This window comes from Carassius carassius, chromosome 35, assembly GCF_963082965.1.
Source record: "Carassius carassius chromosome 35, fCarCar2.1, whole genome shotgun sequence".
In the NCBI taxonomy this organism is placed as follows: Eukaryota; Metazoa; Chordata; class Actinopteri; order Cypriniformes; family Cyprinidae; genus Carassius; species Carassius carassius.
In genome coordinates, this window is record NC_081789.1 from 7,257,499 (window position 1) to 7,524,869 (window position 267,371).

Sequence of the window (267,371 nt, forward strand, 5' to 3'; positions counted from 1 at the left end):
AAATTGAGTTTTTTTTTTTTTTTATATGGTAGATTTATGTGGCAAATGATTGCTAAAATTACCATATACATTTCGAGACAAACGTCTATTAATTTTCAGGTTTGTTCAGCATAATTAAATTATCAGTTTTCCTTGATGCAATCTATATGTAAAATCATAGTTATTTATGACATCACGTGTACATTTTTTCTTTCTTTCTTAAAATTAATTGTTTTGGTATTTAACCTAAAGGATCTGTAGGTGATGGTTTGGAATATTACATATATTAATGTTTTCTTTCTAGCCAACAGATATCACATGACTTTTTCCACAGAAATCAATGCCTCTGGATGCTACTGGTCAGTCTGGAGGAAAGACAGATAGATTGATACATTATTTACATCAATCCCATTATAACCTTTAAAACACATTTATTGGTAATGCTTAAAATGTATTATTATAAACATCAGCAGTTGTTATATAAACTGTTATATATAATTTGTCTGATTTTATTAATATATCATTTATATATTATAGAAACCGGCTTCATCTCCTCTAATGTGAGAGTCTCTGAGCTGGGCTCAGCATCACTCGCGTCCCAAAGAGCCGATTGGCTGAAAGCTCAGCATCCCTTCAGACTGGCTGATGAACTCTACAGCCCTGTATCTCTAAGAGCTGATTGGCCAAGAAGCTCAACAAGTCTCACATCACTGAGAGCTGATTGGCTGATGGCTCAACATCTCACATCTCTGCCTCCCTATGCTTCAGCTCTGAAGGGCGCCATTACGCGCTTTTATCTCTATCTATCTCGTGCCAACAATAATTTTATCAAGAGTATTATCACATTATTTATTATACTAACAAACTGAAGCACAAAATGAAACATCTAACACACGGATATTTAACGTTATTTGGCTACAACGTATCATTCTGGTATAATCCTAATAATGAATATTATTAGACCACTTGGAGACCTCGAATTTAGGTCGTTTTTACTTTGTATTTTGAACGAAATGGGATAATAAATTATTCACGATTTAATAAATGAATAAGTTACATTAATAATAAAAAAAGAGTTACTAAATATGATCGACTGAATAACACAAATTTCTAATTCATAAATCACTAAAATTCTGTCAACTGTTTATTCTTCCACGCTAATATAACACAATAAGCGCAAACATAAATATTATCAGCTCTAATGGCTGACCGAATAGAGAGCCTAACGTTACATCCATATTCAAGCATCACCACCGGCCACAATACAATGATTAATCCACTCATTTATAATGTCATATATATTTATATAGTGTCAGAGCTACACGTGTGAATAAAGAGATAAATGGATATGTAAAATATAAATGTTCTTACCGTGCTTGACGTCTTCAGTAAGAGATCAGTTCACCTTTTTTTTTATTAACGCAGAACACAAAAACATACAAAAGTATAAACATACATCACATAATATCAGTAAGAGATCAGTTCACCTTTTTTATTGCAAAAAGGGTACAAATCACATGTGATTAGCCATAATATACATAACATACAAAAAACACAGAGGTAAACAGAAAATCAAATAAAATAAAATAGCCAGGGAAGCTTAAAAAGTGAAAGAGGACCATATGTTGATAGTTTTAACAGCCTTTTTGTTGTTTGAGCCAGAAATCAGATTAGTATAATGTTCAACTTCATGGATAAAAAGTACAAAACAAGGTTTTTTAGAGCTGAATTTACATTTATGAATGTGAAATTTTGCCAAAAGTATTAATAAATTTATAATGAAGTACGTTTTTTCTTTACTTAGACTTTTATAAAAGCAAAAAATAACATCCTTCCTCAATAAGGCAAAGTATTTATAAATATGGTCAATGATGAATCTGCTGAGGTTTTGAGATCAGTTCACCTCTTTTTTTTTTTTTTTTTTTATTGAATATGCATTAGATAACAAGGACATATAAAGAACAGAACAAATAGAACATCTACAGGAATTAAATTATATCAAGTATATGTAAAGCTTCACATATATAAACCAAATCTAATAAAATATATATATAAAAAAAAAAAAAAAAAAAAACAGGGATACATAGAGGAAACATTATGCATCAGTGGTAATACCAAAAATATCGTCATAATTTTTCAGGAACCTGTCACTTTTCTTGTTTTTAATTAACCTTAGAGACTTCAGACATGCATCAATTTCAATTAAAAAATGAGGAAAAGTAGGCTGCGATTTAGAAAATTTTTGCTTGTGAATAAAAAACTTCCCAAACAAAATAAAAAAATTAGCAATATAATTAATTGAAGTGCTAGCTTTATCTTCTTTATAGTAACAGATTATATCCTTTAATTGAAAGGATTTGGAAGAATCAAGGTGCTTGCCAATATGAAGATATAACCTATTCCAGAAGTTACTCGTTTTTTCACATTGGAAAAATAAATGAATCAGTGTTTCATCCTCATTCCCAAAAATGAACAAGAATTGTCAACATTCATATATTTTGCAACAGTATCATTCACTGGGTATATTTTATGTAAGATCTTAAAATGTTTTATTTGAAATACAATACTTATGAGGTAACATCCAGGCTTCCTTCCAGTCTATATGTTCAATAAAAGAGAGATCAGTTCACCTCTGCGAGGATGAGACCTGCCGCGTGACATCACGCGTGCTGCTGCTACTACAGGTCACGTGATTTTTTCGACGTTGTCAAATGAAACAGGACATTTTTAGTTATGTATTTTATGTTTGTATTGTGTTTTATGTTGTTGTTGTTGTTTCTTTTTAGTATAAACAATGTTTATGCGTGGTTTAGATTTATAAACTTAATAACCTATTATTTATTTATTTGTTTGTTGGTTGGTTGGTTATTGTTAAAGTGTTTATCAATTAAAACCAATACTACTACTTTTGGAAGCAAGTTCTTAATTCTGCAATAAACTGCACTGGTAAAACCAGTGGTTAAGGGGATGATCTGGATTACCATTACTAAAATTATTTAACAACATGATTACTCATCTTAAAAAGAAGCGAGAAAAAAGAATCTTCTTCTTTTCACTTTTGTATGGGTGACACTTATTTTTTTGTTTGTTTTTTATTAAATTTAATAAAATATTACTTTATAATATGCATAAAACAGGACATTTACAAAACATATACTATGATATAATGAAATATATATTTTTTTAATATTGCTATTAAATATTAACAATAAATATTAATAAATATGAATATCAATACATACAATTGCAAGCTACAGTATGTACCTGATAGCATAGCTATTGAGTACAAGAGACATGGCCTTTATGAGTTCTTAATGGTATTCTCCTTTTGATACTATTATACTGTGTCTAACTATCTGAGGTTTATTACAGACACAGAATCCTATTTGTTTAGGAACCATGGTAATTTCACTTAGAATTCAGAACTTTAAAAAATATTTCAAGTCAAGAATCAACCTAGGGAGCTTCTGTACAGTCCCAGAATATTTAATTATTCATCCATAGTATTTGTAAAATAATAGCCTACATAGACCTTAACTCAGTATGCGCAGAGCTAGCTGATATAGACTGTATGATGTAAGTTTGTGTGCCAGTGTAACAGTGAGAGGTGAGAGTGCAGACCTTAGAAGAATGTTGCACAGACTCTTTAATGAACCTGTATATAGGAACTACTGAAGAACCAGAGAGAAACATGTGCCTGACCAATTCACACACACACACACACACACACACACACACACACACACACACACACACACACACACACACACACACACACACACACGCACGCATCCTATAACTTTATTTTAATTTATTTATAGAACCAATTAGCACCTGGACAACCAATGCTCTGAAGATGATGAATATATCCTCTCTGACTTTTTTTGGAGTCATTCCAAATCTTCAAAGCCATGTTTCCATGCCACTGGAAGAATATAATAATGTTTTCATCAATCAATCTCCAGCGAATAAAATGACTAAAACAGTAAATAACAGCATTTCATCAGAGAGAAAGATTAGATGGAATTACACACACACTTGCACATGTGTACACATGCAGGGCCCACACGCATTAGAGATCAAGTTATTTTTGTGGACTCTTCCCTTTGGGTGGCTTTAATGGTGGGCTGTATGGGAAAATGAGCCTTTAGGGAACTAAAAACCCTGTAGATCTGGATCACATTCCAGCTCCCGCTGTGTCTGTGCCTGTCTAAAACTGTTACACTCTCCAGAACCTCATGTTATCTTCACACATATACAGCACTGTCCCAGAGGGAAAAACATTACTGCTCAGAGTTTGCTCAAAAGATACAATGGACTTTGGATTTGTGTCATAAAAGTATCATCTTAATCTTACATTTCACCTGGAGGTATACAAATAGACAAATGAGAAAACTGTTGATATACAGTAGGGATTTCGACCTATAAAATGTATGTGATTTTCAGGATAGTACTTATTACAGAAATAATATACTGTGCAGTGTGAATGCAATATTTTTGGACACTTACTTGCATTTTATTTACAATTATATGAAAAAGTATTATAGTTTAAATTTGTATCGAATGCGATTAATTGAACTCAACAGCACTTAAGCACTTAAGTAGGACTTAATCATTATATGCCATTTCACAATTATAAGTTTACTGCAAAATATACTGACAAGCATATTTGGTCAAGTAAAACTTATATAAACAATAAACAATATATATATATATATATATATATATATATATATATATATATATATATATATATATATATATATAATTGACTATGAAATTGCAACATCTTAATTGCAAATACACAAATATATGACATAAACATTTCAACATTATTCAAACAAGAATTATTTTGGAAGCGATTAATCACGATTTGATAGCACTACCATAAATGCCTGTCAGTACATTTAGCAGAGCATTTTAACCATATTTCAAAGACAATGGAAGTAATTATAAAGTTACATATAAGGATGACTTAAGTTCTGCTTAGGTGGGTCAAACTGCATTTTATGTAAATGTACAGTTTTCCTTTTTTACCATGCAAGTGTCTGAAAACATTACATTCAGTTTGCCCTCAAGTATTTTATTTCTGTAATAAGTACTCTTTTAAAAGTATGCCTAAAGTGCTTTTCTTTTTGGTTTCCCTTGTGATTTCAAGAGTATTGTATTTGTCTGGATAGTTGTTCATAGCAGTCACAATGAGGTGGACCACCCTTGTGTAGAACCTTGTGTAGAATATTTTATAGACCACTGTTTTGACCAGAGACTTCATCTTAAAATGTAAACTATTTTGACAGTGGAAAAAGTTCATCTCCACAGAGATCTCTTCTGTTGTTGTTTTACAATGGGGTCCCAAAGCAGACCACTGGGTGGAGCAGTGCTCTCCATCACACACGTACACAGTGTGCAGGGGGAGTGTCAGTGGGTAAGAGGAAGGCAGCTGGCACGCAGCTGATTTGTCTGGAAGGTTTCACAGGAAAGTGTGGCATTCACGACCCAGCGCTCATTCAGTACAGACTGTCCACAGCCTCTGGCCAGATCTCAAACACACTCAGAGAGAGAGGAAGAGAGAGAGAGAGGAGAGCAGATGTGGTGAGTGTGACAGAGGAGGGAACAGTAAGGTGAACTCTAAAGGGGAATCCTGAGAGCAGAAAGGCGAGTAAGGACACAGAACTTTCCACTGCTTGCATCCTTTTCGCTATTTTACCACATTCCCAAGCTTTTAAACATGGAAGTGATTGAAGACCGCCATCTGCACCTGGAGGTGCCTGACCCACACAGATCCCTTACTGAGATCTCAGAAGATGAAATCAACCTCCCAGCCTCTGATGATGAAGATGAGGCCATCGTCGAGAACAAAGCAAAAGCTGCTGATGAGAAAGAAGAGGCAGGTGAGGGAGACAAAGGGGAGATGAATGGAGTCATCGTCCTGGCGCTGCTGGACAAAATCATTGGGGCCGTGGACCAGATCCAGCAGACCCAGGCTGGGCTGGAAGTCCGTCAGCGGGAGATGGAGAGATCAGTGATGGGCATCCAGGGGGAACTCACCAAACTGTCTAAGAGCCACACCACCACAGCCAACTCGGTCAATAAGATGCTGGAGAAGGTGCGGAAAGTGAGTGTGAATGTGAAGACGGTGCGAGGGAACCTGGAAAAACAGGCCGGGCAGATCAAACGCCTGGAGAGCAACGAGAACGAACTTCTGAAGAGAAGAAACTTCAAAGTCATGATCTACCAGGTGAGGAATGTGCACATAGAGAACAGTTAGGATTACTTAGAGGTTGATCAGGTTTCATAGCTAGGTTACGTTTAATTAAAGTATTAACTTTCGCTCAGATGCTTCTTTTGAAATTCTTGAAAAATTGACACAACTGAGACAATTGTTGACATGCAAGTGTATATATAAAATAAATGTACTATGCAGGTCGTATTGAAATCCCTTACTTCACAATGATTTCACTCCTGACAGCAGATTTCAGTTTCTTGGCAAATCGGAGCAAAGGTTGTGATATCTTCTCAAACCAAAGATTAGATGCAAGATTTCTGGTTCTTTTTTCTCATGGAAAAACAAAGCAAGAGTTACCATATGCTCTTCATTTATTGTAATTGGCATCCAGCAGAAACGTTTGAGGGATTGCTAAGAGATCTTGTTAGTTTTTTTCTTTCCTTTCATAAATTACAAATATATTTCATAAAATAATGTGTTTTGTAAAAGTGGTCTGCATTGTACTGTACAGTATGTAAAGTGAGTGCAATATGAAATCTGCAGGGTGCATCACGTCACAGCCATAGTTGGTAGGGTGTGGCCTTGGTAAAAATGAAAACATCTTACCATTAAAGAAAGTCAAAGGACACACATCCAAAGCGTCTTGGCCAAGTGCAAGAAAAAAAAATACATCCGACCATACAAAAAAGATCTGCAGCCTGTTATTCTGCCTTTTTTAGAAAAAGTTAATGTTAGACATGTGCGCCTGATAAAGGTCTTAGACCAAAACGATGCCATTTTTAACTTTGTGTGCAGATTTTCTTTTTATTATTTTACATCTTACAGTTAATAAATATAAGAATGTATTGTGGCTCTTACTTTAAAATTCAATTTCACTGCATTACATAAAGCATCAAAGCAAATTTTTTTTAAGTGCAATATTTAACAAAAAGAAATTTGAGTTTAAAATATTTCCTTCAACACAAAAACTCAATACAATGCACTGCATTTATATGCATCCAATTCAAAATATGAGTAAAACACCTATGTAATGTTTCTTCATATTGACACATATTGACACATGGAGCCCCATTCTTAGTAAAATTAAGGTTAGAATTAAGATTAAGATGTTTGGATCCTTTTTAACATCTGGTTACTCTGCTAGGACATAAAATCACCAGATGATTAAAAGCCACTGTTCAAAAATTAAGAAGAAAAGAGTTTTTAGAAGAATCTATACCAGCATCTTGTACACGTGACATTTATTATCTCATGCAATAACATGTAGACATTTAAAGGTGTTACCTAAATGAACAAATACTTTTTAAATCAATCATGTAAAGCTCTTCTAGAGTTAACTGATGTATGCTTTTATGTTCGCTTGCACTGTGTGTTACTGAAGTCGCCTCAGCTGGACTACCAGCTGCCTTAGAAAGCAGGATTCTGTTTGATGGTCGCAGAATAAACGAACACTGTCATGTTTTAACATGCATTCTCTCTCCTACATGGCAGACATGCTGGATTAATGTAGAGAAGGTTTCTTTCTTGTTCTCATCTATGGAAAATACCACAAGCAAAATCCAGAGACTATTTTAAAAGTGTGGGAGTGGTTTGTTAGGGAAAGAGGGAATAGAAGAGCATGAACAGAGGGTAAGGACAGAGTAGAGGGGAGTGGGAAAAGAGAGAGTTACTCAGACAGACTGTCTGTAGTTAGTTTTTCTTTTTTGGCTGTATAATGAAATGTGTAATAGCCTGCAGCTTTGAACATTCAGAGTTTCCACACAGTGAGTCAGAAGAGGAACACACGCACACACAATTCACTAATTACTCTTCCGAACATCCTCGCTTCGCTCATCAGAGAGGGAGGGTCCATCACAATTCCACCCTGTTATTATTATGCAAGTTTAGGAAGCTCACATTCCACTTTTTTCATTCAAATCTACTTTTTCTTTAGACAGGGTGATTCAACACGATAAGATCAGAAACTTTGTAGAGTATGAAAATACAGATGCGAATACTTGGCCGATACATCGCAAGCATCCAACTATTGTGTTATTTATGGTTATTGGCTTAAGTTGCAAGACCTTCTACTTCACCATCAATTGTAGTCTATTAATAATAGTTTTTTTGACCAAGAACTGGCCAGTTAAAAAAGGAAAAAAAAAGTATCTTACTGACTTACTGGTGGTTTCGTTTTATACATGTCGAGTAGGATGGTACTACAATGATGTTACGGTTGATTAAAAAAAAAATTCTGTCCATCCAAAATTAATAAGTATAGATTATTGCACAGACATAAAGATAAATATGCATGTCTGATAATGGATATCTCATTTACTTCCATCAAAGAAATCAAATTCAAACTAAATTTTGAATGTCTTTCAAAGAAGATTTGATGGCACAAACTGGCAAAATCAAGTCACTAGGTCTTCTGTTATAACGTTATATGATTTAAAGACTGTGATGGCCAGGCAATGTCAGGCTGTTGTGATTGTCTGTCAGCCTATTTTAATTTTTTGCACTCTGTTCTTCACCATTGGCACTATTCTGACCCCTTTTGGTGGCTTTTTGGATGACTGAGCATGTTAAATTGGCAGCGAAGCCCACTGATGATAAAAATCGTTGTGATTTGGTGTTGTGCTCAGCAAATCAATTCACGAGATAAAAAACAAAATTGATGGTAAGAAGACTTAATTTTCAGTTATAAGTCTTAGCTCTTCCGGGTTTCTCTTTTTGAATAATTAATACAGACTACTGCCACCTGCTGGTATGGAGAGTTATCTCATCTCAGGCAGGTACAGAATGTAAATGCTAGTTGGGCATTGGCTGTAATCTTTGTGTTGTGTTTAAGCACAACTTTGTTTTTGCTAGGATGCAGGTGATGTGAGGCAACACCACAGTAATGACCACTAATTCTTTGAAGTTTGTTTGAAAAATTGACTTTCAAAAATACTTTGACAATGCCAACTATAGAACCCTTTGTGTTAATGTTGAAAATGCTAGTGTGAATTGTGCTCTGGTCGTGTGAAATCAAGCTTAAGTAGTTACTGTAGAAGCATTTACATGCATGCACTCGCATAGCATATGTTTCAGACCTAATACATGTCATATGCAGATTACTAAACTCATCAGAGCCAAGCCTTTTCACCAATGGCATGCAAATCCAACCATTAGATAATTACACACACATCTGATTTGCATGCTTCACGGGTGTGTTGAAATGTTTTATAGGACAAAGAGCATTCTAATCATTTGTCTCCTTCAGCACAGTAGGCCAATGTTTCATATTTCATAATTGTGAAATGTGTTTGACAGACACTCCAGGATCATGAGTTTCAGGGTGTTCAGGGGATTTTTTTTGTGTCCCTGCCCAAAGAAGACGCCTCTCTCCTCACCCATTTGAGCTCTTCTGTTCTGAATAAAAAAAGGATAACAGTTTTCATACAGCAGGGACTCTCATTGAGGGGCTTGGCGAGCAGTGTGGAAGTTACCAGGCAAGCTACTGGAAGTCATAATGCAATGCATTTGCACTAATGTTCGATTTGTGAAACTATTATTACACTTTATTGCTTGTTTAATTGAATAAACAAAAAATAAAAAAGGTAGTTTGTTTTTGGAGATTTTGGTCTTTTCCCCTTCAAGCAGATAGGAATCTCAATCGAAGGCCTTTTAGAAACTATAACCGCCCGGGGGTGTTTCTCTTTGCCTTTCTGACCCCTCTACTCTATTTCATCATCAACATTCATCCTGTCATCTGCTGCTGCTACAACTATCTCTCTGCTTTTCTCTATCTCATGCTAACATGCGTTTAACATATTTTTATGACCTTCATTCTCTCTTTTAATTATGTGTTTGATATTCATTTGAGTGGGACAAAAGGTTTTTCAGATCAGTTGGCACCAGTTAAACATTATAGTTGTGTGCGATAGGTTTTGGTTAACAATGAAAGTAAAAATGGCATGCATTAAGTTGTCATGATATGTTAGATTTGGCAACTTTTAAGTTTTTACAATTTACTTAATAGGACATCCATATTTAAACCCATTTTACTTGGCAGGACATATTTCTGAATGAAACAGAATATTGAAATATTTAGTTTATCCCGTTGTTGTTCTTTTGTTCTTTTCACAGTCAGATATGATTTTTATTTAAAAAAAAAAATGTGTGTGTGTGTGTGTGTGTGTACGTGTGTAAAAGCATCCAATAATAATAGAGGTTACTGAGAAAAAGCAGTTTCAGTTCTCAACATCTCAGCCCCTATAAGGTGACCCACATAACATGCAAATGCATTACTAAGTTTCAAAGGTGTATTCCCTACACTAATGAAAAACACATATGGCACATTTTAAATGCTTCACAACCTCTAAGACCTTTTAATAGCATTCAGTGTTGCTTCTTGGGCCCTCTGGGCATGGATATAGAGGTGCATTCCAGTTATTATTCCTCTTCTATTCAGTGAAAGCAGGGAAGGGAATGAGAGAGGAGGGTTGTGTGGTAGGGTGTGGTGTCTTAACAAAGTGGAGCTCAAATGTACCATGCTGATTCATGCTTCAGGCATCCTCACTCCCCATGTCTCCATCCAGCTCTTTTGCTTCTCATCCCATTTTGCAACAACTCTGTTCCACCCTCCCAGTATATCATGCATTTATAAACCTGCCAGTACTATTTTATTATGTGACCCTGGACCTTAAGTCTTAAGTGTCAATATTTCAAAATTGAGATTAGATTTCTACATCATCAGAAAGCAATAATAAGTATAAAAAAGCTTTCCATTGATGTATGATTTGTTAGGATAGGACAATATTTGAAAATCTTGAATCTAAAAAAAAAAAATTAAAATATTGAGAAAATCGCCTTTAAAGTTGCCCAAAAGAAGATCTTAGCAATGTATATTACTCATCAAAAATTAAGTTTTAATATATTTACAGTAGGAAATTTACAAAATATCTTTATGCAACATGATCTTTACTTAATATCCTAATGATTTTTGGTATAAAATAAAAATCTATAATTTTGACCCTTACAATGTATTTTTGGCTATTGCTACAAATATCCCAGCGACTTAAGACTAGTTTTGTGGTCCAGGGTCACATATTTGAAAATTTTATTTTATGAAGCCACTACTCCAACTTTAGTGTCATGAGATTCTTCACAATTTAAAAAATAGGATTTTCTTTCATAAAAAAAAGTCTTGCTGACGCCAAATTTTTGATATATGTAGGCCTATGCAATTGGCATTTATTAACACATAAGACATTAACATATACACACATATAGTTATAACAGAGTTTACACAATATAATGCATATTGCACAACACAAGAGAGACACAGGTTTATCAGTCCAAGGGAAGCTGTTTACAAGTTCAATCAGGGCCAGATAATAGTCCCATTGGCAGCTCAGTAATAGCAAGCTTTGCCAGTGGTTTGCTTGCACTGCACTCTATGTATAAAGAGCCCTGTTTTGGCTTCAAGCTTCACCTCATTCTGCCTAATGCTTTGAATGCTTGTAGAAATGGGTTATTGTGCTTTATCTTTATCTTTGCATCATTAAAACATACTCAAGAGTTTTGTTTAATGCAGGCATTGCAAAAAATTTATATTGTAGCACACCTTTCCACTTTGCTTTAAGGGTTGTATCCAATTTCATTCATGTACAATACATCCACTGAACTGGTTGGTTAGTTTCAGTCTCTTCCTAAGTGAGTTGTTCTTGTTAAGAATAGTTTTAAATATAGATGATTTGTCTAGCTCATAATCAAAAGCTATTCATGAGCTCTAAAAACTTTAACCTGAGCGCAAATCTATTTAGATTTTGATTAAGTTCAGAAATTCTCAACCTGGATGCGTTGTAATGGTTTAAAACATTTCCATATCATAGATACATATATATTCACACAAGCAGAGATCTGAAAAAGATCTGAAATTAGAAGGAAAACTTGGATCTTGTCCACCTTTCAGAGACTGGAATGCTTAACTGTATCATGTAACTTACTCTACATACTTAGCACCAATCACATAGTGGAGTTAGTTGATAACTAATGTATTTGATCTGGCCCTACCACTGCTAGACCATATATGGTAAAGTCACAGAAATACTCCCATTGTCTACGTCATGTAGAAAAGCTCATTTGTTGTATGTAAATTTGGAAGCAATTTGAACGAGACAGGGGCTTCCTCCACTGACCAAAGAGAAAGAAGCAGCACATGAGACCAGGAAAAGAAGAGAATTAGAGGAAAAGTGTTTGAAATAGACAGTAAGAAGTATGCAGGGAGAAGTTATGAGAATAGAAAGCCATCTGGGCTCCTAAAACACACACACATCTGTGAGAAGGGAAGGAAAGGCACTAGTGGTTGCTATATATAGGATCTGCTGCATAGTTGTTTGATTATGAGGGGGAGAGGGCTCATGGACGAGACTGGGTTATAATTGATCTGGATCAGATGCTCAGAAAGGCTCTTGTTCAGCCGAAGGCAACAACAGAATGGATGGCTATATCCACTGCTGGCACGGCCCAGTGCTGTGTCTTTTTGAGCTGTTTCTGTGCAGTTAATCTTCAGCCGGGCATGAGGCATAGCAGCATGACTCTGGCTTTTGGCCCATGTCACTCAGTTTGGCAGGGGCTTTATCTTGTTTGCACACAATCGCCTAACCTCCATCTTTCCTGTTCCCCTTATTCTCAAGATTGTTCAGTTTTGGGTGAATGTTTTTGAAACTGTATGAGCTACAAGCTAGTTTTAAAGTAGTTCCGCAACACTTTAGCTACCCTTAGTTTACTATCCTACAATCACCAAGATACAATATAAACATGTGTGAACACACACAAACAGTATACATATATAACCTTTAAGAAGTACACATATTTTAAAAGCATACTTTTAAAAAGGCTACCTAAAAAATTTACTTACAATATACTATAGGTGCGAACTGTAATGATTTCTTACACCTTAATGCATTTTAATTGCATATATTGTTACTGTACTGAAAAAAAGAAAAAAAAAATAATAATAAAAGACTTCTTGAAAGGTTCTACAGGGAAATGGTTAATTTATGACATTGCTATGAAAAAAAAAAACCTTTTTGGAACTGTTCATTTAGTAGTTACTCCCACCAGTGGTTCTTTTTTAAGATGAATGATGGCCACAGTGGGCCTACACAGAGGCAGCATTCTCCTTTATTATACAAGAAACTATCACTGTATAAATGTAGCAAAAATGACAGGAGAAAGACAGCAAAGATTCATTCTTGGCCATTAGTGGACTTAAGAAGATATACAGTGCCATACTTTGTGAATCAAAAAAGTCTATTTGCATGAGAGAATCCCCTTAAATAATTCTGTGCATTTGCAGAACAGGAGTCACTCCTGAACTTGACAGATTGTTGAAATGGTTGATAAAGTTATGCATATTAATTTAATTTAAGCATTTAGCAGACGCTTTTATCCAAAGCGACTTATATTGCATTCAGGCTAACAATTTTCTACTATCATGCGTTCCCTGGGATTCGAAGGAACACATATAACACTCTGTATTGTAAATCAGCTGTAAACAATTTGGCGTGTCCTATTTTTTTTACAAATAAATAGTGATGATATGTTATTGTTTGCCAATAGTATAATTTTGACAAAGACAAACCTCCAGTGTTTAAAATTTCTAAGCATTTGTATTTATTTGTATTCAAGGGTTCTGAGCTGCTCAGCATTTGGTGCAAAAGTAAAAAAAAAAAAAAAAAAAAAAAAAGTTTGGAAAAATACGAAACAGAAGACTGAATCAGTATTTCTTTTGCTGCATGGAGCATTTGGTACATTACTACGGCTGTAAAGAGAGGATGTGCTGATGTTCCACACAGTCATAAATCTCTGTGTAAACACAAACCTCTCTCCTCCATTGTTATTGGAAAGAGTAACTCGGCAGCACCATGGCAACCATGATTGTGGTGTCGGGCAGCGCTCTAAATCACTGGGAAGAACAGGCCAATAGCAACTACATGTTCTGAATGACAAGCTAAATACTCTTTACTGTACTGCATATGGGAACACGTCAGTCTAAGAAAAGGGTTGCAGCTCACCACAGACTGGAAACAGCCTGCTTTTGCTTATAAAACTTAACATGGCACAAAAACATGACTTGCTCCACGCGCCATGCCCCAAACCTTTAGGAAACATTTTTGAACAGTCTGCTGTTGATGAATATAGAAATAAAGAATTGCTCTGTGAGCTCCAGATGCTCTATGCCAACGTTCACTTTCTCAGAGCAGCGTGTTCTAATGGAATCCGGCCGAGATTTGCCATTTTACAGCATGGGTGATTTCCTAAAGTTTACACTGAACTCCACATGGATGTAAATCTTCAAGGACGGTCGCAATTGTTAAGCACACAATCGCCACAGTTGTCTCATCTCGATGGTCACCATGAGGATCCTGTTGTGTGGTTGCCATGGAAACACCCAGTGTTTATGACCTCAAACAGTTTAATTTGGTGTAACAGTTGAACAGCTCTCTCTATCTCAACAACAGCCTCTGATTCATCAAACAATATTCCCTGCAGGGAAAGCTAGCATACCATCACTTTATATAGTCAAATCTCTCTCTCTCTCTCTCTCTCTCTCTCTCTTTGATACATTAAAGTAGAAAAATCACTCAGCGAAAGAACAGCTGGAAAGAAAAGACTTCTTTCCCTTGAGGGCGTCCCCACAATTATTTCTATCTCCTTCTATTCCTACATTAATTTAATAAACGGAGAGAGTTCTGACTTTGATGGGACAGCATATACCTTTGATGGTACATTAAAGGCCTGTTCATACCAAGAATTATAAAAATCGCTGTAAAAATAAGTTCATAGCATCCACACCAATGCAAATTAATGCTCTGTTTATTAAAATCTCAAGCTCTTTCGAGATGCATTATCCTGCAGTAATTTCAGGGCCACAGTCTACAGTCCTAACCCTAGTTTTTGTGAGTACTGAATGTAACCTTGACTTCTTAGCATCCAAGTTGAATATCTAAAACTATATATCGTTAATATTTGGAATGCCTTGGTTGCATTTCTTTTAGTCAACCAATTTGGTAGGTGATGCTTTTAGCTCTTTCGAGTTGGGTGGATTCTTACTAGTTGTCACTATTTTTATCGTTCATCAACTGGAAGAAAAAAATTCTGAAAGTAATTCCAACAATCTATCTATATGTCTCTAGATCAGCCCATTTTTAATACATCCAAACTTTCCTTTTCTATTTTTAAGTATTATATTACCACATTTGTATTTAGCATTTCAATTCCCAGCTTTCTTTGCATCCACGACTGAAACAATTTCTTTTCCAAATTGGCTACTCTTTTATAGAGATGCTTTTGAAATTTCTGGGGTTTTCAGAAACTGATGTTGTCAAAGTTGGGCAAAATTCTAAACTACAACAAATATACTTTTTTGATTTTCCATTTGCTCTAAATGCACTACTCTAAATTCTATAACTTTACAAAATATAAAAAGATCAAAGATAGATCAAAAGATAGAAATATATAAAATTTGTCGTGCACTTCCTCAGCTGTTGTATTAGAAACGTTCATGCAGCAGCATTAACAAGTTTTCTGTGATCTAATAGCATGGTTATAACACAAAGTATGGTGCTCTACATTACAATGCACATTATTTTTTGTTTGTTAAAAAAGTGGGCACACTTTATTTTTAAGGTCTAATTCTCTCTATTAACAAACCATTAACTAATACTTTTGCCTCAACAAACTTCTAATTTTGCTGCTTATTAATAGTTAGTAAGGCAGTTGCTAAATTTAGGTGTAGGATTAAGGATATAGAATATGGTCATGCAGAATATTTGTTTTATAAAGGCTAATAAACAGTATGTTAATAATAGGCATGCTAATAAGCAACTAGCTATTAGTGAGAATCGGTCCCTATACTGAAGTGTTATACTGAAGTCCACATACACATTCCACACGTACTCCCTATCCTGGTGTTCCACGTTTCCATTTCCTGCCATGACGAAGTTATGCAACATGTCCAGAGGATTCCCTTGCACACATCCAGTGCATATTCTTGGGAAAACCCCACACCCACTCGTTTTCCCTCCGCTCTGACCCTGTGCTGGAGTTTGTGGTTGGCTTTGAATGGAAAGGTGGGGTGGAGGGTGTTTTGGTGGGGAATCCCTCATCGTCATGGAGACACGGCAGGCAGGAGGCAGGCAGATGTGAAAGAGCTCTTCACATGTGACTGAAGAGAGACGCTTCTGTGAGGCAGTGGAAATATCCCGCCATCCACACACAGTGTTTTCTTTTATCAGTCTGCCGACATGTGGAAAACATTTTCAGCTTACTTTTTTGTTCTAATGAGGATCGGTTCACCCGAATATGAGAATTCTGTCATTAAAAGCAACCATTATGTTCTTTCAAACCTGTATGGCTTTCAGATACCTTCATTGCCATACAATGACAACTAATCTTGTCAAGTGTGTAAATGTAGTCCATATGGCTTCTGTGCTATATTCTAAGTCTTAATCTGTAAATAAATTGTTCATTTTGAACCACTTTAACAGAATAATTGGTTCCCTAACTTAAAAAAAAAACTGTTTTCCAGCATATGAGGGTTTGGAAAGACATGAAGTCAAATAAACAATGTTTTGGGGAACCATAATGAAACACTTTAGACATTTTCATTTTTAATTTCATCTCATCTGTGGAGATATAAAGTTGTGGTATGTCATCTAAAAAAATAACAGATACTGTCTGCAAAAGAGGACGGATGAATGAAAGGACAGATGAGTGAAAGTATAAATGAAAGGACGTTTCTGCTGACCAGCTGGGGTTGAAGCCAGATGATATCAGCATGTGACAAACCTACCTGCAAACACACAAGAGAGCCAGACAGACGGATAGACAAACCAAACCTCACACCATGTGACACACACAGTCAAAAGAGCTCTTGTTATTTCAGATTGTGTTTATACACGCTGTGACAAACACACACACACGCACATTAACTGTGTCAGAGACACACAAACAACTCTTCTGTTCATGTGCTCATATATTATGTCAATCTCTGTAGCCCACGGCCCTCCATGCTTCTGTGGTTGGCTCATGGAAAAGTCAAGCATTCTGTGATGTGGTCTCAGTGACTCATACATACTTACGTGTGGGTATGTGTGTGTACGTGCAGAACACCTTATGTTTGAGAGGGAAAAGGGGGGAAAGCCTTGAATGACACCATTTGTCTTATCCAGACCGCGATGATGCAGCGACAGAATGAAAGAAAGGAGGATTTCTTATAACACGTGTTGCTGCACTGACCAGATATTCTGTATGCTGCTTATTTCCAAGAGAACTGTGTTGTGTGTGTGTGTGTACAATGAGAGAAAGCAGCTAGAATTAGAAGGTGGGATTACTTGGTCATTCTCATCTTCTCTTCTCTTCTCTTCTCTTCTCTTCTCTTCTCTTCTCTTCTCTTCTCTTCTCTTCTCTTCTCTTCTCTTCTCTTCTCTTCTCAAATGTTTCTGAACATCTGAGCGAGCTTAATTGCTAAAGGACATGTGCTTTCAATAATGACATTATCGTATCTGGTAGTAATCACTGATCTATTTATGGAATATGAAAGGGGAGCTTTAGATTGAAATATATTTACATTTTTGTGCTTTTTTTATTTCACATTAGGCACACAACAGTTCCCTTGTCAAAAAGTAGTGCACTTAATTGCATTGAATGTTTACATGTAGTGCACTTCAAACATTAAATATATATATATATATATATATATATATATATATATATATATATATATATATATATATATATATACTTTTAATATGCCTACTTTAAGGCCAGATTTAATAAACAGGGCAAATTAGCATTAGAATGCAATTCCATGAAAGTGCTTATGGGAGGGGGAAATTCTGCGGGTGGATACTTACAATGTGCACATTAAGGAACACATGATGCACCAAGATCATTTCTATAATAACCAGCGCAATCTACTAAGAGCAGCGAAAATTACTGCCTGCTTTTAAGACATGCTTTTCTGGGGCATTAAATAATGCCACAAATACCAGTAATCTCTCTCCTATATAGCAGAAGAAGAAACCAGTCTTCCTCCAATCCACATCGCAAACAGCAATTGCGTCATGCATTTTACACAGATATACTAAATATGGAGTGTTCAGTGCATAATAATAAATACATAAAGGGATTTCTGTCTCATGATTTGAGAGGATCTAACCTTTCAAGAGGGAACAAGTTCAAAGAGATTTTCTTTTCTTGGGAATGTGAAATTTAACTCCCCAGCTCTTATCGTTCCCCTCATACACACATTTACTCACATTTTCCAATTGTTTCTAATGGTGGAGTGCGTGTTTCCCTTCCTCTCTGCTCAGCAGAACAATGCAATATTAACTTTAGAGAGGCACTTTGGGATATGGGCTCACCAAGGTGACTGCCTTACTTCCTCTAACATGTTTTCCATCTTACTGTTCCTCCATTACAGCTGCTTTTAGAGAATGTTGTTTACTCAAAATGAGTGACCTTCTGACCTTTGGGTCTTTAGTACCTTAGATAAGATGCCCTTCTAATATTCTGAACTTCATTGTGGTCTGACTTCATATTTGAACCTTTTGAAATGACGCTACGGCAAAGTACTTGTACTAGTCCATTCTTTGTAGAAATCAGAGTGTGATTTCTCTGTACTGTTTATGTTAGAATGTTAGCATTAGCATCAAGTTCATTGTCTAAAAGAAATTAGGGTAGTGCATTGATCATCATATCATAAGAAGCTATCGTGTTTGCAGGGACCTGGGTTCGAATCAAGCGTACAACATGACCTCTCTCCGTGTTTTATTTGATACATGTAAAAAGCTGACAAAGTTTGACAAACTCAGTTAAAATGTGTGGGTGAAATCCCTTTTTTTTGTGAAGTTTTGTGAAAGTGTTGCAGGCTGATTTCGCTCATGTTCATACTGTACTTGCTTGTGAAATTTTGCTAATGTGACCTTTTGTACCTGTAGAGGGAGCAGTCACAAAACTCCATTTGTGTGCAAATATTCCAACTTTGACATTGACAAACCTCTTGTTGGTCAAAATGAGTTTACTCTAATACTTCTCTCTCTATCTGACACAAAGTAAATCAGGCATACATGATCCTCATGAAACAACCCAAATATTATGACATAATATTAATTCAAAATATTTCTGTCCACATGTTTAGTATAGAATGAATGAAGACACTGTTTCTCAGTATGATAAGTCTGTTTTTATGTGAGTTTGGAGGTATAACATTCATGCAAATACAAGCACCTCCAGCAGCAGCAGCACAAGCTTACCAACACTTTGTTTACTTGTTTGTTGTTTTCCCTGTGTGAATCATTTGTCCCAGCTTGCTGCAGGGGAAGAATAAATCAAACAACAAGAAAAGACATCCTTTTATTTGTTAGTTTGGCCTGAATGTTAGCAGAGACATTAACAGAGCAAAACGGAATGATCAATGTATCACACTGACAGAAAATATGTCTCCTTTACAAACAAGTCAGAGCATTGTGCTGCAGAAAAGGAGTGTGCTTGGGAACGAGGGGCTTTGCAGGATGGAATTCTGGGAATTAGGGTCGGGCAGGAGGGTGGGAGACAGGTCGGAAGGGAAGGGAAGGGCGAAGAAAGAATGGAAGAACAACAAAAGAAAGAAAACAAAATCTCTGATGAGGAACATAAGAGGAACAGCTCTGGCTGTGAGATGTGCATGTTCTCCACTTTGTTAACCTTTGTTAGAATTCATTAATGATAACTCTTTCATATGCACATGCTTGTTTGACATTACAAATAGTAGAGGTTTGCCTCTAGTTAATATCCACAGAAGGTAACTATTAGAATGACCTTTTAAATGATACAACCCCTTTGCATAAATAAGTGCATAATAAAATGTTTGTAGTCACCCAAGAAACATCATTAAATCATATCGGTGACCCAATAGTGATCTAATAATGGTCTTTGTGTAAATTCAGCATGTGGGTGATGTGTGTAAGGTCATCATTAATGTTAGCATGGATACTGAAACAATAGGGCAATTAAATTGGATAAATAAAGACAGGACACTGATTGCTTTGGCTGTGTTTAGTTTTGGAGTTCTGATACACGCTTTTGGCAGAGGCATTTACAAATGTTTTGAGGAATGTGTATTAGCTTGCCTTCATCGCTGTGAATTACATGATTATTTTGGTATCTCTCTGCAGGATGAAGTGAAAATACCTTCAAAAGTCAATGTGGCCAAGTCCATGAAGGTTCCAGAGCCTGTGGAAGGAGAAGCTGTAGGGGAACACAAAGCAGCAGCAGAGGAAGGAGGAGAAGACAAAGAGAAAGTCAATCTGGACCTGTCCTCAGATGAAGAGGAGGTGGATATCGAAGAGACCATTGAGGAGTCTCGAGCAGAGCGCATCAAACGAAGCAGTCTGCAACGCGTCCAGAACATCAAAACGGTTTTCTCCAAGGAAAAAATGGAGAAAACCAAGCAAAAGACCAAGGAGAATTTGGAGAAGACCAAACAGAAGACCAAAGAGAACTTGGAGAAAACTCGCATGAAGACCAAAGAGAACTTGGAAAAGACCAGGCAGAAGACCAAGGAGAATCTTGAGAAGACCAAACAGAAGACCAGGGAGAACCTGGAGAAAACACGTCACAACATAGAGAAAAAGATGGGCAAGCTCGGCAATCGGATGTCTGTGAACCCCGAGCGCAAGGAGAAGATCAAGTCCTCGCAGAAGAAGATGGTGAAGTCTTTCACTCCTGACCACACCATCTACGCTCGCTCCAAAACGGCTGTCTACAAGGTTCCACCGTTCACCTTCCATGTGAAAAAGATGCGTGAAGGAGAAGTGGAGATCCTTGGAACTGAGATGGTGGAAGTCGGTGGGGAAGCAGAGGAGGTGGAGAATGCAGTGATGGAGGGAATAGAAGATGAGGAGATGGAAATGGAGGGTGGCGAGATAGTGGATGAAGACGACGAGACAGAAGATAGCCCTGAGATTAGAGCGCTACTGGAAAGGGGAGAAGGGCTGGTGTTAGTGGAAGACCATGACAGAGATAGTGATTAGTGTTTGTGTGTGTGTGTGTGTTTGGGTGCTTACACATTAGAGAATGTTTGATTGGTAGGACAGTATGGAAGGCTCAGTTTGATATCAAATGTCAATACAACAAATTCGATTTCCGAAAGCTCATCTCTCTGAGATGCTAATCAATGACCTGATACCTAAAGAGGTTTTGGTTACTTATCAGAACATCAGTTTCACCAAACCCTGAACATTTTCTGCTACATCTTTCAGAGCACCATCTCCATTCAAGTGTTTGCAGCATTCTCTGACATAGCATGACCTCTAGTGTGTAGGCACCCTGAGCATGTGTGCTGTACTGCTAGTCCAGATATTGGATTCTGCAGGAGAATGTGAGTGTGTCTGTTTGCATGTGTGTATCTGCATCTTTTCTATCAGCAGAATGTTTCAATATAGGGTGACTCTATTCACCTAACGTATGTGCGAGTGAAAGATTACTTTAAGTAACTAGTTCCTTGAGTGAATCTTGTTTATTAAGACTAGGCGTGCCAATCAATAAGATGCAACATGGTATATGGGAACATTGCTGTGCTAGATGGACAGGATAACCATAAAATTGCAACTCTATGAAACAGTTAACGGACAGATGGCTTGATCAAATGAACAACATACTTGTTGGCAGGTAGTTCTTTTGTTCTAGAAGAATAATTGGTCACAATTTATATTACAGTAGGTGGCTTTCACTACATTGAAGATTGTCCTGATCTACTGTGTAACCACATTCCCACATTTACTGCTCATGGGTTTGGAGTGAGGATAGGAGGATAGGTTAAGGGTTGGGTTACGGTTAACATTGCAACTGCAAATAAAATGATATATATGTTGCATCAAATTGTTAATTACGTAGTAGTTAAGGCGATCTAATATAAAGTGAGACCAATTATTTTCTTTATTGTTCTAGTCTCACAAGCAGAGCTACAGACTGTTCTTCACTTTTCATAGAAGGTGGAGGAACAAACCAAGAAAAGAAAACCTGAAGTATTGCTTCTATGTTCTTATTTTTATATCTTTTATATACCTTTGAGTTTAAAGAATAATGTTACATTTCTGTTAAAGTCAAACTGTTACACTGATTATTTTTGGTCTTTTGTGATAAATTACACAAATAGTAAATAGTATGAATATGAAACCACATTCAAACATCAAAAGTTATTATGTCACTATATGGTGTTGACCTTTTGCGTGATTTTTAACTATCAAAACAGATGATAAAAACAAGTATAAATGTCTATAAAATGATCTTCAAATGGCACTGCAGGCTTGCTCAACATAGGCACCAGTGCTCTTTACCCATTTAAAACTACTGTTTATGTAACATTTACACGTCCCCTGGTGGACATGTGTGGTTGTAATGGGCCAATGAGCAATGAACCCTTAGCCTCATTTATTGACCTGATTTATTGTTAAGAGCACACAAGTTACAAAGTTAAAGCGAAACAGGTATGAGCAAGCAAAAAGCTACAGATAATCTCATCAGCATCTTAAGTAAAACACATATAATGAATAATGAATCAATGATATTATTTAGAGCACAATCATTTCTTATATGTGTTCATTTCATTCTCCTCCATGTTTATATATAATTTCAGCAATTGCGTAATTTAGCAAAACTTTTACTCTGCTTTAATCGGTTTCTTTTTTGTGTTTTATTTTTGCTTGTGTAGCTGATGATGCATTTGAATATTCTCTTGTAATGTCAGTCTTAACCACTAATGTGTTAATAAAAGCAACCAGGCTTCACACTATATGAATACTGTTTATCTGATAAAAATTTTAGTATTCCCTACTTATGAGACACTTATATAGTGTAATATGACAATATAAATGATGTTCATAATATCATATTGTTTACATGAAAAGCGTATTCCTTTGACTGAAAGATGCAGTCCCTCGTAAGAGAGTCCTTGGCATTAAAATGTGGTTAAATAGAGTGCACACAAGAAACAAATGAAACATCAGTTTTATTTGATTTGCATTTTCAAACACAAAGTGAGTTTAGCATTGGGAATACAAAAGTGGAACAAAATAAATTTGTACCTTGTTTTGACAATAGCAATCAATTCATATAAATATAACCATTTTAACTGTTGTCATTTGCATAGCTATTAATTAAATGCAGAAGAGAAGATTTAAATTCTTTAATTCATTTTATATTTGCCAAAAATCGCTGACATACTGTCTGTACTGGTTTAACTCTCACCAAAATTAACAACAATTCATCATCACATCTTTAACACAAAAATAACTTACAAAACCATGCTGAGTGACAGCTACAATAAAGAAAACACATCAACTCCAAACATAAACACATGCAATTAGTTATACAACTCAAAACAAATCAAGACGATCTTCACGTAACACAAAATAATCTCGGGAGAGAAAACAATATGTGTGAAACTAACTCAGCAATGCTAGGTTTCCACGAAACATAAACTGTAAAGATCACTGGTCATGCTAGTAAAGCTGATGCATGCAGTGCCTATCAATGCCATTCACTAAGTTGCTCAGTAGGTGGATGAATCACTGTGGCCCTGGATGTGATGTATACTCTGGGTGTATTACCCACTTGTATTTAGCGATGTGGTGCTTTCAGAGCTGCTTCCACCTCTTCCTCTGGTTGAAGTGTGTGCCACTGGGCCACTGGACGTCGAGGATTGGCCAGCATCTCTGACCAATGGCGTAAGCCAACACCTGTGGCACCATAACCGATAAAGGTTTTGCCAATAGGGTCGTTGCTTCCCAGCTTGTCGTAGTCAAACACAGTTATGAGGAGCTGGACTTTCTGCATTGGGATAGAGTGGGTTTGCACTTTAGAACATGAATTTATTACATTTTTGGACATGAATAAAATACAGCTTCAAATTTGTACAATGCACATCACCTGAATCTGTTCAAATGGGACCTCAAAGCTGAAGCTCTCATTAAAGTATGGGTTCAGTGTGTTCTTTTTAACTGTAGTTTTCTTTTTCTTCAGACGCTTTCCGTTATGCTGTAACACAATCTTCACATACGGATCTGACACAGGAAGTAGTTGAAAAGTGAAAAAAAGAGAAAAAATACAAGAAACCATACAGCAAACTGAAAATTACATTATAAAGTTCATTTATTTTTCAGTCACCTGCTCGTTCTCAATTGCTAGCACTTTCCACATTTTAGAAAAAGCATCAAAACTATGACATAGTGCAAATGTAACTTAAATACACTGTTAAACTGTACCTGATAAACCACCAACATCCATTTTTTTTAGATTTTTGGCCTCCATTATGTTGACGGTGAGTTTACCAGCAGTGGGCACATAACGCAGAGAAATACAAACGTCTCCAAGTTTCTCCTGTTGAAGAGAAATAAAGACTGATCACAGGAACAAATGTAAAATATACCGTTTAAAAATTCAGGAATCAAGGATGGCATACCTGAAAAATCAAGTCAGACATGCTAATAAAAATACAGACAGAAAATAAAATGTACCTCCTCCTTTTCTCCACTTTCGAGATCCCTCCATTCATGCAGCGGTTGTGCAAGATCCACACAGTTCATGGGAATCGTTATCTGGCCGATCACATCATGTTTACCAAATCGATCGAAATCAAACACCTGAAGCACCAGAGTTTTACCACCCAATTCAGCATAGGGAATCTATAACACATGAGAAGAGGCAGGAATATTAGTTCATTTTTAAGTGAACTATTCCTTCAAAACGTATATAACCTCAGTGATACCTTGAGAGCTGTCAATCAAAAAATTGACAAAACCATTGTAGGGAAGCAGGGATTTCTGGGAACTTATAGAATGCCACACAAGGAGGCAAAACCCTGACACAAAACCTGAGAGAGAGAGAGATGGACAAACAAACTACAGGTACAACCCGAATTCCGGAAAAGTTGGGACGTTTTTTAAATTTTAATAAAATGAAAACTAAAAGACTTTTCAAATCACATGAGCCAATATTTTATTCACAATAGAACATAGATAACATAGCAAATGTTTAAACTGAGAAAGTTTACAATTTTATGCACAAAATGAGCATCAGAGATGCTGGCTTTTGAACTGAACGCTGATAACATGCTGGAAGGTCTCCCTCCTCTTTAGCCCGGAGGACACGGCGTCCGTGATTTCCAACAAGAATGTCAAATTTGGACTCGTCTGACCATAAAACACTATTCCACTTTGAAATAGTCCATTTTAAATGAGCCTTGGCCCACAGGACACGACGGCGCTTCTGGACCATGTTCACATATGGCTTCCTTTTTGCATGATAGAGCTTTAGTTGGCATCTGCTGATGGCACGGCGGATTGTGTTTACCGACAGTGGTTTCTGAAAGTATTCCTGGGCCCATTTAGTAATGTCATTGACACAATCATGCCGATGAGTGATGCAGTGTCGTCTGAGAGCCCGAAGACCACGGGCATCCAATAAAGGTCTCCGGCCTTGTCCCTTACGCACAGAGATTTCTCCAGTTTCTCTGAATCTTTTGATGATGTTATGCACTGTAGATGATGAGATTTGCAAAGCCTTTGCAATTTGACGGTGAGGAACATTGTTTTTAAAGTTTTCCACATTTTTTTTTACGCAGTCTTTCACAGATTGGAGAGCCTCTGCCCATCTTTACTTCTGAGAGACTCTGCTTCTCTAAGACAAAGCTTTTATAGCTAATCATGTTACAGACATGATATCAATTAACTTAATTAATCACTAGATGTTCTCCCAGCTGAATCTTTTCAAAACTGCTTGCTTTTTTAGCCATTTGTTGCCCCCGTGCCAACTTTTTTGAGACCTGTAGCAGGCATTAAATTTTAAATGAGCTAATTAAGTGGATAAAAGTGTAAATTTCTCAGTTTAAACATTTGCTAGGTTATCTATGTTCTATTGTGAATAAAATATTGGCTCATGTGATTTGAAATTCCTTTAGTTTTCATTTTATTAAAATTTAAAAAACGTCCCAACTTTTCCGGAATTCGGGTTGTAGAACTAAACAGACGCCAGATCACACAAAAGACAAAACTACAGGCAATAAAATGTTATGAATTATACTGGACGACCACATTAACGTGAACACATACATGACTCATTATGTACATACTGTGAGTCAGAACCTGGCTTCGTACTTCATAAACAAACAAAACATCGAACAAAATAAACCTTGAAGATGAAGGTCTCATTAAACACAGGGCACAGATTTTTGCGCTGGACTTTGGTTTCAAACTTCTTCTTCTTGTCTGGAAGCAAGTAAACTTTCACATATGGGTCGGATGTACCGCCAATATCCATAGCAGGAAGATCTTGAGCCTGAAGGACTCCAACTATCAGCTGTTGACAGAAAATTAGACATGTTCCATGTGTCTTGTTACAATGACATCATGACATCTCTACCTATCGCAGTGCTCTTTCAATAAATATTTCAATACATTAGGCACCTGAGCATCAGTGAAGTTGTAATCCAAAGAGAATTCCAGTTTCCCAAGGTTTTCGTGCTCTTCTTTTTGCACTTCCCCCTCTTTTTTTTCTCCTTCTTCCTGCAAAGATGAATAGTCATATTATATGCAGTATGTTCATAGAATATGTAAATTAATTTGAAATAACAAAGGACGTGGTGCTGTGTTTTAACTTTATTCTATAGCTATTAAGGTTTTTTATTTTCCATATATATATATATATATATATAGTACAATAAGGTTCCATTTGTAAACATTAGTTACTACATTGGTTAACATGAACTAACAGTAAAAATGAACAGTAAAAGATGTCTTACTCTTTGTTAGTCAATGCATTAACTAATATTAACCAATGGGACCTTATTGTAAAGTGTTTTCTTTTATATAGCAAATCATTATAAAATAAATAATACTTTTTTTAATTGAGGTTATATTTGTGTATTGTATTGTTCTTTTCACACCTTTTTTTCACCTTCACCCTCTCCTTCAGTCCCTTCCATTTTTCTCCGTCCTGCTCTCTTCCTTTCTCGAGCTTTCTTGGATTTCTTCTTCTTGCCAAAGCATTTCTTGAACATGCAATATGTAAAGCAAGCCACAAGGGCGAGAACCACGACCACGATGGCTCCTACAGCCCACATTGGCACTGTAGAGAACAGAAAGCTGGTCAGTCCCCATGGAAACATGTATAGGACATAAATCACACAGGACAATAGTCGCTTAGTGTTGTGTCACATCAATTCAATGCGCTTTTTAATTTGAAATCACCAGCGTCTGTAAAGCTGAACAAAAACTATGAATCAAGGTGTTCCATTACGTAATCTGGCTTCTCATCAGATGCAGATAATGATTTAGAGAATAAATGAAAATGAAGACTGATTTTGTGTTCTGTGAGGTTACACAATCACAACAAAATCAGTGTATTCTGTATATTAATGAAATAAAGTGCAGTTAGTTTAACTTAATATTTTTTTATGTTAATATATGGTCAAAAGTAGAAACTTACATGAAAGATGTTCCAGCTCATTCATGAACTTGTTCTTCATGTGTTCATAGTTGTGATGAGCTGAATGAGCAGGAGGGTGCTTGTGTTCTGGTTTCGGTTGTGGTTCAGGTTCTGATTCTTCTGGTTCAGCAGTCCGCCGAACACGGACACCCATGTTCACAAACCTCATACCAGCTGGGTGTCAAGAATCCAATGCACAGCCTGAAATTAACAACACAAAAAGTGGACGCACACAGTTCAGAAACTCTCAGAAAAAAGAGAGAAATGTCTGAGTAAGAAATCATCTTTAGAAAATAAATTCTTCAAATTCAAGTTAACATTCTTCATGTTTGCTTTGAAGAGTTTTTTTTCTCTCATGAAAGGTGAATAACTGTAGAAGTAACAAATACTATCAATATTTTCTCTATATTTATCTGAACAACAACATTTATTCTTGGCACAGAATATGAATGTGGTACTTTTTTAATTGGCAAAGAGAAACTGTTTCCTTGGAAACATGACAGCATAGGAGTAGGTGCTAAAAGCAGCTCAAATCATAGATCTTAAACAGTTATGTCTAATTCTGTACTATACATGGATCCAAAGTTCATTTCACACATTCAAAGGCTGAGATTTCGGTTCACATCTAATGCATCCTGAAATCATAAATTGTGTATATTCAACGTACAAATGTGTATGTGCATGCATATTCCCTAAAGCTAGAAAACAAACATGGCTGATTCTAATCCATGTATTTACCCTCCTTTGCCAAACCACAATCCACCCCCATCTCTACTGGTCTATGTCTCTCTCTCTCTCTCTTTCTCTCTCCCGTGCTTAACGAGATTATAGGGGGGTTGGGTTAGGGGACAAAACCAGAGCTCAGATAACTCAGATAAACAAGGCAACTATTTGAGAAATTATAGCTTTCTTCCCTGCATTGATACTTCCCTTCATTCATTAACGCTTCATTAAGGTCTTCTCAAAACACTAAATGAAAAGAAACAACATCTCAGTACCATCCTAAATACACGATCACACTGCAAAATGTTCTTTGTGCATTGGATCTTTATGCAATGTATAATTTGTTTTCATATTTATGAAGCTAAACCAATGAAAACCCCAGAATAACTGATTTTAATTTTTGGCTTCAGATGATTTTATTGAGTAATAAGACCACTCTGTAAAACGACCAACTTTGGTTAAAATACTTCCAAAAGATATTGTTTGGGGTAGTAGGGCAAAGTAGGAAGTGCCAATGTTTTCCAAAACCGTGAGGGAATTTGTAATGACGTATCTGCAAATTGTGACGACTGCTCCAATCACGATTCATTTGTTTGTATTTTACCAGCTTGTAATTTATATTTACTTACATGTAATTCAAATCTAGCCTAAGTCTATAATAAATGCACTTGGGTGACAAATCACGGAATCCCTTTATCTACCCTTTCACTATCTTTGGGCTTTTTATCCAAGATTATTTTTGGCAAATCTCCACGTTATGTTTCTTAGCTGATAATCAAAAAACATAGCCTAGCTTTTTCCATTGTAATATTTACACATCAAATACAACCCATTTCGGGATTTTCTACATGTCCTACATGATGATACCTAATAAAAGTTCATTACAAATGTGAACAAATGTGAATGTGAAAGCGTCCCGCGCGCTCTAAACAGACTGCATTCGCAGGAATGCGCGCGTCATTCGCGCTCATCTTCAGCAACAGGTTACTATGGTAACACACAAACGCATTGAAATGATATATTTTACATTTCACTCAAAACAATTTGCCCTGATAATGTGCATATTGCTCATGTGTGTCCAGTCAGGTCTGCTAACGTGTGATATAACATGAAGGCATGTGTCTGTATAAAAAAATGTATAAATAAAGATTGCAACATACCTGATAAATGAATACCTCCGGATATCTTGGGTGGGAAATACCTTCCTTAGGTAATATTAAGACGATGCCTGCTTTGTTTTCCCAGCAGCCCTCAGCCAGACATGCTGATGTGTGTATATTGTGATAAGTATAGTTCTGGTGGTTTAACCCCCTCCCCATCAGCTTTAAGCTCAAGTGCTTTCAAATCATTAAAGCACCACTAATCTCTCTCCCCATCCCCATCACATCTGTTATGCAGTTACTGTTAAGGTTCCTCCATAATTTCACATAAACCACGCCTCTGCCTTTATTTCAAGTATGTTACTGTACTAAAAAAAAAAAAAAAAAAAAACAAAAAACTCCCCAGTGATATGTTAATATTGTGTTCATTTCCTTTGAGAGCTCCTATTTATGTGACTACTGCCCAGCATCAACTGCCTCTCTAATCCACACAAAACATCATGCTCGACATCATTGTTCCCATCTGGGACACGTTGTGGATGAAAATAGCCTCTCTGCCCTGATAATCTGTTTGATCACGGATTACACTTGCAATTTTTTTTTCAATCAATAAATCAGAAAGTATTCCTAACTAAGCATGTTCAGTCATTTAAAACCAATCCATTTTGATCATTTCGACACTGCTATTGATCTAAATGTACTGCTTTTGTATGGCACTTTTGTATATTGGGGTTTGATATGGCACAAGAACGGCTAAAGCCGTGTTTGGTAGCCTTGCAGAGGCTTTTGGTACAGTATATGCTATACTTGTTGCTTCTGAAGTTTATAGTACAGTGCATGCATAATTATTAGGCAAGGTGATATTCAGATTTTTTTTTTCTCAGGCACATTTTAACAATTCCAAATCACTTCAATACTAATAACTACCATTAATTTTGTATGTAATCATTTATAAGTAATATATAATTGTCCATGAAGGCTAAAAGTGAAAAACTCTTTACTATTCAGGTGTGCAGAATTGTTAGGCATGTTTTCTTTTACAGATAAAATGAGCCAAAAGAAATTTAACTCAGACATAAAGTCAAAAATTATTTATTTCTGATGAGAAATATTCAAAACTAATGCAATACAGAAATGGCAAAGTTAAGACAAGACCATTGGGCAGCAAAATGCTCATTGGGTCAGCGAGGTTAATAACCCTCTGAAAACACTATATTAACTTCACTTAATATATTTTCCTAGTAGATTATATTATTTCTTTTGTTATATATTATTAATTTAATAAAAGTATACTATTTCTTTATTTAATAGGATTCTTATCTTAAACAACAACATAATGAGAATAATGCAAGTAAAGCATTATTTAATGTTATTGTGTGCGCTTCAAAAATGATAGACAGAGAATAGAACAGAGCCTTATAATATTCTGTCATTGAATAAGAGATAAGTGAGAGTGAGACAAGTAAAGTGGTTTGTTGCACAAATCTCCCTACTATATCTATTAGCTCAAGGCATCAATTACCTAATTTTATAATGTCATGATTCAATTCATACATCAAATGGCACAGAATGTTTCCTAGTGTATTATCTGCTCTTTTCTGTTGAAAAGGTGAATTTACATTCTTTCCATGCATTCCCAAACTAAACACAAATTCCAAATGAAACAGATTTCTCAGAAAAACTTCATTTGATTTTATTATTTTTAAGAGGTATATAACATGTTATAAGCATGTTAGCAATGTACTGTAGGTAGGGCTTATGCAAGACATTACACACCTTTCTTGTCTTTACAAAAGCCTTTACATTTATAGTTACTGAAAGGGTTAACTCAACAGTTCCATGGAGCAGGATCCCATCCCTGACAAAAGAGGCGGGGTTAAACCTCACAATCACTTACCATTGTCATTCAGCTGCTGCATGGTGAAAGCACTGCTTTTCTGCTTCCTGACTGAAACACCTTTTCTGACAGGTACGAGTTGTGTTACAAATGTTTATTACAGGGCATGGCTACTTGAGAAATCTTGGTTTACTTATGATATACCTATAGATACTCAATGAAATTAACAAGCATAAATAATTTCTTGGGCACTATACACTGACTGAATATAGTGCTCACCTGCCTTTACTGGACTTTGACCTGTTGGTGAATGTTTAGTGATAAGGCAGCAAGATGAAACTTTACACATAAAACGCTAATGAAAGCAGCATTCACAAGATGTTCACAGATATATATATATATATATGCGATATGTATATATTCTTTATTTCTAACAAATGCATAAATGAACAAAAGACAGAACACACACCCACATCATGAACCAGTCTCAAAGGCTTTTTTGATGTGGTTTGTTTAGTGTATTCATACAATGCTTTGTTCAAATATTCTCCTCTACAAAAGAGTCCTTATTGTGGACAAAATATACATTTAAATAATATACTTATTCCCAATTTAATGTATTGATTTCGGATTAAACATTTGAAGTAAAGTTGTAATTTAGTATTTTTAATAACTTTAAATGTAAGAATAAGACAATAGAGTTAAAATTATAACCAGATACTATTTTATGTGCTTTAATATGTTAGTCAACACCACAAAATAATCTTTAAAACAAAATGTACTGCAGAGAAAACATTACAAAATTACATAACATTACATAAGAAAACATAATTAAGGGGTCTTTTATTTATTTGATATTATCTGCAAGTACAATATACAGATTTAAGATTTAAAGTACACTAAATAGAATTATATAAATTCATATTTTACATAGGTTTGCAGGTAACAATCTGCCCTTATATAACTTATATATTTACTAAACCAAATGCACATATACATCAGTGGATATTTATCTGAATCCTTTGTGTGTGTGTTTTTGGTGGTGTATGATTTTGCTATATAGCAAGTTGCCACAGTTGAAGCATATAATTTCAAATTCAGCACTGGATTACCACACATTATAACACATAGATAAAATAAAAACTCGTCCCATGGTTCAGAATGAGCCTTTTCCACCGAATATTCTTTCAGGAATGGTTAAGAACGTTGGTGTGAGTGTGTGTTTGTATATTTATTTTAAATTAAATCATAGATTCTGGTGCTTTCTGAATGTAATTTAAATGGGTTTATAATGTGGAAATACATATTGTCACTATTAACTGCAATTTTAGTGATTGCTAACTTTAGTGATTTAGTAATTTAGTCAGTGTTTGTTCTTGATGGCAGCAGACACATGTAAAAACTTCCACCCTATTTGTGTTTAGATTCCTCTTGTTGTTTGTCCCTGTTTCTAAACACATCCAATTATTTATGATGTCACTGTGTTTTTCTACCGTAGTGATGTCATCCTCAACCCCACTCCTGTCTAAGGAGTTGTTCCAGTGCTCAGTTTGTCTAGATGTTTTCACTCATCCTGTGTCCCTCCCATGTGGCCATACATTTTGCCAGTCATGTATCCTTGCACAGTGGACTGCATCTAGCTCCTCCCACTGCCCCAAATGCTCCACAGTTTTCCAGGAAACACCAGAGCTCCGCGAAAATTCTTTTGCCCGTGAGATGGCCGAGCAAATCCGCAAGCAGAAGGGTCAGAGGTCATCAGAGTATCATCCAGTTGCATCGGACAACATTTTATGTGACATGTGCCCATTAGAGAAAGCGTCCCGTGCTGTAAAATCATGCCTGGTGTGTGTGGCGTCATATTGTGAGGTTCATGTGACTTCTCACACCTCCAGGTTCACCAAGCACACGCTGGTGCAGCCGCAGCGGATGGACAAGCGGATCTGCAGGATACACGAAAGACCCTTGGAGCTTTACTGCAGATATGACCAGTCTGCTGTTTGTGTGCTGTGCATGAATACAGAACACAGCACACACCACACAATACCAGTGGAGAGAGAATGGGCAGAGAGAAAGGTTTGCTACTTGTCCAGTGAATTATTGCCATCAAAGTGAAAGCAATGGTATAATATAATATATTATAGATAAAAATGTTTAAGGTAAGGCAAGGCGAGTTATTTGTATATCACGTTTCATACACAATGACAATTCAAAGTGCTTTACATAAAAGGAAGTAATCATTAAAATAAGAATAATAGTAATAACAATTATCACTTGCTGTCAGAGATCACTGGGAATCCAACTTGGACTGTTTGCTAGTCTCTTAACAGTAGCAAAAAAAGTGCGAGTGTTGTTAAAGTTACTGATTATTAGGTTTGAGAAGAAGGTCAGTATAGCTGTGGCTAGTTCCACATTGAAATCACGAAGGCTGCCTTTGTAGATATTATAGTGAATTTCAAGTTTTGTCTTCCGCCACATCCGCTCAGCTTTTCTGCATTTTCTTTTCAAATTCTGTACTGCTGTTGATTTTATCCAAGGTGATTTTTGTCTGCCATTCTTCTTTCGGACTTTCACAGGAGCAATAGCATCAATAACATTCTTAACTTTTGAGTTAAAGGAATCAAGGAGAATATGAACAGAGTCTGCAGAGATGCTTGGTGTTAAAGATATAGCCTTCATAAACAGCACACTAGTGTTCTCATAAATGCATTTCTTTCTCACAGAGACAGATCTAGAATCAGTGATAGCAGAAATCAATATACTGTATCAAAGAAAATACAGAAGTGATCAGGTAGTGGTACATCCTTAATAACAATGGATGAAATGTTCTGACCTCTACTGATGAGTAGATCTAGAATGTGTCCTCGATGGTGTGTGGGTCCATGCACATGCTGAGTCAAGTCAAAAGTGTTTAAAACAGTTATCATTTATTTTGTAGTTTTGATTTCTGCATTATCTATGTGAATATTAAAATTCCCTGCAATAGCAAAACCATCAAACTCTGAGGAAATCGTGGATTACAGTTTTGTGAACTCTTCAACAATAGCTGGAGAGTATTTTGAAGGCCTGTAAATAATAATAAATAAAAGAGTGGAGCACCTTTTACCACAATCCCTAGCTATTCAAAAGACAAGTACTGACCAAATGAAACTTGTCTGCATTGATAGACATCTTTAAATAGAGCAGCTACACCTCCACCTCTCCTAACAGTCCTGGAGACACTAATAAAAGTAAAGTTAGGAGGGTCTGTTTCATTGAGGACTGTTGCACTGCAGCCATGTTTTGTTTAGAAACATAAATTCCAGGTTGTTTCCCAGACATCAGTTTTGGCCCAAATCCGGCCAAATAAATAAATAAATATAATGTTGCTCCAGATCTGGCCCACATCTGGCCCATGTGAAACCCAAACCAAGAGCATGTGACTCCAAAGATAAAGGAAAAAATTAAATAACATCATATGACAGGATTATATTCCTTATTATCAATATTCCTTATTATCGTTAGATCTTCATTACTGTATGGACAGAGTCTTTTATTATTCATTATGTTTTGTTTTACAGATGCTTTACATTTTCAGGAGATCGTATTTTCTGTTTTTCTCACAGACTCAGTTATTAAAGACACAGTCTGACCTGAAGCAGATGATTATGGAGAGATGGAGTAAAGTCGAGGAACTCAGGCACTCTATAAAACTAAATAAAGTAAAAGCCTGCAAACTTTTTTTTACATTTACATTTTTTTATCAGAAATTAATTACAAATGATCCAGTTACCAGTTCCTAAAATTTAATTGTAATTATTTTCAAAAACATTGTTTTTTGCAGACGACATACAAAGGTCACATCAGTCATAGGCTTTTAAATATTTAAATATTTAACTTATTACAAAGGAAATATCATGTTAAAACATGACAAAACTGCCACCTAAAGTGTTTAAGGATCTCATCCTATTAGCTTACCAAAGTAGGAATGTATTTCACACAAGGCCTTTCTTGATATTAGTTTTTTCTCTTTTAGGAGAACACAGAAAGAGAGATGGCATACAGTGTCGAGGTCTTCACCGCACTGCAGCAGTTTATTGAGAGGAGCCAGACTAAGCTAATCAAGAAGATGAAACACGTGCAGAAAACTGAAGAGAAACGTGTAGGGAGCCTCATTAAAGAGCTGGAGATGGAGATCGCTAAACTGAACGCTAGAAACTCTGAACTGGAAAAGCTGTCATGTTCTGAAGACCACCTCCACCTTATACAGGTTACTCTTCTATGCTTTAGCAGCTGGATGTGCATGCTGATCTTTTAAAATAATAAAAAAAATTTAGAGTATATTTCAGTATCAATTCAGGACATTCTTTAGTGTTTTTGTTGAAAAAATAATATTAAAATACTAAAGGTTGTGACACAGAATGATGATTTGCATTTGACCCTCCCAGGCTTTCCGTAGCCCAAGTGAGGTTCCTCAATGTAAAAGTTGGACACAGGTCAGTGTGCACACCCTTCAGGGTCTGGAGGTGCTCAGAGAAACCCTGAATTCTGCAGAAGAACTACTGAAAACACAAATATACACTGTCACAAAGAGAGGTTACTATTTATTTTTGTTGTAATTTGACACCTAAAAATAATAACTAAATGTTAATATTCTAATTGAAAAGGATGTGATTTTTTTTTTTTTTTTACAGAACTTGACGCAATAACCAAGTATGCAGGTATTTAGTATATTTTAATATAATTAAGATATGAATCTATTAATTTTATATGGATTTTGACTATAACCCATCTATTACAGTTTTTCTTGATTGCTAACACACTATAACTGATTTATTTGGCCCAGTATTCCAAACCATTCATACAGTTCTCGAAACAAAGACACGTTTTTCAAAACTTTTAACACCTGTTTTCACACACGTTCTAATTTGCTCAGTGCTCTCAACAAAACTCTATCATTTTGCGCCAAGTTCTCATTAAGAAAGCACAAAACACAATATAGCTACTTCAAGAATCACAAAATTAACACAAATAACACACAACCATGTGTGAACATTCAGTAGCAAAATCCTACTGAAAAAATCCTCTTGGCAGAGGATGCTGGATTTGTTTATATATTTACAGTAACTGACAGAATATTGCAATTTGTCTTTACTGTGATATTCTGTTGTTTGGTCTTCAAACTTTTCTCTTCTAGTGCTTTTCATCTACTGTCAGATCACTTTACAATAGTGTAATGAAAGTAAAAGTGTATTGCTGAATTTCTCCTGTACTGTATCTGCATCCCTCTATTTATGTGGCATACTCTCAGTGACTAGCAAAATGTTTCCTGTTTCCCAAAAGGAAATTTTTGTAACAGTGTTTTGAATTGATTTCACTGTTCACAAGACAGGAAACGTGTATTTGACAGGTTTGTGTGTCATCTGAAGCCAAAGTTTAAGAGAATATGTTTTTTGACTGAAATGTTTGACTTTGACCTGGAAGTGTGTAGTTTGCACAAGTTGGTGTGTAGTTTTGAGATTGTGATTATACAGGTGCTGGTCATATAATTAGAATATCTTCAAAAAGTTGATTTATTTCACTAATTCCATTCAAAAAGTGAAACTTGTATATTATATTAATTCATTACACACAGACTGATATATTTCAAATATATCATATATATATTTGAAATATATATTGATACAATATATATTGATACAATATGATATATTTCTGGTATACAGCTGTGTTGACCTTGGACCTCAGAAAACACAGTGGACCAACACCAGCAGATGACATGGCACCGCAAACCATCACTGACTGTGGAAACTTTAAACTGGACCTCAAGCAACATTGTTTGCTTGATTGTTTGCCTCTCCTCTCTTCCTCCAGACTCTGGGACCCTGATATTCAAATGAAATGCAACATTTACTTTCATCAGAGAACATAACTGTGGACCACTCAGCAGCAGTCCATTCCTTTTTGAAGCGAGACGCTTCTGAAGCTGTCTGTTGTTCAAGAGTGGCTTGACACAAAGAATGCGACAGCTGAAACCCATGTCTTGCAACAAGAACAATGAAGGGTCTGTGCGTAGTGGTTCTTGAAGCACTGACTCCAGCTGCAGTTCACTCTTTGTGAATCTCCCCCACATTTTTCCCCCACGGTTATCCCTATTGATTGTACACTGTTTTTCTACCACATCTTTTCTTTCCCTTCGCCTCTCTATTAATGTGCTTGGACACAGAGCTCGGTGAACAGCCAGCCTCTTTTGCAATGACCTTGCCCTCCTTGTGCAAGGTATCACTTATACATTTATACATTTATTCACTTAGCTGACGCTTTTATCCAAAGCGACTTACAATTGCCACATATGTCAGAGGTCGCACACCTCTGGAGCAACTAGGGGTTAAGTGTCTTGCTCAGGGACACATTGGTGTCTCACAGTGGATTCGAACCCGGGTCTCTCACACCGAAGACATGTGTCTTATCCACTGCGCTAGCACCACCCCAAATCAATGGTCATCAATGGTCGTCTTTTGACAACTGTCAAGTCAGCAGTCTTCCCCATGATTGTGAAGTCTACAGAACTAGACCAAGAGACCATTTAAAGGCTTTGCAGGTGTTTTGAGTTAATTACCTGATTAGAGTGTGGCATCAGGTGTCTTCAATATTGAACCTTTTCACAATATTCTAATTTTCTGATATACCGAATTTGGGATTTTCCTTAGTTGTCAGTTATAAACATCAAAATTAAAAGAAATAAACATTTCAAATATATCAGTATGTGTGTAATGAATGAATATAATATACAAGTTTCACTTTTTGAATGGAATTAGATAAATACAATAACTTTTTGATGATATTCTAATTATATGACCAGCACTTTAGTTGTGAGAAAATTGTGAATTGTTTCATGAACTGTGTGTTAGCAATCAACAGTAAATTTATTTATTTTATTTTTTTGTATCTTGGAGCCATCCTTACTAAAATCTTCGAACAAGTCTTTTAAGATCATTTAATCTTTTTCCTTTAAATCTTTAAACAATCTTGAATTGTTATTTGAATTAGCAAACAGTATTCAATCTTTAATTCAGTCTTTGAACCCTTTTGAAACATAATCTTTTAAACTTTGTTTATTTTTGTTTAATTTATTTAATGTTTTCCCCCTTGAATCTATAAACAATATTAAATCTTTCCTTAAAGTGTCATGAAACCCCCTTTATGTTAACATATATGAACAGGTTGCACATCAGTAAAAACAACTTTAGCACTCATCATTGAAGCAATTTTGTTCTTCAGGTTCAAAAAGCAAAGCTGAGCCTATGTCATGAAAAATATATATATGCATTAATCTGGAGTGGTGATTGGCTGCTGTGGCTGGAGAGTAGTGATGCGGGGGTCATCTCATAACCTGCCCCATCTCATCTCATGTGGCGGGTTAAGAAATTGGAATTTAGTGGTGGAAATTTGTATTCTTTCAAGAGATTCGTTGATTTTCAGTTCGTTCACCAAAACGATTCATTCACTGATGACCATTTCTTCATATTACACAAATACGCCAGCAGTTGGCGAAAAAGAGTGTCTTATGTGTTGTCTTAAGTCAAAGAACGTATTTACTTGTGACAAAAACTGATTGGCTTTATTAAAGTGTGTGCATGATCGCATTAAATAAATAGTCTAAATAAATTGTTCAGATTAACAAAGCACAAGGTTTTATCGGGGATTAAACGTGGAGTTATGTTCTGTATTGCAAATATGAAAACAAGCGTATGTGCACCAATAATGAATGAGAAATGAGTCTTTTACTGTCTATGGTCAATGGATTACGTAAACAAGAACGATTCGTTCACCTAAAAGATTTGTTCACGAACGAACCATCATAGTGCAATTACCTATAGCCTATATTGATAAGGTTTTTTTTATTTATTTATTTATTTATTTTTTATTGAATATGCATTAGATAACAAGCACATATGAAGAACAGAACAAACAGAAAATCTACAGGAATTAAATTATATCAAGTATATGTAAAGCTTCACATATATAAACCAAATCTAATAAAATATATATATATATATAAAAAGCAAAAAAAAGGGATACATAGAGGAAACATTATGCATCAGTGGTAATACCAAAAATATCGTCATAATATTTCAGGAATCTGTCACTTTTCTTGTTTTTAATTAACCTTAGAGACTTCAGACAAAAAATGAGGAAAAGTAGGCTGCGATTTAGAGAATTTTTGCTTGTGAATAAAAACCGTCTAAGGTTACGTATGTAACCCTGGTTCCTCGAAGGAACGAGACACTGCGTCGAGAACGTTTGGGGAACGCGTCCAGTGTGACGTCTCTGAATAATGTGTATAATCAGTCCAAAGGAAGGGCGAGACGTCATAGGCGGGTGACGTCAGAGACCAGGAAGCATAAAAGCATGAGCGGCGAAGCTGGTAATCAGCCTCAAAGGATGAAGCAAACGCCAGCCAGAGATGCCAGAAGTGTGGCACTGCAACGCAGCGTCTCGTTCCTTCGAGGAACCAGGGTTACATACGTAACCTTAGACGTTCCTCTTCAGGAACTCGAGCTGCGTCGAGAACGTTTGGGGAACGAGAATGCCCACGCCGCCAGACTTTCAAATCTCTGTCTAGTGTGGAAGAGCACAGCTAAAGCAAGAGAAGGAGAAGGAACCTGACAGAAATCGGGGACAACCCGCCCAATGGCCAAACTTTAGAAGGAGTGAGTTTTGACCCCCAGGAGAGGGGAGATCAGAGGACTCGAGGCTTAGGATAGCATCCTGATCACCGCTTAGCATAAGCTTCTTCTGGCCGGAGGCCTCAGCCTCAGCACACCATGTAGGAAACATGCAACCAGAGGGTTTCTGCTCACTTCTGCCCACGTAGACCTTCAGGGTGGAGTGGGTCAACCCTGCGGAGAGCCTGCAGGAACTCCAGCACTGTACCATCTGGGCAGTTAACTGGGTCGAGCTGGCAGTCTCCGCACCAAGAAGTGAAAAGCTTCCACTTCAAGGCATAAAGTTTGAAAAAGAGAAATCAGGCCCAGGAACCATTCCCGGCCTGGCCAGAACGGGGCTACTAACAGCAGCTGGACTCCGTCCCGGCGCACTCTCTCCAGAACTCCAGAGAGCAGAGCAATCGGGGAAAAATGTACAGATGAAGTCTCGGCCACGTCTGTACCATGGCGCCCAGCCCCCAGTGGCCCCAGTGTGAACTGCTCTGAGCGAGAGGAATTTGTCCTGGGCCCACATAAGGATCTGGTACTTTAGTTGTATAAACGGCGTGAGTGCAGACCTCCTTGGTGGTTGATGTAAGAGACCACCGCTGTGTTTTCGGTGTGCACCAATACATGGTGACCTCTTAGGTCTGGGAGAAAATAACAAAGTGCACGAAGCATGGCCAGCATCTCCAGGCAGTTGATGTGCCATGTCAGATGGCAACCATTCCACAGACCGCGGGCAGGGTGGCCACTCATGACCGCACCCCAGCCGGTGAGGGACGCGTCTGTCGCTAGCATCCCGCGGCGACAAGGAGCTCCCAGCACCGGGCCCTGAGACAAGAACCAAGGCTTCCTCCACATATCCAAGGCATGTAGGCAGCGCCGCGTGACCTTTAGCATGCGAAGTGGGTTTCCCCTCAGGGAGAACCCCTTGGTCTTAAACCACCACTGTAGGGGTCTCATGTACAACAGGCCAATAGTATTCACGTTGGACGCAGCTGCCATCAGACCTAGCAATTTCCATGACTGCTTGACAGTGAGTGACCGGCCTTCTCTCACTCTCGTGACTGCAGTGAGGATCGACTCGATCCGAGCAGGTGACATACGTGCCTGCATCGTAGTCGAATCCCACAATATGCCCAGATAAGTGGTTCTCTGTACTGGAGAAAGCACACTTTTCTATGCTAATTGTATAAATGGCGTGAGTGCAGACCTCCTTGGTGGTTGATGTAAGAGACCACCGCTGTGTTGTCGGTGCGCACCAACACATGGTGACCTCTTAGGTCTGGGAGAAAATAAGTCTTAACCCCAGCTCTTTCATGTGAGCGAGAATGACTCCTCAGTGCTGAACCGTCATCTGCTAAGATTGAGCTCATATCAACCAATCGTCAATGTGGTTGAGTCGTGAAACTGTGGGGTGAGAGTGCAAGGCCAGTGGAAAATCCGTATTGGTAGGCTTTTGCCCCCAAAAGCCAACCTCAGGAACTTCTGATGAAGAAGGATGGAGATAAGTGCATCTTTTTGATAGATCGTGACACACCAGTCCTCGGACTTGGCCTGTGCAGGCATGCTAAACTTCAGTCCCCTGACTGAGCGCTTCAAAAAACACAGATCTAAAAAAGGACACAACACCTCATCTTTCCTCGGAACAGTGAAGTACCGGCTGTAGGACCTGGACTCTGCAACCCAAGGAGGGACCACCTCGATAGCCTCCATCTTCAGAGAGAGTCTACTTCTGTTCCATTATCAGAGCCTGCTTGGGGCCAACCAGAACTGGATTCTGTGGCCTCTCACTACAGTGTGCAGGACCCACTGAGACACATTTGGCAGTAGTTTTCACGCTGCCAAATAGTCTACTAAGGGAATCAGCCTCTCAAGACTGATCTCTGGTGGCATCAGAGCAATTAGCTCGGTGCCCTGAAGCGGCGCACCATCAGGAGACGGCCGAACTAGCTGCTCTGGAAACCTACCAGGAGGTCGCGAGCCTCTTAGCACCGATACGTTTCCGGGCGGTAACTGAGAGAACGCTCGATGGAGACCGCTGTGCCCTGGAACACCGGCAGGGTTGGCAGATCGATCTCCTGAGGGCACTGAGGAGAGACGGGCACCGTGTAATGCGGTGTACACTACTCTTCCTCAGAGGGAGCTGGCCCTCAAAACGTCCTAGGCCTTACGCATCAGGACGTTATGATGAAGGCTATCCAGCGAAAACAACGGTCCGTAGAACTGCTTTCCACTCGAAGCCTTCGGCCTGCGAGCGCCACTCTGACTAGCGTCTGCGGAGTACAAAAGTGACACCCCTGGCACGAGGGGCTGGAACATGGTTGGGACTGCTCCGCCCAGCGGCCTCTGACCGCCTCAACCTCCTCAGAGGAAGAGCGGTACACACGTGTTCTCACATAAGAAATTACATCCCTAGAGCCCCTGCATATCTAACTTCACATAGTCAGATAAATATTAATATATAGTAGTCAACAACCAGACGAGTCAACACGGTCTGGTGTAGAAAAAACTCACATAAAGATGAAACAATGTAATACACGCGTTGCCTCAGCAGCGTGCATGTCTATTTTTATTTTTTCTATATATATATATATATATATATATATATATATATATATTTTTTTTTTTTTTTTTTTACTTTATGCTACTCAGTCACACAAACAACATCAATCTCCTCAGAGAAAGATGAATGCTGCAGCGAGCTCTGCCTCCGAGGACGAAGAAACCGCAGCGCGGGTTTCCAAGCCTCGAGAACGAGCCTCTCCAGAACTCCAGAGAGCAGAGCAATCGGGGAAAAATGTACAGATGAAGTCTCGGCCACGTCTGTACCATGGCGCCCAGCCCCCAGTGGCCCCAGTGTGAACTGCTCTGAGCGAGAGGAATTTGTCCTGGGCCCACATAAGGATCTGGTACTTTAGTTGTATAAACGGCGTGAGTGCAGACCTCCTTGGTGGTTGATGTAAGAGACCACCGCTGTGTTTTCGGTGTGCACCAATACATGGTGACCTCTTAGGTCTGGGAGAAAATAACAAAGTGCACGAAGCATGGCCAGCATCTCCAGGCAGTTGATGTGCCATGTCAGATGGCAACCATTCCACAGACCGCGGGCAGGGTGGCCACTCATGACCGCACCCCAGCCGGTGAGGGACGCGTCTGTCGCTAGCATCCCGCGGCGACAAGGAGCTCCCAGCACCGGGCCCTGAGACAAGAACCAAGGCTTCCTCCACATATCCAAGGCATGTAGGCAGCACCGCGTGACCTTTAGCATGCGAAGTGGGTTTCCCCTCAGGGAGAACCCCTTGGTCTTAAACCACCACTGTAGGGGTCTCATGTACAACAGGCCAATAGTATTCACGTTGGACGCAGCTGCCATCAGACCTAGCAATTTCCATGACTGCTTGACAGTGAGTGACCGGCCTTCTCTCACTCTCGTGACTGCAGTGAGGATCGACTCGATCCGAGCAGGTGACATACGTGCCTGCATCGTAGTCGAATCCCACAATATGCCCAGATAAGTGGTTCTCTGTACTGGAGAAAGCACACTTTTCTATGCTAATTGTATAAATGGCGTGAGTGCAGACCTCCTTGGTGGTTGATGTATGAGACCACCGCTGTGTTGTCGGTGCGCACCAACACATGGTGACCTCTTAGGTCTGGGAGAAAATAAGTCTTAACCCCAGCTCTTTCATGTGAGCGAGAATGACTCCTCAGTGCTGAACCGTCATCTGCTAAGATTGAGCTCATATCAACCAATCGTCAATGTGGTTGAGTCGTGAAACTGTGGGGTGAGAGTGCAAGGCCAGTGGAAAATCCGTATTGGTAGGCTTTTGCCCCCAAAAGCCAACCTCAGGAACTTCTGATGAAGAAGGATGGAGATAAGTGCATCTTTTTGATAGATCGTGACACACCAGTCCTCGGACTTGGCCTGTGCAGGCATGCTAAACTTCAGTCCCCTGACTGAGCGCTTCAAAAAACACAGATCTAAAAAAGGACACAACACCTCATCTTTCCTCGGAACAGTGAAGTACCGGCTGTAGGACCTGGACTCTGCAACCCAAGGAGGGACCACCTCGATAGCCTCCATCTTCAGAGAGAGTCTACTTCTGTTCCATTATCAGAGCCTGCTTGGGGCCAACCAGAACTGGATTCTGTGGCCTCTCACTACAGTGTGCAGGACCCACTGAGACACATTTGGCAGTAGTTTTCACGCTGCCAAATAGTCTACTAAGGGAATCAGCCTCTCAAGACTGATCTCTGGTGTCATCAGAGCAATTAGCTCGGTGCCCTGAAGCGGCGCACCATCAGGAGACGGCCGAACTAGCTGCTCTGGAAACCTACAAGGAGGTCGCGAGCCTCTTAGCACCGATACGTTTCCGGGCGGTAACTGAGAGAACGCTCGATGGAGACCGCTGTGCCCTGGAACACCGGCAGGGTTGGCAGATCGATCTCCTGAGGGCACTGAGGAGAGACGGGCACCGTGTAATGCGGTGTACACTACTCTTCCTCAGAGGGAGCTGGCCCTCAAAACATCCTAGGCCTTACGCATCAGGACGTTATGATGAAGGCTATCCAGCGAAAACAACGGTCCGTAGAACTGCTTTCCACTCGAAGCCTTCGGCCTGCGAGCGCCACTCTGACTAGCGTCTGCGGAGTACAAAAGTGACACCCCTGGCACGAGGGGCTGGAACATGGTTGGGACTGCTCCGCCCAGCGGCCCCTGACCGCCTCAACCTCCTCAGAGGAAGAGCGGTACACACGTGTTCTCACATAAGAAATTACATCCCTAGAGCCCCTGCATATCTAACTTCACATAGTCAGATAAATATTAATATATAGTAGTCAACAACCAGACGAGTCAACACGGTCTGGTGTAGAAAAAACTCACATAAAGATGAAACAATGTAATACACGCGTTGCCTCGGCAGCGTGCATGTCTATTTTTATTTTTTTTTACTTTATGCTACTCAGTCACACAAACAACATCAATCTCCTCAGAGAAAGATGAATGCTGCAGCGAGCTCTGCCTCCGAGGACGAAGAAACCGCAGCGCGGGTTTCCAAGCCTCGAGAACGAGCTCTAGATCTAGTGAACACGGGTGTAGATAGGACGAGCCGTCTCCAACCCGTTCGCCAGATCATGTGCGATTCCTGCGAACGCGGTCGTCGCCGTGCCTCAGCCCCAGCACGACTGCAACCGCAAGATCGCATGCACGGATACACTCCTCAGAGCGTGCCCGGCGAGAGAGCATGCAGCAGCAGCAGCGAGCTGTCTCAGAGGGCGAAGAAACCGCAGCGCTGGTTTCCAAGCCTCGAGAACGAGCTCTAGATCTAGTAAACACGGGTGGAGATAGGGCGAGCCGTCTCCAACCCATTCACCAGATCATGTGCGATTCCCGCTATTGCAGTCGCCACCGTGCCTCGGCCCCATCGTGACCGTGACCGCAAGATCGCATGCACGGACACACTCCTCGGAGCGTGCCCGGCGAGAGCGGAGCGCTTAACAGCGAGAAAAGCACAATCAGCCCCCCGAGAGCCGACTGCGCGAGCTCCACTCTTCATTAATGCTGCTTATTATAATATTAGGCGCTTGTGTTACTGGTGCTTGAACAACTGGGGAGCTCATCGACGCCTTTCCATATCAATCTCCTCTGAGAAAGACAGGCAGTGTGTCCCGCCCTTGCATCGGGGAGAAAGTACTGCAAACGCGGGCTTCCGAACCCCCGAGAGCGGGAACCAGATCTGGTGGCTAAGAAAGAAGATAGGGACTTGCTGCCCATCTTACATTCCTTCCAGCAGATCCGAAACCGAATCTCGCGAGCACAACCACCGCTCCACCTCAGCAAAAGCGGGGCTGGCACCGCGAGAATTGCCAGTGAAAGCTCTCTCCTCAAAGAGAGCCTTCTGAGGGTGAAGCAAAGGCTCGCATCGCAGCCGTCAACTCCCTCGAGAGCTGACACTGCGCGCTTCACTCTCAAACACGAGCTGCGTGTGTCCCTACCTTTTTTTTTTTTTTTGGCAGGGAAAACACACAGTTTATCAGAGTTTATCAGTGGACAAACGACACTAAATAAGACTCACAAACAGATAGCGACTGACACACACACAGAGCGCTTGCTGAAGACACAAGGCTGATTACCGGCTTCGCCGCTCATGCTTTTATGCTTCCTGGTCTCTGACGTCCCCCGACTATGATGTCTCGCCCTTCCTTTGGACTGATTATACACATTATTCAGAGACGTCACGCTGGACGCGTTCCCCAAACGTTCTCGACGCAGCTCGAGTTTCTGAAGAGGAACTTCCCAAACAAAATAAAAAAATTAACAATATAATTCATTGAAGTGCTAGCTTTATCTTCTTTATAGTAACAGATTATATCCTTTAAATGAAAGGATTTGGAAGAATCAAGGTGCTTGCCAATATGAAGATATAACCTATTCCAGAAGTTACTCATTTTTTCACATTGGAAAAATAAATGAATCAGTGTTTCATCCTCATTCCCAAAAAATGAACAAGAATTGTCAACATTCATATATTTTGCAACAGTATCATTCACTGGGTATATTTTATGTAAATATAATATAAAATGAACTTCCTTAGTTTTATTTGAAATACAATACTTATGAGGTAACATCCAGGCTTCCTTCCAGTCTATATGTTCAATAAAAGAGGCCCAATAAAATTTTCCTTTAGCAACATTATATTTTTTACTCTGAAAAATATGTCGAATATGATTATTATTACATTTCTTACTAAGTATATTTATACCATCTAAAATCAAACCAGGTTCTTTGGTGATACTCTTATTAAATGTTAGATGACATTTAACAAGTTGACTTAGACCAGAAGGAATTGCTTTAAGCACTGCATTATATTCTTTAAATGGTAAAGGGAAATTATGAATAGACATAAATTCTTCATAAGATAAAAAATTACCAGATTTATCAAAAATTTAGAGAATTCCAATTATATTTCTGTTAAACCAAGAAGAGAGAAAAACAGATTTATTCTTAATTCTTATATTGGAGTTGTTCCATAGAAAGGTTTTATGAGGTGAAAAATTGTGGGTGTAGCATAACTTCCAAGCAAGAGAAGAAGGGCCTGCTGATTGAATTTAGAAAGTGCAACTGGCAATCTGTCTGGCAAGTAATTACTTTTCAATATAAAGGGAAGGCCACCAATTTAGGTAAATATATAATTCGGGATAAAAAACCATATAGAATTAGGATTTGTTAAGCACTTTTTGATCCAATTTATCCGAAAGGTATTCACTGTATCACTAAAATCTAACATTTCAAGTCCACCTTTTTTTCGACAATTTGAAAGAACTGTTTTTTTTAGCTTGTGAGGTTTGTTTTTCCATATGAAGTCTAGAAAAATTTTGTTAAATCCTTTAGCAGTAGAGTCATTAACAAAAAGAGAAAGCGAAGGATATACAAAATGAGATAACCCTTCTGCTTTGGACAGAAGAACTCTCCCATAAAGGGAAATGTCTCTTTGGAGCCAAAGATTAAAGATGTTTTTTGTTTTTTTGACCCGTCCAGAAAAATGTAGCTGTTGCCGAGCTGCTAAATTTTTTGTTAAATAAATACCAAGATACCTTACAGTCTCTTTTACAGAGATACCATCAATTGAAGAATAATCACTTTTATAGAGTGTCATTATCTCACACTTGGACATATTCAGTTTCAATCCAGAAGCACATGAAAACTGCTCAATTACATTTATAGCCTTTGTTAATTGACTCTTATCTTTCAAAAAAAGTCGTGTCATCAGCCAACTGGGAGATTTTAATTTCTCTATCAAAGATGGATATACCTTCCAAGCTTTTTTCATGGATAATACTTAATGATAAAAGTTCTGTAACTAAAATAAACAAAAAAGGGGAGATTGGACAGCCCTGTCTGACACCACGGGTAATGAAAAATCTCTTAGAAGTGTTAAAGTTAATTAAGACAGAGCTGCTAATATCTTTATAAAACATTTCAATTATATTAAGAAAAAAGTCACCAAAACCAAATAACTTGAGAGTCTGCAAAAAAAATTCATGCTCAAGGGTGTCAAACGCTTTATAAAAATCTAAGAAAAGAATTACACCTTTAGAGTGTATAAAATCTGTATAGTCCAAAAGATCTAAAATAAGTCTTATATTGTTACAGATATGCCTATCTTTTAAAAAACCTGATTGTGTCTCTGCGATCAACTGATTAAGTTTTACCTTTAGTCTATTATCAAAAACCAAGGCAAAAATGTTATAATCAATAGTCAGGATTGTAATTGGACGCCAATTATCTATTAAAAGAGGGTCCTTGTCTGGTTTGGGAACAAGGGAGATAATACCTTGTTTCATTGATGCCGTCATTTCTTTTAAATCAATACATTCTTTGTACATAAAAAGCAATGGATGTTTGATTAACTCCCAAAAATGAATATAAAACTCAACAGTTAATCCATCACTCCCTGGAGATTTTCCTCTCTTCATTGAGTGAAGTGCTATCCGAATTTCTTCAATAGTCAAATCAGAGTCACATAAGGCTTTAAAGTCAGGATCAATAACTGGAACATGAGCTTGCACTTTCTTTATTAAATTATCGCAATTGTGTTTATCAAACACAGATGTGTAAATGTTTTTATAGAAGGCTGGGACAAAATTAGATATCAAATTAGGATCTATACAGTTGACACCATTAATATTAAGAACAGTCAGAGAATTTTGTTTGCAGTTTCTCTTCTCTAAAGCGAAAAAATAACTAGAATTCATCTCTCCTTCTTTCAGCCATTTAGCCCTGGACCTAACAAAGGCACCTTTAGCAATATCTAGATATGCTTGATTAATTTGTAGATGTAATTGCCTTAATTCTAACTCCTCTTCCTGAGATAAATTAGCCATCGATAAAGAATTTATTCTTTCCATTTGTTCAGTTAATTTTTTATTTTTTGATGTTTTTAAATCTTTACTTATTTTTATAGCTATTTAGCTCTGTATTTAAAACATTAGAAAGGAGCCCGGGTATTTACTCAGCAATTCAGTCAATTTACAAGTAATTTGAGAAAATAAAATTTTGTTAGCAGAGAGGGAGTTACAGCCATATAAATTGCAAATAATAAAAGTTGAATTATCTTGTTTTAACGTAATAATAATCCATCTACCTTCATTTGAATTTAATACCTCCAGAATTTGCCCCTTAAATTTGTGCAAAAGAATTGAAACCCCAGCTGAGTGATTAGTACCATGGCTACAAAAGATAACATTTCCCCATTGATTCTTCCAGAATTTAACATCTGATTCACACAAGTCTGTTTCCTGAAGAAAAATTAAATCAGTTTTGCAGCTTTTACAAAATAAAAAAATTGCTTTCCTCTTTACCACATACCGCATACCTCTAACATTTAAGGACACAACAGAGAATGAACTAAACTTGAAATCCATGGCAAGTAGAAAAAAAGAAAAGAAAATATGTACCAACGACTGAAGAAACTGTACGGAAACTTTACTTTAAAGGAAGGAATGATAAACAACCCACTGAGGTCATAGAACAAACAGAATGACTCATCTTGAACCTAGATAATCACTTCTCATGCCAAATGAACTGGCAAATTGGGCAAAAATATTAATCAGTGCTACCGAAAATCAAAACAAGACTTAACAAGTCACATTTAGAAATGAATATTGAAGATTGAAACATTAATAAATCAGTTTGACTGAATATGAGGCATTAATTTACCAGCGTGACCAGCTAAAATACAATAGCTGAATTTCACATCAAACCGGAAAAATGGGAGAATGCAATGCTACTACTTCACATTGGCGAAGTCAAATCTCTTCCCCTCAATCAGAGCAAACGATCCACGGAAAGAAGCCTTTTTCCCTTCATCTCGGGCTTTCTTGACTAAGGGCCTAAGTTTTTCTCTTGCCATCCTGTCCTCTGGGGATAAAGCCTCAGTGAGACGCAGCTTGTTGTCGCAGAGGAACTTACAATCTCTGGCAGGAACTTACAATCTCTGGCAGCTTGCCAGACAGCATCCCGGTAACGACGAAGAGCAAATAGTATCTGTGTGTACCATCATTTCTTCGCGGGCCGAGATGATGGGCGATATCTACAGCATCCTCCACCCTCTCACTGATGCCAGGTACCACCTTGCCAAGGATATTGAGTGCAACACGTCGGGTATCCTCTCCATCTTTCTCCTGCATCCCATGCAACTTCAGCGTCCACCTCCAACTGTACCGCTTGCAATCTCCAACCTCTTCTTTCAAAGTTGTGCTCACCTTTTTAAGATCCTGGATCTCAGCAGACACGACTTTCAGCATCTCCTTGTGAGTAGTCACCTCAGTAAAAAGCTGATGTACGGTCGAAGACAAACTTTCAATCTGCTTTTCAGTAACGGCGGTTGTCTTGTCAATTGTTGAAATTTTTTGGGACATCTCATCGCGAAACTCGCGAATAGCCGACAAAATTTCAGCGGACGTGTCATAACGCTCATTGTGCTCGCGCTTAGACTTTTTCAAACTTGGCTTAATGGGGGTGTCAGGAAGAGGAGCAGCAAGGATATCACAAAGTTTGGGTTGAGAGTCAAACCATTTGTTCGGTGTCTCTTCCATCTTCGATTCGTTTTTGTTCTCTGATGAAAAGGGTAACGTTAGCATCCAGGGTAACTTCACATGTATTTTGGACATCCATCCTTGACTCATGCGCAGGCACTAACATGGTAGCAACTGGAGCTTGTTTATGTTTTCTTCTGCCCATAAATTCACCTCAAAGTGAGAGATTAATTGCCAATATCTTATATTTGTTCATTCATATACAATATGTACACTATTTTGGTATATCATCCAACCTTAAACTTTCCGACGACACTTCGGAAACACCTCCTACCTCGCCGCCATCTTGACCGCGCCTCCCTATATTGATAAGGTTACGATACGAAGGTCTAAGTACCAACGTAACTTCCGTGATGTCCCCGATGTGCGGGGCGGGTCGGAGCGGGTCAAGAAATTTTACTTTATTTTGTGGTGCGGGCTGGGGCGGGCCAAATAATTTCATAAAAGCGGGACCCAATAGCCAATAGCATCACTATTGGAGAGTACACGTCTACATCATCAGTTTTTGAGCTTTTCTCAGTATTATTCATGAAAATGAACTCCACATCATTGTATTATGCATGAGGTCGTCTTACAATGGAAAATTCAAATCTTATGAAAGAGCTTTGCGCTGTAAGTTCATTTCTTCATACATGAGCGTAAAAATATTTAATATGACAACATGTGGAGTGCGTGAGAGTCGTTTCTGCGCTGAATGCTGTGATGAGTTTAACAACACTTGCTACATGGATCATAGTTCATATCCGGACCTGAGCAGGTGTGCTTCAAGTTTATGTAAACATAGTTCATATTCTTCTGTGCTCCAAACATGAACTAGCACGCGCACATACAGGGGCGTAAATTTTGTCTAACAGTTTGGGGGGACAATAAACAGAACATTTCTCAAGAGCAATTTATGAAGAGGACACAAATAATAATCTAAAATTGTACTTGTAAGGATATGTATACAAAGAGGAAAGCCTTACTACTATTAGTGTAGCAGGAAGACCTTGCCAAATTAGACAACTTAAAGGGTTAGTTCACCCAAAAATGAAAATTAGGCTGTGTTTTATTCACCCCAAAGGCATCCTAGATGAATATGACTTTCTTCTTTCAGATGAATCCAGTCAGAATTATAATAAACTGCTTATTTCCTGGCTATTTCAAGTTGCAGTGCTTCAGTCCAAAAGAAGTTAAATAAAAAGCGCCCATCCATAAAAAAAAGAAAAGAAAAAAAAAGTGTTTCACACGGCTCTGGGGGGTGAACAAAGGCCTCCTGTAAAGAATCAATGCATTTTTGTAAGAAAAAAATTCCATATTCAAACCTTAATAATCTTGCGCAAACAGCTGTACATGGAAGCAGCTCCGGACTGATGATGTATGAGGTCAGGTTTACGCATGCGCCGACGAGTCTCGTGAAAACCAGCGTTTGTTTACAGGACCAAAGGAAGCAAAGTTTCCATACTTTAGCAAGTCCCCTCTTGGTTTATATCAATATCCTCTGACATTCTTCTTTACAAATCCTCATTTTGTACTTCTAATTATTTACAGTTGTTTTGTTTTGATCTCGCTGCCGTGTTTCCGTGTGTGTCACTTCTAAGTGGTGCATGCTCAAAGCCGAACTCATGTGTCATCCGCCCAGATCTGCTTCTGTTTACAACTGTGAGTGCAAGCTATATTACACTGATTATTACATTTTGAATATGGATATTTTTCTTACAAAAATCCATCGATTTGTCACAGGAGGCCTTTGTTCACCCGCTCCCCGGAGCCGTGTTTTATGGATGGGAGCTTGGAATAGCCAGGACAATTTTTAATATAACTATGATACTAATATGACTGGATTCGCCTGAAAGAAGAAAGTCATATACTCCTAGGATGCCTGGGCGGGTGAGCAATACACAGCCTAATTTAAATTTTTGGGTAAAATAACCCTTTAAAGCTGTTGTGGTCATGCAGCATGTCCATTGTAGACATTACTATCCGTCACAGTGTTGCCAAGTCCAAGCTGTTTTTCAAGTCCACGGGTTGAAGCAACCCCAATAACGTGCATTTTATCCTCTAGAACATGATTTTTACCCAGGGACCCCCTTGAAACACAGTTTGTTTGGACTAGTTTTGGGCTAGTTTTGAGTATCAGTTGGGCCGGGTTTTGTTGTGAAAACGTACTCAGTTACTAACGTAACCTCGGTTCTCTCTAGAAGAGGGAACGAGTACTGCGTCTTAGCTAAGACGCTACGGGAAAAGTCTCTTTTCACGAAACACTGAAGCAAAAAATTATCCTTAATTTTTAATTATTGTAAAGCGCATTTGCAGCAGCACACAGCCATAGGCGAGACGGCTCGCTCGCTCATTGGCTGCTCTGCGGCAACTGCACAAGCCTATCGAGCGCAGGCTGATGCAACATCAAACCAATGAGGGCGCTCGCGCCCTCCATGCCACTTCCCGCCGAAACGGGTGTGGCCTAGCCCTATAAAGGGAGCTCGAAAAGGCTGACTCACCTGATTTATTTCATCGCCGAAGCGAACCAAAGTGAATCGTACGCACGGCAGAGAACGCAGTACTCGTTCCCTCTTCTAGAGAGAACCGAGGTTACGTTAGTAACCGAGTACGTTCTCTTACGAGAGTTCTCTCGTACTGCGTCTTAGCTAAGACGCTACGGGAACCCCATGTAAAGCGCCGTGCGCGCAGGGATCACACACCAAAAAACCTGGAAGTGACGCCCAGGACTTACAGTGCACAATCACCAGAGGGACTCACAGAGAGTCCTAGAACAGGAGGGGGGGGGGGCCCTCCGTCCCATATCTAGCAGCGTCCGTAGACGCGGCGATATGACATCACATAATCAAGGCAAGGCCTGACCAATGTGGTAATGTGGGTCTTAGGCAATACTGCCCATATAACAGTCGGCAGATATTGCGATATTTCTTGCGATCTCAGAGTTCCAATCAGGACCCTGATTCAACTATACCGACAGCAGCTTTGCTTGCAGGGCGGGAACCTCCAGGTTATAGAACCTGATAAATGTAGACGGCGAGGCCCATCCTGCCGCCATACATATATCCTGTAAGGAGATCCCACTAGACCATGCCCATGACGAGGCGACGGCTCTTGTGGAGTGTGCTGTGACGCCCAGTGGGCACTGAAGGCACCTGGAAGCGTAAGCTAACACTATGGCGTCAACTATCCATCTGGATAGGCTCTGTCTCGAAACAGCCATTCTCTTGGAACGTCCACTGAACGAGACAAACAGCTGCTCAGTCTGTCTGAAGACAGCGGAGCGAGACACATAAGCTCTTAAAGCCCTAACGGGGCAAAGAAGACTCGAGTCTCCATCCTCTCCTGACACCGACAGGGCAGACAGGGAAATAACCTGAGCCCGAAACGGCGTGTTGAGGGATTTCGGCACATAACCGTGCCTAGGTTTGAGTATGACCCTTGAGTCATTAGGCCCAAACTCCAAGCACGTCGGGCTCACCGAGAGCTTCACTGAAGCGAGAGCCAACAAGAACACCATCTTGAATGACAGATGTTTGCGGCTAATCGTTCGGATAGGCTCGAAAGGGGAACCTTTCATGGCCTCCAAAACCATCGAGAGGTCCCATACAGGGACTGACGGAGGTCTGGGAAGATTCAGCCTCCTAGCTCCTCTAAGGAAGCGGATGACCAAATCGTTCCTTCCTATTGACTGACAGAGCGTTGTCTCAGAAAACGCTGCGATAGCCGCCACATAAACTTTGAGCGTGGAGGGGGCTCTGCCCTTATCCAACAGCTCCTGTAGGAAGGAGAGAACCTCACCACTAAGGGGTGAACGTCCCCGAGCTGTGCACCAGCTGGAGAACACTGACCACTTCGAGGCATACAGCCGTCGAGTCGACGGAGCTCTAGCCTGTGTGATGGTATTTAGCACTCCCACTGAGAGATCAGCGGGTAACCGTTGAGCGGCCACACATGGAGGGACCACAACTCCGGTTGAGGGTGCCAAATCGAGCCCCTGGCCTGTGAGAGGAGGTCCCTCTTAACGGCACTGGCCACGGGGCAGTGTCTGCTAACTGCATCAAATCTGGAAACCATGGTTGGTTCTTCCAAAGTGGTGCTACAAGCAGCACTGAGCATCTCGTTTCCTTCACCCGTTCTATCACCTGCGGAAGGAGGGAGACGGGGGGGAAAGCATAGAGCGGGCAGCACGGCCACCTCTGTGACAGCGCGCTTTCGTTCTTGGAAAAGAACGCGGGGCACTGAGCGTTTTCGTGGGACGCGAAGAGGTCCACTTCCGCCCTGCCAAATCTCTCCCACAACAGCTGGACCGTCTGTGGGTGTAGAGACCATTCGCCCGTGGGAATGTTGTTTCTGGACAGTCTGTCTGGACCCAGATTCTGTAGCCCAGGCACATGAACTGCTCTCAGCGAGCGCAAGTTGCGCTGAGCCCAGACCAGGAGGCGTTCTGCCAACCTGTACAGGTTTCGGGACCTGAGACCGCCCTGGCGATTTATATAGGACACCACAGGCATGTTGTCCGAACGGACTAAGACGTGGTGGCCCTTGATTCGGGGACAAAAGCGCGTCAGCGCGTTCTCTACTGCCAGCATTTCCAGACAGTTGATATGTTGGAGCTTTTCCCGATCTGACCACAGGCCAAAGAACGGTCTGCCATCGAGCAGCGCTCCCCATCCCGAAGTGGAGGCGTCTGTCGACACCATTTTCACTTTCGAGGAAGTCCCCAGGCTTACACCTGATTGGTACCAGTCGTTCGCTGTCCAGGGTTTCAGGGCTGTAACACAGCTCTGATTGGCCTTGAGATGCAACTGACCAGATATCCGCGCTTTCAGCCAGTACTGCAAGGGGCGCATGCGGAGCAGGCCCAACTGAAGAACTGGAGATGCTGAGGCCATGAGACCTAGCATCTTCTGAAATTCTCTGAGCGAGAAGGTCGCGCGGAGAGAGCTCGCTGCGCGCTGAATGCCCAACACGCGCTATGGCGACTGCCGCGCCGTCATGGAGCGTGAGTCCAGAGCTATACCCAAAAACAGTATCGTCTGACTGGGGTTCAGCGAACTCTTCGTCCAGTTGATACTGAGACCGAGTTTCTCGAGGTGATCGAGTAAAATGGCCCCGTGTTCCACGAGCTCTGATCGTGATTGAGCCAGAATCAGCCAGTCATCCAAATAGCTCTGAGTCTGAGAGGAGCGAGCGCTGCGTCCATGCACCTCGTAAACGTACGAGGAGCCGTGGACAAGCTGAACGGCAGGACTGTATACTGGTATGTCTGGCCCTCGAAGGCGAATCTTAAGTATCGCCTGTGACGTGACGCTATCTGTATTTGAAAATACGCGTCCTTCAGATCCATCGACATGAACCAGTCTCCTCTGCGAATATGCGCGAGGAGTTTCCTGGTCGTAAGCATTTTGAAACTGTGTTTCACCAATGCCTTGTTCAGCTGTCTTAGATCCAGTATGGGCCTGAGACCCCGTCTTTCTTGGGCACTAGAAAGTATCTGCTGTACAGCCCCCCTTCGCTTTGAGCTTGAGATACAGGCTCCACAGCCCCTTTGCTCAACAGTTTTGGTATTTCGGCCCGAAGTAGGTGTGCTACTTCTGTTTTGACCGTAGTTTCGACGCGCGCTAAAAAGCGCGGAGGGCGTCGGAAAAACTGTAGCGAGTAGCCTCTCTTTATAATGTCTAGCACCCAATCCGAAACCCCTTGAAGCGCTGACCATGCATCTGCATGAATGGCTAAGGGTTGGATGCGAAGCGTGCTCTGTTGGCTGGGCAACGGCGGCGCTTCGGTGTGCTGTAACATGGGCGTTATGCCTGTGACGTTTGAGGCGGGGAGCGCGCTGATCACAGCGGGCAGATCGCTCTTCCTCGACCCCGCAACGGTGCTTAACCGAGTTAGGGAGGGCTGAGCGGGTCCTGTGGGACTCGTGCTGTCTGTGAGTAACTGTGGGCTGTAAGCGTGCACATTTACTGCTTTCGACTCGCTGTCTGCCTGGGCAGAGCGCACGTGCACGGGTTTCGTTTTTACAGAAACCACACGCCGTGTGTGACATAGTGTTTGTGGGCACTGAGGAGTGGGCACGTTTACTATGTAGTGCGCGCAATCGATCTGAGTCGATCTTATGGGCGCGAGCCCTGTGTGAAGGGCTGTGCTTATATGCGGAGATGGGCACTGAGCAGTGGGCATCGTCACTACATTTATAGCACCATCGGCCGTGGCCGGGACACCAGAAATTACACTCTTTTCGGGAAATATCTGGGTAGCTGTGATAACGGCTTTTGTGTGCAGGCAAGCGGGCAACTGTACAGGCTTGCGCGTTGCAGAAAACGCTGAGACAGTCACAATTCCTGGAACTGAAACAGCGGCGCGCTTGGGTGAGAGCTCGGCCACAGCGGAACTCGTACACCGGCGCTTTCCTAGAAGTGCTAGGATGACTTCGGGGCTTCCGGCCTCACCGTAATCCTCTGCCGTGTTTCCCGCGGCGCGGGGCGACGGCTGGTAGAGCGAGAACGGGGTCTCAAGCTGCGTTGCTGATGCTGTTGCGATGAAGCAGCAGGAGGCGGGGGGGCGTGGCTGAGAGCTTTGCGGGGCCGGTCTAGCACGACTCGCTGCAGAACCGGAGCGCTTCGGCAAGAAGTGCTTGAAAGCTTGCGACGCTTTCTGGTCCTCGACGAATCTCTCAACAAACTGGTTGACAGACGATCCGAAGAGGCCAGCGGGAGTCAGCGGGGCGTCGAGGAACGCAGCGCGCTCAGACTCTGCCATGTCTGATAGCGTCAGCCATAGATTTCTCTCAGCCACAGTAGCGGAAGCCATAACCCGTCCCATGGCCTGTGCAGCGGACTTAGTAGCGCGGAGAGAGAGATCCGAAGCACTCCTCAAATCCGCGAGACAGATAGCTTCAGGTCCTATCTCATCCAGCTTACGGAGGAGATCACCCTGGAAAATCTGCAGCGTGGCCATGGTGTGTAACGCAGACGCAGCCTGCCCAGCAGCAGAAAAGATCCGCACGAGCAGAGATGATGTCATGCGGCAGGATTTCGATGGCAACGCCGCTTTCGTCCGCCGTCCAGCAGAGGGCGGGCAAAGGTGCGTCGCTATAGCCTGTTCCACCGGCGGAAGTGACTGGTAGCCTCTGTTTTTAGCATCATCCAGTGTGGAGAATGCTGGCAAAACAGACGAAGGAGTTTGCGCCGAGTATGGAGCGTTCCAAGCTTTCGCCACTTATTCATGAAGCTCAGGAAGAAACGGGGCGGGCTTTGAGCTAGGAGAAGTACGCTCATCCGGAAGAAAGCTACCATCCAGCTGGGAACGAGAGGGGGGTGCTGGTGCAGACCACTCGAGGCCGAGGCTCGCCGCGGCCAGCGTGAGCACTCGCATCAGCTCCTTCTCGATATCAGCCCGTCTGCTGGGCTTCTGAGCAGAAGGCGCGAGATCCCCGGAGCTCGCCCAACCCTCACTGCCCAAAGCTAGCAGAGAGCACGTGTCCTCTTTCCCCATTATTATTGCCAATTATTGACTCAATGAAAAATACATTTCCATCATCTGTATTTGACATCTGTTGTTTACAATACACAGCATGGTTTTTAATCATATAATTTTTATCATATTTAATCATATTATTGTAATCAAATAATGTCATGCACTGATCATGAAAGCGATGACATGATGGGTTATTGTGATACACAGCAAACAATGATATAGACCGAAAATTCAAAGAAGGGTAAACTGAAAATAACTGCCTTTATTCTTTCTGTTTTAAAGATATTTTAACATCCATTAGTCAGTATAATGAGCATGTTGTATAGGTCTTTTTATTGGTCTTTTTATTTTATTGGTTGTTTTCTCCCCTATTCCCACTATCTAAACTCCCACTTTTCCACAGTTTTACACGCCCATTTCTGGAGACTTTTTCAGATCCAAGGTGTGAAAGACCAGTGCTGACAATTTAAATCCTTGAGCCATCTTGAATCTGTATTTAAGTCTTTGAGCCATCCTGAATTTTTCCTTCGACTTTTGAACAATCTATTTTCATTGTATCCTTGAACCATGAATCCTTTATTTTCAAACCTTTAAACAATGTCAAATCTTTATTTAAATCCTAAAAATAATCTTGAGTCCTTGAAACATTGTGAATCTTTTCTTGAATCTTTGAGCCATCTTGACTCTTTACTTGAGTCTTCGAATCATCTTGAATCTTTTCATTTATTTTTTCCCCTTAAATCTTCAACAAATTCTTTATTTGAAACGTTGAACCATCTTGAAGCTTTACTTTAATCTTTATAAATCCTATGAATATATCTTAAACATTTCTTCGTTACAGTCAAACATGTGGATTCACTATTAAACATGTTATTTTCAGAAAACTTACTGTGACTTTGCCTGATGTGATTCTTGCAGTGAATATGACCCTTGACCCTGACACAGCAAACCCCTGGTTGGTAGTGTCTGCAGACAGGAAGTGTGTGACCGACGGCAATGAAGAACGCAGCGTTCCAAACAATGCCGAACGTTTTGACACAGCACCATGTGTCCTGTCGAGAGAGCCCATCTCAAGGGGAAGGACTTATTGGGAAGTTGGAGTCTCAGGTAAAACAGCATGGGACTTGGGAGTGGCCAGGAAATCTGTCAACAGGAAGGGTTTGGTGACACTGAGCCCACAGGACGGTTACTGGGCAGTTTGTCTGAGAGGGGGCAGTGAGTACAGGGCCTGTGACCGTGAATCAGTACTTCTGTCACTAAAAACTCTTCCACAGAGAATTGGTATATATGTGAATTATGAAAAAGGTCAGGTATCATTTTATGATATGAGTGCATGCGCACATATCTACTCATTCACTGGACAGTGCTTTACCGAGAGCCTACTGGCTTATTTCAACCCAGACATGAATGACACAGGAAATAACAATGCCCCACTGGTTATACAACCTGTCAGTTCTGACAATGGGGATCAGACATATGATATTGTAACAATATGAAGAAAGACAATCAACCAAAATAGAAATGTAACAGAGCAAACATTGTCAGATTTAAAACAGGTGATATAGAGTGTTGATAATTATTATTCTATTTAAACATGTTTATTGATTTTTGTTGAATCAACTGTATATCCAGTTAGTTAAATGATGCAATGAGAACACAAACCATTGTTTTTCCCAGATTTGATTTAATGTAACATTTGTGATTCATAAATAAATAAAGTTTCCCAATCACTTGTCATTAAATGTGTAGAATTTAATTGCATAAATTTGCACTTTTGCGGTTTACATTTCACACACGCACACACACACACACACACACACACACACACACACGCACGCACGCACGCACACACACACACGCACACACACACACACACACACACACACACACACACAAACATTGTTATATAGTTTACAAGGATTCCCCATAGGCGCAATGGTTTTTATACTGTACAAATTGTATTTTGTATCCCCTTACCCTAACCCTACCCCTCACACAACAACCACCCCCCCCCCCCACACACACAAACAAAAAAACATGAAATAAATAAAAAAGAAAAAAAATTATGCAGGGAACACCAGGTACACACACACGCATGCACGTACACACACACACACACACACACACTAAATCTTCCTTTCATCCTAGTCTTTTAAGCTGATTTTCTCTATTGACCTCCTGTTCTTGTCTTTACTACAAACACAACAGCCAATCGGATTATTAAACAGTTACTATAACTACAGCCAATCAGAGAGAAGAATTCTCAAACCATATGCTGCTTATCTTTATAATAATAACCATCTTGTAGCATTTGTCATTAGACAAATGCTACATTATTAATGCTCATCCCACAGTTAATTATCAGTGTTTGAAGTTGTTTGATCATGGGGAAGATGCTAAATTATTGCATTCATGCTCAGTGTAGGCTATTTGTAATCGAGAAACACTGTGAGACTGGCAGGAACAAAAGTAACTGAGAGGAGGAGCTGCAGAGAGAGATTAAGCAGATTAAAGCAGGACTGATGAAACAGCGTATTTCAAAGAATGAGAGAAACTAACTATCAAATCTAATACGAGAGAGAAGTTTCATGCTGCTGTTGATGAGTTGACTGTGAGGAAGACAGAAGTACAGGTGGACAACAGGAGAGGACAGACAGGTAAGGGAAGATGAATGACATAGACAGGTTCTGAGAGGAGGATTAACACTCATTAAAGCTCTGTGCAGCGTGCAGGAGACTCAAAGACACACATACAGGTATGTCACTGAGAGAACTTTACACAGCTTATTCATTATACATGTCAGTGCCTTCCATGTCTTCCAGTTCATCTGCATCAGCATCACTTTATTTATTTGTCTAGATTTAAAAAAATTTTTATTATTAAAGGAAGTTGCAATAAAATCTGACAATCTGAAGCTTTAGTCCATGTGCACGTTTGCTTTCACTAGTTAATAGAAGTGGTCTTGCTGTTCGATAAAATAATTTAAAAAGTGCTTGACATCACTTCCTGAATCCCTTTCAGTAATTGGTTGGGTCTGGTAGTTCTCATAATGTCATTGGCAGTGGATGAGACAGCAGGTGACCTCCCTGTGAGGGATGTGGGCTTGAGAGCGGGGCTGATAACTGTCCTCACAGGTGTGTATAGTGCTGTGTGTTTATTGTGTAGGTTAAAGATAATTTTATTTCTGGTTTCTTTAAATGAGCGGAACTGGTCAAGATTTTCTTTTTTTTTCAGATACAGATCAAGACACCAGAAACTGGAGAAGACCACCGCAGGTATTCAAAATAAAGGGTAAGATGTCTGTCAATACAACAATCTTGAAAACAATCTTTAAAAATGTATATATATTTTTCAGAATTTCAGAAGGGATCTCAAAATTGTCTCAAAAACTGTTCTCAAAGTCGGTGGACTCAAACATTCTCACATCTAAATTATCTGAGCTATGCTATCCTCTAGTTTTTTACTTGTGTAACTATTCGATACTCCAAGTTAATATAAGCTACCATATTTGTGAGCTACTTCTGCAGTATCCTGAGCTATAGAAGAGCAACTTCTGAGCAAGTACTGTAAACAGACCTTCGGGTCGATAAGTCTCTCTGTCTTTATACAGATCGCCAGCGATTGTTCAAAATATCACGCAAGCAGCTGGAGGACCAATGTTTCCATCTACAGGAGGAGAACACACTTCTCAAACAACACAGCCGCACACAAGAGCAAAAACTACGCAGGTAAGGCTAAACACACACTAACTAACTGAGCCATAATACCAGGAGAAAGTTTTGTCATCATTTCCATTAATCTCAATTGACACAGCCTAGAAAGGATTAGTACTTTAATGCAAGTTTTGTCGATTTCAGGTTGTCAACAAAACTGCTGCGATTGAAGCCAGGCCCTTCGTCTGCTGGGAGGGATGGAGAGCTGGAGGACACGATTCAAGAGCTAGAGGCTCGTGTAGCGACTCTAGAGAGTCAGAAGCAGGCACTGCACAGCAAACTCAGTTTAGCCAAGCAACACATCTTAGACCTGGGCATCAGGACACATAACAGGCCACGGACAGGTGAGGAATCACTGGGTATGATAAACTGGTAATATTGCTGTATTGCTTGTTTGAAGTGGTGGCTTGTAAATACAAATAATATGGCACTTTGAATGACTTAATAAGTCAGTAGTTCTGGGAAGTTTTGGAAAGTCGTGGCCTAGTGGTTAGAGAGGTTGACTGCTAACCTTAAGGTTGTGGGATCGAGTCTCGGGCCGACAATACCACAGGACTGAGGTGCCCTTGAGCAAGGCACCGAACCCCCAACTGCTCCCCGGGCGCCGCAGCATAAATGGCTGCCCTGGTGTGTGTGTGTGTGTTCACTACTGTGTGCATGCCCTTTGGATGGGTTGAATGCAGAGCACAAATTCTGAGTATGGGTCACCATACTTGGCTGTATGTCACGTCACTCACACTTTCAGTACTAAATCAGTACTTAATAGGGTGTTTATTTGGTGTTGTATTCCAGAATTGATTCAGTCTCTTCTCTCTCTGTCTCAGGGCGAGGTGTGGATGGGGACGGAGGGGTCAGACGGGCTGCCCAAACCGCTCCTGCCCGCTATGGCATCAGTTCACTGGAAGACTCCAGAGGAGATATAGACAGATTGTAAGTTGACCTGTGGGTATGTGTTTGTGAATGTTTTTACAACATATAATATATACCATATAAATAGGTTGTTAAGTTTTATGTTGTGTTATGAATGGAATGATACTATTTGTATCATCTACATTTACAAACTGCAAACTTAAAAAAAAAATGACACTAAACAGTCATGACCTGAGTAATAGTGATGGTCAATGCACACACACACACAAATATTGTCCTCAATCTTTCTGCCTCTTTCTCTTATGAATATACAGACTTACATTACTCAGGTTTGTTGGATGTTTTTGTGTTAAAATACTTTGCATTTCTGCAAAACACAGTATATAGTGCTTTGCTTTATAGTCCTGCAAATCAGCTAAAGCACACAAAGAAAGTAGGAAAAAGAAATACACAAAGAACATTTGCGTTCTTAATCTTATGGCAGAATTCATAGACTTCTGCCATGTAGATCTGCTTTCACTCAAAAAGACTGATCATTTATTTAGCCTAAAATAGACTTTATTTAAGTATATATTCCTGATGATCCATCTGCATATGATAGGACACTGCTGCCATGCTATTAATTAATAATCAAATTACACATCTTTTGCTAATGCTGTGTATTACCTTGCTTGTGCTTTGTTGTCCTGTCCATAACTGGTTTTTACATCCATGTTTCTACATTTCCAGCTTGTTTTTTTTTTTTTTTTCAGCAGATCTACAATCATAGAAAACCAGCAAGGGAGGGTGGCAGAGCTGGAGCTGTCTGCTCATTCTCTTAGAGAATCACTCAGAGACAAAGAGAAAGAAATTGAAGGTATTGTGAAAGACCTGCGCAAACAACAAGCCGATGGACACAGGTAGGATAAAGCTTGTAATAATAAATAGTTTATTAATCAGTAATACATTTACAATAGCCTGGTCAATCACATCTAGTGTTCGTGCTCATTCAGTTACTATTCAGAATCATTCAACAACACAGCATGCATGTTACAATTTGTATTCTTCTTCACAGACTCATTATAAAAGATAACGTAGATGTGATAAGATTGCAGAAGCAGCTTTCTGAAAAGAGCACCTCCCTTCTGGTCCTTCAGGAAAAGTTTGCTGCTCTTCAGGAGGTGAGCCATAATACCAAGATCATAGTGATCATGAGTCTTCCACTTGAAATCATTGGTGTAATGTCTTCCAAATAATATTTCTGCCTTAAAACAAAACGTCCTCAATCCTCTCTATATTTGTGCTCTTTTTAAGGCTTATGAGAACCAGCTGGAGGAGGTAAGCTTAACCTGAAAATAAACATTTCCCAAATTTTGCATTTTTGACTTTCTTCATCACAGAAAGTATCATACAAACATGTACAAGGTCTGAGAATAATATTGAATAAATGTGGTTCTGTTGTATGTTTTATTTGTCTTATATGGGCAAATATACTGTAGGGCCAAAGGTCTTTAAAAGAGAGTCAAGGAGCACTGCTGGGGAAGGTGGAGGAGCTGAGTGAGCTGTTGAAACAGGAGAAGCAGAGAGTGCTGACACTTGAGGGCCAGCTCAATGCTGCCACACTTTCACTGCAAGCTCTGGGGGAGGTACTGTTTGGGATGCACTTTTGCTCTTTTGTTTTAAGTTTTTGTGTTTGCAGTCTTTTACTAACATCTGTTTTTCAGCTTCAGGAGAGGGTTTCAGACCTGGAGGGGGAGAGGAACCTCCTGAAGAACAGCTATGATTCACTTCTGGAGTGGTGAGTGTTTCAGGTGGAAGACAGGGACATTGATGGGGGGACAACCAGGGATATTTTAATGGACAGTAGGACAGGTGATTCCCTAATGTTAGTGGTTACATGACCATGCCAACCACTTTTCAATTTATGTCCGTCAAACAAAATAATGGCACTAGTCGGCTCACTAGCTGATGTAACTAATGATTTTGGAATAACTTACTTAAATGCTGTGAAATCATTATTCACAATTAATCACATTCAAAATAAAGTTGTTGTTTTTTTTTGCATAATATACAGTATGTGCGTGTTCTGTGTATATTTATTATGTATATATAAATACACATACATGCAGTACATATTGAAAATATTTAAGTATATATTTATTTTCATATAATTTCTATTTTAAATAAATATATTTAAAATATAAACATAACATATTTACATAACATAACAATACATATACACAGTACACATACATATATTACGCAAAAAAAAAAAAAAATATATATATATATGTATATATATATATATAATTTATTTTGGAAGCTATTAATTGTTTGATAGCACTACTTAAAATGTAGTTTATTACAGTTTATGATTGTGCAAAAATCAAAAAGCACAAATGTTTGCATCAGTTTGCTATGCTCAAACATCAACTATAAATGTAGAATACAAGAAACAGTGACATCACAAACTGTGAAATCTACCCAAAAGTCAAGAAGTCAGATTTAAAAAGGAAATGAACCAAAAAATCTCCTCTAATTTTCTGACAATGAAGCATATATAAATTGGATCTATTGCTTTTACCACAGTCTTTTTATATAATGGAGAAAATATCATGTAATCATGAAAGTGTAAAATTAATGATCGTTTTAAGGCCTACAATTTTTGTATGTTTAAATTCACTGGTTTCCTCCATAGCACTATGTCTGTACAGAACCATCAAGAAGGACAACATGATAAAAAAGACAAAAGAAGTGAACAATATAAAGAGGAGAGCTGGAGAGAGGATTTATGGAGGCTTGAACAAAGACTGGAGGAAGAAAGGAAAGAAAAGAAAATGCTGGAGCAGGAGAAGGAACAGATGAGACAAGAGAATGACCAGTTTCAGAAGGAGAAGGAGCGAGACAGAGGTAAGACTCACGCATTGCCAGACTTTCGACTAGCAGCATCACTTCTGTACCACATCTCAGCATATTCTGGAAGTGCCCATCGTAGCAGCTTCAATGTGTGATATTGTGTACATAGAGACTCCTGGACATTGTGTAGTCAACATGACATATTGGATTGTCAATATGCTAAATATATCAAATGTCCTTGTCCTTTAACGTGTTTAATGCACATCTTTGTAATAAAATGAATGTGTTTCAGATATGGTTACGTTCCTCAGAGAAAAACATGACTGCTTGGAGCGAGAAGTCCTGCAGCACAGGCAGGAAGTCACATCTTTGCAAGAAAAACTGGACTCTGTTACAAAAGTAAAATTTGCTGTACTGGGCTAAAATGTACTTCTCAAACAGAATCTGGGGTCAGACATTCAATTCATTACAATTTGTATATCAGTATATCTCCATATAATGTCCATATTCTATTTTTCGTTCTCTATCAGGAGTTTGATATGAGTGTGGAAGATCTGAGTGAGACTCTGCTGCAGATTAAGGTAAGATGTTTAATTTCTGTTTAGATACTTCAATATATTTAAGCAGCTATATAATAACATTTTGCTTAGCTTGTTTCGTTCCCTTTTTTTGTTTCTTTCTTTATTTGTGTGCTCTTCTCTTAGGCCTTTAGAATTCAGCGGGAGACTCAAGGGATGATGTGTTTCTTGAAAACAGACGAAAAGATAGAGGAAACATCAAAGGATTTAACTGCAGTACAGGCTTCATATGCAGAAACTGTTTTGGAACTCCAGAAAACAAGGGATTTATTATTACTTCAGCATCGACTAAATGCTGACCTTCAGGTACACACACATTTGCAGTGAGAATGCGGTATATTACAGCTGTTGCATATATTGCTCATTCATTCCACATGAACCAAAACATCAACCATCACACCTACAGTATTTTCTTTTATAGAACGAGATGAAGACAGTGGTGGGAAAATCTGAGAGAGAGAGGGAGGAGAATAGAAGGAGGGCAGGTGAAAAAGACAAATTGCTGAAAAGCAGAAGTCTTCAAATCAACAGTTTACAAGGTTAGAGGTTTACAGTATATAAGAGATTGGGGTTAGATGTCACAAGTGGTAATGATGCTTGTTTTATATATATATCGACTTAAAAAAAATAAACCTATACTGAGAAATATTGAATACAGTATATAAGACATTGTCAACTAGCCCCGTTCTCTCCTTTTGCTCTATTTCCAGTTTATAATACATGTATGATGACATCATATTTTCATCTATTATTTTAGCTCAGCTCAAAGACATAGCATACAGCCCTAGAAACTATAAGCAGACCATTCCCCTGCAGTACACCTGGACAGGGCTGGAACAAGAGTCAGTCAAGCCTGCTGCAGAGGGCGCTATAATCACACAGCTGCGTGGAGGAGAATCTCTTCTGGAGGTCCATCTAACAGGAGCCACCTTTACACCTCTGGGATTGAGACTCATGGGACAATGCACAGGAGATCACCAAGGGGTTGCAACATTTTGCACCTATGGGTTCATCGACTTTGAAACCCTCTCAACTTCATTAATATCAGGTGGACAGCCAAATTATGGCTTCACCTCGCAATACGCCCTCACTGAGTTCGACCTGGAGAAGCTCAGGGTTCAGGGTGGGTCCATCACTGTTGAACTGCACCAGGCGCTTGGAGGGGTGCAATTTATGACCCGTGGGAGAGCAAGGATTTCTCTCATGGGAGCTCTACAGCGTACGGGTGAACGAATGAATAACAGAACCAACATCACAGGTAATATAAAATATGGTCAGATGAGGTTTGCATGTAAAATAGCTTTATATGAGTGTTCGATTTGGCATTCTTTTCACTTTTATAGCTCTTCATTGCAATAATATTTCCCACTGAATTTTTAAGATCACTTTGTCCTTTATTCTGCAGGAGCTGAAGGGGAAGTTATAGGAATCCTTGAGTTTTGGGTGTGTTTACACCCTCAGGTGGAACTCACAGAACCTCAAATGGGAAGAGCCACTAGTAGAGCAGCTATGAGACACACCAGAGGTTCAGAATGGGCTCATGGGGATCCAGAGGTAAATGCCATCACATACCACATGGTGGAGACAGGGCTTTTTAGGAAAGCCTTGAGAGCTTGAGAGTTCACCCTAAGATGAAAGTTCTATTGTTTACTCACACTTGGTTTCAAACCCGCCTTTGTGAAAAAGAAGTACACTTCATACTACTTTTAGAGTACTTATTAAGGAAGTTTTCAGGCACTTGACTTCAGTTAGATGAAATTTAGAGTATTTTGACCCATTTACAGTAAGTAGAACATCTGTATTTTCCATAATGTAAAAGTATACAGTGAACAGTAAGTCCAAAAATGATAAAACAGAAAAATAGAAGCACCAAAAGTGCCGTAACAATAGTTCCTAGTAGTTTTAATGTGCTTTTTTTTATCATTTTTGGAGGTCAAAAGCCCTTGGTCTTTTTATGCTTTTACTTTATGAAAACGAGCAGCTTAGAGGCTATAAACATTACCAGTTGCCTAATTACTATTTATGAATTTTTAGTAAGGTAGTTGTTAAGTTTAGGTAGGGGTAGGATTAAGGGACATAGAATAAGGATATGCAGAATAAGGCATTCATATGTTACCCTGGACCACAAAACCAGTCTTAAGTCACTGGGGAATATTTTTAGCAATACCCAAAAAACATTGTATGGGTCAAAATTATAGATTTTTCTTTTATCCAAAAAATCATTAGGATATTAAGTAAAGATCATGTTCCATGAAGATATTTTGTACATTTCCTACCATAAATATATAAAACTTAATTTTTTATTAGTAATATGCATTGCTAAGAACTTCATTTGGACAAATATAAAGATGATTTTCTCAGTATTTTTATTTTATTATTATGATAATTTTTTTGCACCATCAGATTCCAGATATTCAAATAGTTGTATATATCGGCCAAATATCGTCCATTCCTAACAAACCACACAGTACATCAAAGAATAAATGTAAAGTACATTTATTCAGCTTTCACATAAAAATTTCAATTTCGATAAAATGACCCTTATGACTGGTTTTGTGGTCCAGGATCACATATAAGCTTTATAAGTACTAATACACAGCCAATATAATAGGCATGCTAAGTAACTAGTGAGAACTGGTTCCTAAACTAAAGTTTTACTGAATGTATTACCTCAAACTGATAAGCATGTGATTTGTGCGTGTTTTGCAGGAAATATATGATTATGGTGTAGGGATACCCAATGAACTTGAGGTGGTACTGGAGCGCTGTGTGGGCCTCAGTACCCACTGGCCAGGACTACTCCCTGATGCATACTTAACATATCGCCTTTATGACCTACCACCTCATTCTACACCCATAATTCAATGCTGTGTGGATCCTGTCTTTGAAGACTCAGTGAGCTATCCATTAGCTGTAACCACAGATTTATTAGAATACCTGAAAGTGGGCAGCCTGTGGGTGTATGTGTTTGATGACAGCGAGCGTCAGACTCCTCCCACATATTTGGCAAAGACTCCAATCCCACTACGAGTCCTTGCAGCAGGCAGACCAATCAGAGGTAATCATTCCGATCAGGATGCAATTAAACAGAAGCATGTTTAAATACAAAAATATAATTGGGATATCAGTCAAAAGTTAGGAATAATTAAGATGGTTTTAATGCTTTTGAAATAAGTTTCTTATGCTCACCAAGACTGCATTTATTTGATAGAAATACAGTAAAAACTGTAATATTGTGAAATATTTACAACACTAATAAATAAAATACAGACCCATCATTAATAATTGAACACCAATGATGATTAATCATTTTCATTATATATAACTTTATTGTTCCAAACTGTTGCACAGTGGTTTTTACTAGGATCATTAATATATATATATATTTATCCAGTTATATATATTTATATTTAAACAGTTATCCGATATTCAGCCAAGAGAAACAAAGTAGCATAGTAGCATCTCTCTCTCTCTCTCTCTCTCTCTCTCTCTCTCTCTCATGACCAATATTCACAAAGACAAAGGTTAGCTGTGGTGAGTAATGTTTACTTTGTTCCCTGCTTTCAGGTGATTATGTGCTTAGAGATCCTGCTGGTAGTCCAAGAGGAATGGTGAGGGCCACTCTCAGGTGGAAATACCCTTTCCAGTCACCTGAGGCACCCTCAAGAGAAAGAGAAGTAGAAGAGAAAGACAGAATGGTTCCCAGTGCTGAGGTTTCACAGATACCCATAGCAAAGCCTAGGGTGAGTATCTGTGAATGACAATAACTTCCCACTGTATTTCATTCACACTTCCACATTTCATGAATTACTGTAAAGCAAGAAATACTACATACAAATATAATATTAAATGTAATTGTTAAAGGAGACATTATCAATGTTGTTAACTAATAAGTGACCTCTTATAACATTTTATCTCAACTGTTTCAGCTATTTGAATCATCTTAGTCATTTGCATTTTATAATATTTTGAATATATTTGATATAGAATATATTGAGTTTGTTGTCATTGGAAGGAAAATCATTTCACACTGCTCAGACATTCCACGACCCAACAAATGCCGATTAGGCATGTTCATTTGGGTGAAAACAAACTCCAACCAACACCAACAGGGGTAACACACCGATAAAACAAACTCCGACAGATTAGTCTGTTGGCGTTTGTCGGTGCAGTGTGAATTGGTCTTAATAATCCAGAAAAATATAATCGTTTCAACTTAATTTCAGTCTCAGCTTCGGCCTCCACCAGAACATGGAGTCAAGACCACTGACACTCACCCATCCACAGCCATTAGAAGCCCTCAAGGAGGTTCAATCACACTTCCATCGCCATCCATTCAGGTCACTGAACCCACGTCTTATCATCAGAAACTTCCATCTAGTTTGGCTCAACCTTCAAGATCGGTTAAACGGAAGCAACACCGCACTGCAGCGTTGAACATACAGGAAAAATTGAAACCAACAACGGCACCTTACCTGAGTCCTGCCATGTCTATTAAGTCTCAAAAATCCAATCGAGTGATGGACTTCAGACCATCGACATCAGTGCCGAGCACCCCTCGCAGCCAAAGGAGCTATCGAAGTGACTCGACACAGGTAAGGACCTGAGAAGGAAATGCAACAAGAATAGCCTACTTAGTGTCAACTGAGTAATGAAATCAGTCAGTTTAAAAGGGTCTTCAATATGTTTTCTTTCGAAGCAAATTAAAATGGAAGAGGAACATGAATATGAAGATCAGGAAGATGAAACTGAAGACAGAAGTGAGATTTTTCCCCAGAAGTCACTTATTCATTACACAAATTTCAAAACAATGAGTTAAAGCTTAACTTCTTTTTACCTCTTATATCCAAAATAGCTCAAAATGACATGGATGCCCTTCAGTCTGATGAATCAAGAGATTCAAATGGAAGTGATGTCATCATAATCCCTCACCCACCAAAACCACATAAAAAGGTGATGATCATACAGTTGACTGAAAGACATCAGACATGTTATATAAAATAGAATGTCAAACATTAAAAGTTTCTCAATAGGGGATTAAAACTTAGGTGTTATTTTTCTAGCAGCTTCTGATTAAATCTACTAAAAGGCAGGTCATATGACTAAAACCTTTTTAGTAATGTTCAAGAAAAATCTTTACCTCGAGTCATTTTCAATAAGGAACAAAATCATGTTACAGTAATTATGTAAAAAAAAAAAAAAAAACATTTAATAAAACTGAAATGAAAGCCATACTTTATATTTCTCAACATTGTCATTTAAATGTCTGAACACTATAATACTATATAGTTAGATTTAAATTTGGAGAACCATATTTATTACTGTTATTATAACAATGCAAATCGTCTATAGTGCCCCTTGTGGCAACTCAAAGAATGCAACACACACTTCCATTGCATTGAATGCATTGCACTAATAATTGCTATTTTAAACATTCTGTGAAATCCAGCTGGCGTTCATGTACTTGCATAGAGTATGTTTCTGGTCTTAGATATAAAGAGTCTGTTCTACAGTATATAATCAAATCAAACATTTGTCTTTGTGTCTCACAGGGAGACAGACTCAGAGTGGAGATCCTCTCACTTTCTTTTAACCGCTCTTCTAGTGTTGCACTTGACCAATCAGTGCATCAGGTATATGTGGAGTACCGTCTCCTAGGTATTCCCATGGAGACAACAGAAACACCCATGTCCCTGCGTAAACCAATAGACGGGGAGGAAATACATTATAACTTTACACGAGGTAAGGTCACAAAAGTAAAATGTGTCTGAAAAGTGTCTTACATGTCATTTAACATCACTCTGTGTAGACAGACCAACATTGGCCCAAACGTTCATTTAACTTGCAATTACTGTATATTGAAAATCAATTATGTTTCCAATTTAGTTCATTTAAAATATATTCACTTCAAATGCAATATTGGAAACACAGTACAGTCATCATAAATCATAATAAAGTCCTTTACATTTATCTGTGGTATGTTAAATGTTTAAGACAAGTGCACTTCTTTTAAAAAAATGTACTTTAAAGTAAAACATTTAATGCATCATTATCACAAAGGGAACTTTTAAAAATGTACTTAAGTGTGTTAAAAGTGTACTTTTATTACTTTAGTAAATGTGGCATTTTGTTTTGGTAATATATTACCTGCAAGTACAGCTTTGTTTAAAATTTATTGTAAGATCTGAAGTGTGCATATTTTAAAATTAAGCACTTTTTTTTCACAAAGGCATCATGGCATTTAACAATTTAACATATTAACTTGGTATTGATGTAAAAAAAAAAGGTGATAAAAAACTAACACATAGTAAACAATTCATGTTCTTTTACATGTTATTATCATCAATAGTTATCCATGTGGATAGCATGGAAGCAGCTCCCTTGAGACATTACCTCTACACCATGCTGGAAGGTACAGACCCCAACCACGGCAGGTATACAGAGGGAAAATGAGAGATAATGAGAGATATAAAAATATTATGTTATATTATATGCCATTTCATATGGCAATAAAATTAAAAATATAAAAAGATCTTCTAACCTCTATGTTTTCCCCCCTCCAATCATCTAGGTTAAAGTTCACAGTAGTCAGTGAGCCCATGAACGAGCAAGAAGAATGTAAAGATGTAGGCTATGCCTACTTGGATTTACAAGAACTTCTGCTGACTGGAAATGATTTTATTGAAGAACAAATCAATGGTAAGATTCATTCATTATGAAAAGAGATTTTTAAACTTTAAATAAATGCAAGACTTTGTGTTTTTTCTGTCTTTCAGTTGTTAGTGTGGATGAAGAACAGGATGTAGTGGGAAAACTGAAAGTATCTGTAGAGGCTGCACAGGCTCTGACTGGAATCTATCAGGAATATCATCAGATTGTGGAAAGGGAGAGAGGAGAACCTAGAAATAGCACAGAGAATGAGGAGGAGGAAGAAAGTGGGATACAAAAAAACAACGAGTTGCATGTGGTTGATTTTGAAGTTGATGAAGACAGTGATTTCTGAAGACATTTCTTCTGAACATCTCCAGCCTGAAGTTATGTTCAAACCAGGCCAGTCTGTAGGGAACATTTCTTTTTTTGTACTAACTCTACAACATCAAAATTTCGCTCTTGCAACATTTTAAACTGTTCAAAACCCATGACTTTGTTATGTTTAAATTATAGAAAACATGGATGTGGTTTAAGTTGCTAAATGTTTTAATATAAAATAATTAATACAAATACAGAGTTCCCTATCTGTCGGTCACTACTAGTCATGAACAAATAGGGGTTTACTTGATAAACTGTTAAACTTGTAAATCATTTGTTTATTTTTTTTATGTCTTTTTGGAGATGGTCGGAAATGAAAGAGAAGGTGAGATATTTAAAATTTTCCTGTGTGACATTGTTGCTTATTTTGACTCATTTTAATAGTCTGGTATTTGATGCTTTGTGAGAACTGCTTTCTTTTATTGTCTTGATGGTGTCTTATTATCTTCTTTTGTGTTGTTGACTGTATCATTGATAGATTTATTATGTTCTATTGTATTTTTATTTATGCTCCTCAGCATAAAACCTGAATGAGTGCATGCACCTGTCACCTATTTAGTGGCTCAGGTACGCAAAATCCACTAATCAAAATTCACTGGTGTTTTCTCTGAAAGTCAGAGCGGACTGGGGCTCTCAAGTAAACCCCCATGTCGTCACAACATAACATCTCCATTCCCTTCATCAGGGAACGAGGGTCATGTATGTAACCAAGATGATATTTTAAGTCTCTTAACCATAGTCAGTAAAACAACATAAAAAATGCAGAAGGAAATGAGTGTACAGCCACAATAATTTTACCAAAACATTATGTTTTTGTTGGCGCATGATAAAAGTCACTAGAGAACAAGTGACTGCACAAATATATATTTTTTTTGTTCTATTCGATTTTACTGTAATTTTGAAGTTTGGACCAGCTGTTGGAACAAAATTTCCATAAAAAAAACAACAACAAAAAAACCCAGTGAGAATTGGATACACGCTTGTTGAATGATATAGTTTATTTGAAATCCTGTGGATTGGGTTCCAGCGGTTTCACTTGTGAATCATCTTGAATAATAAACAACTCTGATTGTTTTTGTTTATAGCACATGGAAGCTTCAAGCTTTTAGACCGAGATTGGATCGAGTCCAGCATGTGCTCAATAACCAACCAATATGATGTCATTTCCCGTATCCCCTCGGTGACATCAAGTAACTTCCTCTTTTAGAGAGGAACCTCATACCAATGACTCTTCAAGTCCATGCTGCATCTTCCACCAGCCTCTTCTGTATCCTCTTGAGGTTTTGATTGCCCCATCTGTTTAAGAGTTGCTAAATAAAGTGCTTCTGTTCTCTAGAAAACAACAGCCTGGGCATAATAAGATCACTGTACATGCTGCATGAAAGACAAATGAATGGACTATTATTTGGAATTATTAAAACATATTTTTGGTGGACATTTCATTTGAAATCTGCAGTAAAATGTAGCAAAAGGTTTTGTCGTTTTATAAAAATGAATGTAGTCACATTTTATAAATTTTTAGGCCTTTAAATTATCAACATGAACAAAACTTTGAAAAACCTGTTTTATAATCTTCTACATGCCTTCTGTCATCTGATTGATAGTTTATACTTTTTTTTAGCATGTAAAAGTCCTTTTAGAATGATTGTAAAACCATCTCCTTTAATGTTGATATGTATTTTTGCTGTCAGATCTTTATTGAATGCAAGAAGTAAAGTAAGTATGTGTAAGAATAACTTTTATATTGCTAGTTACATTTCAAGATGAGCATTTGCTGGACTGAAGCCGCTTAGGTTTACTTGATTTTTGAAATAAAATCTGATAAAAAAAAATATAAAAATAAAAAATCATGAGTATCAAACATGATAACTCAGTCTTTTGTACCTGGTTAAACAGTACTATACACATTAATTTTATATAAAACTAGTATTTTAAAATGTCCCTTTTTCAGTTAGGTCTGTGTATCTATTAGTCATAGAAATAAATTGTTTGCAAGGCATTCATTGCAGTTCAGTGGTTTTGAGAACATAAACCACACTGAAGCACAAATACACCACCAGATACCTTTTTTATATCTCAACAACACACATAATGAGTCAGCAGCTTCAAAGTCCTTATCTCTGCAGCTGACATATTATAGCTGCCTTAAACATCAGTTAAAACATCTGGTGTTCATGCGTAAGGATAAGTAAGTGCAGTGTCAAATAAGCAAGAAGAGCAGTTTTCCTCCCTGTCAGCACTTTAAAGAGCAGGTTTATTTAGTCCGATAATTCAGTGTAATATAATCTAAATAAAAAAAATGACAACAATTGTACAGAAAATGTGTAAAGTTGTTAATGTAATTACTGTAAATCATGTTTTCATAAAATTATAAAAAATAAATAAATGACAAAATTCCCTTAAGAACGCTCCCCATTTTGACAAGGGATGGCATTTCACAAGTTTATGAGCAGGACCGCGACTTCCAATGTGTCAAGCTGCTCTGCGATCCGTCAGTGATTTGCTCAGTTTGACTATACAAATGCAACTTTACAAGTGAGCTGCAAGCTTTATAAATATAATACTGTAAAGAGGCCACATTAAAGGTACAAGAAAACCTGTTAAAAAGACAACAATCTTTTTTTGCAATGCTCGATTTATTGCTATATTGACATTAAGCACCATGTTTGTGGTATAAGAATTCACAGCAACTGAAGTTTCTGGAGTACAATACATACATAGAAACACTCATTTTCACAGGTACATTGTACTAAACCTCTCCTGAAGAACCTACAGGAGCCCATAGGCTGGTCTTTGGTAAGATATGGCTTTTCACTAGCACCTATACAACTGTGGAAACAGACATGGGGTAGTTCAGGCTTGAACTCGAGGTACTATGTTTGGAATAGCACATTTTATAGTATATTCCAAATTTTAAACAGATTAAAATGTACTTCAAATTGTGGTTCGTGAAAACGATGAAACAGAACGGTTGTGCAAAACTCCTTCACTAATGCACATATTGTTAACGGAATGTTGGCAACAAAACTCAGACCCGAGCGCATCAGAGAGTGTGCTTGTCAAACAGGTACTCTCCCATTCTGCCGTGCGGGTCAGAAGAGATGAGGCGACTCAGGTTGCTAGCGTAGTCACCCAGCGTCTTAATGGTGTCATGACTGTCAGTAAAGAAGCTGCTCTCTAGGAAATCGCACAGCTGGAACAGTATGACGGGGAAAACAAGTTTGACTGTTATTTAAAAATAATATGCAATTATATTGCAAAACACACAAAAAAAAAAACGAGAAAGGAGATAGAAGGGATTTCAGTCCTGTTTTTATATTATGCTACTCACATGAGGGTCAGAGTGTTCTCCAGCTGCTTTATGGATCTCCAAAAGGGTTCGGTTAAGAGATTTCTGATGGTCCAGAGAAAAAGTGATAGCATCCATACCTCCTTTCCAATCATCACGACTGGGCTTCTGATAAATGATAGGGAGACAGATAAATAATTATATGATGTGATGACAATGACACCAGCCTTGTGAAAAACAAGTGTGCTTAAATGTTTTGAACATTCACTTGTAATGCACTTAAAACTTTAAAGTAATTTTTTATTACTGTACTTTCGAAATGGCATGAGGGTGACTAAAATGACAATTTGCATTTTTAGGTGAACATTTCTTCTAAAACTCCCTCACCGCGATGGTCTGGAGAACGATTCGTCCTCCTCTTGTATTTTGATACTCCAGCAGGTGCTCCGCCTGATCCCTCTCCTTCAGTGAACGCTTTAAGAAAAACTTTGAGAAGTTGGGCAGAGCCACATCATCTCGGTCAAAATACATTCCCTAAAATGAGACACAGAGAGACTGTATTAGTGTTACTGTCTAAACAGATATGCAGGGGTCAAGTATGTATGTGTATATGAACAATTTTAATTCAGCATCAGTGCATGCAGAATATTCAATTCTAAACACTCAAAGATTCCATTATTATTCATTTAGATTTTTTTTAAATAAGTGCACAATGCACTTTTAACATTAAGCAATTGCTGACACTGAAAAATGTGTTCATGTGTATTTCTATGCATTTCATAAGAGAGAGAAAGAAAATACACAAATGTAAATAAACCTAAAAACAACGTTTCATAAATGTTAGTTGGTAAACAGACCAGGGAGAGATAAACATATGAAGCCATCAGTTTGAGGTTGATCAGTTTATTGACATTTGCCTCATTATTCGGGTGGAGATTCTGCTTGACTAGAGACATTTCTGAAAAGGAAAACACACAAAACAGATAAACTAGAATACTAAATAAAATAGAAAACTTAAAAAGGTTAGTTTAGCAGAGCTGGATTCAAGACCAACATTACACGTACTAGCAAAATGAAAAGAAAATGTCCATATATGCAGATTGCACAACTCAGTCTCACCGTGTAGAGTGTTTGTTAAGTGGTGATACTGAGTGAGTGTATGACACTATATTCTGTCTAACCAGTTATTGATTTATCAGATGTGACGTAAGGCAGGGGAAAGTACTAAAGATATGTAACTGCTTGCAGTATGGCTCTTGGTTCAAAACGGGGATATACTGATTCAATAAATAAATAAACAAAAATATATTTTAAATCATATATAAACCTTTTAAATATATGCATTGTTTTTGTTTCTATACATATGTTGCTGTGAACTGAATTCAGCCTGTTATGAATGACATGGAAAGTTGCATATGTTGTATTAGAACTATTATTATTATTAATTTCTATATATATATATATATATATATATATATTACTGTGCCACAGCCAATTTAAATCACAATGTCATTGTATTCATTTATTATCCCAAACGTTCCTGCTTTAATAATATTTTTTGTGTTTGGTGCATAAATAAATTGCGTTGGTCTAAAATATTAAGTTGAGAAATCGGATTTTTCCTGAACTTTCTATTTCTACTCTATTTTAGACACAAAAAAAATGAATATTAATAGACAGCAAGATCTTCAAAAAATAAGTTACAGGGGACAACACAAAAATCCAAAAGAATGCTGCAAGTTTATATTTGTACTGATTTGTTTGATGCCATTCCTGCAGATGATGAAGCCGAAGACAACCATTTTTTTAAATAAAAATTGTCTAATAACGTTTATATTAAATTGTACCAAACGCAACGTCACGTACGAACAAAGATAACGTTACATGGACGACATTGTTTATATGGCTTTCTGCTGTTGCACTCTATTCTCACAGATTCTCTTTAACAGCTCATGTAAACCAGCTCACCTCTTCAGCAGCGACACGCGTCAGATTACTTCTGGAGACAATACAACTTTAATGGTTTGAGTTATAAATCCCGATTATGTTCTCGTATGTGTTGTTTCCTCGGCAGTAAATCTTCCCATTGCTTTAACACACAGCGACATCTCCAGTTGAGGAGTTAAACACATCCAGTCATGGATCGCCGTAAAACAATAGTATCATCTCCACTGTGTAAAAAAATGGCAGTAACCCACAGTATTGTTTATTTAACGAGTGTGTGTGTGTGTGTGTGTGTGTGTGTGTGTGTGTGTGTGTGTGTGTATATATATATATATATACAATAGCGTTACTTGTAATGTAGAATCAAAATACTTTTAGTAAATAATAATGAGCAATAACGGTTTTCCAGAAAACTGGGATAGATATGACATACTAAGTTAAAAAAAATAAAAAAATAAAAAAATGAATCATTTCGTAAATTTAATTAATTAAATACATGCAATGAACCCTACAGAATAATGATTACTTTCTCTTAAAGATGCTTTGGTGAAAGCATAGGCTAAAATAATTGAGGATTGGCCAAAAATTGTATAAAACAATTCTGCTATGAACTGAATATTCATTTACTATTTATTGAGGTCTATGCCACAATTATAATTTTTGTTTTATGTTTTAATTATGTTAGATAATACTTTTTTTAACATCTAATATTTCTCCAAATAGATTTGTCTGCACCTTTATCGCTTTAAAGTTAAACAGGCACCGATTTGTACATTAGTGAAAAGTGTCAGTTGATAAAACAATTGTTGTGTTGATCATAATGACAGAGGAAGAGGGCCACGGCACCTTTGTTTTGAAAGGAAAAACCTGATGAACTGCTTTTGACAAATACGTCACGCTTGCAGTTATACAAAAGGCAACATGCTTGTCTCTGAAACCACTTTGATAAATAGTTGACATACATGTACATCCTATCTAAAAAATAAAAAATTAAGTAACAATTTTTAATTGTTCTTATGCACTGCCTGTCAAGACATATCGTTTGTTTACAATGTAAATATAACAATAAAAGTATTTTCAGCTATGTGATTTAGTTTTCACACTTCCACATATACACTGCTTGGCAATTGGCAATGAGTAAATAAGTAAATAACAAGAAAATACTTAATAGATCTAAACGCTATTTTAAAACATAACAAAAAGAATGACATGGTGGGAAAACAATTACATTAGTGCTGATTGTGCTCCTCCTGTCTTGGCTGAAAATTAAAAGTAAACTAAACCCTCCACAGTTAATTTCCTCTACACACATCACTAGACCTACAAATGTTTATAATAAAGAGAAGTTATTTGTTAATACATTCATCATCAGTCTGGTTAAAGACTACAAAATTTAGCTAGGTGAGATAGAAATTCTCTATGCACTCTCTATGTAAAGACTCTATCACGATGTGCACAGTATCAGATATTATATTCAAGACTCACCCAACTATGGAAATTAAGCCATTACTTTGGTCTATTGTTACTGCATAAAGACGAGAATGGGTCATTTGTCACCATTTTCTTTTTGAAAGGATTCTAGATTCTTTTGTTACCTTGCCAACCCACAGGAAGAACACCATTCAAGGGAAAACTAAAAACAAAACTAATGACCACAATTCAGTTCTATTCATAAACTTAATTTCTTAGGAGTTACTTGAAAGCATATGCGAAAACAAAAAGAATTGAACATTTTAAAATGTTAAAGCTAATTAGGTGAAATAGGAAGACCAACCTAAATAAGCATATTGAATGTGAGGGGCAATTAAAAAGAGGGAAGAAGTGAGTTATAACCAGTTTGGAAAGAATAAAAGGGAGGAGTTTTTAAAATAAGGAAGAACTTTGGTTTAAAGGCAGGACAAAGGTTGATGTGCATTGTTTTCCCGTCATGAGAAAAAGGAGAAGTGGCAATAAAACAGGTCAACACAGGGAACAGAGACAGAGAGAAGCGTCAGAACCGAGAGTTTAAAGCGACTATAATACTAAAGGTGGTATGTGTGAGTGCAGTAATATCAACAGGCTTGAATAGTTGTTTCAATATGGTTTTTGAATGTAGTGGTTAAATAAAAAATTTCAGTGTGATAAAAGGGCTGTTTACACTGACCACATACCGGGATGATCATGGAACGAGTTTTGACTTTAGTATCTCTGTGTGTGCTTTTTACATGGGTAAGTCAGTCTTTCTCTATATACAACTGTTATATGTGGTAAACTGAGTCTGGGGTTCAGATTGTAAACCTATAGCTATGCATGACACAGAGGTTTCACCTGTGACCGATACCGGTGACATAAAGCACCGTGAGAATAACTTTGAAGAATAACTAATTGATGTAAATCTTAAAATATATCCAACAATTAATTACAATGAAGCAGCAAGTAATACATTGAATTGAACAGTAGAGTATTAGTAGACTGTCTACTAACACATATTGTTTTAAAGGGGTCATATGACATTTCTTAAAAAGAACATTATTTTGTGTATTTGATGTAATGCAAAGTCTTATGCAGTTTAAGGTAAAAAAAAACACTTTTTTATATATATTTTCCACATAATGTACATTATTGTTTCTCCTATGTGCCCCGCCTTTCTGAAATGCATCAATTTTTTACAAAGCTCATCGTTTTGAAAAGCGAGGTATGCTCTGATTGGCCAGCTATCCAATGCTTTGTGATTGATTGAATGTTATAAGCGTATGACAGAAATTTTATGCCTTGCTCCAAAGAGAAAGGAAAAATTGAAATCGCATCATATGACCCCTTTAATGGTCTTCCAACAGACATTCTACTAAGTAACTTTCCAAGTATGTAAACTTATTCTACTAACCCTAATCAAACAGTCTACTAATACTGTTTTAATAAGTTTACATGTAGTTCCAAATGAATCAGACATGTAGATGCAAACTTACTTACAGTTAGTAGAATGTGTAAAGTGGACTATGGAAATAAAGTGGGACTCACTTGAATTGAATTGTCCTTAACTACTATGTGGTTTAAATTAATAATTTGATATGTATGTTCATGTTTTTTTATTGTACTTATATTCGGAAATATTGGCTTGTAAATAGTTTCTGTAGTTACATCTACACTGTTGACCTCACTTCACCCTTTAAACCTAACAATACCACCAAACTTGCCTCTAACCTTACCTATATTCCACCAAGCAACAAAAGAGTTTTGCAATTCAGCATGAACCCAGTAGGTACACTGTACAACAAAGTGTCTTCAAGTACATAGTATTTATAGACACCTAATATGAAGTGGGACTATAAAGTGTAAACTAATTATCTTTCTAACTCCAAGAGGAATGCTGAAGATACAACTATATACTGTAACCCTAACTAACAGTCTATTCTAATGATAGTTAGTTGACATGTTGTTGTAAAGCTAATTATAGTTGATAGTATGTCTAAAGTGGACTATCGAAATAAAGTTGATACCAATATAAAAATAGCCATTAATCTGATCTTCTTGTAAATGGAGTGGAGATGCCAGTTCTGTGAGTTCAGATTTCATATTTATGGATTTAATGATTCACTTCTGGAATACAATACCAGTCCAAAGTCCTGCAGAGAAGTGATCATGAGTTATTGTGTAAATAGAGTTAGTAATAAGATTTTACTGTAATGGATATGACATTCTAATTCTTTTTAAATAAGATATACTTGATACACAAAAAAATTAAAACACGTTGTATGGTATATTTTCTATTGTTGGTTGTTCTTAAACAGGTTATTGGATAGTAAAGCCAATTTCAAGCATTAGAAGGACTTTTTCAATTGTTTTTTTATCCCAGTATCCCAGTATGCACCTCATGAAGCTGGAAAATTCATGAAGAGAATAACAAAGTTTTGAAAGGGAGGCTGCTTTGAAGACTTTTATTTTCCCTACATTGTGGTGACCAAATATCTCAACAAGGATAGTACAATAATACCAATATTTTGTACTGTATAATAACCATTACGTTTATGGAATGTCCTCATAAAACATGGAAACCAGTGTGTGTTTGTGTGTGTGCCTGGTATTCCACGTTATGTGGACCAAATGTTCTCACAGGGATAGTAATGACCAATGTTTTTGTACTCACATAATTTTTGTATATACATAATTATTATTTTTTATAAGCTAAAAGTGCCCGAAGGTTTGTGTTAGGGTTACGGGAAAGAAAATAAAGATTGTACAGTATAAAAAAATATGCCTTTGTTCTCATAAAACATGGAAACCAGTGTGTCCTACATCTCCATCCATCTTTTAGATATATATTGAATGAGAAGAGGCAACTAAACTTTGCACAGGTACTTTTTGTTTTATAAAAGCCATTATACACTATTTCCTTGTTTGTTGTGTCAACAGCAGTTTTCTTCTACCTTATGGTAACTTGTCAAAGAGAATCATTCACTAGACTAATCATAGTTTGTTTCAGTGGATTTATAGATAGGTTGACGTTTACTTTTTATATGTTAAATGGAGAGAGGGATGCTTAGTATCATTGATAAGTCATTGATAATATATTATGTAAATTTATTTTACTGTAGTTTATTTGTCATGCCACTGTGTACATTTGTGTAACTCAACATCATAAAATTCAAAAGTGCACATTATTCAAACAGTGGCTTTTGTGTTTAACATTCCATGTTAATGATTTAAATTTACACGTTACACAATGAAATTGGATTAGCAAATTATTTGTTATATATTGGAGTGCTTGCAAAGGACAAAGGATTGTTGGTTATTGGGGGCACAAAGTAAACACTTGATAAATCATTTTTAAATAATGCTTAATGAAGCACACTAATGAGAGGCTGCTTTTCAGGGATCTTTCAAATTGACCTGAAGACATGGAAGCCAATATATGCAGCCTTACTAGGATGTACATTTCCAATTAAGAAGCAACCCATAGTAATGCTGTGTATTATTCATTTATAATAGTAAAGAGATTCACAATTAAGAGGGTAATTATTGGTTCACTGGAGACTCACAGATGTTTGATTGCACATGCTGAACGATGGCCTAAAAGAGCATTGCAGTAGTGATAAGAGCCTGGGTAAAGACTTGTGCAACATGCTTTGAAAAGATGGGATATATCGAGCAAATCTGCATGACTGGTGATATTTGTGATGTCTGTACAATTCAGCTGGTCAGAATTCATTCTGTTGTGATTGTTTTGGAGACTAGCTGGTTTATAGAACATTTGATTATTAAAATAAATGTCATTTCTTTCCTCAGGCAGAAATCCCTGATGTTAAGAATGTTACAGTAATTGGTCGAACAGATACTACATTAACATTTGAATGGAAAGTTGAAAACCACAGTTACAGTTATATACTGGAAACATTTGACAATAAAGTCTCAATCAATGCATCAGAAGCTTATTATTTAAATCATACAGTCTCAGGTCTGTCTCCTGGGACTAACTACTCTTTCACACTCTACACTGTGTTTGGGGGTAACACAAGCAACGGATTTAACTTTTCTGATGTAACTGGTAAGTGAGTCTTTTTTTTCTTCTCTCTAAAGAAACCTATAATTGTTGTGTCAAATTTAATTTGTGTTAATTGTTGGCTCAGTAATTTCAATCACTGATCTTTCTCAAAATCTAGTCTGTTCTATATATATATATATATATATATATATATATATATATATATATATATATATATATATATATATATATATATTATTGAACTCATCTAATTGCAAGCTGCAAGCTAAATACAGAAATATTCATTCAAACATGTAATTCAGCACATTACCTATCTACATGATCCATTAACAATTCACAAACCAAAATTGGTTTTTATTGTTGACTGCTATTCATTACGTGCTGACTTTCTTTAAAATAAATGTAACATTACTGCAAAAACATTCAGAAATTGTTAGAATTAATTTCTGGTACGAAGTGGTAATAAGTGTACATTACCAGGTCAGTTATTGAATGAACTGAATTGCAGATGAATGAATGTACAGGTGGATAGTACCAGAAGCTATTGAAATAAAATTTCTGTCTCTTTCTTCTTTAGCTCCACCTAATGTTGACCTTGTTTCAGTCATCAATCGGAAAGAGTATATGATAACATTAAAATGGAGTAATTTCAAGAACAGAAATGATTACAGTTATAAGCTGAAATACAGGAACGAAGAAAATGTTTCAGTACCTATATCACAAACTGATACAGTGGAATATAACGTCACGTCTCTGGATGCTGGGACAGAATACTTCTTTACGCTCTACACTGTGTTTGGAACTGTAATGAGCAGTGGATACAACTTCACTAATGTAACCAGTGAGTACATCATGACATTTGACATCTGATATTTCTCTCCAATTTCTGTTCAAGTGCAAGAATAAGAACAGAACCACAGCTGAAATTCTTATTGAAATTAGGATTCAAGTCACTGTATACCGCTGCTGTATTTTTAATTGTTCTGCGGATATTTAGTAGCCCAGCACAAAAACGGATTCATTTAAATTGTTTTATAACATTTGCTAGATGTTTTTTAATGAAAGTTCTTAGCATTTTTTTCTTCACAAAAGAGTTTATTGTTCATTTGCAACAATATGAGAATGATAAAACTACATGTACAATGCAATTATAAATTTAAATTACAGAGACCTAGATTACAAAGATAAAAAACAAAACAAAGAATCAGTCTGAATTGGTTTGTAGTTTTCAAATCTGATGCTTCCAATATTATTATTTTTTTTCAATTCCAACAAAACTACTTTATACTATAATGCTACATTATTTTTGTGACAATTCAGCTGCATTTGCAGTGTAAATGCACCAAGAAGTAAAAATAACATTTTCTTTTTTTATTTCCTGTCACAAACTGGCATTCGGTGCTGTAGAGTTAACAGGTCCTTTATTGTACTTCCTTATGATTATCTAATAATTATGTGTAAATGACAAGCTCATTGTATAACACATATTTCACTATATCTGTATTTGTTTCAGTGCCATCTAATGTTCAAAATGTGAATGTGAGGAGCAATGACACAGACATGATCTTACAATGGGATGTTGTATCAAACACAGACAAAAATAATTACAGTTATACTCTTGAAAACAGAAATGAACCACCAGTGAATTGCAGTAGTCAAACTGAAGATGGAAATAAGGTAATATGTCATATATCAGGTTTGATGCCTGCAACAAATTACAGCTTCACTCTGTACACAGAGTTTGCTGATCTGAGAAGTACTGGATTCAACTTTTATAACATCACGAGTAAGTAGCTCTTTTTATTATTCATATTATCTTACTCTTTGGATTAGACTAAAAATTGATCACATAGCAAAAATGGGCAAAATGTAAGAATCAGCATGCTTTCAATTCATGTGTTGGCATTTGAATTGATTACAACACACAGGATGTTGAACTGAAGCAACTGAAAGGAATTTACTGAATTGCTGATTACAAACATTGAGTACGGAGGGATTCCATTAGTCAAAAACAAAATTTGCAACAAATAATTATAAAAACGTCATTGCTAATTACTAAATTACCACATAATATACTAAATACCACATATCAGTGATGAATTTATGAAGAATGTGCTGCTGTATTATATTAATTACTAACAGTTCAGTTCTCTTCACAGCTCTATCTGACATAACTGGAGTTACAGTCACTCGGTCACAGACAGAGTTGACTATCTCATGGAATAATTTAAACAATAATGTCATCTACAACTACACTTTGAAAAGTCATAGAGAGGGGAGTGAGAAACATTTCACTGGATCCGTTGAGGGTGATCCGATTACACATACTTACTCATCTCTCACACCAGGCACTGAATACAAATTTACTCTTTTTACTGTGGTGAACAAAGCCTTAAGTAGAGGATACAGCTTTAAGTACATCACTAGTAAGTTTTGATAACATTACTTTAATTCAGCTACTTATTTAAAAAGCATTAATTAAAAGTTTTAACTGAGTTTTGACAGCTTGCTAGTCAAAAAAATACTTTCTAGGGAAAAAAATACTTTTTCTGAATGGTTTTGAATGCTTGAACTCAGAGATAATTTTTTTTTATTCTTTATTCATCTTAATTTGCATAATAAACAAACATATGGTGTTGGGGCCAGACCAGGTCCAGACCAGGAAGTTAAAGTCTGTTTACACTTTACTGTAAAGTGCCATTGTTACAGAGTAATTATACATTGAAATACTATGTAACTTTAAGTATTTACTTTAAGGTTAATGTAAGGACTAGGGTTTGATTTAGGGTTGCATATAATTATGCATAATTTATAGTGCTGTCAAATGATTAATTGTGATTAATCGCATTCCAAAATAAATGTTTTTGTTTACATAATATGTGTATGTAATGTATATATTTTTTATGTAAATATAAATATACATAATATACAATACAAAATATTTACATGTATTTGCATAGTTTTATTAATATAATTTAATTTACATATAAATATATTTAATATATAAAAAATTTCTTAAATATATACGCATGTGTCTATTTATATATACTTAATAAATAGACAGTACAGTACATTCACATATATTATGTGAACAAGTACTTTTATTTTGGATGCGATTAATCATTTGATAGCACTAATAATTTAGTTATTACTTTGGTAAATAACTGTAACGTGTTACAAGGATGCTGTAAAATGTTACCTAAAGTCCTGTACCACTTATGTTAAGATTAAGACCCCAAGAGTAAGACTCCAACTCAGTTTAAAATCGGCATTCATTTTTTACTATGTTTTCTGCAGCCCTTTACTGTACGTCCTTTAACTGGAAAGTTACCAACTCATCAATAGAGGCTGAAGTTAATGGTTCCACACATGTGATAGCTCAAAACAGCAGTGGAAGTTATTATCAAACTGTAATACACAACAGGGTCAATCTGCAAGACCTGTATCCCGGAGGAAACTACAATGTTTCACTGTTTTATGAATTGGAGTCACAGCAGCTGCCACAATGCTCACACAACCTGACATTAGGTGAGTTTACATGCTCTGTTTGGATTGTGCCACTGATCAGCTGATATTCCATTAAAAAAATTATCCTTCTTTTTCTCTTTCAAACAAGCTCCAAATAGTGTATCTCATCTCAGCTGTGAATATCATTCTGGAGGGTATGGTCTGGTTGTAATTTGGGAAACTCCATATGGAGTTGTGACCGGGGTACAGGTGGATGTTGATGGACGAAGTTTCAAACAATCAGATAGTTCAAAAAAAAGACAGGAGATAAAAGGCCTGCAAGTTGCCCAGTGGTACAAAGTGACAGCATTATCATTTTCTGGAGCCATGAGGAGTCAAACAGTATCAGTCAACTGCCAAACAAATCCAGCAGGTAAAATAATGTCTATATATGATTATATAATTAAAGATAGTGTCTTAAAACTTCAGGAATATTCTAGGTTAAATACAAATTGAAGTAAATAATTAATCGTAAAAATTCTGTCATTATTACTCAGCTTCATGTTGTTTCAAACCTGTATGAATCCTGCTTCTCTCATGAGCTATCATGGATATACCAAGTAGAGCAAAGATGGCTATCAAAGTGGCCTGTTCCACACACAACTGCCATCATGTGACTTCGTAAGACTATAGGAAATCACTTTTTTCAGTGAAATATAGTTTTTCCTCCCATCTTATATTAATTAGTTTCTGCTGCTTAATATTTTTGTGGTAACCATAATACTTTTTATTTTTAACAAAGAACAAAGATATAAATCTTTTGTAACATTATTTGAGTCTTTATTATCTTATTGTGATCAATATAATTTATTCCTGTTGAATAAATGGTTGAACATTTGAACTGCTTACTGTACCACAGACTTTTGTATGGTAGTATATCATGGTTTCCACAATACATTAATTAGAAAAAAATGCTGAAGCAAAACGTCATGAGCGGAGTGATGTGAGCAACTAGGAAGCATAAAGGCGCATCTGGCAAGAGCACATGTTAGCTTCTGCCGAAGCAAGCACCTGCAGGGATGCAGGGAGTTGGCAGCGTCTTATTCCATTCGGGCAACTATGGTTACATAAGGAACCTCGAGACGTTCCCCTTAAAGGAGTCATATGATGCTGCTAAAAAGAACATTATTTTTTGCGTATTTGGTGTAATGAAATGTGTTTATGCAGATTAAGGTAAAAAAAAAACATTTTTTTTCACATACTGTACATTATTGTTTCTCCTCTATGCCCCGCCTTTCTGAAAAGTGTCATTTTTTACAAAGCTCATCAGTCTGAAAAGCGAAGTGTGCTTTAATTGGCCAGCTATCCAGTGCTTTGATATTGGCCGAATGCCTCAACCGTGTTATGGAAAAATTACGCCCCTTTTCATATTGTGAAACGTGTCCTGGTCAGAACACTGGCACAACAAGACAAAAACAATAAAACCCATTGCAAATGAGCCATTTGTTGCATCCAGTGGGGACATAATTAAGGATTATAATGACTTGTACTGTGTTTTTATGCATTGCGTTGCATTGCGTCGTGTAAACATAAAACCATGTCTGCATTTGTGATCAGAGAAACGACAAACAACAAACGCTACTCTACACCAGCAGTTCTCAGTTCCAGTTCTCGCGCCCCCCAGCTCTGCATATTTTGCATGTTAACACACCTGATTCATATAATCAGCTTGTTAGAAGTGAGTTCTGTGCATGAACTGTGTCCCCATTGACATGGTCCCTACACAGTTGTCATTGCTCCCTACTCCATGAGCAGGGGGAAATCTGCTGAAGTTACCACACTTCTGAACATTCATTCACAGGTTTGCACTACACTACGTCTTCACACACAGGCAAGTGTGACATCATATAGCTCTGTTAATAAATACAATTGAAATTCATGTCTCACACACTTTAATGTACTTTGAAAGTAACATATACGTTCACTTTAAACTGGAAACATAGCGGAATATCCTTTGATGTCCCCTTTGCAGAGCACTAACGTTCGAATAGAACAAACATATGAAGCCATAAGAGAAACATGCAAAATGTACAGAGTAGGGGGGTGTGAGGACTGGAATTGATAAATGCAACTCTACACTGCTCAAAACCCATGTTTGAATCATCAGTGGCAAATCCTTTACATGCATTATGTAAACGTACTCAGAGACTGTTAGTCAGAAGTACATTGTAGTCTTCTCTCCCAGGATCAGGAAACAGTCCTCCATAAAATGCATTGCACACATCAAAATAATTGGGTTGAACTGTTTTGGAATAGTGTTGTGAATACAACTTAACCACTGATTTCTACTTGTGTCCTCTTTTGGAAAGCCAAACAAAGTATTTTCGCTTTCACAATGAAACAGTGTCTCCACGACATGTCACCGGCGGCAAAAGCGAGAATCAAAGTTAAGGCTTCTTTCTTTGCGTGAACATTTGGGCGGTGTTATGCAAATCCTCCCACAACGTGACGTAGACATGTGGGGGGGGGGGTAAATGAGCCTTTTATAAGGAATATCTCTTTGGGTTTGAGACTTTAGTCTTTGCAACTTTAGGGATCTTATCTATTCATGAACAGCTTATAACACTCCAAAGAGAAAGGAAAACTTGAAAGCGCATCATATGACCCCTTCTAGGAACTCAAGCTATGTTGAACGCTTTGGGAACAAGAATACCTACTATACCATACGAGCTAGTCTCTGTCTGGTTTGTATCTAATGAGCACACCCTGGGGTAGATGTCAGGTCCAGACTGTAGAAACTGATGAATGTGTGTGGAGAGGACCAGCCTGCCGCAGCACAAACATCTTGAAGGGCCACTGATAAGGTCTTGGAGGCCGCCATACCCATAGTCGAGTGCACTTTGACCCCTATAGGAGACTGGGGGCCAGATGACTCATAGGCCAGTGTTATGGTCTCAATCTCCCACAGACTCATAGTTTGCTTGGTCGGTGGAACCCTCTTCTTAGGTGGAACAAAGCAAATGAACATCTGATCTGCCTTACACCACTGGGCAGCTCTATGAATGTAAGAGTCCAGTGCTTGCACTGAACAAATCAGAGTATGTCATTTTTGGCCTGCTTCCTGGAAGGAAGACCCAATGGGACTCAGCGAGGAAGTAGGCACTTTAGGGACATACCCGGGTCTAAAAGAATGCCCTAGCCATGCCTGGGGCAAACTCCAAGCAGGATACAGTGAGTGCCTTGAGGTCCCCTATCCTCTTCAACAAGGATATAGTGAGCAGGAAGATCATATCAGAGTAGATATTCAGTCAGTCCAGTTCAAAGGGACAGGTTTAGTGAGTGATCTTTTGGCATCCCCCCTGTTGTCCTGTTTGGTATGGCAGGTTCACTTATTTAAGAAAAAGTACTCTGAAGTTGTAAAGAATGTAAAGAATTCAGGAGCTTTAGATCTCTCTCTCTCTCTTTATATATATATAATCTCTCATGACCGCTTCCCAAGCTGTGAGCTTTACATGATGACAAGGAACCCCGAGTGTCAACCTTGATAGTGGGAAGCGGGTTCCCCCTCGGGGAAAACCCCTTGGCCCTGAGCAACCACTGCAAGGGTCTCATATACAACAGGCCAAAATGTATCACACTGGGCACAGCTGCCGTCAGACCCAATCATCTCTAAAACTGTTTGACAGTGAGTGACTGATCTTCTCTCACTTCCCTCAAAGCTGTGAGAATCACTTCGATATGAGCAGGAGACAACTGAGCCTGCATCGACTCCACACTTTTCTTGGAGTTTAGCCGTAACCCCGGCTCTTTCATATGGGTGAGGACAACATCTCGATGCAGGACCGCAATCTGCTCTGACTGAGCAAATATAAACCAATCATTGATGTAATTCAGTATGTGGATTTCCTGCAGTCGCAACGGAGCCTGCGCAGCATCCACACACTTCATGAAAGTACAGGTTGATAGTATCAGGCCAAACAGAAGAACCTAAAACTGGTATGCTTTACTCTTGAAAGCAAACCTCAGGAACTTCCTGTGTTAAGGAAGGTTGGATATGTGGAAGTGTGTGTCCTTGAGATCTTTTGTGACAAACAAGTCCTTGGACCTGATTTGGTACACGATATGTTTGATAGTAAGCATCTTGAACTGAAATCGTTTGATAGCACAGTTCAGTAGATGCAGATGATAGGACAAAACCCCCCACTTCCATCTTCAGAACGATGAAGTAACAGCTGTAGAATCTTGATTCTCATGAGAGAGGAAGAACACATTCTATGTCCTCTTTCCTCAAGAGAGTTTCTACTTCTTGTTCCAATATAAGTGGATGAGAACCGAACTGAATTCTGTAATCTCTACAGTTTACAGGAACCATTGTGAGACATTTGGCAGAAGTTTCCTTGCTGTCAGAAAGTGTACTAAGGGAATTAGTCTCTCGAGACTGGTCTCACTAGAGGAGCCACCTGACTGCTCTAGCATGCTCATCTGAGGGGGCGAGCTTTTCTGTGCTGTACTGTCGCTGACAACTGGGAAATTTTCTTTCCGGAACTTCCTGAACCCTGAAGCACCAGGAGTGGCAAGGGTATCAGTAAAGCTCCCTGAAGGCACAAAGGAGGATCGGGCACTGTATACTGAGGTGTGTACCTCTCCTCCCCAGGGTGGCAGCCCTCATGGTCCTGACGATTGGATTGTCGGGACCGCTTGGCCGAGGTCCTCTTTTACATGATAATTCTGTACAGAGGACCCCGACCGAGAGCGCTGTCCTGACCCCTGATCTCTACTTCTGGGTCTGATGGTATGAGGAGCTAGAAGTGTCATTGAATCAGTGTTTCATTTATGAATTCCAAGACACTGGTAATACACATCTTTAGTTGCTTTAAGAAGGTTAAAACTGAATACTTGAGCTGTTTAGATCACCAGACCTTTTTGTGATTTGCATGTAGTCCTCTAGTAAATTTGAAGGTCAGTTTCTGGTCTGGTCTGCATGATCAAGATTATAGTGTTGTGAATGTCAAAGCCTAAGTCAGTGTGGACATTTTTCTTTTAAATGAGCACATAAAATGAAGGATATTGGATTGCGAGGCTCCATGTGCATTTGTGTTAACAAAGCTTGGTGTACGAACTCTGACATTGTTGGGAGACACTGCTCAGCTAACCTAGAGTTTCTCATAGTTAATGGAAGACCTTTTTATCTGCCTAGGGAATTCACTTCCATCATTATAACTGCAGCCTATAATCCACCGGATGCTAATGCCAAGCTTGCTATGAACAAACTGCATGCAGCCATCAGCAATATTAGACCACTCACTCAGAGTCTGCTTTTATTGTCGCAAGTGATTCTAATCACTCCAACTTAAAGAGAGTACTCCCCAAATTCCATCAACATGTTTCATGCCACACTATAGGAGACAAAACTTTGGATCATGTTTACACAAACATTGATGGAGATTACATCACGACCCCCCTTTCCACCTGGGACAGTCTGATCATCTTTCTTTGTTTATCACCCCTAAGTATTTACTCATCATCAACCATGTGTAGCCATCAGTGAGGACCATCAAAGTGTGGCCAATTGAAGCAGACTCTTTACTTCATGACAGGTTTCAATACATGGACTGGAGTATGTTTGCTTCTCAGGCTGCCTGTGGTTCTCACTTAGACATTGATATCTATACCTCATCTGTACTGAATTACATCAACACCACCATTGACGGTGTTAAAACAGAGAAACAGATCACAACATACCCAAATCAGAATCCATGCTTGAACAAGGAGGAGCTACTACTGCTGAAAGCCTGCAACAGTGCCTTCAGATCATATGACGCCCAGGCCTACAGCAAATCCAGGGATAACCTGAGGAGGGGCATCAAAAAGGCCAAGTACTGCTACAAGCTAAAAGTAGAGGAACACTTTTCCAACTCTGACCCCCAACGAATGTGACATGGCATCCAGGTCATCAGTGAGTACAAAACAAGCAACTTGACTCCAATGATCACAGAAGCCGCCATCCTTAACAAGCTCAATTATTTTTATGCCCGCTTCAACAGTGATAGCAAGGAGACAGCCACCAGGATCATACTCTCAGCAGACCACTAACCCCTCAAACTCACCTCCACAGATGTCTACACTACATTGAGCAATGCACGCAAGGCTGCTGGCCCCGACAGAATTCCTGGATGCATGCTTAGGACATGTGCAGAGCAGCTTGCAGGGGTTGCATTTTCAACCTGTCCCTCACTCAAGCAAGCCAACATGCTTTAAGTCCACATCCAGTGTTCCAGTGCTGAGACACTCCTCCCGATAAGCCTGAATGAATACAGTACCACCCAGTAGAACTAATACCTATTGTTATGAAATGCTTTGAGGGACTGGTCGTAGCACACCTCAAGGACTTCCTCCCAACCACACTGGCTCCAGACCAATTTTCCTACCGTAGCAATAGGAGTACAGAGGATGCAGTATGCACAGTGCTGCACTCAGTACTCACACACTTGGACAATAACAACACATATGTACAGATGTTGTTTGTTGTTTGCTAACTCCATCCACATTAATGGGATGGTTGCTGAAAGTGTCTCCAGCTTCAAGTTCCACCACCATCTCCACCACAAACACCGCCAGCCTGGTCAAGAAGGCTCACCAGCGCCTCTCCTTAGGACACTGAAGAAGAACCAGCTGTCTTCAGCCATCCTGGTGAACTTTTAACGGTTTGCAATTGAGAACACCCCCCCCCCACCACACACACACACACACACACCACTACACACTCCTCACCCCTACTGTAAATGATGTTCATATTTTCCTAGTTTTTGCTTATAGTGTACATACACTTATTACATAATCCATCTGTATAGTATTTTCATAGTACACCTATCTGTATATCATACTGATAGTAAATGAAAAATCTGTAAATTTTGTCCATAGTACTGCCTTATCTGTATATTTATTTTACATTTGTAGCATATTGTAAACACTGTATATACTTACTGCTTATTGCACTTCTGGTTACATGCTAACTGCATTTCGTTGCCTTGTACCTTACATGTGCAATGACAATAAAGTTGAATCTAATTTAATGTCATCTAATCAAATGTAATCTAATCTAATTAACTTTCCCCACCAGACTGGATGTCAGGTTTACTGGCCTGGTGGGAAGCTTTGGGGCCTTCAGGGACAATGCTGAGGATGAGGAGAGATAGCTCTTGAGTGTGTGCTCCACCTCCGGCATCGGCCCATATCCCTTCTCATTCAGACCCATGATGTTAGAGTTGTTAGATACTGTGGGGCTGAAGAGTCAGGACAAATATGGTTTATCCCATGATCTCGTAACCTCAACATGGAGATCTGGGAAAAATGAAGGCCCGGTCATGATGGCTGTGATCTAGCTTTAAGGAAGTGCTCATCCAGCTTGCTCTTGAGACGAGCATCCTGTTTCTCGGCTGGCCATTCGATTTTCAGTTTGGCTCCTGCACGAGTTACAACCTACAAAATCTCCTCATACAAGAGGGACATCAACCTCCTCGGAGGAAGATAGATGAAGCATCTGTCTCTCTCTCGGGGGGAAGAAACAGTGGGGCAGGCTTCCAATCTCTGAAAGATCTTCCGATCTTCATCGAAGATGACCAGGCAGGAGCGAAGCACACAGAGCAGGAGAAGCTCACACTCGCGACAGTGGGCCCCCTTGAGAGCTGACTGCTATTGCTCTGCTACCAAACAGACTATTTCACCACCTGAAAGATAGTGTGGGCAGGGAGGAACACATCACTTGAAATGGCCTCTGAAACTTGTGACTGAGTGCTTTTGCATACACACACACACACACACACCAACTCACTAAGCTTGCCGAATATGCCTTTATGCTTCCTGGTTGCTCACGTCACCCCGCTCATGACTTCTGCTTCGCTATTGGACTAATTTCACACATGCACCAGAAAGTGGTCTCGCCATGGCGTTTCCAAAATGTTTGACAGCTCGATTTCCTGAAGGGGAACTGTTTTTATTACTGATAATAATAGAACCATTACATTAATGTTGAATGTTTCCTAAACAGCAAATCAACATATAACAATGATTTCTGAAGGATTGTAACCCTCATAGGCTTCAGCTGCATAGAGCTTAACCTTGTATTAATTTATATTAGTTGAACATTGCATTGACATGTTTAGTGTTTGTTTCTTTTTGTTTTCTGCAGGTGTCATAGCAGGAGTTCTTGTGTTTTTCCTCTTGGTCATCATTATTTGTGTTGCTGTATTTGCATGGCGCCGATATGGTTCTGCAAAACGCAATAAGTATGATTTTTATTGATTGATTTTATATATTTTTTAATATAAATATTATGAGTTTCTTTCATAATATAATGCAACATAAGCTATACTGGGTTTATCTCTAATGTTTTTCTCATCTTTAGAATGCCATACCCACTTGTGGAATCAAGAGTGTCTAATAAAAACTACAAGTATGTATGACTCTAATATTTTGTAAATTTTTAAAATACAGTGGCCCAAAGCAAAGCATTTGGAAGTTGACCTCAAAATTTCTCTAGATGTAATTTCCAATCCTGTGTGACTTTCTTATGTGGAACACATATAAGAAGATATTTTGAGAAATATTTGTACAACTGAGGTCAGTGATGACCAAAATTGTTATCAACATTCTTCAAAATATCTTCTATTGTATTCTTGTATTCTTCAGAAGAAAGAAAAGTATACAGGTTTGAAATGATACGAGAGTGAGTAAACAATGACAGAATTTTCAGTTTAAGGTAAACTTTATGTGAAACTGTGAAATCAAAATGTGAAAGTGTAATGCACAGTAGTTTTTATAGACAAATGCATTTGCTTTATTAATATTATGTTATCTAATGCTTTGTTATCCAGACATTTTTTTTAGGTATGCTAAAAGTGTCTACATTTTTGGGGCCACTGTATATGAAGTCATTTTAGTGTCCTCTATATATAAAAAAGTAAACAACTGTGAAATGTTTTTTTCAGACCGATTCCCTTGGACAAATTTCCTGGACATTATCAAAACATGAGTCGTGATGAGAATAGAGGTTTCAGTGAGGAATATGAGGTAGGGTGTTTGAAATATTCAATTATTATTATTTTTTTATCTGACTGAATTTTAGGTGATATTTAAATAAAACCAGGCCTAGTTTAGACTGTTGCAAAGAATTGAAATATTGAAAATGACAACCTGTTTATATGTTAGAATCATCAAGTTAATTCTCATTGTTTTGATGATGATTGTTTTGTGTTTGTTGAGTATGATTTTACTGAATATGTTTTAACAGGACTTAAGTTCAGTTGGTATAGAACAGTCTAGTATAGCAGCTCTTCTTCCCGAAAACCAGGAAAAAAATAGATTTTCCAATGTTTTAGCCTGTAAGTGCACACACACACACACACACACACACACACACACACACACACACACACACACACACACACACACACACACACACACACACACACACACACACACAGGTTTGTGTTTTACTTTCCAAAGATGTAATGGTTTTTATATGGCATTTATCTTTTATACTATCCTCTTACCCTAACTCTACCCCACAAAATGTTTTTGTATTTTTAGACTTTCAAAACATTTAATTTTGTATGATTTATAAGCTCATTTCCTCATTGGGACTAAAAAAAGGTTCTCACAAAGTCCAAAATTACTGGTATTACTATCCTTGTGAAGAAATTTTGTCCCCGTAATGTAGGAAATACCAGGACCACACACACACAAACAACATTACTGCACATTATCTGTCTTAGAAAATGTAATTGTGTCCTCCTCTCTCTATCTTTAAGATGACTCCTCTAGAGTGCATCTCACTACAAAGGATGAGGGTGATTCAGATTATATCAATGCTAACTACATGCCTGTAAGTACATTAAATAGTAGCCAACATCAGCTGTAATTCATAACACAAAGCACTACCTCGCTTGTTTCTCCAAAGAATTGTCCTTCTGGTGGATTGACATTTGTTTATGTGTATATCAGGGCTATGGCAATGCAAGCAGACAGTATATTGCTGCTCAAGGTCCACTGGCATCCACTGTCAATGACTTCTGGAGAATGGTTTGGGAGAAAAGGTCACAGGCCATCGTCATGGTAACCAACTGCACTGAGAGTGGAAGGGTAAGGCAGAACAAAAGACTGCTTACTCTAGTTTCAAGTGTTTACTGGCTTCAATTTTTTTTAAACACTATATGGAACTTTACATTATGTAGTGATGTTTGAAACAGTATTATTATGGTAAATGGGATGCATTTATATAGCGCTTTCAACAGACCCCATGGCCATCCAAAGCGCTTTACAACATGCCTCACATTCACCCATTCACTCACTCATTCACATACACCGACTGTGGTGTCAGCCATTCAAGGCACCATCCAGCTCGTCAGAAGCAGCTGGGGTTAGGTGTCTTGCTCAAGGACACCTCGACACTTGGTCAGGTGGAGCCAGGGATTGAACCTTCCGGTTTGTAGACAACCTACATGAACCACTGAGCCACTGCCGCCCACAATTAGCACAGTATTTCACATATAGAGTGGTTTGGTTGCATACTTTTTAGCTTGCTATGTCAGATTTTTCCTCTGCACTTTGTGCAGTTATTTGAATATAACTTTTCTGATTTAACTTATCCAGGTCAAGTGTGAGCAATACTGGCCGCTGGACTACACGCCGTGTCTCTATGGGAACCTGCTTGTTACAGTGAAATTGGAGGATAAATTTCCGAATTGGACTTTGCGAGAATTTAATGTAAAAAATGTGAGCCGAAATATTTATATTTACCTGTTAAATGATAATAGAAAGAAACATAACATTCAGAGCAACATGTCAGACTGCTTAATTTTGTTTGAAATGATATGATATAAATATTAGTGTTTTTTTGGGGGGGTGGGGTGCAACCAATAGTTGACTTTTATTTTTCATCCATAATTCTCTCTGGCCCTGACAGCTGTTTATGAGAACTATTTATTTATAGCACACTTTTAAAGCTAAAATATAAAACTTTCATGGTGATTCATACACCAATATTTTAACAATTCAGAAAAGATAAATCACAGTCTGGCAGTGATTTAGAGTCATCAGGTTCATGATTTTTCGGTAGTACTAAAGCACCCTGTGAGAGTATTTTAGCACTGTTTGTCGTTTGCTTTTAGGATATTAAAAGGATTTGGACCAGAAATGGGATGCATGATTTCTAAATAAGCGATGATGAGAGTTAAATGGATAGTTTTTAATTGCCTCTTTACATAGTAATTTTCACATTGCGACATATTATAAACATTTTATTCAATATAGATAGTGTACTTATTTCTTGGGATCCTTCAGCAGGATCTGCAGAGCTGTAGGTGCTACACACAGTGAGAAATAGCACAAGCTTTGACAGACTTTACCACACTCTTATCATTAGTTCATCTGGTATTCAGAAATATGTATTCTGCTTTCTTCTGATATGAGCCATTTAACTTGAATATGAATATATTAGCACATGACTGATCAGATTAACATAAGACACAATCTATTTCTGTCTATTTTTTGTCTAAAACAGAAAGAGACCTCTGAGACACGAACAGTGAGGCACTTCCACTTCACAGCATGGCCGGATCACGGTGTTCCTGCTGGCACAGAGGAGCTGATCCAATTCAGAGGACTCATCCGTCAGCACATAGAGAGCTCTTTCTCTTCAGGGCCGACGACTGTACACTGCAGGTGTACTACTACTAACTTTTAAACCCAATTCAAATATTAACTTAACATGAAAAATGACAGTCAGTCGACTGCTGAGAGCAAATCAGTATGAAGAGTGAGCATTAATAAATAATTACACTGACAAAATAAAGCAGTTTTAATCCTTCTGTCACCATCTCTGTACACTAGTGCTGGAGTGGGCCGGACAGGTACTCTAATAGCGCTGGACGTCCTGCTACAGCAGCTGCACAAAGAGAAGGCAGTGGGAATTGCAGCGTTTGTTCAGCAAATGAGACTCTGTCGGCCACTAATGGTGCAAACTGAGGTAACGCTGATTTAGATACATACAGTAATTGTAAAAAGCATTTAAGAGCAATTTAGCATAGAATTCAGGTGGTGGTATTATTATTGTGACAATTATTTTGGCCTATTTGGGTTATGGCTAGCTTTTTTCCTGGAGGATCCAAACACTTAAAAAATGAATTTTACTTTACAAATTCCATCTCAGGGTGGCATTTAGGAAACTGTATATCTTACAGTATGTAACCACATATATCATGGAATAATGCAAACATATTAAACTACTTAAACATTATGTTCTAATAACCATAGTGCTTTCTTTGCATTCACGCCAATGATTAAAGTTTTAGTAAACACCAAAATAACAATGCAGAAATAAGCAAAATGAAATGAAAACACTCTAATTTATATGATAAGTAGCAATAAAACAAGAACTTTTTTTCATTATTCCATATATACATACAGTGATGTTACTGCTAATTCTACAGTTAGGTTTTAAGACTTAACAGCAATTCCTATTATCTGCAAGTTCTTCTGGTATGCCTATTTTGAGTTCAAAAGGACATTCTTTTGCCTAACAGGATTGCATCTGTATTTTTATGATTATTACATATCGTTATGTAATTACAGGTAATAATTTTATTACATGAAAATAAGGAGATACGTATTCCTGGCAGACACTCTTTACTTTCATCTGTTTTATGCTTATCTCTCTGTCTCTTACAGTCTCAGTATGTGTTCCTGCACCAGTGCATGATGGATAGTCTACAACCCAAAACTGGGCCTAAGTCAGAGCCTATCTATGACAACTCAGACATGATCTATGTCAACACAATAGCATTAAAAGAATATAACAATCAAAGTCAAATATAAACAGAAATAAGCCATATCATATGGTCAAATGGCCCATTTCAAATACATAACCTTCAATAAATAAAAACTGTAAGCCTGGATTATTTTTTATTTTATATGAAAGCACTCTTCTGCTAACAATGCTGAAAGATACTGGCCATGATCTGTTGAGCCCAAGCTATAAGGAACTAAAAGTTTACCATTTAAACTTAACTGCCACTCTTTATTAAACTAAATAGCTGTGTATAGGCTTGTTTTTAATGTCAATGTTTTAACCTGTGGTCTCTGAAAGGAAACTCTCCTTTAAGCTGTACTTAGTGCTGCTTATTTTGCACATTGCTTTTAAATGTGACATTTTTGTTCAAATTGAAATAAGAGATGGTATGTTTAATGTCAGTTGAATTAGATTTGTTTTAGGTTAATACCAAATTATCTTTCCATTATTATCTTACCATTGTTACTTATTCTCAGCTGCCTGCCGTATAACATGCTTTAAAGGAATAGTTTAGCTAAAGATGATTTTTGTGTAATTATTTACATCAGGACTGGGTACCCTGATTTAAATAATGTCATATCTGTATGTGAAATAGAGAATTAGATGCCAAGAAGGGGAAATGTTTTGCTTCACAGATATGGTTTCTGCAAACTGTTATTATATAGAAAGAACTGTGAAAACATTCTTCAAACATTTAGCATTTCTTAAACTATGTTTCAGAGTTTAAGGTTAAGTTGTGGTCAAATTAGTGAAATTCCAGTCACATTCAGTCAAATTTAAGTTACTTTCATCTTTGCCTTCACATATTGGAGTAAATAATGTGTGTTGTGTTACCTGTTTTGGTTTTTGCTGTCATGCTTTTTTTTTTTTGCACTGTGGTAAAATGAAAATTTAACTGAACTGTAACTTTTGAATACATTTACATTATGTCCTAACCAGACATGATGTTTCCAACCATAAGCAATTTGTAAACAATTAACTTGAAAATGATTTTAAAAAGTACAAGGTATTAACATCTTTTCTGAACATGGTACCACTGTAATACATGTTTTTAGACACAACCATGGCAATTATTCACTAATGTTGTGCATGTGAAAGTACCGTGGCATTAACGGCTGATAGGATCACTGAGCCATGGTACCACAATATATCCATTTCTTGTAACAGACTTGTATTATTTAAATTCTTCTATAAACAGTTTGTTTTTATTCACATCACTTGTTGACAAATATTAGTGTATTAGCATTAAATTATTTTCATCAATTATTGATTAATTGAATAAAACTATGAGGTCAACTGGCATTGGCATGCATTTGTCTGTGTTAATTTCATTAACAGTATTTAGTACATGGTTTAAACTAATCCTTTCTGGCTTTTTGCTATCACAAGTTTTACATCTGGTTCACCTCTTATTTGCCTTCATCCCCTGCAATATTAAAATACATTTCTATCATTTCATCTTTAGTGTCTTCCATGTAGTCAAACGGTTGCTCTGCCATGATGTTCACCACCTCTGATGGTGGATGGAGTGGCTCTACACTAAAATCCAAGGGTAACGGCACGGAGAACTTCTTGCAGATGTTGTGCAGAACACAGCAGGCTTTGATGGTATATGCCACTGATTCAGATGACTGAATGGAGCCGATGTCACGCAGGCACTGGAAACGGCTTTTCAAACTTCCAAAGACCTGCTGTGTACGGCCATGTAGCTGAGCATGTGCATTGTTAAATCGCAGGGCTGCATTGCTTTTGATGCGAGAAGCCTCGACTGGTGTCAACACATGGCCACAACCATGCAGACTTCTGCTACCTGTGGAAAGATAAGAGGGGGAAGGGGCAATTGTAACCGTAAATTTCCTGAGAGGAGTTAATTTAAAATCATTAATTGATTTGTTTTACAGAATGTTATTGCAGGTCAGTTAGGTTTATTATTCAGAAGTGTTTGATAGTTGAATTCCATAACCGACCCACACAAAAATAGGCGTATTGGAAGTTACCTAGCTGGGACTACGTATTTTCAGATGCTGCGTAATATCATTGCACCTGCTGCACCCATGGTATGGCTGCAAAGTTCCTTGATTATTACACCGGAATGAGAATGTAGTTCCTAGCCATATTGGCCTTGAAAATCGCAACTTTTCATTTTCCGTTGTTCTTAGTACACGAAGTAACCACAGAAAAGTTTTAAACAGGAAATATAGAAATACTTTGGTCATTTTTTTGTGAGATGCTAACAGTCTCATTAGATTCAATGATCTATGCTAAGCTAAGCTAAATGTGCTACCGCCAGAACTAAAACTTACTCTGGGGAGATGGAAAACGAGTCTATTTTCGAACAAAGTGGAGTGTTGCTTTAAACTCTGTATTTGATATGGTTGACCACAACATCTTGATTTCCAGGTTAGACAGCTAGCTGTGTTGGGTTACAGGGCAAGGTGGTGAAATGGTTTCAATCTTTTTTAACAAACAGAAGTTTTAGTGCTTCCATTGGCTAACATAGTTTGTCCTCACGCCCATTTGCTTGTGGGGTGCCACCGGGCTCGATTCATGCCCCAGTTTTTTTTCTATATTTATGCTACCAATGGATGCTATTTTTGAGAAATATGGAGTGTCCTTTCACCTATATGCAGATGACACAATGGCTGCCCACTGCTCCGGGTCTGTGTTCACGGTTTGTGTGTGTTCACTGCTGTGTGGATTCACTGCTGTGTGTGTGTGTGTGTGTGCACTTTGGATGGGTTAAATGCAGTGCAAGAATTCTGAGTATGGGTCACCATACTTGGCTGTATTTCATTTTCATATTGTGTTTTGATGCGTTATGGTTTCTTATTTGTTTTATTTTAGCTGCGTTATATTGTTCGCATTAAAATAAATTGACAGTAATTTTATTTACATAGAAAACCATTTAAATGCAAGTAAATGGACTACTTTAATGTTTCAAATAACTTTGTAAAAATAAAATGTCAACATATGGGTGAAATAATTTTCCATCATCATTCAAGGTAACAACAAACTCAGATCCGTAATGACATCGAATGACTCTGGTTTTAAATATGATAAGATTTGTTTTTATTTATTTGCTTGTTTTATTTGTATTTTTTATTGGGGTTATATGAACTTGTTTTTTTTTTTTACACATTATTTTAAGGTGCCCTTGTTACACATATGTACCTACTATTATAATAACAACAATTAATCACGCATAATTACATGCAAGTCACCATAATCCTAACAATATAGTAACTAATTGTAATTAATATTAATCAGTACTTAAAATTATAATTACACTGTAAACAGGAAACCTTAAAATAAAGTGTAACCACTTTCCCCCCTCAGAAAGGTAAACGGAACGAAGTACGAGACTTTTTAAAAACGCTTCACAGCTTACCAACAACCCAAGTGTGACCGTGTTGAAAGATGCTGAACTGTCTACCAATGTCCGAGTTGTCCCAAATCGTGTGTTCAGGGGTTCCTCCGGGACAGCACTGCTCCAGACTCAACAGATTCCCGTCTACATCGAATATGACCTGCATCATGACTGAATGATAGCCCAGGGTGTTCATATACATGTGCTCCTCCCCAAGCGGAGGGATCACCTTCACGTGCAGATACCCCAGCACTCCCACCACATGCGGGACGCCGCTCAGGTTCTTAAAGGCTTGAGCGGCACCCATGCGGTCGTTGTAGCTGTTCGGGAAAGTGATGAAATCGGGACTCGTGTCTGCTAATAGTTTAGTAATGGTCTTCAGCGCTTCGCCCGCTGCTGTCGGATCGATTCCCAGCCGCTCGGTGATTTTACTGGAAAGAGACCCTTGTGCGTAGCAGGCAAGCGTGGCCAGAATGTTGGCTTCTGCGGAGGTCAGGCTGTGGCCGGACGCGAACACGTCCTTCTTCATACGGGCCTGGATGAAATCGATGATAAACCGTAAACATTGTCGATTGAAATGTAAAGTCTGAGAAATAAAGAGATCATCCAGTTCGTCCAGGACACCGCGTGTCTCGGAGGCAGGGGTGGGCTCACTGACGCTGGACTGCTGCTCTTGTGTTGTGTTGCTGATGCTGGACGATGGGGAGCTGCTACACAGTCCGTTTGTGAATAAATCATCCTGGACAGCAAACCACAGCGCTCCAGCTAAAGACATTATGAGCAGCTGAAGAAAAATAATAACCTGTAAATGTCTCCCTCTCGTTTATATTTGTTTAAAAAGAGATGTTTTCGTTTGACTGTCTGTTGTCTAGATTACAGTGGCGGGACGATACACCATCAGAATCTTCAGTTAAATTGGTCCATGAAAAATCCAGTGTAACTGAGTGAAATAACGACCAAGCATTCCTCAACCCAGCTCTTTTGCATTATGTCACTATATATTATGTCATTATATATTTGACCGCAAGCCAATGTAATTTAAAAACCTATATTTTAACTGCAAAGAAATTAATTCGGAACGTGCCTGGGATCTTGGTGGTTAAACATCCGGGCCATGAGAATATTCGTTGTTTTTTTACATTTCATAATAAAAGTCCCACTGGCAGCCAAATGCAAAAGAACATTAACTACAAATGTATTTATTTATAACGCAGTATTTACTTTAACAAACTATTAGTTTCATGTTTTATATTTGAATACACAGCTTCTTTTTTGTTTGTTTTATCATTAAAATTCATTTTGAATTGGAATTTTAACGAATTGCGTTTATTATTGTGCTCTTGTTTAAAATATAAATATAACAAAACATGTTTCATATTTCACTTTTAAAACCCATAGATAATACAAGATAATATATATTTTTTAAAACTTTGTTCTTCCCTTCTTATGGTAAATTTCCTATTTTGTTAACATATTTGCTTCAGCCAAGCAGAATGTTCCACTAATTTGTACGACATATTTTTGGTTATCTAGGAAGACGGTGGAATTCTATTTGGATCCAATGTGAGGTCTGTTTTTGGAACTTTTGGTGTCCTTTCTTGTTAAGGTTTGACACTGAAGAGGGTGAGTGTTGTTAAACACACGTTTCTAATTGACTAGCATTTTCTGGGTGACTTTTGCTTTGGTAATCCGATCTAATAATTGTGCCATCATATGTCAACGTGAAACAGTGAAGTTTGACACAATCTGCCACTATAAACTAAGCAAAACAACATGGCTTTAACTTTATGGAGACTATTAGTTAATAATGGCTTTAGGTCAGTTCACCACATGACTTTAAACTCAGTGAAAGGACAAAGATTTTACAGCACCATTGCAAAAGAAGAAATAAAAAGCGCTGGCCCAGGTAATGTATTATCCGAGGTTCCGGTTTTTATCAGTAGAGGTCAGTATAAACTTGAAAAATTAGCGTCTTTTCTTTTCTTTTCTTTTCTTTTCTTTTCTTTTCTTTTCTTTTCTTTTCTTTTCTTTTCTTTTCTTTTCTTTTCTTTTCTTTTCTTTTCTTTTCTTTTCTTTTCTTTTCTTTTCTTTTCTTTTCTTTTCTTTTCTTTTCTTTTCTTTTCTTTTCTTTTCTTTTCTTTTCTTTTCTTTTCTTTTCTTTTCTTTTCTTTTCTTTTCTTTTCTTTTCTTTTCTTTTCTTTTCTTTTCTTTTCTTTTTTTCTTTTCTTAAGTCTATATCTCGTAAATTAATAAAATTAACTTGACCGGATTTTAGTACGTTTCTTCTTCTTATTATTTTATTTTATTTGAATGCTTGAAAAAAAAATAATAACAATTAGTATGCATTTCATTCTGTGATTGTGGTAGGTGCAATTGGGACGGTGATTTCTGAGAGGAGGGGTACGGTGATGCTCATTGGGATTAACCGTCCTGAAGCGCGTAATGCCGTAAATCCAGAGACTGCTCAGAGACTGACTGAGGAGCTTTCAGCCTTTGACCAGGACAATAGCCTTAATGTGGCAGTGCTTTATGGAGTTGGTAAGTTCACTTACACAGTGCACACTGCAAATAAATAGTTTACACATGCACATTTCCCAAATTTCCCCATCCTCCCACCCCCTTTTAAAATCTTTGACTAAGTGGGCAGCACATGGCTACAAGAGTCCTGTATTATGTCAAAGCCTGTGATGACAATATTACCACACTGAAAACAATTACCCTAGGCCATCAAATTGCACACCCTCAATAGAAATAATTTGTTCAACCTGGATCAACCATCTCTGCTCAAATTTCCCAAATCACCTTTATCACGATTCAAATGAGAGGTTTTGCTCTCTCTGACACTCTAAACCTGGAGCTCAGCCAGAGGACTGTCTGCAGGTGAACTGAACACAGCAGATAAAATTACATAGACGGCAACATTAAGAATGTGTGATGACAGTAATTGCTTGAGCTTTGAAGAGGTGGATGAGTGCAAGAGGTAATGATGGCCACACAAGAACTCCCTTATTTCACCAGAACGCAGGTTCAGGTCTGTGTTAACATACTATATCTTAGGCATTTAAAGGGACATTAAAATGCAATTGAGCACACACAATGTCACATACTGGTCTAGATTTTACTAGTCCATTAGGAAGCCATTACGAAAATTGCGTCCATGTTCACATTACAGCTAAATTATGAATAATTGCTGTTTTATTGCTTCGTTCAAGCTGTGATATGTTAAAGTACACTGAAGGACTGTTTTAACTTATAACTTTTCTCTGAAATAAATGATAATTTGGAAGTTTAAAATAAATCCTGTAGTTAGCATGGATACCCTCGTGAAAAAGAAGTGTGCTTAATTGTGGTAAATGGACATTTGGAGTGTACTTCAAAGTATATAAAAACCCTGTATTGTATAACATACATTTTTATATAATAAAATAAAAGAACACTTAAGATTATTCAAAAAGAGAACACTTTAATAACTTTTTTTACACACTTAAGTAAACGAAAGTGCACGTTTGAATAATGGCAAATTAAACGTTCTACTTTAAAGTGAACTTAAAATCGTTGAACTACACTTATTTGACAAATATAGCTAAGGACATGTATGATTAATTGTAACTGTAGTGTGTTATTTAACAATACATATACTGTATGTACCACTTTATATCTTTGTTACAGTGTAATTACACAAATAATAATTACAAATATTTACTTATTATACGTTTAAAGGCTGGTTTAGTATTAATTACTTGTATGCATAATTTATTACCACAGTAAATACATGTAACATATTTAATAATTTAATAATGTGGTACCTAAAAAGAAATAGCCTATACTTTTAATTTATTAAATTGCAACATCATTCTAAATTAAAATGTTTTAATATATAATTTACATTAGAAATTAAATCTTCTGAAATCTTCAGAAGAAAGTTCAGATATTTTGAAGAATGTATGCTGCTCCCCATTGACTTTTTCATACTATGGATGTTAATGGGGACCAGCAACTGTTTGATTACCCACATTCTTCTCTCACACACACACACACACACACACACACACACACACACACACACACACACACACACACACACACACACACACACATATATATTTGTGTGAATATCACAATTTTTGAAAACAACTTGGGTTTCGGTAAATGATGACAGAAATTCAATTTAGGGTGAACTGTGATTTTAAGTCCTACTTACAGTAAGTGGGCCAAAAACAAACAAACAAAAGCCTCTAAAGTTCAGCATTTGGAGTTAATATTAATAATTGTTTTAAAATTGCAGTGAACATGTAATTAATTGTCCGAAAACATTACTTTAAGTTTGCACTTAACCATATTATTTTAAAGAATAATATATCTGTAATAAGTACTCTTTTTAAAAGTATGTTAAGTGGACTTCTTTTTCACAAGGGTTGCGTTGTCAGTTAAATAATCAAGTTGTTTGTTTCAGGAGGGAATTTCTGTGCTGGTTTTGATCTGAAGGAGTTGGCCCAGAGCTCTGGTTCTCTCAAACTGGAGCAAGATGTCAGCCGTGGTCCTGGTCCTATGGTACGGAGTGGTCCTTCTTAGATGCAGTAAATGGCATAGTAATACTAGAGGAGTCATTTAATACATTACCTTTAAATCTGCTATAATATTGTAACTAAGAAATTTTTCTATGACCCTTAAAGTATTAACAGTCACATTAACAGCCATTTATTAAAATTAAAATGTGTACCAAAATGTTCATAATGAAACAAACATTGCAGTCATTGCAACAGATTTGTCCCCCTCCTTTGCATTGTGAAAACGTCTGGCCGACGAAAAATGTGCACTTTTGGTCACATGCCCAGAGCCGCTGCTGTTACATAAAACTATGATTTGGTGGTGCTCATGACTATTTTGCTTAGAGAGAGTGAATAACAGAGAGGAAACCAGAACCAGCTCCCTTGTCTCTTGTATGTTTACACCAAACATTTGTCTTGCTGTGATCAGGCCTTTAGATTTAAATAAGATTCTTTCGCTACCGTTCCTTTAAAGACTTTTATTTGTAAATGAGCTTTGTTATTATGTATCATCTGTTTCACATGTGAAATGAGTAGCATGTACATGTACCACATACGCAACAGTGACTATTGGCAACTGTGACGCTCACATGCTCTAAACATTTGAATGATACACCTACTGGTAACAGCGACTTACAATTATTAAGTCACTTTCAGTGTAAATGCTTATGTAATTGACATTTTACAATCAATGTTTGCAGTCCTACTGCATGATTCAAAGGGTAGAAGGGCAATATACTGATGTGTGTTGTTGGTTGCAGGGTCCATCTCGTATGAGACTCTCAAAACCCTTGATCGCAGCAGTCAGTGGGTACGCTGTGGCTGGGGGTCTGGAGCTGGCCCTGCTGGCTGACCTGAGGGTGGTTGAGGAGAGCTCCATCATGGGCGTTTTCTGTCGCAGATTTGGTAGATATTGTTTTCTCATTTATTGTTAATTTGTTTAAGGCTGAGGTAGGAGTGGCATCGGACAGCATTGCTTTGTTTGTTCGTACTTACAACTCTGGAGCTGGGTTGGAGCAAGGGGTTTGTGGTTGGGAGATTTTTCTTCTAAAAAACAATCTTGAAGAATATCCCAAAATAAAATCCTACAAGAAAATCCTGATTTTAGAATAGAACTACTTGTTGTTTTGAAACACCACCAATATCTATGGCAACACTTAAAATGGTAAAATGACCAGTAAAACTACCATTTAAATAACTACAGTAATGATAATTACAGTTTTTTTTACATCATTGGATCCGACAGTGATTAGTAATACGTTTTTATTATGTGGTCACTATTGCTTTGTCTGTTTTTATAGATCATTTGATATGTGCTGAGTATTTATGCATTTTGACCTAAATCACAGCAGATTCCATCTATGAGGAATGTTGCTGTCAAACATACACAACTGTTAGCCAATCATAGCAGTGAGTGTTTACTTCTGAGTCTACAATCCACCACGCCTAGTCAAACAGAGTATTCTGATGAGGCGGTTAAAAACAGGACAGAAAATAGCCTATTACCTCTAAGTTATGATGTTTTTTATGTAAAATTCTTGATAACATTATAAATGGACCTCAGTTAACAGTACAAAATATAAAACAAAGGCAGTTTCTGACCACTTTAAAAGTATCAGAGCTATTGCCAGAAATAACCAGATGGATATGGATGCTTACACACGTACTTGTACACACATGCAAGATTTGTCAAGCATGAGAGAAATAAAATGGAACAATAAAAATCCTCAGAAATCTTCAGTTAGATTAGTTTGCTCAAGCATGTTGCCAAATAATGTGTACATTCAGCATATGATTACTATGCCAAAAATGCTTCCAGTGGATAGAAAAAAGAGAAAACATAGAAACATACAGTTACAACGTTTTTTGTAGTTATGCTATGTTTGCATTAAAAGCAACTTGATTTTTGGTAGATTTTTGGCAAGCAATTCATAGAGCACTTTTCCTGCACATGAAATTACACACATGCCAATAAACCAATGAGAACTTAGAGCAGTAATGATGATTCATGTTGGTGCCAAAGCTGAAGCTGTTGTGGATTAGAGCTGCAACTAACGATTATTTTTTCTGTCGACTAATCTAACGATTATTTTTTCGATTAGTCGACTACTCTAACGATTATTTTTTTACAATAAATAATTAATCTAATGTTCTTTTTTTTTCTGCTATGGTTTAGCATGGTTTCCAGAGATCTGGAGGTGATTCGATGTAGCTCGGTGGTTTGTGACTTGTCTCGCGGCGCGCTGTCTTTTAAGGGGCCGTTCACATATCGCGTCTTTTGCGCGCTCAAGTTCGTTATTTCCAATGTAGGCACGCGGTATGCGCGCTCATAATGGAAGCGATGCGGTCGCGACGCGCACGCAAAAACAGGTCAAATCGCATCGAGTTAGAATTAAAAACATCTAAACTTTTCAGAATGCCGCAAACGCACCGCGGGTCATGTGACAAGAACTAACCAATCAGCTTCATCCTTTCCCGTAACAACGTTGAAAGCTCAGCTAAGATAAAGGAACTGCTGATCATAGCTGTATATGGATTGCCATTTTGAAATAAATTTAGTAGCAGAGCTACTGCAAGCAATTTTTAGTGCTGCAAATCCATTTATCCTTTGCTGCAATTTCTGCGTCTTCATGGAGAGAGCACGTCATGGTTGTTTAGCAACGGCAGACATCCCAGGGGCGCAACTGCCCGAGCGCATTGGAAAGAAGGAGAAAGCGGCGCGACTAGCGTTTTCCACGCATTTTTAGGCACGATATGTGAACGGCCCCTAACGCGTGTTCGAAACCCGCGCCAACACAGACTTACTTTATTTTTTATTTTATCCTTACTTCAGCTGCTACGGGTGATCATACCAATAACTTGTAATCTTTACAAGAATATTAGAATCATGCAATGAGCAAGTCTGCATTTATTAGCATTTATGCATTTATTGATTCTTCCATCACATCTGCAGCAGAGACCTGAACCAGGAAGTTGGTCGCCAGATCACACGGTAACCAGTTAAACCGTAACACCGGAGATAGCCAGGATGTTTTCCTCCGAGGTGCTCGTGCATCGCAGTTTTGCTGCCGTGGTACACCATATCGGTTTTACAAAGGGAACAAAGGGCCATTTTATTTGGCCTCTGTTTAAAGTATTCCCATACTTTTGATAACAGTGGTCCCTGTTTTTGTGATAGAATGCAACTTTCTCCATTCCCAGTATGCCATTAAGCGAGACTTAAACAGTGTGACGCGTCGACGCATTTCACGCACGTCGACGTATTTTTGTAGTTGACGTAATCGATGACGTCGACGCGTCGTTGCAGCACTATTGTGGATACACACAAATCCCTTTTTACGTGGCACATGTTTGCAGAAATTTGTCATGTGAATAAATAATTTACAGACAGTTATGTAACATGATAACAGTGATAATGGAATTTAGGTTACACTTTATTTTAAGGTGTCATTGTTACAGTGTAATTATATATTTAAGGGCTGAGTAATATTTATTAACTACATGCACTTACTATATGGTTAGGGCTAGGATTAAGGTTTGGCTTTATTGGAGTTACTTAATTAATAATTAATTGTTAATAATTATGCATATTTAAGTGTTATTATAATAGTAAGTACATGTAACGTGTAACAAAGACACCTTAAAATAAAATGTTACTGGAATTTATAAAATGTTTAATATTTATGAGCCAGTCCCTGAGCTCATTCTCTCAAATGGCCTGGGTATGCAGAACATTCACAGCTTATACAGACTGCATGCCCATGGATTACCATATTTATGTACCATGATATTACCTTATTATACAGTGGCAGGATTCTATAAATGGCTGTGTTATGAATAATAAAATAAAAGGTGCCAATTTCAATTCAAACATAGTAAATTAAATCCTACAGTTCTAAACTATTGTGGACAGGCTTTGCAGTACATAAAAAGAGAAGAGAAATTTGATGCAGTTTCATTGTGCATGTACTAGTTTCTCTATGCTACAAATATGACCACAGTGGGTATAAATATGCCAGCAGTGCTATAATTTACTGCCAGAAACTGATTTTTCCAGCTGCTCGTTTAAAACTTAGAGCCATCATCATGATCCTCTCTTTCATTAAACCAAGCATCCGGGCATTGCCCGCATGTTCCTGTGAACCCTGTTCCTCAGACTGTCTGCCTCTACTGTACTTGAGCCACCCAGGAAGACGTGACGCCTGCTGTCTTCACCATTGCTCTACAGTAATGATTAGTTGAATTTTTTTGTGCATTGAAAAAATGTTGGTGCTTTCTAAGACAATTGTCTGCATTAGTATTGTTCTTATTTCAGAATTTGATCAAACCTATAACCCTTAAACAATTTGGCATGTAACTTTACCTGCGCTACATATGAGGATTGAATGATACCTCAAATAACGTGTTTTGGTGACGTGATGTATGTATCTTTTCTTATTAGACTTATAATTTTATGCGTGGAAAAAATGGGTATATATTTACTTACAAGGAGGAACCTGAGCCATATATAGAGCAGACTATATATACTGAGATGTGTAAGATAAAAGTTACTAAACAAAAGCATATTATTTACAAAAATTGAACTTGAACTGCTTACACTTCACATTTAGAATAGGTCTGTTATTGGCACTTGGGCTTCTTTTAACTAACAATCTAATCAAATGCTAGTAAGAGTTTGAATAGGAGAAAATGAAACACTATTTACAGTTGACCCTTCACAAGCTATTTCGCTCTCTACCACACATCATGTTCTCACGCTGTTGAGAGCAAAGAGGACACTGACAACGCCGCCGACAGAGAAGTCAGAGCAAGTTAATTCTGGTTTGAAACAAAGTCTTAGCTTTCAAATTGTGTCATATTTTGAGAAATGTAAAAAAAAAAAAAATGTGTCTCTTTAAATTGTTGTGACAGCGTAAGTCGATCACCTTTTCATATTTACTTAAAAGCACAAAATAAACATGAATGAACATCAGAAGGTATTTTATTTCAACTAACTCTGAAGTTAACAGCATACATAACAGTAAGTTTGCATACTTTGTTGTCTGATTTGTGTGTCAGACAAAATGGCGGATTCAGCGTTATGATTGGTAGGATCGCCTGTCATTCATGCTCCCTATGAAGGGTCAATTAATACTACATCTTCCATTTTAGTCTTTTCAAAAAACAATACAATCAAACTGATTCAACCAATTAGACAGTGTCTATGTAGTTTTTAAACAATTCATGAATAAGACCGCGAAGATACCAATCCAGTTCACATTCAGTGAAATTTGAGCTTGTTTAAAGGCTGTAACTCAGGGGCGGCAGTGGCTCAGTGGTTCATGTAGGTTGTCTACAAACCGGAAGGTTGGTGGTTCGATCCCCGGCTCCACCTGACCAAGTGTCGAGGTGTCCTTGAGCAAGACACCTAATCCCACCTGCTCCCGACGAGCTGGATGGCGCCTTGAATGGCAGACACCGCAGTCGGTGTGTGAATGTGTGTGTGAATGGGTGAATGTGAGGCAAATTGTAAAGCGCTTTGGATGGCCATGTGGTCTGTTGAAAGCGCTATATAAATGCAGTCCATTTACCATTTACCATTTAACTCACTACAAGGTTTTTCTATTTTTTTTTTGGTGACCATCATATCCTATGCAATTTTCTGTGAAATCGGTTAACTCAAATTTATAGACCGGCTCAGATGTTTGCCAACTAGCCAATACAGGTAAATTCAGGGCAAAAATCTTGTATTGCCGCCTTAAGACACACACAACCTGTAGCAACACAATGACAGTGTCATCTCAGATAAGTCAAGTCAAGTCACCTTTATTTATATAGTGCTTTAAACAAAGTACATTGCGTCGAAGCAACTGAACAACATTCATTAGGAAAACAGTGTGTCAATAATGCAAAATGACGTGTGTCAATAATGCAAAAGGCAGTTCATCATTGAATTCAGTGACGTCATCTCTGTTCAGTTTAAATATTGTCTGTGCATTTATTTGCAATCAAGTCAATGATATCGCTGTAGATGAAGTGAACCCAACTAAGAAAGCCAGAGGCGACGGCGGCAAGGAACCGAAACTCCATCGGTGACAGAATGGAGAAAAAAACCTTGGGAGAAACCAGGCTCAGTTGGGGGGCCAGTTCTCCTCTGACCAGACGAAACCAGCAGTTCAATTCCAGGCTGCAGCAAAGTCAGATTGTGCAGAAGAATCATCTGTTTCTTGTGGTCTTGTCCTGGTGGTCGTCTGAGACAGGGTCTTTACAGGGGATCTGTATCTGGGGCTCTAGTTGTCCTGGTCTCCGTTGTCTTTCAGGGATGTAGAGGTCCTTTCTAGGTGCTGATCCACCATCAGGTCTGGATACGTACTGGATCCGGGTGACTGCAGTGACCCTCTGATCTGGATACAGACTGGAACTGGTGGCTACGGTGACCTCAGAATAAGAGAGAAACAGACTAATATTAGCGTAGATGCCATTCTTCTAATGATGTAGTAAGTACATTGGGTGGTATGGGAAGTGTTCCCGGTTCCGGTTTACCTAATTAATGCAGCCTAAAAATCCTTTAACGGATTTGGATATTAAAAGCATATTAGTATGTTATGTGTAAACCAAGTTAAAGAGATGGGTCTTTAATCTAGATTTAAACTGCAAGAGTGAGTCTGCCTCCCGAACAATGTTAGGTAGGTTATTCCAGAGTTTAGGCGCCAAATAGGAAAAGGATCTGCCGCCCGCAGTTGATTTTGATATTCTAGGTATTATCAAATTGCCTGAGTTTTGAGAACGTAGCGGACGTAGTGGATTATAATGTAAAAGGAGCTCATTCAAATACTGAGGTGCTAAACCATTCAGGGCTTTATAAGTAATAAGCAATATTTTAAAATCTATACGATGTTTAATAGGGAGCCAGTGCATTGTTGACAGGACCGGGCTAATATGGTCATACTTCCTGGTTCTAGTAAGAACTCTTGCTGCTGCATTTTGGACTAGCTGTAGTTTGTTTACTAAGCGTGCAGAACAACCACCCAATAAAGCATTACAATAATCTAACCTTGAGGTCATAAATGCATGGATTAACATTCCTGCATTTGAACTTGAGAGCATAGGCCGTAAATTAGATATATTTTTGAGATGGAAAAATGCAGTTTTACAAATGCTAGAAACGTGGCTTTCTAAGGAAAGATTGCGATTAAATAGCACACCTAGGTTCCTAACTGATGACGAAGAATTGACATAGTAGCCATCAAGTCTTAGACAGTGTTCTAGGTTATTACATGCAAAGTTTTTAGGTCCGATAATTAACACCTCTGCTTTTTCGAATTTAGCAGTAAGAAATGACTCGTCATCCAGTTTTTTATATCGACTATCCATTCCATTCGTTTATCAAATTGGTGTGTTTCACCGGGCCGCGAAGAAATATAGAGCTGAGTATCATCAGCATAACAGTGAACGCTAACACCATGTTTCCTGATGATATCTCCCAAGGGTAACATATAAAGCGTGAAGAGTAGCGGCCCTAGTACTGAGCCTTGAGGTACTCCATACTGCACTTGTGTTCGATATGATACATCTTCAATCACTGTTACGAACTGATGGTGGTCACATAAGTATGATTTAAACTATGCTAATGCACTTCCATTAATGCCAACAAAGTGTTCAAGTCTATACAAAAGAATGTTGTGGTCAATTGTGTCAAATGCAGCACTAAGATCCAATAAAACTAATAGAGAGATACAACCACGATCAGATGATAAGAGCAGGTCATTTGTAACTCTAAGGAGAGCAGTCTCAGTACTATGATACGGTCTAAATCCTGACTGGAAATCCTCACATATACCATTTTTCTCTAAGAAGGAATATAATTGTGAGGATACCACCTTTTCTAGTATCTTGGACAGAACAGAGAGATTCGAGATTGGTCTATAATTAACTAGTTCTTTGGGGTCAAGTTGTAGCTTTTTGATGAGAGGCTGAATAACAGCCAGTTTCAAGGTTTTGGGGACATATCCTAATGACAATGAGGAATTAATAATAGTCAGAAGAGGATCTATGACTTCTGGAAGCACCTCTTTTAGGAGCTTAGATGGTATAGGGTCTAACATACATGTTGTTGGTTTAGATGATTTAACAAGTTTATACAATTATTCCTCTCCTGTAGTAGAGAATGAGTGGAAATGTTCTTCAGGGGGTCTATAGTGCACTGTCTGATATGATACTGTAGCTTACGGCTGAATGGTTACAATTTTATCTTTAATAGTATCGATTTTAGAAGTAAAGTAGTTCATAAAGTCATTACTGCTGTGATGTTGGGAAATGTCAACACTTGTTGAGACTTTATTTTTCGTTTATTTAGCCACTGTATTGAATAAATACCTGGGGTTATGTTTGTTTTCTTCTAAAAGAGAAGAAAAGTAATCGGATCTAGCAGTTTTTAATGCTTTTCTGTAGGATAGGTTACTATCCCACCAAGCAATACCAAATACTTCTAGTTTTGTTTTCCTCCAGCTGCGCTCCATTTTTCGGGCTGCTTTCTTTAGGGTGTGAGTATGCTCATTATACCATGGTGTCATACTGGTTTCCTTAACCTTCCTTAATTGTATTTAAAATGCTAGAAAAGAGAGAGTCCATAGTTTCTGTTACTTCATCAAGTTGTTCTGAGGTTTTGGATATACTTAGGAATTTGGATACATCAGGAAGATAACTTAAAAAGCAGTTATTTGTGGTAGAAGTGATGGTTCTTCCATACTTGTAATAAGAAGTAGAATTTACAATTTTGGCTATATGAAGTTTGAACAAAACTAAATAATGATCTGAGATATCATCACTTGGCTGCAATTTCAACACTATCAACATCAATTCCATGTGACAGTATTAAATCTATAGTATGATTTTGACAATGAGTAAGTCCGGAAACGTGTTTTCTAACCCACCACCTAAAATCACCAACTATTAAAACTTTATCTGCAGCCAGAACTAACTCGGATGTAAAATCACCAAACTCTTTAATAAAGTCTGTATGGTGGCCTGTATACAGTAGCCAGTACAAACATAACAGGGGATTTATCATTAACATTTGTTTCTCTGGATAATGTTATATGAAGCACCATTACTTCAAACGAGTTATACTTGGAGCCAGCCCTCTGAGAAATCCTGAAAACGTTGTTATAAATTGAAGCAACACCTCCCCCTTTGCCTTTTAGATGCGGCTCATGTTTATAACAGTAATCTTGGGGGGTGGATTCATTTAAAATAATGTAATCATCAGGTTTTAGCCAGGTTTCTGTCAAACAGAGCACATCTAGATTATGATCAGTGATCATATTATTTACCAAAAGTGTTTTCATAGAAAGGGATCTGATATTCAATAAGCCAAGCTTTATCATTTGTTTATCCGAATTGCATCCGTTTTTTATTTGTTGAACCTCAATTAAATTGTTAATCTTAACTTGGTTTGGATGTTTTTTGTATTTTCTAGTTCGGGGAACAGACACAAGTCTCTATAGTGTGATATCTAGGTGAAAGAGTCTCTATGTGCTGAGAATTAGCTGACCTCTGTGACGTGAGGCAGCTAGCAGACGGTCGGTTTAGCCAGTCTGTCTGCTTCCTGACCTGGGCCCCAGTTAGTCAAGTATAAACACTAAGACTATTTGCCATATTTCTAGAGAGAAGAGTGGCGCCACCCCAGGAGGGATGAAGACCATCTCTTTTCAACAGGTCAGGTCTGCCCCAAAAGCTCGTCCAATTGTCTATGAAACCTATGTTATTCTGTGGGCACCACTTAGACATCCAGCCATTGAGTGATGACAATCTGCTATGCATCTCGTCACCACGGTAAGCAGGGAGGGGACCAGAGCATATTACAGTGTCTGACATCGTGCTTGCAAGTTCACACAACTCTTTAATGTTATTTTTAGTGATCTCCAACTGGCGAAGTCGAACATCATTAGCGACGGCATGAATAACAATCTTACTATATTTATGTTTAGCATTAGCCAGCACTTTTAAATTTGCCAAGATGTCAGGCGCTCTGGCTCCCGGTAAACATTTGACTATGGTGGCTGGTGTCTCTATATTCACGTTCCATACAATAGAATCACCAATAACTAGAGCACTTTCATCGGGTTTCTCAGTGGGTGCATCACTGAGTGGGGTGAACCTGTTTAATGTTTTGATCGGAACAGAAGAGCAGTGTTTTGACCCAAGACTACGCTGCCTCACTGTCACCCAGTTGCCCTGCTGCAGGGGCTCTGTTGCCGGAACCGAACAATGTACAGGAATCCCTGAGCTAGACGCATCCAAAGCCGTATCTAGAGCCCTAACATTCTTATTGTCCTCAATTAAAGTTTGGATGCGTGTCTCTAATTCTGAAATCTTCTCTGTCAGCCTAACTATTTCCCTGCATTTATCACATGTGAATCCCTCATCTGCGACAGAGATAGATAAACTGTACATGTCGCAAGAGGTGCAAATAACAATTGCAGGAGAAGCCATTACTCACCGTGCTTGATGAAATATTCTTACCACAGTTGTTTGATGAACTTGTGAAAAACTGGTGCGAGAGAGAGAGGAGAGGAGAAAAGAAAACAGCGATAGGTTCGAAAGAAAATGCTAATGACAAGCTAACGAGTGCTAACGCAATGCAGGTGTACTGCACTCACGGATATAAAATAAAAGTGAACGATCAAAATTAATCTGATAAGATTGATCGATAATATCAGAAATATGGTGTGAATGAAGTTTTATTTTATCACTTTAAAAAACAGAGAGCGATAGTAAGAAAGATTCTAGAGAAAAAACAGCTACACGGAGCTACGATTAGCTACAGCAAGGCCAGCAGGCCAACAGTAAGCAGAGAAAACACTGTCCAACAGCGACACCCGCAGTCAGGGAGGCAAAAAACAAGTAAAAATAAACAGGTATTTTCAGAGTATTGAGCTAATTGTTACTGATTTTGAACCATAATTATAAATCAAAAGCATTTCATATTATTAACTACAGTATATTGTTGTTTATAATTGTTGAGAGAGGTGCACTTTTGGTTAATTTAGGGAAAAGGCAGGGCTTTGAGCCCTCAAAGCACCCCCTGTTCGATTCTCAGGTCTGGCAGGGATTGTAGGTGGGGAGAGTGAATAACCAGTGCTCCCCTCCACCTTCAATACCACAGCTGAGGTGAGACCCACCAAACGTGTTCATGGTGTGTGTGTGTGTGTGTGTGTGTGTGTGTGTGTGCGCACTTGGATGGGATAAATGCAAAGCACAAATTCCGAGTATGGGACACCATAGTTGGCCACACATCACAGAAACTTGTTTTTATTTCTGAAATCATGAACAACATGATATCATGATATAATATCTATAGTCACATTACTCTTCTGATTTGAGCATCTAACATGTAACCATTCCTACCAAATGTTTTGTCAACACATTTTGTGTGTTGTTTTTGCCGCACATCGGTTCCTGTGGCCATTCTACTATGATTGAGTTTAAATGGGAACTATCATTTAAAGACTTTTTCTCCCAGAACAAGGCTAAGCGCTCTGACACTACCCACTTATTTCCTCTGAATTTTCCTCACTCTCTCCTGTACTTACCCACAGTGCACAGCAGGCCCTTAAACACCATTCATCTCACATAATAGATGTCTTGGCCACCATCAGTGGAAAGGGTTTATTTTAACATCCTTCTTGTAGGTTTTATTTTACCTAATCTTGTTTTGGCAAGTGAATTTTAGGGCTGTATATGGGAGACCAAGATGGGAACAGCTTAGGGGAATCCCTCGTGGTGAGAGACGAAGAGACAGAAATGAGAAAGAGACGCGGATTGGGGAGGTAACCCTGGAAAAGGAAAATATGCTAACCAAACTGACTGAAATTTCTCTGATGTGGCCAAATACTTCCTGTTTTGTCTTCATATACTACATTGAGCCACCAAACTGAATGAAACAGCCCTGAAAAGAATGTGAACGAGCCATTTAAGTGATTCAGCTAGTGCAGTTACACAGTAAAACCCAAGGGAAATATTGTTTGACTGCGTAAAAAGTTTGATAGTCTTTAGCACATTGGCCCTATTTACTTACTTTAAACACCTTCCTGGTCTCATTGTGTATAATACATCAGTGTGTTATACCAAAGAACAAAACCTTTGTAAACTTTAAATTAAAAGTAATAACTTTTGCCACATTTTTACTAAAACTACTCTCCTTTTTGACATCATTTATAGCCATTTGGGCTTTTCAGGTAAAGTTTTACCATTGGGATACATGAAAACGTCCTGACCTGACCTTCAGCATCAACATCCAAGTCAAAAATTGGGTTCCGGCAGTGTCTGGATGGGAACTTCACATTCAGGTCTGATTCCGTTCTCGAATGGAACGCCCACTTTTCATGACCCAGTCATTGTTTTCTCATCAAATATTCTGTTTCACTTGGACAGTTTGTTCCCAGCTCAAATGAAATGCAGTGCATTTATCAGAGACCAGAAGATCTGTGAAATCTAAGTTTATCATTTTTAAGAGGCCCTAACTGCACACGTTGTATCTAATCCAACAGCCCAGGTGGTCAAAGCCAGTTGTTCTGAATGCAGTTTCCATTCGTCCACCTCAGCCACTGGAGTGGCTGCCAACAACTGAAATGACTCGACCTTTCTCAGATTTTACAGACATTCTCTTTTAACCTTCAGATCCTTCCTTGGCATATAATGCTTGGACACAGGGATGCAGATTTCAATAAATGCATTGATGGATTTGAGTTGTCTTGAGATTGGAAGGCTTCCCTTATGCATTCTTTTATTTTAAATCTTAAAACATCTTAAACATCTTAAACTAAATCTCAGGTTTAACCCTTAGGGATTTGGAATTATAAATGATATGCAACAGGTTTTATATCATTGTCATACCATGTTGGTTCTGATTTCACAGACATGTAGACCACATTTTATAGCTTCTCATTTAGCTGTTTTTGCTTTATGTAAGTGTGCGTCTTAAGGTTTTTTCCTGAGTTCTATTGTGGTGAGTGTCGGTTACACTGCATTACCCCAACACCATTGTGTCTGCATGCTTGCGTCGTAGGTTTTCTTGGTACTTTGATGTTCTGTGGATACCAGTATCACCAGCATGAATACGTACAGGAAGACATAAAAGTTCAACCACAGGCTCATGCTTACACAGACGGATCCATTCATTCAGTCAAACACCTGAGGTGAACTGAAATCACCCAGCTGCTAATGCAGGTCTAGTGACATGGAGTCATTCTGTGATTTCTGTAAAGCCATTGTACCACTTCAATGTCTCCTGTGTGTGAAAGACAATAGTCAAGGTCTAGGAATAAAGGTAGTGGATTGATTTGATGAGATGTATGGACTTCTTTATCTAGATCACAGTCACAGCATAGCTAAGTTTATGTGCAACCTAATAATCTCTTTATAATCATATTGATTGTTCAGTCAGTCAGACAGATTCCAATTGGAAATCACATCAGTCTGACTAAACTCAATCCATCCATCCATCTTTGTTCAATCTCTATGTACTGTACATAAAAATGCAGTTCTATGTTGGGTGATGGGGATGCCTATCCCAGGAACCACCCTGGATGGATACATACATAGACATAAACATTCACACTCTCGCTCATACATTCTCCTCTCTTTCGTGTCTTTGGATTGTGGTGGAAACCAGATCACCATAAGGAGGCCATTGCAACAAAGGAGAACATGCAAACTCCACACAGAATGGCCTCCAGGACCCGATTCCTGAACCTTCTGGGATTGCACTAACCACTGAGTCACCATGAGTCACCATGAGCGCGATTGAGCTCAGTCTGAATAAAATTTTGACCTGATTGAAACAGGTTATGGTCATAAATAATCTGTTTAATTGGAAAATTTTAGTAACGCAAATGCTTGAAACAACTACTTTCTCAATCAAAAAAAAAAAAAAAAAAATACCAGTGTTATAATAGCTTAAATGCTTAGTTTAGGGTACATATTAATTTGAGAATCATTAATTGGATTGGATTCATTTGGATTGACAAAAAGGAATGCATGTAAACATAACTACCAAATTTAGCAAAAAATGTATCTCTGGGGCAGTACACTCAGAGGTATATGTTTGTACCTTATATACCCTTAAAGGCAGCATAAATAATCCATCATAGACAAAATATGAGTTTAGAGAAGGTACAAAAGTACCTTTGAGGGTTTGGCCACATTGATTCTCAAATGCAAATTTTATTTTATGTCAAAAAATCTCTTGGATTCTTTTAGATGGTCAGTTGGTCAAACCTAGATTCGTACCTTCATTCCTTGCATGTATGGTTTCTACACTGCATATGCTTTTAAGATTTTTAGGTTCATCTTCTGAAACAGATGCACCTCATCACATCTGGTGTGTCAGCTGCATGCTTGCAGATGTGTAATAGAGATGGAGGACTGTCTTTCTGAATGACAGACTTGAGTAATGGGCTAAAAGAGCAGAGGAAATATTGAAGGATGTGCTCACTGAAAGAACTCCCTCCCACCTCAGCTTAGGCTGCCAGATGTGTAGCGTGTTGGACTGAGAGGACAGATGATTGGTAGCAGATGTATCCACTCATTATCTCTCACCCTCTCGAGCCACTATGAATATAGTTCATAGCTGCATTATTTCCATAACCGGCTAAAAGAGAAAATATAATTTATAGAATGTGTTAATAATGATGCAAGTTTGAATTGGCAGAGATAAAGAGAGCTCTAAGTGCTGAGGGATTGCTGGGGATTAGACATGCATTCAGGACCCTTTGTTTGTGTGCGTGTGTAATATAAATAATATTTATATGGTCTGTGTGCATATAAATAATATTAATAATAATAACTTTATTGAGGTTGCACTCTTACAGTATATTCTGACTGATAAGTATTTTCACATATTGATACATTTTAATTAATACCTAGATTTTACATTTGTCCAGTAATACATAAGAATCAAGTAACTCAAACATCAAGTAAGCTTTTAAGTTTCAATTCTATTTGTTGTGCACTGTGACAAGTCAGTGATAAATCGTACGTTGAAATGGCATGGGTATTCTAACTTTCATGGCATCATAAATGTCTTTACTGTTTATTTATTTATTTATTTTTATAAATTGAATACATCCTTAACTAACAAGGAATTATTATATTTCAAATAAGAAAATCTGACCTCAAACTTTAGGATGGTTTCTGTGTTCATAACTCTGCTCTTACCAGTTAATCCTCATGTGTCTATAAACCTCTATCTGTTTGTCTCACACAGGTGTGCCATTGATTGATGGGGGTACGGTGAGATTGCCACAGCTGATTGGTCTCTCGCGAGCACTAGATCTCATCCTCACCGGCCGACCGGTAAAGGCGCAAGAGGCTTTAACATTTGGACTGGCAAACAGAGTGGTGTCTGATGGCCAAGGTACACATACACTGCACCTTAAAACTTGCTTTAGCATGATATGAACCTCATAAACCATTAATAGTTACTTAGAAAAATATGCTTGTTGGTGTTCTGGCTTGTCACATGAGTCATGACTAATTGTAATGTGGAAAGTTTGAATATGCGAAAACAAATAAAATTTGAGAAGAGAATTTTATCATTTTTACAGAAGCCTTGGAAATGATATTATTGTTGTATGGATTCATGTTTTTAGAGTGATTTTGTGGTATTCTGCAATACTATATGCTTTCACTATATGAAAAAGAGCAGTGTGAACATTCTGGAGTATATCTTGACAAAATACTAAACAAAAGGAAGTCATACCGTTTTGGAACAATGAGGTTCCATCAAACTATTTCAGACTTTTCTACAGAATGTCAATGCATCTTTCAATACTGTACTGTAGGGCTTTTATTTGACCAGTTTATGAGCATTTGCATCTTTAATTCACCCACAGTGGAGTTCCCTTGAGGATGTTAGAAGATTAAACTAATGTAATGTGGCAGCAGTTCACACAGTCAGAGCGAGGTAAGATGAGATGAGCTCAAAGCTGTTTAGAGATACTGTTAAAGTAAGCACTTCAGTTCCAAAGTGAAGTCACTCGTGTGGACTTTCCATAGGAGATCTGGACAGAGGCCAGAGCTCTCATGTGCTGCATAGACGGACTAAACGAGTTCATATAAGAAGGAAATGAGTGATGATATGGAGATCACTTGAGGTCCCACATTATAGTCAAAAAAAACCATTGGTTTAGGAGTGTCACATCTGCCCAATGTTTTTTTGGCTGATAGTTTGCCTTCTTTTGTCAGAGGTAGGAATGGCCCCATTTTGGCATCTTTACATCTAACTGTCAGTCTGTGTTGGTTTGTTCTAGCACTTCAAGTGGCTCTTGAACTTGCCGAACAGGTCAGCGCATTTCCACAGCTCTGTCTCCGTGCAGACCGTAACTCCGCCTACCATGCAGTCTTTGACTCCTCCTCCTTCACCCAGGCCATGCAGTATGAGTTTGACCATGGCCTGCCAGTCGTTGTAGCTGAAGCAGTCACTGGAGCAACTAAATTCAGCTTAGGTGCTGGAAGGGGCGGGACGTTCTCTAAGAGTAAACTGTAAACTGCCAGATGAACAGATGTAAGACAGTTACTGTTAATTTTACAGTGTATAACAGGTTAAACTCTATGGACTTTATGGTTTTTTTTTTCATCGAAGATAACACTTGCACATAGTAACACACAATAATAAGAATTTGTTCTCAGTATTCTGTAATTGTAATTAAACCAACTTACATATCATGAAGGGATGTGCATTTGCCATTATCAGTTTTTTTTTTTTTTTTACTCAAATATCAAATATATTAAAAATAATACTGAAGAAAAATTTTCAGGGGATTTGTCTTGCATGTTTGTATGTACAGTACATGAGTGGTTATTTTGCCAATACTGTTATGTTCACTTTCACTGATCAGCCACAACATTAAAACCACCTTCCCAATATTATGTAGGTTCCCCTTGTGCTGCCAAAACAGCTCTGATGCATCAACAAGACCTTTGAACGTGTCGTTTAGTATCTGGCACCAATATATTAGCAGCAGATCCTTTAAATCTGGCACCTTGCAAGGTGCCATGGATCGGATTTGTTCATCTAATGCATCCCATAGATGCACAATTGGATTGAGATCTAGAAAATTTGGAAGCCACATCGACACCTTGAAAGGGTTGCAGGTGCATTACCCTGCTGAAAGAGGCCACTGCTATCAGGGAACACCATTACCATGATGGGGTGTACGTGATCTGCAACAATTTTTTGTCAGGTGGTACTTGTCAAAGTGACATCCCCTTGAATGCCAGGGTCCAAGTTTTCCCAGCAGAACATTGCCCAGAGCATTACACTTCTTGAATGTTCCTTCTTCCCATGCTGCATCCTCTTGCCATCTCCAGTAACACACATGCACCTGCCCATTCATCTGGTCTGAAAAGTTATTTATCAGATCAGGCAACTTTCTTCCATTGGTCGCTTACTTGCCAATTATAAGAACTTTTGGAAGTGGACAGGGGTCATCATGGGCTCTCTGACCAGTTTGTGGCTATGCAGTCCCAAACGCAGTAAATTGTTATGCACATGCATCAGTGAGTCTTGGGAACTCATTACACTGGTTCACCAGTTGTCCTTCCTTGCACCACTTTTGATAAGTACTAATAACCACTGCATACCAGGAACAACCCAAAAGACCCAGCTGTCTAGCTACCATTTTTTGGCCAAAGTCACTCAGATCATTTTGGTTACCTATTTTTCCTGCTTCCAGCTCATTAAGTTCAATGACTGACTGTTCACTTGTGGCCTAATATACTTTAACATACAGGAAATTACCCCATAGTAGATCTATACAGTATGGATGGTAAGATTCACGGATTTGCATCGATTGCATAAAAGTTAACGATGCAACCTATGCATCAATTTAAGAAAGTGTGCATCAGATACAAGTTAGCATTTGTATCGAGACACATTGTTTCTTACATATTTACATCTGTAAAAAAAGATATATTTATATTTAATTATTAGATGCACTATACATTTCTTATTTAGAAAGTGACCAATGTAGATTGATTTATCGTCTCTAAACTGTTTCTCAAGCATGTTCAATCACCACTGCTGCTGCTACGTGAATATGACTGTCACAACACTATGGACACCGTGGCGTGTTGCATAGAATATACTGTAGATTTACATGGCTGTCTGTCTGAACCAAAACAAACTATCTGTACCATATTGAAAAGCATTATCTATTTATTACCATATTGCATAGCATTATCTATTAATTTCCCATTGCATCCTATTGTATTGAATAGCATTGAAATTGGATTTCACTGCATCGTAATGGGGTGAATCGTATCGCATCACACAGGTTGCTGCTTCATATGTATACTTTATGTATCATAACGTTGGCTATGCATTGAGATGCGTACCATATCCAAAACTTTGAATTTATCCTTACAGTGCTCAAATCTGCAAACTTGATTAACAATTCTCAAAACTTTGTTCATTGTTAAAACCTATATATTTGCAGGAATAGAGGGGTCAAGCAAACATTTAAAAAAACATGCATTGTATTAATATCCTTCTAAGGTATATATAAAAAAGAATGCATATGTGTGAGTGCATGTGTTAACTGACCACACACAGAATCACACACAGGTCATTCATCATGCTACTGACAGCCAATTCGCAACTGACTCTTGAAGAATGGATGAGTTCAAACATGAATGCTGCACTTTTGCATTCCTTGATGATGCTCTTTACTGTCATCCTGTCTGTGATCGGACCCCTAAAATGATTGTGCATTTTTTATAATCTTAAGTCAACTTGTTACAGCCATGTATTTTAAAGTTACCATGAAAATAAACAACTACATTAGCATCTTGCTTTTGCAGATGGTCCAATGGAATGTTAGAACTGGTGAAATGGCATGCTGTAGAAACATTTTGTCCTATGTCTGTGTGCAAGTGTGTGTTTAACACTTTCAACTATCAATTGAAATACATTTACAGAGGAATGCTCAGCTTTTATCTCTCTTAACCCACTTATCTTATCACTGTCTGTTTCCTTTCACTGCTTAAGATTCTTTCTGTCTACAAACTAGTTGACTCAAAAATAAAAATGTTGTTCCTCCAAACCTCTATGGTATTGTGTCTAAATAGCTTCTCCACCAAAGGGAAGTTCACAGTGATCCAAAATGTAAAGAAATAATCTAGATTTATGGAATGATATTGCGGACTATGGAATGATATTGCGGACATTATTCAAAAGGCATTGCAAATTGTATTTGCAATTGCGTTTTCAATTTGTGGACGCATAAAATGTGACATAATCCAAATGCAAATCGCGCATTACCGTTTTCATTTTCGATTAAGTGAACACACAGTGTCTGCCAAATTTAAAATGGAAATGCAAAGTCCGTTTGCAATTGTGTTTTCCATATCTTACGAGCTATGAGCCTGTCATATTTAAATAGCAATATTAATTACCACATTTGCCTTTTCACTCTCTCTGCACTGTGCATGTAAACTGCCAAAACTCAAATGGAATCGCAATACCTTTTGCATTTGAATTTCGAACGTCTACATGGAAACCTGCCAATCAAGTGACAGGGGTGGGGCCATTTTATTGGGCGTGTTTGCATTGGGAAGTGACGATCGTACTAAAATGTACCATGTTTTTACTAGGGTAAATATGAGTTAATGATAGTGTTTATAATTAAGCCACAGTAGCCACAAATGTACAGTTGTCTGAGACGTTATGAAATGTTCTTTAATATCATGAACCATAAAATGTAGTCAGTGTTCTGCTATTGTTTATTATCATAATAGGGAAACACAGGCCACACGTTAAGATGGTCACAGATCTAGTGCTGATTCAGTGTAGCTTGGTAGCTGACTGGTTAGTGACTGTCATCTCCAATGGCATACCATCTTTTAGCGCGTGTTCGAAACCCGGGCCAACACAGACGTTCTTTATTTTTTTGTTTATCCTACTAACTTCAGCCGCTGATTTCGGACTTGCATCAGTAGTTCAGACTTTGTGCATTCGACTCAGGAGTGTGATGTCTGCGAGGACGCAGGTCTGGTAATTCTGCAAACAGCAGCGTACTTGATAACATGTCAGCTCGCCTTGACTACTGCAATTTTCCTCACTGTATGATCGCTCGTTTGGCGGCTGAAGTTAGTAGGATAAACTAAAAAAATAAAGAACATCTGTGTTGGCCCGGGTTTCGAACACGCGCTAAAAGACGGTATGCCATTAGCGATGACAGTCACTAACCACTGAGCTACCAAGCTACACTGAACCAGCACCAGATCTGTGACCATCTTAACGTGTGGCCTGTGTTTACCTATTATGAAATTAAACAGTAGCAGAACACTGACTACATTTTATGGTTCATGATATTAAAGAACATTTCATAACGTCTCAGACAACTGTACATTTGTGGCTACTGTGGCTTAATTATAAACACTATCGTTAACTTATATTTACCCTAGTAAAAACATGGTACATTTTAGTACGATCTTCACTTCCCAATGCAAACACGCCCAATAAAATGGCCCTACCCCTGTCACTTGATTGACAGGTTTCCGTGTAGACGTTGGAAATTCAAAATGCAAAAGGTATTGCGATTCCATTTGAGTTTTGGCAGTTTACATGCACAGTGCAGAGAGAGTGAAAAGGCAAATGTGGTAATTAATATTGCTATTTAAATATGACAGGCTCATAGCTCGTAAGATATGGAAAACACAATTGCAAACAGACTTTGCATTTCCATTTTAAATTTGGCAGACACTGTGCGTTCACTTAATCGAAAATGAAAACGGTAATGTGCGATTTGCATTTGGATTATGTCACATTTTATGCGTCCACAAATTGAAAACGCAATTGCAAATACAATTTGCAATGCCTTTTGAATAATGTCCGCAATATCATTCCATACTTGTGCCTATATTTTTTAAAAGGCAATTTTGCAAAAAAAAGCCTGGGAAAATAAGTCTTTAAAAGGGACTTAAATGACACCAAGAAATAGCAAGATTTTAAAATAAATTCTATAACAGACCAGCTACCAATGTAAAGATGACAAAATGGGAGTGATATATATATATATATATATATATATATATATATATATATATATATATATATATATAGTGTACAAAAAAGTATAAATACTTTTTAAAGCCATATCAATATTACCCATACACACACACACACACACATATATATATATATATATATAATGTGTGTGTATTTCCCACATTATGGGGATCAAATGTGCCCACAAGGCCAAAAATTACTGGTATCACTTCTTGTGTATGTTGTTTCCCATAACGTGGGGAATACCGGGGACAATTTTGGGTTCCCATGAGGGCAACAGCTTATAAATCATTCAGAATGATTGGAACCAGTGTTTTTTTTTTTTGAAATTTTAAAAATGCAGAAAGTTTTGTGTGAGGGGTAGGGGTATAAAATCATTATGTCCTAAGGAATGTCCCCATAAAGAATGGAAACCAGTACATCTATCTCTCTCTCTCTCTCTCTCTCTCTCTCTCTCTCTCTCTCTCTGTGTGTGTGTGTGTGTGTGAGAGAGAGAGAGAGTAATGGACTATCAGTGATTGGACTGATGAAGGGAAGGGAAGGGGGTGGCTGGCATTGGTTTTTGTCGCTTTGATGCATGCTTTTCTGCCCCGCTAGATAAGATTAACCACTTAGAGATAACAACTCACAGCCATCTTATCAATCTGAATCTCACCAGACACAACATAGTGTGTGAATTTGTGTGTTTGTGTTTTCTGAAATCAGTTTCCATAACATAAACATCTAAATTATCTCTCTCATTTTTAGTAAGTTCAGTGAGTGTCTCATCTTTAAAGCGTTGCACCTGACCCTGACTGCAAGCATCAGTTTACTGTCTGTCTGTCTGATGTCTGTGATCTCAAACATCAGAGAACTCCTTTAAAAATACCTAAGATATGTGATCAAGATTTTACACAAAATAAAACTATAATCAAGTTCAGCATACGGGCTCTAGTGACCTGTCAAACATGCCAACTAATTTTCAGAGGAAGTTGCTAAAGGCAGGACAAATTGTTGCTAAAAGTTGCTAAATGACAACTGCAAAACTGCATAGATATACACTATATCACTAAATCTCAGCAAATAAATAAATAAAAAATAAATACAAATTAATAATTTTAAATATATATATATATATATATATATATATGATTATGAATTTGAAATGTTAATTTAGATTAGTTAGTATAACGAATATATATATATATATATATATATATATATATATATATATATATATATATATATTAAATACAACATTGAATTATTGAATAAACATTTACACATTTTATTTCTTATTGACTAGTAAAACTACACATTCTGAACAATTATATTTTTAAACAGTGTATTGGTAGTTAGTAACCTGTGCTACACTTCAAGAAAAGTCTGTAAAATAGGGCACAATGTACCGTGATAATTTGAAAGCATTTTCTGTATTTATTTTCACGGGTTTTCCATTTTTCTACAATATTGAATTTTAAACTGATCAACAAGTGCTGGTACAAACTAATAAAGTGTTCTGATAAATTAACAAGTATTATTGAACAGTTGCAACTAGCAACTTAATTTATGTGATATGTGTTCTGCTAGACACCTTTGATTTCCTCTTTTCTGTGTAATTTAGAACAAAACAGAGTGCCTTTTATCATTTGAGTCACAGTTGCTTAAAGATTTTAAAAATATCTAAATTTGTTGCTAGGTGATTTTTGAGGTTGCTAGAGTAGCCTGAAAAGTTAACAAAATGAGTTGGCAACACTGTGATTGGTAGCTAACACCATTAAACTCCTGCTCGTTTTCCTCAGCCTCTTGCGGTTATTTTCTGTGTCGTTAGGGGTCATGCTTTGGCCATAAAATGCCTCGATTACATAGCGCAAGTTCATTTATTATTTTGTGGTGACGTTTATAGAAAAAAAGTTAACTTTAAATTACTCGGATAATTACCAACAAGCCTTTATGGTATTTTTTCACGAGCGAATATCGGTCAAATGAGTTTCCAGCATACCAGTGTTTACAAGTCTACACTTAGCCTTAAGCAACACAACTTGAACCCTTTTGTTAGCCTATAATAGACCCAACTAATAATATTCTAATCAGTGCATGTAGCCTACACTACGAACAGTTAAGTAGTCTACACATAGTAGGCGTTCTGCTGTAACTTGCACATTTAAAAATAAAAAACTTGGGTTTTTGGAAGCCTACATTGTTTGCGTCTTATCTAGCCAATTTTAAACCGACGTTAAACTAAGTAGCCACTATTTGAACTCTTTTTTCGACTGCGCGGCAAGACTAGAACGCGGTTGTTTTAATAAACGATTATGAAACGATGAATGAAGCTGCCTACATGACATTGTCATCGACGCACTAAAAAAAAAAAAAAGTCGAATACGGCCGCGTCGCTCGTAGACAAACCGTAGACACCTGACACCTGAGATTGTCATCTACATTGACAAAGAAGACACGTAGACGTGCAGTCTACGTAAAGAGGATAAGTTTGAGGATGTTAAAACTGTCTGGTAAAGCTCCACCTCTTGACGCGAGCACTGGGGCGGGCTCGAGACGCCTCTACCTGCTTCAACTCCGTTATTTAAAAGCCTCCGTGACAGACGCGCAGTCCACTCAACAAACACGCTCAGTAGGGATCAATCAAATCAAAGAACTGAACGGAGAAGATATATTACAGCTCGTGAGGAAATAATTTCTTGCAAAAGTGACGGATAACTTTTTCTTTATTCGTCGTTTTGAATTATTCACCACACTTAACAGTAACTTCACATTTGATGGGACTCTCAGAAGTTTCCAGCTGTCTTCTGTCCGGAGCGGAGCATCACGCCGAAGAATTGATGGAGATTTTGCGAACTGAAAAACAACCTGGACGACAGCTGCATTTGTTTTGCACAGGATAATACTGTTTTACATAGTTTACAGTTACAGCTCAAAGAGGCTTTACAACCTGATGCCATAGAATATCATTTACAAGAACTTTATATTAAACGATCTATACTCTAGTGTTGTAAAGAACCTAGAAACCAGCACAGTTCTGAAGACCCCATAATGTAATCATGAACCATGCAAGCAAAATGGTCCTTTATAAGAAAATTGTTCTTTGCTGAACCTAAGAACCATTAAAGAACCTAGCTGTAAGATCCTATGGCTTGAAGCAGAAGAGAAGAGGGGAAAACATTGGCTTCCAAGTGATTTTATATTTAGAATTGAATACACCCTCATCATCATCATCACAGACTGGATGTAAAGATGACAAGCGTCTGGTTTGCTCTGCTGGGCTTCTTGTGGAGCTTTTATTTGGCAGGTAGCAGTTCTGCACTAGATGGATCTGAGCTTCAGCCCAACTTCATACAGCGGAGGTTGCGGACTCAGGAGAAGAGAGAGATGCAGAAAGAGATTCTGTCCATACTGGGACTGAACCACAGACCCAGACCGCATTTGAACAGCGGCAAATATAATTCAGCACCCCTCTTCATGCTGGATCTTTACAACAGTATGTCCACTGAAGAGAAGAGCGATGTGGATCAGTACAGATCACTGTTCACCACCACACGACCCGCTTTAGCTTCTCTTCATGACACAGAGTTCCTGCATGATGCAGACATGGTCATGAGTTTTGTCAATTTAGGTAAGATCGACTTTTACATTTCCTTTTTCACTCTTGTGTCCATTTTGATACACACGATGACATCTCAGTACCAATCTAGGTCTTTAAAATGAAACAATAATCTATCAACAATTTATTAAGAATTTAAATAATGTTTTAATAATTTAACTGCTTGATTTATGAGTTCTGATGAGCAACTCGGTGATATGTTTTATTCAATTAAAAATGATTGCACAAGCACACTTTTCAATTTAACAAAAACGTACGTTAAATGATTTTAGATACTGTATAGGCTATAGCTTAATAAATGAAAATATAGTATTCAGGCACCTCTATGTTAATGTGATGATCTACACCTGTGTTTTCTCTGTTAAGACATTTAACACCTGTTTGAACTTGAGGAGAACTGACTTCATACATCCACTTGAAAAAAAAGTTTTCTAAAAACCATTAAACATTTTATTTAGGGAACAAACACTCTTTTTAATTTTTGTTTTTAGCATGCATGATATTTGCTTTGACTATATTTTATAGCTAAACAAACATATTTTGAATAGCTTAAATATGAAGGCTATCATTCCAAAATGATTATTATTGTTATTCTGCTTGGAGTGATAATGTTTGATTTTGTTTCAGATTTTTTTCTGAGGCATTGAAGAAAAAGTAGTTTTTTTTTTTTTTTTTTGCGAGGTTTATTGGATATCACCCTTCAACACTTTTTAAACTGACATCTATCAAGCTCATAGTGACCCTAAGCACAGTGTCAAACCATGGGTCTGTTTATGCTCAGAGACTCTGTGTGGTTTGCTTCAGTAAACACAGACCTCATTAATGGAGGGAGTATTCGTGTCCAAGATTCACTTGTTTATGTGAACTTCCCTCTACAGGGGCCAGGAGTTGCCCAATTAAGTTAATTATAACAATACAAACTCTTCTGGCTCTGCTCACTGTAGCTGTGGGCCAATTGTTGGGTCAGATGCCAGAGATGCTTTTGTGTGAGTTGCGACATTAGTTTTTGGCTGGGTTTATTTCAAAGCTCATTTGTCTCTTTCAGTTTGTTTTATAAGACAATAAATGTGGTCTTTCTTGATCTGGTAGCGGTTTTCTGCAATCAGTTGATGGACACGTTATCGGGCTCTGCTTGGAAGTAAGCAGAATTTCATATCAACTGACCAGCAGTTTGTTACCTAATAGAGTCTTGAAGTGGCTTTTATATTAGCAGTGTGTTTCAGTGACTCATTTCAGTCAAAGTTATTGGAAATACAGTATGTGGACAGGACAGATAATTTTGCACTTGTAATTTAATATGGTTTTGTTCTAGACTCTTATAAGGGAAATCATATAACTTGTTTTATGTGATTTGTCTATGATTCGAGTGGTGATTCTTCATGGTCATTTACAGCAGTCATCTGTCTAGATCTCCTATGACTAAGCTCCAAATGTAGGAGAAAAAGGAACAGTATCGGCATACAGAAACTGACCAGTGTTGTATCACATCCAGAAATAGCCAGGCTTTTTCTCACAGACATTTGGATAGTCAGTGTATCCTATGTGAATCATCTTATGACTGTCGGAACAGTAGTTCAAATTTCTTTTTTATGGTGTGGCTTCATAAGTAGTCAGGATTTCCGCCCTAAAGAGAAACAACACTGGTACACTGAACACCATTATTATTACCTAAATATTTAACAAAGACATTGCCATTTTCACGTTTTTAATGTCACTGTGGAGCTCAGTGTTTGGCAGAATGTTCATACTTTTATTTTTTTTCATACTGTGAAGGAATTAAAAAATTAGCATCATAAAAGGGCTCCAAACTGCAAATAAAATGGTTGCATTTGCGACCAAAAACATTCAATTTCGAGTGAAGTTTTTGCAACTGGGCCTTTGTATTTAAAAGTTATAACTTAAAAATGTGCATGTGATGTCTTTTTTCTTGATTGTTTGTGTCGATGCACATCAAAGTTTTAATGAAAAAAAGTTTAAAACAGTCCTCATCTCTGCAGAACCGCAGCATTAACACACACCTACTTAATGCAGTTCAGTTGTGCAGCGCGTGAGAGAGAGAGAAATTACGGAGACGTGCAAGTAAAAGTGCACAAAAGCAGTGTCTAGTTTGTGCACAACTTGAACAAACTTCAGCAGGTAAAGCTGTCAGCTTTGTGTATATTGGCAATATTGTTAACAATTCTCATTTATAATGATTAAAGTAATACGCCACCATTTTTCCATATTCCACTATGTTCTTCCCTCATCTTAGATGAGTTGATTCGTACCTCTCCTGTCTCAGTGCGTGCCCTCAATTGCTGTAGTGCTCGGCGCAACTATGCTAGCATTTAGCTTAGCACCATTCATTCCTTAGGATCCAAACAGGGATGAATTTAGAAGCTACCAAACACTCCCATTTTCCCTATTTAAAGACAGTTACATGAGTAGTTACAAAAGTAAGTATGGTGACACAAAATAAACAGTGGCGATTTCCTAAGCGGATAAAAGTGAGGACTATAATGAATGGCGGAAGAGCACTTTGCAGTACTTCGACCTTGGTGCAAAAGTTTTGTATCGTATGGGTGATTAGTCCACACGGAGAGTTGTAAACGATGGAGAGTTTTTGGAGAGTTGTAAACGATATTCTTTGAGTGGATAAATCTGTAAATGCCACCCTTGCGTTTTTGTGTGGACAGTGAATCCGTATATTTTCGGATTAACATCAGCCCACTTCTCGCCCTCTAGACACTGCTACAGTATGTCTCTTAACAGCAACCAAAACATGAACAAAAACTGAACGATTGTCTTTTTATCAACTAACATGAACACTGATTATAAAATGTATTGTTCCATGTTCATTTGTATACCGCGCACAAGGTTTATGCTTATAGTTCATTTTTAGTGTATCTCTGTGGCAGAATTACAGCACCACATACTGGTCTGGCATGTATACTACATAGTTTTGTGTTGGTTTCGTGGGGACGCAGATATTTCTTGAGACAAGGGGAAAAAAAAGATTGGATTTGGAAAGCTCTGGCTTCGTGTAGATGTAGCCTCAGTGCACTTTTTTACTATGTGTAAAATTAACATGGCGGATAAAAGCAGCTAGTTTTTTATTTTTTTGTTTTTTTTTACACCAAATATATGATATAGGCGTGCTACTTACAGAACTCAGGTGATTTGTAAAACTTTATATGCTGTTGGGGTAGGCCAGTTTCAAATCACATATTTGGCACACTGCATTTGTCTTGTCTTCACTCAATTTAAAGTACTCCCACACAGCTGATGTCTTCAGCGTTTTTGTCTTCTTTTCCAGATGAACTGAATCATGACATTCATGACGTTCACTCATGGGCAGTGTTGGGAGTAACCCATTACAAGTAACAAGTTACATAATCAGATTTCTTTTTTCAAGTAACTAGTAAAGTAATGCATTACTTTTTAATTTACAAGAAAATATCTGAGTTACTTTTCAAAAAGGTAATGCCAGTTACTTTATTTTCCCATTTATTGACTGACAAGTCTCCTGTCCCCATATTGGGAGAAATCAGAAGTACAGAGGTGTTGTGTGTGCTGTATGAACATGATGTAGTTCTAAACTAAATGTCAATGTGCATTAATTTATCCCACTCACAAAAAAAACAAAAACATTTAGGATTCATCAAAATTAATTAAAACAGAATATCACGCAAACCTGCATTAAATATGTTAACACAAATGTATCTAATCCCATTTTATTAACTAATGTCCTTGCTGCTGACCTTTGATGATCCAGTTCAACCATAATAATAGGCAAAAATGACTTTAGATTAATTTTAGTTTTTTGTTTTTCTGAAGCGTGTTGAAACTTCTTCACCTGTGTTCTACTGTACAGACGTGAATTTACTTTTTCTTCAGCCTGAGGTTTATTCATTACACTTTTTGGTGTGAAAGGACTTTTACATGCTAGGGCTTTTACTGCTCATATTTAAAAAGTATCGCGAAAGTAACACAGAAGTAACGTAATGCATTACTTTCCATAAAAAGTAACTAAGTAATGTTATTTGTTACTTTCTTAGGAAGTAACGCAATATTGTAATGCATTACTTTTAAAAGTAACTTTCCCCAACACTGCTCATGGGTGATTCAAATTCAAGCATGAATAAAAACCATTTTGTGGGGAATACCAGGTGTTCAAAAAAATAAAAATAAATAAATGAAAGCATGCTACATGCAGGTGTTCACTTGAGCCGAACTCTGAGTTTGACAGATTTGAGTTTGAGTGATCTTTGTGACAGATTCAGGAGAATTCAAAGTTCTTGATGTTCCTAAATCTTCCAATTCTTCCTGACCAGTCTTGCTCTGTTTATAGAAGGGTAGAGGATGCCCTGAGCTTTTCTTGGCCCAGAGAATTTTGAGGAAACTCCCATCTCTTGTTTGCACTACTAATATTGTGTAATCCAGTAATCCAGGGAAAATCCATGGGGAAAAAAGCATTCATGTTTTCTCTTCTTTGGTCTATCATTGCCTTTTTCGACCTGGATCTTTTGTGCTCACTCATATTTCCTCCTGTAACTGTCTCATACAAACATATAAGCATTTTTAAACTCATTCTCTTCCACAGCACGTCTTAACTAGAGCTCAGCTGTCATTTTCCCACTTAGCAAAGTCAACAGCCACCCAAGAGAGCACAGGTAAGCTTCCCTTTAGGCCTGTAAAATAGTAAAAGTGACCCACACAGAGTTTTAGGGGGTTTCTCTGGAGCTTAGCAAGGTCTAAAGTCTAGACAATCCTAGCTTCTTATAACTGTATGAATCCTGTATTTCACAATGCGCTTTCATTTCGTTCTTGCGCTCTTAATAATGTCTTTTAGTGTGCTGAGCTCCAAATCTGGGCTGAGCTGTTTGTTTTGCACAACAATGTTCCTAATCCCAAATTTTATCAAATAATTAGTTGACCGCAATCGATCAATGAATTGTTTGATGTTGGCTGGTTATGCACAACATGGATGACCTCTTCTGAAAGACCGGCAGTGGATCACAGACACAGGAGGGTTGTATCACTTCTAGTCTGCATGCGGGCGTTAACATGGAAATTAAGGAAGGAATTTGAGTTATGCCTTAGCTTCGTAAAGAAGGAAAGGGATTTTCTCAAGGGTGACTCAGCAGACTGATAAGAACTGTTGAAAGCACGCAGCAAATGAGACTAATGGCCAGGCAGGCACAGATAAAATCTGCAGTCATTTTTGGGGAAAATTTGGCAGAATTCTGAATTGAAAAAATGTGGAACTTCAGCACTGCATTTTTATTAGCACATTTGCAATTAGTCTTTTAGCAGCAGCTTTTCTTCCAAAGTGACTCAAAAATGGTAGCTGAGAGCATTATCAGATTAGCCATCATCTCAAGTCATCAAGAATTTGACAGTGAACTATTACATTCTCAGTGCAAGTACCTGGTCCTCATGTGCACAGTGCATGTTATTCCACCATGAGAATAAAATAACCTGCTCTGCCTTTGAAAACATTCTTTCTGTAATATAGAGAACACCACCATCCAATCACTTCGCCATAGATTAAGTCCCTCTCTGTTTTTTATTTATTTATGTATTAATTTATTTTTGGAATATCCTGATTCCCAAGATTCATACATACAAGTAAATGTATACAGAAATCATATTTCATAACTGTCCTTGAATCACCCCAATGGAATATTTATAATAATTACAGGTCAGATTTTGCGGTAATTATCAGTTTTGTGTAATTCATCCATACAGGGTTGTCACATCTGTACACAAAGAGAAGGAGGTCCGTTTTTTGCTATTTTACCAATTATTTTTAGAAAATATAATATTTCTTAATTCATGAATAACAAAATAATGAAGGACAGCAATTGATTTTAACACTCGTGAATTAAAAAGTGGTCAGTGATATGACATCAGCGAATAATCTAAATCAGTGAGTAAGGTTTTTGATGAAAAACAACACACAAAAAAAGGTTAACTTTAAGCAATTTTATGTGTGCAGGCCAAGAAAGGTGTAGTTGCAATACTTATCTTTAAACACTGCATTTTTCTGTGGCTTTTTACACATGATCCTTTCTTACATTCAGAAATTAATTAGTTTTGTTGGATTGTTTTGTTTTAATGAACAAAATGGCTTTTGTTGTTCTTCTCTTTTAGCCTAAGGCCAGATCCCCTCGTTCTCTGAACTAAACAATTTTGGACAGTGATTATCTGACAAGGAATGCAAGTTTTAATCTCAGTTAAACAGGCACGCTGGAGTTGATGATTGTGAGGTCAGGAGATAAGCTTTTTTCAGGGAATGTCCTTTTGCTTCAGTCTTAGCTGTGAAGTCCTGATGCTATCTCTGCGTCTCATGCCATAGCCGTCAGACATGCCCCCACGACCATCACGGCGATCAGTTCTCAGGAATGTGCCGTTTTCTGCAGGTAGCTGCTCTCTTTGACTGAAGCATTTTGTCTTATCAGGGATCATATTGAATAAGGAATAAATAAGGATCTCAGGAGAATAAAACTTGCCGTGCAGTTGCCTCTGGGCTGTGAATTTGTCAGATAAGAAGGCGTTTGTTAAACCGATGTGAGAAGATACCACAAACCCAACATCTGATTACATGATAAATCACTTGTTGGATGGATCACATCCATGTAGCCACTTAGAAGTCTCACGTCAACATCTGAGTAATTACCCACAGAAGAAAAAAGGGACCACACCTCCACCCCTGCTTATTCCTTTAAGCCAAGTGTGGCATTTTTCTCTTTAGCGTGCTGATGGCCTGACGTCAAACACTCTTAAAGCCAAGGCTTGAACCAAGTCTGTGCTTGAAAGTGAAATGCTCATGCACAAAGTTAGAGATGGGTGGACAGCAGAGCGTGACCTCCCTGACAATCCTCTTGGGTTAACTTGGTGAGGTCACAGCTGAGCCATTAACCACTGGGTTCAAACCTACAGGTTTGCAGTATTTGTTACCATACAATGTTATGAAATAGAATGTTATGAAATAGAATATTAGTCAGGGGGATAAAAAAAAGGCATTTAAATGGATTAAAAATAATAAGAAAAATAAATATAGTTAATCTAAAAATGACTATATATATAATATTATATATATATATATATAATATTATATATATATATATATATATATATATATATATATATATATATATAATATAATATTATATATATATATATATATATATATATATATAATATAATATTATATATATATATATATATATATATATATATATATATATATATATATGCAAAATGTTCACAAAAGAAAAAACAAAATTTGATAATAAAACAAATGATGTACTTAGGCATGCATGTAAGATTAAATGTATGCATATTTTAAAATATTATTTGCAAATAGTTCAAATGGATGTGTTTGTAATAAATTTTTGCTTTAGAAATGTGTCTCTTTTTCTTATTCTCTTAAATCCTTTTAAATGCCATTTAAATGTTATTTAAATTACCCTGACTAATATCATTCTTTATAACATTATGTCATTTAACATTTGATCATAAATCTGTTACTAGTAAATGCTACTTTCTGCTCTATTTTTCTTCACACTCCTTCGCTGATAAAAACAAAGTGTTGCACTGGAATTCACGCTTGGCTTCTTGCACTCACACTTCCCTTCCTTGATTTGAGTTTGATTTGAAGCTGAAATGATTATAATAGCATTTTATTTGTATGTGATTTTAATGTTATTTCGGGTACTTTTACAATTATAAAGGATGATTATGTAAAATGCTAAGCAGGTGTAGTAATTAGCTTATTCTAAAGTGCTTAAAATAACATTTTTGTGGCTCATTACATGACAAAAATCCACATTAGATTGGGATTGGAAGGTATGACAAACGGTCAGTGGTTGTTTACAGTGAGTTTTTAGTATACGTATAGTATTAATGTCATAAAGTGTCATTTGTAGCTTGATGCCAATTGTAGCTGTTATGCATCTGTTACCCAGATGTAATTATATTTCATAATGTTGTCAATACAACTGTATTAAGATTGTAAGAAAATGTTGTTTTTTTCTTTCATAGAAAGAACTTTGATATTTGGTGAGTATAAAGTATATCAGAATCACAATGATGCCACAGTTTTCATTTGACAATGATGTTCTTGTCATCTTTTCTAATTAATGGCAATAGTTACATCAAAGAAACAGTGAGGACTTTGCCTCCTCATTCCAGAACACCACTGCACACCACTGGTCTGTTAAATATATTATAAAGGTGTTCCATCCGCTTCAGTGGAAGAATGCAGACATTCAAGAACTATTAAAAGAACTTAATGTCATGAAAATGATTTAGTTCCTCTGTTTCTAAACACATCAACCCAATTCTGCAAGAAACCTATCCCTCACTTATATTGTACACACACACTCTCTCCACCCATGGCGGAATGTCACCCAGTGCCCTCCATGAGTGAATAGGAAATGTGTGAGCACTCTTGATTTATGGCTCCACTGTTTTCTTCAGGCAGCAATGAATGTGTCTTCATTTAATGGTCAGTAGCACAATGAAGTGTCTCGTGGTGTGCTGAATCAGTCATCTAAAGAGGTTACATTGTTTTAACTTTTAATAACAATCAGACAAAGTGCAAAAAACTTAAGGCGAATGTGCTAACCTTGAAAAACATACAAATATACACACTCACTTCTATTGAGGCTGGCGGGAAATTAAGCATTAGAGTTATACTTATTTACAGTATGTACAAGATGTTGGACTAGTATCGAGTTTGGGATTGGTTAGCGATTTTACTTACAACGTGTCCTACCTAGAGTTTCCAGGAGGAAGAAGCCTATGGAAGGGGATGTCAGAATACACACAATCAAAGAGAGAGAAAGATTTTGGCTGTTGTACTAGCTGCTGTGGAATGCAAGCCACCAATATTTTGACTTCTCCTTTGGAAACAGCTGCGTTTCCTTTTTCAAAGATATTTTTTCCTTATTTATCAGATCCCTTAGGGGAGATCCATCTCTGCTGTCTGACACAGACTTCCTCCTCTAAATCTGTGTCTCCAGCCAGCCCTGAGCTCACACACACCTGCTGCAGCACACACAGATGGCTCTAACAGGTCTCTCAGCCTGGCATGCTCACACAGACATACACACACAGGTAGCCCCAGTTGTAGGAGACACCACATACAATGCCTCGAAACAAACACCAGAGGTATTTCAAGACCAATTTGCCATTCGACCCCCTAAGTGATGGAAAAAACACCACCTTGGGGTGCCCTCAATGGCCAGAATTGGTCCCATAAGGTTTCAAAACCCTAACCCAAATCTTTCAATATGGGGTAGACAGTATACCACCAGTGGAAAATTTCATTTTTTTGGAAATTTTTCATATACTATTCAAACAGAGGTTTGTCTGTTAAGGTGAATGTCGTAACATGCAGTTTGTGTAGGTAGCCAGACAAAACAGAGTGGGTTACTTTTGGTATGAAACGAAGTCTCAGCTTTCAAATTATGTCATTTTTTTAAGAAATTCAAACTATATATACTGTTTTGTGGCAGATGACTATAGCGCTTAAGTTCAAGTAGCACATGAACTGATAATCTTTTCCTTTTTACTAGTTATAGCATGAAGTAAACATGAATAAACATCAAAAGGTATCTGGTTTCAACTGCGGAAAGATGTCAATACACAATTTTTCAAGTTCAAGTCCACCAAAACTAATCTACTCTCTTGTCTGGTTTGTTTGTTGGACAAAAAGTCAGATTCGGCTTTATGATTGGTCAGATTGCCTCTCAGTCAAACTCCCAGTGAAGGGTCAGTTGGCTAAGGGATTTTCTTATGTCAAGTAGATTCTTTCTTTTTTTTTTTCTTTGCTGCAAGTGCCAAAAACACTATATGGACTTCCAATACCAACACCATAGTTACCATAGATAAACCAGTCAGAGAAGACTGGGCTTGTCAGAATAAATTGCTGCAGTATTACTATACTATACTATGGAAGTCAATGGGGACCAACAACTGTTTGGTTACCCACATTCTTAATTTATATATGAGTAAATGATGACAGATTTTTCATTTGGGGTAAACTATTTCTTTGAAAGCTGTGAAAAAGAACTTGATACAGTATTTGCAAACTCTTTGACATGACATTTCAGGAAAGTGCACAAACAAACAAATGAATAAATGTAAAATGTAATGTATGTAGGTGAAGGAGGGGCTTTAGTACTCTTGTGAGGAAATGACTTAATAAACTAGCATCCTTCAATTCATCCTTCAAAAAATGTTCCATTAAACATTATATACTGGTAAAAAAAAAGAAAAAAGAAAAAAAAGTGTAGGCTGAATGCACTGTAAGTCGCTTTGGATAAAAGCATCTGCTAAATAAATGTAAATATAATTTAAATTACAACAAAAAATGGCTGATTTACCAGAGAAGTCATGAACGGGTTATTTTTGTGACAGTTAATATTCAGTTTATGAGTTTATGGCACAACTTTTTATGGTCTGCAAACAGTGATTAATGGCTGTGCAACTCCAAATGTGATTAATTGATGTGATTGATTTACGATGCCCATACAGGTATTATGCAAGTTGCCATTGTTGCCCATTCTCCAATATTAGAGCCACAGAGGTTGGTATCTCCTCATAAAATAAGACTCAATGCGCACCTAAACCATCAAAAACGCAACTGAGTAGTGAACATTTACATCCTGTAAGCAGTTAAAAACAGCTGAAGAACTACAGTAGAAAGCCTTTTATTACTTTTCACTGTGGAATCAAATTTGGTGTAATGTAGCTGGTTTCTAAAAAATGTATATTGCAACAACCATATTTTAGCAAAGAATAACACTACTGAATATGTTACTTTAGCCTATTCTGCTCAAGATGAGAAAAAAAGAGTGATGGATGGCAGTACCACTATTGGCGTCCAATTTTTCATTGTTATATAATTATCTTAATAAAGAGTGGCTTAGTTTTCCAAAACTCAAAATTAGACAGAGGTTGTTTATGTTTTGATAACATATTTGTCTCTAGGAAAATAAGTCCAAGCATCTTTATTGTGTCATTTTTAGGCAGTGAGTGTTGAGGTCTGCACTCTAGTAATACTGTTCGCATATCTCCTTTGTGAGGTTGCCAAAGTACAAAGTACCATTAGTCTATCCCAAAATGTTTTGTCAGCTGTTCTCATGGATTATGCCTTTATTAATGTTTCTATATGCCGAAAAGAGGGAAAGAATGGGAATGTTTATTTTCCAGACCATTTCCTCCATTTTATGGAATTTCCTCCTTATACAAAAAAGACATTATAATATTTGTTGACAGGTCGTTGGCTTGTGTCGGCACTCAAGTGAAAATGGATTTGTTTTGTGCCTGTTAAAGGCAGAACAGCTGACTCTTGTAATGTCTGTTAGTCTTTTTCCCTACACATATGCATAACTTAAAGTACACATTCTCCTACACAAAGCAAGTTAACCTGACTTTGTCCCTGAACTGATGAAAACACACACAGACACACACATCCCCATACACAATCCCTCTCTGTTCAGTATAATACTGCTACTGACACGCAGGTATGGCTATCTGACTGTGGCCATTCACCATGATGAATTTGCTTCAGATAGTCGGTGCTGGTTACAGAGATGAAGAGATCGAAAGACATCAGAGATCTTTTAACAGTCACAATTATCACAAATTACTGCTGTTCTTTAAGTAGCCTGCAAATACAGAGCAATGCAGACAGATTTAATTTCATCCCGTCTGAAATGTCAGATCAGTCCAGAGAAGATTTGGTCCAACATAAAACTATAAAAATACATTTCCCTAAAGGTCAGTACAACAAAATAAAACTGACAGGATGATTTAATGCAAAATAAACCTGACAGTCCCAGATGTGAAGCAGAGAAAATAGTACAAGGCAGCTTTCCAAATAATAATAAAAAAATAATCATAAATGGACATGAAATATTGATCTGAGTGTAAATTATTTCATTATGTGAGAATAAAGAGAGTGTGAAGTGATTTGAGAGACATAAATCTAGCACAAGCTATGCAGGAAATGACTTGCTTGGGACAACAGTCAGTTATACCACTGACCAATCAGAATCTGGTATTCCAAAGAGACGTTTAATGATCTTAACTATTATCAGTTAATGGATTCAAGTTTAAAATGGTATAAAATTGTATATGCATGGAACATGAGACACAATATATTGTTACAATGCTTTATGTTCTTTCATAAACCAATGCAACTTTATGTAATTCATCATGAGGTTTCTTATAATGAAATATCACGATTGACTCTAGTATCTAAAAAAAAATTGACTCTAAAATCTAGTAAGTTTGTAACATCATATAACTACAGTTAAAAGAGCATGATCTCTTTCCTACTGTTCACACCAAATGATGGATCTTTATGACTGTGTCATCTATGGTCTGCCGTAAACTATTGCACCTCTTTCTGACCTCTGCTCAGAGCTCTGACTCCTGTAGTTGTGCCTTTGATGCTTTGTGTGGGTCAGAGACTTAGATCATGGTTGTAGGAAATACCCAGGGAATGCTGTGTCAAACCCCTACCATCTCCCAGCTTCCTGAATACAAAACCCCATGAACCCCGGTCTTTTATCCACATCCAGTGACCAATTTAAGACTATTGGTATATTATTAACCTAGTGTTAGTCCCTTGAAGTGGGTTATATAACTTTTTGTTGTGGAATCAAAATTGGCATCAAGAAATGTGAAATGTCTCTGGTATCTAAAATATTGGCATTGTAATAATTTCTACTGTAGCCAATTCTGCTCAAAATTAGGACAAAAAATGTGATGGATCACAATACAACTATTGGTCTCCATTTTTTTCATCATGTAATTTTCTTACATAAATGCTTAGAGTCATTGAACATTCACAAACATCATTGCAAAAGTAGTGTGGTGAGAACTACAGCTCTTGACTGGTGGTTATAGATAGAGTTTAACTGATGATCATATTTACAGATATTTAAGCATTTTGCCCTAATCAGTTGCTTTATCGGTTTTGTGAAATTGGATCCAATGATAAATGGCTTTAAGAATTGCATACAAGATCACCATTACAGCTAATAAATAAATAAATAAATAATACATTTATAGAAGAAACTACACCATTTACTTTAAATTCCTTTTGTACGTTTTTAAACTCTTTTATTAAGTATTGTGACTCGGGAACTTATATAAATGCAGTGCTGTACCAGGTGAGCTACAGAGCAAGTTTATTTCATAACCATACATATGTGAATGTGAAAAGGTATTCGTTTAAAAATCATGCTTTAACGTAAAAGTGTTAACTGAGGCCGTTTTATAGTATATATTGTGCAAGGAACTGTGTAAAAATAAGTTGTTAATTGGTAATCAAAAATTAATAATCTGTATTTGTAATTTGTTGGAAAAAGACATACTTTTATGCATGTGGGGTTGGGGGGGGGGGGCACCTGTAGGGCACCCACTGGCAGACGAGCCACAAGCACGTTTTTATATGTTATATATTTCATGTATTTATATGACACATATTCTACATTAAAATACATTTAGAATGAACAATAACTGCTGTACAAAGAGTAAAAAATAAATAAATAAATAACAAATTATTTACTAATAATGTACAACCCCAAATCAGAAAAAGTTGGGACAGTATGGAAAACGCAAAAAAAAAAAAAAAAAGTGATTTCTAAATTTACTTTGACTTGTATTTCATTGCAGACAATATGAACACAAAATATTTCATGTTTTGTCTGGTCAACTTCATGTCATTTGTAAATATGCATCCTTTCCTGTCATTCAGACCTGCAACACATTTCAAAAAAAGTTGGGACAGTAAAGCATTTACCACTTTGTAAAGTTGCCATTCCTTTTCACAACACTTAAAAGACATTTAGGGACTGAAGACACTAAGTGATGAAGTGTTTCAGGTGTAATTTTGTCCCATTCTTCCTGCAAACAAGTCTTAAGGTGGGCAACAGTACAGGGTCTTCGTTGTCGCATTTTGTCGCAGAATGCCCACACATTCTCTATTGGAGACAGGTCAGGACTGCAGGCAGGCCAGTCAAGTCCCCTTACCCTCTTCCTCCGCAGCCAAGACTTTGTAATGTGTGTAGAATGTGGTTTTGCATTGTCTTGTTGAAATATGCATGGACGTCCCTGGAAAAGATGTCTTCTTGAAGGCAGCATATTATGCTCCAAAATCTCTATGTACTTTTCAGCATTAATGTTGCCTTCACAGAAGTGCAAGTTACCTTTGCCAAGGGCACTGACACAACCCCATACCATGACAGACCCTGGCTTTTGGACTTGTTGCTGGTAACAGTCTGGATGATCCTTTTCTTCTTTGGTCCGGAGCACACAGCGTCCATTCCTCCCAAAAATTACCTGAAATACTGATTCATCTGACCACAGTACACGTTTCCACTGTGTGATGGTCCATCCCAGATGCCTCCGAGCCCAGAGAAGTCGACGGCGCTTCTGGACATTGTTAACATAGGGCTTCCTTTTGGCACAGTACAGTTTTAACTGGCATTTGTGGATGTAACTACGTATTGTGGTACTTGACAAAAGTTTGCAAAAGTAGTCCTGAGCCCATGTGGTGATATTTCTTATAGATGAATGACGATTCTTGATGCAGTGCCGCCTGAGGGATCGGAGATCATGGTTGTTCAGCTTAGGCTTGCGCCCTTGTCCTTTACGCACTGAAATTCCTCCAGATTCCTTGAATCTTTTAATTATGTTATGCACTGTTGAATGTGAAATATCCAAATCTCATCCTATCTTTCTTTGAGGAACATTGTTTTTAAACATTTCAATAATTTTATCACGTATTTGTTGGCAAACTGGCGATCCTCTGCCCATCTTTGCTCCTAAAGGATTAGACCTTTCTTGGATGCTGCTTTTGTACCAAATCATAATTACAATCACCTGTTGACATCACCTGTTTCAATTCACATCATTATTTAACCATTTTACCTCATTACTAGCCCTAAATTGCTCCTGCATTTCAGGGCTGTAGTTCGAATAGGAATAAGTTCTACCCAATAAAATAACAAGATAATTCAAATAAAATTAGAAAATATAAATTATTTATTTTTTATATTCTATTCATAGTTGAGACAAAATCATTATTGGCTCCACCCCCACCCCCTCCTCAAACTCTGCCTATGATTACAGTTGATGGCATTTTACAGCTTCTAGTGTTCATTTCAGTTGGAAACTGCCGTGAATTGTATGTTTAGGTGTGTGTTTTGGAGTTGTGAAAAAAATGGGGGCATGTTTTTCCAGTGAGCCTATGTTGGAAATGTTACAGCTTCCCATGCCAACAAACTGCCAGAACTGATTTACTGGCATTTCTAACAACGTCTGTTTACTCATGATCTGTAAATGGTAAAATGCTGTAAATTTTTTACTTTTAATTTCAATTTCTCTCAGAAGATCTTATAAATACTTAATTCATCAGAGACAAGCACTGAGTAAATTTGTTATTGGTTGTCTATTGCTAAATACCTTGCACTTTTTGATACTACATTATATTCGTGTGAAACCACATTGCAATGTGAACTGTGTTCTAGAGCAGGCTTTCATAACCCCAGGGTTATAGGTTTGGTTAATTGTTATAAAACATTATTTAGGTTTTTAAGCGCATCAAAAACAAGTGCAGTTGTACAGATGACAAGCAAGTTGCGTTAGCTTTTCATTACAGAAGCTGGAACAATTAGATTGTGGGGGAAGAGAATGTGAACAGGGATTCTGAAGATAATTACATAAACACAGATGGATTCTTCACATGCCTGGCTTCACAGCACATTTTTATTGGTTAAACTGAAGAAGACAGCTTTCAAATCAACTAGTTCTCAATGTTTCATGTGCTGCAGAGATGCAAGAAATAATTGCAGGCTTTGTGTATGGTCAACATTTTTTTCTCACAAGTTTGTGGTGACTTGATTTTGTATTGGGCAGAATAGTTAAAAAGCTTTAGATATAAATTATGCCTTAATACTTAACAGAAACTTGTTGGTAGTGACTTGTTTTGCACCAAAGTACTACATGTATAAAGCAGATACTTATACACATTGCAAGTCTACATATACAATATTGTATACACTGTGTACACTGTAGAAAACATTGCATTTAAAATGTTGTAAAATTATTGTTAAAATTGCTTTTATAAAATGTTTGAATCACAGGGACTATGGGACATTGTCAGAATTTCCTGTGTAAACCATTACATTGGTTGGTATGAGCATAATTAAATCAATATTAAAGTGATCATGTTATTTATCACCTGTATTCCTAACAGTACAGTATACAGTATAAACTTACACATAGATTTTAAGTAATTTAGGCTGATATTAGTTTTCCAGTTAGGAATTTTTCAATACAGTCACCATCCCATGATGCTTGTAACATTGTCATTGTATTTTAGCCATAGGGTGAGTAAATAAACACCAAATTTTCATTTTTGGGCAAACTTTTCCTTTAACTTTGCGGCCTGATGTCTCTCTCATGGGATGAAGAGGATTAAGTAAGTACGTTTCCTTTAACTTTGGAGGAAGCGGCACAACAGTCAAGCCTCCTACACAAAGTTTTACAAAGCATCTTCTGTAACACTTTAAAAAACAATGGCACTAATATGCATTAATTCATGCTTAACTAATGCATAGATAATCAAGTAATGTATAACTCTTGAAGAACTAAACTGCTTTAAGTAATCATTAGCAAATGATTTGCAAAGGTATCATGTTACAACTGTACTTGTTGAGGCACGACTAATTCAAAATCCATAACCACAATGACATATTACTTAACAATTAGTTAATAGTTCTGTGCCTCAACAAGTAAAGTCATAACATTGTAGCTTTTTAAGCTATCAAAAATACAAATGAAGATTGCTGCATAAGACCAGAACAGTGCTCACTTTCTATGTCATAAATACGCATTAACAAAACTCTCTAACACTTAAAGGGGACGTCTCAAATATATTCATGTGTGCAGGGGCAGATCTACCGGGATGGCATGGGGTGGCAAATGCCACCCTAAAAGAAAGCCTTGCCACCCCTGCTGCCACCCCAGTTTGCAGGAACGAATTAAAAGTTATGGCCAATTTGAAAATTTACGAGCAAGAATCTCCAATGTGCGACTGAGCGGCAAGAGACTGATTTGTTTGGAAAACATTCTGACCGCGCGCGCGACGTGAGGGAACAAGTAGTCGCGAGGAGACACAGGAGGAAACAGGTAAAAATTGATTATCTATCTATCAAGAAATGAAGCTATAATGAAAGCACAGTGCTAGCATAGTTGTGTAGTCTACTACGTGATACGTTACCCACTTTTAAAAAGCGTGAGGATACGTAACAACTTCGTTGTCAGAACTTTAACACTTTCGTTCATAAATTCACCCTGTCTGTGTTTGCAAAGCAACGGGGATTGAATCGTGGATTTCATCTACAAATGGAACTTGCTGTATAAAGCAGAACGTCACGGAATTCGGCCATTTTTGAATGAATAAATCAAAAGTAGGCCTGTACATTTAATCAAATCTCGATATGGACTAGTATCTGTGAATATTAAAGGTCAAAGAGACTGCAATTGTTGTTATACATGTCTCTGGGAATGAGCGCTGAATGTGTGCTCTACCACACACACACACACACACACACACACACACACTGAAGAACGCGTGGTGTTTCAGCTCTTCACTCTTCTGATAGGCTACACATGTGCATGTCAGCACGCTATGAGAGGATTTCACCATTTCATTTGATAAAACTATCTTCATACATTTGTATCGTATACACAGACAGAAACTGCAGTGTCTTTACGACAACCTGTCAAAATAGAATTTTGGTATAACTTGAAGAAATTTAAACAGAAATATAGTTCTATTGCACAGTAGAGTATGCTATACTTCAAGTAGGCCTAATAGCTAATTATAATAATAATAATAAAAATAGTTTATTAAAAAACACAGAAACTCTGTTTAAAACTCACCACTACAAATGTCTACAACCCACCAAAATAAAAGTTCGGTCTAAATGAAAAATAAAAAATATGTAAGAAATTGCACAGTAAAATATACTTAAAAAAAGATCTACTAAAATGTTATTTTAAAGGAATATCACACAAGTTTTCCTAGATGTTTTTATTTAAACTTGCCAAAACAATAACACCATATTTTTCAAAAATAATTTCTAAAAGTACATTTGTATTTGTGCCTATAATGTTTATTTATTATTATTGTCAGCTAAACAGTTTGCTTCCCCTCTCACACATTGGCCACTCATCACCTGTGTCTTAACCTTAATGCCTCTCCTGTGATAATGCCCCTTACTTCTACCTATTAAGTGAGATCACATAGTCACATGGTCACGTGTTCCTTATATGAACTGTTTCAAATGCAAGACATTGATTGCATGAGATTAAGTAAATGGCAGCCTGTGTCCTTTTGTAGTGTGTAAATGTACTATTTATCATCAAACTGTGACTAAATTCAGTATATATACGTCTGCCATATGTTGCCACCCCTCAAAAATTCCTGCCCCCTTCTCGCCACCCCATCAATATTTTTCTAGATCCGCCTCTGCATGTGTGTCAGTGTGTGTATGTAGGTGATGTGTGAATTATGTGTGAATCGTGTGAATTATGGATCAGCGTTGTGACCAACACCGGCAACAGCAGCTCACTTGTGGCTCAAACTTCTTTCCCTGAATGCGTGCAGCAACTTGAGTCTGCAGCAGGTGGAACCACTTTAACAGTCTGAGATTTCTCCCTGGGGTTCGTCCCTTTGATGGTGGCTGGACGACCACTCCTAGGAGCCAGCGCGGGAACCATCGGCTGACTTAGCTCTTGATGAGCTGGTCGATCAATGGTTACTCATTCTGGACAGCCTCGACGCTGACCAGGAAAGTTTTGACTCCAGCCTCCAGAACTCAAAACGGGCCATCATACGGGAGCCGCAAAGAATGTTGGTGAGTGTCATGACAGATGAAAATAAACTCCGCTGTAGAGAGATCTTTGGTCATCCAAGCAACCATCAGTCCATGCTGAGAGGTAGGAATGATTTTAAAAGCATTGACTCTGTCCAGGAGGGCGGAGCTATCAGAAGATAGAATCCAGGGCCTTGTGCTGTCTGAGATAAAATTTCCCGGGACCAGTGAGCCTGACCATACACCAGCTCTGCCGAGGAAGTTTGTAGATCCTCCATGGGAACCGTTCACAGGCCAAGAAGGAACCAGGGTAGCCACTTACTCCATCTGTCATATGTCAGACTGCCCTCAGTGCAGTTTTGAGAGAGCGATGAAAGTGTTCACATTGGCCTGTGGGTGAAAGCCCATAGTATGGTGAAGCTGCATACCTAGGACCCGAGCCACCTCCTTCCACAACTCAGATGTAAATTGAGGGACGCGGTCAGAAGATATGTCTGATTGTGTGCCGTTGAAGCCCAGATCTGAACATCCGTTTTCAATCCATGCCACATGAACTTTGATGAGACCAGTTTCTGTGAAGCTTTCTGCCCGGGGTGTGACAAACTATGGAACTTCTCCACTGCACAGGTACCACTAGACAAGGGAGGTCTCTGGAGACATTACACTCCTGCCTCCGTGAAGCAGACGTCAGCTATTTTCAAACTTGAGATAGCTGTCCTGTAAGCCTGCACATTGTGGTCAGATTGCTGGTCAGCTGCTAACTGGACAGAGCCTACACCCAAGTGTACTGCTTACACAGTGTCCCTGAAAAGGCAACCTATCACGACGTTGCTTTTTCTGTCAATGTGCTTGATATCTCTCGTGAACTCGGATATGAAGGCCAGGTGGTGTTGTTGTTGTGATGACCAGGGCTCAGAAACTTTAGACATAGCATGAACCAAGAGTTTATGATCCACAAACGCTGTGAAAACACGTCCCTCCAAAAAGAAACAAAAGTGTCTTACTGCCAGGTAGAGAACGAGCAACTCTGTCAAAAGTGTTGTACTTATGCTCATTTGGTCGGAGCTGCCAACTGAAAAATGCAAGGGGTTGCCAAAAACTATTTACCAGCTGTTCGTGTACAGCACCCACCACACAGTCTGAGGCATCAGTAGTGATAGCAATGGGGGCATCTGGAATCAGATGGGACAGCATGGTTGCCTGTGCTAAGGCGAGTTTAGCATCCTCAAACGACTTAGTCATCTCCTCTGACCAGGTGATCTGTGTATTCCTGCTGTGTCCAAAGGGTGCAAAAGCTCAGCTGCTCGAGGAATGAAATGATGATAGAAATTCACCATCCCCAAAAACTCTTGCAGTTGCTTTGGTTGTGTTGAGAACAGGGAACTTTGTAATGTCGACTTTGTCTGGTAGGGGAATTGCCCCCTCGCTTGTGATCCAGTGACCAAGAAAGTCAGTAGCAGCCAGGCCAAACTGAAACTTGGCAGGGTTAATTATCAAGCCATGTTGGCCGCGGCAAGCGAACAGCTATTGCAGATAAGTTAGGTGCTCTCTTCTGGAAGCGCTCACGACTAAAATGTCGTCCAAGTGTACAAATAAAAAATCCAGGTCCATCATGGGCTGGAAGGTTTATATAATCTCTACATGGGCGGTGACCACCATCCGTGGGGATGAGGGCGAGGCCCAAGGACTGTTAGAGCATTGCATTATAGCCTGTTTTTCCACATTAGTAAACTCTGCCTTGGCAATTGCCAGTTTCACTGAATCTAATCGATGAGCCCAGGCATGAACCAGCAGTTCTAATTTAGAGATATGGTGTATGACCTAATGGCTGGCCACTGCCGAGGAGAAAGTGGTTTTAGTGAGATTTGGAAATTGACAGAGCAGTAGGGTGAACTTGCAGTCATCTTTAAATGCTCTGGACAGAGTGGTCAAGGAAAGGTGCTCCTTGAACAATGTAAAATATTGAAACCTTCCGCGGTGACCAATCAGCAGTTTTTGACGTTCAGTCCATTATTGCACAGGAAGTCTGCACCCAGGAGGGGCCTACTCACATCTGCTAACAAGAATTCCATGTAAAACGTAGTCCATTGAAGCATAGTGATACTAGCCGTTTCCCATAAGTGCATATTTTGCCTTGTTTGGCTTCCTTGAGTGGTGAGCCAACCTTGCCCGAGCATCTATCCACTGTTGACGCGGGCAGGACGCTAACCTGTGCCCCTGTAGCACAGAAGAAATGTCAGCCAGATAACGAGTCCATGATTAACAGTAAATAAGCACTGTCATTAGCTACTATTCTACTGACAGTCAGCATATTGTGGCTCACATTAAACGTGCATGGAGGACAGCACTTTTTGGCTTTCACCCCAAAACGGGAAACATAAGAAACATAATCCTTGTCCAGCCTTGTGACTGACTGAACTGTTTGCAAAAGAGGTATGAACGTTCTTTGGTAATTGTTGTAAGAACAACTCTTTAAAACGAAAGCATGGCTTCTGCTCACCCAGCAGAGCTAACATGTGGTCAATTAACTCGGATGGCCGTGAATAACAGAGGCCAGGCAGGGAGAGCAAACGCTATGCTCTTTCAGTTTCTGAAAAACAAAAAGTCTTCAACTGATATGCTTTTAGTGTAGAATATTTATCCCGATCCGGGGGATTTTCCAGAATGCTGATCGCTCGCCCGGCCGTTATTGCTCCCAAAACTCTGGCAGCTTCAGAGATATAGCATTCGTCAACATCGCAAATAAGTTTTTTGTTCTGCATCAGGGTCACCAATGTAGCTTTTTAAGCAATCAAACATACGTACACAGAGTCAAGATTGCTGCATAAGACCAGAACAGTCATATTTTTTATTGTTTGCTCACTTTCTGCATCATAACTACTGTATGCATCAACAAAACTTTCTAACTCTTAAAGGGGATGTGTCAAATATGCATGTGTGTGTATGTCGGTGATGTGTGAATTATGGATCAGTGATGTGTTGGATGCTTCTATCTGCCCCTTCAATATAAAAATACCATTGCAAGTCATTAGCTAATGATTAATTAAAGCAGACAACTGAATGTTGAAATATGCTTCAACCAACTGTGGTAATCAATATATGAATTTACTTCATTAGTTAATATACATGCTTCAATCCATTGTGGTGATTAACATGAATTTACTTCATCAGATAATATAATATATACTATTAGGGAATTAATACATTTTGACATTTAAATAATAATAATACATTGGATACTTAATCTATGAGTCATATAGAATGTTCATTAGTTGCTGTTGCAGTAATCACTAATACATGGTATAGTTCTTCATGTGTTATACATAAATTCATGATTAACTCTGCATTAGTTAAGCATTATTTAATGCATATTTGTTCACCCATATTGCAAAGTGTTACCATCTTGGAGGAAGTGGATGTGGTGAGGAAAATGGAAATGAGCTTTTGTTTTTCTTAGTGGTTGTGGGCAGGGAGGAAAAAGTCAAGATGTGGTGAGCGAATCGAATGCAAATGACCACCAGACTACTTCAGGGGATGTGATGGAAAACATTTAAAGTGCGACTCGCATTTGACCACGGACCACTCTGAAGCCTGACAGCCCAGCCCAGGCAGCTACAGTATATGCCACTTGATAGATAGATAGATAGATAGATAGATAGATAGATAGATAGATAGATAGATAGATAGATAGATAGATAGATAGATAGATAGATAGATAGATAGATAGATAGATAGATAGATAGATAGATAGATAGATAGATAGATAGATAGATAGATAGATAGATAGATAGATAGATAGATAGATAGATAGACGATATGGAAGGTTTTCCATGTCTTCTCTGTAGGTCACAGCCCACTCAGTTTTGTCCTGTGTGGGCTAATGACTATAGCACAGAAGGATAGAAGCAGATGTTACACAGGTGGAAATGGAGATTCAGCCCTAATTAGAACAACACAGAGCTTTATACCAGACCCTTTCTCTATATTTATCAAGTTATCCATTTTATACTGTAACAAATATTAGTAATTTTGCAAATGATACATGGAATTCCCTAAATTTTCAAACGGGTCATATGATGCGATTTCATGTTTTAATTTCTCTTTGGGGTGTCACAAGTGAATTGTGAATAAATAAAATCCCTAAAGTTGCAAAGACTAAAGTCTCAAACCCAAAGAGGTATTCTTTATAAAAGTTAAGACTAATACACACCTTCCTAAAATTCTGTTTAAAACATGCCCCACATATCTCAACACTGTGTGGGAAGATTTGCATAACGCTACCCAAAAGAAGGCATAACTTAGATTTTCCTGTAGTATTGTTATTGTGGAGACACTGTGTTTCATTTTGAAAGTGAAAATAATTAGTTTGGCCTTCTAAAAGTGGACACTACTAGAAATCAGTTTGCAGCTTTGTTTCAGAACAGTTTAAACAAAATATTTGTGTATGTGCTACGCAGTTTACGGGGGACTGTTTTCTGAACCTGTGAGAGTAGCCTACAATGCCAGCTGTTCTGTTTTAAATTTTTAAGAATTTGCCACTGACTATTGCAATGTAGAGTAGCGCTTGTTGTCGATTCTCCAATCACAAATGCAGACATGGTTTTATGTTTACGCTGTGCGATGCAATGCAACCCGTAAAAAGACAGAATAAATAATTATAATGTGAAATTATGTCCCCATTGGATGCAACAAATGGCTTGTTTGTAATGGGTTTTATCGGTTTTGTCTCGTTGCGCCAGGTCTTGGCGCAGGACAGAATGTTGTTCAGTTACTTTGACGCAATGTATTTTGTTTAAAGTGCTATATAAATAAAGGTGACTTGACTTGACATGGCATTACGGTATGGTAAGGGGCATAACATTTCCATCACATGCTTATTCGATATTCGGTCAATCAATTTGTAAAAATTTCTGGGTTTCAGAAAGGCAGGGCAACAATAATGTACAGTATGTGGAAAATAATGTTTTTTTTAACCCAAAACTACATAAACACATTTCATTACACATATTCACAAAATAATGTTCTTTTTAAGCAATGTCATATGACCCCAAAATTAACAGTTTAATGAAATCGATTCAGTTATGTACTTCAGTCAGATGAAAATTAGCCAGTGTTGGCTAAATCGTCGCATTTTACATATAGTATGTACTATTAATGTGTATTGTCCTTGATTAAATAAAATAAAATAAAATAAATATATATTGGGGTGTTTATGTTACATTTGTTCCATTCAAGGGTGTGTTTCCATTTAAACTTGCTTCTTAACCACTGTAGGATGTATCGTTGGAGAAATTAACTAATGTAGCACTTCAGTGATTTGAAATACACTGGTTTAATAATATATAGGACTGTTGTTAAAGACATCATATGTAGGTGGAGTAATAAATTATTATTATTATTATTATTCAATATTGCAATTAATGTCATATTGTTATAGTTTATTTGCACAAACAATAAAAAGCCTTTAATTTTTTTTTTGTCACATTAACATGTAGTATGTAATTGGCGTACAGTTTACTCCTGTATATATGTGGTTTCTTCAGTCAGCAGTTTTCTCCACTATGTAATTTCTCTGAGATGATGCAGTAACAAAACCATTTCAAAGCCTCAAGGGCTCCAATGAACTGTGATTCATACTATTCAAATGGATAAAGTTTGGAATAGTTTCTAATAGTGATAGGCACCATAGGCATCATCATAATCATCCTACCAAAATCACTTCATGAGTTAAGTGTAATATTATCTAGGAATTAACAAAGAACTGCAGAGCAACATTCAAAGTTCACTTACACCTCAGCTATGGTGTACATGACTCTATCGTCAGAGAGACACTGTTCAAAAGTAGTATCTTTGACAGAATACTACGCCAGTGAGGACAAAAATAACGTGTCTTATGGACAAATTAATCAAAAGTGGAACTTACCCTGAAATGTCATATTTTAAGTGAGTTTCTTTCTTTTTTTTTTTTTTTTAAACTTTAAATAATTCACTCAGAATTCATATAATTTAGCATTTTGAATAAATCATTTCTCAATGTATGTCCCTCTCCCTGGATCTGTCATCACATCCCTGTCCTCTTTTCCTGTTAATGTGTGGGTGAAAAGTATCTGTGAAGAGGATGAAGAACGCCAACACAATGAAAGCCACTCAAGACTTTCCACTTTGTATCTCTTAAATGTCTCTTGATCAAACAACCCTTTGCACTTTCACATTTTTTTTAGTATGTGGCCACAGAGTTATTGTTGTGGTTCATTTCTGGGTCTGTCCTCTGAAAACCCACATCAGTCATATCAGACCATATGGGCTCTGTGGTTTTGGTTGTGTTTCTTACTGTTGATGCCAAGGCCTTGATATAAGTATAATCTATCATCCTGTGAGCCTCATTTTTTCCATTATCCTCTCAAAAAGGCAACAGCATTTGCAGAGGACACAATTAGAACTCCTGAGCAGTTGGGGCCTTTGCAAATTTCCGTTTTCATAATGGTAATACAGGCAATGAAATCGTATGAAAAGAATAGCACTGACAGAGTATATGTTCTGCCACACCCCCATGGGTAGTCTGATTTCACTCATCATATATTGTTATTTTAACAAATGTAATGAAGCCATTTCTAGACCAGAGGCCCTCGATACTGTGTGTGCGGATTACCTTAAATATATCTGTCATCTCTGATGTTTTTTGCTACAGAGAGACAAGCTTTTTGGATCCACCTGTGGAAGTTGTTAATGAAGAAGTCTCAGCAGCATGTGAAACAGCCACTTTCAAACCTGATGTGCTGATGTGAAAAACATCACAAATGGGGCCTCTGGAAATTACTCAGGCATATTGTGAGTGAGAAAAGGCCTGGTGTTAAGCCATCGCCATGTGAACCCTGAAGCTGGAACTGCACTAAAGCAAATTCTCTCTCTACTCTTCTTTCTCTTCGTTTTTGGTAGTAAGCCCTCACTAGAGGTCAGAAATCCCACTTGATGCTGCCTCTACACTATTTCGTACTTTGCAGGTGGGTTCTTCAAGGTTAGTCAGTCAATTAGAACCGACTACTGTATGTAGCACAAGGACAGGGTGTCCCTCAGGGATCCGTCTTAGGCCCTTTGAGGTTTTCTCAAGAGGCTCAGTTTTAATTCGTAACGCATGTGTCAGGACAGCAGAGGAGTGTAACTCCCTGTTGGAAGTCCACAGATCAGAGAAGTTGCTCCCTTGTGATGTTGGAGAACTTTAAACAGCTACTGTAATTCACCAAACAGAAAAAGGGGGTAGTCTTCACATTACCCCAATTCCTCTGTTCCAAGATTTAGTTAACTCCACAACTTTCTTTTCCTCTTCACAAGTAGGCAGGGCTTAGATTGAAGTGTGTGTTCCTCACCTAGGGAAGCATGGAAATATAATCAGAGCAGGACACTTCACTCTGGGCCCGCAAGCGGGGCATCCGGCTGGACTTGTACTTATGGCACGAAATACAGCCCATGGGTCGTTTGTAGGAACAAGTAGAAGGGTTGTCTGTGATGTGGGAGGAAGAGCAGCACGGCAGAATGACAAAGCTGTCGTCTGATGAGAAAACACACTCTGGTCATAGTTTCCTTTTTCTGTAAGAGTGGCTGCTAGCACTTGAAACTGTGGAGAAATGAATTGCCATGATGTCCTTTGCTGTGGGAACAGCTTGAATAAATAAAGAATTAGAATTCTACCAGAAATAGTGAATCATTACTACAGCACATGCCCTGCACATCTGGACTCTCTGTGAAGTGGTGCTGTAATATAAATGCATATGTATAGACCATATGGGTGAATTAGATCAGTCAATTATATACAATTATTGAGCATACAAAGCTTACCATATCTCTATAATGTTTAGGTATATGTCAAGAGACCATGTTTTAATGTAGGTCCTTCACAAATATAGTGTAATACCTATAGACCTATCTGACTAAATATTCACTTTTTTTTCACATTGTACTTTTGCATCTAAATAGCAGTATGTTTGTGCCATCAACATTAGTACTGGCTTAGCAGTAGCTACTTGTCACTATACTTAGGCAATGACTCAGGAGAACAAGACAGTATTATTGAAATATTTGTCCTTCTGGATTTAGCACCAAATGTTTACACACACAGAACAAGACTTGAGTTTGTCTGCTACGGATGCACTGCAAGAGGTGCAAAGAATGAAAGTTTATTCAGAGACAAGTGGTTATGACAAATATGGTGATAAGTAGATTCACATATTTTCTGTTATTTGTGTTTTTGCCTCATTGTTTTATTGCATCACCTAGCCTCTATAATGATTTTCTGTCCGGACATTCTCCTGAAAAATGTATTCATACAGAATTCATTGTTCTTTCAATGACAATGAAGTGCTCAGACCCTGAGGCAGCAAAGCAGTGCTAAACCATGATGCTCCCTCCACCATGCTTCAAGTTGGGAAGAGGTTTTGTGCACTGCTCTTTTCCTCTAAACGAAGAATTTTGCATGTTAGTGCCTCCACTGTCCACAGAACATTTTCCAAGAACCGTTGGGGAACATCCAGGTAATCTTAGGCAAACATGAGGCATGTCTCAATGTTTTTTTTTAGACAGCAGTGGTTATATATCTGGCTTTATGTTGTCGTTTCATGAACACTATTCTTATTCAGTGTTTTTTTTTCTGATAGTGGACACATGAACAAATACTGTGTAGAATTGTCTGGAGGTTTTTTGCTGTTATACTTGTTTTTCCTCACCTCTTTCAAGGATTGCCCATATAATTTATTTATTTATCTTTTTTTATACATTTCCAGACAAGGTATCTTTAGCAATGCCTTGTGCAATGCTTTCTTAGCCTTTTCCAGCTTTGTGCGTCACTCTAATGTGTTTTTTAAGGTCCAGTAATAGGTTTTGGGATTTGAGGCATGGTTCACACTAACTTTTCTTGAGAAGAACATATTTGTCAGTGTATGCCTTTATTTAAAGGGGCAGGTATCTATGCAGCTCACACTTCCAATCTCATCTCCTTAATTGACTCCAATTAGCTTTTGTAGAAATTATAACGCAGAGGTTCAGCCTGCCTTGTATATGATCACTTACTGTGCATTCACACCAGATGCGACTTGTGCAAATAAATTGCGCTATTTGCGTGTAGTTGGACACTTTAACATTTTGAATTTATTCGCTTCATTCGCGTGTGAAATTAACTTCACAACAGACGCAAATTCGTGTCATGGGAGGGGCTTGTGCCAGTTGAGTTCACACAGCATTGTAATTTCAACCACCATTTATTCTGATAATTTTCAAAATATTACTGTTTTAAAAGTATTTCAGGCGAGAATATAGTTGTTTTAAACTCAAATATGCAGTTTATTTATAAAGACAGCGCCTATTTCAAAATGTGTTTCGACGATTTCGGAGACGATCAGCTCCATGCGATCCAAGCGGGAGCTCAGTGCTCATGTATGCGCCGAGAGCACTCTCAATTTGGATAGTCCTTCTCACATTCGCCGCTGACTGTGATGTCTCTTTAGTGCTTCAACATAAAATATAATTCGTTTTGGGTAAATCTAACAGGTGATCTTTGGTCTTTATTCAATTAATTTATTTCTTCCAAGCAATATCCTTTTTATTCCTGTTCGTGTAAAAGTATGAAGAAGTATCATACAGCTGCGGGTATCCATATAAAGCGACGATGACTTTGTCCTCCATTTTTGTTTTGGATTTTCCCTCCGGCTCGGCACGTCACTACTAGAGCAAGCTCCTGATTGGTTAACACGGCGTGAAATTTCACCAAAGTTCAGTTTTTTCAACGTCAAAACGCTCAACTTTGTTGTCTATTCACGTATTTGCATTGACTTAACATGTAAATAACTCGCGCTTAACGCTTCATTTGAGTCTGGTGTGAACACACCATTAAATTTTCTACATTTAAATAAGCACAATTTGTGTGTTATTAGTTAAGTGAGATTGTATTTGTCTTTAATGTGTGACTTTATGAGTAATCCGTGCATAAATCCTGATATTTTCAAAAGTCTCACAAACTTGCCACTGTATAGTCAGTATGACCTAGAGCAGAGGTGGAAAGAGTACAAAAATATTCTACTCAAGTAAAAGTACCATTACATTAATGAAATTTTACTTAAGTACAAGTAAAAGTACCAGTCTGAAAATCTACTCAAGTAAAAGTAAAAAGTAGCTCATTTAAAATTTACTCAGAGTAAAAATTACTTAGTTACATTTTAACAGTTGGAGGGAGTCAAAAAATGGGACAGGCCAAGGTTGTCAAACTCAGTTCCTAGAGGGCCACAGTCCTGCACAGTTTAGATTTAACCCTAATTAAACACACCTTATCCAGCTAATCTAATCATTTAGGTTTATTTGAAAACTACATGATATGTGTGCTGGAGCAGGGTTAGAACTAAACTCTGCAGGGCTACGGCCCTCCAGGAACTGAGTTTGACACCCCTGGGATAGGTCTATTAATCTCAAACTACAACCCGAATTCCGGAAAAGTTGGGACGTTTTTTAAATTTTAATAAAATGAAAACTAAAGGAATTTCAAATCACATGAGCCAATATATTATTCACAATAGAACATAGATAACGTAGCAAATGTTTAAACTGAGAAATTTTACACTTTTATCCAATTAATTAGCTCATTTAAAATTTAATGCCTGCTACAGGTCTCAAAAAAGTTGGAACGGGGGCAACAAATGGCTAAAAAAGCAAGCAGTTTTGAAAAGATTCAGCTGGGAGAACATCTAGTGATTAATTAAGTTAATTGATATCAGGTCTGTAACATGATTAGCTATAAAAGCTTTGTCTTAGAGAAGCAGAGTCTCTCAGAAGTAAAGATGGGCAGAGGCTCTCCAATCTGTGAAAGACTGCGTAAAAAAAATTGTGGAAAACTTTAAAAACAATGTTCCTCAATGTCAAATTGCAAAGGCTTTGCAAATCTCATCATCTACAGTGCATAACATCATCAAAAGATTCAGAGAAACTGGAGAAATCTCTGTGCGTAAGGGACAAGGCCGGAGACCTTTATTGGATGCCCATGGTCTTCGGGCTCTCAGACGACACTGCATCACTCATCGGCATGATTGTGTCAATGACATTACTAAATGGGCCCAGAAATATTTTCAGAAACCACTGTCGGTAAACACAATCCACCGTGCCATCAGCAGATGCCAACTAAAGCTCTATCATGCAAAAAGGAAGCCATATGTGAACATGGTCCAGAAGCGCCGTTGTGTCCTGTGGGCCAAGGCTCATTTAAAATGGACTATTTCAAAGTGGAATAGTGTTTTATGGTCAGACGAGTCCAAATTTGACATTCTTGTTGGAAATCACGGACGCCGTGTCCTCCGGGCTAAAGAGGAGGGAGACCTTCCAGCATGTTATCAGCATTCAGTTCAAAAGCCAGCATCTCTGATGGTATGGGGGTGCATAAGTGCATACGCTATGGGCAGCTTGCATGTTTTGGAAGGCTCTGTGAATGCTGAAAGGTATATAAAGGTTTTAGAGCAACATATGCTTCCCTCCAAACAACGTCTATTTCAGGGAAGGCCTTGTTTATTTCAGCAGGACAATGCAAAACCACATACTGCAGCTATAACAACAGCATGGCTTCGTCGTAGAAGAGTCCGGGTGCTAACCTGGCCTGCCTGCAGTCCAGATCTTTCACCTATAGAGAACATTTGGCGCATCATTAAACGAAAAATACGTCAAAGACGACCACGAACTCTTCAGCAGCTGGAAATCTATATAAGGCAAGAATGGGACCAAATTCCAACAGCAAAACTCCAGCAACTCATAGCCTCAATGCCCAGACGTCTTCAAACTGTTTTGAAAAGAAAAGGAGATGCTACACCATGGTAAACATGCCCCGTCCCAACTATTTTGAGACCTGTAGCAGAAATCAAAATTGAAATGAGCTCATTTTGTGCATAAAATTGTAAACTTTCTCAGTTTAAACATTTGCTATGTTATCTATGTTCTATTGTGAATAAAATATTGGCTCATGTGATTTGAAAGTCTTTTAGTTTTCATTTTATTAAAATTTAAAAAACGTCCCAACTTTTCCGGAATTCGGGTTGTAGTTGTTTTTAATTAAAGGAATCAGTTATTTAGAATAATAATACATTTGGGCTGTTGCCAGGGAAATCAGTATCAACAAACTCATCTTTTAATGCAGAGGAAATGCAGAAGATTCATTGGAAGTGGCATTTAGATGTATCACACTGTGTAGTGCTGGACAAGAATGCATTTAACCTGCAGTTACAAATGCATGAATAATGTTTTGATATACAAGACATAAAATGTTGAATACTCATTTGAAATGATAAGAAATTAATTATTTTAAAAAATCAAAAGATAGCCTACTTTAAATGTGAAATTAAAATGGCCAGTATGTGTCAGCAAGTCACTGTTAATAAGTGAGTCATTGCGATTGAACCGAATCATTTAAACGTTTGATTCATTCAGAAACGAAACACTGTCACGTTGCTCAGAGACGCAAAACTGTGCTTTGGTGGCTGTGTTTGGAATTATTTTCTGTTGTAGAAATAGAGCTAAAAAAGGCAATATGCTGTCTAAAACGCAAGTCTCTTAATTAACTTGTTTACTGAACTGTTATATATATATGTATGTATATATTCATGATGATTTTTGGAGGAAAAGATGGCATTCTTTGTGTGATTTTGATTTAATATATGAAATTATATAAATATGTGAATTTTCTGCCCCTATATCTTCAATTTTGTGATCATTCTAAATGCATTTTAGGAGACTGAATCACACAGTGAAAGAACGCACTATAAATGCGCGCGCACATCATTAAAACAAAAATAGCACACTCCTCACCACTGTCTTTTTGGCTAATTTGTGCAAAACCTCTTGCTAAAATGTCTAAGCTTCATTTTAACCACCAATGCAACGATGCAATTATTTAGCTTACCTCTTCTTGCGAAGGGTTGATGTCTTGTCGAGATTTTATAAGCTGCTAGTTTGGTCTTCCTAGGCAAGTACAGCTTACACTGCATAATAGAGCATACATATGGCCAGGGGTTCACTTCATTTCCTTCGGGTTCAACTTCAGAATATGACGGGGTTTCGTTTTCAGCGGTGTCTGCACCACTAACGCCTGTTTTGACCGTCTGCATCTTTCTTGTGATTTTAGCGCCAGTTTGCCCTCAAGCCCATTATTTACTGCCGTAGTTTCCAGGGAGCGATTTATTTATTTATTTATTTTTTACTCAGTAATTAATGTGTTTTAAAATGTAGCGAAGTACAATACTTCAATCAAAATATACTTAAGTAAAAGTAAAATTACAAATTAAAAAAATTACTTTAAAAAGTATTAGTACACAAAAAAGCTACTCAATTACAGTAACGCGAGTAAATGTAATTCGTTACTTTCCACCTCTGACCTAGAGTATACAAAAATGCAAATTATACATCAATAGTGGTTCGTCAAGCACACTAAAACTTACCATTGTCCTTTTGTGTTTGTCTTTGGACAGTGGAAAATGACAGAGAGCTGTCTCCACAGAGAAGACACCATAAAGAGTTCAAATTCAGCATGTCCCAGATTCCAGAGGGAGAGGCCATCACAGCTGCAGAATTCAGGATCTACAAGGAGTGTGTGACCAGGGCCTTCCGCAATGAGACATTCCTACTTAGCGTGTTCCAGGTGGTTGGGGAACATCCAGAAAGGTAAATGAGCAGTGAAATGTAAAAATATTATTCTGTAAATATGGACATTTATGTGCTAGTATAGTTGATTAGTATAGTCAAATATATATATATAAAAAATTACCCAAGTAATCATGCATGAACTCTTTCATAAACATGCATGAAGCACAACTAGAATTAAGTTACTTAATTAAACCAGTTAAGTTTACTTAGTTTGGCTTGCCGCTTGACTAAAATGAACTAACTCAGATTTACAGTTAAAATGTTATTGTTTGGAAACAGTGTTCCACTCCAGAATGGAACAATATCATTTCTGCTGATGTACTTTGATGTTACAAACACGCAGTGTTGGGAAGGTTACTTTGGAAATGTAATAGGTTACAGATTACAAGTTACCCTGTTTAAAATGTAATAGTAGTGTAACTTTTTCAATTACTTTATTAAAGTAATGTAACTAATTACTTTTGAGTACTTTTTGATTACTTTTCTAAATTTGTGAAAATTAAAGAATAATAAATAAAAGCATATAGATCAACTTAAATACAGTTATCTAATAAGCATGTGACGTATTCTGTGTAATAAACTCCTGAAACATTGGTGTTTTTTTAAACTGCTGTCTCTGTATATGATGATAGTTTTCTCAAAATAAGTAAAATGCACATAAAGTGACACAGAGCAGTTCTAGAAATTATGTTTATGTGCTCGTGTACTCCTATATTGAGGCAGCAGAGGTTGAAAACACTGCGAGTTTCAGTAGGCATGTGTAGTAAATAAAACAATTTTCTCCATTATTTTACAGGAGGGGCGGAAGGGGGAAAAAATTCAGACTGGAAAATTCAAACTCATACAAACAAATTAATGGACAAAACTATTTTTTGTATGGACCTGACATAAAAAAGGTTTAAATCTTTAATTTGGGGACATGCAAAATAATTAAAAGTTCTGTCCTGAACTGCAACTTCACTTCTATTTTTCTCTGCAGTCTCTTTATTTTACCCTATTATCCATCTCTCTCATGACTTTAATACTCAAGATTGAACAAAACTATACTTTACAATACAAAACTCTACAATACTACAATATCTTTATAGAAAAATCCCAATACTGTACACGAGCCATGTTTTTCCCTTACAAAAAATTACCATGCTTTTATTAGCCTATATAAAAGTAAAATAACCTTGTTTTTTTTTTTTTTTTTTTTTTGCAAATGGATTTGTATTTATTTTTAAATAAATACATTTGTAAAATAATTTTACATATTTGGTTATCACAGTTAAACAATAGTAGCCATTTTCTCTGGATTTTTAGTTAAATATTAAAATGTTAATTTTCGTAAGGGTTGTGTTGTTGTCTGTCGTAGCTCCCCCTAAACCTATAAAAAAAAATCTGAATTTTTTTTCAGCTAAATTACTACTGTAACATTACAACAGATAATAATGATGTCCTTTATATAGTATTTTGAGTGATGACTGATGAGCAACGTGCTGCTGCTTGATTAAATAAATGAAAAAACAAAGACAAAAAAGCATTTTTACAGATGAAACTGACCTGAAACCCTGAACAGGAGTTCTGCTTCTCTGCTCCAGCAGTCCACTCTCTCTCTCTCTCTCTCTCTCTCTCTCTCTCTCTCTCTCTATCTCTCTCTCTCTCTCGCATTGATTACTCTGAGTCTGATCCAAACCGTTTGGCGGAGGCGCGGAGAGCGCGCGAGTCATGACTAACAATTCATGATTTATTAGAGATTTAATTATCAAATGGCGGATTAGCAAATGATCGCTTTAGTACATTCGGCAGGCAATTATACAATAATGATATTAAATAGTGGGGCAAAATCAGCTGCCAGGCCACCGGGAATTGTCCCGGTTCTCCCGGTGTCCAGTCCGCGCCTGATTTCCACAGACACGCAGAACGTGCAGGAGTCATATATTGCATTTCTGGGGCTTTATATTCACAGACACTAGTCCATGTCATGTTTTGATTCAAGTGTACTGACCTACTTTTGATTTAGTCATCCAAAATGTGGCATATTCCATCCGCGTTAGGCATTCCGTTTTTATGACTGGATTCTACGAACCAGACTGTATTTCCGCATCCCGGAAATGATTAGGGTGGTATGTCTCAGAATAGTCAGTGCAATTTGGGAAAGAAATCAGTTAAATCTGTATGTGGATGTGTGTAAATATTCAAATGTAATCCCCTTTGTAATCGTAAAAAATTTCATAAGTAACTGTAATTTAATTACTCATTTTTTCTTAGTAACTGTAACTAATTACAGTTACAATAATTTTGTAATTAAATTACGTAACGCCGTTACATGTAACTAGTTACTCCCCTACACTGCAAACACGTTTGTGACCCTGGACCACAAAACCAGTCTTAAGTCGCTGGGGTATATTTTTAGCAATAGGCCAAAAAATATTGTATGGGTCAAAATTATGGATTTTTCTTTTATGCCAAAAATCTTTAGGATATTACGTAAAGATCATGTTCCATGGAGATATTTTGAAAATGTAAAACTTAATTTTGGTTAGTAATATGCATTGCTAAGAATTCGTTTGGACAACTTCAAAGGCGATTTTCTCAGTATTTGGATTTTTTTGCACCCTCAGATTCCAGATTTTCAAATAGTGGTATCTCGGCCAGATACTGTCCGACCCTAATAAACCATGCATCAATGGAAATGTTATTTATTCAGCTTTCAGATGATGTATAAATCTCAATTTCGAAAAATTCACACTTAAGACTGGTTTTGTGGTACAGGGTCACATTTGAAAAAGCGTTTCTGCCATGCATGAAGTTGATCGAAGTTACCTTAAACTGAAATATGCTTTAAATTAACCCTTTAATATCATAAACCTACACCACGCGGCTTGTGCTCCTGTCAGATTCCCGTTATGTAATGCCTTTGAGACATGTTTTCCTAGGAGCACAACTTAATATCTTATGTCTGCCCTGTACTTTCAAATGTTAGAAATTTATGTATTTCCATTTAAATGATTTCCTGACAGCAAGCAAGTCTACAATCTTAACTCTGCAAATGTAGACTAATTCTGACTAAAACTTCTGGATTAAAAAATGTAAGCACTTCAAATCTCTTCCTTCAATTACATCTGTCAGTTGTAATATTGACAGACTGTTGTGTATTTAAAGACAGACACAGTTTGAGTAGAACACTTTTTAATAAATAGTAAAGAAGACTTGTTTTTTTCCTCCTGCTGTACTGAAAACCTATTGAACCGTGACTTCAAAACTGAGGAATGTACGGAGTCATTTTTGTGTACCGTTACTTCCCCCAGTAAATATGATCAAATACAGTTAAACTGCAAATTTGAAAATATTTATTTGTTGGTGCTTATTTATGATTTTTAAGCTGAGTAATTATATTTTAAATCAAGCCCAGGCATCCATCACGAAACACAGCAGATGTTGTCTAACATGTACTTTATGTAGACTAAGGCCATGACCACAATGAACAACTGAAATAGCTCTAGTTTGGCATCTAAAAAAGAACCCACCAACACACGTCAAACATTGACTTTGTGGGTGGTGGTGGTGGGAAGGATATCTCATTGAGAAAGGCAGATGGTGTGACCAGCAAAGTGTCCAAAACTCACCAATAAGATGCTTTTTTTTTTTCATTATTATTATTTCACAAAAAAGCCACACACACACAAAAAAATGGTAACAATGAGCTACATGTTTCTCTCCCAAATAGTTTCTAATGTTTATCACGAAGTGTTCATTTGGTGTACATCCTGAGTTGAACAATGGACACACTGTTTTTCCACAAACCTGCAGTGGCGTCTTTTATTTTTAGTCATATCTTGAGATTATGCATTGCCAGTCATTGTATCACAAAAAGGTGCAAATTATAGCGTTCTTTGTGGCATTTCCCTACATGCCACTTTCTGCATGTAAATACCAAATGCTGTGTGGCATTGCAAAATGTATTTGCTTACAAACAGATTAATTTGCAGACTTGTCAAGTTGTAATAGCATAATTACTGTGTTTATGGTTTGTGATCTTTAAAAAACACATTGGTTGGGGGAATGCGGTATAGCTAAGCTAAGCGGATGCACAAGATGGCTGAGAGAAACTTCTGAAGTGTGTAAGCCTTTAATCCATGAAGCAAAAAATAACTTGGTTATGGAGGTGGTTCAGAGGGGCTGTACTGTATATCTGGCTGAATTTAGCCCATGTGGCAAGACGATTTGACCTAACTCAGCAGCATAGTGAACCTCAACTCACCATGCTTCAATTGCATTAAATGTAAAGAAACAATAGCATGTAAGAAAATTTTCCAAGTGGTTGGACTTTAATTGTTTCCCTGTACCTTTATAATATGTCATAGGCGCTTAATTTTTTACACCATTAGAAAAAAAATACTGTTTCCAAACATTCCCCTTCTTCCATTGTTTGGTTATATCTGAAATTGATTACAAGCATACTGCCATAATCTACAGTTGTTTTAACAAAGTGTAGGAAACAGTATGCAAAAAAAAAGAGTCTCTGAGCACTTTTTTGATCACACTGTTAAAGGGATAGTTCACTCAAAAATCATAATTATGTCATTAATAACTCACCCTCATGTCGTTCCAAACCAGTAAGACCTCCATTTATCTTCGGAACACAGTTTAAGATATTTTAGATTTAGTTCAAGAGCTTTCTGTCCCTCCATTGAAACTGTGTGTACGGTATACTGTCCATGTCCAGAAAGGTAAGAAAAACATAATCAAAGTAGTCCATGTGACATCAGAGGGTCAGTTAGAATTTTTGAAGCATCGAAAATACATTTTGGTCCAAAAATAGCAAAAGCTATGACTTTATTCAACATTGTCTTCTCTTCTGTGTGTGTTGAGAAAGAGTTCAAAACAAAGCAGTTTGTGATTATCCGGTTCGCGAATGAATCATTCGATGTAACCGGATCTTTTTGAACCAGTTCACCAAATCGAACTGAATCATTTTAAACGGTTCGCGTCTCCAATACGCATTAATCCACAAATTAATCCACAAATTAAAAAAAACTTAAGCTGTTAACTTTTTAAATTTGGCTGACACTCCCTCTGAGTTAAAACAAACCAATATCCTGGAGTAATTCATTTACTCAAACATTCGTTCGCGAACCGGATATGACAAACTGCTTTGATTTGAACTCTCTCACAACAGACACGGAAGAGAAGACAATGTTGAATAAAGTCAAGGTTTTTGCTATTTTTGGACCAAAATGTATTTTCGATGCTTCAAAATATTCTAACTGACCCTGTGATGTCACATGGACTACTCTGAAGATGTTTTTCTTACCTTTCTGGACATGGACAGTATACCGTACACACAGTTTCAATGGAGGGACTGAGAGCTCTCGGACTAAATCTAAAATATCTTAAACTGTGTTCCGAAGATAAATGGTGGTCTTACTGGTTTGGAACGACATGAGGGTGAGTTATTAATTATATAATTATGATTTTTGGGGGAACTATCCCTTTAATGAAAATCACCTAGGATTGGAAAACTGTATTGCAAAAAAACTTGGACTATCCTAAGAAGTTTTGTATTTACATGTATGTGTGGCACTTTTATCTAAAGCAGCTTTGAATACTTCATTATATTGGGGGAAAAAAACTGTTTTGGAGACATTTGAGATGCAGTTTTAAACACAGTCAGTTGTATTTATTTTGAAATCACAGCATAGATCAGGTTTTGTTTTCATGACAATCCATCAATACCCCATGAAAAAAATCCAGTTTGCCATGCCTGTAGAGTTATTACTTTTCTGTTTGTATATGTTCTAATCCCTTGTTGTTTTCATGTACATCTGGCCTCTGTAGAAAACCTTCCCAAGCCATATGGGAAGACGGTTCTGTATGCGTGCAATGGCAGCATGAAGCTTTTAAACTACAGGTTCATTTTAACAGCAGCCAATGACTGAGGCAATAAATGCGTTTTATGCATCCAAAAAAAAAAAAAAAAAACCCTGACACTTCTGACGTTATTATTCCGGTTAATTTAATGTGTCTATAAGAGGCTTTACTGTTGCACTTCTAGAGTTGGCAGCTCCCCTGTGGTCTCATTCGGACCACGTCCCAGGTGAAGCTGTGTGACTGGTTGTACTAAACAGTATGAGTCAGCATAAGTATGATGAGTTCATGTCAAATGTGACGTGTGAACCACCGGAGGGAAGAACCTCATATGGAGTTCCTTAGAGAGCAGCTCTAATTAATGAGCAATAAAGAGGGGCTACAGGGACATTCCCAGAACACCTGTGTGACCGACAGCTTTGAAGTGACCTGGCCAACGCTTATTACCATGCATACTGTGTAATTACAATAATGGGACAGGTCTCCCTGTAAGGCTACTGTGATCAAGCTTTTGCCTCTGTTCTCAAATCTGTGACGAAGCTCCCCTAAATATGACAAACAAGTATTTTTTTTTAAATAATTGAATACATGCCTTAAAATGATCTTGGAAAATATTTAATTATATTTGAGAAGAAAACAGGATGAGGTGAAACATGCTGCAGTGGGAAACAACTAACTAACTAAATAAAATAGCAATTAACATCTCAAGATAGGAAACTATTTTTGTTAATAATATTCATAAATGTTTTAATTGAAACTGTTAATGAGAAGATTCAAGCTGGCTGTCAAGCAAATGTGTTTGCAGACTACAATTGTAATTTAATTGCTTTTACATGTATAAACTATTATTTACTATATAAGTGACCAATTATGCATATTATTGCTTTTACCATTACCATGCATATTGTTATAAGTTATTCCATATACTGAATTTATACTGTATTTCCTGTTATTCACTTTGATCCTTTCATAAATATAGACTTGCTGCTGATATGGTGTTAAAAATAAATAATGTAAATGAATGAATGAATGAATGAATAAATTTACTGTATTATGTATATTAATGTTTAAATTGAGTCATTGATTCTTGTAAATAGTATTTATAACAGTTAATGATATACTGACTTGCTCATTTGCAGGGATGCCGACCTGTTTCTGCTGGAATCTCGCAGGTTGTGGGCTGCTGAAGAAGGTTGGTTGGAGTTTGACATCACAGCAACTAGTAATCTCTGGGTGATGAGTCCACATCATAACCTGGGTCTACAGATCAGTGTGGAGACCAGCAGTGGTAAGATAATTTAACGATGAGTTTAACTCATTTTTGTGTATATTTCCATGGAGTCCTGCATCAACCAAGCAATTGCCAGGGAGATGAAAGAGAATGATTGTTTTCTCAAAGTATTATACAGTATACATCTTGTATACATTATACAAACTCTGTTATACAAATCACAACGGTGGGTACTGACATTACAATTTAATGTAAACCTAAGCTTACCATTATACAAAGTATCAAAAAATCATACAATTTTGGTAGACATAATTTTACTCAGAATATCTCCATAATCAAGGATTGACATAAATGTGACAGAAACTAATCTTCTTTTTGCCTCAAAGGAAAAGCAGGGTTTATATCTGTAACAGAACCTCAGCTTTAGCTTTAGTCTTTTCCTTAATCAATTAACATGGGATATAAAAATAAGGAGTAATTAAGAATAAAACCAAGATATTTATATTCTGTCACTACCTCAATTATAGAACCCAGTAAAGTTTTGAGTAATAGTTAATCATCAAAAGCACTCTGTAGTGAGGACATAGCTTGGTGTAATTTAGGTTACAACAAATCAGTATCATCAGCATGAAAATGAAAATTATTAATATTAAATCAAGGTTATTTATGTAAATAATAAAAAAGTAGTGGCCCTGAAACAGACCCTTGAGGAACACCCCTTGTAATCTGCAATGATGCAGTTGAATGGCCTTCCATTTGCACACATTGTGTTCTGTCCACTAAATAGCTTTCAGACCTAGAGAGTGTGTCATTTCACAATCCAATTAGTTTAAGTTTATTTTTTTGTATAATGAAGTCAACAGCGTCAAAAGATTTGGACAGGTCAATAAAAAGTGACACACAGCAATGACCTTTATCAAGCACCTCAATGAAATCATTTAAAACTAGATGCATCTGTAGTTGTGTTGTGTTTTTTTTTTTTTTTTTATAAAACCTGACTGTGTGATAAAATATAATGTTCCATAAGATATGAAGTCAACTGCTCACATAAGAGATTTAAAAAGCTTAGAGAAAATTTAAAATTTAGAAATCAGCCTATAGAAATTCATATTGGAAGGATCTCTCCTTTGAACAATGGGATAACAAAGTCAGACTTCCACATCCTTTGGAAATTAATTTAAACTCAGTGAAAGATTATAAATACATGCCAAAGGGGCAGCAACATAAAATAGTGAAATAATATTTAAAATAGTGGTTCTTATTGGTCACGACCATTTACATCCAATAGTTTGAGTTTATTTTTATTTTTTGTACTTTTTTTATTTGAGGTAGATACGGTTTAAAACTACAAAAATTAAGACCTATTACATGCCTTCCTCTGTTTATAATTTAAGATACCTTAAACAATGATCCTACAGCATCAAAATGTTTATTAAGACATTTCAGTATCTCTCATTTATCTCTCATAGATTTCAAGTTGTTTCATTTAAAATGTAATCAGCTTTAGCTTTCCTTATCATCGCTGTATATCTATTATGTAATTATCTAAAATAAAGCCAAACAGATTGAAGATTGGAATGCCTTTCTCTAGTCCAAGCGGCATTACACCCATGAATCAAAATTAGATCTTTTTTTTTTTTTAACCAAGGGTTATCTCGACCCTTTACACAATATTATTTTAAAAGGTGCATGTTTGTTAATGATAGTGGTGAGCCCTTAAAAGTAATTCCAGACACACTCAATATCTGGAATCAACAAAAACTTCTCCCAGTCAAGTGGTCTTAGGTAATTTTGCATTTCTAACTATTGCAAAGGCACAGTGATCACTAATGTCAAGTGCCTAAACAGATGCTGCTGAATATCTATAAGGTACATTTGTAAAAATTAAATCAAGAAGTGATGATTTATCTGACTTTTTAAAGTTCAACCTGGTTGGAGTATTTACTAATTGCTTAATATTAAAAGTATCATAAAAGAGTTTAACTTCATCAGATAAAGGCTGTAGCCAGTTCCTGTTAAAATCTCCAATCAGTACTATTTCCTTAAAATTCAACTTGGATAAATGATCTGTTAAAAATAAAATATTAATTTGTTGCTCAATTGTTGAATTTCTATTTAGTTTTATGGGCAAGGAATATCCCGTTATAGTACTTTTTGCTTTTTGTTTTTAAAGGCTGGAGCATCAATCCCAAGGAAGTGGGGTTAGTAGGTCGTGATGGCGCTGTAGAGAGGCAGCCTTTCATGGTGGCCTTTTTCAAAGTGAGCGAAGTCCGTCTGCGAACTGCCCGGTCAGTGGGCAAACGACGTCAACCGAACCGCAATCGCTCCAGCAGTCCACAGGAGGCATCAAAGGGATCAGCTAATACAGGTTATCCATCTATATTTTCCATATTGTGCACTAAGCACCTTTTCTTTTATTTTTTTTCTAAAGAAGAGAAGTTTAATATGCACTTATGGTAGAAATCAGCCATGCAGTCTCTTTTAATTTCTCAGAAGATGTTGATAGTTCGGGGATGTTTTTGTATCTGATGAGTTTTATTGAGTCCAGATCTTCACATATTGTACTCTTGTATAATGAGAATCTGGACTCAATAAATCACTTAAAGGTCCTTTCGAGAATTCATTTAAAAAGCAGCACATATGTATTGATTTGAAGTCTTTCACTCAGCCCTCACCAACAGATTGCTGCAGTGATTACTTATTTTTGTAGGTTGACATGCAAGTTAGAATCACCCTTTTTCTTGATTGGCTTTAGGATTATTGTACAATGTAAGATCTGTGACTAACACAATTATATGATTATTATGTTTTGTCAATCAGGAGAATCTTTGCAAATTAACACAACTTGTAAGAATTTTGAAACTTGGAATCAATTGCCTGCTGAACGTAAGCTATTGCTGAACTACACCATTGTTGCATGACATCAGTGTGACTCACCACCTTCTGAAACCTCTTTTGTCATTTTTAAAAAAATACATTTTCCTTGAAAGTTTGAGTTAGAATAGACTGCAAGAGCTATATTATCAGCACAATTAAGCAGTAAAAGTGGACTAGTAGCTGTTTGGTATGATGAAGTTTAATGACCTCAACATCCTCTGTAGTCCAGTTTAGCTGCTTGTTAGCAACAGCCTTTTTCAAGCCAAGTAAAAGCTTAATAATAATAATAATAATAAACCATGGGAGCATTAATGATGTATTTCATGTCATAAACATGAAAATTGTATTTGAAATTTGTGTTAATCACGGATCTTATTTCAGGCATTTAACTAAAAACCCATTCAAAAAATATTGAGATCAGGATGACGAAAACGGAAGTGCTAAAATGCTGTCTCATTTCTGGGTTTTGGTCTACAAAAATATCATATATAAATACAAACACTATGCTTTACTGTTTCATCAGTTTTCTCTTTGATAAATAACACACTGTTTAAATGGCACAGACATTTGAAGGAAACTCAGTTGGCTCCTTGAGTGCTAAGGTTTAAAGTAACCACACTTTATTTGTTCAATAGAATAATGTTCTGGCCTTTTGTGAAAAAGAAAAGACTCTAAAATTCTGCTAACTTCATTAAATAAAAATTTATACTAAAATATATTTTAATTTCAAATTAGAGTCAGAAAAATACAGTGCACATGCAGCTAGTATAAATAATGGTTTTGACGTCAGCCCTGATGCTGTGTATTGAATTAAAATGTAAAATAAATAAAAATTTAGAGCCTTTGAATCAGCCCCAAGTATCCCATATTCATTTTAATATAATTTGCACAAGATTCTATTAATTAAATAAATAATCTCTTTAGTTAAAAAAAAAAAAAAACCCAGTCTAGGAACAGCGGGGTCTTAATCCAGTTTCTGCTTCTCATTATTGCTCTGGTTTGGGGTGGTCTGAAAGCTTAGTGCTAATATCCACATAATCCAGAGCTAATTATGAATGTGAGGCCTTGAAACATGAAGGACCTGGGGCTGAAAACTGTATTTTTAACAACACAAGTTTATGAGTTCATGAGTTTCATTTACAATCACAATATTGGATGAATCTGAATTGGAAACTACTGAGATACTTTATAATGCATGCTGTATGTGTATATATATATATATATATATATATATATATATATATATATATATATATATATATATATATTCTTTTGTCAGGAATAGTTTTCTCTCTGCTGCAATTTAAACATAATTTGTGTTGGTGACAAAAATGCATTAAGAATATGTTCCTAACTGCAATAAACTAATTAGCATAAACATACTACGTATGTAATATGTCCTGCTGAGAAAAATTTACATCAGTGCCATATATAAGTCAGATTCACCCACTTATACAGTAGTGCTTAAACTCAAAGCTCCTAAACATCGCACACTACGTGTCCTGTCTAATGAGGAAAATCTGCTTAATTTGTTCTGAAGGATTGGACTTTATGTAACCCAAAACATCAACCCCTCTCCTTGGCACGACTTGGGATGTCTGGAGTGTAAATATTTAGATTTGGAGCAGGAAGTTGCGAGGCCATTGTGACAGCCGTCCCCTTGTGGTAGTGTTGAGAGTCCATATGGTTCCAATACAAAAACACTCTTATCAAAGTTTTCGAAAAGACAGCCCGTGAGCGCTGCATCTTGACCCATACTGAGAGATACAAGTGCACATGGTTATAAGCTCTCTAACTGATGAAATACCTTTTGGAATTAATTTCATGAAAATGTGTTGATTTTAGAGTCAAGAGAAGAGTTAATAACAAATTCTAAAACATTAGTTTGCATTTTGACAATTTTCATGACAGTTTATGATAACAACTAGCCTAATTATGACAACAATTATGGTATATTTAAAATGTAATAAATTGTATATAAAATATATATCATATTTGTGAAAAAGTGGACCCAGAATGAATTGCTATCATAATGCATGTTGTGGACTAGTGAAGTCTTGTGATTATGTAATAACTAGGGCTGGGTATCCCATCAAGGAGAATCGACTCCTCATTCAGAGCTGTTTTCAGTTCAACAAAGTTATGGGTGCCTCTCAGATGGAAGGCTGCATATCTCGGCTGCTGCGTTATCAAATGTCGCTGAACATTGAGTCATGAAAATACACTGAATGAAAATGAGTCGGTCCTGAGCTCATCTGAGTTTAAGGATGCAGTCTTCTGTTTGAGAATCATGCATAGTTATCCCCACTTGCATTAATTCGCTTCTTGCTCGCTAATAGTGATAAGAAGTTGAATTCATTTCCACAAAAAGGTTATTTCAGATAGATCGTTTTAATGAACCAGTTAAAAAAAAAAACGATTCAGAGGTTATTTTAGGGTAGAATGGCTTATGTTGTCCACAAATGCTAATTTTTAACCTTTCTATCAGCCAATGAAAATTCTGAGAAAAAAAAAAAAAAATGCAGAGAGCACAGATCAGTGGCCGAGAATGCATCAGACTGTCAGATGAACCACAAGCTCTTATATCAGTGTTATTGGTAATGTTCGGGTTAATTTGTTTCAGTGTACAGTTTATTAATCTTGTACAAGGCATACAGTTAAAGTAAGCATCATTCAGCTGAACTGTGCACATGTATTTTAGACGGCTTGTTTCTTTCATGCAATAAACGCATGTCCACTGCTGAACTGTGGCCTAAGACTATCATGGGCAATGCAGACAAAATTGCAATTTAAAATCATTCAGAGCTACAGAAATGTATCGCAATTTTTACACATAAAAGTTCATATTGTGAGAAGACCTTTATCCTGCTGTCATGGCGAAATTAGGTTCCTCCAGCCTAAAATAAAAACAGGAATCAAAAAAGAATCGAAAACAACAATGAGGAATCCAAACGATTACGGAACCAGGAATCGGAACTGGACTAGATTCCAAAATTTCGGAATCGAACAGCCCTAGTGATAACTGTCACAGTCCTGTTGACATTGCAACTGAAACATTGCTGAATAAATACATTTTGTTAAGCGATATAAAACTTGTAAAAAAATGTATTACATGGAAAACTGAAACTAAATTAAACTAGATAAACAAATAAATAAATACAATTTAACTAAAACTGAAATAAAAATCACTTAAAGCTACATATTTCAAATGACAAAAGCTCATGAAAAATTACTAAATCTAAAAAACAACAAAAAAAACCCATAAAATATAAATAAAAGCTAATTCTAAATCGTAATGAATTCTAAAATAGTATTAGAAAAATACTAAAATAACCCTGATGTGATGATTGGTGGAAATGCATTAATTAAAAACATACCCTTATCTATACTCTTATCAAGTATATGTTGTGTGTCGGGACATTTAAGTTCTTCATTTGTTTTTGTTTTTTTTGTTTTTTTTAATCTGAGCTGATATATGACCCTGACATGATCTTGAAAGGTTTTGGGAGATTCACCCTTTGAAAATTCTTTCCATCTCTATGAGCTTCCAATTCAGGCAAAGCACATTAACATGTGATTAGAGGTTTGACACTGTTTCTTAAGCTTTGGTGATCTGTGAAAACAAAACAACACATTAAGTGCTAATGCTCAGCTAGAGGTGCGGGGGAACTCGCCAGCCTTTGGCCTGAGGGAAGTTAACAAGCGTCTAGCTCAGCTCAGTATGTGCCGCCCCAGTGCTAGACCTGTAATTACCTCCGAGCTGTTATTAGGTGCTGGGCTAAAATGCCTGACCACGTTAACAGTATCGCTTAAAGAATTATAATAACATGGCACTGTCCAGCTGCGGTTTTTCATCTACCCCTCCCTCAACCCTCCTTTTGTTTACCGTTGGTGTAATTAGACATCGGCGAGCTCTGGGGATGGAGGTTTAATAACCACAGTGATGAAAGACAGGAAGAGAGATAAACTTCACATGGATGCAGACAGGACTTGCATTCTCTTTCATGTCATCATGGGAGTGGGGTGAGACAGCTTCCCTGCCTCAGCTCTTTCCAGGATGGATGTTATTCCATGCGGAACACTGTGTCCATAACTCCAGCATGCCGTCACCACCAGGAATGTCACTGTGTAATTGCTCCAAGGAGTAGCTTTTTGAGAGAGAGGGTCTTTGAGATTTCGTTGCAGTTACCATGTTTCTGTCTTTTGGTCAAGAAACCACATGTGTACCTTGGCATATGATTTTGACAGTTTTTGGCTGTAACTGTCAAATTAAACAGCTCATAAAGCTAATATAACTATTTCTTTTAATGGTTCTTTAACATCTGTGTTCTTTCACTGATGCGGACCAATGTACTACAAAACTGTATAATATTCAATATGTGATTTCTGTGCTGCAACTCATGACTGTGTTACATTTATTAGAAGCTAATTCGTCATCTTCCTTTAATTAGTAAATGTTATTAAGTCTGTAGTAATTATTGTTTAACTATTTTATAATTATTCTATTATATCTAAGAATCAGAATTGTTAAGCAGAATCAAATCAATCTTTAAAGGGATAGTTCACCTAAAAGTTTTAATTCTGTCATCATTTAATCTTCAAACTTCGAATCTCCAAATGTGATGGAGTTTCTTTATTGTTGAAAAGCATTGACCTCCATGATATTTTATTATTTTTTATTTTTTTTATACTGTGAAAATCAATGGCTATCGCCTACTGTATGGTTTCCAACACTCTTCAAAATATCTTCTTTTGTATTCTATGGCTAACATATATCCTTAAAGGTTTGGAACAACTTAAACGTTAGTAAATGGCAGAATTTTCATTTTTATGTGAACTATAACTTTAAATTACTTATAATGGCCATTCTTACATTTGATAAGCAGGCAGCGGTCCTCTTTCGAAGGCCAGAGGCCCACAGGACCCACTCACAGCAGTAACAGTGTGGCATTAAATTTTACAGGCAGGAAGAGAAGCACTTTATGGGGTACCACAAATCTGGCCTTTACACTCAATGAAACTCCACACTAAATATCTGCTATACTCCTAAAGAGCCCTTGACTGTAAATAGTGGCAGTAATTAAAGAAAAGGCGGGGGTTATCAAAACCCGTGTATGTTAATGCAGTGTGTTTATCTGCAAATGTTTTTTTTTTCTCATTTATGTTTAATACACAGATGCATCATATTTGGTGAATCTCACAAAAATTGTTTCAAGTCAAGAAATGTTATTGTGCATAAAGGTGAGGCCTATTTTAAAATCATTAAAATTTGCAAGCAAACAATCAATAAAACACTAACACCCATTAGTATTATAAATCTAGTGTTTTGCAGTGTTTGTTTATAGTTCTCATAATTTTCAGTAATGAATGCAGTCCAGACAAAATAGAAACTATGGCATAATATTATTGGTAGCAAGTATTGATCCTAAAAATGGCTTTGTTTTTATAGCAAAATATATTTTATTTTTTCATTTAGATTTTTGGAGAGAAATATAACCCAGTTAATGTTCTTAAGGTTTCAAGAGATCAGCCCGTTTAAGAAGATGGTCAAACAACTTTAAAAAGTGCAATATTCTTAGTATTAAATTCTGTTTAAAATAGATGGAGTATAGCATGTCACACCACAGGATGTCAACTTCCCATATGCATGTGTGTGTGTGAAACTAGTGTGTCAAAATCTGCCATTCTTGGGTTGTAGTTCGGCCTCATTCTCAGGCCTGTGGTTAGGTGTAGAACATTCTTGACTATAAATGTCGCAGTTGGGGGTCTGTGTAAGACAGGTTCACTGCTCGGGATCAGAGAGGAAGGAGACCCCTGGGGGACTGACTAAAAGGCCACTCGGGAGAGCTCGGGGCCACTCCTGCTGGCGGATTTATCTCAGTAAATATTTACCCTAGTCCTGCCAGACAGAGTGAGAGAAATACAAGAAGGGATCTTATTTTGGGGGCTAAAAAAGGCCAGAGATTTCACACTATATTCCAAGCTTCAAACCCAATACCTATAGTTTGAAGATAAATTATTTAAAATAATCTGCAGTCGATACGGACTATATTTGACTCTTTCAACCATGAAAATTACTGTAAACTACAATAGTTACTTGTATTCACAACAGTATTTACCATTCGCATCATGAGAAATTATAACTGCTTTCAAAAGGGTTGCCATTGTCTTCCATTGTTTGGACAAACTTTGCTTGGCTGTGGTGCAAACATGAAAATTTACTGGTCAAATAAAATGACAGCTTTAGGACCAGGAAGCTTTTGCCAACCAGTTGCATCAACAGTGGACTGAACAAACGTTCTTCCAAAGGAGAAAGTGGGAAACACCTTAGCACTGGATGATTGTTGAGTACTTAGAATGACCTCAGAGATGTGCCTACACAGTCACCATGTGGTTTCAGTTACAGCCTTAATTTCTACTCTACATTACTCATAGACGATGTTTAAGGAAAGTTTTTTAGCTGAATATAGGTTTCCCCCATTTTATGGCATTTGTCCCTTCTGTAAATGTGTTCAATTTGCCTTAATTTGAAAGATTTTTGCAATTATATTGAAAAAGCTCCCTTATTTCAAAGATAATCAAATTATATTTAAACACAAGACATATGCAATGCAAACTTAGTTCAATCTAAATATCAAGAACCACTGCTTTAATTAAATAATTGTCTTTCTACATTATCAAGTATCATTTAACACAAAAAAGTATTTGTGTAAATTGTATAATTAATTTTGCATTTGCATCTGTACATTGAAGAATGCAGATCTGCCTGGCTAGGCAGTCTTAGCAATGTAGTGGGTAATGTTAAGCTCTTCATTAAACTCTACCACCAGGTTCTTGACTGACTTGGATGTTGTTAGTGTTATTGTGCCCAGATGGACTATGATATTTTGTTGAATTGCCAGGCTGACTAAGTTGCATTTATTGCGTATATTGAGAAGGGTGCCAAGTATCGAGCCCTGGGGTACCCCTGTCATAAGCTAGTGTAATTTAGACAACCCCCTAGAGCGTTTTTCATCTAATGTCCTACAATGTGTTTCCTGCAAATGTGATTTCATTGTACAAACTTAGGGGGAAAAAATGTGTGTGCTGTAAGCAGGGGAGGAAAAAAAAATAGTTGTGTCACACATTTATACATTACTAAATACACAATTAAAGTGTTAAACATTTATTCTAACAGGTGCATTTATCAGTTGATTTTCTTAGCTGTATTAAATAAAAGATTTTCATTGTCATGTTGAATCAACATATCCTTTTAATTTGTTTTACAAGAGCAGTAAATTAAATTTACTTACATCATAATGTCATTACAGTAATGAATTACAGTATGGTTTCATTAGGGAGGGTTCAGCAGCTTGTTTAAAAAGAAAACAAACAGTGTAACAGCAAGTACGTTCTCAGAAAAGGCAAAAGTGTGTTGTATATGGGATTGGAGGGTAAGTTTGATCGAATGCTATAGAAGTGGCACCTCTTCTAACTACTCGTCTTGAATGACAAGTCTTGATCTATGGATGGGCAAAAGTGCTGCTCTTTGGGAAGGGAATTAAAAAAAACAGGAAGGGAATGCAGCTGGCCTGAACTGATATCATAGCTTTCTTTCTCCTCTCCCACTCCACTGCACATAGCAAAAAAAAAAAATAAAAATAAAAATTAAAAAAAAGTACATATGAGCACACCAGTGGAAAGAATGTGTCAGAGTTTGAATTCAGAGCAAGAGTCAGTGCCAGAGATGACCTTCCCCTTCAGAAAACCCAAACCTACCTGCTGCTGACATGCAGCTAACAGGACACAAGGGTGGGGCGGCACAGATAAAAAAACAAAAACAAAAAAACAACAACAACAATCCTGTAAATTTTGTTGACAGTGACTTGTATTGGACACATTATCACATATGTTGCACTGCAAATGTGTTGTGACACTGACAGGATTAACAGGAAATTTTAAGGCATCCTGTTGGTTAAAAGTGCACCAAATTATTTTCAGCAGATTGGCAATACATGTCTTCTGTATCTGTACGACTGACTTTCTTACATGTAGCACAAAGACAATGTAAGGCTAAAAATATATCCCCAGTCACTATTTATTTTCATTGTATGCAATGAAGGTAAAAAGTGAGGCTGCCATGCTACAATTTGGGTTCTTTTGGAAAGAGTACTTATTATGGAAATAATATACTTTAGTTTTTTAAGACACAATTAAAAACAAGGCTCATTTTGTGAAAACACTACACACACAATTAACACACACACACACACACACACACACACACACACACACACGTATCAGAACATAACATCTAAGGTCTTTTGCAAAATGAAGCACTTCATTCAAAACTTTGCAATAATTTAACAAAACCTAATTTTGGTACCATATGGCACACACATGGTTCATAGGCACAATCTGAAACACTTTTAACATTTCTATTTTTGATGCAGTTTTTTTTTTTTTTTTTTTTAGATATTGTTAAAGTACATGAATATATTGACCAAAAACAACACGAGACAAGTACTGCGCATTCATGAAAATATTTATCTGACACCACATTGTAAAATCTTTCAGTACTTCCTTGCATTAGGCTGCATTTTGCACTGAAAATACAATATACAGTAGTACATAAACTTTTGTGGAAATTAGTAAACAACACCTTAGCATTATCTCTTCATATAGCCACTTCATCAATATCACAGTCAATGTCCTCCCTTGCAAAACAGTGAGAGAAGAATCTTCTCAAATGGCGAATCCATCCTTAAGGCCCGTTCACACTAAGAACGATAACTATAAAGATAACGATATTAGCGTCCACACCAGTGAACGATATTGTCTGTGTATTCTAAGCAGACGCGCGTATGCTGCTTTAAATTCTCGAGGTCATTACAGCAGGATTGATTCTGATTGGTTGGCAATGTTTTTATCGTTCATCAGAAAAAAAATCGTTCTGAAAGTGATTCCAACGATATCGTTTCTCTTTGCCTTTATCGTTATATTTGTGGTGTGGACTCCGCTATTCTTTAATATTGAGAACGATTTTTAGAACTATATCTTTATCGTTATATCTTTATCGAAGACAAAAATGCACCTGTTAAATTTTTAAAGTGCTTACACCTTTTTTTTGAGTTTACAGTTAAGCACCTATGTGTCTAAACACAAATAACTCACCGTTAACAGTTACAATTATAATCATGTACTTTACCTGTGCTTTAGTATGTTAGTCAACACATCAAAACAAAGTGTGCTTCTTTAAAGTGCAACAAAAGACTATTAAAACATTATTTCAAATGTACTTTAAAGTCCAATATTTAACTTTAACATATACAGTAACATTATTACATAGTACGTTTTAAATGTGTATTTATTTTAACTGCATTTTTTACTATGCCTTACAATTAAACACATTTCTTTTTCACAAGGGGTCCCTTTAAGACAAATTGACTTTGAAAGTATAAAATAAAATAAAAAAATGTGTATGTTATACTGTGACCTAGCAGCCATTGATGTCTCTCTTCTCTGTATATAGCAGATTACAACAGCAGTGATCAGAAGACTGCCTGCAGAAAGCATGAACTGTACGTCAGCTTCAGAGAACTGGGCTGGCAGGTAAAGATGAAGAACATTTGCATAATCCTAACTGGATCAGCCTTCATTGGTTGTTTGGATATAAAACAAATTATTAATAATTATCCCGAATGAGTGTTTAATCTATTTTAAGATTATTTTTAGTGTGAGCATCCCTTTTGATTTAAATATATGTGTTTGTCAGGACTGGATTATTGCACCTGAGGGCTATGCAGCAAACTACTGTGATGGAGAATGCTCTTTTCCCCTAAACGCCCATATGAATGCTACTAATCATGCGATAGTACAGACACTGGTGAGTTCTGCTTTATAAAATAATATTATTTTTAACATTTATTTCACAGCAGTGAGTATAAAAAAAACATATCTTGCTCCACTTTTCAGGTCCATCTGATGAATCCAGAGAACGTTCCAAAGCCATGCTGCGCTCCCACCAAACTGCATGCAATCTCCGTGCTCTTCTATGATGACAACTCCAACGTCATTCTGAAAAAATACAAGAACATGGTGGTGCGCGCATGCGGCTGCCACTGACACAAGGGACACGTGTCGCCCTGCCCGACCGCTGCACCGCAGAGACAGGACTGACAAAACGATATAAAGTCAGAGGCGAAAAGCTAGCATAATGAAAAAAAAAAAAAACTGAGAGAATGTCTCGACGGTGGATCCAAGTTTGCTGCTTCTCATTTTTACACACATGGCCATTTCTCGTGACATTTCGGATCCTACAAACTGCCAAGAGGATGTTCATGTGAATCTATAAACAGAAAATTAACTTGAAGCCTTAAGTCTGAAACAATGACACATAAAGATAAATGTAAATTATGAGCTAAAATGCAGTCTGTATTTAAAATTCTGTTTCACTTATCAAATATTTAAAGGGGTTGCATCATAACACTATAATTTCATTTTCTAAGCAAGGTCTACTAAAACAGTCAAATCAGTTCTTTGTGACTTTTTTCCCCACCCACATTCTGATCCTTTTTTGCTGCTGTGCCTTTAAGACTAGACTTTGTATCTTTCTAATGTTTGAAAGTTCCAGAAGTTCAGAACAAAACATTTTTTTTTTTTGCAACTTTCAGGAACTTCCTCCCGAATATAAATAGACAGTCTGAGTTCTGAAAGTTACTGTAGCTTTTTTATTTCAAAAGAAACTTTGATTCCTCATTATATGACCTCTTTAAGATCGGAAACTTATAAATTACTATGTCCCAAAGCACAGAAATCAGAACAGGAAACTTTCTACTGCTTTGTGTATTTTTGATGAAGTCACTTGAACCCACAGGACTCTATTTTAGGTCTAAAAAAAATCAAATTATTTTAAGTTTCTCAATATTTGCTCTGCACTAACTGTGGTTTGCATCTGTGAGTCAGAGCGAGTGGTTACACACTTCAACAGAACTCAAAGAACGGAACCATTATGCTGCCGTTCCAAGGATGGAACTGTTATTTGATGCCGTCTGACACCACAGATCTATAATTTCCCTGCAAAACCTGCACCTCGGATGGCCTACATCCAAAACTTCCCATAATACACAAGGATCTACAAATAATCCAAGGTTTATCAGTGACAAAACTGTATTCTGTGCCATCATACTCACATGGGCTGTAGATTTTCCACCATCTCATGTCTATTTATTGTCAAACGTTGTTTTTTTTTTATTGCAGCTGTCCATTCTTTTTTTTTTTCACTGTGAGCCATTGAATGGTACAAAACTCTTGCTGGACAGGCAACATAGGTCTATTATCAGCATTGTAGCAATATATTTCGAATTTGCCCAATGTAATTTGAGAATCGATAATCACTTCAATTTTTATACCAATACTTAAAACCAAATAATTCAGTTACGTTTAGTCAAATTTTAATGCTGTTTGCATTTCCATTCATCTCACTGGCACATGACCCCATTAAGCAAACAGGACCATGCCTGCCAGCCAAACCTTAACTGTTGGTTCACATTGACAGTGGCCAAATCACTATGGTATTGAGTTGTACTGTTGGTTGTCAACAGGCTTATCTGTACTCAAATTCTGCAGCAAGAAATGAATTTGAGGGTAGTAAAAGTATAAAAATTTTCAAAATATTGTACCTTTTCCTAGTTATATCACATACCTCCCATAAACTGCTGTTTACGTCTTAACCAGCTTGTGAAAATACTTGTACATTTTACAGTTTATTTTTTGTTTTTTTCATGAATCATGTAGCACAGAGATCATAAAACAAAAGTAAAGGAAAAATTAAAAACCGCTATTTTTGGAAAAAGACATTTTATTATGAAATGTGTCACAAAATGCCTGTATTTGTAAAAAAAAAAAAAAAAAAAACAACAACCCAGAGAGTGAGTGTACCCCTCTCGCACAGGACAAAAAAACTGCATTTTTCAGTGAGTTCAGCCTTGACCATGTGCCTCCCATAAAGACTTCACTGAATATATGCGGTTTCTCTGATTGCTTTTCCCTTCCTTCTCTTTCAGATCCAGTAAAAGAGAAAAATAAACATCTCAGTGTGGGAATATTTGAAAGGAAAAATTTAGATTACATTTGTTTAAATCAATGAAACCACTGGAGAGCATCAGAGAACACATACAAGTCTATCAGCATTCTTTAAGCAATGATACCAGACGACGCTAGTGTCTCTGAATTTCACCATCACAAAGCATTTTAAGCAGTTCACTAATAATATTAAAAGTGGTTGACCTGCATGTGAAAGCCATAAAGACTGAATTATAGAGAGAGAAAAAAGTGTGTCTCAAACAGAGTCTAAAAGACAAACCTAATCAAAGGAAGATGCAGAATAATAATACAAAAAATACTGTACCATAAATGCTTTAACCTTTCACAACCTCTACTGTAAAGTAAACCATATTTCCATAAACCGTCATTATACAGCAAAAAATTATCTATTTTGCATTGTTTTATTTTGCTGAGTGTTGAGAAATTACAAAAAAAAAGTATTACATAATGGCAATATTGGGGATATGTCTAAATGTATTTACCCCATTCATATGCCTGTAAGAATATTAAGAAGCTTTATAAGACAAATTAATCAAAGCTGTTAAACCAGCCTAATGTGGTTTGCTGGCCATCAAACTTGTTAAGACTGGCCTGGTTAGATAATTACGGCCAACTATCTGAACCAGCTAATCCATCTTGGTCTTGACTGGTTTAAAGAGGTCTCCAAGTCTAGCTAACAAACTACCTTAGTCTGGTTTATTTCATAATTTTTTAATCCTCTGAATGATGCAACCATTTCAAAACCTAAGACCACAACAGAAACATTTGAAACTCCAACAGAAAAACCACGTACATGGTCAAAGTGCTGTTTGCAAGTCTGTATCTCATAATGTTTTACATTGATTGGAGGTATTAAAAAAAAAAAAAAAAAACAGGTGCATACCATTGTTTTCTTTAAATGTTACATGGTCTCCCTGAGGTCATATTTTCTCAGCTGATAGCAAACTAAGCTGAATTTCCTCAAATATAACTGCCAAAATACGCACCTTAAATTATGTAATGCTCTTTTTGAAATCATACTACTGTTATTTTAATGGAGAAAGTCAAAATCAAAAGTCTGTAGTTGCAATCGCTACTCGACATCATGTACATTCACATTTTATCATGTGGAAAAGACTCTGCTCACTTAAGCAGGTGAGGGAAAGAAATGAAGAAAAAAGTCCTTTTGACTGTATGGTAAATGTAGATAGTGTTGCTTTGTGGAAAATGAGGGAGTTACAGCTCATCTCTCGCATGCTTCATGACAAAATTGTGCAAGCTCTCTAAGTCCCGCCCTCCATTATGCTCCTCCCCCTGTTGCCCCGCCCGGAACATCAGGAGAGTTGGGTATCCACGCACCTATAGAGAACAATAACCAAATATTTACATACATTTAGACTGTGTGAAGGATTTAAACATGAAGCCAAGCCAAAATGCATCCAAACTGCATCAGAGTAACTATTTGATTTGGAACAAATTCCTGAATTTGTTGTTGTTCTCTCGTTGGTCTGATTGATTCTAAATGATTAAATGTAAATGTGAAATAAAAAAAAATAAGTATGTTCTATATAGCATGAATGCATGTTGCATATAATCTGGATGTACTAGAATAGATCCACCATGCTGGCTTTGTTATGTGACCTGCTTCATTTTTGTTGCTTACTGCCACTCTCAACTCAGGGATAGAAAAGTGTGGATAGGATACACACTTCAAAATGTAGATAGAAGTAGTTGGTCACATTGAGTCACACCATGCCGAGAGTGCTCCAAATCAGTCTAGTTATGAGGATAATTAAGTTTGTTTATAATTTAACACAATTTCAGCTTTCGAGGCAAAAAGCAGCTTAAATATCAGATCTAAATGTTCACTAATAAACTAATAAAAACTGGAACTTTTTATTGTGTATGTACTTAAACAAAAAAGGACTTTGTGTCATCAAAAGTATTAAAAAAATCATTAAAGAAAGGATTTGTATCTAGACTCGGATGAAATTGAAACTGAAACCTGTATAGAAACATTTGTTACATTTTCCATTCATTGTAGACAAAGGCAGCACATAAGTTTTTGGAACAAGCTTAAAAAAAAGTCCTAATTTCATAAAATGACTCTCTGCCACTAACATGAAGTTATGTTGACCCCATCCCTCAAACATCCACAATCCACAAGACTTGTTACTAGGGATGTGACCGAATCCGGTATTCGGAAAGGTAATCACGTGTACTATGGCACGCCTAAAAGGGCATAAAAATACGAGATATACAAGAAAAATATATTGCAACTTTCTCTTACAATTATATTGTTGGGGAATTATCCCGTTTGTAAATTGCGGGCATCAGGGAGACGTTATTAATATGCAGGACATTGAGATCAATTATGATTGCTCGTTTGCCTTTTACTTTCACTTTCCAGATTCTCGTTCACACGTAGCCTACTCTACTACAGAGTGGCAGTACTTAACACAAATTTCACAAGATTAGATGTTTGTCAGTGGTTCTCAGGATGTGCAAATCATTCACCATCGTCCTATCAGTCATCTCTCCTTACCTCTCTCTGTTTATGTGTTGAGTGAACATTTAAAAAGCAACCCTTAGCAAGCGGCTAACCGTGTCCTTTTAGTGGCTCCATAGAATGCATTATTCGTTTTCCGTGCCTTTCTGAATACGGATTCACTATTCAGGCACATCCCTACTTGTTACTCTTGCTGCCACCCATCAGGGAATAAAAATGTGACTGAGATCCAGACTAAATGAGCTGCACTCACAGAGTATCTGTTGCAAACCGATCTCTCCACGGTGCAGTCCACTTTAGCAATCTTCACATCAGTCAGTCCAGGAAACTCCTTTTTAGATAGATCCTCCCAGGTAGGGGCCAGGTTTTTGCAGTGACCACACCTTAAATACAGAAACACACATTGCGTGAGTTGCTGAACAACAGAGGAGAAGCTCAGCCAATCAGGGAGTGGCGGGTCTTTTGATCAGCCACTAAGGAAACATTAAGATGATAAGAGGAACAGATAGAGGAGGGGAGTACACTGTGTGCGCGCAAGTGGATATACACACAAACACATGCGTGTCTGTCACTGCACGGGGCTTGGCAATATAGATCGAAAGGGTTATTCAATGGAGAATCAAAATGTTTGTGATAATTACACAAAAGATTACAATAAAAAATATTTTCAAAACTCAAAACTAACTCAATACAAAAAAAAAAACTTTCTGCAAAGCTGTTCAATAATAATAATACATATATTTTTGAATAAACTGCATTTTGCAACTGTGTTCAACATTCAACAACTTAAAGCCAATCAGAACATTTTCAGATAGACAACAAGTCTCAAGATCTTGAGACAATATAGCTCATTTACATATTTAACGGGGGAAAAAAACTAACAGACCATAAAAAAAATGAAATAAGTTTAATTTGATTACTAACTGGAAATAAAAATAATGTATATGTTTTTTTTTTATTAAAAATGAATTATTTGTCATATCAGACAGCCACACCTGCCACTAGACTATTAATAAAGCACCAATGTGAAATGAGAAATGAAACCCCACTAACACTTACCATGGAGCATAGAACTTGATGAAGGAGAGTCCTTTGGCAACAGTCTCGTCAAAGTTGCTCTCAGTCAATACCAGAACATTAGACTGAGAGAAACAAAAAGAAAAAACAAATTAGTGGCAACACATTTTTTACGCATTTAACTTTAATATCAAATTTCTTGTTAACTAATGTGTCAATTAGCACTGATGTGTCATAAGGCGGAACATACTCATAGTAAAACCCCTAGAGAATTTCCACAGGTGTTCATATCCTGCTGAAGTTTAAATACCCCTCACTGGATGGTTTCCTCAATTACAACACCAGTTCTGAACATAACATTTGTTTAAGAGCAAGGTCTCATCTCAAAGGAACCATAAATGGTTTACAATCTTTTAAAATAATCCTCCAACAAAAAAAAAAAAAAAAGAACTCTGAAACAGAGCTCTTGAGGGACACTATTTAGCCATCCAACAATTTCATCCAGCCAAAATCCCTTTATAAAAGACAAGCTTAGACAGGAAAGCCAATTAACAAAACAAAATAACAGCTCTTTAAGTTCCACTCCGGCCCACCAACCCACGCGCACGCACACATGCACATTTGCATCAGCAGGAGGAAATAGCTGCTCTGCCCATAATTACTAGCTCAGTTTCAAGATGCAGATTTGTGTCTACAGGCCAAATTCTGCAGCTCGCCGTTCAAACATCTGCCTGCACACACAAACGAATTAAATATCTACGGTTCCAACTAGGAAACTGCAAAAATTTGCGTTGTGTGAAAACAAAGACACCCACCTCTTGTTTTTCAGGTTCAGCGCTAGGTGGGATTTCGTGAGCATGCTCCTCCTCTTTAACAGGTTCATCTTTAGATTCAGCAGCTTTTACGTGATTATCAACAAACTCTTTAAATGAGTCCAGATCACGCTTTCCTCTGTACTGATCAACCTTAAAACACACAGCATGTGCATAGTAACAGTTATTGTTTAGTGTAAACACTATGACAACTATAAGACTTGTATTACCATTCTTAATTCATAACATCTAGTTACAATTTGATTCACTTATATGGGAACATTACAATTTTACAAGTGAAAAATAGTGCATGGTTCATGGTTGCGACGATGTAGGAAGCATAGAAAAAGCAATAGAATATCTAAAAAGAAAAAAAGGGCAACATCTGGGGTGTTTTTTTATTTTTTTATTTTTCAGCAAGGACACATTAAACTGATCAAAAGGGGCAGTAAATAATGACTATATGTTCTTTTGAACATTGCATTCATCACATTTCCCATAAAAAAAATAGCAGCAGATTAAGCAACTTCCAGTATCAATGGTAATAAAAAAGAAGCATATTAGACTTATCTCTGAAGGATCGCGTGACATTGAATAGTAGTATATTTTTATCTAATGCCATGTCAGCATCTTAGGCTATTTTCATGGTAAAAAAAAACTAGTCAAAAAAATTTATAATAATAATAAGTATAACAGATACAATAAAAACTGCAAACACACAAATGTTATGTTACTCAAGATTTTTGACATTAACATATGATGAAAATTCTAAAACTTTTTTACTGGCAAAATTATACTAATTAACTAAGTGACTTTTACGTGACATTGAAGATGCAAATTCACCTTTGCCATCGCAAGAATAAATTCAATTTTAACACATTAAAATGGAAAATAGTTCATTACAATTTTTAATATATATGAATTAATTAAATGTCTTGAGTATGAGACTTTCAAAAAATAAAATCCTATCAACCCCAAACTTTTGAAAAGTATAATGTATACACATTAATACATATCATAAGAAATTATGCCACTCTAGATTTCCTTACCTTCTCTCCATCAGTGAAGAAGAGCAGCGTGGGATAACCACGAACCTGATTATCTGAACACACCTCATAGTGCTGTGTGCAATCCACCTTTAGCAAGCAAAATATGTAAATATCAGAAAACGAAGTCAGTTTGAAGTATAAAAGAAGTTTTAGATAAACCACAATGGCCTCTCTCACCTTGCCGATCTTGACACTGTCTGAATGCTCGAAGCTGGTGGCGAGCTGTTCCCATGTTGGAGCCATGGCTTTGCAGTGCCCACACCATGGTGCATAGAACTTCACAAAGTGAGAACCTGTAGAGGTAAATTGCAGGGTTACAGCCTCTAAATGAAAAGAGCATCCATGTCTGAAGTAGGATAACGCATGAAAACTCATATCATAACTGATCAAAATTATCACAGACTTTGTTGCAGGCTGCACATTTATGCATAAAGAGAAGAGAATTTACAGTGTCATTTCACAGCCAATCTACACAACAGTGATGCCACCCACAACCATATGATGTTACAAGAAACGTCATGAATTGTGTACATTGTGTTTACACAGTACAGCTATGAGATGTGGAAATATATTCATTTAGCATGATGTGTACAATAAATAAAAATGTATAATAAATGTAAAAACAATTATTTTAAATTGTAATAATATATCACAATATTATTTTTTTTTCTGTATTTTTGATCAAATAAATGCAGGCTTGATGAGCAGAAGAAACTTCTTTCAAAAACATTAAAAATAGTAATGTTTCCAAACTTTTGGTCTGTACTGTATAACAAAAACTTTTGGTGAGCACCCTACTAGGGTTAAACAATGTTACCACATTAACATGTGCTTCCAACATCTGAAGGTGGGAAACAAACAGTTCTGTCAAAGTCAGAGCATCATTTCCTGCCTCTCCTCCAAACAGGAATCATTTATTTGGCTATCGAACAGAACGTGTAACATTACAAGGGTGCATGAGAACAGGGCTGAATCTGTACCAAAGCTAAGACCATAATTCAACTCTGATGCCAAATGTATTGTCATAGAACATTTTGGGAATAACTTAACCCCAATTATATTATAAATTATATTTTAGGGCTGTCACTTTTAGTTCGAAAATCGATTGGACAATTGAAAGTGAAAGTGAAGTGACATTCAGCCAAGTATGGTGACCCATACTCAGAATTTGTGCTCTGCATTTAACCCATCCGAAATGCACACACACACAGCAGTGAACACACACACACACACTGTGAGCACACACCCGGAGCAGTGGGCAGCCATTTATGCTGCGGCGCCCGGGGAGCAGTTGGGGGTTCGATGCCTTGCTCAAGGGCACCTAAGTCGTGGTATTGAAGGTGGAGAGAGAACTGTACATGCACTCCCCCCACCCACAATTCCTGCCGGCCCGGGACTCGAACTCACAACCTTTCGATTGGGAGTCCGACTCTCTAACCATTAGGCCACGACTTCCCCCATTGATCGGACCAACCAAAAAAAGTTTTGAAAATGAAAATAGGGAATCGATTTTAACCAAATATGTACACTATTAATTTTAAAAGAATTAAACAATTAAAAAATAAAGATGTAACAAAACTCACAAATAAGCAGAAAAAGAAAATAAAGAATTCCGAAAGTGCAGTAGGCATTGCAAAAGCTAGACAGAAAATACCAGCAATTTTACGTGCCTATAAGACCCAGTGACGTCGAAAGCGACCTCTTACAGGACATGCTGAGTTATGAAAAGGAGCCACCATTGACAGCTGACAGTGACCGGCTTTTGTGGTGGAAAATTGGCAGTAATACCCCCACCTCGCGCAGCTGGCAAAGTAGTAGTTGTGCCTAGGACATTAGTGTGGTCGGAGTGCGTCTTCTCAACAGCTGGACATATAGTGAATAAAAAACGCTCTGCTCTGGACCCCGAAAATGGTGATCGACTTGTTTTCCTGTCCAATAAATTTGTAATGGCCCTAGCATTTTTGCGCATTTCATTGTGCCTGCCTATAGTGCCGCCTAGCCTACATGTAAGTGTCAGTTACGTTCAATAAAAAACACACATGGCCTGTTCTCAAGTCCATTTAAAGTTTCATTTTTTGAACGGTTGTTTGAAATGGATTGAATCATTATTTAAAATAATCTTGGAGATTTTTGAATTGCCTAAATCATAAATGCAGCCGGGTTGAAGCCTGCAGTGATGTTTTTCTTTTGTTATGGAAGCTCTTTACATTTGTCCGTTATTTGGCGTTGAAAAAGGAAACATCTTTTTTTTTTTGAGACATGGAAAATCGATTTTACAATCATTTCAATGAACACTTGTGTCTTAAAAATCGAAAAAGATTTTTTCACAAAAGTGACAGCCCTAATATATATATAAATATACACACACACACACACACACACACACACACACACACAGTGGGTACAGGAAAGTATTCAGACCCCCTTATTAAGTTATTTTTTATTCTTCAGTGTACACACAGCACCCCATATTGACAGAAAAACACAGAATTGTTGACATTTTTGCACATTTATTAAGAGAGAAAAACTGAAATATCACATGGTTCAAAGTATTCAGAGCCTTTGCTGTGTCACTCATATTTAACTCAGGTGCTGTCCATTTCTTCTGATCATCCTTGAGATGGTTCTACACCTTCATTTGAGTCCAGCTGTGTTTGATTATATTGATTGGAATTGATTAGGAAAGCCACACACCTGTCTATATAATCTACATGTTTTACAGCTCACAGTGCATGTCAGAGCAAATGATAATCATGAGGTCAAAGGAACAGCATGAAGAGCTGAGAGACAGAATTTTGGCAAGGCACAGATCTGGCCAAGGTTACAAAAAAATTTCTGCTGCACTTAAGGTTCCTAAGAGCACAGTGGCCTCCATAATCCTTAAATGGAAGACGTTTGGGATGACCAGAACCCTTCCTAGAGCTCGCCGTCTGGCCAAACTGAGCTATCGGAGGAGAAAAGCCTTGGTGAGAGAGGTAAAGAAGAACTCAAAGATCACTGTGGTTGAGCTCCAGAGATGCAGTCGGGAGGTGGGAGAAAGTCAACCATCACTGCAGCCCTCCACCAGTCGAGGCTTTATGGCAGAGTGGCCTGACAGAAGCCTCTCCTCAATGCAAGACACATGAAAGCCTCCATGGAGTTTGCTAAAAAAAACACCTGAAGGATTCTCTGGTCTGATGAGACCAAGATAGAATTTTTTGGCCTTAATTCGAAGCGGTATGTGTGGAGAAAGCCAGGCACTGCTCATCACCTGTCCAATACATAGCATGGTGGTGGCAGCATCATGCTGTGGGGGTGTTTTTCAGCTGCAGGGACAGGACCACTGGTTGCAATTGAGGGAAAGATGAATGCGGCCAAGTGCAGGGATATCCTGGAATGAAAACCTTCTCCAGAGTGCTCAGGACCTCAGACTGGGCCGAAGGTTCACCTTCCAACAAGACAATGACCCTAAGCACACAGCTAAAACAACGAAGGAGTGGCTTCACAACAACTCCGTGACCGTTCTTGAATGGCCCAGCCAGAGCCCTGACTTAAACCCAATTGAGCATCTCTAGAGAGACCTGAAAATGGCTGTCCACTAACGTTTACCATCCAACTTGACAGAACTGGAGAGGATCTGCAAGGAGGAATGGCAGAGGATCCCCAAATCCAGGTGTGAAAAACTTGTTGCATCTTTCCCAAAAAGACTCTTGGCTGTATTAGATCAAAAGGGTGCTTCTACTAAAAACTGAGCAAATGGTTTGAATACTTAGGATCATGTGATATCAGTTTTTCTTTTTTAATAAATATGCAAAAATGTCAACAATTCTGTTGGCCACTTTGTTAGGTACAGCTGTTCAATTGCTTGGTAACACAAATTGCTAAATCAGCCAATCACATAGCAGCAACTCAATGCATTTAGGCATCTAGACGTAGTGAAGACGACTTGCTGAAGTTCAAACCAAGCATCAGAATGAGGAGGAAAGGGGATTTAAGTGACTTTGAACGTGGAAAGGTTGTTGGTGTCAGACCAACATTTCAAAAATAGTATTTCAAAAATTGCTGATCTACTGAGATAGCCACGCACAACCTTCTCTAGAATTTACAGAGAATGGTCTGAATAAGAGAAAATATTCCATGAGCGGTAGTTGTGTGGATGAAAATGCCTTGTCGATGTCAGAGGACAATTGGCAGAGATGACAGAAAGGCAACAGTAACTCATATAACCACTTGTTGCAACCCAGGTATGCAGAATACCAACTCAGAACGCACAATATATCGGATCCTGAAGCAGATGGGCTACAGCAGCACAAGACCACACCAGGTGCCACTCCTGTCTGCTAAGAACAGGAAACGTAGGCTACAATTCACACAGGCTCACCAAAATTGGAAAATAGTAGACTGGAAAAATGTTGCCTGGCCTGATGAATCTCGATTTCTGCTGTGACATTCAGATGGTATAGGATCAGAATTTGGCGTAAAGAACATGAAAGCATGGATCCATCCCGCCTTTTCTCAATGGTTCAGGCTGGTGGTGGTGGTGTAATGGTGTTGGGGATATTTTCTTGGCACACTTTGGGCCCCTTAGTACCAATTGAGCATCGTTTAAATGCCACAGCCTAACTGAGTATTGTTGCTGACCATGTCCATGCCTTTATGACTACAGTGTACCAATCTTCTGATGGCTACTTCCATTAGGATAATGCATCATGTCACAAAACTCAAATCATCTCAGACTCGTTTCTTGAACATGACGATGAGTTCACTTTACTCAAATGGCCCCCACAGTTACCAGATCTCAATCCAATAGAGCAGCAAGGTGTATCTAATAAAGTAGCCAGTGTGTGTGTGTGTGTGTGTGTATATATATATATATATATATATATATATATATATATATATATAATAAAATATAGATATTTATTACAATATTAATTTACCATTTATGGGGAAAGAAATGCTTTCCATGTTTGTTAGACCTTGAGGATGAATAAAGATATTTTGTTTGTTCACAGTAAAACGCCACAAAGCTATCTTTTAATTTAGAGCCGCATTAAATCAGTTTTATTTTCCCCTATGCTCTATTTTCAATTTATTTTTTTTTGTCAATAAAAATGTATCAAATAATGGTATGCAATTAAATGAAATAAAACTTTAATAATTTAGAATTACAAATTGGATGCTGCACAACAGTACTGTATAACAGTAAAAATGTATTGACTGTTATGTAATACTCTTCCAATTATTATTATTATTATTATTACTACTATTATTATTATTAAATACACAATTTCAAGTAAACCAGACTTGTGAATCTCTTTTATATTTATTTTCAGTTTGTATTTGTTGGTAGTTTTTCTGAAATGAAGCGGTGAAAAGCTGGTGAAGTGACTCTCAGAGCAGCACTGGAGATCAGGGCCCGTATTCATAAAGAATCTTAATGCAAAAAGTAGCTCCTAATGACAAAATTCTAAGAAAATTCTTAGAAATTTGGGCGTTTACTCTTAAAATTAAAGAAAAGATCCTAGTAAAGAAAAAAAGTAATTCAGAAAGCATCTTAACCCTTAAAAGAGGTCTGAAGGTCAAACTTGTTAGGAGCACAGACGAGGACATTGAAGAGGCTTAAGAGTTTCTTTAGCAGAGTAGAAAATGGCAGAAAGATGAAGAGGCAGAAGAAATGTGTTGCAGACAATGGATGACAGTAAATTAAGATTAGTTCGTGCAGGGATCATGTTTGTGAATGATCTTATTAGAGACGTGCTTACATCTCCGACACAGCGCAGAAATGCCATAGCACCAGAAATTAAAGTAATCACTACAACTGGGAAAATGCAACAATGCAATAGTGATGATTTGGGTCTGTCACAACCTTCTGTAAGCAGAGTGATCACACAAACAATTACAGCACTTTCAGAACATCTTATTGTGTCGCAGTTCATTTCGTTTCCATTGGACATTCCCACCTTGCAGGCTCAAAAAACTGCATTTATGAATATAGCAGGCTTATAGGTGCACACAAGCAGAGGGAATGAACCGTTAATAGTTTGTGCTATACGCTCCCATGTCTGCTTCTTGTCCCTTGCTGTGACACCCGGCCCAAATTTTCCTTTAAGAATGGCCTTGTGTTCATCCACTAACTGGGCTAACAGTAAACACTGTTCCTCTGTCCAGTTTGGCTTTCTCGACCTTCTTGGTTTTGATTCCATGTTTGATACATTAAAACCAACATTCAAACTGCCACTTAAATAGGACAGCAATCACTGTAATTGGAAAGAGTGGAAAACTTATCATTGTTAGCCAATCAAATACCTTATAGGAAATTAAAAGCATGGTAAATAAAAAAAGGATTTATATACACATATAATGTGTGTGTGAGTGAGAGAGAGAACGGTCAAATAGGAAAAATTACGCATGTAAATTCAAAGTGAAAATTAGAATAGACCCTATACTTAAATCACTCTTTTTTTTCCTTCTTGGGCAACCAACCAGTCACAGTCTTCAAAATATTTTGTCATACATAGGAACGGGGTCAACCCCGCCTCCTCACTAAGATGAAAGTTTTTGTCTTTTCCTTACTCAGAGTTGCTCTCAGATCGGTCCCGAATCGCTCTTAAGCTAAGACTCATACATAAAAGGTTTTAAGCTAAATTAAGAGTTTTCTGAGAGGATTCTTAGAATCCCAGGGCCCAGGGCCTGTATTCTTAAAGATTTTCTAACTAGGAGTCTTATCTTAAAAGTGATTCAGGACCAGTCTGAGAGCAACTCTTGAGCGAGAAAAAAACCCAAAAACTTTTATCTTAGTGACGAGGCAGGGCTGGTCTTTTGAAGACTATAATTGGTTGGTTGTCCAAGAAGGAAATAAAAGAGCGCCTTTAAGAGAAGGGTCTATTATAAGCCTTCACTTTGAAATTACAGGCAAAATTTTTACTGTTTTACCATAATCTCTCTCTCATTTTCTCTCTCTCTCTCACACACACACATTATATATATGTATATATATATTCTTCATTTTTTATTTACCATGCTGTCATACTAAAACTTATTTTATAGGAAATTAACAGTGACAAGGATGAAAGTGCTGTAATTGTTTGTCTTATCACTTTGCTTATAGAAGGTTGTGATAGAACCAAATCATCACTGCTGCATAGTGGTATTTTTCCAGTTGCCAAATATGTTTATGAAGTTAATGTAGTGATTACTTCCATTTCTGGCACTATGGCATTTCTGCGCGGTGTCTGCGCGTCTCTAATAAGATCTGTCACAAACATGATCCCTGCACGATCTAACGTGTAGCGTCTAACTCACTGTCACGTATTGTGTGAAACATTTCTTCTCCCTCTTCATGTTTCATCCATTTTAAAAAAACACTTAAGCCTCTTAAAAGTCCTCATCCATAGTCCTAACAATTTTGGACCGTAAGACCTCTTTTAAGGGTTAAGATGCTTTCTGAATTACTTTTATCTTTACTAGGATCTTTTCTTTAATTTTATGAAGAATAATTTTTTACTAGGAGCTACTCTTAGCACAAAGATTTTTCAAGAAATACTCCATTTCCCAGGACTCTAGAGTACGACCATTTGCGAATGAAAACTACTGCGTGCGACTATGAAAAACTGTGTTTCCAGCTGATCAGTTTTCGAGGTTTACAGCTTTGGTGTAGGGTTTCAAATGTACGCTCTCTGTCTGCTGGTGGGAGTGTGCTCACCTGTGCAGTTCCCTATGAAATCCATTTAATTTTTTTCCCAAATTCATTTTTTTCTTTTTTAATTTTGCTGGATTACACTTTTTCTGTTTAAATTTTTCTGGACTCCATTTTAATAGTTAAATTAAATAGTATTAATTAAAAAGCATGTCTAATTAATGAAAATCAGGAAACATACAATTTCACATCAATTTATTTAAAGTTACAACAAAACAAAAAAACTGAATGCTAAGGGCCTTACAAACAGTTTTATTTTTTTCTCACCATATGTTTTATTGTAACATTTGAATGCATAAAACAACTTAATTTATTCAAATTTATTCTTAAAATAAGAATAACAGTGACGCATGTTGTGACAATTCTTTCCGGCAAATCCGTGATCAGATCAGTCCACTTGGAATTTCAACCGAAGTGGTATTAAAAAAGTACCAGGTACTGTGCTCAGTGGAAAACACCCCAAAACTGAACTGTACCGAACCGTACCATGCAGTGGAAAAGTGCCATTATAAAATACATTTTGATGTTAATTAATGTTCAGAATGGTCAGAACGAGTGGTCGACCGATATATCGGCAAGACCTATATATCGGCCGATATTTAGCATTTTTCTAATATCAGCCGATACGTTTTCTGCTCTGCCGATGTGTTTGAGGCAGGACTTTTATTTTGACGGGGCTAAAAACGGCAGCGCCCGGGAAACACAGTGCTCATATTCAACAGTTCTGTCTAATACGGATAGAAGTCTGTCTAATAATCAGATAGAATGGTTAAAGAAAGTAATGAAAATGTATTAAAAAAAGTATTATAATGATTGCTTTTATATTATTCGTAATAGAAAGGCAAACATTATAATACTTTCTCGTTTGCCATCAGCATTAAGCAAATATGCATTTATATAATTCAAGTAGGGCTGCACGATTAATCACATGTGATTGTCATGCGTGTCTCGTCAGTAAAGCCGGTTCTGTGATTAGCCGTAAATGTCCATCACCTGCTTTCAAATGGAGCGGCACTTAATATACAGAGTCGTAGTTCGTTGACATGCGTTCATAACCGCATGCAATTCATCTGCGATTATGACGTGGTATTGCATAGCTTGTCAGCGAACTACGGCTCTGTGTAGTTAGTGCCGCTCCATTTGAAAGCAGGTGATGGATATTTAGTACTAATCAAAGAACCAGCTTTACTGACGAGACACGCATGACAATCGTATGCGAATAATCGTGCAGCCCTAAAGTTAAGCAAATTTTTTAATGGCTAATGAATATTTAATTTCACAAACCTTGCAGACTTAGTCAAATCCAGCTGTGAGATCTTATGAAGTGTGCAGTTTTATCCAGCATGATCACATGTTCCCTGGTTGACGGTCGGTTGAATGCTTTAAACTTTAAACTCATGATTTCAAATTATGCTGCGCTTTATGCATTTGCCCACTGTCATATTCATGTCATTTTATCAGTGTACTGCATGTAAAATGAGTGTTACCCTGGCTTTATTTGAAAAATATGATTCCCAATGCACACAAACAATACTGAGTGCCCTGATAGTTACAGTGTTACACTTCCTTTTTAATTATATTTTTATTAAATATTCCTTTATTTGTGGAAAATACTTTGTCATCTAAAGTGTATGTATGTTTATTTTATACATTTATTTTTTAATCCTTTGTCAAATGATTTCAAATTTCTTAAATATAAATAAAAAAATAGTAAATTTATATCTGCTTTATATCAGCACCCCTGCTTTCCAAGATATCAGCAACGGCTGTCAAAAAAACAATATCGGACGTCCACTAGTCAGAGCGCAAAAGGAAGGTAGCGTTTAGTCGTGCTACACTGCTAGTTGATGGAAAAAGTAGTTAGCTACGGAAAAAGCTACAATGTTCAAATGTATTAATAGTCATGTTTTCAGGCATTTTTTCCTAGACTGCATCCATAAATATAATAGTTTTAAAAGATGTTTTGGGCTACTACCTTTAGAGATGTGTGATTTGAAGTTTGTGGCTGCGAGTTCATACAGGCCCTGTTTGGGTTCAGGGACTTTGGGCAGCTCGGGTTCAGTCTGGGGTTCCTGGGGTGAGTTGGGGAAAGACAAAATAAGAATGAGTGCTGAAATATTGTGACATTTTAGAATTAAACCTTGACCATGTACTTCACAAAGTGCTTTTAAAATTAAGCATAAGATACTTTTTCTAGTAATTTTGGCTGTTTATGATCTTACTTCAGGGTCCTCCTGAAGGGTTTTTAGCATCCAGCTCTCTAGCGCCTGCAGATCTCTTGGGCCCTGATACTTTACAGCCTCCTGATCAGGTTTAAACAACTTCAGACTGTAAAACAAACACCAAGTTAGTCAGTCAATGATTAATCAAACCACATGTAATTTTACCTTAGGTACATGACTGTCAAGTGACTATAAATCAAGCACATAAAATGTTTTTACACATCTAAATCATTTTACTGGCTTTCTGCATAAGTGAAACACCTTTTTAGTTATGTACAGTACTAACAGAGAAATAATGCTTACGTGGGGTATCCACGGATCCCATGCTCACTGGAGCAAAACTTTGTGTCTTTTGTGCAGTCGACTTTCACCACATACACTGGAGGAGCTTCCATACTGTTATATTTATCTGCCAACTCATTCCACGCTGGCTGCAGCCTCTGACAGTGACCACACCTGCACACCACAAACATATTCAATCACTTTTATCATACTATTTATTACTTTATTATTACCTCACATATTATATATATATATATATATATATATATTTTTTTTTTTTTTCATAAAATAAGAGAGCGATGAGCCCCTACAAACTAAAGCAACTCCATAAAAAATGCTTTAGCTTTAAGTTTAGGTAAAAATCTGCCTTAGTGAATCGTTATCAATATACAACTTTTTTTTCTAATTTATGAATATAACATAAAAATAAAAATTACAATAAAATACAGTAATCAGACGAAAAACAAAAGGATAGTTTAAAATCAAAGATTGTGATGGTATATTAATTCAAGAATATTGTTTTAGGGTTTAGAATCACTTCCAGATTGTGTCTGTTTCCTCTTGTTTTGACCACTCAAGTAGTCCTACTGTGGCTGTTTTTACTGAATAACATCAAAGAAAAAAATGGTAATACCACTGCATAGAACTGTGGTCATGTAAGTTTTTTTTTTTTTTTTTTTTTTAAAACGTCCTGGCATTACCAAGGTACCTCTAGTATTACCACGTCACGTTTAAAAGACCATATGGTACTAGCATTGTATTTTTTATTTATTTTTTTAAGATGAGGAAGAGATGTCTGATGACACGGCTGTTCATGTTCTGCCACGTACACTAAAACTTTTATGACTGCATGAATTTTAACTTTTTATCAAAGTCTATTATCATCACTCAGTGTCAAAAAGCTTTGTCTTTATATGAACGTGCATTAGAAACTTCATCCAAAATTGACTTTATAAGAGTGTCTCTGTAGATTAAAGTGGCTAATGGAGTTAATGGAATCACTTCAAACATCTCAGCAAGTTCAACTCAAAACCAACATAACGGCACTGATCTCGTCGCATTTAACATTTTATATATATATATCTCAATATAATGAAAATATTCAGTTATAAGTGTTCAGTTTTACCAGGGCGCGTAGAACATGACGAAGTGTGGAGCAATAGAGACGGCATCATTGAACATCTCCACCGTGTATGTGTGTTTGGCGTGCTCATCCTCTTCTGTGTCATTATCACAGCATATCCTACTAACGTTACATAACAGCGCCAAATAAATAAAACTCGCTAAAAACGGCGTCATGATCATAACTGAGCAGGCCTGTGAATGAAGCGGAGCTGCGAGTTTAAATGAGTGAGTGAGCCGCTAACAGAAGGAGCTGATCTGTACAACATCAATATCGACCAGCAGAGCTGTGAAAACGAGCCGTATGAGCTGTAGATCAGTGGACTGCGCAGGCGTCCTTCTCTACTCTGCGCAGACGGGGCACCGGTGTACGGCGGCTGATAAGAGCCATGCACTGGTTTTCTCGACATAACACATTATCACAACACAATTCTAGGTGTATATAAAGCGTGCTAAAAAAACACCATTTATCTGTATCAACAGCCACTTTTTATTATATATGGTTATATTTTATAAATATGTATATACTATATATTATTGAATTATTTTACATAGCTTATCTGTGACATGTAGCTACAATAAAATGCATGTAGCCTATTGTGTAGTTTTTGTCCTTTTTTTTTATCTGTAATGATGGTCGCAGGCACAGAAGAGCACCTTTAAATTAACTCAGCTCACTCAAAATGTTTCACTCACAGATTGTTGTCTGTTTCTGGTCATTTAAGCTCATTTGTTTCATAGACCCAGATGTGACCAGAAACTAGTCCGTTATTGTTTCTAGGTTGTTTGTCTGACTTGCATGAAAGTTTGCACATATTTTCCTCTCGTGACAAAAAGTTGGAACAGAAATTTAAATCGTCAAAGCATTGAGAAGATATAAGCTAATTATTTTGCAACAAGATGGCGATTTTTACAAGCTGACATACAGTATATCTGCTCAATGCATTGTCCAAGCTTAACAAACACTCCGTAACTGTATTTTAATGTGTTTGGTCTTGGCGGAATAGATCTGCTCTCCACAGACATGCTTTGTAGACCCAGAGGTGACCAGAAGCTAGTCAGTCCATTCCCAGTAGCTGTCCAGCAAAAAAAAAATTCATTGAATGGCTGCCACCAACGAAAATTTAAACATGTTAAAAAATATTATAATAATCTGTGAGTATTCCACACTCTTGTTCATCCATTAGTTTTATGAAGCGAAAAGTTAAAGTTATACCCATAATTAATTAAGTCATTTTAACTTTAAACCAGTGCTTTAGCCAAAAATCCATAATAAGCTTTGACCAGTGAATAACTTCATGTGTGAATCAGGAGAGAAATATGCACAGATGTGGATATTAAATGTGAGAAGAACTGGGGATGGACTTTCCACTGCTGGAATAGTTATTATGGATTATGAACTCATTTTGGGCAGAAACAAATTTTCATTTTTGTGTAGGCCTAAATTAATTTTAAAAAGTAACTAATCTGTGCTTATTTGTGGACCACTTGTGAGCATGATGGATGGGATTTATCACAGTGAGAGTGTAAACAATCACCCCTTTCAAAGATATTCCAGAAAAGTTTATCAAAAAAATTATCAACAAAATTTGAATCGTCAAAGCATTGAGAAGATATAAGATCATTATATTGCAACAAGACGCCAATTTTTACAAGCTGACCTATATCTGTTGAATACAATGTCCAAGCTTAACCAACACTCCGTAACCGTATTTTAAAGGTCCTGTTTTTCGTGCTTTTTTGAAGCTTTGATTGTATTTACACTGTGCAATATAACATGTGTTCATGTTTCGCGGGTAAAAAAAACAGTATTTTTCACACAATTCACCTAACTGTATACCGCTGTTTTCACTGTCATAAAAACGGGCTGATCACTTCCTTGTTCTATGAAGTCCCTCCTTCAGAAATACGTGACGAGTTCTGATTGGGCCAGCGGTTCCTGTGTTGTGATTCGACAGTAGCTTAGAGCACGATGCCCTCCTGGAAACGCGATTGGGCTAGTTTTGAGAAGAAAGTGGGCAGGAGCATGTGCTGGAGATGTACTTATAATCACAGGAGCGTTTTTATTGACGAGATGCGCATGAAAATTCCATTCGATTTTTTTTGCACAGCCCTAACATCTAGTTAACAAAGCTAAACAGCGTTGCCCTTTGTGTAATAAGTTATAGAAACTGTTAAACGCACCAACTTAAATAATAAAATACACTTACTGGTTGTGGTCCATAAACAACACCTTCTCCAGACAAAGAGGGAACTGCTCCATCTTTCAGGAATAATCTTTGTGCAAATCCGGCATTAAACTGATTGAGATTGAGAAAGCTGTCCTCAGCAAGCTGTCCTTAGAAAAATGTGCTGCACATAGTTTTACATGTGGATTATAATTTTCGGGAACCGAATTAAGCATAAATTGTAACCATTAATCTCCACGTACAGCATCCCTGGGAAGGCGATACAAAGGTGATTGGATTCTGAGATGAAAATAACAGCGTTTCGACGACATGGCAACAAACACAAACGCAACTCTTCCTCTTCGCGCAACAAGACCACGCCCCCTGTTTGTGTATTCATGTGGGCAGAGGTTAGTCAAAAAACTGTTTTAGTGACGTCATTACTGCAGGAACTAGAGGGATGAAGTCCAAACGGGTCGTTTTTTGTAGGCGAACTCTGTTAAATAATATATCTCGCTTGGCATTGAACTTTGAGCTTTAGAATTTTACAGATAGTATTTATACTCTAACAACAACATTACACACTAACTAAAGTTTAAAACATGGGATCACGAAGAACAGGACCTTTAATGTGCTTGGTCTTGGCAGAAAAGATTTGCTATCCTGCTGCGGCAGAGCAAGTACCAAGACTTGCAACAGCCAATACATCCACAGACATGCTGCTGTGAGCATGTAAGAAATACTGCTGCTGCACATATAATATATATGAAATCACCTCATAGCAGATATGTGCAGGTGGAGCTGGGGAAGGTGAAGGGTTTCTGAAGTGCACTGCAACTGCTACAGCAAGCACTAGCTAGATATTTGAATGTTGAGAAGCAATCCCATTGACTGATACGAAAATAATCAATAAGCTGTGCCATGTGAATAATGATGTCATTATAGAAGATTGAGTTAGAAGGGGAGTTACTAGGGCTGACTCAATACCACTTTTTAAAAACTGATTCCGATCCAATACCGTAAATTCTGAGAATCTGCTGATACCGACTCGATAGCAGCTCTTTTTTTATTTTTTTATAAATTGATACAGAATTACCTCCAATGTGTTGACCTGATCATCACTCTTTTGTGTGGTAAACACAATAAAAATACTACTCTAGACTAGGTTTGTCATGTTATGTAAGAATACTTTGCATTTAGTTTGTTTCTTTCTCCCCCTAGTGGTCATCTAGGAGTAATTCATTGTGTTCATATGTAATTCTTACATTGCTTTCATTGGTTGATTTTATCGCATTATGCAGTCAGATCAGGAAATACATCAGTAGTTATATTCCATGCGTCCACTGGCAGCTCTAGTCATCTAATCCTGTCTTCATTTTGTGTTTGTGCCTTGAGAAAGCATCGCTTGTAAGTTGTATTTGAGTTTATAGTTAATTACGTTGATACATATGTCATGTAAAACTTTCTGGAATGTTCTTGAATATTTATTTGTTTACACATGAAAACTGCTATTGTATAGCCTTTCAGTGAAGAGGTCATCAAAAGTTTGTTAGTTTAGCTGTTGAGCTGCACATCCTATATTTACTATAAGTTATAAGCATATTAGCGGAATGTAATATATGTGTTACAACTCTGAAGCTTAAAAGTATATTATTTCATGTCTGTTAATGTATGGCATGTTTGGATAGCATTCAGTGATTGGTGCTATCTTTCTGTATCATTTCAGTTTTACAAAGATTCCTTCATGAGAATTAAGACAACAGTAAAGAGCCTTGAACTTTACTCCAGCCTCTGACTTTCTCTTGAAGCCTGTTAGCTATCTGTCGATTTGTGTACAGTCACACACACTGAGGACAGAATAGTAAAAAAGCGACTTCATGGCGGGCAAAACAGCAATAAGAAGATAAAGAACTGAGCCAGGACACCGCCTCAAACATACTAAGGCCTCTTTATACTTCCCGTCTAATACATCTTGGAGGATCGTTAAACATAATGTCGCATATCAGTGAGGCTGGAGTGGAAAAAGCGTCCATCACTGACGGCAGTGTTAAAGATCAAGAGACGGCACGTGAAGCAAGATCACAACGTTCCACCTTATCAAGCACGTCTAAAGTGTCCTCAGCTAGCATGGCCGCTGCTAAGGCCCGTGCTAAAGTTGAAGCTGCACGTGCACGTGCCACCTTCATTCAGAGAGAAGCTGAATTGAAGATAAAAGAGGCACATCTTGCAGCTGATTTGAAGGTCAAGGAGGCACGTATAGCCGTTGAGTTAGCAGCTTTGGAGCAAGAGAAGGAGATTGCAGTAGCTTTAGCTGAAGTTTTTGAGGCAGCAGCAGAGATCGAAGGTACTCAGGGCAGTAGGAGTCTTCATGAGTCAGTTCAAGCCGCCATTCAGCGCACCCGTGAATACGTCAAACAACACTCCCAGCTACGTCTCAGTGATGAAAACCCCCCAGTACTTGAACCATACACGCCATCACTGTTGCCGCTTATCAAACCCGAGGTCCAATCAGACAGAAAGGAGCATTTCCCTGGTCCCAGCAGTGCTTTTCATTTCTTACCCAAGAATGAGGGTGCAATTCAGGCTGCAGCACAACAGCTAGAAAGAGCGACGTCCGTGGTTCATCAACTCACCACAAGGGACGATAGTAATAAAGCGCAGCAGCCTGATAAGCCAACGCCAGCAGTTCATCACCACTCCTTTGATCACCTTTTCTCTACTCGTCCAGACCCTTCCTCTGTCAGTAGAGCCTCATTACAGTCACATTTAGGCTATGCAGACGACAGAGCAGGTATGAGTGATATTGCGAGGTACTTGGTACGTCGAGAGCTGGTGAATTCTGGCCTGTTCAAATTTAATGATCGTCCAGAAAATTACTGGGCGTGGAAATCTTCATTCTGCAACGCTATTGGAGGACTGAACTTAAGTGCTAGCGAAGAGCTTGACCTCTTAACAAAATGGTTAGGAAATCAGTCTTCAGAACACGTCATATGGATTCGTTCTGTACATGTTGTCAGGCCTGATATAGGTTTAAGAATGGCTTGGGAGCGCCTAGAGGAGTGCTATGGCTCCCCCGAAGTAATTGAAAGAGCTCTCTTTGAGAGGATAGAGAACTTTCCTAAAATCAGTCATAAGGACCCCGTAAAGCTCAGGGAGCTGGGAGACCTGCTAAGGGAGTTAGTGTCTGCGAAATCTGAGGGTTACCTGCCAGGGCTCTCATACTTGGACACCGCAAGGGGTGTCAACCCTATCGTTGAGAAGTTGCCAATTGGTCTGCAAGAGAGGTGGTTAGCTCAAGGCTCACAATACAAGGAGCAGCACAATGTATGTTTTCCTCCATTTACTTACTTTACAGAGTTCATATGCAGTGAAGCACGCCGAAGAAACGACCCAAGTTTCACTCTCTTGACAGCCCCTGTAACCCCGTTGAATAATTCCCACAGGTATACTACAGGACCATCAAAGTTTGATCGAGTGGAAAAGAAATCAGCATATGGCAAAAGCTATGTTTCTGCTCACAAGACTGGAATTGCGTCGCTACAAACAGCTTCCCAGGCGGACAGTTCAGTCACTAGAGGAACGCAAAGCTTTTCTTAAAGAAAATGGGATCTGTTTCAGATGTTGCTCTTCTACCATTCACCAGGCTAAGAACTGTGAAGTAGCTTTGAAGTGCACAGAATGTGAGAGTGACAACCATATTGCAGCATTGCACCCTGGACCCCCACCATGGGACAGGAAAAGTCCCTCCTCAGAGCATGGCAGGGAGGGTGAAAGAGACACACTTCAGATGGCAGTCACCTCTAGGTGCACAGAGGTCTGTGATAACAGTAAGGAACCTAGATCCTGTTCGAAGATTTGCCTAGTGAAAGTTTATCCTAAAGCACGCCCTGACAAAGTTGTGAAAATGTATGTCATTCTGGACGACCAGAGCAACAGGTCCTTGGCCAGGTCTGAATTCTTTGACCTCTTTCAAATTGAAGGGTCAAACTCACCATACATTCTGCACACATGTTCAGGGGTCACTGAAGCGTTTGGGAGAAGAGCCATAGGGTTCATGGTGGAGTCACTGGATGAAACAACAAGCGTGATGCTTCCTACACTCATTGAATGCAATCACGTGGCGAATGACCGCACAGAGATTCCAACTCCAGCAGCTGCACAGCACCACACACACCTGAAGTCCATAGCTCACAAGATACCACACCTAGTTCAAGAGGCCCAGATACTCCTTCTTCTGGGACGCGACATCCTCCAGGTTCACAAAGTCAGAGAACAACGCAATGGGCCACCTAGAGCACCCTACGCTCAAAGACTGGACCTTGGCTGGGTTGCTATAGGTAACGTCTGCTTGGGCTCAGCCCAAAAGACAGAGTCTGTCAATTCTTTTCGTACTAACGTGCTTGAAAATGGACGTCCATCTCTCCTTACTCCATGTCCCAATCATATTCAAGTCAAGGAGAGGTTTGGGAATGAAGAACTACACTGCACATCTCTTAAAGGCCTTACAAACCACACCCCAGTCCTCCATGACTGCAGCCTCGGCAGCACGATTTTGGAGAGAACCAAGGATGATGACAAAGTGGGTCTCTCCATCGAAGATGATCTTTTCCTGGAGCTTATGGATAAAGAAATGTTTATAGATGAGTCTAATAGCTGGGTGGCGCCTCTTCCATTTTGATCACCACGGCGACAGCTGCCAAACAATCGAGAACAAGCTCTTAGTCGCCTTGCCTCTTTGTGCCACACATTTAAAAGAAAGCCTGAGATGAAAACTCACTTTGTGAACTTCATGCAAAAGATCTTCGATCACGACCAGGCAGAGTTAGCTCCACCGCTGCAAGAGGGAAAGGAACGATGGTACTTACCAATCTTCGGTGTGTATCACCCTCAGAAGCCGAACCAGATTAGAGTCGTGTTTGATTCCAGTGCTCAGCATCATGGGATTTCTCTCAATGATGTGTTACTTAAAGGCCCAGATCTGAATAACAGCTTACTTGGAGTCTTACTACGCTTCCACAGAGAGTCGATAGTAGTGGTAGCAGACATTGAGCAGATGTTTTACAGTTTCACTGTCAGAGAAGACCATCGAGACTTCCTTAGGTTCCTTTGGTTCAAGGACAACGAACCTGGAAAGGAGATTGTTGAGTACAGGATGAAAGTCCATGTGTTCGGCAATAGCCCGTCGCCAGCAGTAGCTATCTATGGTCTTCGTCGCGCAGCACAATATGGAGCAAGTGAGTAGGGCTCAGAGGCACAACACTTTGTGGAGCGCGACTTCTACGTCGACGACGGCCTCAAGTCTCTACAATCAGCTGCTAAAGCCATAGATCTGCTGAAAAAGGCGCAAGAGATGCTTGCCAACTCAAACTTACGCCTCCATAAGATAGCGTCGAACCACTCTGATGTTTTGGATGCCTTCCCACTAGAAGACCACGCAAAGGGTTTGCAGAACCTGGACTTCAATGACAATTCAGCCCTTATTCAACGCAGCTTAGGGCTCAGCCGGGATCTTAAACATGACGTTTTCACCTTCAGAGTAGCATCTACCGAGAAGCCTTTTACCCGTAGAGGTGTTCTAGCCACCGTGAACAGTCTGTTTGATCCTCTCGGATTTGTGGCGCCAATCATTATACAAGGGAAGTTCCTGTTACGAGAGTTTACTAGCATTGAAGCCCTCGACTGGGATACGCCTCTCCCACATGAGAAGGAAACTGAATGGAGAATGTGGAAAGACTCCTTGCAAGACTTGAGTGAGTTCAAGATTCCAAGAGCCTACACACCTACTACCCTTACCACCACCCAAAAGAAAGAGCTCCACATCTTCTCAGATGCCTCGGTGAAGGCCATTGCCGCTGTAGCTTACCTCAAGGTGATCAGCGATGATGGAAAGTGTTACGTGGGATTTGTTTTGGGAAAGGCAAAACTGGTGCCCTTATCTGCTCACACTATCCTTAGGTTGGAACTGGGAGCAGCTGTGTTGGCAGTAGAAATGGCAGAGTTGATAGAGAGTGAGTTGGACATCAGTGTAGACACATTGCGGTTTTATACAGACAGCAAGGTCGTCTTGGGGTACATATACAATCAGACCAGGCGGTTTTATGTGTACGTTTCCAACAGAATCCAGCGAATCAGGAAGTCCACCAAACCTGAGCAGTGGCACTACGTCTGCACCACACAGAATCCAGCAGATCATGCTACACTTTTTGTACCTGCGGCTGAATTAGCAAGCACAACCTGGCTCACGGGGCCTTCGTTTTTGTCCCTTCCTGAAGGAGAAGCCACTTCAGGAGAGGAGTCATATGAGCTCATTGATCCAGATGCAGACGTTGATATGCGTTCTCATGCCACAACTCTCTCTACTCCATCATGTAGTCTGGGATCTCATCGTTTTGAACGGTTCTCATCTTGGAAGTCTCTGGTACGAGCCACAGCATTCCTGACACACATCATTCAGTCTCAAAGAAATGAAGTAAAAACCAAGAATGACAGCTGTAGTGGTTGGCATCTGTGCGGAAAACCTCACACGGCAGAAGAACTGTCTAAGGCAGGAACTCTTATTGTCAAGTGTGTGCAAAGGGAAACTTACAGCAAAGAGTTCGCCTGCTTGGTTGCTGGGAGAGATATCTCAAAAGATAGTTCACTGAGAAAGCTTAACGCCTATGTGGACGAAGAGGGTCTTCTGAGAATAGGAGGCAGGCTCAACCATGCGTTACTCGACACTAAAGAAAAGTTCCCTCTCATCATTCCAGGCCGCAGCCACATTGCAACATTGCTCGTGCGCCATTACCATGACAAGGTTAAGCACCAAGGTCGTGTTTTTACAGAAGGCTCTGTCCGTGAAGCTGGATTCTGGATCATTGGCGCTAAGAAATGTATCAGCAGTATCCTTCACAAATGTGTGACATGTAACAAACTTCGGGGGAAAAGCGCTGAACAAAAGATGGCAGACCTACCTTCAGATCGTCTGAGTACTGAGCCCCCCTTCACCTACGTGGGTCTTGACGTTTTCGGCCCATGGGCTGTCACCACAAGACGAACCCACGGTGGACAGGCTAACAGCAAAAGGTGGGCTGTACTTTTCACCTGCATGAGCACACGGGCCGTGCACATAGAGCTGATAGAGGCGATGGACACATCAAGCTTCATCAATGCATTGCACTGATTCTTTGCTTTGCGGTGACCTGCTAAGCAAATCCGTTTAGACTGTGGAACCAACTTTACAGGTGCCTGCAAGGAGCTGCACATACTCCTTACCGATCCCAAAGAGCCCAATGTGAGGAGGTACTTGGGTGAAGAGGGTTGCTCTTGGGTTTTTAACTCCCCGCATTCCTCCCATATGGGAGGAGCTTGGGAGCGAATGATTGGTTTCACCAGATGGATACTCAACTCCATGCTTATGCAAACCAACCCTTCATGCCTCACTTATGAGGTGTTGTCTACTTTAATGGCAGAGATCACAGCAATTATTAATGCTAGGCCACTCGCACCTATTTCTTCAGACCCGGAGGCACCCTTTCCTCTTACTCCTGCTACACTTCTGACTCAGAAGATGTCTACTCACCCTCCTCCTCCGGGAACCTTTGACAGCACAGATCTTCATCGCCAGCAGTGGAGACGGGTGCAGCATCTGGCCAACACATTTTGGAGCAGATGGAGACGTGAGTACCTTCCTACGCTGCAAAGCCGAAGCAAGTGGCAAGATGTACGACCTAATATTGAGCAAGGTGACCTGGTTCTGCTTAAGGATAACCAGGAGAAAAGGAATGAATGGCCCATGGCTCTGGTTACAAGGACATTCTCTGATGAAGATGGGAAGGTCAGGAAGATTGAACTCAAGGTCACAAGATCTGGGTCAGCGAGGACCTTCTTGAGACCTGTTTCTGAGACGATCCTTCTCAAGAGTGCTGAGGAATTAAACTGATTTAGTTTTCCCTTTTTATTCAGACTTAATAAGGTTATTCAGAGAGTGGTATTTTATTAATACCAGGCGGGGAGTGTCATGTTATGTAAGAATACATTGCATTTAGTTTGTTTCTTTCTCCCCCTAGTGGTCATCTAGGAGTAATTCATTGTGTTCATATGTAATTCTTACATTTCTTTCATTGGTTGATTTTATCACATGATGCAGTCAGATCAGGAAATACATCAGTAGTTATATTCCATGCGTCCACTGGCAGCTCTAGTCATCTAATCCTGTCTTCATTTTGTGTTTGTGCATTGAGAAAGCATCGCTTGTAAGTTGTATTTGAGTTTATAGTTAATTACGTTGATACATATGTCATGTAAAACTTTCTGGAATGTTCTTGAATATTTATTTGTTTACACATGAAAACTGCTATTGTATAGCCTTTCAGTGAAGAGGTCATCAAAAGTTTGTTAGTTTAGCTGTTGAGCTGCACATCCTATATTTACTATAAGTTATAAGCATATTAGCGGAATGTAATATATGTGTTACAACTTTGAAGCTTAAAAGTATATTATTTCATGTCTGTTAATGTATGACATGTTTGGATAGCATTCAGTGATTGGTGCTATCTTTCTGTATCATTTCAGTTTTACAAAGATTCCTTCATGAGAATTAAAACAACAGTAAAGAGCCTTGAACTTTACTCCAGCCTCTGACTTTCTCTTGAAGCCTGTTAGCTATCTGTCGATTTGTGTACAGTCACACACACTGAGGACAGAATAGGTTAGTGGATAATTCAGTAGCAAAAGTTAGTGAATATATACTGTACAGGAAAATCATGAGTGCACACTACTTTTATAAAATCTAAATATTTAGTGAAAACAACAACAACATTATTTAGTGGGGAACAAATAAAAGTGATTAAGTGTAGGACTTGCAATGTCTTTAAGGATGTTTTTTGTACTTGATGAATGTTCTGATAAAATTGGTAGAAAACATTCTTAAAACAACATTATTGGAACATTTTTAGGCTGTAATTTGTACTTGATGAATGTTCTTATAAAGTCTATAGAAAACGTTCAGAAAAAAACATTATTCGAACATCTTTAGGATATTATTTGTACTTGAATGTTTGGAACGTCTTTAGGATGTTATTTGTACTTGAATGTTCTTAGAATAATGATAGAAAACGTTCTTAAAACAACATTATTGGAACTTTAAGACGTTATTTGTACTTGATGAATGTTTGGAACATTTTTAGGATGTTATTTGTACTTGATGAATGTTATTATAATGTTAATAGTAAACGTTCTTAAAACAACGTTCTTGGAACTTCTTTTGGACATTATTTGTACTTGATGAATGTTCTTATAAAGTTTAGAAAATGTTCTTAAAACAACATTCTTGGAACATCTTTAGGACATTAGTTGTACAAAATGAACATTCTCAATGTTGAGAGAAAACATTTTTAGAAAAACATTCTTAGAACATTCTTGTAATGTTACTAAATATAATTTCTAAATCAATATTTAATTGCTGAATATTATGGTGTTATCAAAAAACATTCTGAGAACAGTTTTCATGTCTTTATATTTGCAGGCTACTTGATGAGCATTGTCATAATGTTGGGAGAATCATTTTTAGAAAAAAAATTTATAGGCTATAGAAACTGTCTAGCCATCTAGAGCAATCTAGAGTTTCATGACAGAACTTTGTCAAGTTAAGTTTATTTGTATAGCGCTTTTCACAATACAAATCGCTGCAAAGCAACTTCACAGAAAATTATGTTTCTACAATATAGTAGTAGTAGTAACTTTTCAGTGATGACTGTCAGTTAATGTACATACGGCAGAAATGTAGTCAAACAGACAATGAACTACTAACAGCAATTATTATATGTTGCAATCCAACTTATAGCTAAATTTGGTTCTGTAGTTCTCTATGTGGTTTCAGGAATGGCATCGTCTGAGGTCCTCTGAGGGGTCCTTTTCTTAGGTGTTCTGGATCCTGGACTGAAGCTTGTGTAAATCCTAGTGATGTGTCAAAACAGAGAAACAAATAGACACATAATTAGCATAGCTGCAGTTCGAATCAAGCAAAATGGTTTGTTTAACCCAAGCTAAAGAATAGTAATGCACATTTGATCATATATAACTGCAGTACAAGATTATGAGATGCATTACTTAAATGCCTAAATGACCAAAGAGATTTAAACAGAGAGAATGTGTCTGTACCCCGAACATTATCAGGAAGCCTAGTCCAGAGTTTGGAAGCCAAAAGCGAAAATGCTCTACCTCCTTAAGTGGACTTTAATCAAGTCAAGTCAAGTTAAGCTTTATTGTCAATTCTTCCACATGTACAGCACATACATACAGAGAATTGAAATTGTGTTACTCTCAGACCCTTGGTGCATACAGATAACACTAAATGTAGAGCATAAAAATACAGATAGATAATGATTAAATATAACATACAACTATACACATAAAGAGCATGTAAAAAAAAAAAAAAAATTATATATATATATATATATATATATTAAAATTAAAAATACAGTTAAATAAAGCAGCACAAGGCACATGGCAGATAGAGTGCAAACCAGTGAAGAAAACAAACAGTGCAGATAAAATGATTGTAGTGCAAACAAGCTTATTCAGACTGATTTTAAGTGACAAAAAGCTCAGTTACTTATTTAAACTGAATGAAGAGGTACTTGAATGAGGTACTGTGCAGACCAATGCTGCACAAAGTGACTGGTGCAGGTCAGAGTTTGTTGGTGGGAGAGGGGAGTGGGGGGCAGAAGAGGGGAGGGGGTTCAGAGTTCAGTGGTGCCTTGGGCAAAAGGGGGAGGCAAGGTTGGGAGGGAGTTCAGCTTCCTGACAGCCTGATGAATGAAGCTGTCCTTCAGTCTTCTGGTCCTGGCCTGGAGACTTCGCAGTCTCTTCCCTGATGGCAGCAGACTGAAGAAGCTGTGTGGCGGGTGAGTGGGATCACCAGCGATGCAGAGGGCTTTACGGGTGAGACGGGTTGCACGTTGCAGGCGCCATACCACACAGTGATGCAGCTAGTCAGGATGCTCTCAGTGATGCCTCTGTAGAAGGTGCACATGATGGGGGCCGGAGCTCTGGCTCTTCTCAGTTTGCAGAGGAAGTAGAGACAATGCTGTGCTCACTCTCCTGAAGTCAACAACGATCTCTTTCAGCTTCTCCACATTCAGAAAGAGATTGTTGTCAATGCCTCACCCGGCCAGGCGGTTCACCTCGCTCCTGTAGTTTGTCTCATCTTTGTTACTAATGAGACCCATTACAGTTTTGTCATCCGTAAACTTAATGAAGAGGTTGTAGTTGTGTGAAGGTGTGCAGTTGTGTGTCAGCAGAGTGAAAAGGAGGGGGCTCAGCAGTCAGCACACATTCTTGGGGGGGCCCAGTGTTCAATGTGATGGGGCTGGATGTGTTAGTGCCATACTGTGCCTGAGATCTTCCAGTCAGAAAGTCCAACAGCCAGTTGCACAGCAAAGTGTTGAGCCACAGTTGGACCAGATTGTAAATGAGCTCTTGAGGGATGATTGTGTTGAATGCTGAACTGAAGTCTATGAACAGCATTCCGACGAATGGGTCTTTAATTAATTAATTGCAATTAATTTAATTTAATTAATTACAATTATTTATATGAGCTTCCAGTAGTAACTGTAGCAGAATTAAATTGCCATCACTAATCTGTTCGTCCGGCGAACATTTAGCATAATTTCATATAAACTCTAAGAAAGAATATTTCCATGGCCACAGAAAATCTTTCATACAGTATTAATGCATTAGAGCATGTAGCAATATCGGAATCATTAAGGGACATTGATTTGTAAGGCAGAATCAGAAATTCATGTAATTTGTGCACAGGAGTTTTATTAACTAAACACTAATGCAAACTAGTCTAACAAGAAAAAAAATAAAAATAATTCCCTTCCAATCACTCATACAGGGGAAAGGGCAAATGAGATTTGATGGATGATACCATCAGGGAAACCAGAGAATTAGGCTATGAAAATAGTCAGTTAATCCCCTGCATAAACCTCACAATACTTGCATTGCCTTTGCCTGGAAAGAGCGTCTGGATGCAAAGTCTTAATGGTTTGGAGGTTCGGTGGTGTAGGAGTCACAATCATGTTCTTTCGGTTTTGAAGAGTGATGAATTCCAAAAGTCAAGGCACGAGGCCTTGCACAGATTTAGGGGTCCAAGAGAGTTCTAGCTCATCCTCCTAATCCCCTTAGGATCTAAAAGAACCACAGACTGAAGGCTGTTCAATGATGTGAGGCCTTTAAGATCTGAGAAGGTTCACCCCTCTCAGGATGGGCTTGTCCAATGAGAAAGGCTCTAATTCCAAGCTGAAATTGGAATTAATTTTAGTTTTACAACCCTTTGTGTGAAATCATGGCAATTTGCAAAATGGAACTCGAGTGGGGGTTCAAGATAAGAATCTTCAAGATTATTAAAATAATAATATATTGCTTATTGACCAACATATAATATACACTCTCGTTTAGATCATCAGAAGATGAATTCATAGATACTAAACATGGTAAGATTACATATTTACATTTAGTCATTTAGCAGCTGTTTTTATCCAAAGCAACTTGCAAATGAGGAAAATACAGTTAAATAAAGCAGCACAAGGCACATGGCAGATAGAGTGCAAACCAGTGAAGAAAACAAACAGTGCAGATAAAATGATTGTAGTGCAAACAAGCTTATTCAGACTGATTTTAAGTGACAAAAAGCTCAGTTACTTATTTAAACTGAATGAAGAGGTACTTGAATGAGGTACTGTGCAGACCAATGCTGCACAAAGTGACTGGTGCAGGTCAGAGTTTGTTGGTGGGAGAGGGGAGTGGGGGGCAGAAGAGGGGAGGGGGTTCAGAGTTCAGTGGTGCCTTGGGCAAAAGGGGGAGGCAAGGTTGGGAGGGAGTTCAGCTTCCTGACAGCCTGATGAATGAAGCTGTCCTTCAGTCTTCTGGTCCTGGCCTGGAGACTTCGCAGTCTCTTCCCTGATGGCAGCAGACTGAAGAAGCTGTGTGGCGGGTGAGTGGGATCACCAGCGATGCAGAGGGCTTTACGGGTGAGACGGGTTGCACGTTGCAGGCGCCATACCACACAGTGATGCAGCTAGTCAGGATGCTCTCAGTGATGCCTCTGTAGAAGGTGCACATGATGGGGGCCGGAGCTCTGGCTCTTCTCAGTTTGCAGAGGAAGTAGAGACAATGCTGTGCTCACTCTCCTGAAGTCAACAACGATCTCTTTCAGCTTCTCCACATTCAGAAAGAGATTGTTGTCAATGCCTCACCCGGCCAGGCGGTTCACCTCGCTCCTGTAGTTTGTCTCATCTTTGTTACTAATGAGACCCATTACAGTTTTGTCATCCGTAAACTTAATGAAGAGGTTGTAGTTGTGTGAAGGTGTGCAGTTGTGTGTCAGCAGAGTGAAAAGGAGGGGGCTCAGCAGTCAGCACACATTCTTGGGGGGGCCCAGTGTTCAATGTGATGGGGCTGGATGTGTTAGTGCCATACTGTGCCTGAGATCTTCCAGTCAGAAAGTCCAACAGCCAGTTGCACAGCAAAGTGTTGAGCCACAGTTGGACCAGATTGTAAATGAGCTCTTGAGGGATGATTGTGTTGAATGCTGAACTGAAGTCTATGAACAGCATTCCGACGAATGGGTCTTTAATTAATTAATTGCAATTAATTTAATTTAATTAATTACAATTATTTATATGAGCTTCCAGTAGTAACTGTAGCAGAATTAAATTGCCATCACTAATCTGTTCGTCCGGCGAACATTTAGCATAATTTCATATAAACTCTAAGAAAGAATATTTCCATGGCCACAGAAAATCTTTCATACAGTATTAATGCATTAGAGCATGTAGCAATATCGGAATCATTAAGGGACATTGATTTGTAAGGCAGAATCAGAAATTCATGTAATTTGTGCACAGGAGTTTTATTAACTAAACACTAATGCAAACTAGTCTAACAAGAAAAAAAATAAAAATAATTCCCTTCCAATCACTCATACAGGGGAAAGGGCAAATGAGATTTGATGGATGATACCATCAGGGAAACCAGAGAATTAGGCTATGAAAATAGTCAGTTAATCCCCTGCATAAACCTCACAATACTTGCATTGCCTTTGCCTGGAAAGAGCGTCTGGATGCAAAGTCTTAATGGTTTGGAGGTTCGGTGGTGTAGGAGTCACAATCATGTTCTTTCGGTTTTGAAGAGTGATGAATTCCAAAAGTCAAGGCACGAGGCCTTGCACAGATTTAGGGGTCCAAGAGAGTTCTAGCTCATCCTCCTAATCCCCTTAGGATCTAAAAGAACCACAGACTGAAGGCTGTTCAATGATGTGAGGCCTTTAAGATCTGAGAAGGTTCACCCCTCTCAGGATGGGCTTGTCCAATGAGAAAGGCTCTAATTCCAAGCTGAAATTGGAATTAATTTTAGTTTTACAACCCTTTGTGTGAAATCATGGCAATTTGCAAAATGGAACTCGAGTGGGGGTTCAAGATAAGAATCTTCAAGATTATTAAAATAATAATATATTGCTTATTGACCAACATATAATATACACTCTCGTTTAGATCATCAGAAGATGAATTCATAGATACTAAACATGGTAAGATTACATATTTACATTTAGTCATTTAGCAGCTGTTTTTATCCAAAGCAACTTGCAAATGAGGAAAATGGAAACAATAAAAAAAATAATAATTATATATATATATATATGTACGATTACATTAATGAGTTAAACATTAAACATTAAAAAGTAAAATTCAACAGACAATATACAAGCACAGCAATAATATACACAATGACCTAAAGAATATGTGTGTTCATTCAAAGAGAAGTTTTCTTATAAACTTATTAGAGAAGAGTCCCCTTTATGGGCATTATGTGTCTGTTTTTGAGAGACTTGAGTTGCTTTGCCACATTCCTGGGAGCCATAAACTAACGTTATCATATAGTGTGCCTTTGGTTGCTAATTGTAATCCAAGAGATTCAGTGTACTGTTTTTTGGTCCAATAAGTAATATCTCTGTCTTATCTGAATTTAATAGGAGAAAATTATTGGTCATCCAATCTTTTAAATTTTTAACACATGCTGTTAGGTAAGATAATTCAGAAGTTTCTTCTGGTCTTATTGAGATATACATTTGAGTATCATCAGCATAACAGTGGAAACTAATCGCATATTTTCTAATAATATTACCAAGGGGCAACATGTATATTTTTTAAATAGTAGAAGACCTAGGACAGATCCTTGTGGCACTCCATACTTAACTGATGATAACTGAGATGACTCACCATTTTAATAAAGTGGTAGCGATCGGACAGGTAGGATCTAATCCATCTTAAAGCCTGCCCTTGAATACTCGTATATTTTTGTAATCGATCTATGAGTGTTTCATGATCTATAGTGTTAATCACAGCACTAAGATAAAGTAAAACTAGCAATGAGATGCAGCCTTGGTCTGACGCAAGAAGTAAATCATTTGTAATTTTAACAAGTGCAGTGTCTGTACCATGATAGGGTCTGAAACCTGACTGAAAGTCTTTATAGAGATATTTATTTATTTTTTCTGTTTTGCAGGAAGGAACATAGTTGAGCAGACTTATCTTTTTCAAAAATCAAATACATAAACTGAAGATTTGAAATGGGTCCGTAATTTGCCAGTTCACTGGGATCTAGTTGTGGTTTCCTTATAAGAGAACCGCCAGCTTGAATGATTTTGGGACGTGACCTAAAGATAATGATGAGTTATTAATATTGAGAAGCGGTTCTTCTGCTACAGGTAACAACTCTTTCAGTAATTTAGTGGGTACAGGATCTAATAAACATGCTGTTGGAATAGATGCAGTGAAAAGTTTATTTAGCTCTTTGTGTCCTATAATTGTAAACCACTGCAGTTTTTTGGGGTGTGAGATAAATTAAGTTGAAGTATTAGATGCTCTAGAATCTACATTTGTTATTAATCAGTGAATTATTTATCAGTGAATAAATTCATAAAGTCATTAATATTAACCTGTTAACTGTCACTCACATTTTTGAACATAGACTTGAAAGTGCATGATCCAAACCTACATTTTTATAATTCATGACAGAAAACATTTTAACAATAACAATATTTTGATGCAATGTTTGAATTGAAAGTTTGAAATGGGTTTCAAAGGATGAATTTTGAGATTTTGTGTTTTCAAGTGATAAATAATTTCTGATGATAAGTGTGATAGAGAAAAGGAAAAAAAAAAGAAGACTTTTTTTTGACAAAGGTCAGAACTCCTGTTATGATTTAGGTTTTTGGGGTGCACTCTTGTCATAAATTAATGTATCACTTTTCCTATATAATTTTTTAACAAAAAAATATTGGTAAAATATCTATTTAAGTGTCTTAGACCTTTCCAACGATACTGTATATAGTTTGTCATGATTAGATTAGGATTTAATTGTAATATATTGAAGTAAACGTAGGTGGCCCATCGAGGGGCTGGGTGACAGTTAACAGGTTTTAAACTGTGAGGGAATATTTAGATTGGGTGTTGTCTGGTTATTTGTTAATCTAGCCACTGTCCTAAATAAAAACCCTGGATTGAATGGTTATTTTCTGTATAAGCCTGGCAGCTTTTAGAGCCGGTCTATAGCTGGACATACCATTTTTCCCATGCAATTCTAAAAACTCTAAAAGTTAGTTTTTCTCCATTTGCTCTCAAGATTACTATTTTTTTTCTTGTGAGAATGGGTATTTCTGTTGTACCATGGCCCAGTAGTTTTTTCTCTAACCTTTTTCAATTTAATGGGGACAACAGCTTGTAATGTATTAGGTAAGATAGTGCATATATTGCTAGTCATTTCTTCTAGTTCATGTGTATTTATGGGTACAGAAGCATTTGAGATAAATCTGGCAGTTTATTTGTGAATCTGTCTTTAGTGTTTGGAACCATAGTTCTTTCTGGATGATAATGCACAGCCATATAGTTAATATCAGTAATACACAGCATGAACAATACAAGGACATGGTCAGTAACATCATCACTTTGAGGTAAGATATCTATATCAGTAAGATTGACTCTATGTGATATAATTAAATCTAGTGTATGATTAAAACAATGAGTGGGCCCAGTAATGTTTTGCTTGACTCCAAAAGAGTTTATTAGGTAAGTAGATGAACGTCCTAATGCATCATTTGTATAATCAACATGAATGTTATAATCTCTAACAATTAGCGCTAGTAACCAGTAACCAATAGGTCTGAGAGGAAATCTGCAAATTCTTTTAGGAAATCTGTATACGGCCCTGGTGGTCTATACACAGTAGCCAGAGCAAGAGATATGAAATTTATTTTGCATATCTGACAGTGTAACATAAAGCATACGTATTTTGAATGAGTTAAACCTGTATCCTGTTTTCTGAGTAACATTGAGAATATCACGATATATTTTGCAACATCGCCGCCACGACCAGTCTTAAGGGGCTCAAGCTTATAACAGCAGCTTGGTGGAGGAAACTCATTTAGACCAATATAATCATTTACCATCAGCAAGGTTTTAGTAAAGCAGAGTACATCAAATCTACTATCTGTGATTTTTCTTTTACAAAAACTGCTTTGGGTGTGAGTGATCTAATGTTTAGGAGCCCAAACTTTAAAAATATGTTTTGTTCATTTATTTCGCAATTTACTGGTTTAATCATGATTAGATTTTTTTTCTAGATCCTAAATTAATTTTATATGTTGACCTCACTATTCGGGGAACAAACACAGTGTTAATAGATTGGACAGAGCAAGTATTTCTATTATTTAAACGGGTAGAACAAAAGCCATCATAGCAGTTATTTGAGAATTGGCTTACTAGTCATATGGAGTGCAGCATCCTGGAGATGTTGTCCGAGTTCTGCTCCAACTCTGCTGGGGTGCAGGACATCAGGGCAAAGAAAAAAATATAGGACACTCCCAGAAAAGATTCCAATTATTAACAAAGAGCAGTTTCTGTTCTTTACACCATGACAATAACCATTCATTCAAAGCAAAAGTCTACTGAACCTTATGTGTCCTCGTCGATACTTGGGAAGCGGTCCTGACTCGATGATTGCCACCTCTGGCGATGTGTTGTGTTCCGTCTCCATCAGGCTCCTGAAGTCCCTCTTCAGTGACTCTGTCTGCCTCAGCTTGGTTTCATTCACCCCAGCATGCAGTACGACTGCTCCTGTGCTCTCATTGTCCTTCAGGGTCATGGGTATCTGGGTGCATGGGGCCTGTGCAGAGATAGCACGGAATAGAGGTGGTAGGAGAAATAGCAGCGTGCTGTATACTTACCCCGGATTTGACCGTCAGCCCGTGATGTTTCCAGCCTGGGATGTTTTTCTCAGCTGGGCCTGTTTCTCCACCAGGTTGCGGATCTGCTTCTCCACAGCCTCCAGCTTGAGCTGCACCGACTATATTAGCAATGTAACCAAGATAAGCAGCAACCACATTTAGCAAATCAGCTCAAAGGGGAAATATGAATAATAAATCATAACTAGTTATGATTAATTATAAATATTTAGATCCGCTCTAAGTATTTACTTGACCTCTCAGTGTCAACTGTCTACCAATTCTAAGAACGTTACTTTCCTGTTTAAGGAAAATAACTTTCTTACTGTACAATACTACCCAGAGCATGTAGCAAAAATCTGCATGATTAGGGACTTCAGTTATGAGCAAACAATGAACCACCTCAAGTGTGATACAAGTACATTACTTTTACATTTACATTTAGTCATTTAGCAGACACTTTTATCCAAAGCGACTTACAAATGAGGACAAGTAAGACTTTATTAACTACATAAACACTTAAACTAGTCTAACATACACATACACAGACGCACGCACATACAGTGGGCATAGGAAAAAGGGTTAAAGCTCAAGCAGTAAAGAGATGAGAAATAAAAACATGAAGCTATCATACAATTTGATATTCAGCAGATCTACAGCCTGAAAAAACATCAGTTTCTTAGTTCAAATACACCTTTGTAAAAGGTGCATATGATACTTAATGTATCAATTAATAAGACTAAGTTAGATACTTGGACGTCTCGCCTGTTTGAAAAAGAGTCCTGATGCACGTTGGGGCTCCAGTTGGTCTCTGCTGAGGTGAGTTGATGAGAAAGACCAGTTCGAATCAGAGGATCTTGATGAATGGAAAGTCAAAACCGAACGCCTGGCGCAAGCTTAGGGTATTTTTTAAGGCTCGTAGTTCAGCATCTTCTCCTGGAATTCCTGAATCTAAAAGAACCACCCTGATCTGGTGGTCAGTGATCTATATAGTGTGACGATGTCACACCCTCAGGATATGAGTGAGCCAATGAGGAATGGAACTTTTTGGAGGGAAGTTTTACAACTCTTTGTCACTAGTATGGTGTCTTGGATATAAAATTAGATTGGGGGTTCAAGAGAAGAAACATTTAGATTCATATAAAACTAATGTGTTGCATAGGTATCAATATATAATATACACTCTTATTTAGATCATGAAAATACGAACTCATAGATACCAAACATCATATAGATGAGGTTATATTAACTAGTAATCCATCATAAGCATGCATAAAACATATACAAAACACAAAAGACAATATACTAGAACATAACAGCATATATTAACTAGTGATCCATCTTAAGCATGCATAAAACATATACTATACACAAAAGACAATATACAAGAAAATAACAGCATACACAATACCCTAAAGTAAAGCTTTTACTTTTGATTAATTAGAAAAGAGTCCCTTTTTATGTGCATTATGTGTATGTTTTTGAGAAACTTGAGTTAAGAATTTCTTTGCCACATTCCTGGGAGCCATAAACCTGGTGTTATCAGATAATCAGATTATCAGGCCTGTTCTGCCTTTTTTTGAGGTGATAGTTGCATTTTGGGGAAAGGGTCCATAGACCCTTTGGTTAGATGAGGGGGCGTTAGATATTACTTAAAAAAATTAAAAATAAATAGTGGTGTGTCTGAGTGGTCCAAATGCTACATAATCCCCCCCTTTCGAACTATGTTGTCCGTCGAATAGACAACAGCGAGTGATGTCAAAGGTGCAGAACAATTGGACATGCACCTGACACTCACGGCTGGGAGAGTGTGGTGGCTCTCTGGCTGTTGGTGGTTCCAGGAGTGATTGTGGTGCCGTGGCGGATGCTGTCAGGTGGTGCGCTGTGGTGATGTAGGCTGTAGCAAGCTGTGGGTTCTCAAGTCTATGTCTCCTGAAGTGAGTTGGTCTAGGTAAGATGATTGTTTGTCGATGTTGTTAGCCAGTAGGCTATCCATGCTTCCCGCCATGTAGAACAGTCGGTTTATACTCTCACTGTTGAGAGTGCAGTTGGTTCCAGGGATTGCAGGGAATTGCTATGGAGATTCTTAGTGTGCAGAGACTTTCAGACTGACCTATTGATGGCAGGAGAGCAGCACGTGGTTGTTAGCCCTCTGTTTTGCTTGAACGTTTTTCTGAGTTTGTAACTAAGAAATAGGCGTGTCCAACTGTCTGTGTGTAGCCTCCGTTCGGCACCTGTGTGAAGGATGTGGAGGAGGATGTTGTGGTGGACTGCTGTTGGACATACCGTGGTGTTTGCAGCATGAGGATGCCCTTTTCTGTGGCTTCTCCCAGTGGTTGGTCTGGAACCTGGGTCTGTTGCCATGGTGAATGTTCTATCCTCCACTGGCTAGTGGCTTTCTGCAGAAGGGCCTTGCATTATGGCAATGCTGGGTGCCTTCTGGCGCCTGCTTTGGATTCTGGGATGTGTAGTTCAGAATTAGTGGGGTCTTACAAACACTTTTAGTGGAGGCCTTGTGCCTGTTAAAGGCCTTCTGTGTCAGGTGACACAGTTGTTGAATAAGCATTGTGCAGCAGGCCATAATGCCTAAATGGTGACTTACAATAGGATGGAGGTTTCGGAGGAAAAGGCTCTTGAGGCTGATGTCCTCTTCCATGCCAGGGTAATTGCAAGCTCCGAAGTAAGTTTGTCGAAGTCAGTGGTAGTAAGCATGGGGGATTTTCATGCCTGCCCTGTTTGGTGTCTAGGGCAGCAATCAGTCGCTGTTCAGAGTCTGGGAATTCCATTATGATGGCTTGTTTAAGTTGCTGGTGAGGCCACTCTCAGGATCAGTTCCTTTGATGTCCTCATGATCTCTGTTGCTGAGCAAGGACTTGGATTTCAGCTCGGGCTGCATGCAAGTGGCATTCACAGGCATTGTTACAGTTCGCCTGAATTACATTTTTTCCTTCTGCAGCTGCAGAGGTTTTCAGGGAGCTAACTTGAAGTGTCCAGCAGAAGGCTTTGGTTTCCCCCTTCACAGCTGTGTACAGGGGTGAGGGGGCTTGCATTGCTGGTGGTGTGATGTTCAGCAGGGTGTATTTCACATGAGTCTATGTACAGTCAGCAGGACTGTTTCATTTCTCTGTGAACCATGTCTAGATCCTCTTTAATGTTACAGAATTGCTGAGTCAGGGTTTGGACTTCAGCTCTGGCTGCATGCAGATGGCTCTGGTTTCTCTCTTATTAAGATTCACATACACTGTTTTTAACAGTGACATTGTGTGAAACAGTTATTTTTCCAATTCCTCTCTGATGGCTTTTTCCAGCTGTGCTTGGTGTCCAGCAGCTGTTAGAGCCTCCTGAAGACTGGTGATTTCCTTCTGTTGTGCCATTCTGTAAAGTTCCTTGCATCCATTCTGTAGAACTCTTTGACTTGCAAGTTCAGTTCATTTACCTCCTGTCTGAGGCCCTTGAGGGTGTGGGCATTGGAGATGATGGTGCTGGTCAGCTCCTGGTTGTTCAGGCGGGGTGTCAGGTGTCAACTTGTGTTGCAGTCTCACTTTTCCTTTCTCTGCCATTGCAGGTTGTTGGCTGCTTTGGGCTGAAGGATGTCCATCACAGTTCTCTGCTGGGTTTCCAGGTGGTCCTGTTGAGCTGGCAGGGCTGGATGTCTGTGGAATGTCTGCGACATACTGGCACATTTGTGGGAACACCAGAGAGAGACATACAGAGGTGTTAGGCTATCTGTATGGGGAACGGCTGCATAAGCCGTTAAAGGTGTGAATAGCTGGTAATGGCAGCTAGTGAGGTACGGTGCTAAGAACACAAGGAGAGGGTTTGAATAACTTTGTTGATTGGGCTGTAAGCAGGGGTCAGCTAATGACTGGGCTATACATGTGGTCAAACTATTACTCAAAGCACTAATGGTTCACAGGTTAGGTCACTATGAAGGTATCAAATAAACAAAACTGACATAAAATCATTAATTTAAAGCACATTGCTGCCCAAGCAGACCTAGGCGAGACAGCTCGCATGCCTATTGGTCGCTCTGCAGCAACAGCTGTGACCTATCGGAGGACTACTCGGGCGTGAAAATGGGCGTGGCTTATGTCTATATAAACTGAGTCCAGATAGGTTACTATTCGGTTTTTCATTGATGAAGCGAAAAACAACATAGCACAAGCACGGAAGGGTTACACAACACTCGTCCCCTCATCTAGAGATTTACGTTAGAGGTTACGTTAGTAACTGAGAGCGATCTCTTATGAGAGTCCTCTCGTGTTGCGTAAGCTAGCATACGCTACGGGAACCCAATGTAAAATACTGTGCGTGCATAGTAACATCCACACATATACTCCCCAGGGAAGTTGCCTGAGGTATACAAAATAGTGGGTAAATCCAGATCAACAGCAAGGGTAAATGTGCTTATCACAGTATGACAGTCAGATCTGTTAGGCTTATCTCTGTGCTATCAGCACGCTCATAAAACACTGTTTGCACGACACAGAGTCCGACAAATCAGTGGATATACACCTAGACTGACAACAGCTTAGCCTGCAAGGCAGGAACTTCCAGATTATAGAACCTAATGAATGTAGATGGGGAGGCCCAGCATGCCACCATACAAATGTCCTGGAGTGTAACACCACTAGACCATGCCCATGAGGAGGCCATGCATCTTGTGGAATGAGCTCTGATGCCCAGCTGGCAGCAAAGGCCCTTATACTCATAAGCCAGAGCGATAGCATCAACTATCCATCTGGAAAGGCTCTGTTTCGACGCGGCTAGCCCCTGAGTACGGCCACCAAAAGAAGCAAAAAGCTGCTCTGACTGTCTGAAAACAGAAGACCATTCAACATATATCCTCAGCGCCCTGACCGGGCAGAGGAGGTTCACATCATCCTTGCTATCAGATCTTGGAAGAGCTGACAGTGAAATGACTTGTCCTTAACGGAGTGGAAGGCACTTTGGGGACATAACCGTGTTTCGGTTTGAGAATGACTTTAGAGTCATTAGGTCCAAACTTGATACGTGCAGCACTCACGGAGAGCGCATGCAGGTTGCCCACTCGCTTGACTGAGGCGAGAGCCACAAGGAAAGCCGTCTTAAATGAAAGATACCACAGATCCACGGACTGCAGAGGTTCGAAAGGGGTGCCCTTCATAGTGCCCAGGACCATGGAGAGTTCCCAGACTGGAACCAGAGGGGGCCGGGGAGGGTTTAATCTCCTAGCAGCTCTCAGGAAACGAATGATGAGATCGTTCCTTCCCAGTGACTGGCCGAGCATAGGTTTGACAAACGCTGCTATGGCAGCCACGTACACTTTGAGCATGGAAGGGGACCTGCCCTTCTCCAACAGCTCCTGAAGGAAAGAGAGGTTCTACACAACACTACAGCATTGTGGGTCTATGTCCCGACCCCTAGCACCAGCCAGAAAACACTGACCTCTTTGAGGTGTAAAGCCTTCTAGTAGAAGGCGCTCTCGTCTGTGTAATAAGTGTTATACTGTGTTATACTGTGTAATACTCACTTGCTACATCAGCTCTAGGAACCAAACCTGGTTCATCCAGAATGGCGCCATTAGGAGCACATTGTATTCGCTCTCCCTGATTCGCTTGATCACCTGTGGTAACAGTGCGACCAGGGGAAATGCATAAAGGGGGCGGCTGGGCCATACATGGGCCAGTGTGTCCCTCTCTTTGGTGAAAAATACTGGGCAGGGACCATCCCACTGGGGGAACATTGTCTCTGGACAGCATGACTGGGCCCACAGCCATGTTGTCTGTACAGACTAAGACATTGTGGCTCTTTAAGCAGGGGAGGAAATATCCCAAAGGGTTCTCGACCGCTTTCATCTCCAGACAGTTTATGCCCTCCTGGGCTGCCCACAGGCCGAATACAAGCCTGCCCTACCCTGCCCTGCCCCCGTGTTTTCAGCCAGTGCTTCAGAGAGCGCATGTAAAGCAACCCTAGTTGGAGCACTGCTGAGGCCAAAGCCATAAGGCCCAGCATTCTCTGAAAACTCTTGAGAGGAAAAATGCTGCCTGCCCAGAAAACCTCTGTTGAGCGTTGTATTTGCAGCGTGTGCTCTGAAGTGAGTCGCGCTGTCATCGACACAGAGTCCAAATCTGTCCCCAGAAACGAGATTTTCTGACTGGGAGACAGCGAGTTCTTGGTCCAATTGATTTGGAGACCCAAATCCTTTAAATGGCTGAGTAATAAAGCCCTGTGCACTATCAGCTCTGCTTCTGACTGTGCTAGAATTAGCCAGTCATCCAGATAACTCAAAATTCGCATCCCCCATTGTCTCAGGGGAGCGAGCGCTGCACCCATGCACTTCATGAACGTATGAGGCGCCAAAGATAGACCGAATGGCAGGAGGGTGTACTGATAGCTCTGGCCTTCGAAAGCGAATCGCAAGAAAGGCCCGTGATGGAGTATTATTCGAATCTGAAAATAGGCATCTTTCAGATCCACTGAGATAAACCAGTCTCTTGGACAAATCTGCGCATCTCTTGCAAAAAAATGTATCTCTTGCAAAATCTGTCTGGTCGTGAGTATTTTGAACAATGTCTGCATGAGGGCTTTGTTCAAACGTCTGAGATCTAGGATGGGTCTGAGACCGCCATCCTTCTTTGGGACGAGGAAATATCTGCTGTAGAAACCTGCATAACTCTGAATCAGGGGAACAGTTTCTATAGCACCCTTCTCAGCAGTTTCGCAATCTTGGCACGAAGTAGATGAGCTACTTCCTGTTTCACTGTGGTTTCGACCCTGGCTCGAAAGTGCGGGGGTCTGCGAGCGAACTGCAGCAAATAGCCTCGTTTTATAGTGTTTATTACCCAATCTGACACATCCGGAATCATTTCCTCTGGGTTCTGGCCAATGTGTGTGTGCTGCGCATAGCATACAGTGTTTGCTTGTGGGCACTTTGCACACAGACCACATCTTGTGTCTACAGTTGGGTTTTTTGTGCACAGAACGTATCTCGTGTTTATTGATGGGGGCTCTAAGTGAGTGGGTGTCACAGAGCAACCCATGTTTGTGAGTAGGGGTGAACACTGTACACCGGGCACATCTAAAACACACACGGCGTAAGCTGGTTTCATTAATATTGGCCGTGAATGAGTGTGTGACATTGAACGGGTCGTGCTTATGTGTAGGGGTGAGCACTGGGGCATAGGCACATTTCCTACATTTGCAACACCTTTGGCATGAGACAGAAAAACAGACATAATGCTCTTTTTGAGATTTATTTGTGCGGCCCTGAAACGGCCTTTGGGTACAGGTGAGCAGGTTGTGTAATGGGCTCGTTGGCTGTAAAATAGGGAACTGAGAGAGCGGTATGCACTATCTTTGGTTATATAGATATAAGCCACAATCATTTTGGTGCCTACATCACGAGCAGTCCTTCTATAGGTTACAGCAGTTGCTGCAGAGCGACCAATAGGCGTGCGAGCTGTCTCACCTAGGTCTGCTTGGGCAGCAATGCGGTTTAAATTAATGCAAAATTAAGGATATTTTTGGCTTCAGTATTCTCAAGAAAAAGGGATTTTCCTGTAGTGTAAACTAGCTTACGCAACACGAGAGAACTCTCGTAAGAGAACAGGTTTGCTGTAAGTTAAATCCAGTTTAAACATATGTAGTTGTACTTATACTTACAGCGGAACAAAATATTTATAATTAAGAGGGAGCTAGGAGCCATGGTGGAGCTGACGGGTTAATTGGCCGAGGCAGAGTCCAGGCCTCAGAGGCTGGAGGTGGATGTGAGGGAGACTCCAACCACGGCAGCGCTGGAGGATGGCAGTCCCGCGGAGCTCACACTCCAATGATGGTGGGCTGAGGGCAAGCAGAGGTGCTGCCAGATGACAGCAGTGGAGGAGGTAGGATTGGGTGGGAGGGTGGGCATTTTGGAAGATTCTTTATAGGAACAGGCACTGGAGCGAGCTCTGGGGCTGGAGCCAACACTGGCGTGAGCTCTGGGACTAGTGCCGACACTGGAGCGAGCTCTGGGGCTGGAGCCCATCCTGGGCTTAACTGGGGATCAGAAGCCCACCCTGGACTTAACTGGGGAACTGGACCCCATCCTGGGCTTAACTCTGGAACTGGAGCCTATCCTGGGCTTAACTGGGGAACAGGAGCCCATCCTGGGCTTCGTTGGGGAACAGACACTGGAGAATTGGAAGCCCAGAATGGGCTCGACGAGGAAACCAAGGACAAGGGAGGGCTGAATGGGACCAGTGGAGACGTCGGTGAGAGGAGAGGGGGCAGTTTATCCTCCAGTTCAGATTCTTAGTCCAAAAAATCGTCCAAGTAGCGGGTGACTTTAGCTATCAGTAGGACCTGTCTCGTATGGTCCTCAAGAGAATGTTCTTTCTGTTCCAGCAGGAGGAGGAGGAATTTGGGGTGAATGAGGGACTCCATGGACACTACGGAAATAAAAAAGGACTGAGGAAAACCGGAAAATAAACAGAGGGGAGACATGCAATTTAAACTTTTTTAGGTCTGGTCTTCTGACGAATTACAAAGGAGCACGGAGCAGAGGATAAACAAAATAAGACTTTTTATTAATCCAACATAGGGTATATACAACATGGGACACTAAGGAAGACAAACGGATGTAACTGGTAGACCCAACAAACACAGACTGAAAGGACAAGGCTTATGAAGACAGGATAATTGGGGATACACAGGTGCATGGAATAACTATATTAACAGGGACATGGAACACATGTGGAGGGAAAACTAGACACATCTGGAAATTAATCAAACCATACATGGGAGACAGAAACTGGGTCACAGGGGCAAAAACACACATAAAGAATCCAGGGGTGTGACACAGTGAAAGTGTAGGTCTAATTTCATGGTTTCATCTTGAAAGGGTGTTTGTTGTGAATATTTAGATGAGGTGATTTTTGTTTCTCCATTCTTTGTTTGGCTCACATATTTACACACATTGTAGGGGTCTTACCTGACCAAAAAGCTGTAGTTCAACATTAGCTTATTAGGATTACATTGGAATTGTATAAATTAAATGCTTATATATTTTTTGTAGTCTGTCTCTAAATGTTTGTATCTCAGTGGATAAGTCACCATTTTAGGTCTATAATTCAAGATATAAAACATGTAGACTGCGTGACTTTGTGGTCTGTGTTGAAATCAAATCTTTTCGTAATCTTGACAAAACACATATCGTTGGGAAGGTTTGACAGTCAAGATTCCAAAAGTTGTGACTGTTTTGTAATAAAAGTCATATTGTGACAAAAAATTATCAATTTTTGACAGAAAACTGCATTAGAAAATTTTGTTGTGTTTTGGTCTAACCAAGAGGTTGTTTTTGGTATAGCACCCAAATAAACTCTAACAGGAACCACAGTTTTTGTGATATCAGCTTCAAATTTAGAACTTCAATTGGTTACACATATGGCTTTGATTTTCATAGCAAATTTAGAGGGAAACATATTTTATAAAATATATCAAATCAGTATACTAGTGTAACGATGAATCAGAGGAGTGAAGATCCATCTGCAGCTTTATTGTCACAATGTCTAATAAAGTACAAAGGCAACAGCTCAGAAGAGGCAGATAGATAATTCACAGTCCAAATAACAGGCGAGAGATTGGTACAGGAAGATTAACATTCACAAATCAGAGAACAGGCATAGCGTCGGGGCAGGCAGATAAATAATCACAGTCCAGGTAACAGGCAGAGGGTTGAGAGAGGCAGCAAGGATCAGACACAAGAATACAGTACAGGTTCAAACACAGAGAAGGTAATTAACTGAAGAACGCTCAGAAATGTCCAGTGTAGCAAATCAAGACTTCGCAATGAGAGTGTGAGCAGTCCTACTTAAGAAGGCTGATGGGAATTGAATTGAATTGAAGTCTGAATCAAAACAGTCAATACTCAGGTGAAAGTTCCCTCTAATGGTGCAAGAGATGCAATACGAGAGCTCGACTTGTGACAGAACCCCCACCCTGCAAGAGGCTCCTGATGTGAGGGGGAAAGCAATGCACGTCGTCCACGTGGTCGAGGGGCTGGTTTTTCCAGATGCATCCTATGGAACTCTTCAATGAGTAAAGCGATGAGAATGTCCCTTGTATTGACCCAGGACCATTCCTCCGGACTGTATCCCTCCCAGTCAACCAGATATTGGAGAACACTGCCCCGGCATCATGAGTTGAACAGTTCTCTAACCTGATACGCCTCTTCACCTCTCTGCACCTCTCTGACCATCAGTTGGTTTCAACGGAAAAATATGAAAAGTAGGGGAAATATGATAATTAACAGGTAAATCTAGATGGAACAAAACTGGTGTAATTTGTCTAATGATTTTGAATGGAGCAACACACATAGGACTGAATTTCTTGCAAGGAAGTCCAAAGAAAGTCCATGTCTCCGGTGGATAGCCAAACCAGTGCCCCAGGGTATATTCAGGACCATGATGATGGTGACAGTTGATCTGTTCCTCCTGTCTTCTCACAGCCTGCTGCAAATGGGTGTGTGCTTGATTCCATGTTGCCTCACTGCATCTTAGCCAGCCGTTAACAGAGGGTAAGACAGACGGTTCCTCTGACCAGGGGAACAGAGGGGGTTGGTATCCTAAGACACATTTGAAGGGTGTAACGCCAGTGGCAGGCCTCTGGGGGGATTTTTCTGCATACTCAGCTGACATTAAGAACTTGCTCAAATCCGTTTGGTTTTGGTGACAATGGGAAGATTCTTCCCTTAGGGCGTGATGTACCTGGCATTAGGTCGTTGAGATGAGGTGGTGGTAGTTGAGATGCTTTAACCCTCTGGGGTCTAAGGGTGTTTTGGGGTCCTGGAGAAGATTTGACATGCCCTGACTTTTGTGATTTTTTCAGTTGCTTATAAACATAAACATGGCTAAAGTCAAAAGTAAAATAATAAAGTAAAACACTTGAGGGACTCTCACTACTTTGTAACAGGGAGTCAGAGATGTTCGGATCCATTTGCAGTAGTTTATTAAAGAGAATGGTCAAATAGGCAGAGATGAGAAAGCAGCGTCAGGTATGTCAGGGGATATCCAAAATCAGCAAAACTAACAAGCAGAGTTCGGGGTAGGCAGCAGAGAATCACAGTAGGTATAAATCCATATATATATATATATATATATATATATATATCCAAAGTCAAACACGGAAGGCACACACACTAGGAAAATGCTCGGAAATGCCAGACAGAACTAAACAAGAATTTGCACTTAATGAGAGGCAAACATAGTTTTTATAGGGGAGTGTTAATGGGGAACACCTGGTGGTTATTAGCCCTAAACACGGGATTATGGGAAATAGAGTTGGGAATGGAAATATAAATCCTGAGTGGAGTGCCCTCTATAGGAGTTCATGGGCACTCCAGCTGATGATCATGAAACTTTGCTGTGTGGGCGTTTACAGCTGTGTGCTTCACGTGGACCACTATAATATCAATAGCGAGCTCAACGTGTGGGTGTGGTTGCATTATATATAATGAAGGGAGACGTGAAAGACTGGATATTACATTGTTTTCATATGGATTACTTTATCACAGATTATTTGTTTTCGATAATACTTGCTTAGTTTAAAAGTAAACATGTCAAGCTTTTTATAGATATATCTCTCATGTCTCTTTGTTGAGTATTTGCTGAGTTACAGTTCTCATTTCTAAATGATGATCACACAGAACCAAGGCAGCAGACAGCCCACCCTTTTTGTTTTCTTTATTTTGTAAATGCACAAAGTTTTGCTATTATGTGTGTATACAAATAAAAGTAGACCCTTCACAGATTCGATTGATGTGTTGCTCTTATCTGTACGATCAAAACTGAAAGTGTTATTTAAGCTATTTTCTTTGTTATCAGGAGAAGATGCTACAAAATGAAGTTTTGAAACACTTATGAAGTGCTCCTGTCTGGATTCAAACTTCATTGGTGATGTAGGTAATCCTTCCCTCTCCAAGGGGTCGATCATCTAGTGCTTCCACTGCCAAATGAGAAGTACAAGGGGTCAAATTGAGACAATGCTGAAGAGCAAATTCAGTTGACATGGAATTGCCGGCTGCCCCAGAGTCTAACAATGCAGACGTGGTTACTGCTCTCGCAGTGATGTATAATTCCAGTGGAATTCTAATACAGGAAGTGGAGTAATTATCTTGACTGTAGGAACTAACCAATCTGGAATGTGATGACCTGGTCTGAACGATACATGTGGACTTCAGATGAGCGGTTTGCCCACAGTACATGCACAGGTGGAGCTGTACTCGATGTTGCGCTCTTTGGGAGACTGGTGAGTGTAACCATGTTGCATGGGTTCAGGGGTAGTTGTGGAAACTTGCGTGGTGAACTGTGTGGTACGAGTGGGTCAGCTTGAGCAAACAAGGTTGTCAGTCTGAATAGTTAGTTCGATGAATTCATTGAGTATTCAACCCTCATCATGACAGGCTAGTTCTGACTGCAAATCCAAGATCAGTCACTTCAGAAACAACAATTTTAAAGTGTCCTCTACCCAGTCAAGTTGGGCCACGAGAGTGCGGAATGTTAAGGGATATTAGGCTGCAGTTCCTCTCCTCTCACTTAGCGAGAAGCTGTTCACCTGCAGTCCTTCCTCCAGCAGGGTGCTCAAAAACGTATCTGAAACGTTGCAGAAATCGTTCCAAGGAGGGAAATACTGATCCATCTGTTCTCCATGCTGCAGTTGCCCACTCTAAAGCCTTTCAAGTTAACAATAAACGCATAAAGGAGATTTTGCTTGAATCTGTGGGGTATAAAGCAGTTTGGTGACTTATAAGGAAACATTAGGTGAGGGCTTAATGTGGATGATGGGTTAGCTGTGACACTTACAGGTACAGGGATTGGAGCAGCCGCTGCCTCGGGTGGCATTAAGCGGAGACCTTGCAGTGTCAAGTGGGTGAGTTGATGCTGGTGAATTGCTAGTCAATTGGCTTGGGCAGATAATGCCAAGAGTTGCATGATGGCTGCTGGATCACTGTTTGTCGAAGTCTTCTTTGACGATGAGTCAGAGGAGTGAAGACAAATTTGCAGCTTTATTGTCACAATGATTGATATAGTCCAAAGGCAACAGTTCAGAAGAGGCAGATAATTCACATTCCAGGTAACAGGCAAAGGGTCAAAGGCAGACGGCAAGAATCACACACGAGAATACAGTCCAGGTTCAAACACAGAGAAGGTAATTCACAGGAGAACGCTCAGAAATTACCCAGAAATGAGTCCAAATCAAAACAATCAATACTCAGGTGAAGGTTCCCTCCGGTGGTGTAAGAGAGGCAATATGGGAGCCACATTTGTAACGACTACACTATCTTTACTGTAAACTTAAACTTTTATATTTTTTTTATTAGTGCTGTCAACGTTAACGCATTAACGCATGCGATTAATTTTTGTCTGGTTTAACGTGTCAAAATATTTAACGCAATTAACGCAGCATCGGTATTTTCTGCCATCCGTTGGCTAGCTTTACATTATATGATCACGCTCTTATTCATTTAAATGCTTTTAAACATTTCAAGCGTGGCAAGACAAAAGAGAATGCACTGTCTGTGAATGCCCTTATGTGACACATACACGCGTAGGCTACACACACACACACACACACAATGCATAGACAGGGCGCCAGAATCCAGTTCTCTTAAGCACTTGAACTAACAATAAACATCCCAAAGTGCCAGTTTTGTCGATTATCCTCATAAGAGCAATCTTAAATGATTTATATAAAGTCTAAAATGAACAAAAAGAGTTTTGAGAGAATGAGGCGAGATCCATAGACAGTATATAAACGGTGAGATCCGCGTGTCTGTCTGCTCTTAAAGGGACAGCAGCCAATAAAGCTTCCTGTCAGTAAAGTTAAAAGAACAAAGGGAACAGAGAAAATGACTCGCTGCTCTTGACTAAATAACTTTTGTAGCTTTAATAAGGATTAACTATTTAATTTATAGTTTATGCAGTGCAGACTGCATATAACTTTGATAACTTTATTAAATTTCTGTATATTTTCTAACTGTTAAGACAGGAAGGGCAGGAGTAAACATGACATTTATTATGTTAGCATTGTTTTAAGTTTACTTAAATTAAAAACTGTTATATTTTTGAAGCCTAATAATAAATGTAAAAATTTTTAAAAAATCAGTAGCTGTATTAATATCAGTAATACTGGCCTTCATTCATAAAAAGATGCCATTTAAACAAGTATTTAAAATATACTGTCTTTATGTTGTTTCTACATTAATTTGATTAACTGTGAAATTATTACATTAAAAAATATATTAAAAACGTACAAAAACATTTCTTTTTTTATTGCGATTAATTGCGATTAATCACAGAAAAATGTGTGATTAATCTAGTTAAAGTTTTTAATCGATTGACAGCACTATTTTTTATACTTTTTTTAAATGCTTTTACTTCAGCAATAATCTGCTGTTTTCTTTGAAAAGAAGCAAACATTAGGTCTGTATTTCAAAGCGTTAAGGAATTTCAACCATGCTGTAACAAAGCAATAATAAACAAGTGTTCTGTTTCCAGTTAATTTATACCCACAAAGTGGCAATGTATCCTGGGGGACACAAACATTAAGATTATATATGTTAATCTTATCAAGTTTTGAGTCAAGTTTTTAGAAAATAAATAAATAATTAAATAAATAAAATAAAACATGAAATTGTTTTATTTGAGTCCAAATAGGATGAAAATAGCATTAAATTAATTTTCTGTTGTCTCTTTGTGGGTTTGCCCTTTTTAGGTTTAATAGGATTCAGCGAATGGCAGGACATGGCAGAGGCCTAAAAGCAGTTTAGATGTTCTCCAAATTAGTTACTTTCATATAATATATTACCTTTACACTCTCACTGTGTGCAGTAGGGACAGAACAAATCAGTCTTGAGGGTCTCGAGTGAGAGAAAAAGCGTGAGAGCAAGCACATGTAGCAGACCGTCACGCTAAAAGAATGAAATAATACCACAAATGTCAGCAGAATTTCATCAGTCAGTTACTGTAACCATAGATACAGCACATTATTTCAATGTTTTTATTATTCAGTAATATGCATTGTCAGGAAATATTTCTGAGAGTAGAGCAAGAATGCCAAGTTTTATTTTATGCAGAAAATATGTTTATGTGGACACATGGTTCATTATCTAAATTAAGCTGCACTGCCTTGTACTGCAGGATATCCTTTAAAACATTCATCAACATCTGAAAAGATGGTAGTTCATCAATGTTTCCCTCATGGAAACACAATATATAAACTTGTACAATAAATAAACATGGTATAAATATTTTGTACAAAAAAGGAAGTCATAGTACCAAGTTTTAAGTTCACGGTTAAAGGAAGCAACCGTTTGCTAGGAACGGATGCTGACAAACAGCTATAAAAGCCACCCTGGGAAAATGCAGTACAGCAGCTCATGCCAAGCAGTCGTTATGGAAACAATCTCAGACAGGCTTTCATCTGGAATGGATGGTCACGGCACTGAGAGGTTACCATGGCTATCAGTATTGTATTGAGGTTTTATGGGATCTCTTCTGCTGAGAATGTAATCTTTAGCCAGAATTCTGCAGGAAATCTGCTGGAATTATCAGTTTTCCTCTCCCGTCTGGGATACATGGTGCAGGAATTCTTACAAGTTCAACACCTGTGTCTAGACAACCACACACACAGTTCAGGGAGGGCATATGTGGAGTTTTGTAGCTTGTCTTGGGCTTTCCACATGCTGCTGATTGTTTGTGAGCAGTCTTTCTACATTGCACCAGGGCCTGTACCATGAAGCTAGATTAGATGGCTAGTCAGGTAAGTTTCAGGTTAGTTTGCACCAATCCTGGGTTTTAGGTACCACGTAAGTGACTTGGCTTTTAGCGGCATTCATTGCCATATTAACTTACACTCCACGGCTAACCTGCTCCGGGGCAGCTTATGTTCTGGGTTAGAGATCTCAAACTGAAGTTGGACCAATCAGATGTGAGAGAAGTGACACATGTCTGACACAAAGTCACTCCAGTTTATCTTGCTCCAAATTAAAGGTCACTAATGCTAAAAAAAAACAAAAAAAACAAATTGAAGAAGTCTGGCTTTAATCATAATTACTTAGTGATTTTATGATTTATATAATTATTGTGATTCATATTATTATTATTATTATAATCTATGTTTTACGCACAAGCAATTTTAGTTTAAAAGTTATTATAACAGTTATTATATCAGATTATAAATCATTTATTTTAAATAAATATTAATGTATACAGATCATGTAATATAAATAAGCTGTAGTATCAAAAGCACTATTTAAAAAATAATAAATCTGACCTTACATGTTCAAGTGTCTATCACTATATATTTTCACATGTATAAACTAAGTTAACAAGTTTTACTTGTCACTGCACTGATAGAGCAAGATTATTTCTTTTATTTGTCCTCCTTCATTTTTCATATGACATATAAATTTGTCATATTCTTCAATCTCTTAACCTTTAGCAATCTCTTTAACCTTTAGTTTTGAATCTCGCTGGGTCTCTCGCGAGAAGTAAATCAAACTTGCTTTGTGTTGCAAGGCTCGTGATTGGCTGTTTGCCAGTGATGTCACACATTCATGTGCACACACTCCACAAACTCAGGATCAAAGCTTTGGATCAAAGAGTTGACAAAGAAAGTTGATGAACAGCATCATGGTACCAACAAAGCCAGATTGGAGATTTTGTCAACTCAAAACGAATCCTGTAACTCTGAATTTGTTCAGCTACCATCATGGTACAGGCCCCAGCTCTGCTCCAAAAATTAAACGAACTAGCTGCAAAGACTACATGGCTGCCTTCTAAAATACCTTTCTTTTGGTTCCATGGCAGCATTGCATGTTTCCTGGAGGGCCATTTTCCTGCTCCAGCACACCTGCCTGGAAGTGATAATGAAGATGTTGATTCAGCTGGTTCAGGTGTGTTTAATTAGGGCTACAGCAAAACTCTGCTGGAAGGTGGCTATCCAAGAGCAGGGTTGGGCACCCCTGCTAATACTGTATAAAAACAATTTAAAAAAATAGCAGAAGAATACAACTTGAGTGGCCCTTTCAGTGGACAGCAAGTGAGCTTACTAGGTTTTGGAGCACAGAAAAGTTCTTTACACAGCTCCAATGACAACACATTCCGGTGAGCGGAACTCTGCTGCTTTGGGGCTCTTTAGGAAACTGGCCCTGGACACCTCAGCAAGCTTCTATTCTGACAGGAACATAATTTTGGCCAACTACACTAGCATAACTACTGCAGAGATCAATATCACACAACCTGTACCTAGAGTGTGGCTTTTAGAAGCTAAACATTTTACAGATTCATTTGCTGACTTTATTAAACTTAACAATTTTATTCCACTTTGCCAGCAGGACTTTTCAGCAGCTGTGTTTGATTCAGTTCTGAAAGACGTGAACATAATCAGGGAGATACCTATGAAATCAGCGCTGTAAAGATACTTGCTTATTGCTGTGAAGCAAAATGACTGACCAGAGAGAGGGTCCTTTTAAGGTTTTGCAAAACAATTTCTGTATATGTGTTCAGACTTTGGTATGGATTGTGGAACTGTGAGTCAGCACAGTGCTGATTGTCAGGTGCATCATACTATAAAGGAGATTTGTGAAGACCTAAAAAAACTTCTCCAAGTGAAAGGTACGTAATTGTGTAGGAATTCACAATGAACCCTAGAGAAACATCTAAAGACCTTCAGGTTTCTCTCACCTCAGCTTGGGTCAGTGTTTATGACCATCGGCCCAGGACTGATTATTTTTTTCAGTACATCCTATTTGTGATCAGATTTACAAAATCTGGCTCATCCATTATGTTCAGTAGTAGTAATAATTACTGCAGCTAATAATACAATAAATAATAAATGTCTAGAGATAAGATTATGGACAATGTAAATAGGGCTTAGGTCGAATTTAATTCTACAGCGTCTTCATAATACAAAGCATATTTCAAAGCAGCTTTATATAATGTCATACTGTTATTAGGGTTGATGGTTGCCAACCTTTCTACCGGAGCCCCCTAACAATGCACATTTTGCATTTATTCTTAATAAGTCAATTTAAAATGTGCAGCGTTGATGAGGCTCCAGGAACAGGGCTGAGAAACCCTGCCATGAATGATCCATTCAGATAAATTAGTGCTTCCAATCCTGTCCTGGGGACCCTGCTACCATTGCACATCCGGGATGTCTTCCCATTTCAAATCTTGCACTGTGTGAGCATTCACAAATCTCTGAAATCGGTTGATAAATGTGAAAGTTATCATGTTTTTATTCAGAAAAAAAACTCAGGAGGATTGAGGAGTCTCCTGGGTCATTTCAGTGAGTACGCCAGAGGTGACTGTGGCAAGGAACTAAAAACTTTAAGGTTTGGGGTAAGTGTCCTTAAGGCTGTTCCTTAAGCAGATAAACATCTGTGATGAACAGACAATGTATATGATATATAGATGATGTACAGAACAACCTTTGGTGTATCACAAAGAGAGTGTGCAGGATGCTGATGTAACTAGCTATTGTATGTCATTCCCTGATGTGACTTGGCTGAACATACTTCTAATAAATACAGCTTCTGTTTTTTTTTTTCTTTATAGTACACTGACTTCTTCTTCTTTTTTAATTTTTTTTTTTCTGCAATCTTTGATCAATTCAATCACCTTGTCTTTCTTTAGCCGACAGTGGATGGCACACATCTCTCACAGTACCACCAAATGAAGGCCAAAAAATGCAAACTTTAAACTATTAGGCTGAATATTCAGATGTCTCATCTTTAAACCAGAGAAGAGATGACACTGTTTAGAAAAGTCACCATGCTAATTGACATTAACTTGATGGCTGGGGAAACTCTGAGGTCGTCCCTTTGGTTCTGTTTATATATATTACAAGGCACTTAAGTGAGCCTACTTGCATCATGGTTTGTTTTTATTCTCCATTTTAAAAGAAATTGCAGATGTTGTCACTTGCTACTCTCATGGAAAACAGCCCTGCCTTGCTGAAGTCAAGCGTGACTGTGCCAAAGAGAGGTCGCCAAGTCTCCAAACAGATGTATTCTGTTTTTCTTAGCGATGATTTGTTCACTGCTTATTATTGATACCTGTCCAACCCAAATGACTCTCCCTGTTCAGTGGAGAGCACAGGCTACCTAACGGTGCAACAGATGTCTATTGGTATATGCAATTGTAGTGGCTTGTTTTACAAATGACAGCATTACCGTCTGGAAAGTTGTGCATATACCTATGCAGAGTGCATTAAACATTCTAAAGTTTAGAAAGTTTGTACTTGGGTCATCAATCAACCTAAGTTTTGCATTACGTACCAGAGTGTGTATGCATGGAGCACTTCCTGTCACAGGACAGAGGGCGATCTTACCATAGCTGTTTGTTTCCAGCTCCCCACAGAAGCCATTAAGTTGCTCTGCAGGCGGAATAATGTATTTGATTTGGCCGGGAGTGAGCAGCAGGTGCAGAGAATCTCAACCCTTGGCCAGCTCACAGTCAAACTTTGATGTGCAGGCCAGAGAGGCCCAGGGTGTGCTCTTCCAGAGGATACAGAGAAACATCATCCCCAATTCACTGTTGTCGGACGTTATACTCCCAGAATGCAGCAGGGTACAACAGGAGGATCATTATCCATACATGTAAAATACTGCCAGAGATAAACGAAGAAGCATTTCATGAAAAGTGGCAAAAGTAGCAGAGAGATTTTCTGATGCTTTATGTTCCACAAAAATAGTATAAAATAGAGCTTGAAACTTTTAAAAGGTGTTGAAAAATAAGTTTATGCCCCTCCACCCCCAAAAGTATCAGTCAAAACAGGTGCTTAAACTTCAGACACGTTAGAAGGGCAAGCTAAATAATAAATGAACTGGATTGATTTATTGATTTTTACATGCATGAGGTTTACTTTTTTGGCATAAAAAAAAAAGTCAAACATAAATTATCTCTCTCTCCCTCTCCCTCTCTCCCTCTCTCTCTCTCTCTTTATCAATTTAATTTAACAGATCAAATTATAAGGGAAAAGTGCCCTTTTTTGCTTTAAATGGGTTATATTATAATTTATTTAATAATAATAGTAAAATGTTTTCTGGAGCCCTTAAAATTGAATACATAATTATTTATTTATTTATTTATTTGGTTTTTTTTTGCTATGCTGTTTGTAACATGAAGAATCTTCAGAAGAGCTTTCAGAATCAAAACATAGTCTGCCAAAGTTCACAAATTTTACTCTTCTTATTAGTTATTCTTGCGTTTTATCTATCATACTTTCTACTTTTTACCTCACTGTGACTGTATGGGTGCAGTTTCTGATCATCACCTAGTCTATCACTGACTTAAAAATGAAGGCTTGTATGAGGTACTTGTATTCACTTTTATCCTGACAAAATAAAGTCTCATCCCACGGTTCACAGATATGCCAAACAAACAAAGGTATAAAGATCACTGACGGTGCTTTACCAATGACTGCATGTGTTCTGATGACAGGTGTTTTACTAAGCTCGACAGACATTACATCACCTACATCAGCTAAATAGCATCTGATGAAATTCAGCTGTCCTCTTTTTCCTCAAACATTTACAGTAATCTATTTGTGGGCAGCAACTAGCAGCCAGTTAAATGAGACATAAAAATAAATCAACTGATTTCAGTTTCAATTAGCAAGTCTTGAAACTGATTCTTGATTCTTGATTTATGAAGGATACCATAATTTTCAAAGAAGATGAAGCTGAATCTCTGATATTGTCATGAGGTTGAAAGTAAAGTCGGCTCCAGGTAAAGACATTAGAGCAGAGGTTCTTTTGAAATGAGAGTTCAGGCAAGGATAGATGTGTGTGTAATACAGCTAGAGGAGACCACTGGAAAAGCTTGCACACATAAAGCATCTGCCAGAACTGTTGGTCCCTCTGGATCTGGAGACTGAGTCAGACAAGGCCTGCGCTAGGGGAAATGCTTTTACAAACACACAGAAAATGTATCAATATTTGCATTACAAGACATGGTTAGAAGATAAAAAGCAAGACTATGGCAAAATAGTAAGTAATATCAGTAATAGTAATCAAATTATACAGTATTCCTACAATTAAATATTTCAAATTAATTCGTATTACAAGAAATTAGATTAGAATAGATTATATTAGAATCAACTTTATTGTCATTGCACATGTAAGGTACAAAGCAATGAAATGCAGTTAGCATCTAACCAGAAGTGCAATAAGCAGTAAGTACAGGATATACAAGTGTCTACAATGTTACAAATGTACAATAAATATACAGATAAGGCAGTACTACGGACATAATTTACAGATTTTTAAATACTATCAGCACGATATACAGTGTATCATGAACATACTATACAGATGGATTATGTAATAAGTGTATGTGCACTACAAGCAAAAATGGAACATTAGGGCTGAAAAAGAACAGCTGCTTAATGACAGATAGTAAAAACCATGCAAAAAAAGTCATGAAACATGTTAAAACATGCACATCATCAAAGCAGTATTAATATTAGCCCACTTTTTATGTATGTTTTACCATTATTGGCTTGCGATAACATAGGCTTCTAATGAGTCTACATGGAAAGTGCCAAAGTAAAACACTTCTTTCTCAAGACAATATTTGTAAAACTGACCAAAATGTGTTAAAAAGTTATATAATCTGTCCCTATATTGATTTATAGATTTGCATGGAAAGCAATGCTGCACTAGAACGGCAATAGGGAAAGTCGTGGCCTAATGGTTAGAGAGTTGGACTCGCGATCGAAGGGTTGTGAGTTCTAGTCTCGGGCTGGCAGGAATTGTAGGTTGGGTGAGTGAATGTACAGCGTTCTCTCCACCCTCAAACATATGTGAACATTATCATTTTCTTTATCTTTAAAAATTAAACCAAAAAATGAATATTAAATAACCAGTTCAGAAATAATATTATATATTCAAAATTTCATATATATTATTAAGCAGTAATTTGTAGTGGCCAAAAACATATTTTTATAACCTTAGTTATGTTTCATGATATAAATCTGAAAGTAAAACACTTTTAATGAAGATTCACAATCCCTAGGGGCAATGGAGTCAAAAGTAATGTGTAAATATGCTAAGGACACGATGAGCTCATGATATTTTGAGTTAATACAATCATCTACAGATGAAAGGAAAGATTCATCCCCAGAGTCTGAAATGAAAAGTACACATCCATCATTTTTGTTTTACAATTTAGATTTATTTGTTGATTATTTATTTGATCCAAAGCAACTTAATAATAATACATACAGAAAAGAGTATTCCAAAAGTGGAAAGAAGAAGCAGTGCTACTTTAACAAAAAATAAACAGAGTTTGGTTGGATTTTTCTGGTATGTTTGATTAGGATGAAGTTAAACTCGACAGAAAAGTGGCTCATCACTGGTGTAGAGTCCACAAGAAGCTAGTGGAGTCGGTCCAAGAGTGATGTGATGTGGCATATCTTTCACTGATTAAATAATAGATGCATTGTGAATCAACTAGAAAGGCTAACTGGAAGGCCTATTAGAAAACATTGTGTTCATCTTAATTTGAGATACAAGACATGACATGTGGAATTATTCTGTTATCGATGGTTCAATATGCAGCACTTAATAATACTTTGTCATGCCAAGGTTGGAATGTTAAGAGGATTTGGTGGAGGAACACTGGCACAAATAATATCCAAACAGGAGCTGCTGAAATGGGGAAATTCAGAAGGTATTCTGATGGCTACTGATCCAGACATTCCTCAACTTTTAGACGACAACATGCAGTAGTGGGCTGACAATGACAAGGCATTCCTTACAGCCTGGCTGTCTGCCCATTGTTCAGCAGGGTGACTGACTGAGGAAAGAGGTTGTTATTTGTGTTCTTATCGCTAGAGTGAGTGTGGTCTCTATTTTGGACAGTGAAAATACCCATTCAGTCACATATTTGTACACGGAGAGCACACAGATAAGAGTAAGCAACAGGCTTTACCCTTGATCTTTTTTCTTTAAACCAGTGGCTAATGTGGTAGACTCTGGGATAAATTCGCCTCGCAAGAGAGACCCCTCAAATGAGACCACATATCAAAATTACTTTTAGAATTTTGGTTTGGACCAACATGTTATTACAAAATAACAGTCTTAGAGGATTGCTGTTACTTAGCCTTATGAATACTGTTATATAATACAGCCAGTAGCGTACTGTGGGTTTTCAGTCAGGCCCTTCAGTAAGATACTGTAAACTTAATACACTTACACATCTATCTTAAACATCTCTGTAACAACTGATGCATCCATATGCATATAATTAGCATATTATGTCGCACACAGGCTCTCAACAATAATGAAAGTTGATCAGCAATTTTAACAGTAGGTTATTGGGTGGTTTAAATGCATGTAACCGGAATGAGCTTGCTATGCCTTTAAGGGGCAGGTGATGCGATAGGGAAGGTGACGTTTAAAGTCTTGCGAGCTTCAATGAAACTGCGTTTGTTCTCATTCTCTGCTCGATTAATGAGGGTGTGTGTGGTTTGTTCTACTGTATTGGCACGTTGGAAGAACTGCTCATGTGTCTGACTTCTGCTCTCGAAAATTTAGTGTGAGTAAATATACTTTTTATGCATAGGAATTTAATTGAATGCGATGTTAGTATAATATGTGCGCTAATGTGTTTTATGATTATTTACGTGCTGATGACCTGTTGATCCGAAAATGCTGTGTGCGTGCAACTCTGCGGGGTTTCATCTACCTAATGTCAGTGCATGGTCAAGTTCACTGACAATTTGTAATTGATATGAAATGTGGTGCCATAAATTTAGGATGTGTTATTTTAGGTTCGCTCTTGTGTTCAAACTCAGCTGAGTTGCGAGTGTCAGCATTCACTGATATTTGTAAAGAATAGACTGCATTGCAACCCACTTCTGCCTTTAGTGAGACTGTTACATCCAGTCATCAAAGTGAGTCATAGCACAATGTTGGAAAGTACGTTAGTATTTTGTTGGTTTTTAAGGTGAAATATGGGGGATTTTATGTGTGATAAAAATGTGAAATGGTTTTAATTACAGGTTTTATATCCTCTCTCTGATTTAGCGGCCACCTTTCCTTTCCCACTAAAATCTGAGATTTATTTAAGTTTGTGTTGTTTGCTTTACATATAGTTTATTGGGTTTTCATGTCATTATAACTTTTAGTGATTTTAAGATATTAATTTTGTGGTGAAATCTTTGTTTTATTGATGTACCACGGAATGGGAGGTCTTATTTTTGGTCTGTGTGATTTGGTTTATGTATTACATATGGTTTGAGTGTTTTTGAATAATTTTAGATTTCTGTTTCCTCCCATGTGGCGTTGTTATCCAGTTTATGAATCAAGGTTGATTTGACTTATCCTGGGTATCATAATCATTAGTGACTACGTTTACATGCAGCCAATAACCCGTTCAAAACCGGGATATTAGCAATAACCCGGTCGCGCACGGCCATGTAAACACTGGCAAAAACCCGGATATGCTCATATCCTGGTTTTTAAAAACCGGGATATTATACCTGGGGTACCCCTTTTCTAACCCGAATATTTGGTCTTGTAAACGCGTTTCGGCATATCCCCATCAAAATGTGTGTTCCGCGCATGTTCTATTCGCAAGGAATCTTGGTCTTTTGAGTAGAGACGGCGCATAAAAAAACCCCGCGTGCAGTATAGAGGCACAGTAGTGTCAAGTGCTGCGGGTGGATCAGTACCAGCGCCAAAGCGCAAACAAAGACTATCGATATCTGCCCCAAACTATTCATTATCTGCCTGCTGCTGCTGTTGTTGTCTGTGGATACAGGAAGAAGAATCGGAAATGACGCATATTGCGTCTTGTTGTCTGTACGTCCAGACGCTAACCGTGCGTCGCCGTTTACATCGGGATTGGCGACTGATTACACATTCCATGCATACAGGAGTAACTCTCTCTGCTCACGCATGTAAACGGGTTATCCCGAATGTTTCAGAAACCCGAATATTGACCTTAACCCGACCATAACCCGAATTTTAACAGCATGTAAACGTAGTCAGTGTTGTTGTTTTTTTTTTTTTTTTACAATGTCATTGTCAGGGATCGGGCAGATCTGGCCCCTGCCAATCAGCCACGATCCACGTCACCTGAATACTAACCAGCCACACCTGCCACGCATCACACAATCCAATCAACCACAGTATAAATGCACTCACCCACACCACAGATCCCCGTCAAGCCTCCAACAGGAACAGTCTCTTCACACTCGTCTCCTGAAGCTCTCATTGCCAGACGTAACGTATACTCACCTTTTGGTGTTACACTAACCTGTGTCTTTGCTCTGCTGCCCTTAGGACCACTGCTCATTAACTCTGCCCTGGTGATTCTATGGTCACTGAGATCTCCTGTTATTCTCCTGTGATTGTTACTGTCTTCGGCTTCTAAGGATTGAGAAAACGCCAGTGAATGATCTGCATTGTGGCTTTGTTACAAGGACCTAGCGAACTTAACTGCTTGAAATTTCCACTCAATGTGACACTCAGAGCACGGATATCTTCAGTGGAGATTCTACGAGCACTTGAGAGCACGGATTCACAGCACTTGTACATATCACTGTACTGAATTCACCTTACCTCTGAGTCCTGAGTATATCCTGACAGTTATTTAATTGATTAATTTAAGTTGATTTACTTTATTTCAGTTTTGTATTTATATCCTTTTTTAGGAACATTTCTTTCAACCTGGTTATTTTAACATTATCTGTGGAAAAGAATTATAGCTTTCATTCTAATAAAGTATTAACCTTTCTGTACTCTGGCTTCTAGTTCATTTATTTGAACTACCTGTGTTAAGTGTCATTGTTAGGGTCCCCTATTCCAGAAAGTTGGGGTGGCGTAGTCAATTTGGCTGACATTTCTAACAATATACTTGAGATCACATTATTGGTGTAGTTTTATTAAAATGTGAAATGGTTTTAATTACAGGTTTTATATCCTCTGTGTATTTGGTTTGCTTGGAAAGGAAACGGTGGTTGCAACAGATTAAAGACTTAGTCACCTTGTCGCGAGTTGGTGATATTCATCTTTTTTCAGCTGTTTTCTTGATTGCTCTGTTTCTCTCTCTCTCACTCTGTGTGTGATATTGTATTACGGAGGAACAACTCAAAGTTTTGGCCGAACTGGTACAACAATTGCAGGTGGTTCACCAGCAATTTGAAAGAAAATGACCCAGGTTCTCAGAGAAAAGGTCTACTGACTTGGCAATAGAAGATTGGGTTGAAGAAGTATGTAGGTCTTTGATAGTTCGTCCAGTCCCAGTGGCTGAAAAGGCTTTGTTTGTCTATGATCTTTTAGTTAGAGAAGCTAAGGCTGAAGTTAAGTTTTGCCCTTTTAGTGATAGAGATGATCCTGAAAAAATCATTACAATCTTACTTGATAGGTATGGTTGTTTTCAGTCTTTGGTTGGTTTGCAGAAGCAGTTTTTCCAGCGCCACCAGCTGGAGGGAGAGTCGTTGTGCGAATACTCGCATGCCCTTATGGCTCTAATGGTGGCAATGAAACGTAAGAACTTGCCAGGTATTTGTAACCCAGACCACACACTACGTTACCAGTTTATTAAACATATCCGTGATAATACCCTTCGTAGGGAGTTGAAACGAAAGGTGCGGTTAAATGCTGAGATGTCACTTCTGGAGGTTCGTTCTGAAGCTATAAGGTGGGCAGATGAGGGAGAAACTCCCGGTGTGAGACATCAAGCTTATTCTTGTGCTGTAGATGTTCAGGTAGTGGATACGTATAGATCTAATCCCCTCTCCCCTGAATTTACTAATGATGTGGCCGAACTAAAACAACAGGCGCAACTAGATGCTATTTTGAAGCACTTGAGTATAAGTCTATCAAATACTGTAGGACGTGTCGCTGGCTCCCGTTCAGGGGCTGCCCATTTTCAAGCTGATGGTAAGCCAATCTGCATGCGTTGCAATAAAGTTGGTCATATTGCAAGGTTTTGCAGATTTGACTTGGCAGGCATGCAAGTGAATTCGAGGGGAGGGGCAGGGACTGGCCAGGGACAGTTATCCCAGGTGGAAAATCAAACATTTGCACAGGATCCCTTGATACAGCCGGGAAACTAGCACCCTCTGGTGTTAGGAACCTGCCACCAGAGGGGGGATCTCCTGGCTCTAAAGGGTTATTGATAAAAGAATTGGCACAACTTATTGGACAATGCCCTATAGTGGAAGTTTCTTTTGGGGGTGTGAAACTGTTGAACTGTTGTTATTAAGAACTTTTCTGTCAATATGAAGATATTTGAAGTTTGACATATGAAGTTTGCTTTCCTCCCTCACAGTTAAGCAAGCAGGGAAGAAGTGGAAACAGGCCCTCTTAGAGTGCCAATCTTTAGCTCTCACATCTGAATCAGGATTTTTGGGGAAGGCAGTTGTAAAAGCAGGATCAGCCATACGAGTGCCAGAAGGCTCCCTTCCATGGGTTCCCACAAATGGTTGTCAAGGCATGGCTTGTGTTATTACTTCTGTGTTCTTGGAGCCCCCAATAGGAAAGGAAAGTGCATTACCAATGAATATCCTTGTTTCAAAGTGTTTACTACCTGTAGAGCAGGGTGTAGTTTATGTCCCTTTAGTAAATCTGGAAGAGGAAGATAAATGGTTTAGGCTAAAATACTTTCTAGGTCAGCTGTATAGGGTTGATCTGCGGTCAATCTTGGATACTGAATTGGAGGAGAGAGTTGTTATTCGCAGGTTTGTGAATTGTAATCAGGTCATGGAGGCAGGTAGTGGGCTATCATTGGACCCTATTGAGGCGTCATGTCCCTCATTGTCTGCTGTGCAGTCCAAACAGGCTGAATGCCTTTTGACCCACTTTAGCTCTGTGTTTAGCAAGATTAAGGGGGACTTGGGGTGTACTCATCTAGTCCAAAATGAGATACCAGTGTTAGATAATGCTCCTGTTCACCAGCGTTATCGTCGGTTGCCCCCATCTCAGTCTTTACTCTTTGCCTATTGTGGTGGTACAAAAAAAAAAAGGATGGCGGTATTCATCTTTGCGTTGATTACTGCCAACTCAATGTTAAAACATGGAAAGATGCTTACCCACTTCCAAGGATTGAGGAGTCGATTGATGCACTAACAGGGGCTAAGTGGTTTTCTACTCTTGACTTGGTTGGTGGCTATAACCAAGTTTCAGTGGTCCAACGGGATAAAGAGAAGACTGGTTTCTGCACTCCTTTTGGGCTTTTCAAATATAATTGTATGCCGGTACTTTCCAGTGATCAACATTTCCAATCTCTTTTGTTTTACTTGGATGACATTATTATATGTTATATTTTATGGTTGGAGATGGTATTGGGGCATCTTCAACATAATAATTTGAAGTTGAAATTCCAAAAATTATTATTTTTTTTTTCCAAAAAGAGGTTAAGTGTCTTGATCACATAATTTCCTCCCATGGAGTATCCACCAACCCAGAGAAAATCAGTGCTGTAACAAACTGGAAGTGGCCCAGCAACCTTTTGGGGGTTTGCATCATACTACATAAGATTTGTAATGGGGTTTGCTCGATGGACAGAAGTTTTGGAGAATGCCTTTGTGGCTTTGAAGAGGTCGCTGGTAGAGGCCCCAGTGTTAGGCTATGCCGATTTCACGAAAGCCATTTGTGTTAGAGGTAAATGCTAGTCAGGTTGGTCTTGGTGCAGTATTGTCTCAAGAACAGGAGAGTCAGTGGAGGCCTATTGCTTATGTTAGTCGTTGCTTATGTTGACATGTTCCTACAGAAAGGAACATGTCAAACTACAGTTCAATGAAACTGTAGCTCTTGGCCCTTAGATGGGCCATCTCTGAGAAGTTTTGGGAATATTTTCTGGGTGCTAAATTTGTGGTATTTTCAGACAACATTCCCTTGAGTTATCTGCAGACATGCGGCTGATGTAGAGCTGCGTTGGGAGTTGTTTTTGTTTGATTTTGAGCTGAAATGTCGTCCTGGTACAGCCTATCACAATGTGGATGCACTCTCCCACCTGCCTGTAGATTCAGCTCCTAATAGTGTTGGGAAGGTTGTTTCTGGCATAACCTTGCCTCAGGTGCTTTCATCAGTCCAGTGTTTAAGATCTGTTCCTAATTTTACATTTAACCTCAGAAATAGCAGCTGTGCCTTTCCGTGAGATGGCAGACATGCAAACTCTGCAGGCTGCAGATTATCACATTGCTGCATTTTTGAAATACTTGCGAAGAGTAGTGGCCCCTATTCGTTATGAAAGGGCTAAGGAGTATAGGGAAGTACTGAAGCTGGATCGCTAGTGGAAACGTGTTCGACAGAAAGACAGTGTTTTGTATAGGGAAGTCTTCTTGCCTCCAGGGAAGGTTAGAGTACTATGCTGCGTTTCCATCGAAATTACCCGGAACAATTGTACCAGGAAGTTACTTTGTGCATTTCCACTATGGTCTAAAGTACCGTGAAGATTAGGCAAATAGTCTGGTGTCATAGGTCTGCACGCATTTCTCAATACAAAGTGCACAAATTTCGGACTTGGATCCTCGGTAGTTCGGACTTTGCACAGTCGACTCAGGAGTGTGAAGTCCGGTAATTCTGGTAATATTTTCATTTAACATAGAGATAAATAGAATACAGACCAATTATTACCTGTTAGATTTACCCAAAAATAATTATATTGTATGTTTAACCACTAAAGAGACATCAGAGCCAGCAGCAAATGTCAGAAGGACTAGCCGAGTTGAGACTGCTCTAGGCAGATACATGAGAACTGAGCTCACGCTGATCGTGTGGAGCTGATCGTCTCCGAAATTGGCGAAACACATTTAAAAAAAAAAACACAAACACACAGAGTACCAGCCCAAAGTCCCTAGTTCCTGAGTAAAGTTCCATCGGTGGAAACGCGGCTCTACAGGTTCTATTGCCTGGGGTCTTAAGGGATGAAGTTTTGGAGGGTCTTCATGACCATCATGGTCATCAAGATATACAGAGGACAACCACTTTGGTGAGGGAGAGATGTTTCTGGCCCAGTCTGCTGCACTATTTTAAACAATGGTGTATTCAATGTGAGTGCTGTGTAGTTTCCAAGGCCATACTCCCAAAAGTTTGGATAACCATGGGGCATTTGATAGCTTCAAGGCCCTTGGAAATTCTCGCTATTGATTTTACTCTTTTAGAACAGGCAAGCAATGGATGTGAGAATGTGCTTGTAGTTACCGATGTGTTTTCTAAGTTCACTCAAGCTTACCCAACTCGAGATCAAAAGGCTAGCACTGTGGCTCGTATCCTGACAGATAGGTGGTTCTATGTTTATGGGGTGCCAAAACATATCCATTCAGATCAGGAGTGAAATTTTGAAGGAGAATTTCTTAAGTGACTGTGCCACCTTTATAGAGTACAGAAGAGTAGGACCACAGTATACCATCCTGAGAGAAATGGGCAGTGTGAAAGATTTAATCACACTTTGCACATCTATTGTGTACTCTGCTCATTGAAAAGAAAAGGGTATGGCCACAGTTTTTACCACAGTTGATCTATGCCTATAATACCTCTGCCCATCAATCCACTGGCTACTCCCCCTATTAGCTTATGTTTGGCCAGAAGCCAAGGTGTCCTGTGGATGCCCTTTTAGGGACTGAGAAAGAGATTATGCCAGCAACGGCTCCAGATTGGGTGGTGAGTCGTTGGGACCATTTGGCTTTGGTGTACATTAAGACTAAGGAACAGCTGAGAGTGACAGCAGACCAGCGAGCAAGTCATCATCCACAGTCTGTGCCTATTTTGCCAGTAGGTACTCTGGTTCAGTGTAAGAATAATTTTCCAGGCCAGCATAAGATTCAAGATGTGTCGGGCTCTAAGGTGTATTTAGATGAGAGTGTTTGGATGGGGTAGGCACCGTTTACAAGGTAAGACAATAAGACAACAAGACTCTGCAGCGCACATAAAGAATGTACACCACTCAGATTTTTGAGAGCTTCCTAATGGGTATGTACCCTCAGATAATGTGTAGTTGAGGCGATTTGTCCTCCAGCAGGATTCCTGCTAGAGTATGGTCATTAGAGGAAACTGATTGAGGAGGAGGAAATGTCAGTGGAGGAAATTGTGGTTTTACATGTATCCCAGGAGGGAGGTTCACCACCAGCAGCAGCAGCTAAGGAATATTCTGGTGAGCGGGAGTAGGACCAAACAGGTCACTGACCCTCTAGATTCCCAGTGTCCAGTAGAGCGGGTATCTGATTTTCTTGACTTCCGTGAACCAGTTCCTGGCCCCCATGATCGGTTAGAACAGTAATTAAAAAGGAACTGGCAGAATTCTGTTTATGCCGGTCTTTTAGAACGAGGGCATTCAAATCCATTTAACCTCCCAAGGCCAGTATGATCCCCAGAGGATCAAGTTCCCCCAAATTCATCCTCAGTAAATTCCATATACAGTATGTTCCTTTTAGACCTTGGGATTAGGATGGGTATGATGGGCATAAGTGTTGTTACTGGGATGGTGAATTTGAAAGAGAGGGTGGATGTAACCGAGCTTGCTATGCCTTTAAGGGACAGGTGATGTTTAAAGTCTTGCGGGCTTCAATGAAACAGCGTTTGTGCTCATGTATGTGACTGCTGCTCTCAACAATTTAGTGTAATTAATTATGCTTTTTATGCACAGGAATTTAATTTAATGAGATGTTAGAATAATATGCCCACTTATGTGTTTTATGATTTTTTATGTGATGATGACGATCAGAAAGCACTGTGTGCATGCAACTCTGCAGGGTTTCAGCCACCTAATGTGAGTGCATGGTCAAGTTTATTGACAAGTTGTAATTGATATGAAATAATATAAATTTAGGATATGTTATTTTAGGTTCGCTCTTGTGTTCATACTCAGCTGAGTTGCGAGTGTCAGCATTGACTGACATTTGTACAAAATAGACTGCATTTCAACCAACTTCTGCTTTTAGTCTGACTGTTATATCCAGTCATCAAAGTGAGTCATAGCATAATGTTGGAAGGTACATGAGTATTTTGTTGGTTTTAAAGGTGAAATATTGATTAATTACAGGTTTTAAATCCTCTCTCAGATTTAGTGGCCACTGTTTCTTTCCCAATAAAATCTAAGATTTATTTAAGTCTGTGTTGTTTGCTTTATATTTAGTTTATTGGGTTTTCATGTGTAGCGCCTCTCTAGCGTGCTAAACTATAATAATCTAAACTATCCTGAGTTCTTTAAATATATATCCAATCAAATAAGTGAGGTTTCACAATAAACGTAACTGTTTGTGTGTAATTGCTAGCTTATTAAATTAAATACTTTTCCCCTTTAAATCATTTTTTAAGCAGTAATATTTACACTTTAACAGGAAATTAAATGTCTCCTAGGGGAGGGGGTCATGGTTCATGGGTCTGTGTGTTCATTTTGTGTCTGTCTAGTTTGTGTGCGTTAACTAACTCCGCAGCTGCAGTCTATCAGAGCGCCAGCTGCAACTCATTTGCGCTGCCTATATATTTGGCTGGCAGTTCTGGTTGTGTTGTCGGTTTGTTAATTCCTGTCCTGTCTCTTGTCTAGTTTCGTTACTTCCAGATCTCGTCCAGTCTGCAGTTGGATTCCTCACCCAACACGGACACACCTGCACTGGATAGGAGTACTTCAGCACGTTGAAGGGTGGGGGCGGTATTCCGCTGAAGTTCATATACGATCGTCTTCCTACTCTTCTCACTGCTTGTTGTATCTTAATAAACCTATGTAGTTCTCACACTTGGATCTCGAGACTTGATCATTGTTACAGCCTTATCTTGTGTATCATATTCATTAGTTTTTTATTTATTTATTATTATTTTTTTAATGTTATTTAATTGCTAAATGCATAAAATTTTTAGGAACATTTCTGTCAACCTGGTTATTATTTAATAACATTATCTGTGGAAAAGGATTATACCTGTCATTCTAATAAAGTATTAACATTTCTGTACTCTGGCTTCTTGTTCATTTATTTGAACTACCGGTGTTAAAAATATAATTTTTAAATTGCCCTATCTCAGAAAGTGGGGGTGGTGTAATTAATTTGGCTGACATTCCTAACAACAATATACTTGCACAATATACTTGTCACATGCAGAGTAATTTTCTTTGCATGGATCAGTTAAAGTAATCCACCAATACATGGGTCACTATGAACATTCAATTCACTCTAAAATGACGACACGCCCACAGCAGCAAAAGTGTACAAATGCTGGATATCCACACATTATGCCACAGTATTATCGATGAACCATGTACACCTTCATGCAATATACATGAGACAATACTCAAACAAAGCACTCACCTGCCACTTGTAAATAAAGTCCATGCTTCTGTCATTCCATGTCACTTTACTCATATTAAAAAGGAAACCTGGCCAAATAACTTGTTTTGATCAGTGCTAATGTCACGGGCCGAGCCGGGGGTGTGGAGGCACTCCCTGTCGGCCGACACCCCCACTTCCACCCTTCTTGAGGAGCTACCCCGCACCGGAGAAGAAGGCAGACCACCAGAATTCAAAGTTAACACATTTAATTTATTTAAAAGAACTCTACTACCAACACAGTAATGTGAATACAGACAGAGCGGCTACAGCGCCAGATGGCGAAGGCTTGATGGTAACTCCGTTCTACGAGTCCTCAGTAGGGATATCATCATCTCCATTCAGTGGGGTTTCAGCACCAATTCAGTGACTCTGCAGGGCTTCACACAGATTCAATATAAATGGTCGAGTCAATGGACACTCAATTCCATATGTCACGGGTCCTACAATGGTAGCAGATCAACAACAGCAGATAACTCACTTCAGTAACTCTACAGGCTTTTCACTAAACTCAGACAGGGAGAGAAGAGGTACATATAGGTCACAGCTTTAACAGGCTCTTCACGGAGCTCAGACAGAGAGAAGGGAGGTAATTATACTTCACCACTTCAGCAGGTTCTTCATTCACAGCTTTAGCAGGTTCTTCACTGGGCTCAGACAGAGAGTGGAGGGTACATATACTTCACCACTTTGCAGGTTCTTCATTCACAGCTTTAGCTGATGCTTCATTCAGGGCTCAGACAGAGAGAAGAGAGGTAAATACACTTCACCGCTTTAGCAGATTCTTCATTCACAGCTTTAGTCAGGGATTATAGGTTGGTCGCCCGTACACTCTGCATCATCCCACACTCGTGTATACACTACAACACACTCAATTCACACATGATAATTGAAACTCAGCACAGCATGCACGAACCTCAGATCCTTAAGGCAGGGTGCGGGCCCATACGACAGTCTCAACCAATGAACTCTCCATATACTGATACAAAACAGGACTCTCACTACAGTGTCATTTCCAAACATCCATCTCCAGTTCATTCCTCGCTGTGTCACTACTGCGTCTCCGCTGATTCCTTCCTCTTCATTGATCCTTCCTCTCTCCTTCCTCCATCTTCACCGATCCTTCCTCCCTTCCTCCTGCGTCTTCCCCAATCCTTCCTCTCTGCTTCCTTCTCTCAAACGCCAACACTTTTTATTTCCCTCCCAATCCAATCACCTGCTTACGCATTTTCCCCCACACAGCTGCCAGCGTTTATCCTTGTTATCTTCTATTCCAGCTTATTTTTCCTGCTTCCATGTATCCCCGGAACCGGCCTTGTGTTACTCTGGAAGTACTCCCCGCCACAACAACAACCTCGGCCTATAGTTCCGGCCTTCATCACCCCATGACATCCTCCCCCACCAATGGGTTCTAGTCCCTAGAACTCCTGCACCGTGACCCACTCGCCATATCTCGCAGGTGGTTGTCCCCGGTTGTCTCGCTTGGGGTCTAGCCGCAGGTGCCTCTTCGTCTGCCATCTCCTGGAATACGGGTGCTCAACTCAAGGTGGGAACCCTTCCTACTACACCACTTTGTCACGGGCCAAGCCCGGGGTCTGGAGGCACTCCCTGTCGGCCGACACCCCCACTTCCACCCTTCTTGAGGAGCTACCCCGCACCGGAGAAGAAGGCAGACCACCAGAATTCAAAGTTAACATATTTATTAATTTATTTAAAAGAAATGTCTCTAAAAGCGGTACGAGCTTCCTCCCGCCAGGTTGAGTGGCTACATGTGTAGCTCAAGTTCCCCTCTTCCACTACCAACACATTAAGGTGAATACAGCCCGAGCTACGGCGCCAGATGGCGAAGGCTTGATGGTAACTCCGTTCTTCGAGTCCTCAGTAGGGATATCATCAGTGGCTATCTCCGTTCAGTGGGGTTTCAGCACCAATTCAGTGACTCTGCAGGGCTTCACACAGATTCAATATGAATGGTTGAGTCAATGGTACTCAATTCCATATGTCACGGGTCCTACAATGGTAGCAGATCGACAACAGCAGATAACTCACTTCAGTAACTCTGCAGGCTTTTCACTAAACTCAGACAGGGAGAGAGGAGGTACATATAGGTCACAGCTTTAACAGGCTCTTCACTGAGCTCAGACAGAGAGAAGGGAGGTAATTATATTTAACCACTTCCGCAGGTTCTTCACTGGACTCAGACCGAGGATAGAGAGAGGCAAATACACTTCACAGTTTTAACAGGCTCTTCACTGGACTCAGACAGAGAGAAAGTGAGGTACATATATTTCACAGTGTTAACAGGCTCCTCAACTTCACAGCTTCAACAGGATCTTCGCTGGATTCAGACAGAGAGATAATTATATTTAACCACTTCCGCAGGTTCTTCATTCACAGCTTTAGCAGGTTCTTCACTGGGCTCAGACAGAGAGTGGAGGGTACATATACTTCACCACTTTGCAGGTTCTTCATTCACAGCTTTAGCTGATGCTTCATTCAGGGCTCAGACAGAGAGAAGAGAGGTAAATACACTTCACCGCTTTAGCGGATTCTTCATTCACAGCTTTAGTCAGGGATTATAGGTTGGTCGCCCGTACACTCTGCATCATCCCACACTCGTGTCTACACTACAACACACTCAATTCACACGTGATAATTGAAACTCAGCACAGCATGCACGAACCTTAGATCCTTAAGGCAGAGTGCGGGCCTATACGACAGTCTCAACCAATGAACTCTCCATATACTGATACAAAACAGGACTCTCACTACAGTGTCATTTCCAAACATCCATCTCCAGTTCATTCCTCGCTGTGTCACTACTGCGTCTCCGCTGATTCCTTCATCTTCTCTTCCTGTGTCTTCCCCAATCCTTCCTCTCTGCTCCCTTCTCTCAAACGCCAACTCTTTTTATTTCCCTCCCAATCCAATCACCTGCTTATGCATTTTCCCCCGCACAGCTGCCAGCGTTTATCCTCGTTATCTTCTATTCCAGCGTATTTTTCCTGCTTCCATGGGTGCTTCTCAATATCCCTCCTCGTCTCCTCTCTCCTCCGTCCTCTATCCTATGACCCGGAAACCGATCGAGCTCAGCCATCTTGAAGGACATCTCAATTCTCTAATTGCACCGCGAGGAGTCGAGGATCGAGGAGTGAGGAGGCTTCCAGAGGAGTCATGAGCGAGGATACACAGGTGCATCCTATGCGGAAGAGTTTTATCGACTAAAACGTGACGCACGTATAAATTCTCCTCCCCCTTCACATCGGTCACAATAATTTTGATTTCTACTTTACTTTTGCAGTTTATATAAACCACACACCTCACATATTTCAACAGGGTATCTTTCTTTATTATTATTTATTATGAATTTCTTAAATAAACAAATTTCAACAACATGAGGGCAGATCCTCTGAGCGCTGCTGATGACGCAACGAAGTGACGCTCGAGTGATCAAGGATTCCAATGTGTAAAAAAAGCTTTCATTCGATCCCTCCGTCCTCGCGTCTTTTCCTTGCAGCCTTCCCTCGCATCCTACAGGGGGCGGAGCTGAGACGCGAGGAAAGGAAGCGAGGAGAGGAAACGAGGATGCACAAATAAGAATTGAGAAGCACCCCATGTATCCCCAGAACCGGCCTTGTGTTACTCTGGAAGTGCTCCCCGCCACAACAACAACCTCGGCCTATAGTTCCGGCCTTAGTCACCCCGTGACACTAATGTTAACTGTTAGCCACTCATAGCACTTGTAGATTCAATCTTTGAAATGGCACAAAAGATCTTTGTTAGCAAATTCAGCTTGAGTGTGGTTTATACTTTTTCAGTTATTCCTCTTTTGTCTCTAAAAGAAAGCCTTAAAAAAGGAATTTTTAATAGATCGGCAACAAGATCTGGTGTATGCGCCGGCCACTGCGGCGTCACTAGGCGAGTTGTAATTGAACGTCAAATTTTGATTGGCTGATGATTATGTCACTAATGCTAGTTACGAATCATATGTGACGTCTTTGAAAAAAAGGGTAGCACTATCTGTAGTGCTGGCCACGGACTTTTTTTTAATGTAGGATATTTCAGTTCAACCTCAACAAAACTAATCATAGGCCATTTTGTGCACATTACACAAATTAAAAGTATACCTAAATAATAATAATAATAATAATAATAATAATAAAACATTTTTATTTTTATAGGTCAAAGAGAAGTCCCTGCTGACCCTGACTGCCCACCACTGAATACAGCTCTATATAAATAAAAATGACTTGACTCGACTTATTTGCAACTTTCCATCTTTAAAGTCAATACAGTAATTTATATTTTAATTGCAACGTCATGATTACAAATGTAATTGCAAATATATTTAAAATTCTGATTCAATATTCAATATACCAGATTGTATATCAGACAAAAGAAATTAGTCTGTCACATTCTCTCTCTCTATCTCTCTCTCTCTCTCTTTCTCTCTCTCTCTCTCTCTCTCTCTTAAATTACATGACAAGGGTTTTGAGTCACACTTCAAGGTACAATCTTTCATATCACCAGTAAAGTATATTTTAGTGCAGTGTATACACTTACGAATTGGGGTGCATTTTCTTAAAGTAAGCAAGAAACGCAGGTGACAAGCCATGTACTTTTATAATCTGAATAAAAATAAAAATCTTAGCAAGAAAAAAAAAATCATGTTGGCCTTAATTTCATTTACAGCCTGGGCATCCCCTGCATGATTTCTCATCTCTTTCACTTGCTCTCAAGGTGAACATTTGCCACTGCCAAAGAATTTATTTCAGCACCTGTTTTACTGAGCACTCAAGAACCCTGTGGTGCAGTAATGCTGAGTTATTAAACTGATCGCAGCCCTCCTCACACTGCTGTTTTCATTTATGAGAGGCTCATAATTGCTATTGCTATAGAGAGACACAATAGTAGAGTGAATGGCAAGCTCAAATACCTCATAATGAATAGCCTCGTAAAATGAATACCCTCTCATACTGCAGGAACAATAACACTTTAAAATGCTTCCCCCCTTTTCAGTTTCTTTTCCCCTGTCATGGTGGCTTTTCTCACAGAGTGCACTTTTTAATTTAGCAGTCAACAAGTGCACACTAAGCGGTGCCAAGGGCCCTTTTAAGCATTCAGAACCAACTGAACACAAGTAGGTTTATTGGGCCAGACTCTGAGATTTTAGCCTGGCATGATGATCCGTAGCAGCCTCTGCTGGATTGACCTTCAAAGAAGGAGTGCTAAGAAAGTCAGCATGTAAAATCTTCCCAAATCTTGCTGTTGTTTGTTGACAGACCAAAACCTGAACATCACAGACATCAAAACATCAAAATATTTGGAAGATAAGATGATGTAAAGTGTGTGTTTTTATTATTATTATTATTATTATTATTATTATTATTGTTTATTATAACTTTAGATTATAATTTTGGAATTTTAACTCTTGTGAAAATATACTAGGTGGCCCAAAAACCTTGAAAAACCTAAAACCTATGTGGTTTCTCAACCCTTTTATAACTCATTTGAACATAACAACATTGAACTAAGCATTATATTTTTTTGTTAAATGATTATACACACAGACACACACTACCAGTCAGTAAAAATTGTTGTTTTTTTGTTAGTTTTTTTAAGAATTGTCATACATGTATGCTCACCAAGCCTGCATTTATTTGATCAAACAGTATTGATATTATAGCAGTAATACTGTGATTTTTTTTTTTACTATTTAAAATAACTGCTTTCTATTTAAATATATTTTCAAATGTAATTTATTCCTGTGATCAAAGCAAAATTTTCAGCATTGTTACTCCAGTCTTCAGTGTCATATGATCCTTCAGAAATCACCAGTCATAATCAAAATATTTAAAAATTTTACCATTTTTGTTGTACTTCAGATAAAATAAATGCTCGCTTGGTGAGCAAAAGAGACTTCTTTAAAAACAAAGATGAAGAAGACAAATTGAGACACAATGGTTCTAAAAGGAACTGATGAATCATCTTTTTGAACTGGTTCAAATAAACCTTCCAATGTTAATTTCTTGCCAACACTATTTATTGTATTCCTCTGAGGCCATATTGTGTATGACAGTAGGTCAGTGCGGTTAAAGGGTCACAGGTTGCATAAGTGAATAGCTGGTCAACATGAACCCATCCACTAAGTTTCTGTATATGGATGTCCCTTTGTTTGCATGAATGTCCATCTTCCTGTAATCAGACATTTCCTCGACTGTGTCTCCACAGTCTCCTCTGGCTGCTAATTTCTCAATGCCTTTCCCCACACAATTTATGTTGGCAGGGTGCTCAGCTCGTCGGCCGGGATCACCACGCTCCCTCAAAAACAGGAAGGACTCTGAGAAACTGATAGAGAGTAGACGAAAAACAAGCTTGTGTCCCTATGCCACTGGTGCGGCGGAACGTGCTCTGATAAACTCTAGCAGTCGCACTCCAAACTACTTCATGCTCATCTTCTTGGTCAGAGGGTCTGTCTTAAGCAGGGCAGAGAGGAAATGATTGCTTCAAATGCTGCTTCCTGTGCGAGCCACTGAAAAAGGAGGGAGGTTTCCTCTCGGGTCAATGTGCAGAGGCGATAGAGCCTTTGTTCCAAAGAACATCAATCCTAACATTGACGCACAATGCTGATGTATGTTAACCCCTGTTATTTTGGCTCTCCAATAGCCTGTGTAGAGCTCAAATAGCTAATTGAGAAACTTGCAACACTTTGTTTTAAGGTGATGTAGTTACACATACTTTCCATTATAATAAGTAAATTGTGTACAATTACAAGCAACTAACCCTAAACAAAACTCTAACATTAACAGTAATAGTAAAAACATCAGCTTAAAATAAAGTGTTACTGCTTGTTTTTACATTAATAACTAGAAAAGGTTACAATGTTTTACAACCAGTGCCTGGAATTAAAGGAATAGTTCACTCAAAATTAAATTGAATGCTAACTTTGTGTAAAAAACAAAACAAAAACAAAACATATATTAATAAAATAAAATCTGCATACAGTAAATGGCTTATTATTATTATTTTTATTTTTTCTTCTTCCTTTTTTCACTTGTGGAGTGAAAACAAAAATGTAAAGCAGGAACTTATGATGCATAAATAATTCATGCATTTCATCACATAGAGTTGTGCAGTGATGGTGTAGAATAAAGTTGCTTCACAATAACATAATTTCCATAGAAATGTTTAAATAGGCTGACAGAAATATTAAATAGCTAAAAGAGCCATAATCACACTCTTGGGATTTATTCATCAAGGTTTTTTTTTTTTTTTTTTTTTTTTTGACCTTTTCAGGATTTTCTGTATATTTTCTTTTCTCAAGCAGAGCTGCAAAAGCAAACAGGCGCAGATGAAAGGTGCCTTGTTGGCGAGGCAGGTCCATGTTTCCGCGGTGTCACTCCTCATTAACTGTCAATGACTGACTTGGATTTGCCATGGAGGAGACAACCTCAAAATATCTGCCTCTGCAAATCTCTCACACTCAACGTGTAAATGCCAATGGGAACACTATAGCCCTGGTCTGAGAGAAACCTCGGATATGAAAAATGACAAAGCCAAAGACTGACGTATTCCAACCCTGGTTCAGCTTGAGTAACACTAAATGCAATAATGTAATTAATAACATGCTATTCATTAAGAAAAAACAAAACAAAAAACAAACAAGACTAAACTCTTGGAACCAGCAATAATTTGCTGCTCCTAATAGACAAAGTATAAACAAGTATATGTTTTATTAGACATTTTTGGCCCAAATTTATATAAGGTGTTATTTAAGATTCAAGGTGGCTTTAGCTTTAACTGACTTTAACTGAAATAAATAAAGCAAGCAAGCAAGCAATCAAATACTTATTTTGTCATGGTGATGTTGAGGTGGAATCAGGTAAGGTTAAGTAAGTTTCGTAATATGGTTAGGTTTAAATGTCAGTACATAATAGTTATGTCAAAGATCAGTCAGGCTCATTCACCAGCCAATCATAGCGCACACCCTCACCTGAGTACTGATTGCACACACCTCACTCCACTCCAGTGTCTGGTCTCATTCATACGAAGTGAACTCTCAATGCTATTCCAGTGAAACGTTGATATACTTACCTTTCTCCAGCTTTTGTCTCCTCCAAAGTCTCCGCTGTGTCTCCCAGGATTGCTCCACCGAGGTGTGTGCTGTCATCCAGTCTTCATCCGTTGTATTCACAGTCTCCTTTAAGGAAAAGACTCTGATTACATTCCTCATCAGTACTGTGAACCTCTGCATTGAACAACCCAATTATCTGCCTTTAATCCGTTTACCTCTGTTGCTGTCAATAAACGTCAACTGTATTATTTTATACTCTGTGTGAGTCTTCCTTCATAACAAGTTAAAGGGTCAGTTCACCCAAAAATGAAAATTTTGTCATTAATCACTTGTTACCCCCATGTCGTTCCAAACCCGTAAAAGCGATGTTCATCTTCAGAACACAATTTAAGATATTTTAGATGAAAAACCTGGAGGCTGGAGACTTTCCAATAGACTGCCAAGTAAATAACAGTGTCAAGGTCCAGAAAAAGTAAGAAAGATGTCATCAGAATACTGCATCCTTGTGGTGCGGAGAACTAACCTTTTAACTAAAATTATTTATTTGTATTTTTTTGCTAGCTAATTTTTGATAATTTCCACAACTTTCATGGTCCTCATATTTTTATATTTTCTTGTATAAATATGAACGTGCATAAAACAAAATAAATCAAGAGATTCGCTTCCATCAATATCCACAAAATTTGCAGTCCTATAACACTTTGACATTTCAATTCGTAGCATAAGACAATTTTTGATTTACATGCTGTATAATGTTTGATGATCACATTTTTGCATCTGTTTAATGCTATTGCCTGATTCTGCTTCTTCACCTGTGTAGTGATTCAGAGATTCTGTACTCTTTCAGAAGATATGTAATGACACCCCCTACTGTATAACAATGAAAATGCAGAAAGCTAGAAAAAAGACACTTGAAGGGATAGTTCACACAAAAATTACAATTCTGTCATTTGTTACTCACCTATATGTTGTTCTAAACCCGTAAGACCTTTGTTCATCTTCAGAACACAAATTAAGATATTTTTGATGAAATCTGACAGCTTTCTGACCCTCCATAAACAGCAATGCAGCTACCACATTCAGTGTGTCTGCTTTCATGTTTAATTTTATGAAGCTATGAGATTACTTGTTGTGGGCAAAGAAAACAAAAAATAACTACTTATTCTACAATATCCTCTCTACCATTTCAGTCTTCAGTGCACATTCACGATGCATGCGTGTGGTGCTGCTGATGCAGAAGTGAGCATTTTGAAGTAGAACCTGGGGCCCTCATTTATAAAATGTTGCATGAAAACCATCCTAAATTCTCAAATATGCAAATGTGCATACTTGCCATTTGTTGCCCAGTCTTACTTATTCCAACCAGAATATACAGACAAGAAATAAAGATGGATGTTCTAGAAGAGAATAAATTATTGAATAAATAATTTTTTTATTGTTTTCTTTGAACACAATTTTTTTTGAGACTTCATAAAATTAAGGTTGAACCACTGATGTCACAAGGACTATTTTAACCATATTCTTACCTTTCTTAGCCTTGAACATAGTCGCTGCATTGTTGTCTCGGATGACTAAATGTAAATGTAATCAATTGG

At 38.2% G+C, this 267,371-nt stretch overlaps 10 protein-coding genes across 12 annotated transcripts; 6 read left to right on the forward strand and 4 right to left on the reverse strand.

The window, feature by feature from the left end:
* Positions 1–5,455: 5,455 nt before the first annotated feature.
* cavin1b (caveolae associated protein 1b) lies at positions 5,456–23,012 on the forward strand. The gene is made up of 2 exons (XM_059524359.1): positions 5,456–6,217; positions 20,395–23,012. The coding sequence occupies exons 1-2, from the start codon at positions 5,708–5,710 to the stop codon at positions 21,250–21,252; spliced, it is 1,368 nt and encodes a 455-aa protein (XP_059380342.1). The 5' UTR covers positions 5,456–5,707; the 3' UTR covers positions 21,253–23,012.
* Positions 23,013–23,211: 199 nt separating this feature from the next.
* syt5b (synaptotagmin Vb) lies at positions 23,212–29,817 on the reverse strand. Its single transcript, XM_059524360.1, has 9 exons — positions 29,587–29,817; positions 27,704–27,904; positions 27,162–27,343; positions 26,683–26,781; positions 26,408–26,575; positions 24,736–24,903; positions 24,484–24,598; positions 24,149–24,282; positions 23,212–24,049 (listed from the first exon to the last, which is right to left on the reverse strand). Exons 2-9 carry the CDS (start codon positions 27,870–27,872, stop codon positions 23,840–23,842), a joined length of 1,245 nt encoding a protein of 414 aa, XP_059380343.1. The 5' UTR covers positions 27,873–27,904; positions 29,587–29,817; the 3' UTR covers positions 23,212–23,839.
* A 1,620-nt stretch (positions 29,818–31,437) lies between these two features.
* On the forward strand, positions 31,438–35,958 carry btr33 (bloodthirsty-related gene family, member 33). Its single transcript, XM_059524032.1, has 5 exons — positions 31,438–31,495; positions 32,862–33,436; positions 34,966–35,061; positions 35,376–35,609; positions 35,788–35,958. Exons 1-5 carry the CDS (start codon positions 31,444–31,446, stop codon positions 35,956–35,958), a joined length of 1,128 nt encoding a protein of 375 aa, XP_059380015.1. The 5' UTR covers positions 31,438–31,443.
* Positions 35,959–60,640: 24,682 nt separating this feature from the next.
* rpgrip1 (RPGR interacting protein 1) lies at positions 60,641–73,477 on the forward strand. Its single transcript, XM_059524361.1, has 28 exons — positions 60,641–60,865; positions 61,132–61,244; positions 61,345–61,401; positions 61,721–61,838; positions 61,968–62,167; positions 62,648–62,753; positions 63,008–63,022; positions 63,449–63,592; positions 63,748–63,853; positions 63,987–64,010; positions 64,172–64,318; positions 64,397–64,470; positions 65,371–65,582; positions 65,821–65,927; positions 66,059–66,109; positions 66,233–66,412; positions 66,528–66,645; positions 66,864–67,364; positions 67,512–67,660; positions 68,816–69,164; positions 69,674–69,849; positions 70,333–70,701; positions 70,806–70,866; positions 70,962–71,059; positions 71,659–71,848; positions 72,456–72,540; positions 72,678–72,805; positions 72,883–73,477. Exons 2-28 carry the CDS (start codon positions 61,160–61,162, stop codon positions 73,107–73,109), a joined length of 4,077 nt encoding a protein of 1,358 aa, XP_059380344.1. The 5' UTR covers positions 60,641–60,865; positions 61,132–61,159; the 3' UTR covers positions 73,110–73,477.
* Positions 73,478–75,752: 2,275 nt separating this feature from the next.
* On the reverse strand, positions 75,753–78,538 carry zgc:56095 (Ferritin, lower subunit-like). The gene is made up of 5 exons (XM_059524362.1): positions 78,393–78,538; positions 77,282–77,382; positions 76,812–76,958; positions 76,467–76,592; positions 75,753–76,328 (listed from the first exon to the last, which is right to left on the reverse strand). Exons 2-5 carry the CDS (start codon positions 77,378–77,380, stop codon positions 76,179–76,181), a joined length of 522 nt encoding a protein of 173 aa, XP_059380345.1. The 5' UTR covers positions 77,381–77,382; positions 78,393–78,538; the 3' UTR covers positions 75,753–76,178.
* Positions 78,539–80,303: 1,765 nt separating this feature from the next.
* LOC132115930 (receptor-type tyrosine-protein phosphatase H-like) lies at positions 80,304–100,167 on the forward strand. The gene is made up of 17 exons (XM_059524363.1): positions 80,304–80,576; positions 83,631–83,889; positions 84,425–84,688; positions 85,361–85,633; positions 86,007–86,273; positions 87,145–87,375; positions 87,464–87,727; positions 95,483–95,579; positions 95,699–95,746; positions 96,282–96,363; positions 96,584–96,674; positions 97,104–97,177; positions 97,297–97,434; positions 97,945–98,067; positions 98,855–99,015; positions 99,184–99,319; positions 100,021–100,167. Exons 1-17 carry the CDS (start codon positions 80,523–80,525, stop codon positions 100,165–100,167), a joined length of 2,709 nt encoding a protein of 902 aa, XP_059380346.1. The 5' UTR covers positions 80,304–80,522.
* Positions 100,168–100,247: 80 nt separating this feature from the next.
* Positions 100,248–104,622, reverse strand: si:dkey-197c15.6 (putative nuclease HARBI1). The gene is made up of 2 exons (XM_059524364.1): positions 103,530–104,622; positions 100,248–101,951 (listed from the first exon to the last, which is right to left on the reverse strand). Exons 1-2 carry the CDS (start codon positions 104,281–104,283, stop codon positions 101,551–101,553), a joined length of 1,155 nt encoding a protein of 384 aa, XP_059380347.1. The 5' UTR covers positions 104,284–104,622; the 3' UTR covers positions 100,248–101,550.
* Positions 104,623–105,149: 527 nt separating this feature from the next.
* Positions 105,150–124,961, forward strand: zgc:101569 (uncharacterized protein LOC449822 homolog). Of its 2 annotated transcripts, none has more exons than XM_059524085.1 (6): positions 105,150–105,453; positions 105,876–106,046; positions 107,962–108,059; positions 108,817–108,961; positions 123,303–123,452; positions 124,348–124,961. In XM_059524085.1, exons 1-6 carry the CDS (start codon positions 105,282–105,284, stop codon positions 124,581–124,583), a joined length of 972 nt encoding a protein of 323 aa, XP_059380068.1. In that variant the 5' UTR covers positions 105,150–105,281; the 3' UTR covers positions 124,584–124,961. The 2 variants fall into 2 exon arrangements, with proteins under 2 accessions (XP_059380068.1, XP_059380069.1); XM_059524086.1 differs by having other exon boundaries at positions 105,152–105,414.
* Positions 124,962–131,653: 6,692 nt separating this feature from the next.
* On the forward strand, positions 131,654–185,762 carry bmp6 (bone morphogenetic protein 6). 2 transcript variants are annotated; one of them, XM_059524366.1, is made up of 7 exons: positions 131,654–132,717; positions 165,080–165,272; positions 172,247–172,395; positions 174,512–174,706; positions 184,730–184,806; positions 184,970–185,080; positions 185,170–185,762. In XM_059524366.1, the coding sequence occupies exons 1-7, from the start codon at positions 132,339–132,341 to the stop codon at positions 185,317–185,319; spliced, it is 1,254 nt and encodes a 417-aa protein (XP_059380349.1). In that variant the 5' UTR covers positions 131,654–132,338; the 3' UTR covers positions 185,320–185,762. The 2 variants fall into 2 exon arrangements, with proteins under 2 accessions (XP_059380349.1, XP_059380348.1); XM_059524365.1 differs by having other exon boundaries at positions 131,655–132,717; positions 184,727–184,806.
* A 2,670-nt stretch (positions 185,763–188,432) lies between these two features.
* Positions 188,433–204,272, reverse strand: txndc5 (thioredoxin domain containing 5). The gene is made up of 10 exons (XM_059524088.1): positions 203,974–204,272; positions 202,869–203,021; positions 202,566–202,671; positions 202,319–202,415; positions 192,843–192,958; positions 192,666–192,752; positions 191,620–191,769; positions 190,847–190,929; positions 190,041–190,170; positions 188,433–188,637 (listed from the first exon to the last, which is right to left on the reverse strand). The coding sequence occupies exons 1-10, from the start codon at positions 204,150–204,152 to the stop codon at positions 188,515–188,517; spliced, it is 1,224 nt and encodes a 407-aa protein (XP_059380071.1). The 5' UTR covers positions 204,153–204,272; the 3' UTR covers positions 188,433–188,514.
* Between the last annotated feature and the right edge of the window lie 63,099 nt (positions 204,273–267,371).

Excerpts from the sequence above, each read along its gene's own strand:
- cavin1b (XM_059524359.1), top strand. The coding sequence starts at position 5,708 with ATGGAAGTGATTGAAGACCGCCATCTGCACCTGGAGGTGCCTGACCCA. Across the intron at positions 6,218-20,394 it reads TCAAAGTCATGATCTACCAG|GATGAAGTGAAAATACCTTC; the intron begins GTGAGGAATGTG and ends ATCTCTCTGCAG.
- syt5b (XM_059524360.1), bottom strand. The coding sequence starts at position 27,872 with ATGAGGTTTGTGAACATGGGTGTCCGTGTTCGGCGGACTGCTGAACCA. Across the intron at positions 27,344-27,703 it reads TGAGCTGGAACATCTTTCAT|TGCCAATGTGGGCTGTAGGA; the intron begins GTAAGTTTCTAC and ends TGTTCTCTACAG. Across the intron at positions 24,599-24,735 it reads AAAGTGGAGAAAAGGAGGAG|GAGAAACTTGGAGACGTTTG; the intron begins GTACATTTTATT and ends TCTCTTCAACAG.
- btr33 (XM_059524032.1), top strand. The coding sequence starts at position 31,444 with ATGGTGAAAGCACTGCTTTTCTGCTTCCTGACTGAAACACCTTTTCTG. Across the intron at positions 33,437-34,965 it reads GAGAATGGGCAGAGAGAAAG|ACTCAGTTATTAAAGACACA; the intron begins GTTTGCTACTTG and ends TTTTTCTCACAG. Across the intron at positions 35,610-35,787 it reads ACCACCTCCACCTTATACAG|GCTTTCCGTAGCCCAAGTGA; the intron begins GTTACTCTTCTA and ends TGACCCTCCCAG.
- rpgrip1 (XM_059524361.1), top strand. The coding sequence starts at position 61,160 with ATGTCATTGGCAGTGGATGAGACAGCAGGTGACCTCCCTGTGAGGGAT. Across the intron at positions 65,928-66,058 it reads AACTGGACTCTGTTACAAAA|GAGTTTGATATGAGTGTGGA; the intron begins GTAAAATTTGCT and ends GTTCTCTATCAG. Across the intron at positions 71,849-72,455 it reads ACATTATAACTTTACACGAG|TTATCCATGTGGATAGCATG; the intron begins GTAAGGTCACAA and ends TATCATCAATAG.
- zgc:56095 (XM_059524362.1), bottom strand. The coding sequence starts at position 77,380 with ATGTCTCTAGTCAAGCAGAATCTCCACCCGAATAATGAGGCAAATGTC. Across the intron at positions 76,959-77,281 it reads CATATGTTTATCTCTCCCTG|GGAATGTATTTTGACCGAGA; the intron begins GTCTGTTTACCA and ends GTCTCATTTTAG. Across the intron at positions 76,329-76,466 it reads GAGAACACTCTGACCCTCAT|CTGTGCGATTTCCTAGAGAG; the intron begins GTGAGTAGCATA and ends ATACTGTTCCAG.
- LOC132115930 (XM_059524363.1), top strand. The coding sequence starts at position 80,523 with ATGATCATGGAACGAGTTTTGACTTTAGTATCTCTGTGTGTGCTTTTT. Across the intron at positions 85,634-86,006 it reads CAACTTTTATAACATCACGA|CTCTATCTGACATAACTGGA; the intron begins GTAAGTAGCTCT and ends TTCTCTTCACAG. Across the intron at positions 99,320-100,020 it reads CACTAATGGTGCAAACTGAG|TCTCAGTATGTGTTCCTGCA; the intron begins GTAACGCTGATT and ends TGTCTCTTACAG.
- si:dkey-197c15.6 (XM_059524364.1), bottom strand. The coding sequence starts at position 104,283 with ATGTCTTTAGCTGGAGCGCTGTGGTTTGCTGTCCAGGATGATTTATTC. Across the intron at positions 101,952-103,529 it reads CGGTCACACTTGGGTTGTTG|GTAGCAGAAGTCTGCATGGT; the intron begins GTAAGCTGTGAA and ends ATCTTTCCACAG.
- zgc:101569 (XM_059524085.1), top strand. The coding sequence starts at position 105,282 with ATGGCTTTAACTTTATGGAGACTATTAGTTAATAATGGCTTTAGGTCA. Across the intron at positions 105,454-105,875 it reads TCCGGTTTTTATCAGTAGAG|GTGCAATTGGGACGGTGATT; the intron begins GTCAGTATAAAC and ends TGATTGTGGTAG. Across the intron at positions 123,453-124,347 it reads AGTGGTGTCTGATGGCCAAG|CACTTCAAGTGGCTCTTGAA; the intron begins GTACACATACAC and ends GGTTTGTTCTAG.
- bmp6 (XM_059524365.1), top strand. The coding sequence starts at position 132,339 with ATGACAAGCGTCTGGTTTGCTCTGCTGGGCTTCTTGTGGAGCTTTTAT. Across the intron at positions 165,273-172,246 it reads GTTGGGGAACATCCAGAAAG|GGATGCCGACCTGTTTCTGC; the intron begins GTAAATGAGCAG and ends GCTCATTTGCAG. Across the intron at positions 174,707-184,726 it reads AAAGGGATCAGCTAATACAG|CAGATTACAACAGCAGTGAT; the intron begins GTTATCCATCTA and ends CTCTGTATATAG.
- txndc5 (XM_059524088.1), bottom strand. The coding sequence starts at position 204,152 with ATGATCATGACGCCGTTTTTAGCGAGTTTTATTTATTTGGCGCTGTTA. Across the intron at positions 202,416-202,565 it reads CCCTTCAGGAGGACCCTGAA|GAACCCCAGACTGAACCCGA; the intron begins GTAAGATCATAA and ends AACTCACCCCAG. Across the intron at positions 190,171-190,846 it reads ATCAAGTTCTATGCTCCATG|GTGTGGTCACTGCAAAAACC; the intron begins GTAAGTGTTAGT and ends TCTGTATTTAAG.